Source organism: Cupressus sempervirens, chromosome 7 (assembly GCF_028749045.1).
Source record: "Cupressus sempervirens isolate cs-2001-9-10 chromosome 7, ASM2874904v1, whole genome shotgun sequence".
NCBI classification, from domain to species: Eukaryota; Viridiplantae; Streptophyta; class Pinopsida; order Cupressales; family Cupressaceae; genus Cupressus; species Cupressus sempervirens.
Window position 1 is genome coordinate 270288301 of NC_143124.1, and position 288358 is coordinate 270576658.

Here is a 288358-nt window from a genome sequence, read left to right on the forward strand (position 1 = left end):
TTAACATTTGGGTCAACTGGTCATAAGTTACAACACGTCAAACAGGGCTTCCTAGAATTTTGAATATTTTGCAAAAACATGAAAACAATAACTGACCAACTTCAAGGGATGCAAAACCTAGTCAAACGGACTCAAAATGACTCAAAATTTGAAGCATAGGTTCTTTGTTATGCATACTAAATATCCCCCAAAGTGGCAAGTCATGAAACATCCCTAGGTAAAAGATATTCATATGAAAACTGGGCCTCTAGTCGCTATTTGATACTCGGGTAGAATTGCAAATTTTGACACTAGCTCAAAATGGGACTTTGCATACTAGTTCAAATTGTTAGTTTAACTTCATAGAACACATAGATGCACTAAATGAAAGGTGTTAGAAGCATTAAACACCTCTTAGGCCTCAGAATGACAACCGGGTACAATCTCATCAAAAGGACATTTATGGGGCTTGATTTTTTTAATGGTTCTCAAAATTGACTGTGCAATTTCTAGTCCCAACAGGATATGTGTCACATCTGTACTTTTGACTTTGTGTTTTGTTAAGTGATTTTTTACTTGGTGTTATGGTTTCTTTTGGACCCTTGTTATTGTTTCATGGACACTAGGATTCGTGTAGAATCCATACTCTCAGATTGAGGATAGTTGGGTGAGTTCATGATTTTTTGTCTTGTTGCGTCATTGAGATTTGTGTAGAATCCATAATCCCAAATTGAGGCCGATCTAGTGATTTCATGATGCATGGTTTTATTATCTTTGAGATTCATGTAGAATCCATCCTCTCAAGTTGTTTTTAGTTGAGTGATCTTTTGTATTGTGTTCCCATCCAATCCTTGTGTTATGATTTTCATGATGGTGATGTGCCACACACGAGTAGTGCACATACATTTGTTGGTTGACTTGTGAGGCCTAATCTTCTATGGTACTTCTAGAAGTTATGATCATTAGGGTTGGGTTGGGAATATGCATGCCCACAAGCACTTGTCATAGGATGAGCATGGGTAGGGTAGGGTAGCATATGGAGGGGGCTTTTGTTGTGCATTCTAGTGTCCATTTCCCATTTGACTGAATAAGTTTTTAATTAAGTGATAACTAAATAAAATATTGGGTGGTAATAAAACTAAAGATAATAAAATGCTTGTGTTGAGCCATTCCATTGAGGGATGCTAAATCTACACAATCTGAGCTTGAACTTTTTGATGCCAAGCGACTCTCCATGATGTCAACCCCTACTTAGTAGTCTTTTGAGTGTCTAACTAGGACCTATACTCCTTGCATTGTCTTAATTTCTTGTTTATAGCCATCATACTATCTAGTGTATGTGTTAGCCATGGATGTTGTTCTTTTGTGTTTGTGGTTGGATCATTATCTCCTTCAGCATAGTGGGAGTGGACCTATGGGTACTATGTGGTTGGGAGGCATAGCTACCCATACCACTACTAGGGACTAATGTACAGAGATGGTCTTTTGTCCTAGTGTAACCATTATTGGATGTTTTCACTTAGTACTTTGGGTTCCAGAGTATGCTTTCTTTTGATTTATGATTTCATTGGAATGCTTATATATCATGTTTAGATGATGTTAGTTTATTTGATGCATTGCCATATTATGATGTTTAGCATATGACTAGATGATGTGAATTACTTTATTGCATTATCTATTGCTTATTGGTTTAGCATGTTAGATTTCCTACTCGTATGATGTTAGCATGTGATAGGTGATGTTATCTACTTTGTAGGATTATCTTATGCTTTATTACTAGCATGTTAGATTTCCCTATGCTTTTATTGTAGCATGTTTTAGTAGTGATGTCCCTATTATGATAGTACCAATGATCTAGTTAGTGGCTTGAGATGTTGTGTGAGGGATGGCTAGGATCCATGATGATCTTATGATGCTATTGACGATTAGGAGGAACTACATACTTAGTTTTTTTGTATTGCTCATTGTGATGTTAATTCTATTTAATTGTGATATTGCTTTTAGTTCGTTGTGATGTTCCTTCTGTTCTTTTCCTTCATTGTATGATTAGATGGTTAGATTCTAGTTGTTTGTGTTTCAGTGCTTGTTGAGTGTTTTCTCCTTGAAATATGGATCCAGTACTCCCCAGTGTGGAGGAATGCTGTTACCTTGTTTCCTTATCTTTTTGTTATGTTTCATGTTTGTGTTTTGATTTAAGATCTCAAGAAAGATTGTACTTTCTTGTGCGAGGATACAAGTATTTGCGCAACTTAGTACTTTCTCACATGAAACCCTAAGCTAGTCCTAAGGTGTTTTGGTGGTACAATCAACACTTCCTCACATGAAAATGCACTTTCTCACATGGAAATGGATTTCTTCACATGGCACAATGCACTTCTTCATGCGAAACCTTGGTAGAGGTAAGTTCTTGTACAAGAAATAGGAGGTGTCTCCTTCAATTTTTAGAGTTTCTAATACCCATGGGGTTGACCTAATTTACCTTGGTTGTGAAGTTTGGAGATTCCTTGTTCTGTTGTCAGTTTCTAGTGTTTTGGTTCTTGTAGTGTTGTGCTTGTTCGATAGTGGCATCAGGAGGTCCGTTGGTTGCTAGGATGGTGGTTAAGTCTTCCACTCTAATCTTAGTGATCCCTACATGATGTTGACATGAACATTCATACTTGTTAAAAAAAAAAAATATTGGCTTGTATTTCATCCTTGTTCCAAGGATCTCCGGGCAGGGCATCCCTTCTTGTATCAGATTCCATGTTCAAACATTGGGATCTCAGCATATATGTGGCCCATATAGTTGATGTTGCATTGTGTAAGTGCAAGTGTCTTGGTAAAGAGCTCATGATCTTTGTTGCTTTAGTATCTACTTGTGATGGACTTGCTTGTCCAAGAGATATGACTAGATCAATGTGAAGAGAAGGAAGTGAGTCTTCCTGGTTCTATAGATGGAATTGATGTGCCTTGTTTGGTTGGTTTCTTGTGTGATCGTATTCGATGGAACCACTGATTGGTGTCCATGTGATGGCTTAGAGTGCCTCTTCTATTTCTCCTTTTGGAGTAAGGTGCATTGTTTCTCTATTTTCTCCTACTTTTAAGTAAATAAAGGATTCTTATTTGTGACTCTAATTATGTCGTTATACTAATGAAATGGTTCTTTTCTTTGAGAAATAAGTGTTTATTATGAATCATTGCAAAGAAGTAGGTTTTGTATTATATACTTGGGTTTATGACTTAAGTCCTTAATTTAATTACTTCTTGAGCATTGTGGAAATTTGTATTAAAATTGATGGATATCTAAATGTTGCATTTCATGGAAAGTATTGTTGTATGCATATGCATGAGGTTACTGATGGTATACTACTTGGTGTGTCTAAGTGTGTTCTCTAACATTGCTAGGATGATGTATTCCTTAGAATTGTGTGGTGATTTATCCCTCTTGTGTGACTGTTCTTAGTTGTCACATGTGATGTGATTTGTTTGATGCCTTATTCTATTTGGCTAAAGGTATTTTCCTCATGTTGTTGGGCTAGAATTGGTTTTCAGTATTTTTCTCTCTTGGAGTAGTCATCAATTTTTTTCTATTACTCTCTTTGTGATAGTTGTCACATTCAACTTATTGTTGAACTAATACCTTTTTTGATTTACTATTGGAATTGACAAATTCCCCATTCAGACTTTTTTTTTGGTTCATGATGACTATTCTGAATGTGTTTCTAACTGATGCCCAGTTGTGTATCATGACTCTACCATGTTCATCTCGAACCTCTGGTAGTATGTACAAGGGATAATATCATAGAGAATATACTAGTGTGGTTGTCATAGATGTAAAATTTCTTATGTAATTGGATGGTTTAAATTATGAGTAAACGTAATGTTATTATTGAAAGAAATTTAAAAGATATGTACTTGTTTTAGGGTAAGTGACTCTTGAACCCTTGCTTTGAAAACCTTTAAGTTCTTTGTGTATTAGTGCTCATGTTATGTTTAACTAATGAAATTATGAAAGATAAGTAATGATTCTTTTAGTGTGTGAACTACCTTTCATTCCATGCCTTATGTTGTGTTGGGCATGTGTGTTCTTGAGTGGTTTTGGACATTTTGTCTGTCATTTGTTTTGGTAACTGAGACTATTGATTTTGCCTATGATGTTTTGTCTGGAGTGGTGATTAAACCTCCTAGGTCTTATAACTCTCTAAGCTTAATCATGTTGTAGGCCTTGTTGATATCTTTCTAACACTTTTCAAATGGAGCCAATCAGATTCTGAATGTGAAAGTTATGGCCTCCAAAGTGTAGGTAGTTTTGTGTTGTTTTGAAATTTCATGCGAGAATCTAGTGGTCATGCACTTTATCACCTAGTTCATTGCAATTCCTCACTTGGTTTGATGAGAAACTTCACATGAGATTGTACTAATGGAAAAATTTTCATGGGGAACATCAAGCAATTCTTTTGCACTTCTGAAGGTGCAAATCACTATTTCGAGTATTCTTTATTGAGTAGAAGCCAATTCAATCGTGACATGTCACATTTATGGCTATTGGAGAAGTTTAACCCTTCATGATTATTCTTAGGGAGGTGTTAAAAAATCTTGATAATTTACTAGGTACTTGTTTGAATTTGTGCTTGGGGTTGTGTGTTTCCTACATCACCATCCCACCCTTGTGAGGTGAAGTGTGGTTTGTGAGCATTCCTTTCTCAAGGTTGATGTTTCCTTGTCATTTGGGAGTGACTTAGTACTTTGATGAGTTTAGATTCTACTTTTTGGACTTTAACTTTGGTACATCTCCACATTCTTTTCTCTCTTGAGAAAGTAGGCTAGTGTGGTTATGCCACTAGGTTAGTTAGTGTTTTCAAATGAGTATGTTGATGGTTGGTGGGATTGTGAGTTCCCTAATACACCTTGGGTTGATTTAGTGCAAAGGTTGAGAGAGACTCCCTCTTAGTCCTAATACTCTACAGTTTCTTCCTCACTAAGCTTGTTTCTTAAGGAGGATTGTCTCAGTCAAGTTTTCTCTTAGACAATTGACTTGATGTTAGAGATTGAGTTTAGTGGTAGGTTGGGTGTGGTATTCCCAACATGGTGCTAGAGGGACATGGTATCGTTGGACACATGTTACCATCTTATGAATTGGTATGCAAATATTACATGATTGTGTCCACTGATGAAAGTCTTTGCAACCTTGTGGAAAGGTGATATCTTGTCTGGTTGGGTTGTGTAACCCTAGTTCTCGGTGATAGTTAAGCTTTTGTACTTTGGAGAGGCATTGTGCTCCTACACTTGGTGGTTAGTGGTAGTAAGTAGTCTTTTGGGGTGTGCAATTTTGTTAGTAAATTATCATCCACTTTGTTCAAAGAATGAGTTTACGTGGTTTCAAGAATGCTCATGTGTGACATGATTGTGTTCTTGGGAATTTTGGGATGGTTATTTGCTCATGATTCCAACTCTTGTTGGAAGTGTGCAGTTTTTCTGACCTTGTTTTGTGGTTATGTGGTAGGCACATGTTTAGTTGGGCACCTGTGGATGAGGTAGAGTGAATTTTTCCTTCCCTTATATTGTTGACTTTATGGCTAGATGGATTTTTTCCTAGCATTTAGGAAGTTCCTTATTGGAAGACCTTATGTCAATGTGACACCCATTCTCTTGTGGTTGACATGTTTGGGGTTGATGTGATGCTTTGAGAATGTTGAAGTGATTTTGGTTTGACTTGTGGAGAGCTTCTTGAGTCATTCCTATTGCTCAGTTTTGATTTTTCTCTTGGTGTGTTTTGGTTTCTATTCTTGGATTGCAGGCTTCTAGGAGTAAGCCTAGTCTTTGGGGGGGATGATGTAGGGTCTTTCCCATTTGACTTTTGTAAGTCATCCTGATGGATACAACCTTGTTGATCTCTCCTTGATATGGGATTGTGATTGGTACCATGAGTGGTCTACACCATTGAGGTGATTGGAGTCATGTTTCTATATCAATTTCTTTGTTTATGCTTTGATTGATTTTTGAGATTATAATGATTTATGGTTCACTGAGGTTTGTGCTAGTGGTTACTAGGATCAATGTGGTATCATGAGGTTGTTCTATGATTACCTTGAGATGTGTGCAAAGGTTGCACTGTGCACTTTTACCATGCTAAACCGGACTGGGATCGTATAGCAGTGGTTAGTCATGTTTATGACTATGGTTGCTAATGTATTTTATGTTCCTTTTTATGTTGTGTTAGCAACCATTATTTAATGGTTAAATAATCATAAATAAATTGTACATGTTGGATTATTTGGTTTTGTGTTGAGGATATTTACCTTGTTATGTTTTGGATCCAAGAGATATTTGCTACTTATGTTATGTTATAGTTTTGAGATGACCTAAGGGTCAGATGTTATACCTTGATTTCAGTATCATAGATATTAGACTATTATGTTGTTTAGTTGATCATATTGCATGATGATGAAATTTTGAGATGACAGTGTGTTTTATGATGATATATGGTTATTTGATATTTGGACATATCCCTGATTATGCTATTTGATGGATTTAATGCATTTATTTCTTTGGCTATATTATTATATGCAATTGCACTTGATCATGTTGTTTAGCATGTAGGATTTATATCCCTATTAGTGGCACATGGAGTTAGTGATTCAGCTATTCATATTTTACCAATGTCATGCCTGTATGGTTGACATATCCTTATTTTAATTGTTTAGTTAATCCTTTTGGTGATTATTAAATCAGAGCTCATTTGAATTATGTGATTAGACCTGTGAGCATGTATGTGTATTTAGAGGTCACTCTATCATGAAAGTGTTATGTGATTTTTAGTGTTTTTGGGTTTTCAAGCTTTAAATCTTCTCAAAATTAATTTCTAGTAGATTTTCCTTAAATTAATTCTCATTACAAGGAATAACCTATTTTTGTTTGGGTCAATTCAAGGTTTAACTAAATTGGCTGGTTAATTTCCCTAATCAATTATTCACTTGAAAAGTGAATAAGTATTGAAAAAGAAATTCAATTCCTCACTTCTCACCTTCAAATTAAAAAGTTGGAGAGTAAAACCCAAAATCATCTTCATGAGGATTTACTATTTTGTTCATTGTGGGAGCTGCGAGCATGGGATCATCACGAGGTTGAGCTTGTTGGATATAGTTCAGGGAGGCCTTGGATTACCACAATTTTTAGCCACTTCTACAAGCTTTTTATTTTCTATTTTAGATTACCATTTTTCCTCTTTTGGCTGTGAGGTAGGGCTTTGTCATTTTTTTGTTTCTGCTCCCTTTCAGCATTTGTTTTTGGTAGTTGTTTGTTAGGAGGCTGAGAACTAGTGTTTCCCTCCATTTTTGTACACTAGTTCTACCTGGTTGGGCGGGTACGAACATTTCTTTATTCTTTAGGATGAGGGTTTGGGGTTTTGCACCATTATGTTGGCCATTTTTGCATACGATGTCCAAACTTAATTATTTTTGGATTTTTGGGTTTTTTTTTTTACCCAAAAGCCAAATGGGTTTTAATTTCAAAGTTTTTTCAAAATTTGGGGTTTTTACCTCATTTTGTATGCCACCCTATTTTCTTGTTGTTTTGTGGACACTAGGATTCATTTAGAATCCATACTCTTGGATTGAGGCTAGTTTATTGAGTTCATGATGTTTGGTCTTGTTGCATCATTGGAATTCGTGTAGAATCCATACTCTCAAATTGAGGCTAGTCGAGTGATTTCATGATATGGTTTTATGTCTTTCAGATTCGTGTAGAATTCATCCTCCCAAGTTGTTTTCAGTTGAGTGATCTTTTGTATTGTGCTCTCATCTAGTCCTTGTGTTATGATCTTCACAATGGTGGTGCACCATACATGAGTACGTGTGTGTACATTTGACAGGTGACTTGTAAGGCCTAATCTTCCATGGTACTTTCAAAAGTTATGATCATTGGGGTTGGGATGGGAATATGCATGCCCACAAGCACTTTTCATAGGCTGAGCATGGGTAGAGTAGGGTAGCATATGGAGGGGGCGTCTATAATGCATTTTGGTGTCCATTTCCCATTTGATTGAAGAAATTTTTAATTAAGTTATAACTAAAGAAAATATTGGGTGGTAATAAAACTAAAGATAATAAAATTCTTGTGCCAAGCCATTCCATTGAGGGATGTTGAATCCACATGATTTGAGCTTGGGGTTTTTGATGCCAAGTGACTCTCCATGATGTCAGTCCCTACTTAGTAGTCTTTTGAGTGTCTGACTAGGACCTATACTCCTTGCATTGTCTTAGGTTCTTGGTTACAACTGTCATACTATCTAGTGTGAGTGTTAGCCATGGATGTTGTTCTTGTGTGTTTGTAGTTGGATCATTATCTCCATTAGCATGGTGGGAGTGGACCTATGGGTTCCATGTGGTTGGAAGGCATAGCTACCCCTACCACTGCTAGGGACTAGTATATAGAGACAGTCTTTTTTCCAAGTGCGATATTGCTTTTAGTTCGTTGTGATGTTCCTTCTATTCTTTTCCTTCATTGTATGATTAGATGGTTAGATTCTAATTGTTTGTCTTTCAGTGCTTGTCAAGTGTTTTCTCCTTGAAATATGGATCCAGTACTCCCTAGTGTGGAGGAATGACATTACCTTATTTCCTTAGCTTTTTGTTGTGTTTTGTGTTTGTGTGTTGATTTAAGATCTCATGCAAGATTGCACTTTCTCATGCGAGGATGGAAGACTTCACGTGCTGTGTTGGGTTTCTTGGCACAGCTTGTTACTTTCTTTCACCAAACCCTACGCAAATCCTAAGGTGTTTTTTTAGTACAACCAACACTTCCTCATGCAAAAATGCACTTTCTTGCATGAAAATGTGTTTCTTCATGTGCCACAATGCACTTCTTTGCATGAAACCCTGGTAGAGGGCAAGAAACAAGACATGTCTCCTTTAGTTTTCTGAGTTTCTAATACCCATGGGGTTGACCCAATTTACCTTTGTTGGGTAGTTTAGAGATTTCTTTTTCTATTGTTAGTTTCTAGTGTTTTTGTTCTTGTAGTGTTGTGTCAGTTCGGTAGTGGTGTTAGGAGGTCCGCTAGTTGCTAGGATGGAGGTTAAGTCTTTTATTGAAATCATAGTGATCCCTATATGATGTTGACATGTGCATTCATACTTGTAAAAAATGATAATCTTGGCTTGTATTTCATCCTTGTTCAAAGGATGTCCAGGCAAGGCATCACATGTATTACTAGTTTGGCATGAACTAAGTAAATGACTTAAGTGTGTTGACACTCAATTGTCAAAACCAATCTGAGATCAACAATCTCCCCCTTTGACATGAGTGTCAAAAACACTTGACTATACATAACTATCTAATATTCTTCAGTATAATATATTCACGAGTCTTCTTATATACAAAACTTGAAATTTTCAAAAATTTGTAATAGACTATATACCTCAAAAGTTTGTAACTCCCTCTGAGTTAATGTGCCTAATCTACATCAAAAATTTGTTCTCCATTATGAGTAGATTTGTCCCTTGCTGATACTCTTTCTCTTCAATGTATTTTCATCTGATGCTCTATCATCTAATATATGCTTTGCTCTGTATTTGTCTCTGTATCTATTTTCTTCAAAATATATATCATTAGGGTCAAAAAGTAATTTAGCTTCCCCTTTCATTTCTCTCTTCTTGCTTCTTCTTATTTTCTCCCCCTTTCATTTAGTTTCCCCCCTTTTTCATCGCCCCCTTTTCATTCACTTGTATCTCCACCCTTCTCTTTTCTTTTATCTCCCCCTTTGCTTTTTTATCTCACCCTTTTCGACACTTATGTCAAAGGGTCTATACACTTATGGTGTATTTGTCAAAAAAGGATTTGTGGACCTCCATGATTATTTTTAGAAAAATATCCCAATTGTCACATGCAAAATGTATTGACTTTATTTTCATTGCTTGCTCTGTTGCACGGTGAACTAGTCCATCTAACATAGAAAGATTAAGATGTTTCTTCAACAAATTTTTTGCATATCCTAGTTCTTTATGGAGTATCTCCATATGGGGGGTAAGGAAGACTTCAATATTAATCAACTTGGCTCTTATATTAGCCTCATTTTCTATTAACATAGCTAATTGACTTTGTGATTGAAGCAATGAGTTAAAATACTTCTCAGTCTAAGTTGGGTTCTAAGGTAGTTGCATACCTAAGACTTTTAAAATTATCTCTAGACTCAAAATTTTATGGCTTGTTTCTTGAGTGAAGAGTGTGGGATCACATAGTTTGGTTTACAATGAGAAAATGTTCTCAAGTACCTTATTTACTTTCTTAATTTTTGTAGCCAATTACACTTGCATCAATTCTATGTAACCAGATATCTTTTCATTCTTTTTTTCTTGAAATTTCCTTTCAGACCATTCCAAAAGTTTTGCATTAGTGTCCTAATCTTCATTGTTCACCAATTCCACAAAGAAAGTGTTTTCAAGATGAATGCATCTAAGAAGATGACTTTGATTTCTTTTAATGCTTGCCTCTCTCTATACTCCTTTCTCAGCATTTCTTGATTTTTCTTCTTTACTAAGGCTTGTTGCATTATGCCTATCTATTCTAATGTTATGGTTGCATAATCATACTTAGGTATCACTATTTCTTCATCTAGAGTTACATCTCCATAGTGAACTACCTTAGCAACTTTGAAGGAACTTGAGCCCAGTGCTGAGATCTGCAATGGTACAGCTTCAGTATTTGGCTCTTGAAGGACTTTTTTAGGAGTGCCAGATGTTGGTAATCTTACCAATGCTTGGGCGGCCTTTTATTCCTTCTCCTTTGGTATGTCCTTACTTTCTTCAAATATTCTATGATCAATTATTGTTGGTGTAAATAATTATTCACTATTTACACTTACTTAATTTTACTTAGGTTAATGTATTACTTTAATATTTATTTATTAGTCAGCTAGGAGTATGTGCACTCTTGTGAGTTTTCATCTTGACAACACAAGAGTTCACACCTCTTTTATGCACATGGTGTTTACAACATCTCCACTTGAGATACACCTTGTCATTCTTATCCTCTCATCTAGAATGATGGATAAGATGTGTTCTTAGTTGTCATGTTTATCTTGTCTCCTAGATCTTTTTGGAGACATTCTAGGTGCTTCTTGAGAGGACTTTATATACAGGTACTCCTAGTGTGTTTGTACATACAATACAGAGCAATGAATGAGGACATACTCTGATATATTGACCATAATCCTTTTTGGTTTACAGTTGTGCTTGTGTTCAAGTTCTTTGATCTTGGGTGAATTTTCTCTAAGAAAAATTCTTACATAGTATTAGAGCTATACCAAATTCTTACATGGTATCAGAGCTTGGAGAATCTCTCTTCACATATTCATTTGAGACCATTGTTGCTTCAACACCTCAACCTGAATTTAGAATACTATAGAAATTGGGAGTATCTAGAGCTAGAACGGACATTGCCATTGCATCCAAAATGTTAATTTGGTGAAGATTGGCTATAAATTCAGCTACTCTAGGCCAAAGTGAATTGTGAGGAAAATTTATTTTGCAAATTAAGACCTAGAGGCTCCAATTTACAATTTAGGTATGGTCATTTTGCAGATCTAATTAATTGTTTTTCAGATCTGTAATTTATTTTTTTTTGAATTTTTTTTTGAATTTTTTTTTAAGGTTAGGCGGCCTTGTAGACAAATTTTTTGTGCAAAACCAGCTAATCATATCCCAACCCTACACACGTGTGGGATATTCCTCCTATTTCATAGAATATTCCCTTCAAATAAAAAACTAAACCAAATCTATATTCGACTACAACTTTTGGCCATTCCACCTTCCATAATCAAACTAGCCAAATCCACACACAGCTCTAGTGAGTTGACCAAGCTACAAAGTTTCGGAAGCTCTTTCCACATCTGGTAGCTTGTTATTTTACTACTATGGGAATGGGTTTTTAAACCCTTTGCATTCCTAAATCCCCATCGATGTGGGATAAAAAAATTTCCCTATTGGTTCTTATTAAGTAGGGCTTAGTTACTTCTTTTCCAACAACAAGTAACAACTCTTCACAACATTTATTCCATTCTGACAACAACTGTTTCAACTTTCAGCCCCCATGAATGGATTTTCCTCCTAGTAACATTTTTTTTGTGTGGCACATCTATTGTAATCTAGTGTCATGAACACTGCATTTTTTAGTCATTTGTTTCATGTTTCTAGTGTAGTTGTTAAGGCTCTAGCCCCTACCAAGTTGAAGACTACTGCCAAATTTTCCCAACCATTCTCCTTTCTCAACCCTCAAAAATACACTTTTGGCATTGGTTTTCAAAAACCTAGCAACCACGTGAGCATTTTGGGCACTATTGACTATTTGCCACATGGAATTTCCTAGCCTCATCATGCAGTAATCCAGATTGCCACCTGTGACCTACAAAATGTAGCTCACTTGCCATATAAATAGACCCACCTACATCAGTTTTGACACTTGTCTACCATGGTGGAATGACAACTCAGCCAACCGTACCACTGGCTAGACAGACTAATAGACTACTACAAGGACTACCAATAAGGAGCCATGTCACACTTTTCTATACTATTCCATATAGGTGATGTCATCTAGCCATACGATCGTACACCACATCATCCTAGGGGACCTTTTTTGCTGATGTTAGCTAGACATGAAGTTAAATTTGGTGACCATTTGACCATCAAAACTAGGCATTTTATAGCCACTTTGAAGGTCATTTGACCATCCAATTTAAGCACACAATTTTCCTTCCAGATCCCTCTCCAAATTGTTTTTTGATTTGGCAGTCTGACTTTGAGAGCTCATAACTCATACATCCAGATTCCAAATTAGGTGCAAATTTTTTTTTTTTGAATTTGGGTAGAATTTCCTAAGAATTTCAGTGGTGGTGTTCTTTTCTAGTTTTGGTGAAAGGATTTGCTAGAAATTACATTTTTTGGTGACTATACCTATTCAATCCTACATATTGCAACTTCAAATGCTCCATACGGGCTCATCTGGACACAAAAAAAGGTTCCATTTTTTTGAAAGTGCATTATTTTTCATCTACTTTCTAGATTTGCAGTTAGATTCTAGGGTTGTTTGGACAAAAATCTCACTTTTAGAACTAGGTCTTTTTATGCATTGTATTACTTTGATTACTTTTCAGAATTGTTGTACATCTGAGCTACAGTGCTTAGTGATAGATTTGGGGCTCAAAAGGTAGTTGTAAAAAAAGAAAAATTACAAATCCACTTTGTTCATTTTGACAACTGGCTTATTGTACACTCACTACGTATAAAGTGCCAAAAGCATCTTTTTTTTTTTTGCCAGGGGGGGGGGAGGTGTCTTTTGATTGAGTGAAAAGAGGGGGTGTATATTGTGTATTGTATCTCTCTCTTGTGCTTACTTTTCTACATCATGGGTTCACCTAAATTTACTCTTCTAACTTTACACAATTCTTCTACATGGAAAGATATTGTATGGAGTAGATTAATGGAAAAAGGTCTAAATCTTTATGTTGATGGTACAATTCTAAAACCAACTGATGCTAAAGAACTCATTTATTGGAAAATTATAGACAATCGAGCATTAGGAATTATCAGGAGTTTTGTAGATAGAGATCTCTTCTTCCACATTGCTAGTTTCACGGAATCCAAACCTACATGGGACAAACTTGAATCATTGTATGGTAAGGTGGATGACAAAAAAGGGATTTTAGATTGAGGATGATCTTCTTCTCTTAGATCCAAAGAACTTTGACACAATTCATGATTACAAAAACAAAGCCAATGAATATAGGACACTACTTAAAGATTGTGGAAATCTCATGAAGGATGACAAGTTGATTCATCACATCCTAAAGAGGCTACCTTCAAAGTATGCTTCCTTTGTTTTGAGTTATAATGCTTACAGGTTGACCATGGGAAGTGCTTTCTATAATCCTACATTTGATGCATTTGCAAAGATGTCGATTGTTGAACAATCTCACTTGATAGATTTGGGACTTCTCATGACATCAAAGACCAAAGCATTGGTCACTAGTGATGAGCACCAATCAAGTCAAGGAGGGAAAAGTTCTAACTATAGCAAGAAGAAGTAGTGGAAGTAGAAATCACAATATGAGACATAGCAATCCTCCTCATAGCAAGACAATTATTCTTCCAATAAGAAGGGAAGTAATGAAAAGAAGGAAAAACCTTTTTGTACATATTGCAAAAATCCAAACCATGATGAGCATCATTGCAAGACTAAAAGAATCAATGAGTTGGAAAACCTACTCAAGAAGAACAAAATTCAAGTGCCAAGTACTTCCAAGGATTCAACTCCAACCACTTCAAAGGGAAAAGGGAAAGCACTTATGGCAAACACAAGTTCTTCTTTAGAATGGATACTAGACTTAGGTGCCTCCTATCATATGGGTTCTTCAAAGGGAGGCTTTTCTTCATTGAAGCAGTCACAAGTACCACACATCTTCATGGGAAATGATACAAAAATGGAAGTTGAAGGGAAAGGACATATGGAAATGGAAAATGGGGAATTTAGGGATGTTATCTATGTTCCAAACCTTAGCTCCAATCTCCTCTTAGTTTACCAAATCACTCACCTTGGAGATGGTCATAAAGTTGAGTTCCTTCTAGATTTAGTGATCATGCAAAGTCTTACAGATGATTCATTGGTTGTAGTGGAGAAATTCAATAATGGAAAAAAGGCTTTATTCCTTCTCCCACTTTGTGCCTAAGTCTCCTTCACATGCCTTGTTAACTCAATCTAATTCACAAATCAAAATATGGCATGAGTAGTTTGGTTATCTTGCCTTCTGCTATCTTTACCAACTTTTCTCAAAACACACGGTCAAAGGTCTACCTAACATCAACTTTTCTAAGGGTGAGTGTTCTTCATGTTTAGTGGATATGCATCTTGAGGAGAAGTATGATAAAAGGAAGTCTTCTAGAGCACCATTTGTTCTCTAGTTGATTTACATGGTATTAGTAGAACCTTTTGTAGTGACTTCAGTTAGCCAAGGCTACTACATCCTTACTTTTTTTGATGACTTTTCATGGTTTACATGGGGCTATTTGCTTCATCAAAAGAATGAAGTGGTTGTTAAGGTTCAAGCCTTTAAGATTCATGTTTAACAAAAATCTAGGAAAGCCATCAAGGTTCTACAGATGGACAATGGAAGCAAATATGTGGACAAAAGACTTAAGGACTTTTCCAAACTTGAGGGAATTGATCTTCAAAATCCAGTAGCATTCAGTCCACACAAGACAAATATTGCAGCCATTAGGATTAGAATTCTTAAGTCCATGGAAAGTTGCATGATTAAAGCCAAGTCTCTTGATTCAATACTTGAAGTTGAAGCCATTAGCAATGCCACTCACATAATTAGTAGGTCTCCTCATAATGCCCTAGATGGGAAGATCCCTTTTGAGGCATGGTGTGGTAGAAAAGTAGTTGTGAGTCACTTCAGAGTCCTTAGTTGTCTAGCATGGGCAAACCTATCTTCCACGGGATGCAAGGCACCAACACTTAGGCTAGATATTGTTAAGGCTTATAGATTTATGGATCTTGAGACTTTGAGATTTTTGTGGAGAAGGATGTTCACTTTGAGGAAAGTTCACCCAACTTATCGTCTAATCCTCTCCACACTTCATACACTGTGGAAACTAATTGTGACACCAATGATAGTGCTTCAACACATTCAGATATGTGGGGTTCTATCAATATTTGTAGCAAAAGGTCATGGCATCAATATAGTCCACATGCTTATATTTCCATAGTGAAATATCCAGTATAGTAGGGTACATGTTTTCTTCTAGCTCCAGCTTTAGTTGATGACTTCTTGGCATACATTGTAGGTATCTTCATGGAGTCACACACCATAGATTTGGGAGAGAACCTTGATGATTTTCATCTTCTCTTTGATCATGATGATCCTTCTACAATTTTTGTGAGGTCTCACTTTGAGCCTCATGTCCATTCTCTACATGATCCATATTTACAGGCTAATGTGATTGTGGATAATTATGTACAACAATTGTCGATGGTCTCTTTGTTAGTTGAGGAGATAGATGGTTACTTGAAATAGGTTCTGCATCACTCCTTGCTAGATCTACACTTCTTCTCAATAGGTTTGGAGGGATCCATCATTAATATCAACATAGGGAAACTTGAATAGGTTTTAGAGACACCTTACATCATTGAGATTCTTTCTATACAAAGGGGAAGTGTCTCACCAGTACCTCTACTATTGTTTCTTCCAAAGGGGAGGAACATCATTCAATTGTCATGGATTAGCTTCTACATTGGATCATTTCTCACTGATCAAAAAAGTACCTTTAGGGGCAAGACTACCTTTTCTCCTTCTCCTTCTCCATTACCGGGGGGGTGGGCGGGAGGATTTTTTCCTCTTAAGGGGTTTTGTGCTTCTCCCATTTCTCTCTTGTATATACTAGATGTATGTTGTAGGGGGGTGGGTGTGGGTCTTGATTACTCCATCCATCCATGCATCTTGTCTCTTCATCTCTCTTTTTGGTGGAGCATTTTTCCCATGAGATTTTCCCTCTTTCTTCACTTTATGAGTGACTTTATTTTTATTATGTACATGGGTACCTAACATGTCCTAGTAGCTAGGACCCATTTTGCATTTCATCCTAGTTTTCATGAGCTTAAGTGCATTCCCTTAAGTTTCACTTAAAGGGGGGTGTTGGTGTAAATAATTATTCACTATTTACACTTACTTAAGTTTACTTAGGTTAATGCATTACTTTAATATTTATTTATTAGTCACCTAGGAGTATGTGCACTCTTGTGAGTTGTCATCTTAACAACACAAGAGTTAGCACACTAATTAAGCACATGGTGTCTACAACATCTCCACTTGAGATACACCTTGTCATTCTTATCCTCTCATCTAGAATGATGGATAATATGTGTGCTTAGTTGTAATGTTTATCTTGCCTCCTAGCTCTTTCTGGAGACATTCTAGGTTCTTCTTGAGAGGCCTTTATATACAGGCACTCCTAGTGTGTTTGTACATACAATACAAAGCAATGAATGAGGACATACTCTGATATATTGATCATACTTTTTCATCTATAGTTGTGCTTGTGTTCGAGTTCTTCGATCTTGGGTGAATTTTTCCTAAGACAAATTCTTACAATTATAATGATTTGAGTTTCACCTTGGGTTTCTGTAATGTCCCCTTTTGGGACATTAGGGTTTATAACCTTATTGTGTATATATTTTCTCCTTTTGCTCCCAGATTGTGAATGATTCCTTTTTATTTCCCTTTATATTTCTCCTTATCATATCCCCCTCAATATTATATTTCTCAATGTATATATAGTTTTCATTTCTAGGAGTCACATCTTTTTATAATATTAATTATATTATATTAATAATAATAATATAATTATATATTTATATTAATTATATACTTATATTAATAAGCTTGATTAATTAATATCATAAGATATATTATATTAATAATAATTATATTGTAACATATATTATTTTAATAATATATCAACTAAATAAGTTATATTACTATATTATAATACTTTATATTAATAGTGTTTCTATATTAAATCATATCTTAATAATTAAAATATAATTATTTATTTATAATTATATTAGCTTATTATTTAATTAATTTCATAATTCCATATTGTTATTATAATATGAGGATATTATTATATAATATTACATATAAAATATTATTACTTTAATATTTTTATTAATATAACTTTATATATAATACTTATTTATTATTTGATTTATATATTAGAGTGGGGACATCACAGTTTTTGTTGTAGGTACAGATGTGTCTTTCTGTCCTATTTGCTCTATTGTGGTTTCCTTTTCCTCTTCTCTTACAGCCTGTTGCTATTTAACCAAATCAAATTTCACATTTGTGTCAACCTTTGTCAATATGTCTACTGATGTTTGTATTAAAGGTTGAGCACTAGTAGCTAAAGAGATGGTAGAAGGTGGTTCTTTTATATTCACCTTATCCCTTATAATGTTAGCTACTACCTTTTGAAGTTCATCAACACTAACCAATACTGTATTTTCACACAATCTGGCTTGTAGTGTGGATTGGTCAAGAATCTTCTTGAGATCTTTTGGAATTAAAGGATTGATGTTTTGAGCTGAATTATTAGGAAAATCCTTAACATTTATAGTTTCTAAAGGTATGCTTGTGTCATGTGGAGGTCTCATGCTAGGCATTTGTGTGTCTTGCACACTCTGTTCTTCTTGTTGCTATTCGGCTGTAGCCATGTTATCTTTTTCCTTTTATGTCTCCTCTATAATAGTATCCTTTTCTATATCTTCTTCTTCCTTATCATTGTTTTCATCATCATTATTTCTTCCCTTAAAGGAATCTTCTTCTCCTTCTTTGACAGTTGTCAACCCATAGATCAATTTCCACATTTGAGTGGATTTCTTGACAACATCTTCAAAATTGTTCTAAAGGATGCTAAATGCCCTGTATTTTGGTGCAAAACATCCACCATATTTCTTATTTTGTTTGACAATTTTTCCTTTTGTCAAATCTAGCATCACTTGGGCTAGTGTGGATTCTCTGATTTTTTTCTCTAGGTTTAAACAATAATGCCACTTATTTTCAATAGTTGTATATAGATCCTTAGGCATTGTATTATCCAATTCAAGTGGAGTGTTCTTAAATTTTGACATCATTGCATATATTAATTCCTCAATCAAATTTTTTTCTTCTCTACCAACTTTCCCAAAATCAATATTTTACAAATCTATCAAATTTGCATTGTTTCTAAAATTTTCATAGAGATTCTCAAGTTTATATTTTTGTGGATGACTTACCACTCTAAATTGCTTGTATCTTCAAATTTTTTTCTTTCATCATCAGTCTCTTGCTATGCAATTCATTTTCTCCTTTGCATCTTTTGCTCTAGCCCTTCTTGTTTTGTAGCCCTGACCTTTTCTTTGGCTTGCTCTTTGGCATTTTGTGTAGTTGCCCTTGTGTTTTTCCTAGTTGTTGGTGTTGTAAGATTTTCTTGGCTTGGCTTAACAATTCTTTTAGCCTTTGTCTTTACTACAGGTTGTGCTTTGGCCTTTCTCTTCTTTGGTTCTACTTGTTCTGGTGCTTCCTTTGCTTCCTCAACACCTTCTTCTTCAATATCCTCACCCATGCCTTGGGTCAAAGAAAGAGGTTCTTGGGCTTGTTATTTCTCTTTCTCTTCTTCTTCTTCATCATCTTCTTCTTTCTCTTCTACACTCTCAACAAATATAGCCTTGAGCTTCTTTATCAACTTATCTTTCTTCTTTAGTGTAGAAGTAGTCTTCAATTCAATTTCAAATTTGGATTTTCATAACATCATAATAACCAAATATCTTGGCACCTTTATCAATCTCCTCTACTAGGAGTTTAGTGATGGTAGCTAAGGATTCATCAACATTTATCTCATATCCTAGAGGTCTTAACCATCTTACCCTAGGTACTACTACTTGTATGTATGTGTAATGAATATCTACAAGAAAACATATGTCATTGTAGTATTGTTCAACTAAAGAGATAGGTATCCTCAACCTCTACTTCATAGACTTCTCAAAGTCTTCAAAATAGATTTTCATAACTATTTCAAAGTTCTCACCCATCTGCTCAATATATTCATTGATCTGTAAAACTACTAATCTATTGGTCTTCTAGCCTTTTTTACCAAAGGATGGGAATTCATTTTGTACATAGAAAAATATGCATACAAGTATTGATCCAAATTTACACTATGCACTTTTTATCTTTCTAATGGCACCTAGGTTCTCATTTATCTAGTGCAATTAAAGTTTTGCAAGATCATAAGTATGATCTTTATTGACAATTTTATAGCCAACATCAACTGCAATGCATCGTACATTATTTGACTTGCTTGACTAATAAAATTTGTGAAAAATAACCCTAACAACAAACTCAAGTAGATGATCAATGATGGTATCAATTGGCATTCCTCTCTTGTTCCATTTAGCTCATGTGTTCTTCTCAATTACTTCTTTTGAGTCACTTCATAGGGTCTTTGGTTGATCTCGGGTTGGAAAACCAGTCACCCTGTGAACAATTCTTTTTGAAATGTTGATTGGTACTACTTCCAACCATAGACATCCATGATGTATCCTACTTAACACTATCTCGATCCATTCCATCTTGAACACTGTTGAAAAATCTAGGGCATGGGTCAAACCCTTTCTCTTAACTATCTTAAATTCATCCTTTAAAATGTCATGTTCACATAACTTATCATAGTCTTGCCTTATTTCCATATCACCTATGCCTCATACTTTTTAGTTACAACATTTTCTTACATCTTGGACCATTATAACCATAGGTGGAATCATGGATAATGTACCCGATGAGCCATTTTGTTAGGCTATGTCTAGGATGGCTTTCAAATTTAGTTGTTTGACCTCATTGCTGACTAATTGGACATCAAAAACTTATTTCTCCTTCACATTGTTTGAACTATAAGCCATTCTATCAAACTAGGATTTTACAAATTTTAAACTGGGTAACTTGGCTTATGGAGAATACCTCAAAAATTTGATGAACTAGTGCTTGATTATTGCTAGGATCTTTGAAATACACTTCAAACTAGATTTTGAATCACCTCTTTTCTCTACTTGCTCTTGCTTGAATTTGTAATAACAAAAAAAGGTGAAAATTAACCTTATACCCTTCAAAACTTTGCATTTAATGCTTGGTGCTTGTACAACTATAAACTCGACATCAACACAATTTTTGTTCCACTCATTATCTATAGAGACTTTTCTCACTCAACAATTACTATAGGCTTAGCTCTAACTATCTTTGACTAGTAGCTTGGTACTCAATAGTATTTCACTTAGTATATATAGAAGACTTTTAATGCTTGACAAAAACACGAGAACTTGAAGATTTAACATTGAATTTTCCACAACTTCTTGCATCTTAATTCATGCTAATGTAATCTTTTTAGTGATAATTTCTTTTGGAACTAATGTATAATGCAAGACTTTAAGTATCAGTCCCACATATCTCTTGTTTGCTTAGTTTGATGAAGTGTGACCACTTGACCAATTGGGTGAAGTGGTCCCTTCATTTGATGTACTACCACCATCTTTCTTCTTCCATGTCTTGTTCATCTCATTTTTGATATGTTCAACTTCTGCCTTGCCTTTACCTTTATCAAATTCACAACTTGGTGCCTTGGACCTAGCTAAACAATACTTACTTATGTGATCAATCTTGTGATAGCTGAAACATATAGTTTGACTCAACCATCTTTTGTAGTTACCATTGAAGTGAGTCCTACTGTAGTTTTTAGGTACATGTCCATATTTCTGTCAATAGTGATAGCTATATCTTGTATTTTAATCCCAATCATAAGAGTTTTCATGGCTTCTTACCTTTTTTGGCTTGCTTGATGATCAGTTGGACTTGGATGTGCATTCAAAGGCTCTATGCCCATTCTTCTAACAATTGTAGCAGTGTCCTTCAAATTTTGGTGCATGAATGGTTCTAGTTCTACATTCATGTCCTTAATAACCTTGTTTGTTGCACTTATGAAAATGAGTCATGTTCTTAGGCTTAGCATTCTAATTTCTATTCTTGCTCATGCACGCATTAGCAATATGTCCTTTCTTACCACATTGATGACAAGTAGGTTTGGAGTTCTTACCTTTTTTGTTCCTTTTCTCAATAGCTTTGAATGATTCTCCTTCTTTAGTGCTTGTGTAGCCCAATCTTGATGTATCTATACTAGATCTAGGGGATTTTATTAGTTTCTCAAAGTACTTGATGGCTTCATTTGGCTTGTTGAACCTTTCAATAATTTTTTTTCTCTTTTTAGGTCATTCTGCAGTTGTTCATTCTGCAACTTCAATGCAGTTATCTCAATTTCCTTGACATTCAACTCATGATGAGCATTCATCATTTGGATTAAGGTATCCAATTGCATGTTTGAGATCCTAGATAGTTCTATTGACTTTTCTTTCAATCTATTTGCCAAAATTATTTTGTCTTCTTCAATCATGGCCTTATCTTCTATAGCTTTCTTCTTTTGTTCAATCACTTCACATATCAATATAGCTTGTGATTCTTACTCCAACTTGAGATTTATGATTTCTTTAGCTTTTGCTTTATTCTTTTCCATTAGATCTAGAATCGCTACATCAAATTCACTAGAGTTACCATCTGTAAATAGCTTTGTGGTATTGATCTCTTTGTATTGTGTGTCCATTTCTACTATAGCAATCTCTTTCCTTCTCTTTAAGGAACTCTTCAAAGCATCTCTAGCTTTATTTAGTTGATGTAGTATGAGATGTATCTCAATCTCTTGGTTCTCAATGGTCTTTCTGAACTTGTAGACTTCAATTTCAAGATCTTTTCTTTAAGCTACAAAGCTTCTTCTTCTGAGAACTTAGCTCTATTACCAATTGTTGGGATTACAAGTAGGAAAGATAAATTTCTAAGAGAGTGGGTTTTGGGGGGCAGGGAGCGGTTGCAGGGGGTGAATCAGAAGTCAAAACATGAACCCATAAAAATTTTCACCACTTATCCATCTCATGCATTCAATAGATAAACTGAAATAACATGTAGACCACATACATCTAAATCATGTAAACATATAATCAATCACACATTTGACAACTAATATGATTACCAAGACAACCTCCAAAAAAAGGTAAAATTGGAGTGGGGATTATACCCAATATTCTTCACTATTGTAGCAATAAAGTGTAGACAAGTAAGGTTACACTAGATTGACCATGAATCATGATCTACCCTGTGAAAGACATGCCCTATTAAAGGCTTACAAGGATTGTTAAGTCCCACCTTGTTAGAGGATTTCAACACCTTGTTAGAATTATTCTTGGCTAAAGGACTTCAAAATATCCACTTGGAATGTCATCCTATTAAAGGATTTACAATAGTCTATAATGACTACTCTATTTAGGAGATTTAACTAAAATCACCTGTTACGATGTTTCAACATGGATCTTGTGATTAGCTTTGGTAGCTTGATTAAAGATAAAATCCATATAGATTCCTTCTTGATCCTTCCTAATCCGATGCAACAATTTTTGTATTCCTTTGTTCTTTGTTCTCCTCCAATTGATTTTACAATTCACTCTCTATAACTTCTAAGTCTCCATGAAATGCTCTATTTTTCACATACAAACTTCTTTATATTTCTCCTTCAATTCCTTACATGGTCATATAAAGTTTAGGGTTTCATCCTCCTTAAGAAGACTAGAAGACTTAGGGTTAAGTATGAATCTATAACTCATATTCATCCTTTTTGCTACTTAATCCTTTCTATTTTTTGATTGGTTGTATATAATTGCATAGGGAATCTATATATAGATTCATCCTTATCTTCAAAGGATCATATTCTATCCTTTGGTCAGATGAAAAATGGTTTGCATAGTTATTTGTGCAATCACAAACAAATATGTTCAATTTGTGTTTCTTGACACTTGAAGTTACTGATGCTCGGCACATACTATAATTCTATTTCTGACTTGACACTTAAACTACTTGGCATTTTCTATTTACTTAGCACTTGAATCACTCAGCATGGTCTATCTGCTCGGCACTTGAGTGACTTGACACATGAGTGAGTTGACACTCATTTCAACTTGACACAATCTTGTATTTACATATTATACTTGACATATATTACTAGTTTGGCATGAACTAAGTAAATGACATAAGTGTGTTGACACTCAATTGTCAAAACCAATCCGAGATCAGCACTAGTACTCAAAATAAACAAAAAAAATCAAGATATAATTTCCCAACAAACAAGAAATAATGAAGTGCAAATACTAATTGTTGAGCAATACAGAGTGGGTGTTGAGAAATAAACTAAAGATGCTGAGTCATAGATAGGGAATGCTAACCATCTGATAGAAGATGCTCAAGATGCAGAACACAAATTGGAACCTAAACACGAAAGATCAAATGAGCTTGAGATTATTTTTCTAGATGAACTTGTAGAAGAACTAAGAAGGGAACTACTTGTGCTAGAAAAATATGTGAGAAGACATCACAAACCTAGACAAATCATTGGTGATGTTAAATCAAGTGTTATGACAAGGAAAAGACTGAAAGATGACACATTCTTACTTTGTGAATTTGAGTGGGCAAGATAGTAAAAGATGCTTTAAACAATGAATAAGGAAATTGACTAGATTGAGAAGAACAATACTTGGAATTTAGTGCCAAGATCAAGACCTAAAGAGAAAAATGTTATTGGGAAACACTAGGGTTTTATGAAAAAAAAAAAAATGGAGAGATAACAAGAAACAAGGCAAGACTGGTATGCAAGGGTTATGCTCAAGAAGAAAGAGTTGATTATGGAGAAACTTTTTGATGCAAGAGCATCTAGAGGTATAAGGGCAATCTTGTGTCACCCAAAAAAAGGTACTTAGACTTAGTTTTTGTTTCATGTGTTTTCATTTTTGGATACCCATTTGGGTCAAATAAAGGTTCCAACTCTCACAATTCCACTATTAGTGTTCTAGGATAGAGTATTTGAACACCTTGGGATATGTGTAAATGCCATAAAAATAAAAGTATGTAATTGGGCCATCATTTTGGTAAACTAGAAGGTTTAAATTGGCTAGATGAAAGTAATTTTAATTTAGAGCATTCCAAAAAAAGAATCAGGTCAAAAGGCCCCACGATTTGAAAGTTATTGCAATTTTTTGGGTTTTAGAGACCTCTAAAGAATGCTTCAAAGTCAAGGTAGGGGCATTAAATGACCTCAAAAAGGGCCAAAAATTGGGAGACAAGAAAAGCTTGTCCATAGGGCTATAGAGCGCTTTGAGAGCTTTCAAGAAATGCAAACGATTCATCAATCGAAGCTACAGTTCAAAAGTTATGCCTCCCAAAAGTTCAATTACCATTTTTGGATTCTTCTAGATTTGCGATGACTTCTAACGCAGCTTTTGGAGCCTTCTATTTGGTCGGTGGATGCCTACCAGCACTTTCTAGAATGTATTCCTAGTCCTTAACCCTCTAGGGTCTATTTAAGGACATTTCTAGCATTGTAAAAGGTAGTTCAGAGTGGAGTTTGAGAGGAGGTACTGAAAGGAGAAATTATCTCTAGATTTATGCTATTGTAAGCCCTTAGGGCATGTTTTGAAGTCTATTTTTCTCTGTACTGAATCTACTAGTTTATTCTCAGAGTTAATAAAATTTCCCTTTCCTGTTGTGTCCATTCTATACTTGTGGGTTTTGTCCCCATCAAGTGGTATCAAAGAATACCTTTGTTAGTGGTAGCAGAGCGTACCTCCATCAAGTGGTATCAGAGCTAGTTTTCCTGAGTGTGTAGATAGAATGTTGACTATGAGGCAGTTTGCACTAGGACTATGTGGTTGTGAGTTTGAGTTAGAAGATGCCTCCACCAAGAGAGCATGACAAAAGGGCTAGATCTATTAATCCTGAGGAGGTTACAGACCTCCATAGGTAGGTACAAGCATTGCAAGAGGCGCTCCGTAGAGGAACAAATGTTACCGCAGGTGATGATAGTGAGGATGAGAATGAAGAAGAAGAAATTGGACTAGAAGGGGAATTTGATGGGAAAGTTCTAAATTAGGTAGAGGAAAGGTTTTTTAGGGCCATTACTAAGTTTGGGAAAAGACCTACAATTGAAGTGGGTGTATTTTTAGGAAATCTGAAACCAGATGAGTTGATCGATTGGATCAATGAAATGGAAGAATACTTTTAGTATGAGGATATCAAGGACCCAAATAGGGTTATGTTTGCAAAGGCTTAACTAAAAAGGCCATGACAAAATTTGGTGGCAAGAGGTTCAATTGGAAAGAAATAGAAGAGGAAAGGAGAAGATCACAAGATGAGATCGCATGGTGGACAAATTGAAGAAGCAGTTCATTCCTGTGGACTACAAGCTTGATTTGTTTAAGAAGGTGCATGGTTTAAAGCAAGCAGGATGATCAGTCCAAGAATATACAGAGGATTTAAACCAACTCTTGATTAGATCAGGGCATGTAGAAGCAAATAAGGAGAAGGTTGCTCATTATATCAGTGGGTTGCGACCTAGCATCCAGGAGGAATTAAGTTTGGTTAGAATGACCAGTGTTGAAGAGGCATACCAGTTTTCCCTACGATTTGAAGAGAAGTTGAATAAAAGGTTTGAAGGAAGGCAAAGAGGGCACGATCAAGGAGGAAGGGGTAGTGGTAGGTCATCTGGAGGCCGAAATGAAACCCAAAAGAAAAATGAAGATGTGGGTACCAGCAGGAACCGGAGGAATGAGGGTTTCAACTGCTCCTATGATCAAGACTTTGGAAATCAAAGAGGCAGAGGTAGAGGACATGGACAAGGAAGAGGAGGTTTTTGTGGTACCTATTTCCATTATAATGAAGAAGGTAATCATGCCTTTGAATGCCCTCAATGACAAGGAAGGACAGATAGGAGAGCTGAGGGACAAGCTAGGGTTTCTCATATGGATGAGGATGCACAATCATCACATTCACAGGATGCAGAAAGAGGAGAGATCTTGTTAAATGAAAGGGTCCTACTAAGTGGTGAGATTGAACTAGGACAAAGGAGGAGTTTGTTCCATACCAGATCCAAGTGTGAGGATAAATGTTGTGACGTGATCATTGATGGTGGTAGCATTGATCACTAGGTATCAAAAGAGATGGTCTCTAAGCTGAAGCTCAAGAGTGAGAGACATCCCCAGCCCTATCAGATTGCTTGGGTGAAAGATGATCATAAGGTCCTAGTAAGTGAACAATGTTTAGTAAAATTCAAAATTGGGATTTACCATGATGAAGTTCTCTTTGATGTTATTCTGATGGATGTTTGCCATCTATTTTTGGGTAGACCATGGTAGTTTGATAGACATGCAGTACATGATGGACATACAAAAACATACTCTCTGACAAAAGATGGAGTTTGCCACAAATTGAAGCCCATGAAAAAAGAAGGTGAATATATGTATGTATGTATGCATAGATGCATACATACATATATATGTATGCATACATGTATACATACATAGATACATGTATGTATACATAGATGCGTAGTCTCATAATTTCTCAAATTTAGTATTACTACAAAGAGTTTAGAGAATAGAATCTGATACAACTTGAAGAGGCAACAAAGGAGCTCATATGCAAAAATTATGCTCAATCAAAGTTTAGGTCAACAAGTAGACTAGAAGGCTAGATAAAGGGTGAAATTAGGCTATCTCAAAAGTGGTCAACAATGGATTTCAAAATGAAGAGCTTGATGAGAGCTTTCCAATGACATTCATTTCATCAAAAATGAAGATCAAATGTGAAAGTTATAATAGTTTGAAGTTCAGATAAAAGTGTGGATTTTGATGATGTTAGCATGACATCATAAAATCTTAAAAAGAGGGAAAAAGTTCAAATTCAAATTTAAATAGTTATTTAATTCGAATTTAAGAAAAGGGATAATGGGATTTGAACTCCCAACCATTACCCTCCTAAAATTAAGGTCAACCAATAGGTTATTTATGGCATATGTAATTTTAGAGGAAGAGTTGTTATGTATCCATAAAAAAATCTGCCCAACCTTATTTAAATAAGGTTATTTGTTAAAACAAACCCCTATTCATGGAGTAAACTGACAACCATAAATTGGTAAAGGGGGAGATTCAAATTTATGTAACCAAAATAGGGGATTATGTTGGTTAATTGTTTTAGCTCATTTTTGGCTAAATTTCATGTATAAAAGGAGGGGATTTAGAAGAGATGAACAATTAGCTTGGAAGGAAAATTTGCTCTTGGGGGAAAGTTTTGTAATTCTTTAGAGAGTTGTTAGGTGAGAGATTATTGTAAGCATGAAGTTATTATTTTCAAGTGCAAAAGAGAGAGAAACTATAAAGTTTGAAGCTTGGATGTTGTAAGAAGGCGTGTTTTGCCTGGCAACATTAATAAAGCAGTCCCCAAGTTGAGAAGTGGACCCAGAGATGTACTCCTAACCTTATCAACTCTGTTCAAATTGTTTGCATCTCTTCTATCTCTTTCTTATTTCTCTCACTTTTTTAAGTTATGTTCTTGATTTTATGTTATTAAACACATTGTTAATTTTGAGTTTTTAAAGCATAAATCTTCTTGTAATTTAAACAGTTTAAGATATAGAACCATGCAATTACTGCCTAGATCGAGAATTAAATATGTAATTTGGATTAAGTTAAAAAATTGTAAATCCTATTTTATAGATCAATTTTGGTATCAGAGCCTATTATTGCCAAGAAATTGCAGGTGGTGAATGTTAACCAGGTTGAAGTTGAAGCAAGGAGAAGGTGAACTTGAAGAGTTCAATCCAAAAATTGGAAAAAGAAGGATTTTTCCTCAATCAGAGATGGAATCTGAACAACATGTTCTTGAGTTTGATGCAGAAGCATTCCAAAGATCTTTTGTGGAACTAAAGGCTTTGGTCAACATTCTTCTCCAAGAGAGACATGAACAAAAATCAGGAAAGGCGGATAAGGCTAAGAAGAAAGAAGAAGTTAAATCCTCAGCAAAAGATGGAAAAGGGAAAGGAGTAGGAAATGGTAGTGACCCTCCTAAACCTTCATCTCCATCCTCTTCATCTTCTTCATCATCTTCTTCTTCTCTATCTAATTCTTCTAAAAAGAAACATTCTGTGAAGAAATCCTTGTTAAAGCTTGATGTAAAGTTTGATTTGCCTATATATAATGGTGAATTGGATGCTAAAAAGTTGGATAATTAGCTTAAGTAGATTGAAGTCTATTTCAAAGTTCAAAATATTTTGGATGGTTCTTCCAAAATCCAGCTAGCTACTCTCAGAATAGGAGGTACTGCATTAAGCTGGTGGGAGAGTAAAATCCAAGATGATCTTGCTACACATGGTAAAATCGCTTCGTCTTGGTATGAATTTACTTTTGCTTTGAAGAAACAATTTTATCAATTGGGTTATATGTAACAAGCCATTATGAATTGGCAAAATCTTAAGCAAGGTAAAGGGCAGTCTGTGCAAGAGTATACATAGGTGTTTAGGAAGAAGGCATTAACTCTTGAAATTCCTCTTTATACCCAAGATATTTTATTAAAGTATATAGGTGGAATGAATTCATATTTGAAGCATACAATATTGATGTTTGGTCCTTCTAACTTTGATGAAGTATGTGTTCAAGACACTCATATTGAAGCAGGTGGAGGAAATGCAAGTTTTAGTTCAAAGAAGGAATTTTCTCCCCCTAAAAGCATCAAGAAAGGAAAGAAGGTAGCAATAGTGAAGAAAGAGGAAGGTGAAAAACCTACATGTTCGCATTGTCAGAAGAAAGGACATGTAGAAGACAAGTGTTGGAAAATGAATCTGGAATTGAAACCAAAGTGGTTTAAGGATCATAATGGTAAGAAAAAGTCTATGGTTTTTGTTCAGGATCTTGGATCAGATTCTAGTGATGAAGCAACAATATCAGCTATGGGTTTGAAAGGTAAAATTTTTGTTGATTCTACCACTGATGTTTCATATAGTTCCACTTCAAAAAGTCATGTTGTTCTTCAAGATAGTAAAAGGTGTGAACTTCTTCATATAAGGGTGATTTCAAAGAACACTAAAATTGACACATTGATAGATAGTACGTCCCAAGTTAATCTAATTTTAGAAGAAATTGTTAAACAATTGGGATTGGAAACTAAGTCACATAGAAGATCTTATCCATTAGGTTGGGTGTGAAATGATAATAGATTGCGAGTTACTAAGCAATGTAAGTTAAGATTTGCAATAACATCTAAGTTCATAGATGAGGTTGAATTTGATGTGGTTCCAGTTGATATCTGTGGGATTGTGTTGGATAGCCCATACTTATATGATAGGAAAGCTATCTTCTATAGGGAACATAACAAGTATCATTTATTTAAAAATGGGATTGAATAAATTATAAGAGCTCATCACATGAAGAATGGAGGATCAATTGTAAATATAGGACATTTGAAAATGATTGTAAATGCAAGTAGTAAACTAACTCTAATGTTTGTAGCAGCTAGTGAGGATCAGGTGCAAGCAGAATCAAGTCTTCAACCAGTAATGGTAAAAGAGGATTTGAAAGGCTCATTTTCTAACAATGTTTCTGTACAAGAGGTTGAAAATGTTGATACTCTTTCCATTTCATCAGTTATTTCAATTTTGTTACTTCTACTCCTACTAGTTGATGCTATGTGGGTGATGGATGTAATAGTGGAAACTGGTGGATTTATGGTTAATTATGTCAACAATGCTATCTCATATGTCTTTATGTTTGTGGTGGGTCATATATTCAAAATTTGAATAGGACATATAAAATGATACTCGGGAAGTGGGGCAACATTGCCCTTGTTCAAAATGTACATTAAAATAGAATTTTGAAGGTCCAAAAGCTTCTTAGTGGGGAGGAATGATTCAGGTGGATCCAAAAGACAAAAAATTCAATAGTATGATAATCTCTCAAATTTAGTATCACTACAAAGAGCTTGAAGAATAGAACCCGATGCAACTTGAACAGGTGAAAAAGGAGCTCACATGCAATAGTTATGCTCAATAAAAGTTTATGTCAACATGCAGAGTAGAGGGTTAGATAAAGGGTGAAATCAAGCTATCTCAAAAGTGGTCAACAATAGATTTCAAAATGAAGAGCCTGATGAGAGCTTTCCAATGACGTTCATTTCATCAAAAGAGAAGATCAAATGTGAAAGTTATAATAGTTTGAAGTTTAGATAAAAGTGTGGATTTTGATGATGTTAGCATCACATCATAAAACCTATCCATACATGCATGCATGCATCTATACATGCATGGATGCATGCATGCATACATATTCATCCATACATATATCTATGTATGCATCCATACATACATATATCTATGTATACATTGCATACATACATAGATATATCTTTGCATGCATGCATGCATACATATATATGTATGCATAAATGTATGGATGCATGCATGAATACATATATCTATGTATACATGCATGCATGCATGCATACATGCATCCATACATACATGCATGTATGCATTCATACATCCATATATCTATGTACACATTGCATACATACATAGATATATCTATCAATGCATGTACACATAGATATACACATGTATGTATGCATGCATGCATCCATACATATATATGCATGCATACATGTATACATGCATGCATACATTCATACATATATATATCTATGTATACATTGCATACATATATAGATATATCTATGCATGCATGCATACATAGATATATAAATGTATGTATGCATGCATGCATCCATACATATGCATACGTACATGCATACATGCATGTATACATGTATGCATACATACATACATACATACATACATACATACATACATATATATATATATGCATACATGTATACATACATAAATACATGTATGTATACATGCATGCATGCATGCATGCATAAATACATGTATGTATGGATGGGTGCATGCATACATGTATACATACATAGATACATGCATGCATGTAATGCCCCGCCTGGAGATCCTTGGAAACAAGGATGAAATACAAGACAATAATTTTTTTTTCAAGTATGAATGCACATGACAACATCATACATGGATCACAATGATTGCAATGGAAGACTTCACCACAATCCTTGCAACCAACGAATCTCCAAATGCCACTACCAAACTGACACACACAAACAAAGCTAACAATGACGATGCACATGATGAGGGCACAACAAACAACCATTCATCAAAAAAACACCAAGGTGGGGTAAAATCCAAAAACCTAAAATTTGGCTAAGCCTAAAATCCCTAAGCCCTGAAAAATTGGCTAAGTCTGGATTTCTGAAGCCCTGAAATTTCCTAGAATCCATAACTTATCTCCAAGAGGTATGAAACCTATCTCAAAAGATTCGTTGCATATATTAAAATTATCTTAAGTATAAGAATATATGTCAACTTATACTTAAACGATATATTTTAAACCCCAAGAGGCTAAAATAGAAACACGACAACTAGATTACAAGAGAAACCAATAGAAATAAAACACAACAACATAGGGTCAAAGAACACCCAAAAGGGTATCCAAAAAAACTATTAAAGAGAATAGATTGTGAAGAAAAGTGCCTGCTGATAGTACGCGAAGGTTTTTCACAAAAATTGTGTGACACTTTTTACTAAGGGAGGGTGACACTTCTCCTTAAGGCGTGCAACACTCTTCCAGTATCGTACAAAATTTCTTAAAAAGGCATGCGACACTTTTCAGCATCGTACGACATTTCTCAAGAAGGCGTGTAACACTTTTTTAGTGTCGTATGACATTTCTCAAGAAGGCATGCAATACTTTACAGTATCGTACGACATAGTTTGCACTGGCATGTGATACTTTATATAGTGTTGCACCATGTTGAAAAAATGTCGCCCAAAGAAAACAAAGACACATCTAGAGCTTAGAAAGGTGAAGAACCAACCAAAGAACCTCCACACCAGGGAGTACAGGATCCACGTGCATCGAGGAATGAACACTCAAGAGCAGCAACAGAAAGGCAAGAAGAACATCTATCCATCTAAACCATAACAGTAAGGAACATACTGAAATAAACATCGCAGTGAACAAAAGCAACATCATAATGAATAGAAATACATCTCAAAAGAAAAACAACCAAACTAAGTACGCAGTTCCTCCCATCCATCAATAGCATCATAAGACCATCGTGGGTCCTAGCCATCCCCAACGCGTAACATCCCAAGCCACTAACCAGAGTGTCGGTACTGTCATAATAGGGACGTCACTACTAAAAGCATGCAACAATATAAGTATCAAGAAATCTAACATGCTAGTAGAAAAGCATAAGATAATCCTATAGTAGATAACATCACCTATCACATGCTAAACATCAATAAGCAATAGATATGCTACTACAGTAATTTCACATCATCTAATCATAAGCTAAACATCATAATATGGAAATGCATCAAATAAACTAACATCATCTAAACATGATATCCAAGCAATCCACTAAAAGCATAAATCATAAGAAAGCATACTCTGAAACCCAAAGTATCAAGTGAAAACATCCAGTAACGGTCGCACTAGGACAAAGATCATCTTTGTACATCGATCCCTAGCAGTGGTGAAGGTAGCTATGCCTCCCAACCATGTGGAACCCATAGGTCCACACCCACCATACTGATGGAGATAATGATCCAACCACAAATACACAAAATAACATCCAAGGCTAACACTCACGCCAGACAATATGATGGTTGCAACCAAGAACCTAAGACAATGCAAGGAGTACAGATCCTGGTCAAACACTCAAAAGGCTACTAAGTAGGGACTAACATCATGGAGTGTCGCTTGGCATCAAAAAGCCCAAGCTAGGACTTGTGCAGATTCAACATCCCTCAACAGAAAGGCTCTAGCACCCCAAACCTTTTTATTATCTTAAGTTTTATTATCATTCACACATTTATTTAATTTTCACTTAATTAAAGCTTCCTTCACCAACCCTCTAGGCACAATGATCACCAGGCTGCGAGGTAGAAGTGCCCTCCATATGCTACCCTACCTTACCCATGCTCATCCTACGACAAGTGCCCATGGGCATGCATACTCCCATCCCAACCCCAATGATCATAACTTTCAGCAAATCCATGAAAGATTGGGCCTCGCAAGTCACCCAATAAATTTATGCACACATACTCATGTGTGGTGCACCTACATCATGAAGATCACAATACAAGGAGAGGAATGAGAACACAATGCAAAGAGAACACCCAACTGAAAGCAACACGAGAAGAATGGATTCTACACAAATCCCAAAGCCAATAAAATCATACATCATGAAGTCACTCAACCGGCCTCAATCTGAGAGTATGGATTCTAAAAGAATCCAAATGATGTAACAAGACCAAACATCATGAACTCACTCAATCGGCCTCAATCCAAGAGTATGGATTCTACACGAATCCTAGCATTCACAAAACAAAAGCAAAGATCCAAAAGAAACCATAATAGGTAACAAATCACTCAATTGAACACAAAGTCAAAAGTATGGGTGCGACATGCATCCCAATGCAACAAGAGGTGCAATAGTGGTCTGACTGATATCCAAATGAATCATCCAGGTCTTCGACCCACATTGTGCCAAGAAAACTCTAGAAAATAGGGTGGCACGCAAAATAAGGTAAAAACCCCACAAATTTGAAAAACTTTAAAATTAAAACCCATTTGGCCTTTGGGTTCAAAAACCCCAAAAATTAAAAAATAAATGGAATTGAACACCGTATGGAAAAATGGCCAGCATAAAGGTGCAAAATCCCAAACTCTCATCTCGAAAAATAGGGAAATGTTCATACCCCCCCAACCGAGTAGAACTAACATACAGAAATGGAGGGGAACACTAGTTCTCAGCCTCCAAAAAAATGGATACCAAAAAAAGAAGCAAAAATGAGGCTGAAATAATAAAATAGGAAAGCCCTACCTCACAACCAAAAGGGCAAAATGGAAAACTGAACCAGAAAATAAAACACTCGCAGAAGTGGCTTAAAATTGCGGCAATCCAAGGTTTCCCCGAGCTGGATCCAGCAAGCTCAACCTCGCGATGATCCCACACCCGTAGCTCCCACAACAAACAAAATAGTAAATCCTCATGAAGAGGATTTTGGGTTTTACTCTCCAACTTTCCAATTTGAAAGTGAGAAGTGAGGAATTAAATTCCTCTTTGGATATTTATTCACTTTTCAAGTGAATAATCAATTAGGGCAATTAACCAGCCAACCTAGTTAAATCTCAAATCAACCCAAACAAAAATAGGCTATTACTATAAATAAGAATTCATCTATGCTAAAGCTACCAAAAATTAAAATAAATCAATTAAAAAGCCTGAAAACCCAAAACACATAAATCTCCTTAATAACTTTTGCGACAATGAGAACCTCTAAATGCACATACATGCTTACTGGTCTAATCACATAATGCAAATGAGTTTGGATTTAATAATCACCAAAATTTTTAATTTAAACATTTAATAAAGGATACGTCGACCATATAAGGATGACATTGGTAAAATACGAATGGTTGAATCACTAACTCCATGTGCCACTGCTAGGGATATAAATCCTGCACACTAAACAACACGATCAAGGGCAATTGCATATAATAACATAGTCGAAGCAATAATGCATTAAATCACCTAATTTAACCATTTATTTAATTATATTAAAATAATATATTTACATCACTCATGTTCGCATAAAACATAACAACACAGGAATGAAGTAAATAACCATAGTATTAATTCCATCACATAACAAAATTAGAGGTATGTCCAAATAATAGATAACTAGATATCATCATAAAACACAATGTCATCTCAAAATGGCATCATCATGCAATATGATTAACTGAATAGCGTAGTAGTCTAAAATCTATGATACTAAAATTAAAGAGAACATCTGACCCTCAGGTCCTCTCAAATGTGAACATAACATGAGTAACAAATATCTCTCTAATCAGAAATATAACAAGGTAAATGTCCGCAACACATAACCAAAGAATCCAACAAGAGAAACCCATTTAATTACTTATACATTTAATAAAGATTGATTACATCGCATTAAAAAGGCACTTAAAACACATCAGCAACCACAGTCACAAACATGACTAACCACTGCTACAGGAACCTAGTCTAGTGTAGCATGGTAAAAACTACACAGTGCAATCTCTGTACACATCTCAAGGTAATCATAGAACAACCTCATGATACCACATCGATCTTGGTAACCACTAGTACAAACCTTAGTGAACCAAAAATCACATCATAATCTCAAAGATCAGACAAAATCATAATCAAAGCAACTAATACAGAAACATAAATCTAAACACCTCGACAGTTTAGACCACTCAAGGTCAAAATCAAGATCCCATCACAAAAAAAGATCAGCAAGGTTGCATCCATTAGGATGACTTATAGAAGTAAAATGGGAAAGGCACTACATCATCCCCCCCAAAGACTAGGCTTACTCTTGGAAGCCTGCAGTCCAAGAATAGAAACCAAAACACACCAGAACCAAAATCCAAAACTAAGCAAAAAGAATGACTCAACGACTCTTTGCAAGTCAAACCAAATCACTGCCACATTCTCAAACCACCACATTAACCCCCAAATAGGTTAACCACAAGAGAATGGGTGACACACAGACACAAGGTCCTCCAATAAGGAAAATTCTATGCGCTAGGAAAAACCCATCTAGCCATAAAGTCAACAATACAAGGTAAGGAACAACCCTCTCTACCTCGTCAATAGGTGCCCAACAATGACATGAACCAATCACATGACCACAAAACCAGGTCAAAACAATACACACTTCCAACAAGAGTTGGAATCATGGGGAATAACCATCCTAAATTCCCAAGAATACTATCATGTCACACATGATCATTTTGGAATCCACGTAAACTCAGCCTTAGAACAAAGAGGATGAAAGTTTACCAACAAAAGGACACACTCCAAAGGAGTACTCATCACCAAGCGTAGGAACATGACACCTCACCATGGAACAAAAGCTCAACTACCACTAGAAACTAGGGTAACACAACCCAACTAGACAATATATCACCTTCTCACAAGGTTCAAAGATTTCGTCAGTGGACACAATCATCAAATAGCTGCATACCAACTCATGATATTTTAACATGTGTCCAATGATACCATGTCCCTCTAGCACCATGCTAGGAAAACTACACCAAAACTACTGCTAAACTTAATCTCTAGCCTCAAGTCAATGGTCAATGAGAAAACTTGACTGAGATAATCCACATGAAGATATAAGCTTAGGGAGAAGGATACTATAGAGTATTATGACTGAGAGGGAGTCGTTCTCAATCTCTACACAAAATCAGCCCAAGATGCATTAGGGAACATCACAATTCCACTAACCATCAACATACTCAACAGAAAACACTAACTGAGCTAGTGGCATAACCACACTAGCCTACTCCCTCAAGAGATAAAGATTACAGAGATGCGCTAAAGAAAACATCCAAAAAGGAGAATCTAGACTCATCAAAGAACTAAGTCACTCACAAATGACAAGGCAACATCATCCTTGAGCAAGGAATGCTCACAACCCATACTACACCTCACAAGGGTGGTTCAATGCAATAGGAAACAAAAAAACCCAAGCATGAACCCCAACAAGTACCTGGTAGATTATGAAGACAACATAACTCTTCCATATGAATATCATGAAGAGTTAAACTTCTCCAATGGCCATAAATATGATATGTCATGATTGAGTTGGCCTCTACTCGAAGAGGTACTTGGAACAATGATCAGCAACTCCAGAAGCCATAGCTTCATGTCTAGACTCAAATTGAATCCATTTGAAAAGCATCAAAAAGATATCGACAAGGGCTACAACATGAAGAAGCTAAAAGAGACCTAAGACCTACGATTGAGTCACCACTCAAAACAAAACCACAAATGCAAAATCAATAGTCTTGGCCACCAAGACAAGTGACGGACAAAATGTCCAAAACCACTCAAGAATACACATGCCCAAACAACATATAACATGGAAAGAAAGATAATTCACACATTGAAACCATCATTACTCCTCTTTCATAATTTCATTCATTAAACATAATATAAGCACTAATGCACAATGAAAATGAAAGGTTTTTTTTCAAGCGAGGGTTCAAGAGTCACTTTCCTTAAATCAAGTACATATCTTTCAATTTCTTAAGAATACACTATGTTTATTCATCTTTTGAACCATTCGAAAAAAATAACAACCTTAAATCTAACAAAGACACACTAACATTTTCTCCATGATATTATCCCTTGAACATACTACCAGAGGTTTGAGATGAACATGATAGAGTCACAACACACAACTGGGCAGCTATAAAACACATCTAGAATAGTCATCATGCAACATAATCAAGAAGCCCAAATGGGGGAATTATCAATTCCAGCAATAAGTACGAAAAAGAGCTCATTTCAACAATAAGTCAAATGTGACAACTATCACAAAGAGAGCGATAGATAAAATTTGATGACTACTCCAAGAGAGGAAGAAACTAAAAACCAATGCTATCCCAACAACATGAGGAAAGTACCTCCTGCCAAATAAAATAAGGAATCAAATAAATCACATTATAGGTGATGACTGAGTACAGCCACACAAGAGGGATAAATCACCACAAAATGCTAAGGAATACATCCTCCTAGCAATGTTAGAGAACACACTCATGCACATCAAGTAGTATACCATCAGTAACCTCATGCATATGCAGACAACAATAATTTCCATGCAATGTAACATTTAGATATTCATCTATCTAATAAAAATTTCCATAAGCTTAAGAAGTAATCAGATTGGGGACTTAAGTCATTAACCTAAGGATATAATGCAAACCTACTCTTTGCAATGATTCACAATAAACACTCATTTTCAATGAAAGGAACCATATTATTATTATAATCAACAAAATAAAGAATCATAATAAGATTCATCTATTTACTTACAATAAGGAGAAAATAGGGAAACAATGCACCTTACTCTACAAGGAGAAACAAAAAGCAATACTCAAAGCCAACACATGGACACCAATTAGCAGTTCCATCCAAAAAGAGTCACATAAGAAACCAACCAAACAAGGCACATCGAACCCACCTACAAAGCTAGGAAGACTCACTTCCTTCTCCACACACTACTCTAGTCACATATACTGGACAAGAAAATCCATCATGAGTAGATACCAAAGCAACAAAGATCATGATTTCTCGCCAAGACACTCACACTCAACCAATGCAGCAACAACTACATGGGCAACATAAACACAGAGATCCCAATGTTTGAACATGGGCTCTGATACAAGATGTAATGCCCTGCCTGGAGATCCTCTGAAACAAGGATGAAATACAAGCCAAGAATTTTTTTTTCAAGTATGAATGCACATGACAACATCATACATGGATCACAAACAATCGCAAGGGAAGATGTCACCACAATCTTGGCAACCAACTAATCTCCAAATGCCACTACCAATCTGACACACACAAACAAAGCTAACAATAACGACGCACATGATGAGGGCAGAAGAAACAACCACTCATCAACAAAACACCAAGCTGGGGTAAAATGTAGAAACCTGAAATTTGGATAAGCCTGAAATCCTGAAGCCCTAAAAATTGGCTAAGTCTAGATTTCTGAAGCCCTAAAATTTCCTAGAATCCATAACTTATCTCCAAAAGGTTTGAAACCTATCTCAAAAAATTTGTTGCATATATTAAAATATATCTTAAGTATAAGAATATACGTCAACTTATACTTAAATGATATATTTTAAACCCCAAGAGACAAAAACAAAAACACGACAACTAGATTACAAGATAAACCAACAAAAATAAAATGCAACAACATAGGGTTGAAGAACACCCAAAAGGGTATCAAAAACAACTCTCAAAAAGAATGGATCATGAAGAAAAGTGCTCGCTGATAGCACGCGCAAATTTTTCACAAAAATTGTGTGATACTTTTTACTAAGGGAGGGCGACACTTCTTCTTAAGGCGTGCAACACTCTTCTAGTGTCATATGACATTTCTCAAGAAGGCATGCAACACTTTTTAGCATCGTACGATATTTCTCAAGAAGGCATGCGACACTTTTCCAGTGTCATACGACATTTCTCAAGAAGGTGTGCAATACTTTACAGTGTCGTACGACATAGTTTTCATGGGTGTACAATACTTTATAAAGTGTCATACCATGCTGAACAAATGTCACCCAAAGAAAACAAAGACACTTCCAGAACTCAAAAAGGTGAAGAACCAACCAAAGAACCTCCACACTAGGGAGTATCGGATCCATGCGCATCGAGGAATGAACACTCAAGAGTAGAAATAGAAAGAAAAGAGGAACATCTATCCATCTAAAACATAATAGTAAGGAACATACTGAAATAAATATCGTAGTGAACAAAAGCAACATCGTAATGAACAGAAATGCATCTCAAGAAAAAAATAACCAAACTAAGTATGTGGTTCCTTCCATCTGTTAATAGCATCATAAGAGCATCGTGGGTCCTAGCCATCCCCCGCGTGTACCATCCCAAGCCATCGACTAGATCATTGATACTTTTATAATAGGGACGTCACTACTGAAAACATGCAACAATATAAGCATCAATAAATCTAACATGCTAGTAGGAAAGCATAAGATAATCCTATAGTAGATAACATCACCTATCACATGCTAAACATTAATAAGCAATAGATATGCTACTACAGAAATTTCACATCACCTAATCATATGCTAAACATAATAATATGGAAATGCATCAAATAAACTAACATCATCTAAACATGATATCCAAGCAATCCAATAAAAGCATAAATCACAAGAAAGCATACTCTGAAACCTGAAGTATCAAGTGAAAACATCCAGCAACGGATGCACTAGGACAAAGATCGTCTCTGTAGATTGATCCCTAGCAGTGGTGAAGGTAGCTACACCTCCCAACAATGTGGCACCCATAGGTCCACACCCACTGTGTGATGGAGATAATGATCCAACCACAAACACACAAAATAACATCCAAGGCTAACACTCATGCCAAATAGTATGATGGCTACAACCAAGAACCTAAGACAATGCAAGGAGTATAGGTCCTAGTTAGACACTCAAAAGGCTACTAAGTAAGGACTAACATCATGGAGAGTCGCTTTCCATCAAAAAGAGCAAGCTAGGACTTGTGTAGATTCAACATCCCTCAACGGAAAGGCTCTAGCACCCCAAACCTTTTTATTATCTTAAGTTTTATTATCATTCACACATTTATTTAATTTTCACTTAATTAAAGCTTCCTTCGCCAACCCTTTGGGCACAATGATCACCAGTCTACAAGGTAGAAGGCCCCTCCATATGCTATCCTACCCTACCCATCCTCATCCTAAGACAAGTGCACGTGGGCATGCATACTCCCATCCGAACCCCCATGATCATAACTTCTGGCAAATCCATGGAAGATCAAGCCTCGCAAGTCACCCAAAAAATGTAGGTGCACATACTCGTGTGTGGCGCACCACCATAACGAAGATCACAATACAAGGATAGGAATGAGAACGCAATGCAAAGAAAACACCCAACTGAAAGCAACACGAGAAGGATGGATTCTACATGAATCCCAAAGCCAATAAAATCATACATCATGAAATCACTCAATAGGCCTCAATCTGAGAGTATGGATTTTACACGAATCCCAATGATGTAACAAGGCCAAATATCATGAACTCACTCAACCGGCCTCAATCTGAGAGTACGGATTCTACATGAATCCTAGCATTCATGAAACAAAAGCAATGATCCAAAAGAAACCATAACAGGTAACAAATCACTCAACCGAACAGAAAAGTCAGGAGTACGGGTGTGACACACATCCCAATGCAACAAAAGGTGCAATAATGGTCTGACTAATATCTAAATGGATCATCTAGGTCCATGACCTACGTTGTGCCAAAAAAACTTGAGAAAACAAGGTGGCACACAAAATGAGGTAAAAACCCCAAAAATTTGAAAAAATTTAAAATTAAAACCCATTTCACCTTTGGGTTCAAAATCCCAAAAATCCAAAAATAAATGGAATCGAACACCATATGCAAAAATGGCTAGCATAACGGTGCAAAATCCAAAACCCTCATCTCAAAAAATAAGGAAATATTCATACCCGCCCAACTGAGTAGAACCAACATACAGAAACAAAGGGGAACACTAGTTCTCAGCCTCCAAACAAATGGCTACCAAAAATAGAAGCAGAAACGGAGTAGAAATAATAAAATAGGAAAGCCCTACCTCACAGCCAAAAGGGAAAAATAGAAAACTGAACTAGAAAATAAAATGCCTGCAGAAGTGGCTAAAAATAATGGCAATCCAAGGTTTCCCCGAGCTGGATCCAATGAGCTCAAACTTGCAACGATCCCGTGCCCGTGGCTCCCACAACAAACAAAAAAGTAAATCCTCATGAAGAGGATTTTGGGTTTTACTATCCAACTTTCAAATTTGAAAGTGAGAAGTGAGGAATTAAATTCCTCTTTGGATATTTATTCACTTTTCGAGTGAATAATCAATTAGGGCAATTAACCAGCCAACCTAGTTAAACCCCGAATCAACCCAAACGAAAATAGGCTATTCCTATAAATATGAATTCATCTATGGCAAAGCTGCCAGAAATTAAAATAAATCAATTAAAAAGCTTGAAAATCCAAAACACATAAATCTCCTTAATAACTTTCATGACAATGCGAACCTCTAAATGCACAGACACGCTTACTGGTCTAATCACATAATGCAAATGAGTTCAGATTTAATAATTACCAAAAGGTTTAATTTAAACATTTAATAAAGGATATGACGACCATATAAGGACGACATTGGTCAAATATGAATGGTTGAATCACTAACTCCATGTGCCACTGCTAGGGATATAAATCCTGCACACTAAAAAACATGATCAAGTGCAATTGCATATAATAACATAGCCAAAGCAATAATGCGTTAAATCACCTAATTTAACCATTTATTTAATTATATTAAAATAATCTATTTACATCGCTCACATTCGCATAAAACATAACAATGCAGGAATGAAGTAAATAACCATAGCATTAATTCCATCACATAACAAAATTAGAGGTATGTTCAAATACCAAATAACAATATATCATCATAAAACACACTATCATCTCAAAATGGCATCATCATGCAATATGATTAACTAAACAACATAGTAGTCTAAAATCTATGATACTGAAATTAAAGAGAACATCTGACCCTCAGGTCTTCTCAAATGTGAACATAACATGAGTAACAAATATCTCTCTAATCAAAAATATAACAAGGTAAACATCCGCAACACATAACGAAAGAATCCAACAAGAGAAACCCTTTTAATTACTTATGCATTTAATAATGATTGATTACACCACATTAAAAAGGCACTTCATACACATAAGAAAACATAGTCACAACAATCCTTGATAGAACCCAAATAGGTTAACCATGAGAGAATGGGTGTTACACAAACACAAGGTCCTCGAACAAGGAGCCTTCTATGCGCTAAGAAGAACCCACCTAGCCATAGAGTCAACAATACAAGGTAAGGAAAAACCCTCTCTACTTCTTCAACAGGTGCCCAACTACAACATGCACCAACTACCAAACCACAAACAAGGTCAAAACAAGGCACACTTCCAACAAGAGTTAGAATCTCGGGGAAAAGCCATCCCAAAATTCCCAAGAATACTATCATGTCACACATGATCATTTTGGAATCCACGTGAACTCACCCTTAGAACAAAGAGCCAACAAAAGGACACACTCCAAAAGACTGCTCACCACCATGCATAGGAGTACAACACCTCACCAAGGCACAAAATCTCAACTACGACTAGAAACTAGGGTAACATAACCCAACTAAACAAGATATCACCTTTCCACAAGGTTGCACACACTTTCGTCAGTGGACACAATCATCAAACGTCTGCATACTGATGGGGACACAATCAAAGAATAGAATGGACACAACAGAAAAGGGAAATTGTATTAATTGAGAAAATAAGCTAGTACAAATAGTACAGAGAAAATAAACTTCAAAACATGCCCTAAGGGCTTACAATAGCATAAATCTAGAGATAATTTCTACTTTTAGTACCTCCTCTCAAACTCCACTTGGAACTGCCTTTTACAATGCCAGAAATCTCCTTAAATAGACCCTAAAGGGTTAAGGACTAGGAGTACATTCTAGAAAGTTCTAGTAGGCATCCACTGACAAAATAGAAGGTTCTAGATGCTGCGTTAGAAGTCGGTGCAAATCTAGAAGAATCCAGAAATGGTAATCAAACTTCCGGGAGGCATAACTTTTGAACTGTAGCTCTAATTGACGAACTATTTACATTTCTGAAAAGCTCTTGAAGCACTCTATAGCTCTAAGGAGGAGCTTAGCTCGTCCCCCATTTTTTTGGCCCTTTTTGAGGTCATTTAATGCCCCTAACTTGACTTTGAAGCATTCTTAGGAGGTCTCCAAAACCCAAAAAAATTCAATAACTTTCAAACCGTGGGGCTTTTTGACCTGATTCTTTTTTTGGAATGCTCTAAATTACAATTACATTCATCTGGCCAATTTACACCTTCTAGTTCACCAAAATGATGGCCCAATTACATGCTCCTATTTTTTTGGGATTTTCTAGCACACTGATAGTGGAACTGTGAGAGTTGGAACCTTTATTTGACCCAAATGGGTATCCAAAAATGAAAACACATGAAACAGAAACTAAGTCTAAGTACATTCTTTTGGGTGACATAGGATTGCCCTTATACCTCTGGATGCTCCTGCATCAAACACCCAGGGTAGATTGAAAAGTAAACCTGTCACTTTATGAATGGTAGAGGAAATCCCAAATGGGAAACCTCAACTACTAAAATCCAAGTTGAGTCCTCGATCGATCATCCTTTCCATTTGAACATATACTCTTCATACTGCCTGTTTCTAGTACTCCTACCAACACGATGATCTAGAATGTCTTCTATCTCCTCCTTCTTAGAAGTAAGAATTGGACATGGCTCTAACACCAGCTCCACATCTGCACCATCATCATGATACTCTATTAAATCTACAATGTTGAAAATAGGAGAAATGTGAATACCATCTGGCAGCTCCACTTTATATGCATTTCCTGAGTCATGTCTCTTCAAAATTTTGCAATGGCCAAATTTCTTCATTTTCAGCTTGTTGTAAGTACTGGCTGGAAATCTTTCTTTTCGTAAGTGCACCATGACTAAATCTCCTACTTGGAATTCCTTATGTCTTCTCCTTTGATCAACTCTAGCTTTATACTCTTGATTCATCTTGGTAATGAGTGCTTGAACCTCCTCATGTAGACACTTGATATGTTCAGCAAATTCTTCCACTTCAGCACTTTTCCTCTCCCCTTGCTCTATCTTCCTAAATTTTTGTGTAGTCCATGGGCTATTCCCATATACAATTTGGAATGGTGATTTTCCAGTACTCCTCTTTATAGAATTATTATAAGAAAACTCTGCTTGTGGTAGAATCAAATCTCATCCCTTGGGCTTATCCCCAACTAAACATCTCAGCAAATTGCCCAGACTCTTCTTTACCACTTCTATTTGGCCGTCAGTTTGTGGGTGATGCATGGAATTGAATTTCAAGTCTGTTCTCAACTTTTTCCACAATGTCCTCCAAAAATACCCCACAAATTTAGTATCTCTCTCAGAAACTATACTCCTTGGAAGACCCATGTAGTCTTACCACCTCTTTGAAAAAAAGTCTACAATATGGACAGCATCATGAGTTTTGTGGCATGGAATGAAATGTGCCATTTTGGAGAACCTATCAGCCACCATGAATACTAAGTCATTACCCCTTTTTGTCCTTGGAAATCCAAGAACAAAATCCATACTTATGTCCTCCCATGGCCTTGATTGAACAGGAAATGGCTGATATAGGCTAGTATTGTGACTAAACCCTTGGTAACTTGACAAACCTAGCAACTCTGTACAAACTTCTTCACATCCTGTGAAATTTGAGGCCAAAAATAATGTTCTGTAAGAATGGAAATGGTCTTATCTCAACCAAAATGTCCTGCTATCCCTCTACTATGTTTCTCCTTAATCAGATTTTCCCTCATGGAACTTCTTAGAATGCACAATTGACTAGCCTTGAACAACATACCATCCTGAATAATATATTCTGACCACTTTGTTCTATCTATAGCAACAGGTTCTTTACAAGATTTCTAGACTTCAAAAAAATTGGGATCCTTAGGGTACAAATTCTTGAGTTCATCAAACCCAACTACTTCAACCTGCATTACTGTAAGCAACAACTGTCTCCTACTTAGTGCATCTGCAACACTATTAGATTTTCCACTTCTATGCTTCAACACAAATGTATAACTCTGCAAGAACTCTACCCACTTCATATGCCTTTGATTAAATTTACCTTGGCTATTTAGGTACTATAATGCCTGATGATCAGTATACAAAACAAATTCCTTTGGCAATAAATAATGCTTCCATTTCTCTAAGGCTTGAACTATTGATCATAAACAGAATACTTCTTCTTTACATCATTCAATTTTTCACTAAAATATGCAATAGGCTTACCTTCTTGGCTTAATACAGCCCCAATAGCACTGCCACTAGCATCACAATCCACCTGGAACAGTTTTCTAAAATCTGGAAGTGCCAAGATAGGTTGTTCTATCACCTTCTTCTTTAGCAATTCAAAACTTCTCGCAGCTGTTGTAGTCCATTTGAACTCTTTTCTATCCCCTCTTATTGTATCAGTTAGGGGTCCACATATGTCACTGAAATTCTTAATAAACTTCATGTAAAAACTAACAAGACCATGAAATGATCTTACCTCAGTAGCAGACCTTGGAGTAGGCCATTCCAAGATGGCTTTTACCTTCTCTGGATCCATTTTGAGACCTTCAGGAGATATAACAAACCCCAAATAGACTAACTCCCTTTTTGCAAAGATACACTTCTTTAGATTAATTAATAGTTTCTCTTCCCTTAGCCTTTCAAGGACACTACGAATATGCAATAAATTTTATTCCATGGTCTTGCTAAAGATTAAAATATCATCCAAATAAACAATAACAAATTTTCCCAAGAACTTCTTAAGTACCTCATTCATGAGCCGCATGAAGGTGCTTTGGGCGTTCGTCAATCCAAAGGGCATGATTAACCACTCATAAAGACCCTCCTTGGTCTTGAAGGCTATTTTCCACTCATCTCCTTCTCAAATCTGTATCTTGTGATAACCACTCTTCAGATCTATCTTTGTGAAGTACTGAGCTCCACTCAAGTAGTCCATAATATCATCCATCCTTGGCAAAGGAAACTGGTACTTGATGGTGATCCTATTTATAGCTCGAGAATCTATACACATCCTCCACTCTCTATCCTTCTTTGGTGTGAGTACTGCAGGTACTGCACATGGACTCAAGCTCTCTTGCATTAAGCCCTTCCTCAACAACTCCTGAACCTGTCTATTTAGCTCCTCTATTTCAGTAGGATTCATCCTTTGAGTAGCCTTGTTAGGAAAACTAGCTCCTGGAATCAGATCTATCTGATGACTGATTTGCCTTACTGGTGGCAATCCATCTGGAACATTATTAGAGATAATATCTCCAAACTCCCCTAGTAAATTTGAAACTTCAACTCGTATTTCACTACTACATTCTTTATCTTTCCTAGGAATCAAAGCATAGCACATATGTTGATGTTTCATGCCATCTAAAAACTTCCTTTTATCAACAAGACAAATCCTAGCACTGCTACATACCTTTTCACCTTCCTTTTTCATGGGCTTCAATTTATGGTAAACTCCATCCTTTGTCAGAGAGTATGTGTTTGCATGTCCATCATGTACTACATGTCTATCAAACTGCCATGGTATACCCAACAATAGATGGCAAACATCCATCGAAATAACATCACAGAGAACTTCATCATGGTAACTCCCAATTTTGAATTTTACTAAACATTGTTCACTTACCAGGACCTTATGATCATCTTTTACCCAAGCAATCTAATAGGGCTAGGGATGTTTCTCCCTCTTGAGCTTTAGCTTAGAGACCATCTCTTCTGATACCAAGTTATCAGTGCTACCACCATCAATGATCACATCAAAACAATTATCCTCACACTTGCATCTGGTATGGAACAGACTCCTCTGTTGTCCTAGTTCAATCTCACCACTTAGTAGGACTCTTTCATTTACCAAGGTCTCTCCTCTTTCTCAATCCTCTGAATGTGATGATTTTGCATCCTCATCTACACCAGCAACCCTAGCTTGGCCCTCAGCTCTCCTATTTGTCCTTCCTTATTGTTAAGGGAATTCAAAGGCTCGATGAACTTCTTCATTGCAATGGAAATAGCTACCACAGAAGACTCCTCTTCCTTTTCCATGTCCTCTACCTCTTCCTCTCTAATTTCCAAAGTCTTGATCATGGGAGCGGTTGAAACCCTCATTCCTTTGGTTCTTGCTAGTACCCACATCTTCATTTTTCTTTTGGGTTTCATTGTGGCCTCCAGATGATCTACTTCTTCCCCTTCCTCCTTGACCACACCCTCTTTGTCTTCCTTCAAACCTTTTATTCAGCTTCTCTTCAACTCATAGGGAAAACTAGTATGCATCTTCAATGCTGGTCATTCTTACTAGACTTAATTCCTCCTGGATGCTAGGTCGGAACCCACTGATATAACGAGAAACCTTCTCCTTATTTGCTTCTACATGCCTCACTCTATTCAAGAGTTGGTAAAATTCCTCTATATATTCTTGTACTGATCTTCCTACTTGCTTTAACCCATGCATCTTCTTAAACAAATCAAGCACATAGTCCACAGGAATGAACTGCTTCTTCAATTTGTCCACCATGCGATTCCATCTTGTGATCTTCTCCTTTCCTCTTCTGTTTCTTTCTAATTAAACCTCTTGCCACTAGATTTTGGCATGGCCTTTCATTTTGGCCTTTGCAAACTTAACCCTATCTGGGTCCCTGATATCCTCATACTCAAAGTATTCCTCCAGTTCATTGATCCAATCGATCAACTCATCTAGTTTCAAATTTCTTGAAAATACACCCACTTTAGTTGTAGGTCTTTTCCCAAACTTAGTAATGGCCCTAAAAAGCCTTTCCTCTGCATGATTCAGAACTTCCCCATCAAATTCCCCTTCTTGTCCCATAACTTCTTCTTCATTGTCATCCTCACTGTCATCACCAGCGGCAACATTTTCTCCTCTACGAAGCTCCTCTTGCAATGCTTTTACCTACCTTTGGAGGGCTCTACCCTCCCCAAGATTAATAGCTCTGGCCCTTCCACCACACTCTCTTCATAGAGGCATCTTCCAACTCAAACCCACAACCACACAGTCCTAGTGCAAACTGCCTCACAGTCGACGCTCTTTCTATACACTCAGGAAAACTCACTCTGATACCACTTGATGGGGACACAACCCAAAAACAGAATGGACACAATAGAAAAGGAAAATTGTATTAACTAAGAAAATAAGCTAGTACAAATAGTACAGAGGAAATAAACTTCAAAACATTCCCTAAGGGCTTACAATAGCATAAATCTGGAGATAATTTCTCCTTTCAGTACCTCCTCTCAAACTCCACTCTGAACTGCCTTTTACAATGCCAAAAATCTCCTTAAATAGACCCCAGAGGGTTAAGGACTAGGAGTACATTCTAGAAAGTGCTAGTAGGCATCCACTGAAAAAATAGAAGGTTCCAGAACCTATGTTAGAAGTTAGTGCATATCTTGAAGAATCCAGAAATGGTAACTGAACTTTTGAGAGGCATAACTCTTGAACCGTAGCTCTGATTGACAAACCATTTACATTTCCGAAAAGCTCTCAAAGTGCTCTATAGCCCTATGGAGGAGCCTCACTCATCCCCCATTTTTTGTCCCTTTTTGAGGTCATTTAATGCCCCTAACCTGACTTTGAAGCATTCTTAGGAGGTCTCCAAAACTTGAAAAACTAGAATAACATTCAAACCGTGGGGCCTTTTGACCTGATTCTTTTTCTGGAATGGTCTAAATTACAATTACATTCATCTGGCCAATTTACACCTTCTAGTTCACCAAAATGATGGCCCAATTACATGCTCCTATTTTTTTGGTATTTTCTAGCACACTGGTAGTGGAACTGTGAGAGTTGGAACCTTTATTTGACCCAAATGGGTATCCAAAATGAAAACACATGAAAAAAAAACTAAGTCTAAGTACATTTTTTTGGGTGACACAGGATTGCCCTTATACCTCTGGATGCTCCTGCATCACATACCAACTCATGAGATGGTAACATGTGTCCAACAATACCATATCCCTCTAGCACCATGCTAGGAAAACTACACCCAATCTACCGCTAAACTCAATCTCTAGACTCAAGTCAATAGTTAATGAAAAAACTTGACTGAGACAATCCACCTGAAGATATAAGCTAAGGGAGAAGGACACTATAGAGTATTAGGACTAAGAGGGATTCTCTCTCTCAACCTCTACACTAACCAATTCATGATGTGTTAGGAAACTCACAATTTCAGCAACCATCAACATACTCACCTAAAAATATTAACTGGGCTAGTGGCATAGCCACACTAGCCTACTCTCACAAGAGAGAAAAGGATATAGAGGTGCACCCAAGAGAACGTCCAAGAAGGAGAATCTAAACTCATCAAAGAACTGAGTCACTCCCAAAAGACAAGGAAACATCAACCCTGAGCAAGGAATGCTCACAAACCACACTACACCTCACAAGGGCAATTCAGTGCAATAGGAAACACAAAAAACCCAGCACAAACCCCAACAAGTACCTAGTAGATTATGAAGACAAGATAACTCTTCCATTATGAATAACATGAAGAGTTAAACTTATCCAATGGCCATAAATATGATATATCATGATTGAATTGGCCTCTACTCAAGAAGGTACTCGGAACAATGATCAACAACTCTAGAAGCCATAGCTTCATGTTAGGACTCAGATTGGCTCCATCAAAAAAGTGCCAGAAAGACAACAACAAAAACTACAACAAGATGGAGTTTCAAGAATCCTAATACCCAAGATTTGAGTCACCACTCAAAACAAAACCACAAAGACAAAACAATAGTCTTGGCCACCAAGACAAGTGACACACAAAATGTCCAAATCAACACAAAAGCACACATGCCTAAAACAACATAAGACATGGAATGAAAGGTAGTTCACACATTGAAAACCATCATTACTCTTCTTTCATAATTTCATTAATTAAACATAGTATAAGCACTAATGCATGATGAAACTGAAAGATTTTCCAGAAAGGGTCCAAGAGTCACCATAAAACAAGCACATACCTTTCAATTTCTTTAAGAATACACTACGTTTACTCATATTTTAAACCATTCAATAACAATAACAACTTTAAATCTAACAAAGACACACTAGCATGTTCTCCATGATATTATCCCTTGAACGTACTACTAGAGGTTTGAGATGAATATGATAGAGTCACAACACACAACTAGGTGGTAATAAAACACATCCAGAATAGTCATCATGAACAAAATCAAAAGCCAAATGGGGTAAATTATCAATTCCAATAGTAAGTACCAAAAAGAGCTCATTTCAACAATAAGTCAAATGTGACAACTGTCACAAAGAGAGTGATAGATAAAATTTGATGACTGCTCCAAGAGAGGAAAATATTGAAAACAACTGCTAGCCCAACAACATGAGGAAAATACCTCCAGCCAAATAAAAAAGGGCATCAAATAAATCACATTACAGGTGATAACTGAGTGCAATCACACAAGAGGGATAAGTCACCACACAATGCTAAGGAATACATCATCTTAGCAATGTTAGAGAACACACTCACACACATCAAGCAGTATACCATCAGTAACCTCATGCATATGCAGACAACAATAATTTCCATGCAATGCAAAATTTAGATATCCATTAAATTAATACAATTTTACATAAGCTTAAGAAGCAATGAAATTGGGGACTTAAGTCATTAACCCAAGGATATAATGCAAACCTACTCTTTGCAATGATTCACAATAAACACTCATTTTCAATGAAAGGAACCATTTTATCACCCTAAAGATAAAACATAGAATCACAAATAAGATTCATCTATATACTTGCAATAGGGAGAAAAATAGGGAAACAATGCACCTTACTCTACAAGGAGAAACAAAAAGTAGCACTCAAAGCCAACACATGGACACCAATCAGTGGCTCCATCCAAAAAGGGTCACACAAGCAACCAACAAAACAAGGCACAACAATTCCGCTCACAAAATCAGGAAGACTCAATTCCTTCTCCAGATACTACTCTAGTCACATCTAATGGACAAGAAAATCCATCACAAGTAGATACCAAAGCAACAAAGATCATGAGTTCTCACCAAGACACTCACACTCAACCAACGCAGCAATAACTACAAGGGCAACATACACACAGAGATCCTAATGTTCGAACATGGGCTCTAATATGAAATGTAATGCCTCGCCTAGAGATCCTTGGAAACATGGATGAAATACAAGCCAAGATTTTTTTTTTTACAAGTATGAATGCACATGACAACATCATACAGGAATAACAACGATCGCAACAGAAGACTTCATCATAATCCTGGCAACCAACGAATCTCAAAATGCCACTACCAAACTGACACACAAAAACAAAGACAACAATAACAACATACATGATGAGGGCTCAAGAAATGACTAGTCATCAACAAAACACCAAGTTAGGGTAAATGCATAATCCTAAAATTCCACTAAGCCTGAAATCTTGAAGCCCTGAAAAATTGGCTAAGTCTGGATTTTTGAAGCCCTAAAATTTCCTAGAATCTATAACTTATCTCCGAGAGGTCTGAAACCTATCTCAAAAGATTCGTCGCATATATTAAAATATATCTTAAGTATAAGAAATTTTTTTTTACTTAAACGATATATTTTAAACCCCCGAGAGACTAAAATAGAAACACAAAAAATTGATTCAAGAGAAACCAATAGAATTCAAAATGCAACAACATAGGGTCAAAGAACACCCAAAAGGTTATCCAAAAAAACTCTCAAAAAGTTTGGATCATGAAGAAAAGAGCCCACTGATGGCATGCGTAGGTTTTTAACAAAAATTGTGTGACACTTTTTACTAAGGGAGGGCGACACTTCTCCTTAAGGTGTGCGACACTCTTCCAGTGTCGTACGACATTTCTCAAGAAGCCATGCGACACTTTTCAGCATCATATAACATTTTTCAAAAAGGTGTACAACACTCTTCCAGTGTCGTATGACATTTCTCAAGAAGGCATGAGATACTTTATAGTGTCGTATGACATAGTTTGCATGGGCATGTGATACATTTTTATGTTGCACAATGCTGACAAAATGTTGCCCATAGAAAGACAAAAACACTCCCAAAAGAAAAGGGGACCAAAAAAATAGCAAAAACCCTCCACACCAGGGAGTACTAGATCCACAAAGGCTCAAGGAATAAACACTCAAGTGCAACAACAACACAGAAAGAAGAACACCTATCCATCTAAACTACAGTAGCAAAGAACACACTGAAATAAATATCGCAATGAATTGAACAACCAAACTAAGTGCGTGGTTCCTCCCAACCATCAATAGCATCATAAGACCATCATGGGTCCTAGCCATCCCCCGCACATAACATCCCAAGCAATCAACCAGATCGTCGGTACTGTTACGCGTAACATCCCAATGAAAGCATAAATCACAAGAAAGCATACTTTGGAACCCATAGTACCAAGTGAAAACATCTAGCAACAGTCACACTAGGACAAAAGACCATCTCTGTACACCGGTCCCTAGTAGTGGTGAAGGTAGCTACGCCTCCTAACCATGTGGCACCTATAGGTCCACACCCACCGTGCTGATGGAGATAATGATCCAACCACAAACACACATAAAGCACAACATCCAAGGCTAACACTCACACCAAATAGTATGATGGCTGCAACAAAAAACCTAAGACAATGCAAGGAGTAAAGGTCCTGGTCAGACACTTAAAAGGCTACTAAGTAGGGGCTGACATCATGGAGAGTCACTTGGCATCAACAAGCCCAAGCTTGGATCATGTGTGGAAACACTCGCAAGGTACTTCTCTCTCAAGGTACTCCCTCGGAATGATTACACAAAGTTTTATTATCTTAAGTTTTATTACCAGTTACACATTTCTTTAATTATCACGTATTCAAGCTCCTCTCAGCCATACTTGTGGCATCATGATTGTCAGGTTGCAAGATAGAATCCCCCTCCATATGCTACCCTACCCTACCTATGCTCATCCTATGACAAGTTCCCATGGGCATGCATAATTCCATCCCAACCCCAATGATCATAACTTTCGACAAATCCATGGAAGATCGAGCCTCGCAAGTCACCCAAAAAATGCACGCACACATACTGGTGTGTGGCATACCACCATCAAAGATCATAACCCAAGGACAAGAATGAGAATACAATGACAAGAAAACACCCATCCAAAAGCAACACAGGAAGGATGGATTCTACACGAATCCCAAAGCCAATAAAACCATACATCATTCAATCACTCAATTGACCTCAATCTGAGAGTATGGATTCTACATGAATCCCAATGATGCAACCAGACCAAACATCATGAACTCAGTCAACCGGCCTCAATCTAAGAGTATGGATTCTACACAAATCCTAGCATTCACAAAATAAAAGCAAAGGTCCAAAAGAAAATATAACAGGTAACAAATCACTCATCCGAACATAAAGTTGAGAGTATGGGTAAGACACACATCCCAATGCAATAAAGGTACGAAAGTGATCTGATTGATATCCAAATGGATCATCCAATTCCATGACCCACATTGTCCCAAGAAAACTCAAGAAAATCGGGTGACACGTAAAATGAGGTAAAAACTCCAAATTTTAGAAAATTTTCAAAATTGAAACCCATTTGACCTTTGGGTTCAAAAACCCTAAAAATTCAAAAATAAATGGAATCGGACACCGTATGCAAAAATGGCCAGCATAACGGCATAAAATCCCAAACTCTCATCACAAAAAATAGGGAATTGTTCATACCTGCCCAACTGGGTAGAACTAGCATACAGAAATGGAGGGGAACATTAGTTCTCAGCCTCCAAACAAATGGCTACCAAAAATAGAAGCAGAAACAGAGCTGAAATTATAAAACAGGAAAGCCCTACCTCATAGCACAAAGGGAAAAATGAGAATCTAAATCATAAAATAAATATCTCATAGAAGTAGCTAAAAATCACAGCAATCCAAGGTTTTCCTGAGCTGGATCCAATGAGCCCAACCTCACGACGATCCCACGCCCGTAGCTCCCAAAAAAAACAAAATAGTAAATCCTCATGAAGAGGATTTTAGGTTTTACTCTCCAACTTTCCAATTTGAAAGTGAGAAGTGAGGAATTAAATTCCTCTTTGGATACTTATTCACTTTTTGAGTGAATAATCGATTAGGTCAAATAACCAGCCAACCTAGTTAAACCTCGAATCGACCCAAATGAAAATAGGCTATTCCTATAAATAGGAATTCATCTATGGCAAAGTTGCCAGAAATTAAAACAAATCAATTAAAAAGCCCAAAAATCTAGAAACTCAAAAATCTCCTTAATAACTTTCGCGACAATGCGAACCTCTAAATGCACAGACACACTTACTGGTCTAATCACATAATGCAAATGAGTTCAGATGACATTGGTAAAATATGAAAAGCTGAATCACTAACTCCATGTGCCACTACCAGGGATATAAATCCTACACATTAAACAACACGATCAAGTGCAATTGCATATAATAACATACCCAAAGAAATAAATGCATTAAATCACCTAATTTTAACGATTTACTTAATTATATTAAAATAATATATTTACATCACTCACGTTCGCATAAAGCATAACAATGTAGGAATGAAGTAAATAACCATAGCATTAAATCCATCACATAACATAATCAAAGGTATGTCCAAATACCAGATATCATAATAAAAAACACTGTCATCTCAAAATGGCATCATCATGCAATATAATTAACTAAATAGCATAGTAGTATAACATCTATGATACTAAAAAAATAGGTATACTATCTGACCCTCAGGTCATCTCAAATGTAACATACATGAGTAACAAATATCTCTCTAATCAGAAATATAACAAGGTAAATGTCTGCAACACATAACCAAATAATCCCACATGAACAATCCATTTAGTTACTTACATATTTAATAATGATTGATTACTCTACATTAAAAAGGCACTTAAAACACATAAGAAAACACAGTCATTAACGTGACTACCCAGTGCTATAGGAACCTAGTCTAGTGTAGCATGGTAATAGAACATAGTGCAATTTTTGCACACATCTCAAGGTAATCACGGAACAACCTCATGATACCACATCGATCCTGGTAACCATTGGCACAAATCTTAGTGAACCATAAATCACATCATAATCTCAAAATCAATCAAAAGCATAATCAAAGACTCTGATAAAGAAACATAAATCCAAACACCTCAACAACGTAGACCACTTAGGGTCACAATCATGATCCCATCACAACAAAAGATTAGCAAGGTTGCATCCATCAGCATCACTTACAAAAGTCAAATAGCAGAGGCACTACATGATCTCCCCCAAAGACTAGGCTTACTCCTGGAAGCCTACAATCCATGAATAGAAACCAAACACACCAGGAACAAAAATCCAAAGTGAGCAATAGGAATGACTCAACAATTCTCTACAAGTCAAACCCAAATCACTCCAACATTCTCAAACCATCACGTTAACCCCCAAATAGGTTAACCACGAGAGAATGGGTGTTACACAAACACAAGATCCTCCAACAAGGAGCCTTCTATGCACTACGAGGAACCCATCTAGCCATAGAGTCAACAATACAAGGTAAGGAAAAACCCTCTCTACCTCGTCAATAGGTGCCTAACTACAACATGCACCAACTACCAGACCACAAACAAGGTCAAAGCAAGACACACTTCCAACAAGAGTTGGAATCTTGGGAAAAGCCATCCCAAAATTCCCAAGAATACTATCATGTCACACATGATCATTTTGGAATCCACGTAAACTCACCCTTAGAACAAAGAGGATGAAATTTTACCAACAAAAGGACACACTCGAAAAGATTGCTCACCACCAAGCGTAGGAGCACAACACCTCACCAAGGCACAAAAGCTCAACTACCACTAGAAACTAGGGTAACATAACCCAACTAGATAAGATATAACCTTTTCACAAGGTTGCACAAAATTTTGTCAGTGGACACAATCATCAAATGTTTACATACCAACTGTCATGTCCCCTATTCAAATAATTAAAAAAAAAAAAACTTTGTTAAGGCAGGCAGGCTCCAAAAAGGTGAAATTTCGGAAAAAGGGGTTAATCTTTGGAAACCAATGGACTAATAAATAAAAATTATTATTAAATTATATTTTATTAACCCCTCTTGGACGTGAGTTAGGGTTATGCCCTCTTTAAAAGGGGTTTGGAGGCATTTTGGGCTCATTCTACATCTTGATTCTTGCTAATTTTCTTGTTGTTCTTCAGAGGCTGCCAAACCTATGGAGAAGGAGACCCAAGAACGGGAGTTTGCAAGTTTCTAGGAAGGCTAAGGATGGGATTTTGAAGCCATTCCATGTGCATGCTCATACAGAGTTTGCCTTTGTGCTAAATAGTGCCGATTTGGGTGTTTTCGGGGTTGTTTTTGGTTTGAGTTTGGGTTTTCAGTTGAGTGTTTCATATCAGTTAGGTTTGCTGCTGTATTTTAGACTTTATGATGTTAAAATAGAGCTGAATATATGTATTGGGTCATGATTGAACTTCTGAGATAGTTTATGAGTGTTTTGTGGTGTTTTCGGGCATTTTTGTGTTAATTTCGGGAGCCCGATTGAGCATAGTTTTGCCCTACATTTGTGAGCTGTTGTGTAAAGGCTATAAAAATCTGGAAATGTCATTTTGTAGGCTGTTATGCTGCTGAAATTTCTGTAAAAATGTCCATTTTCAGATTTATTAATAATTTGTGAAGTTGTGAAGTTTTTGGCACTAATTTGGACATACCCGATTTAGGTTTTATTGGGAAATTGGCAAATCTTTGTAATATTGGTTGTTTGATTTTAAAGTTCTAATTTGAGGCTGGAAATATCAATAAAAATCAGTAAAAGGACATTTCAGTGGTATCAGAGCCGTGATCTTGCCAGCCTGAGGGTTTGTAGAAGTTGCATGTCAGTTTTAACAACTACCCAGATCTTGCATGTCAAGTTTTGATAACTACCCAGATCTTGCATGTCATATTTTATGATTACATGCAACTAAGTGAAAGAGAAAAAAGATATTTGCAGTGAGAAAAGAATAAAGAAATTTTGATCAAACCCCCAGTTGAAAGAAAAAGTACAAAATCCAAGGAAGAAAAAAGTATGGCTGATCTAGATGAGATGGCAAACAAATTCTTCCAAGACATCCAAAATACTCAGAAGCAAACAGTGGATGGTTTGGTAGAAACTAGAGAGGCTTTGCGAATATTGACAGAAAAATTACAAGGAATTGCATCTATTAATGAGAAAGGGAGCACTTCAGAGGAGCCGAGAAATGGGAGATCCACACCATCTAAATCAACCAAATCTATTTTCTTGCCTACAGATGAGCCACCAGTACCAAATCCAGCCATTAATCCAGTGGAAGAGGTTACAAGTAATTTGATTACATTAAGAGCTACTTACAATGGCTTAGATGATGACTTTCGTAGTTCAGTTCCTTTTAGAGAATGTGTGGATATGATGAACGCTTTGATGCCCAAGAAAGAGAACAGGAGGGAGCATGACACAAGTGGAAGAGAGCTCAAAAATAAAATAAGCAAGTTTACAGCACCTACTTTTGATGGAACAAATAAAATTTCAGCTAGAGCATGGCTACAAAAATTACAAAATTTCTTCACAATTAACCCCATGAAAGAGAGTGATGCTATTCAATTTGCAATTCTACACTTGGAAGATGCGGCCTATGATTGGTGGTATCATGGAATGACTACTCAAGGTCACAATCAGGTAACTACATTTGAAGATTTCAGTCAAAGGGTGATAGATAGATTTGACCTCAAGGATGATGAAGAGTACTTTAAAGAATTGTCAAAGTTGAAGCAAACCAAATCAGTTAATGAGTATATAGAAGAATTTCAAAAAGTGGCTGTTATGGTACCTGATATGAGTGAAAGGAGGATCGTTTACCTTTTTCTTGATGGTTTAGAAGATTCTGTTAAGGGTTTGGTTAAGGCTTTCTCACCCTCAACCTTACAGGAAGCTATCAAAAGAAGCTTGCAACTTGAAACTTGCGTGCCTATGAAATCAATCACTAATCAAAAACCCCCAAATCTTTGGCAACATAAGGGAAATTTTCAGAAAAAGACTTTCCCAACACTACCACCAAAAGATGTGACAAATGTGGCAAAAAGGAAGGTAGATGAAGAGACTAGGAGTGAATTACGAAGGAAAAAGCTTTGTTTTACTTGTAAAGAACCATGGGTTCCAGGACACAGATGTTTGGGGAAAGGTCAAGTGCACTATATTGAAGTTGCTTCAGAATCTGATTCAGATGAGCATGAGGAATTTCATGATACTAAGGAGGAGGTAGAAGAAGAGAAAGTAAAAGAAATCAGCAAGGATGGCACTTTAGCAGCATTATCAGGAGTCCCAAGATACCATCCCTTCGAAATTTGAGGGGTACTAGCAGGGCAAAGGTTGACTGTTCTTCTTCATAGTGGGGTAACTCACAATTTTATTGATGAGGGATTTGTCATAAAAAGAGGGCTTAAAGCAGAAGATTTTGAGGGATTCAATGTTACTATAGCTGATGGATTCACTATGCCTTGCACACGAGTGGTGAAACAACTCAAGATGACCTTAGGAGATTATGAGTTATGTGATGACTTCTATGTGGTTGGTATTGGGGAGACAGATCTTGTATTGGGTGTTCAATGGTTGCACTCTATCAGAGGCTATTACATGAACCATCAAACTATGGAGTTTAAATTTCATTCCAAAGGGAAAGAAGTCATATTGAGAGGGTTATCGAATGGAGCACCTAAGGCAGTCTCTGCAAAGAGGATGGAGAGGACTTTTTGAAGAGGACAAGTAACATGGGCAGCAGGAGTCATAATCCAACCAACAAGCTCTCCAAAGAATCAAGGTAATTTCCATTTTGAAATTCAAAATATTCTTGATAAGCATAGTATAGTTTTCAATGATTTGCCTCCAGGATTACCACCAGATAGAGGTTTTGAGCATGTTATAGAGTTAGAACAGGGTGCCAAACCAGTTATAACAACCCCATACTGCCATCCAAGAGGTTATAAGGAAGAAATTGAAAAAACTATTAAAGAACTCCTGGACATGGGATTCATAAGGCCTAGCTCTAGTCCATTTGCATCATCTTTGGTACTTGTCAAGAAAATGGATGGTACAATGAGAATGTGTATAGACTACAAGGCTCTAAACAAGAAGACCATAAAAAATAGGTATCCCATACCACGCATAGATGAACTCATTGATGAGTTACATGGTGCTATATACTTCTCAAAAATTGACTTAAGATCAGGCTACCATCAAATCCGAATGAGGAGTGAAGATGTGGAAAAGACTGCTTTCAGATGTCACTATGGGCACTTTGAATTTCTTGTTATGCCATTTGGACTCACTAATGCACCTGCAACATTCCAATCTTGTATGAATAAGGTATTCAGTCAGCATCTTCGAAAATTTGTTTTGGTATTTTTTGATGATATCTTGATATATAGTAAAACATGGGAAGAGCATCTAAAGCACATAGACACTGTTTTGGGAATCTTGGAGCAGCAATCCTTCTATGCTAAGCTATCTAAATGTGATTTTGGTTTGAAAGAGATCCTATATTTGGGACATATTATAAGCTCTAAAGGAGTACAGGTTGATCAACAAAAAATCTAGGCAATTTTGGATTGGCCTCCACCCACTAATCTTACATAGTTGAGAGGTTTCTTTGGGTTGTGTAGCTACTATAGGAGATTTTTCAAGGGATTTTCTTAGCTTTCTTCCCCCTTGACTGATTTGACAAAGAAAGGAGCTTTTGTTTGGACAGAAGAGGCACAAAAAACATTTGATAAGCTTAAGGAGGTAATGAGTTCATGCCCTGTGCTTGCAATTCCAGATTTCTCTTTACCTTTTGTTGTTGAATGTGATGCTTTGGGAGAAGGTATAGGGGCTGTCCTAACTCAAAGGGGACATTCAATAGCATTTGAGAGTCAAAAATTAAATCAATCAGAGAAAGGGTACTCCATCTATGATAAGGAAATGTTGGCAATAATGCATGCACTTCATAAGTTTAGACAATATTTGGTATGTGGGAGATTCATTGTAAAGACAGACCATAATAGCCTCAGGTTCTTCTTGAACCAAAGGGATTTGAATGATCGTCAACAAAAATGGGTAAGCAAATTGCAAGCTTATGATTTTGATATTGAATACATGAAAGGAAAGAATAATGTGGTTGCTGATGCTCTCTCAAGAAAGCCCACTTTGTGTTCCTTATCATCTATCTCTGTTGATTGGAAAGTCTCCATAATTTTAGAGTATGCTAAAGATTCATTTGCCACCAAGATTTTGGATAAGTTAGTGGATGATAATAGGTACAAGGTTGTTGATGAATTGATTTATTACAAGAACAGGATCTTCTTAGTGCCAAGGTCAAAAACTAAGGAGAGGATATTGAGGGCCTTTCATGACACACCTTTGGCTGGTCACCAGGGATACTTCAAGACATACAGGCAAATTTGAGAGTGGTTTTCATGGAATGGTATGAAGGAGGATGTCCTTAAACACATTAAGGAATGTATGGTATGCCAACAAAGCAAGAGTGAGCAAAATTTTCCTGCAGGGTTGTTGAGCACATTTCTTTCCTATCACATCTAATTTCGAGGCATCACAAGTGGCCGAATTGTTCTTTAAGGAAATTTTTAGATTACATGGTTTGCCTAGAAACATTGTTAGTGACCGGGACAGTAGATTGCTCAGCTCTTTTTGGATGGAGCTCTTTCATTTGGTAGGAACTAAACTCACTCCCAGTACTAGCTATCACCCTCAAATAGATGGACAAAAAGAGATAGTTAATAAATGGATAGAAGGATATTTGAGGAACTATGTTTCAAATCAACAACATGCTTGGGTGAAATGGTTACACCTAGGGGAGTATTGTTACAATACATCTCATCACATGTCTATTGGTATGCCTCCTTTTTGTGCTCGTTATGGTTATGATGCCCTTTCCTTTGTTGATCTAATACTTTCTGATAGCAGAGTACCCGCAGCAAGTGATTTCATCAAGCAAAGCAAAGACATAATAAGGTCCCTCAAGGATAATCTAAAACATGCACAAAACCAACAAAAGATATATGTTGACAGGAAAAGGATTGAAATATCTTTTGAGGTGGGAGATTTGGTATTTGTTAGGTTGCAGCCATATAAGCAAAGCACCTTGAAGAGAAGTGGGGCAGAGAAACTCAAGCCAAGGTTCTATGGGCCTTATAAAATCATCAAGAAGGTAGGAGAGGTAGCTTATGAATTGGAGCTCCCACCAAACCACAAAATACATAATATTTTTCATGTATCTTGCTTAAAGAAGGTTATAGGCTAGAAAACCATAGTATCTACAGAATTACCACCTCTTGATGATGAAGGGAAATTAGTTTTGATACCAGAAGAGATTTTGGATACAAGAGAGAAAAGGTTGAGAAATAGGAGCATCATAATTTGGTCAAATGGAAAGGATTACCACTAGAGGATGCAACTTGGGAAGGAGAACATATTCTTGAGAATTCCAACCTTCATTTCTTGAGGACAAGCAATATTTGGGAGGGGAGGACTTGTCATGTCCCCTATTCAAATAATTAAAAATAAATAAACTTTGTTAAGGCAGGCAGGCTCCAAAAAGGTGAAATTTCAGAAAAAGGGGTTAATATTTGAAAACCAATGGACTAATAAATAAAAATTATTATTAAATTATATTTTATTAACCCCTCTTGGATGTGAGTTAGGGTTATGCCCTCTTTAAAAGGGGTTTGGAGGCATTTTGGGCTCATTCTACATCTTGATTCTTGTTAATTTTCTTGTTGTTCTTTAGAGGCTGCCAAACCTGTGGAGAAGGAGACCCAAGAATGGGAGTTTGAAAGTTTCTAGGAAGGCTAAGGATGGGAGTTTGAAGCCATTCCATGTGCATTCTCATACAGAGTTTGCCTTTGTGCTGAATAGTGCCGATTTGGGTGTTTTCGGGGTTGTTTTTGGTTTGAGTTTGGGTTTTCAGTTGAGTGTTTCATATCAGTTAGGTTTGCTACTGTATTTCAGACTTTATGATGTTAAAATAGAGCTAAATATATGTATTGGGTCATGATTAAACTTTTGAGATAGTTTATGAGTGTTTTGTGGTGTTTCCGGGCATTTTTGTGTTAATTTCGGGAGCCCGATTGAGCATAGTTTTGCCCTACATTTGTGAGCTGTTGTGTAAAGGCTATAAAAATCTGGAAATTTCATTTTGTAGGCTTTTATGCTGCTGAAATTTCTGTAAAAATGTCCATTTTCAGATTTATTAATAATTTGTGAAGTTGTGAAGTTTTTGGCACTAATTTGGACATACCCGATTTGGGTTTTATTGGGAAATTGGCAGATCTTTGTAATATTGGTTGTTTGATTTTAAAGTTCTTATTTGAGGCTAGAAATATCAATAAAAATCAGTAAAGGGACATTTCACCAACTCACAAGATGGTATCATGTGTCCAACGATACCATGTCCCTCTAGCACCATGCTAGGAAAACTACACCCAATCTACTGCTAAACTCAATCTCTAGTCTCAAGTCAATAGTTAATGAGAAAAATTGACTAAGACAATCCACCTGAAGATATAAGCTTAGGGAGAAGGATACTATAGAGTATTAGGGCTAAGAGGGAGTCTCTCTCTCAACCTCTACACTAACGAGTCCATGATGTGTTAGGAAACTCACAATTTCACCAACCATCAACATACTCACCTAAAAATACAAACTGAGCTAGTGGCATAGCCACACTAGCCTACTCTCACAAGAGAGAAAAGGATACAGAGGTGTGCCCAAGATAATGTCCAAGAAGGAGAATCTAAAATCATCAAAGAACTGAGTCACTCCCAAAAGACAAGGCAACATCAACCCTGAGCAAGGAATGCTCACAAACCACACTACACCTCACAAGGGCAATTTAGTGCAATAGGAAACACAAAAACCCAAGCATGAACCCCAAAAATTACCTAGTAGATTATGAAGACAAGATAACTCTTCCATTATGAATAACATCAAGAGTTAAACTTCTCCAATGGGCATAAATATGATATATCATGATTGAATTGGCCTCTACTCAAGAAGGTACTCGAAACAATGATCAACAACTCCAGAAGCCATAGCTTCACGTCTGGACTCAGATTGGCTCCATGGAAAAGTGCCAGAAAGACAATGACAAAAACCACAACAAGATGGAGCTTCGAGAGTCCTAAGACCCAAGATCCGAGTCACCACTCAACACAAAACCATAAAGGCAAAATAATAGTCTTGGCCACCAAGACAAGTGACAGACAAAACGTCCAAATCCACACAAGAGCACACATGCCCAGAACAACATAAGACATGGAATGAAAGGTAGTTCACACATTAAAACCATCATTACACTTTTTACTAAGGGAGGGCAACACTTCTCCTTAAGGCATGCGACACTCTTCCAGTGTCGTATGACATTTATCAAGAAGGCATCCGACACTTTTTAGCATCATACGACATTTCTCAAGAAGGCGTCTGACACTCTTCCAGTGTCGTACGACATTTCTCAAGAAGGCATGCAATACTTTACAGTGTTGTATGAGATAGTTTGCATGGGCGTGTGATACATTTTTATGTCACACAATGTTGACAAAATGTTGCCCATAGAAATACTGAAACACTCCCAGAAGTAAAAAGGACCAAAAAAAGAGCAAAGAACCTCCACACCAGGGAGTGCCAAATCCATAAAGGTTGGAGGAAAGAACACTTGAGTGCAAGAACAACACAAAAAGAAGAACACCTATCCATCTAAACTACACCAGCAAAGAACACACTGAAATAAACATCACAGTGAACTGAACAACCAAACTAAGTGTGTGGTTCCTCCCAACCGTCAATAGCATCATAAGACCATCGTGGGTCATAGCCATCCCTCGTGTGTAATATCCCAAGCCCTCAACCAGATCGTCGGTACTATCATAACAGGGATGTCGCTACTAAAAACATGCAACAATATAAGCATAAGGAAATCTAACATGCTAGTAGTAAAGCATAAGATAATCTTATAGTAGATAACATCACCTACCACATGCTAAACAACAATAAGCAACAGATATGCTAATACAACAATTCACATCATCTAATCATATGCTAAACATCATAATAAAGGAATGCATCAAATAAAATAACATCATCTAAACATGATATACAAGCATCCCAATGAAAGCATAAATCATAAGAAAGCATACTCTGGAACTAGAAGTACCTAGTGAAAACATCTAGTAATGATCACACTAGGGCAAAAGATCATCTTTATATATCGGTCCCTAGTAGTGGTGAAGATAGCTACGCCTCCCAACCATTTTGCACTCATAGGTCCACACGCACCATGCTGATGGAGATAATGATCCAACCACAAACACACATAAACCACAACATCCAAGGCTAACACTCACGCCAGATAGTATGATGGCTGCAACCAAGAACCTAAGACATTGCAAGGAGTAAAGGTCCTGGTTAGACACTAGAAAGGCTACTAAGTAGGGGCTGACATCATGGAGAGTTGCTTGGCATCGACAAGCCCAAGTTTGAATCACGTGTGGAAACACTCGCAAGGTACTTCCCTCTCGAGGTACTCCCTTGGAACCATCACACGAAGTTTAATTATCTTAAGTTTGATTACCAGTCACACATTTTCTTTAATTATCATCTATTCAAGCTCCTCTCAGCCATACCCATGGCATCATGATTTTCGTGCTGCCAGATAGAAGCCCCCTCTATATGCTACCCTACCCTACCCATGCTCATCCTACGAAAAGTGCCCATGGGCATGCATCCTCTCATCCCAACTCCAGTGATCATAATTTTTGACAAATCCACGGAAGATCAGTCCTCGCAAGTCACCCAAAAAATGTACTTGCATGTACTGGTGTGTGCCGTACCACCATCATGAAGATCATAACCCAAGGATAGGAATGAGAACACAATGCCAAGAAAACACCCAATCGAAAGCAAAACAAGAAGGATGGATTCTTCACGAATCCCAAAGCCAATAAAACCATACATCATTAAATCACTCAATCGGCCTCAATCTGAGAGTATGAATTCTACACAAATCCCAATGATGCAACCAGACCAAACATCATGAACTCACTCAACCAGCCCCAATCCAAGAGTATGGATTGTACACGAATCCTAGTGTTCACAAAACAAAAGCAAACGTCCAAAAGAAAACATAACAGGTAACAAATCACTCAACTGACCACAAAGTTAGGATTACAGGTGCGACATGCATCCCAATGCAACAAAAGGTGCAAAAGTGGTCTGACTAATATCCAAATGGATCATCCAAGTCCACGACCCACATTGTGCCAAGAAAACTAGACAAAATAGGGCAGCACACGAAACAAGGTAACAACTCCAAATTTCAAAAAAATTTCAAAATTAAAACCCATTTGACCTTTGGGTTCAAAAACCCTAAAAATCCAAAAATAAATGAAATTGGACACCGTATGCAAAAATAGCCAGCATAACGGTGTAAAATCCCAAACCCTCATCCCAAAAAAAAGGGAAATGTTCATACCTAGCCAACTGGGTAGAACTAGCATACAGAGGCAGAGTGAAACTCTAGTTCTCAGCCTCCAAACAAATGGCTACCAAAAATAGAAGTAGAAATGGAGTAGAAACAATAAAACAAGAAAGCCCTACCTCACAACAAAAAGGGCCAAATGAGAATCTGAACAATAAAATAAATATCTCGCAGAAGTACCTAAAAATTGCAGCAATACAAGGTTTTTCAAAGCTGGATCCAACGAGCGTAACTTCGTGATGATCCCATGCCCGTAGCTCCCACAACAAAAAAAATAGTAAATCCTCATGAAGAGGATTTTTGGTTTTACTCTACAACTTTCCAATTTGAAAGTGAGAAGTGAGGAACTAAATTCCTATTTGGATACTTAATCACTTTTTGAGTGAATAATCGATTAGGGAAAATAACCAGCCAACCTAGTTAAACCCCGAATCGACCCAAACAAAAATAGGCTATTCCTATAAATAGGAATTCATCTATGGAAAATCTACTATAAATTAAAACAAATCAATTAAAAAGCCCAAAAATCCAAAAACACAAAAATCTCCATAATAACTTTCGCGACAATGTGAACCTCTAAATGCACAAACACGCTTACTGGTCTAATCACATAATGCAAATGAGTTCGGATTTAATAATCATCGAAATGTTTAATTTAAAGTTAATAAAGGATACGTTGACCATATAAGGACGACATTGGTAAAATATGAAAGGCTGAATCACTAACTCTATGTTCCACTGCTAGGGATATAAATCCTGCACACTAAACAACACGATCAAGTGCAATTGCATATATTAACATTGCCAAAGAAATAAATGCATTAAATCACCTAATTTTAATCATTTATTTAATTATACTAAAATAATCTATTTACATCACTCATGTTCGCATAAAGCATAACAACGTAGGAATGAAGTAAATAACCATAGCATTAAATCCATCACATAACATAATCAAAGGTATGTCCAAATACCAGTTATCATCATAAAACACACTGTCATCTCAAAATAGCATCATCATGCAATATGATTCACTGAATAGAATGGTAGTATAACATCTATGATACTGAAAACCCAAGTATACTATCTGACCCTTAGGTCATCTCAAATGTAACATACATGAGTAACAAATATCTCTCTAATAAGAAATATAACAAGGTGAATGTCTATAGCACATTACTAAATAATTCCACATGAACAATCCATTCAGTTACTTATGCATTGAATAATGATTGATTACTCTACATTAAAAAGGCACTTAAAACACATAAGCAAACACAGTCATAAACATGACTAACCACTGCTACAGGAACCTAGTCCAGTGTAGCATGGTAATAGAACATAGTGCAATCTCTGCACACATCTCAGGGTAATCATGGAACAACCTCATGATACCACATCGATCCTAGTAACCACTTGCACAAACCTCAGTGAACCATAAATCTCATCATAATCTCAAAGATCATTCAAAATCATAATCAAAGCAATTGATAAAAAAACATAAATCCAAACAACTCAAAGGTGTAGACCACTTAGGGTCACAATCAAGATCCCATCACAAAAAAAGATCAGCAACGTTGCATCCATTAGGATGACTTACAGAAGTCAAACGAGAGAGGCACTACATCATCTCCCCCAAAGACTAGGCTTACTCTTGGAAGCTTGTAATCCATGAATAGAAACCAAACTCACGAAGAACAAAAATCCAAAGTGAGAAATAGGAATGACTCAACAACTCTCTACAAGTCAAACCCAAATCACTCCAACATTCACAAACCATCATGTTAACCACCAAATAGGTTAACCACAAGAGAATGGATGTCACATAGACACAAGGTCCTCGAACAAGGAGCCTTCTATGTGCTACAAAGAACCCATCTAGCCATACAGTCAACAATACAAGATAAGGAAAAACCCTCTCTACCTCATCAACAGGTGCCCAACTACAACATGCACCAACTACCAGACCACAAACAAGGTCAAAACAAGACATACTTCCAACAAGAGTTGGAATCTCAGGGAAAAGCCATCCCAAAATTCTCAAGAATACTATCATGTCACACATGATCATTCTGGAATCCACGTAAACTCACCCTTAGAACAAAGAGGATAAAATTTTAGCAACAAAAGGACACACTCCAAAAGACTACTCACCACCAAGTGTAGGAGCACAACACCTCACCAAGGCACAAAAGCTCAACTACCACTAGAAACTAGGGTAACATAACCCAACTAGACAAGATATCACCTTTCTACAAGGTTGCACAAACTTTCGTCAGTGGACACAATCATCAAATGTTTGCATACCAACTCACGAGATGGTAACATGTGTCCAACGATACCATGTCCCTCTAGCACCATGCTAGGAAAACTACACCCAATCTACCGCTAAACTCAATCTCCAGCCTCAAGTCAACAATTAATGAGAAAACTTGACTAAGAGAATCCAACTGAAGATATAAGCTTAGGGAGAAGGATACTATAGAGTATCAGGACTAAGAGGGAGTCTCTCTCTCAACCTCTACACTAACCAGTCCATGATGCATTTTGAAACTCATAATTTCATGAACCATCAACATACTCATCTGAAAATACTAACTGAGCTAGTGGCATAGCCACACTAGCCTACTCTCACAAGAGAGAAAAGGATACAAAGGTGCGCCCAAGACAACATCCAAGAAGGAGGACCTAAACTGGTCAAAGAACTGAGTCACTCCCAAAAGACAAGGCAACATCAACCCTGAGCAAGGAATGCTCACAAACCACACTACACCTCACAAAGGTAGTTCAGTGCAATTGGAAACAAAAAAACCCAAGCACAAAGCCCAACAAGTACCTAGTAGATTATGAAGACAAGATAACTCTTCCATTATGAATAACATGAAGAGTTAAACTTCTCTAGAAGTGATAGCTTCACATCTGGACTCAGATTGGCCCCATCAAAAAAGTGCAAAAAGACAATGAAAAAAACTACAACAAGATGCAGCTTTGAGAGTGCTAAGACCCAAGATCTGAGTCACCACTCAAAACAAAACTACAAAGGCAAAACAACAATCTTTGCCACCAAGACAAGTGACGGACAAAATGTCCAAATCCACACAAGAGCACAAATGCCCAAAACAACATAAGACATGGAATGAAAGGTAGTTCACACATTGAAACCATCATTACTCTTCTTTCATAATTTCATTAATTAAACATAATATAAGCACTAATGCATGATGAAACTGAAAGATTTTCAAGCAAGGGTCCAAGAGTCACCATAAATTAAGCACATACCTTTCAATTTCTTTAAGAATACACTACATTTACTCATCTTTTAAACCATTGAATAACAATAACAACTTTAAATCTAATAGAGACACATTAGCATGTTCTCCATGATATTATCCCTTGAACGTACTACTAGAGGTTCGAGATGAACATGATAGAGTCACAACACACAACTAGGCAATAGTAAAACACATCCACAATAGTCATCATGAAAAAAATCAAAAGCCCAAATGGGGGAAATTATCAATTCCAACAGTAAGTACCAAAAAGAGCTCATTTCAATAATAAGTCAAATGTGACAACTATCACAAAGAGAGCGATATATAAAATTTGATGACTGCTCCAAGAAAGGAAAATACTGAAAACCACTACTAGCCCAACAACATGAGAAAAATACCTCTAGCCAAATAAAATAAGGCATCAAACAAATCACATTACAAGTGATGACTAAGTACAGTCACACAAGAGGGATAAGTCACCACACAATGCTAAGGAATACATCATCCTAGCAATGTTAGAGAACACACTCACACACATCAAGCAGTATACCATAAGTAACCTCATGCATATGAAGACAACAATAATTTCCATGTAATGCAACATTTAGATATCCATCAAATTAATACAGTTTTACATAAGCTTAAGAAGCAATCAAACTGGGGACTTAAGTCATTAACCCAAGGATATAATGCAAACCTACTCTTTGTAATGATTCACAATAAACACTCATTTTCAATGAAAGGAACCATTTTATCACCCTAAAGATAAAACATAAAATCAGAAATAAGATTCATCTATATACTTGCAATAAGGAGAAAAATATGGAGCAATGCACCTTACTCTACAAGTAGAAACAAAAAGCAGCACTCAAAGCCAACACATGGACACCAATCAGTGGTTCCATCCAAAAAGGGTCACACAAGCAACCAACGAAACAAGACACAACAATTTCACTCACAAAATTAGAAAGACTCACTTCCTTCTACAAATACTACTCTAGTCACATCTACTGGACAAGCAAATCCATCACAAGTAGATACCAAAGCAACAAAGATCATGAGTTCTCACCAAGACACTCGCACTCAACCAACACAGAAATAACTACAAGGGCAACTGATGCAGGAGTATCCATAGGTATAAGGGTAATCTTATGTCACCCAAAAAAAATGTACCTAGACTTAGTTTTTGTTTCATGTGTTTTCATTTCTAGATACCCATTTGGGTCAAATAAAGGTTCCAACTCTTACAGTTCCACTATCAGTGTTCTAGGATAGAGTATTTGAACACCTTGGGATACATGTTAATGCCAAAAAAATTGGTGTATGTAATTGAGCAATCATTTTGATGAACTAGGAGGTGTAAATTTTCCACATGAATGTAATTGTAATTTAGAGCATTCCAGAAAAAGAAATCAGGTCAAAAGGCCCCATGGTTTGAAAGTTATCGCAATTTTTTGAGTTTAGGAGACCACCTAAGAATGCTTCAAAGTCAGGTTAAGGGCATTAAATAAAATTAAAAAGGGAAAAAAAATGGGGGACAAGCAAAGCTGGTCCATAGGGCTATAGAGAAATTTGAGAGCTTTCCAGAAATGTAAACGGTTCGTCAATCGGAACTACAGTTCAAAAGTTATGCCTCCCAGAAGTTTGATTATCGTTTCTGGATTCTTCTAGATTTGCGTCGACTTCTAATGCAGCTTCTACAGCCTTCTATTTGGTCGGTGGATACCTACTAGCACTTTCTAGAATGTATTCCTAGTCCTTAACCCTTCGGGGTCTATTTAAGGAGATTTTTGGCATTGTAAAAGGTAGTTCGGAGTGGAGTTTGAGAGGAGGTATTGAAATGAGAAATTATTTCTAGATTTTTCTTATTGTAAGCCCATAGGGCATGTTATGAAATTTATTTCCTCTGTATTGGATGTATTATCTTATTTACAAAGTTAATAAAATTTCCCTTTTCCTATTGTGTCCATTTTGTGTGTGGGTTGTGTCTCCATGAAGTGGTATCAGATCTGGTTTTCCTGAGTGTATAGACAGAGCGATGACTGTGAGGTAGTTTGCACTAGGACTATGTGATTGTGGGTTCGAGTTAGAAGATGCCTCCATGAAGAGTGTGGCAAAAGGGCTAGAGCTATTAATCTTGGGGAGGTTAGAGCCCTCCAAAGTTAGGTACAGGCATTGCAAGAGGAACTCTATAGAGGAGAAAATGTTGACGCAAGTGATGACAGTGAGGATGACAATGAAGAAGAAGAAATGGGACCAAAAGGGGAATTTGACAAGGAATTTCTGAATCAGGTAGAGGAAAGGCTTTTTTGGGCCATTACTAAGTTTGAGAAAAGATCTACAAATGAAGTGGGTGTATTCTCAGAAAATTTGAGACCAAATGAGTTGATCGATTGGATCAATGAATTGGAAGAATACTTTGAGTATGAGGATATCAGAGACCTAGATAGGGTTAAGTTTTCAAAGGCCAAAATGAAAGGCCATGCCAAAATTTGGTGGTAAGAGGTTCAATTGGAAAGAAATAGAAGAGAAAAGGAGAAGATCACAAGGTGGGATTGCATGGTGGACAAATTGAAGAAGCAGTTCATTCCTGTGGACTACGAGCTTGATTTGTTTAAGAAGATGCATGGGTTAAAGCAAGCAAGAAGATCAGTCCAAGAATCTACAGAGGAATTTTACCAACTCTTGATTAGAGTAGGGCATGCAGAAGAAAATAAGGAGAAGGTTGCTTGTTATATCAGTGGGTTGCAACCTAGCATCCAGGAGGAATTAAGTTTGGTAAGAATGACCAATGTTGAAGAGGCATACCAGTTTTCCCTACGAGTCAAAGAGAAGTTGAATAAAAAGTTTGAAGGGAAAAAAATAGAGCATGGTCAAGGAGGAAGGGGAAGCGGTAGGTCATCTGGAGGCTAAAATGAAACCCAAAAGAAAAATGAAGATGTGGGTACTAGCAAGAACCAAAGGAATGAGGGCTTTAACCACTCCCATGATCAAGACTTTGGAAATCAAAGAGGAAGAGGTAGAGGATGTGGACAAGGAAGAGGAGGCTTCTATGGTACCTATTTCCATTGTAATGGAAAAGGTCATCATGCCTTTGAATACCCTCAATGGAAAGGAAGGACATATAGCAGAGCTAAGGGCAAAGATAGGGTTGCTCATTTGGATGAGGATGCACAATCATCACATTTAGAGGATAAAAAAAGAGGAGAGACCTTGGTGAATGAAAGGGTCATACTAAGTGGTGAGAATGAACCAGGACAAAGGAGGAGTTTGTTCCATACTAGATATAAGTGTGAGGATAAATGTTGTGACATGATCATTGATGGTGGTAGCACTGATAACTTGGTATAAGAAGAGATGGTCTCTAAGCTGAAGCTCAAGAGGGAGAGACATCTCTAGCCCTATCGGATTGCTTGGGTTAAAGATGATCATAAAGTCCTGGTAAGTGAAAAATGTTTAGTGAAATTCAAAATTGGGGGTTACCATGATGAAGTTCTCTATGATGTTATTCCAATGGAGGTTTTCCATCTATTGTTGGGTAGACTATGGCAGTTTGATAGGCATGCAGTACATGATGGTCATGCCAACACATACTCTCTAACAAAGGATGGAGTTCACCACAAACTAAAGCCCATGAAAAAGGAAGGTGAAAAGGTATATTGCAGTGCTAGGATTTGTCTTGTTGATGGAAGAAAGTTTTTAGATGGCATGAAACACCAGCGTATGTGCTATACTTTGATTTCTAGGAAACATAAAGAAGGTAGTAGTGAAATACCACTTGAAGTTTCAGATTTACTAAGTGAGTTTGGAGATATTATCTCTGATAATTTTCTAGAAGGATTGCCACCAGTAAGGCAAATCAGTCATCAGATAGATCTCATTCCAGGAGCTAGTTTTCCTAACAAGGCTGCTCACATGATGACTTCTACTGAAACTGAGGAGCTAAATAGATAGGTTCAGGAGCTATTGAGGAAGGGCCTTATTTGAGAGAGCCTGAGTCCATGTGTAGTACCTACAATACTAGCACCAAAGAAGGATGGAGAGTGGAGGACATGTATAGACTCTCAAGCTATAAATAGGATAACAATCAAGTATCAGTTTCCTTTGCCAAGGATGGATGATCTTATGGACTGCTTGAGTGGAGATCAGTATTTCATAAAGATAGATCTCAAGAGTAGCTATCATCAAATATAGATACAAGAATGAGATGAGTGTGAAACAACCTTCAAGACCAAGGAGGGCCTTTATGAGTGGTTAGTCATGCCCTTTGGATTAACGAACGCCCTAAGCACCTTCACACAGCTCATGAATGAGGTACTTAAGAAGTTCTTGGAAAAATTTGTTATTTTTTATTTGGATGATATTTTAATTTTTAGAAAGACTTTGGAAGGACATTTATTGCATATTCATAGTGTTCTTGAGAGGTTGAGGGAAGAGAAACTATTAATTCATTTGAAGAAGTGTATCTTTGCAAAAAGGGAGTTAGTCTATTTGGGATTTTTTATATCACTTGAAGGTCTCGAAATGGATCCAGAGAAGGTAAAAGCCATCCTGGAATGGCCTACTCCAAGGTCTACTACTGAGGTAAGATCATTTCATGGTCTAGTTATTTTTTGTAGGAAGTTTATTATGAATTTCAATGGCATATGTGCACCCCTAACTGATACAATAAGAGGGGATAGAAAAGAGTTCAAATGGACTGCAGCAGCTGCGAGAAGTTTTGAATTGCTGAAGAAGAAGGTAATAGAACAACTTGTGTTGGCACTTCTAGATTTTAGAAATGTGTTCCAAGTGGATTGTGATGCTAGTGGCAGTGCTATTGGGGCTGTATTAAGCCAAGAAGGTAAGCCTATTGCATATTTTAGTAAAATATTGAATGATGCAAAGAAGAAGTATTATGTTTATGATCAAGAGTTCTATGCAATAGTTTAGGCCTTAAAGAAATGGAGGCATTATTTATTGCCAAAGAAATTTTTTTGTATACTGATCGTCAGGCATTACAGTACCTGAATAGCCAAGGTAAATTGAATCAGAGGCATATGAAGTGGGTAGAGTTCTTGTAGAGTTATACATTTGTGTTGAAGCATAGAAGTGGAAAATCTAACAAGGTTGCAGATGCACTAAGTAGGAGACAGTTGTTTCTTACAGTAATTTAGGTTGAAGTATTTGGGTTTGATGAACTCATGAATTTGTATCCTAAAGATCCTAATTTTGCTGAAGCATGGAAAGCTTGTAAAGAGCCTATTGCTATAGATAGAACTAAGTGGTTAGACTATCTGATTCAGGATGGTATATTATTCAAGGGTAGTGAATTGTGCATTCCAAGGAGTTCCATGAGGAAAAATCTGATTAAGGAGAAACATAGTAGAGGGATGGCAGGATATTTTGGTCGAGATAAGACCATTCCCATTCTTAAAGAACATTATTTTTGGCCTTAGATTTCACAGGATGTGAAAAAGTTTGTACAGAGTTGCCAGGTTTGTCAAGTTGCCAAGAGATTTAGCCACAATACTAGACTATATCAGCATGGCACATTTCATTCCATGCCACAAAACTCATGATGCTATTCAAATTGCAGACTTATTTTTCAGAGGGGTGGTGAGACTACATAGTCTCCCAAGGAGTATAGTTTCTGACAGAGATACTAAATTTGTGGGGTATTTCTAGAGAACATTGTGGAAGAAGTTGAAAACAGACTTGAAATTCAGTTCCACACATCACCCACAAACTGACGGCCAAACAAAAGTGGTAAACAGAAGTCTAGGCAATTTGCTAAGATGTTTAGTTGGGGATAAGCCCAAGGGATGGGATTTAATTCTACCACAAGTAGATTTTTCTTACAATAACTCTATAAATAGGAGTACTAGAAAATCATCATTCCAAATTGTATATGGAAGTAGCCCAAGGACTGCACCAGAATTGAGGAAGATAGAGCAAGGGGACAGGACAAGTGTTGAAGCTGAAGAATTTGCTAAACATATCAAGCATCTACATGAGGAGGTTCAAGCACACATTACTAAGATGAATCAAGAGTATAAAGCTAGGGCTCATCAAAGGATAAGACATAAGGAATTCCAAGTAGGGGATCTAGTCATGGTGCACTTACGAAAAAAAATATTTCCAGCCGGTACTTACAACAAGCTAAAAATGAAGAAATTTGGCCCATGCAAAATTTTGAAGAAACATGACTCAAGAAATGCATATGAGGTGGAGCTGCTAGGTGGTGTTCACATTTCTCCTATTTTCAACATTGCAGACTTAACAGAGTATCATGATAATGGTGCAGATGAGGAGCTGGAGTTAGAGCTGTGTCCAATTCTTGCTTCTAAGAAGGAGGAGATAGAAGACATTCTAGATCATCGTGTGGGTAGAAGTACCAAAAATAGGAAGTATGAAGAGTATTTGGTCAAGTGGAAAGGATGACCAATAGATGACTCAACTTGGATTTCAGTAGCTGAGGTTTCCCATTTGGGATTTCCTCTACCATTCATAAAGTGATAGGGTCACTTTTCAATCTACCTTGGGTGTTTGATGCAAGAACATCTAGAGGTATAAGGGCAATCCTGTGTGACCCAAAACAAATTACTTAGACTTAGTTTTTGTTTCATGTGTTTTCATTTTTGGATACCCAATTGGGTCAAATAAAGGTTCCAACTCTCACGGTTCCACTATCAGTGTTCTACGATAGAGTATTTGAACACCTTGGGATACGTGTAAATGCCAAAAAAATAGGAGTATGTAATTGAGCCATCATTTTGGTGAAATAGGAGGTGTAAATTGGCTAGATGAATGTAATTGTAATTTAGAGCATTCTAGAAAAAGAAATCAGGTCAAAAGGCCCCACGGTTTGAAAGTTATCACAATTTTTTGAGTTTTGGAGACCTCCTAAGAATGCTTCAAAGTTAGGTTAGGGGCATTAAATGGCCTCAAAAAGGGCCAAAAAATGGGGGATGAGTGAATATGGAGCCTTCTATTTGATTAGTGGATGCCTACTAGCACTTTCTAGAATGTATTCCTAGTCTTTAACCCTCCAGGGTCTATTTATGGAGATTTTTGGCATTGTAAAAGGCAGTTCGCAGTGGACTTTGAGAGGAGGTACTGAAAGGAGAAATTATCTCCAGATTTATGTTATTGTAAGCCTATAGGGCATGTTATGCAGTCTATTTCCTCTGTACTAGATGTATTAGCTTATTTAAATAGTTAATAAAATTTTCCTTTTCCTGTTGTGTCCATTTTGTGCGTGGGTTGTGTCCCCATCAACAACATACACACATATATCCTAATGTTTGAACATGGGCTTTGATACTAGATGTAATGCCCCACCTGGAGATCCTTGGAAATGAGGATGAAATACAAGACAAGATTTTTTTTTTATAAGTATGAATGCACATGACAACATCATACAGGGATCACAACGATCGCAACAAAAGACTTCACCACAATTCCAGCAACCAACGAATCTCCAAATGCCAGTACCAAACTAACACACAAAGACAAAGCCAACAATGAAAACAAACATGATGAGGGCTCAAGAAATGACCACTCATCAACAAAACACCAAGTTAGGGTAAATGCAAAATCCTAAAATTTGACTAAGCTTGAAATCTTGAAGCCTTGAAAAATTGGCTAAGTCTGGATTTTTGAAGCCCTAAAATTTCTTAGAATCCATAACACGAAAAATTGATTCAAGAGAAACCAATAGAATTCAAAATGCAACAACATAGGGTCAAAGAATTCCCAAAAGGGTATCCAAAACAACTCTTAGAAAGTTTGGATCATGAGGAAAAGTGCCCGCTGATGGCATGCGCAAATTTTTTACAAAAATTGTGCGACAATTTTTACTAAGGGAGGGCAACACTTCTTCTTAAGGCATGTGACACTCTTCCAATGTCATATGACATTTCTCAAGAAGGCATGTGACACTTTTCAGCATGATACAACATTTTGTGCGACACTCTTCTAATGTCGTACGACATTTCTCAAGAAGGCGTGCGATACTTTACAGTGTTGTACGACATAATTTGCATGGGGTGTGATACATTTTTATGTCACACAATGCTGACAAAATGGTGCCCATAGAAACAGAAAAAAACTCCCAAAAGAAAAAAGGACCAAAAAAAGAGTAAAGAAGCTCCACACCAAGGAGTACCACATCCATAAAGGCTCAAGGATTGAACACTCGAGTGCAAGAACAACACAGAAAGAAAAAAACCTATCCATCTAAACTATAGTAGCAAAGAACACACTGAAATAAACATTGCAGTGAACTAAACAATCAAACTAAGTGTGTGGTTCCTCCCAACTGTCAATAGCATCATAAGACCATCATGGGTCCTAGCCATCCCCCATGCATAACATCCCAAGCCATCGATCAGATCGTCAGTACTGTCATAGTAGGGACATCACTACTAAAAACATGCAACAATATAAGCATAAATAAATCTAACATGCTAGTAGTAAAGCATAAGATAATCCTATAGTAGATAACATCACCTATCACATGCTAAACAACAATAAGCAACAGATATGCTAATACAATAATATAAAAGCACCCCAAATAAAATAAAAGAACATCATCTAAACATGATATACAAGAATTCCAATGAAAGCATAAATCATAAGAAAGCATACTCTGGAACTCGAAGTACCAAGTGAAAACATCTAGCAATGGTCACATTAGGACAAAAGATCATCTCTATACATCAATCCCTAGTAGTGGTGAATCTAGCTATGCCTATGAACCACATGGCACCCATAGGTCCACATCCACCTTGTTGATGGAGATAATGATCCAACCAAAAACACACATAAAGCACAACATCGAAGGCTAACACTCACACCAGATAGTATGATGGCTACAACCAAGAACCTAAGACAATGCAAGGAGTAAAGGTCCTAGTTAGACACTCAAAAGGCTACTAAGTAGGGGCTGACATCATGGAGAGTCACTTGGCATCGACAAGCCCAAGCTTGGATGACATGTGGAAACACTCGCAAGGTACTTCCCTCTTGAGGTACTCCCTTGGAACCATCACACAAAGTTTTATTATCTTATGTTTTATTGCTATTCACACATTTTCTTTAATTATCACTTATTCAAGATCCTCTCAGCCATACCCGTTGTGTCATGATCGTCGAGCTGCGAGATAGAAGCTCCCTCCATATGCTACCCTACCCTACCCATGCTCATCCTACAACAAGTGTCCATGGGCATGCATACTCCCATCCCAACACCAATGATCATAACTTTCGACAAATCCATAGAAGATCGAGCCTTGCAAGTCACCCAAAAAATGTACATGCACGTACTGGTGTGTGGCATACCACGATCACGAAGATCATAACCCAAGGACAGGAATGAGAACACAATGCTTAGGAAACACCCAACTGAAAGAAACACAGGAAGGATGGATTCTACACAAATCCCAAAGCCAATAAAACCATACATCATTAAATCACTCAATCGGCCTCAATCTGAGAGTATGGATTCTACACAAATCCCAATGATGCAACAAGCCCAAACATCATAAACTCACTCAACCAGCCTCAATCTGAGAGTAAGGATTCTACACGAATCCTAGCATTCACAAAACAAAAGCAAAGGTCCAAAAGAAAACATAACAGGTAACGAATCACTCAAATGAACACAAAGTCAAGAGTATGGGTGCGACATACATCCCAATGCAACAAAAGGTGCAAAAGTGGATTGAATGATATCCAGATAAATCATCCAAGTCCACGAACCACATTGTGCCAAGAAAATTCGAGAAAATAGGGTGGCATGTGAAACAAGGTAAAAATCCCAAATTTTAGAAAAATTCAAAATTAAAACCCATTTGACCTTTCGGTTTAAAAACTCTAAAAATACAAAAATAAATCAAAGCAGACATAGTATGCAAAAACGGACAACATAACGGCATAAAATCCCAAACCCTCATCCCAAAAAATAGGGGAATGTTCATACCTGGCCAACCGAGTAGAACTAGCATACAAAAATGGAGGAGAATTCTAGTTCTCAGCCTCCAAAAAAATGGCTACCAAGAATAGAAGTAGAAACGGAGTAGAAACAATAAAACAAGAAAGCCCTACCTCACAGCCAAAAGGGCAAAACGGGAATCTGAACCATAAAATAAATATCTCCAGAAGTAGCTGAAAATTGCAGCAATCAAAGGTTTTTCCGAGCTGGATCCAACGAGCCCAACCTCATGATGATCTCATGCCCATAACTCCCAAGACAAACAAAACAGTAAATCTTCATGAAGAGGATTTTGGGTTTTACTCTCCAACTTTCCAATTTGAAAGTGAGAAGTTAGGAATTAAATTCCTCTTTGGATACTTATTCTCTTTTTGAGTGAATAATCGATTAGGGAAAAATAACCAGCCAACCTAGTTAAACCCCGAATCGACCCAAACAAAAATAGGTTATTCCTATAAATAAGAATTCATTTATGGAAAAGCAGCTAGAAATTAAAACAAATCAATTAAAAACCCCAAAAATCCAAAAACACAAAAATCTCCTTAATAACTTTCGTAACAATGAGAACCTCTAAATGCACAGACATGCTTACAGGTCTAATCACATAATGCAAATGAATTCAGATTTAATAGTCACCAAAAGGTTTAATTTAAACATTTTAATAAAAGATACGTCGACAATATAAGGAAGACATCGGTAAAATATGAAAGGTTGAATCACTAACTCCATGTGCCACTACCAGGGATATAAATCCTGCACACTAAACAACATGATCAAGTACAATTGCATATAATAACATAGCCGAAGCAATAAATGCATTAAATCACCTAATTTTAACCATTTATTTAGTTATATTAAAATAATCTTTTTACATCACTCACATTCGCATAAAGCATAACAACATAGGAATGAAGTAAATAACCATAGCATTAAATCCATCACATAACATAATTAGAGGTATGTCCAAATACCAAATATCATCATAAAACACACTGTCATATCAAAATGGCAGCATCATGCAATATGATTAACTAAATAGCATAGTAGTATAACATCTATGAAACTAGAAAACCAGGTATACTATCTGACCCTTAGGTCATCTCAAATCTAACATACATGAGTAACAAATATCTCTCTAATAAGAAATATAACAAGGTAAATGTCTGCAGTAGATAACCAAATAATCCCACATGAACAATCCATTTAGTTACTTACGCATTTAATAATGATTGATTACTCTACATTAAAAAGGCACTTAAAAAACATAAGCAAACACAGTCATAAACATGACTAACTAGTGCTACAGGAACCTAGTCCAGTGTAGCATGGTAATAGAACATAGTGCAATCTATGCACACATCTCAGGGTAATCATGGAACAAGCTCATGATACCACATCGATCCTGGTAACCACTGGCACAAACCTTAGTGAACCATAAATCAAATCATAATCTCAAAGATCAGTCAAAAGCATAATCAAAGCAATTGATAAAGAAACATAAATCGAAACACCTCAATGGTATAGACCATTTAGGGTTACAATCATGATCCCATCACAACAAAAGATCAACAGGGTTGCATCCATCAGGATGACTTACAGAAGTCAAATAGGAGAGGCACCACATGCATGCATACATGTATGTATGCATGTATACATAAATGCATGCATGGATACATGCATGCATACATACATGGATACATTTATGCATACATACATAGATACCTGTATGAATCTATGCATGCATGGATGCATCCATGCCTGTATCCAATCCATACATGCATGCATATCCATACATACAAGATATATACATGTATATATATATGTATGTATTCATACATACATACATAGATGCATACATACATGGATCTATGTATACATGCAGACATGCATGCATGCATCTATGTATACATACATAGATACATGTATGCATCGATGCATACATACATGCATGCATCTATTGATGCATACAAGCATAGATGCATGCATCCATGTATGCATCCATAGATGCATGCATACATGCATATGCATACATACAAGATATATAAATGTGTAGATTTATGTATGTATGTATGCATACATACATGCATCTATGTATCCATGCATACATATATGCATGCATATATGTATGACATAGATACATCTATGTATGTATGTATGTATGCATACATAGATACATGCATCTATGAATACATGCATACATACATGCATGCATATGTGTATATACATTCATGAATCTATGCATGCATGGATGCATACATACATGCATCTATGTATATACATGCATGCATCTATGTATGACATAGATACATCTATGTATGTATGGATGGATGGATACATACATACATACACTGCATACATCCATACATGTATACATAGATACATGTATTTATTGATGGATGCATGCATGTATACATAGATACATGTATGTATGTATGGATGCATGCATACATACATGCATGCATCTATTGATCCATAAATACATAGATGCATGCATGCATGTATGCATCCATACGTGGATGCATGTATGGATGCATGCATACATGCATATGCATACATACAATATATATATATATATGTATAGATGTATGTATGTATGCACGCATACATATATACATGCATCTATGTATGCATCCATACATGCATGCATGCATTTATTTATCCATGCATTGCATACATCCATACATGCATACATAGATACATGTATGTATGGATGGATGCATGCATGCATGCATACATAGATAAATGTATGGATATATGTATACATGCTTGAAAAATATATATATGTATAGATGTATGTATGCATGTATGCATACATATATAAATGCATCTATGTATGCATACATACATGCATGTGTGCATTTATTTATCCATGCATACATACATAGATACATGTATGTATGGATATATGCATGCATTCATACATACATTCATACATTGCATACATCCATACATGCATACATAGATACATGTTTGTATGGATGGATGCATGCATGCATGCATGATTGCATACATACATACATACATGTATACATGTATATATCTTTTATATATGCATATGCATGTATACATGCATGCATCTATTTATACATGCATCGATGCATGGATGTATGTATGCATCCATGCATATGCATGCATGCATACATCCATGCATGCATCGATGCATGGATGTATGTATGCATCCATGCATATGCATGCATGCATACATCCATGCATGCATCTATGCATGTATGCATGCATGGATGCATGCATGGATGCATGCATAGATGTATACATGGATGCATGCATAAATGCATAGATGTATGTATGCATTACATCCATGCATGCATGTATGGATGCATGCATACATGCATACATACATACATGTATATATGTATATATCTTTTATGTATGCATGCATCCATCCATACATTCATGTATCTATCCATCCATGCATAGATGCATTCATGGATGCATCCATACATAAATATATACATGTATAGATCTTGTATATATGCACATGCATGTATGCATCCATACATACTTCCATGCATCTATCCATGCATGCATGGATGCATATATGTATGTATGCATCTATGCATATGCATGCATGAATGTATGCATGGATGCATACATCCATGCATGTGTCTACATATACATGCATACATACATGTATGCATGCATGCATACATAGATACAATCATGTATGTACGCGTCTATGCATGCAAGTATGTATGCATGGATGCATGCATAGATACATACATGTATACATGGATATATCTTGTATGTATGCATATGCATGTATGCATGCATACATGCATGCATGCATCTATGCATGGATGCTACATCCATGCACGCATCTATGTATATATGCATACATACATGTATACATGTATGTATGTACATAGATGCATAAATATATATGTATGTATGCATGCATGCATCCATACATACATATATTTATGTATACATTGCATACATACATAGATATATGTATGGATATATACATGCATGCATGCATGCATCCATACATACATGTATCTATGTATACATACATATATCTATGTATGTATGTATGTATGTATATATATGCATGCATACATATATATGTATCGATGCATCCATACATGCATGCATCTATGCATACATTGATGCATACATCCATGCATGCATCTATGTATACATGCATGGATACATACATACATACATACATGTATACATGTATATATCTTGTATGTATACATGCATACATACATGCATGCATGGATGCATAGATCCATCCAAGCATCTATGTATCCATGCACACATACATGCATACATATATGGATGTATGTATATATATGCATGCATTCGTATATATGTATGGATGCATGCATCTCTGTATCCTTGCATACATACATGTATGTATGTATATACATATTTCATACATAGATATATGCATGCATGCATGCATGCATGTATCTATGTATGTATACATGTATGCCTCCATCCATCCATACATACATGTATCTATGTATACATACATATTGCATATGCAAGCATGCATGCATGCATACATAGATATACACATGCATGCATGCATCTATGTATACATACATGTATCTATGGATGTATACATGTATGTATGTATACATGCATACATACATACATCCATGTATCTATGTATGCATGCATGCATGTATCTTGTATGTATACATGTATGAATGCATCCATCCATACATACAATCATAGATATATCTATGCATGCATGCATGTATATATAGATATATATATGTACATACATACATATGCATGCATGCATACATGTATATACATAAATACATGTATGTAAGTATGGATGCATGTATATACATAGATACATGTATGTATGCATGCATGCATGCATATACATAGATACAAGTATGTATGCATGCGTGGATATACATGGATACATGTATATATGGATGGATGCATGTATATACATGTATACATGTATGGATGCATGCATGCATATACATGGATACATGTGTGTCTGGATGGATGCATGTACCTGCATACATACATAGATAGATACATGTATGTATGCATGCAGGCATATACATGGATATATGTATATATGGATGCTTGCATATACATAGATACATGTATGTATGTATGTATGGAAGGATGCATGTACATGCATACATACATAGATAGATACATGTATGTATGCAGGAGCATTGAAAAGTATAAGGGCAATCCTGTGTCAACCAAAAAAAAGTACTTAGACTTAGTTTTTCTTTCATTTGTTTTCATTTCTAAATACCCATTTTGTTCAAATAAAGGTTCTAACTCTCACTGATCCACTATTAGTGTTCTACATTAGAGTTTTTGAGCACCGTAGGTTATGCGAAAAATACGTAAATAATAGCAGTATGTAATTGAGCCATCATTTTGGTGAACTAGGAGGTGTAAATTGGTCAGATGATAGTAATTGTATGAATCTATGTAATTGCATGCATCTATGTACACATGCATACATCTATGTATACATGCATGCATACATCTATACATACATGCATACATACATAGATACATGTATGTATGGATGTATGCATGCATGCATGCATATATATATATATATATATATATGTACATAGATACATATGCATGCATGTACATAGATATATGCATGCATACATACATGTATTCATACATAGATACATGTATGTATGGATGGATGGATACATGCATGCATCCATACATATATCCATACATATATCTATGCATGGATACATACATGTATGTATGTATGGATGGATGCATGCATATACATACATATGCATGCATGTACATAGATATATCTATGCATGCAATCATGGATATATATATATATATATATATATATACATACATACATACATACATACATACATACATATGCATTCATGGATACATACATATATATGTATGCATGCATATATATGCTTACATACATGTATACATCTATGTCGGTATGTATGCATTCATATGTGTACACATACATGCATGCATCTATTTATGGATGTATGCATGCATGCATACATACATGCATTGCATACATACATAGATGGATATATGTATGTATACATAGATACATGTATGATAGATGTATGTATGCATGGATGCATGCTTACATGTATTCATACATAGATATATGTATGTATGTATCTATGCATCCATACGTGCATACATACACGCAAGATATATGTATGTATGGATGAATGCATGCATGCATGCATCCATAGATATATACATACATATATATATGTATGCATGCATGCATTCATACATATATCTATGTATACATTGCATATATACATAGATATATCTATGCATGCATGCATACATACATATATATGTATGCATGCATACATATACATACATACATACATGTATGCATGCATACACATATATGTATGTATGCATGCATGCATTATATATACATACATACATACATGTATGTATGTATGTATGCATTTAGTGCCTCTCCCATTTGACTTCTGTATGTCATCCTGATGGATGCAACCTTGATGATCTTTTGTTGTGGTGGAATCATGATTGTGACCCTGAGCGATCTAAACCATCAAGGTGTTCAGATTTATGTTTCTATATTAATTGCTTTGATTATGCTTTTGATTGATCTTTGAGATTATGATGTGATTTTTGGTTCACTGAGGTTTGTGCCAGTGGTTACCAAGATCGATGTGGTATTATGAGGTTGTTCCGTGATTACCTTGAGATGTGTGCAGAGATTGTACTATGTTTTTGTTATCATGCTACACTGGACTAGGTTCCTGTAGCAATGGTTAGTCATGTTTGTGAATGTGGTTGCTTATGTGTTTTAAGTGCCTTTTTAATGTAGTGTAATCAATCATTATTAAATGCATAAGTAATTAAATGGGTTGATCTTTTTGGATTCTTTGGTTATGTGTTGTGGACATTTACCTTGTTATATTTCTAATTAGAGAGATATTTGTTACTCATGTGATGCTTTACATTTGAGATGACCCGAGGGTCAGATGTTACTCTTTGATTTTAGTATCATAGATTTTAGACTACTATGTTGTTCAGTTAATCATATTGCATGGTGATGCCATTATGAGATGACAGTGTGTTTTATGATGATATCTGGTTACCTGATTTTAGGACATACCTCTGATTAGGTTATGTGATGGATTTAACGCTATGGTTATTTACTTCATTCCTGTGTTGTTATGCTTTATACAAACATGAGTAATGTAAATAGATTATTTTAATATAATTAAATAAATGGTTAAATTAGGTGATTTAATGCATTTATTGCTTCGGCTATGTTATTATATGCAATTGCACTTGATCTTATTGTTTAGTGTGCATGATTTATATCCCTGGTAGTGGTACATGGAGTTAATGATTTAGCCATTCATATTTTACCAATGTCGTCCTTATATGGTCGACGTATCCTTTATTAAAAGGTTTAAATTATACCTTTCGGTGATTATTAAATCCAAACTCATTTGCATTATGTGATTAGACTAGTAAGCGTGGCTGTGCATTTAGAGGTTCCCATTGTCACAAAAGTTATTAAGGAGATTTATGTGTTTTTGGGTTTTCGAGCTTTTTAATTGATTTGTTTTAATTTCTGGTAGCTTTTCCATAGATGAATTCCTATTTATAGGAATAGCCTATTTTTTTTTGGGTCGATTCGAGGTTTAACTAAATTGGTTGGTTAAATGCCCTAGTCGATTATTCACCCAAAAAGTGAATAAGTATCCAAAGAGGAATTTAATTCCTCACTTCTCACTTTCAAATTGGAAAGTTGGAGAGTAAACCCCAAAATCCTCTTTATGAGAATTTACTGTTTTGTTTGTTGTGGGAGCTATGGGCGTGGGATCGTTGCGAGGTTGAGCTCATTAGATCCAGCTCAGGGAAACCTTGGATTGCCACAATTTTCAGCCACTTCTACGGACATTTTATTTTTTGGTTCAATTTTCTATTTTTCCTTTTTTGGTTGTGAGGTAGGGCTTTCCTATTTTATTATTTCTGCTCCATTTCGGCTTCTATCTCCCCTTCGTTTTTGTATGTTAGTTCTACCTGGTTGGGCGGGTATGAACATTTTCCTATTTTTCGGGATGAGGATTTGGGATTTTATGCATTTATACTGGTCATTTTTGCATACGGTGTCCAATTCTATTTATTTTTAGATTTTTGGGGTTTTTGAACCCAAAGGCCAAATGGGTTTTAATTTTAAAGTTTTCAAAAATTTTGGGGTTTTTACCTTGTTTTGTGTATTGCCCTGCTTTCTTGAGTTTTCTTGGCACAATGTGGGTTGTGGACCTAGATGATCTGTTTGGATATCAGTCAGACCACTATTGCACCTTTTGTTGCTTTGGGATGCATGTCGCACCCATACTCCTAACTTTGTGTTCGGTTGAGTGGTTTTTTACCTGTTATGGTTTCTTTTGGACCCTTGCATTTGTTTCGTGAATGCTAGGATTCGTGTAGAATCCATACTCCCAGATTGAAGCCAGTTGAGTGAGTTCATGATGTTTGGTCTTGTTACATCATTGGGATTTGTGTAGAATCCATACCCTCAGATTAAGGCCGATTGAGTGATTTCATGATGTATGATTTTATTGGCTTTGGAATTCATGTGGAATCCATCCTTCCCATGTTGCTTTCAGTTGGGTGTCTTCTTTTCATTGTGTTCTAATTCCTATCCTTGTGTTATGATCTTCGTGATGGTGGTGCACCACACACGAGTATGTGCGCGTACATTTTTTGGGTGACTTGTGAGGTGCAATCTTCTGTGGATTTGCCAGAAGTTATGATCATTGGGGTTGGGATGGGAGTATGCATGCCCATGGGCACTTGTCATAGGATGAGCATGGGTAGGGTAGGGTAGCATATGGAGGGGGCTTCCATCTCGCAGCCCGACGATCATGGCGTCAAGGGTTGGCACAAGAAGCTTTATATAAGTGATAATTAAATAAAATGTGTGAATGATAATAAAACTTAAGATAATAAAAAGGTTTGGGGTGCTAGAGCCTTTTTGTTCAGGGATGTTAAATTTGCACAAGTCCTAGCTTGGGCTTTTTGATGCCAAGCAACTCTACATGATGTTAGTCCATACTTAGTAGCCTTTTGAGTGTCTGACCAGGACCTGTACTCCTTGCATTGTCTTAGGTTCTTGGTTGCAGCCATCATACTATCTGACGTCAGTGTTAGCCTTGGATGTTATTTTGTGTGTTTGTGGCTGGATCATTATCTTCATCAGCATGGTGGGTGTGGACCTATGGGTTCCATGTGGTTGGAAGGTGTAGCTACCTTCACCACTGCTAGGGATCGGTGTACAGAGATGATCTTTTGTCCTAGTGCGACCGTTGTTGGATGTCTTCACTTGGTACTTTGAGTTTCAGAGTATGCTTTCTTGTGATTTATGCTTTCATTGGGATGCTTGTATATCATGTTTAGATGATGTTATTTTATTTTGGCGCATTCCTTTATTATGATGTTTAGCATATGATTAGATGATGTGATTTGCTTTAGTAGTATATCTATTGCTTACTATTGTTTAGCATGTGATAGGTGATGTTATCTACTATAGGATTATCTTATGCGTTATCACTAGCATGTTAGATTTTCTTATGCTATCATTATCCATGTTTTAGTAGAGACATCCCTATTATGACAGTACTGACGATTTGGTCGGTGGCTTGGGATGTTATGCACAGGGGATGGCTGGGGCCCACGATGGTCTTATCATGCTATTGATGGTTGGGAGGAACCGTGCACTTAGTTTGGTTGTTCAATTCACTGCGATGTTTATTTCAGTGTGTTCTTTGTTGTTGTAGTTTAGATGGATAGATGTTCTTCTTTTTGTGTTGTTCTTGCACTCGAGTGTTCATTCTTCGAGCCTTTGTGGATCTAGTACTCCCTGGTGTGGAGGTTCTTCACTCTTTTTTGATCTTTTATGCTTTTGGGGGTGTTTTTTTTGTTTCTATGGGCGACATTTGTTCATCATGGTGCGACATTAAAAATGTATCGCAGGCCCATGCAAACTATGTCGTATGACACTATAAAGTATCGTACGCCTTCTTGAAAAATATTGTACGACACTAGAAGAGTGTCACATGCCTTCTTGAAAAATGTCATACAATGCTGAAAAGTGTCGCATGCCTTCTTGAGAAATGTCGTACGACACTAGAAGAGTGTCGCATTCCTTAAGGAGAAGTGTCGCCCTCAATTAGGCAAAATTGTTGCACAATTTTTTTGAAAAATCTGCGCATGCCATCAGCAGGCACTTTTCTTCATGATCCAATCTCTTTGTGAGTTGTTTTGGATACCCTTTTGGGTGTTCTTTGACCCTATGTTGTTGCATTTTGTATTTTGGTGGTTTTCGTTCTTTGTAGTTTTTCGTGTTCTGTTGTTGTCTCTTGGGATTTAATATATGCGATGAATCTTTTGAGATAGGTTTCAGACCTCTCGGAGATAAGTAAAAGATTCTAGGAAATTTTAGGGCTTCAAAAATCTAGACTTAGCCAATTTTTAGGGCTTCAGAATTTCAGCCTTAGCCAAATTTTAGATTTCTGCATTTTATCACAGCTTGGTGTTTTGTTGATGAGTGGTTGTTTCTTGTGCCCTCATCAAGTGCGTTGTCGTTGTTGGCTTTGTTTGTGTGTGTCAGTTTTGTAGTGAAATTTGGAGATTTGTTGGTTGCCGGGATGGTGGTGAAGTCTTCCATTGTGATCGTTGTGATCCCTGTATGATGTTTTCATTTGCATTCATACTTGTAAAAAAAAAAAATTCTTGGCTTGTATTTCATCCTTGTTTCCAAGGATCTCCGGGCGGGGCATTACAATGCATGCATGCATCTACATATATATGCATACATACATACATTGCATACATACATAGATATATCTATGCATGTATGTATGTATACATAGATATATATGTACATACATACATATGCATGCATGCATACATGCATATACATAGATACATGTATGTATGGATGGATGCATGCATATACATAGATACATGTATGTATGTATGGATGGATGCATGTACATGCATACATACATAGATAGATACATTTATGTATGCATGCATGCATTCATGTACATAGATACATGAATGTATGTATGGATGCATGTACATCCATACATACATAGATAGGTACATGTATGTATGCATGCATGAATATCCATAGATACATGTATGTATGGATGGATACATATACATGCATCCATCCATACATACATACATGTTTCTATGTATATGCATGCATTCATCCATACATACATGTATCTATGTATATGCATGTATCTTGTATGTATGCATGCATGCATATACATGGATGCATGTACATGCATACATACATAGATAGATACATGTATGTATAAATCCATAGATACATGTATGTATGAATGGATGCATGCATCCATATACATAGATACATGTATGTATGGATGGATGAATGCATATGGATATATGTATGTATGAATGGATGCATGCATGCATATACATAGATACATGTATGTATGGATGGATGTATGCATACATACATATACATGCATACATACATGCATGCATCTATCTATACATCCGTACATACATAGATACATGCATGTATGGAAGCATGCATGCATATACATAGATACATGTATGTATGTGTTGGTGTTTGAAAATGTTAAAACAGTGCTAAAACTACTAAGTGACAAAAGGCTAAATACTTAGATATCAGTACATAGACAACCTAAAGAATAGCCAATTTTCATTGTCACTTGCCTATGCAAAGTACTAGGACCCAAGTTCAACAAAACCTCAGACGGTTTTCTACTCTTTTCGCTCTGTAAAGACCAGGGCGGGTGTACCTGGGGATGGTTCAAAAATGGAACAATTATATGAGAATTATTCTTAGTTTCATTTTGATTCTCATTTCTAAATCCTCAAACATATACATAACTCTTACCAAATTCGTAAACACATCCCTTGAACAGATATGGCCAAGAAATCTTCTATAGATCTGCAGATGTTTTCAACAGCAATGGCTAAATGACGCTAAAACATTCCATGCAGGCAAGTGCTGGCCAACTTTGAATATCTTACAGGAAATAAAAGTAAAATTTGATTTTATGATGTATTTTGAAAAATCCAGTCATAATATACTTCTCTTTTGGCTGAAAATAACTTTTGATCAGTGCCTAATCCATTGGGGTTCAGAGTCTATAGTAAATTTTTAGATATCATTTATTGCTTTGCAACAAATTCTTATTAGCAATTCTTATCAGAATTTATCATTCAAAAATCCTTTTCAATACCTAAGAAATCTCATCACATTCATTAGAGCCCTTATTTAATCCATTGAATTAACAGCAATAACAAATGGATGTACAACCCTACTAGATTGCAATCAATTGCATAAGCTTTTACTCACACAACATCAAGGTAGCTAAGTATTTAAAAGGAGACAAAATTCAGAAAGAACTGATATGGGGACAGTTCATAATTTGTATTCATTTCCTTTGAAAATGGTATATCCTTCACAATAGACCCAGAAAGACCTTCATAAAAGAAGCACAGTTCTTTCTAAATTCATGTATTCTCAAAAATTTTGACAGAAAAGTATACTAAAAACTTGCTTTCCAAATGTTTGGACCAAAAATTGGACTAAGCATAATACTTAGTAAAAATAGAATTCGGACCATTCTTTAACCTTGGGATCTCACTTAAATAGTGTGAGATGCAACAAGCTTCAGGCTAAAAAAGGTGACAGGTGTCCTTTCAAAAGAAAGACAAAAACAAAATAACAGAAAGATTAACAACATTTCTTGGAAGGTCCCTTTCTGTTATGCTTCTAAATTATTGAGACAAGAGCACGATCTGACCTTGCAGTCATTCTTCACTTTCAGAGTACATACCCATGAGGTCTGTAAGTGATGTATCATCTTCTGTTACCTGCAAACTCACTTTAACCTGGGGATTTTCCATGTCATCATTGCTGATTACAAAGGTAACTATTACTTTTGCATCTTCTTCCTCATTGTCTCCTGACATCTGTTCACTAAACTGATTTTTCCACTTATTAAAAGTATCATCATCTGGCCAATCAAAAATTAGAGTTTCTCTTTGTATCTTTATTAAAGAATTTGCATTTTCCTCTAAATCATCAAATTATTTTATCATAGCAGTATAATACAATTGTATTTTTACCAACTCCTCGTTTGTCTTTACCCAAAACCAATGGCCAGTCTCACTGATGATGTTTATTATTCTGTTATCGAATAATTCATCCATTTCCTTTTTCCATTTTTCTTTTTCCTTTACTATATCAACAGATTCTAAAGTACAAGGAAATAGGGTGAATTTTTTAGCAAGATATTTTGAAAAACAGAGTATTAATCTTCTCTATAAAGAATCTCTTTCATTTTCAAAATTTTCTAACTTATTCAATAAATGAAAAATCTTTTCAACTTGATGATAAGGCATTTGGACTGCAGATATACATATAATTGTAACATCATTATTTCTCTATCTCCATTTCTATGCAAGAGAATCTAGTCCATCCTTTTCTTTATTCAACTCATCCATGAGGGTTACAATCCTTGTCAACTGATCATAAAAAGTCGACCATTGTATTTTATCCCTCAAATATGTCACACCCTGCTTCCATTTTTCTTCCTGCTAATTTCTAAATTCTATCTACCACTCATGTAATTTGGTTTTTTCTGCTTCAAATTCCTCTGTAGTATAGAATTGGGGTCTTTCAATGGTGTCTGGTATTTCAATGATAGGGGTTAATCCAACAGATGACTGTGGAGGATATGCAATTCTCAAAGTACTGGATTCTCCCACTTTCCTTTTTCCAAGTATCTTCTCCAATTGAGATACCCTATTTTCCAGCTCAATTCTCCTTTTTACCTCTTGATTATAAGCATCCACCACTATTTCATATTTACTGTGCATATCAATCATTTCCTTCTTTTCTCTTTTTGCAGTGGCCAAGGCAAATTTAGAATAATCCACATTCATGTGGGCTGCCTGTACGTTTGAAGTTTCAGCAACTCTCTTTAAAATGATACTCCCTGTTAGTCCTGAATCATTAGGCTGTGATGAAGTAGTCCTAGATCCTCTTCTCAGGGACCACATAACAAGGGAAACTTGATCATTGCTAAATGTTGTACCCAAGAATTCCTCTTTATTTGGATCTTGTAGTCCTAAATTATTTGATATAGAATTAAAAATTAATGCATCAACAATATCCCAATTGCGCAATAATAAAACATTTGCATTTTTTACCATCTATCTACCCTAATCAGGGGTTATATTCTGGAACTCTTGCATCATTTGTTCCTTTATTTGATTTTGAATGGAGGCCTCATCCATTTCTGGATGTTCTGTTTTCATATTCTTACACCTTTGCTCAAAAATGTGCATGTTTACCCTCCATGCAAACTGATGGAAAGCCCTAGATCTTACAAAACTATTATCAGAAAAAAAATGTTGACTAGCTTGTTGCAAAATAGGGTCCAATTCCCTTCCTCTAAAATCTACTATAGTTAATTCAAAACTTGGCATAGGAGGTTCCTCGGGGTTCCCTTCATCAATTTCTACTTGTGTAACAAAAATTTCTCCTTGTGACCCCATTTGTTCAAATTGCTCATTGGTGAGCTGCTCTTCCTCAATTCTTATTGGAGTTTGAGAAGGTGAGTAATCATCATCAGGGTATCCTTCTTCCCTTATTATTTTTCTTCTTTTGGGAGAAGTTTCAGGGGGTCTTTCTTCCAGGACAGTACTGGTAGATTCAACTACCTATTTTTCTTTGTGTACAATGGGCATCTGCTGCCGAACAATGTTGGGAGTCAAACCCAATTTTCTCATAACCTCTCTGGCTTTGTCTAGAAAAAAATCAATAAAATGTTGTTTCTTCTCATTCATTACTTCCATTATCTCAGAGAAAGTACTCATGAGCTTATTTATCTTATCTGCATTGGTTGCAACATTACTAAGAGGACTGTAATCTTTGTCAAAACAATTAATAAACTCCAAAAATTTCGAATAGACTCTCCATTTTTCTTTCTTTATTTCTTGCTCATGGAGAGAATATTCATTTCTTATTATATCTTCAGGAAAATAGAATTCATGCTGAACTGGACGAAGCTTGATTCTAAGTCTAAGGGCAGAGTTAAAGAAACCTTCTGTATCACAAAAATGAGCATGAGACACTGCCATCTTATATTGATCCAAAATTTTGTGGAGAAAGATCCACCCTTCTTTAGTTATCACAAATTGGTGGGCTATAGTGCAAGTAGGAAAAATTGATCCTGTTCCCCTTTTGTGCAAAAAGGCCTCCTCCACTCCTCCCAACTGCCACAAAAATTCAGCTATCCCTACCTTTAAAGGTACTTGATAGGGTAGTACATCGGGTGTTCCTTTGAATCCATAGACCCTAATGATAGTTGAGACTGAATATGGGATAATATCTCCATAATTATGTGAAACTTTTAGACTATGGGGTTTGTCCATAGGCCTAACAAGATGCATTAGTGCCTTAGGAATTCTAGGATTATCACTCAATATGAGGCATCTTAGTTTTGAGGCAAAGTGCCTATCAAATCTAACAAAGCTAGCATTTTTTGCTTCCCAAGTCATGTCTGGACTCCATAATTGGACTGGCAGTGCCTCCCCCTCTTGTTCCTTATTTAAAACCATTTCTTTACCAAAATAAGTGGCCCCTTTAAAAAGAAACAAATGCATCAATAGGGAGTACTGACCCCAAACCTTTTCCACCTTGCCCTTTGCAATCCCCACCAATCCCTGGTGAATCTCATTAGCCAAGTAAGATGCAAAATCAAAAATTATTTCCACACCAAAAGAGGAGATTTGGGTGATCATATACATGAAGCTCACCGGAATAAAATCTTCTTCACCCTCTCCGAAGACTCTGCACAGGGTCCTATATATCTCTACTGCCCTGGCATTAAAGCATGATTTCTTGAATGGTTCTTTAGAAGACGATGTTATGGTTGGGAGGCCTCCAATCCGGCCTATGTGGGCTTTCAGTGCACCTTGTCTAACTACATCCCTTTTGGACATATATTCTTTTTCTAACTCTATCAAATTAATGGGCACATGATACATAGTGAGAGGTCCCAGACTGAAAACCTTCCTAATCTCCTCAGGACTGATGGTAACTAAAGCCTCACCATCCATTCTTCTTACTACCTTAGTGGCTTGGTCATAATTTTTTGCTATAGCTTCAAGCAGGTCAAAATCCATAAACACACTGGGGACAACAAGCTTTCCAAGATCAAAATTCCATATATTGGCATGAGGGGCATATAACTTGCTTTCTGCAAACCATTTTTAAAATAAACTCAAACCAGTTTGAGAAGTTTGAGCATCCTAACCCCAATTACCCTTATCATACAATCCATCATCTATCCTTAGCCTAGGGTTCAGTGAGGTTAAACTCTTAACTTGTACTGTTTCTACAGTAGACTCAGGAAGCAACTCAAGCAAATCATCATGGACATTTCTATCCAAGTAGTTTATTGCATCTGAAAATCCCTTCTTCGGAGGAATCTTGGGCTATCTTTTTAGAACTTAAAAACTTACGAAGATAATGGTAGTATTACTTACTTGAATTTTGTCTCTGCTTTCCTCTGTATTCCTGCAAATTTTTAAGGAACAGACAACTTGACAATTTTTATCAGACCTTGGCACGCTTTTCTTTCAGTAATGGCTTCTGCACAAGAATGGCTCCAAATCTTTGCTCGCGTGAGATGAAACTGATGAAATCTCTCTGTATTATACTCTATTTTTCCTTACAGAAAAAGCTTTCTTGTCTAATTAATACAAAGAGTGGCACTACATTTTTCATTTAAAACTGCGTCATCGATCTTCACAGATCCTACGATCATGTAGTGCAGAGAGAACAACTAGGAGTTGTATTTTCCATGTCATTTATTTTACCCAATGAGAACTTGCCACGTACAGAATTCTTTCTTTGATGGCGCTTATATTTGGACCCACTGATGACTGAGAACACGTGTCAACACATCGCTACTTCGTTATGCATAAAGAACGAGCACCTTGCCATAGCGAAGCGGTGACAATCGTTGATCTGATCCGAAAAAGATCGAAAGATATGCTACAGGGCTTCTTAAGAGGGAAGGCGGCGGGCCCAACTCACTATGTCTCTATAATTATCTCCCTTGCAACTCTTCATAGCGAGGAGACGATAGCCGTTGATCACTTACCAAATCAAAGGTGAGGAAAAAGCACAGGATCTCCTAATTTATATTTGCTATGTCGCATGGCTTAACAAGCATGCAACTTGTCATAGCGAGGTAGCGAGCTCCATTGATCCACTTCAAGCTGACGTTCAGGATTTTTTGTACATTCAGTTAGATAGGCATTAATGAGAATCGGATCTCTACATAGTTGGCACATGTCAAAATTTACCATAGTCATTTATCATTCCACGTCACCAAAGATCTTTTCGATCTTTTACCATTTTACGAGGCCTCACTAACTAGCTAATGGTGAAGCACCTAAATTTTCCGATAACGAGGTAGCGAGCTCTGGCACTTAAAAGGATTTCACGCTAGAAAATGCAAGGGTTACCTAGTAATCACTTTTGTCAATTAAAACTGATGCTGACAACGGTATTTATGACTGGTTATGCCACCTGGTGTAATTATGATACAAGCAAGATGCAATGTCATATATCTTCAGATTTTTACGTGGCCTCGCTACTTCGCTAACGGCGAAGTACCTAATTTTTCCGATAGTGAGGTGACAGAACGTCTGGTAAAACCATTATTCTAGCTCTGATGTTAGATATTCTAGTGGGTCCCTATCCTTTTTGGATAGTAACTTGCAAAGTGTACCTGCACAATAAATCATTTAATAAGCAAATCTCCGATCATTGTATCTTCATTTTACAGTCCCGCCTCTTGAAATACTCAACACTTGTTACCTTGCTATACTTAATAAGCATGTAACTTGTCATAGCGAGGTAACAACAATGGTAGATCTAGTTGGATCTGACGGTTGGGACAAATAGGAAGAAAAGGTAACCCGGGTGGAAAGGAAAAGGAATATGACAGCATATTCGTCTCTTTTGAAAATTCAAAATTTCACGCCCGACAATTTTATGAATAGAGATGATATAGGGTTTACATGATGATTATTTCTTATGGATGATTTATCCAAAACCCTATGCTTCACTTAGGAATAGAACATTTGACTTTTCTATGATTTAACAGAAAACTTCTACTACACAAAAAGTCAGACCAACAGTGGCTCTGTCTGGGGATGATAGACTACTTGAGTCTATGCAAGAATTCAGAATCTATGGGAGAGCAGACCACACATCTGGTAAGGTGACAACTTCTTCAGAGAGCACAAGGAAACACACAAAAACTAAGACCCAAACTATACAAGGATTTACGGAAAACAAGATGACAGGAAACCCTAAAGCTACTGTTCATGGAAGAAAATAAGTATTTTTTCAAGAAAAATACCTCTTCAAGAACTATCCATGAACTGGAAATTCAAGAATATTATCAAATATATCTTTGATTATGTAAGAATCTTCACCCCAAGCATTCTCAATGAGATATGGGCCTAACCAAATGGGATCAAATTTGCCATGTTTTCCTTTATCTTCAATTCTAGCATTCCACATTAAGACTAGGTCTCCATTTTCAAATTTCTTGTTTACAGTTCTTTTATCATAGAGTGTTTTGACTTGCAACTGCAACTTTTGGTTCCTCAGAGATGCTTCTCTTCTGGCTTCGATCAATCCTACCAATTCATCCATTCTTTATTTCATTTCATCAGTAGTATCTTCATCATATGACTGGATGTAATTGTATAGTTCCATCAAGTTGTTCTGGGGCATTCTAGCTTGAATTCCATACACTAAATCAAATGGAGCTACCCGAATTGCCTTCTTTACAGTTACTCTGTCAGCCCATATTGCCAACTGTAACTTGGAATCTCATGCCCTTTTATTATCATCCAAGGTTCTCTTAATGATTTTCAACAGGCTTTTATTTGTAGACTAAGCTTGTCCATTCCCTTGTGGATGATACAGAGCAGATGATGATCTTATCATTCCATATTTATCACAAAACTTGATGAACTCCTCAGACCTAAAACACATAGCATTATCTGTGACAATTCTCTGTGGACATCCAAATCTAGAAATAATATTATTCAATAGGAAATTATTTACCACTTTACTTGTTGCATTTCTGGTAGGGATAGCCTCTACCCATTTTGTAAAGTAGTCAATAGCAACCAGAATCCAAGAATAGCTAGTGCTAGACTTGGGGAAAATTTCTCCTATGAAGTCTAGACCCCATTTTTGAAAAGGTGCTTGAGTTTCAACTGGCTTCAGTGGAGTATTTCCTGAGAATTTCAGCTTTCCAGCAAACCTTTGACAAGGATCACATTTCTTAACCATAACTTGAGCATCTTTGAACAAAGAAGGCCACCAGAATCCAGCCCTCATTATCTTATGTGCAGTAGTTTTGGCCACATAATGTCCTCCACATACTCCAGCATGCATTTCTTTCAAAATCTCTTTTTCCCTTTCTTTGTCAACAGATTTCAATAGAACTCCCTCAAAGTTTCTCCACCATAAGTTATTTTGAACAATTACATACCTGATGGCTTGCAATTTAGTATTCCTTTTTTCATTATCAGGCAGATGGGGAGGAACTTCCATATGTTGCAAGTAATGTATAACATTGGTGTACCAGTCACACTGGTCCATGTCGCAGAAGTCAGCTCTGAGATCATCATTTACCAGGTTTATCTGATTAGCTTCTAGGTTAGTTTCAGCCATGAGTTTTGCCAAACCTTGACCTCTTACTAACTTAGTTATCTGCATATCAATGTTAAATTCTTGGATTCTATTGATCCATCTACATCTCCTTCTTGACACTTCCTGCTGAGAGAATATATCCTTAACTGCAGCACTAGGTATAAAAGCAATAATAGTAGCACCTACCAAATAACTTCTAAATGCTTTTACAACCTTTATCAAAGCATATTCTTGTTTTTCATTTATTTCATACTTCAGCTCAGCATGCTGCAGGGATTTGCTAAAAAATGCAATAGGCTGCTCATATCCTTCTTGATTTTTTGGTAATAAAACTGCAGCTACAGTATGGAATGATGCAAAAGAAAAAATATGCATGGGTTTTGCATAATCTGGGGTCCTCAACACTAGAGCATTCTTTATTGCAGTTTTTATATCCTAGAATGCCTATGATGGTTCATCATTCCAATCTATGACAGCTCCTTTCTTGAGCATTTTTGAAATGGGTCTACTAATTTCAGCGAAATTGGTAACAAACCTCCTCAGAAAATTAACCTGGCCAAAAAAGGACTATATACCTTTCACATTTTTAGGTTTGGGGATTTTATCGATAGCTATTACCCTTTCTGGGTCTATTTTTACCCCATCCTTAGACACTATGTGTCCTAATAACTTTCCTTCTGTGACCCCAAATGAGCATTTCTTTGGGTTTAAAGATACCCCATATTCCAAGGCTTTTATAATAAAAAATTCCAAGTGTTTCCAGTGATCTTCAGCCTTGTTAGATTATGCTGTAAGATCATCCTGGTACACAGCCATAAATTTGTCAATATACTCATGAAATGCTACATCCATGGCTCTTTGGAAAGTAGCTCCTGCATTAATCAAGCCAAAAGGCATCCTCACATACACATATGTTCCCCAAGGGGTTGTGAAGGCTGTTTTGAACTGTTCACTTTCTTTTACCAGAACTTGATTATATCCATAAAAGCCATCCATCATTGACATCAATTCAGAGCTGGTCACTTGTTGTAACATGGCTTCCATATTAGGTAAGCCATAATTATCTTTTAGAGATGCAATTTTTAGATTTCTAAAATCAACACAAAGCCTAATATCTCCATTCTTTTTTCTCATAGAAACCAGGTTTGAAACCCAAGTGGAATGCCTAATTGGTTTGATTATTCCACCATCTCTCAGTTTTGCCAGTTCTTCCTGCATTTTTGGGGCAAGGGTAGGATTGATTGGCCTCTATTTTTGCCTAAAAGGTCTTACATTTTCCTTCAATGGTATGACATGTTGGAAAAAATCCTCCCTATAAACCTTAAGGCCATCATATGACCAAACAAAAACATGCCTATACTTTCTAAGTAGGTCTATCAATGCTTTTCTGATTTCAACAGGCAAACCTTGGCCAATGTAAACCCTTTTAGGAACTTCATCCGTACCCAAATTTATTTCTTCTAGCTCCTGGGGTTTGGGGTCATTTACTCCTGATTTTACTCTGTCTTGGCTATCAAAAATATTTTCCAAGACTACCAATCCCTTCAACATCTTATTTATTTTTAATTGCATTATTTCTTGACAAAAAATGGTTTCCTTCCCATTTATGGTTTCAATCAGTCCATTGCAGTCCATCTCCTAACCATGGTACTTGTCTTCATTTAGCAAAAAATTTATAATATCTTTGTCATCTTCAAACACCTGCCAATTTTCAATATTGTCAGGTATAGAAGGTCTTTTTTGGACCTCAATCTAGGAGATTCCTGCAAATGATATTTCTTTTGGTTTGATGGCTTCATTTTCCAGAAGATCAGCCATCTTATTCTGGGTCCTATCTCTCCATGAGATCCCAAATGCATCAAAGAATTCTATTTGATCCCAGACTGCATATCTATATTGTTTTAATCTCCTATTTTTTGAGGAGTAGGTTCCTTTGATCTGAGAGATGATCAGTTCAGAATCCCCTATGACACACAATTTCTTAATTTTGTGGTGTGTGGCCACTTTGAGTCCTAGTAGCAATGCTTCATATTCAACGATGTTATTAGTGCAGGCAAACTTCAAGGTGAATGAATACCTGAAGGTGTTATTTTCAGGGGACACAAAGACTACACCTGCCCCTGCACCCTCTTTAGAATTAGCCCCATCAAAGAACATTTTCCATAATTTTGGTGAATTCATGCAACATTCAACCTCATTTTCAATGATAGAAAGAAAGTTTTCCACTTCTTGAATAATTAATTCAGCCCTGAAAGCATTAATCCCAGTGTCTAGGAAACAAGTGGTATCTTTGTCAATTTCTTCAGCTAAGATGTGGTTAACCCTTGTTTCCCTATTTACCCTGATAGCTTTGTCCCCATATATGGAAGGTGGCATAAGTAAGGTCACATTGTAGGCTTCCCCCCATGGAAGCACTCCATTTTCTGGAAAGTAGCATCCCGTAGTGTGGAGGTATATCTACCACAAGGATAGACATGGTTAATTCTACCTCATGAAATGCAGCCAGTTTGAATGGTAAGGCATTTATAGTACCTATTACTGGAACCTCTCTAGCATCCATCCCTTAGCATCTGCCTTGCTTAGTATCCACCTTCAATCCTAGGGCTTCCATTACTTTGAAAGGCATTATAGTGTTGGAAGCTCCAGAGTCTATCATAAATTTTTTTAAGGTTTTCCCTTTTATGATTACACTAAGGAAAAAAGGATCAATATCTTCTATGAACGCAACTGATGAATCATCTAAAAACATCTGAGGAATCTGGGATATAATACCATTGTCCTCTATTATTAATGGGGTCTGTTGGGCTATAGCTTGATCATCAATAATATTGTTATTTTCTATTCCACCCTACCATGACAAAGCCTTATTCTTATGCTCTTCAATTCTAAAAAGCTCAGACAAGGGCACTTTTATAGTAATTTGAGATAACATGGAAATCATATCAATAGGTTCAACCACAGTAGGTTTTACAATAGTACCTGGAATCGAAGTCTTTTGAGTAGTAAGCACCACTTTTTGCTTGACAACATCCGGTTTTGATTTCTCTGGTTGCACTACTATTTTTGTTGCTTCACCTATTTGAAATTGAACCTTCTTCTTTGGTTCCCATTTTTGACCCTTGTTCTCCTTGATCTTAGGCACATCTATACTGACTTTCTTGTGTTGATCATTTATCTTATGAGTGGTGTCTTTGATGAACACACTAGATGGCCTTCCTGCATCATTATTTATTGCTCTATTTCTCAAATTATAATTACTATGGACTTGTGAAATCATTTCGGCTGTAATTCTATCAATTTCCTCCTTGGAGGGGATTCTTAAATTTGTGAGACCTATGTTAGAAAAAGTATTGCATACCTTATCTGTATCATTCTCTTCATCATCTAAAAATATTTGCTGATGATGTAATTGGTAAGCAATTCTCTGGCTAGCAACATCATTCTCAGGTTCTTCTGAATCAGAATCTATCAAATCATCACATGTGTTCACCATATTGTAGCTTATATCATCATGGTTTTTCTCTTCAGTTTCTTCTTCTGCTTGCACTCCTTGAACTTGGGCAAATGACTGGGCAACAACACAATAATCAGCAGAATGAGGTGATTGGCATATAATGCACCATGGTACGTCATCATTCATATTTACAGTGTTCCTTTGCAGGGGGTCTGGAGTAGCCTTATCTTTCATATTTTAGGTCTGGTTGGGAACTAGTTTACCATCTTTCCACTGAGTGGTGTAAGGGTAATTCTGCATCCTAAGCTGTCTATTGAAATTGTTGTTATTCACAGGGGTTCTTTCAGCAACATTTGGCTTATTGAAACTAGTGGGATTCATCTTCTTGAGCATTTCTAAAACTTGGCCTATAGAAGGTTCTTCAGGCTTTTTTCCTATGGGAGTTTTGTAACCCTCCCTTTTATTATTATTTTTAGGATTAAAAAGCTTAGGATCATCCCTCTTCCCTAGTTTGCCAGATGCATTCTATTATTTCCTATATTCACTGCAACTCTATAGGCATCTCTTAAAGTTTTAGGATCCTTATCTCTCAGTTGATAGGCCATTTTGCTATCAAAAGAATTGAAATAGGTTGTGAGACAGACGTCTTCATTTAACCTCATAAACTGAAAAATTTTGTACATCCCCTTTTGAAATCTCACATTGAAATCAAATGTGGATTCATTTGGATTCTTCTTGATATTGTTGAACTCATTCAACATGAATCCTACATTAGTATTGTCCCCATATTGCTCTTTGAACAATTTCTCCAAATCACTCCATGAAGTAATACTATCATCAGGAAACCTCCTGAACCAATCCCTTACATCCTCTGTTAGTGAATGCACAAATAATTTCATCACCATGTCTTCATCTTCAACTTCATAATCATTCAGCATGTCAATGAAAATCCTCAAATGTTCTTCACCAGTAATAGAATTATTTCCAGAAAACTTAACCGCTTTATCCCTTAAATCAAAAGATATGGGATGGGGGGCACCAGGAATACTGGAAAATGATATTTGTTTATATTTTTTGAGGTATATAGGTTTCTTCTGGAAACCAAGAACATTAGAAGTACTAGCTGTATTAGCTTGACTCAGGGGAGCAGCTTGCAACAGCTGTGGTGGGACAAATGGGACTTGAGTGCCAATATTAGAAGATGAGGTAGGAGCAGATTGGGGTAATTTCTGAGTTAGGATTATGGGACCACTAACTAGTGCAGGATTTGTAGGTGGGATAGACAAACTAAGCCATGAATTCAATGTAGAATTAGACTTTATGAATTGGATTTTCCTTCTGGTTTTTGCAGCCTGAGCTTCATTCTCAACCTTCTCAAGTTCTTTAGCAAGGTCTTCCCTCTCTTTTCAAGCCTTCTCTAGATCTAGATCTAATTTAGATATGGAGGGTTGTATAGGTTTGCTCGATATAGCTTGAGGCTCATTTATTTGGATTCCTATAGTTGTGCCTTTCCCTTTATCTGGAACTATTCCAGTGGGCTCTACCAGATCAACTTGAATGGGTTTATAAGTTTGAACTTGAGCAATAATTGGTTCTTGCCTTTGATTTAGGCGTTTCTCCTATTGTTGAACTTTAGCTCTTACATTATCAACATCTCCAAAGACATCCTTATGGAGAGTTGTGGTATTCTCTTCTAATTTTTTATTTTTCTCTTTCAAAGCATCCATCCTTCTTAGCAAAGTACCTCTTTCTATTATTGCATCCAAAGTGGGTTGCTCCCTTTCCTTTTCAAGACGAATGCATTTAGCTTCTTCCTCAGCAATCCATTTCTTCAAAAATCCTATTTTAGATTGCACTTCTTTAGAGTCTGCAGAGGTTGCCTCGAAATCAGTAGGGTCATCTAGATCTATAAGGTTTGGTTCCATATAAGGGGCTACTCTAGGATTAAAAGGATTATCAGGTGAACTCCTAAATCCTAGCCTACAATTTGTATCTGCTATAGGCTCTGGTCTTAATGAAGCAATTCCCATAGTAGATAAGTCCTTGTCTTGAAAAACTCTCTTATCTCGTAATGGGGTACTAAAAATACCTCCTAAGAGTCTTGTAGTTTTGGATTCAGAGCTAAGAGAAGATGACTCTCTTCCTATTACTGGTTGATAATGGGAATTTATAGAGGCATTACGTCTAGGCTTCCAAGTAGGATTTGGATCTATTCTTTTCTTATTTTGGTTCTTCCTACCACCTTGGGGTAGATCAGTATACATTGATACATCGGGATTGGCTCTCATGTAAGCCCTTTTTTTTTTCTCTTGTCAGCCATATTCTTCTTTTGTTACAATAAGCACTAGCTTCAAAACTTTGACTGAGTCGCCACCCTCTTTAGGGAAAAAATATAATAACACTTTTATTGACAGAAAGAAATCAATACACAAGTAGGAACAAAAATACGGCACAGATAGACCAATCACTGATGTTGTAAGACTGCAACTCTTACTTGTCAGATAAGACACTTGGATAAGCTGAATGCGTCAGTGTGTAGCAATGGTATTTGGGTTATATCTTCTTTAAATCTTCAAGGTTTGACACTAAATATTCCCTTATAGCCACGGGCAAAATAAAGATCACACAACACACATGTACATAGTAAGACTAAAGAAAACTACCGTACTTTTTACAGATGTGTTAGACAATCCCCAACAGAGTTGCCATTTTGTTGGTGTTTGAAAATGTTAAAACAGTGCTAAAACTACTAAGCGAAAAAAGGCTTAATACCTAGATATCAGTACATACACAACCTAAAGAATAGCCAATTCTCATTGTCACTTGCCTATGCAAAGTACTAGGACCCAACTTCACCAAAACCTCAGACGGTTTTCTACTCTTTTGGCTCTGTAAAGACCAGGGCGGGTGTACCCGGGGATGGTTCAAAAATGGAACAATTATATGAGAATTATTCTTAGTTTTATTTTGATTCTCATTTCTAAATCCTCAAACATATACATAACTCTTACCAAATTCGTAAACACATCCCTTGAACGGATATGGCCAAGAAATCTTCTATAGATCTGCAGATGTTTTCAACAGCAATGGCTAAATGAGGCTAAAACATTCCATGCAGGAAAGTGCTGGCCAACTTTGAATATCTTACAGGAAATAAAAGTAAAATTTGATTTTATGATGTATTTTGAAAAAACCAGTCATAATATACTTCTCTTTTGGCTGAAAATAACTTTCGATCAGTGCCTAATCCATTGGGGTTCAGAGTCTATAGTAAATTCTTAGATCTAATTTATTGCTTTGCAACAAATTCTTATTAGCAATTCTTATCAGAATTTATCATTCAAAAATCCTTTTCAATACCTAAGCAATCTCATCACATTCATCAGAGCCCTTATTTAATCCATTTAATTAACAGCAATAACAAATGGATGTACAACCCTACTAGATTGCAATCGATTGCATAAGCTTTTACTCACACAACATCAAGGTAGCTAAGTATTTAAAAGGAGACAAAATTCAGAAAGAACTGATATGGGGATAGTTCATAATTTTTATTCATTTCCTTTGAAAATGGTATATCCTTTACAATAGACCCAGAAAGACCTTCATAAAAGAAGCACAGTTCTTTCTAAATTCATGTATTCTCAGAAATTTTGACAAAAAAGTATACTACAAACTTGCTTTCCAAAAATTTTGGACCAAAAACAAGACTAAGCACAATACTTAGTAAAAATAGAATTTGGACCATTCTTTAGCCTTGGGATCTCACTTAAATAATGTGAGATGCAACAAGCTTTAGGCTAAAAAAGGTGACAGGTGTCCTTTCAAAAGAAAGACAAAAACAAAATAACAGAAAGATTAACAACATTTCTTGGCGGGTCCCTTTCTGTTATGCTTCTGAATTGTTGAGACAAGAGCACGATCTGACCTTGCAGTCATTCTTCACTTTCGGAGTACATACCCATGAGGTCTGTAAGTGATGTATCATCTTCTGTTACCTGCAAACTCACTTTAACCTGGGGATTTTCCATGTCATCATTGCTGATTACAAGGGTAACTATTACTTTTGCATCTTCTTCCTCATTGTCTCTTGACATCTGTTCACTAAATTGATTTTTCCACTTATTAAAAGTATCATCATCTGGCCAATCAAAACTTAGAGTTTCTCTTTGTATCTTTATTAAAGAATTTGCATTTTCCTCTAAATCATCAAATTATTTTATCATAGCAGTATAATACAATTGTACTTTTACCAGCTCCTCATTTATCTTTACCCAAAACCAATGGCCAGTCTCACTGATGATGTTTATTATTCTGTTATCGAATAATTCATCCATTTCCTTTTTCCATTTTTCTTTTTCCTTTATTGTATCAACAGATTCTAAAGCACAAGGAAATAGGGTGAATTTTTTAGCAAGATATTTTGAAAAACAGAGTATTAATCTTGTCTGTAAAGAATCTCTTTCATTTTCAAAATTTTCTAACTTATTCAATAAATTAAAAATCTTTTCAACTTGATGATAAGGCATTTGGACTGCAGATATACATATAATTGTAACATCATTATTTCTCTATCTCCATTTTTGTGCAAGAGAATCTAGTCCATCCTTTTCTTTATTCAACTCATCCATGAGGGTTACAATCCTTGTCATTTGATCATAAAAAGTCGACCATTGTATTTTATCCCTCAAATATGTCACACCCTGCTTCCATTTTTCTTCCTGCTGATTTCTAAATTCTATCTGCCACTCATGTAATTTGGTTTTTTCTGCTTCAAATTCCTCTGCAGTATAGAATTGGGGTCTTTCAGGGGTGTCTAGTATTTCAATGATAGGGGTTAATCCAACAGATGACTGTGGAGGATATGCAATTCTCAGTGTACTGGATTCTCCCACTTTCCTTTTTCCAAGTATCTTCTCCAATTGAGATACCTTGTTTTCCAGCTCAATTCTCCCTTTTACCTCTTGATTATAAGTATCCACCACTATTTCATATTTACTATGCATATCAATCATTTCCTTCTTTTCTCTTTTTGTAGTGGCCAAGGAAAATTTATAATAATCTACATTCATGTGGGCTGCCTGTACGTTTGAAGTATCAGCAACTCTCCTTACAATGATACTCCCTATTAGTCCTAAATCATCAGGCTGTGATGAAGTAGTCCTGGATCCTCTTCTCAGGGACCACATAACAAGGGCAGCTTGATCATTTCTAAATGTTGTACCCAAGAATTCCTCTTTATTTGGATCCTGTAGTCCTAAATTATTTGATATAGAATTAAAAATTAATGCATCAGCAATATCCCAATTGGGCAATAATAAAACATTTGCATTTTTTACCATCTGTCTACCCTCATCAGGGGTTATATTCTGGAACTCTTGCATCATTTGTTCCTTTATTTGATTTTGAATGGAGGCCTCATCCATTTCTGGATGTTTTGTTTTCATATTCTTACACCTTTGCTCAAAAATGTGCATGTTTACCCTCCATGCAAACTGATGGAAAGCCCTAGATCTTACAAAATTGTTATCAGACAAAAAATGTTGACTGGCTTGTTCCAAAACAGGGTCCAATTCCCTTCCTCTGAAATCTGCTATAGTTAATTCAAAACTTGGCACAGGAGGTTCCTCGGGGTTCCCTTCATCAATTTCTGCTTGTGTAAGAAAAATTTCTCCTTGTGACCCCATTTGTTCAAATTGCTCATTGGTGAGCTGCTCTTCCTCAATTCTTATTGGAGTTTGAGAAGGTGAGTAATCTTCATCAGGGGATCCTTCTTCCCTTATTATTTTTCTTCTTTTGGGAGAAGGTTCAGGGGGTCTTTCTTCGAGGACAGTACTGGTAGATTCAACTACCTATTTTACTTTGTGTACAATGGGCATCTGCTACCGAACAATAGTGTATCCTGTCTTCTTTCATACCACCAGTGGACCTATTCCAATGTTGGGAGTGAAACCCAATTTTCTCATAACCTATCTAGCTTTGTCTAGAAAAGAATCAATAAAATGCTATTTCTTCTCATTCATTACTTCCATTATCTCAGAGAATGTACTCATGAGCTTATTTATCTTATCTACATTGGTTGCAGCATTACTAAGAGGACTGTAATCTTTTTCAAAACAATTAATAAACTCCAAAACTTTTTAATAGACTCTCTATTTTTCTTTCTTTATTTCTTGCTCATTTAGAGAATATTCATTTCTTATTATATCTTCAGGAAAATAGAATTCATGCTAAACTAGACGAAGCTTGATTCTAAGTCTAAGGGCAGAGTTAAAGAAACCTTCTGTATCACAAAAATGAGCATGAGACACTGCCATCTTATATTGATCCAAAATTTTGTGGAGAAAGATCCACCCTTCTTTAGTTATCACAAATTGGTGGGCTATAGTGCAAGTAGGAAAAATTGATCCTGTTCCCCTTTTGTGCAAAATGGCCTCCTCCACTCCTCCCAACTACCACAAAAATTTAGCTATCCCTACCTTTAAAGGTACCTAATAGGGTAGTACATGGGGTGTTCCTTTGAATCCATAGACCCTAATGACAGTTGAGACTGAATATGGGATAATATCTCCCCAATTATGTGAAACTTTTAGACTATGGGGTTTGTCCATAGGCCTAACAAGATGCATTAGTGCCTTAGAAATTCTGGGATTATCACTCAATATGAGGCATCTTAGTTTGGAGGCAAAGTGCCTATTAAATCTAACAAAGCTAGCATTTTCTGCTTCCCAAGTCATGTCTACACTCCATAATTGGACTGGCAGTGCCTCCCCCTCTTGTTCCTTATTTAAAACCATTTCTTTACCAAAATAAGTGGCCCCTTTAAAAAGAAACATATGCATCAATAGGGAGTATTGACCCCAGACCTTTTCCACCTTGCCCTTTGCAATCCCCACCAATCCCTGGTGAATCTCATTAGCCAAGTAAGATGCAAAATCAAAAATTATTTCCACACCAAAAGAGGAGATTTGGGTGATCATATACATGAATCTCACCGGAATAAAATCTTCTTCGCCCTCTTCGAAGACTCTGCACAGGGTCCTATATATCTCTACTACCCTGGCATTAAAGCATGATTTCTTGAATGGTTCTTTAAAAGATGATGTTATGGTTGGGAGGCCTCCAATCCGGCCTATGTGGGCTTTCAGTGCACCTTGTCTAACTACATCCCTTTTGGACATATATTCTTTTTCTAACTCTATCAAATTAATGGGCACATGATACATAGTGAGAGGTTCCAGACTGAAAACTTTCCTAATCTCCTCGGGATTGATGGTAACTAAAGCCTCACCATCCATTCTTCTAACTACCTTAGTGGCTTGGTCATAATTTTTTGCTATAGCTTCAAGGAGGTCAAAATCCATAAACACACTGGGGACAACAAGCTTTCCAAGATCAAAATTCCATATATTGGCATGAGGGGCATATAAATTCCTTTCTGCAAACCATTTTTAAAATAAACTCAAACCAGTTTGAGAAGTTTGAGCATCCTAAACCCAATTACCCTTATCATACAATCCATCAGCTATCCTTAGCCTAGGGTTCAGTGAGGTTAACCTCTTAACTTGCACTGTTTCTACAGTAGACTCAGGAAGCAACTCAAGCAAATCATCATGGACATTTCTATCCAAGTAGTTTATTTCACCTGAAAATCCCTTCTTCGGAAGCATCTTGGGCTATCTTTTTAGAACTTAAAAGCTTACGAAGATTATAGTAGTATTACTTACTTGAATTTTTTCTCTGTTTTCCTTTGTATTCCTGCAAATTTTCAGCGAACAGACAACTTGACAATTTTTATCAGACCTTTGCACGCTTTTCTTTTAGTAATGGATTCTGCACAAGAATGGCTCGAAATCTTTTCTCACATGAGATGAAACTGATGAAATCTCTCTGTATTATACTCTGTTTTTCCTTACAGACAAAGCTTTCTTGTCTAATTAATACAGAGAGTGGCACTACATTTTTCATTTAAAACTGTGTCGTTGATCTTCAAAGATCCTACGATCATGTAGTGCAGAGAGAACAACTAGGAGTTGTATTTGCCATGTCAGTTATTTTACCCAATGAGAACTTGCCACATACAAAATTCTTTCTTTGATGGCACTTATATTTGGACCCACTGACAACTGAGAACACATGTCAGCACATCGCTACTTCGTTATGCATAAAGAATGAGCACCTTGCCATAGCAAAGTGATGATAATCGTTGATCTGATCCGAAAATGATCGAAAGATATGCTACAAGGCTTCTTAAGAGGGAAGGCAGCGGGCCGAACTCGCTATGTCGCTATAATGATCTCCCTTACAACTCTTCATAGCGAGGAGACGACAGTCGTTGATCACTTACCAAATCAAAGGTGAGGGAAAAGCACAGGATCTCCTGATTTATATTTGCTATGTCGCATGGCTTAACAAGCATGCAACTTGTCATAGCGAGGTAGCGAGCTCCGTTGATCCACTTCAAGCTGACGTTCAGGATTTTTTGTACATTCAGTTAGATAGGCATTAATGAGAATCGGATCTCTGCATAGTTGGCACGTGTCAAAATTTACCATAGTCATTTATCATTCCACATCACCAAAGATCTTGCCGATCTTTTACCATTTTACGGGGCCTTGCTAACTCGCTAACGATTAAGCACCTGAATTTTCTGATAGCGAGGTAGCGAGCTTCGGCACTTAAAAGGATTCTGTGCCAGGAAATGCAAGGGTTACCTAGTAATCACTTCTGTCAATTAAAACTGATGCTGACAATGGTATTTATGACTGGTCATGCCACCTGGTGTAATTATGATACAAGCAAGATGCAATGTCATCATCTTCAGATTTTCACGTGGCCTCGCTACTTCGCTAATGGCAAAGTGCCTGATTTTTCCGATAGCAAGGTGGCAAAACGTCCGATAAAACCATCATTTCATCTCTGATGTTAGATATTCTAGTGGGTCCCTATCCTTTTTGGACGGTAACTTGCAAAGTGTACCTACACAATAAATCATTTAATAAGAAAATCTCTGATTGTCGTATCTTCACTTTACGGTCCCGCCTCTTAAAATACTCAACACTCGTTACCTCGCCATACTTAATAAGCATGCAACTTTTCATAGCAAGGTAATGACAATGGTAGATCTAGTCGGATCTGACGGTTGGGACAAATAGGAAGAAAAGGTAACCCGGGTGAAAAGGAAAAGGAATATGACAGCATATTCGTCTCTTTTGAAAATTCAAAATTTCACGCTCGACAATTTTATGAATAGAGATGATATAGGGTTTACATGATGATTATTTCTTATGGATGATTTATCCAAAACCCTATGCTTCACTTAGGAATAGAACATTTGACTTTTCTATGATTTAACAGAAAACTTCTACTACACAAAAAGTCAGACCATACAAGCATGCATGTATCTATCTTTGTGAAGTACTGAGCTCCACTCAAGTAGTCCATAAGATCATCCATTCTTGGAAAAAAAAAACTGATACTTGATGGTTATCCTATTTATAGCTCGAGAGTCTATACACATCCTCCACTCTCCATCCTTCTTTGGTGCTAGTACTGCAAGTACTGCACATGGACTTAGGCTCTCTCGAATCAAGCCCTTCCTCAACAGCTCCTGGACCTATCTTTTTAGCTCCTTAGTTTCTGTAGGAGTCATCTTGTGAGCAGCCTTGTTAGGCAAACTAGCTCCTGGGATTAAATCTATTTGATGATTGATTTGCCTTACTAGTGGCAATCCTTCTAGAACATTATCAGAGACAATATCTCAAAACTCACCTAGTAAATCTAAAATTTCAAGTGGTATTTCACTACTACCTTCTTTATCTTTCTTAGGAATCAAATCATAGCACATATGCTGATGTTTCATGCCATCTAAAAACTTTCTTCCATCAACAAGACAAATCCTAGCACTACTACATACTTTTTCACCTTCTTTTTTCATGGGCTTTAGTTTGTGGTGAACTCCATCCTTTGTTAGAGAGTATGTGTTTGCATGACCATCATGTACTGCATGCCTATCAAACTGCCATGATCTACCCAAAAATAGATGGAAAACATCCATTGGAATAACATGTAGTGCCTCTCCCATTTGACTTCTATAAGTCATCTTGATGGATACAACCTTGTTGATCTTTTGGTTGTGATGGATCATAATTGAGACCCTGAGTGGTCTACACCGTCGAGGTGTTTGGATTTTTGTTTCTATATCAGTTGCTTTGATTATGCTTTTGTCTGATCTATGAGATTATGATGTGATTTTTGGTTCACTAAGGTTTGTTCCAGTGGTTACCAGGACTGATGTGTTACCATGAGGTTGTTTCGTGATTACCTTGAGATGTGTGCAGAGATTGTACTATGTTCTTTTACCATGCTACACTAGACTAGGTTCCTGTAGCCATGGTTAGTCAGGTTTATGATTGTGTTTTCTTATGTGTTTTAAATGCCTTTTTAATGTAGAGTAATCAATCTTTATTAAATGCATTAATGATTAGAAATGGATTGTTCATGTGGGATTATTTGGTTATGTGTTGCGGACATTTACCTTGTTATATTTTTTATTAGAGAGATATTTGTTACTCATGTTATGTTTACATTTGAGATGACCCGAGGGTCAGATGTTACACTTTGATTTCAGTATCATAGATTTTAGACTACTATGCTATTCAGTTAATCAAATTGCATGATGATGCCATTTTGAGATGACAGTGTGTTTTTATGATGATATCTAGTTATCTAGTTTTTGGACATTCCTCTGATTATGTTATGTGATGGATTTAATGATATGGTTATTTACCTCATTCCTGCATTGTTATGCTTTATGCAAACGTGAGTGATGTAAATAAATTATTTTAATATAATTAAATAAATGGTTAAATTAGGTGATTTAACGCATTATTGCTTCGACTATGTTATTATATGCAATTGCACTTGATCATGTTGTTTAGTGTGTAGGATTTATATCCCTAGCAGTGGCACATGGAGTTAGTGATTTAGCCATTCATATTTTACCAATGTCATCCTTATATGGTCGACGTATCCTTTATTAATGTTTAAATTAAACCTTTTGGTGATTATTAAATCGAAAATCATTTGCATTATTTGATTAGACCAGTAAGCGTGTCCGTGCATTTTAGAGGTTCTCATTGTCATGAAAGTTGTTAATGAGATTTATGTGTTTTTGGGTTTTCGAGATTTTTAATTGATTTATTTTAATTTTTGGCAACATTTTCATAGATGAATTCCTATTTATAGGAATAGCCTATTTTCATTTGGGTTGATTCAGGGTTTAACTAGGCTGGCTGGTTATTTGCCCTAATCGATTATTCACTCAAAAAGTGAATAACTATCCAAAGAGGAATTTAATTCCTCACTTCTCACTTTCAAATTGGAAAGTTGGAGAGTAAAAACCAAAATCCTCTTCATGAGGATTTATTGTTTTGTTCGTTGTGCGAGCTATGGGCGTGGGATCATCACAAGGTTGGGCTCATTGGATCCAGCTCGGGAAAACCTGGGATTATCACAATTTTCAGCTACTTCTGCAGGATATTTATTTTATGGTTCAAATTCTCATTTTTCCCTTTTGGTTGTGAGGTAAGGCTTTCTTGTTTTATTGTTTCTGCTCCATTTCTACTTCTAATTTTTGTAGCCATTTGTTTGGAGGCTCAGAACTAGTGTTCCCCTCCGTTTCTGTATGCTAGTTCTACCTGATTGGGCAGGTATGAACATTTCCCTATTTTTTGGGATGAGGGTTTGGAGTTTTGCACCGTTATGCTTGAAATTTTTGCATACAATGCTTGATTCCAATTATTTTTGGATTTTTTGGGTTTTTGAACCCAAAGGCCAAATGGGTTTTTAATTTTCAACTTTTCCAAATTTTTGGGGTTTTTACCTCATTTTGCATGCTGCCCTATTTTCTCGAGTTTTCTTGGCACAATGTGGGTTGTGGACTTGGATGATCCATTTGGATATCAATCAGACCACTATTGCACCTTTTGTTGCATTGGGATGCATGTCACAACCATACTCCCGACCTTGTGTTCGGTTGAGTGATTTGTTACTTGTTGTAATGGTTTCTTTTAGACCTTCACTTTTGTTTTGTGAATGCTAGGATTCGTGTAGAATACATACTCTTGGATTGAGGCCGGTTGAGTATGTTCATGATGTTTGGTCTTGTTACATCATTGAGATTTGTGTAGAATTCATACTCTTGAATTGAGGCCGGTTGAGTGATTTTATGATGTATTGTTTTATTGGCTTTGGTATTTGTGTAGAATCCATCCTTCCCATGTTGCTTTCAGTTGGGTGTTTTCTTTGCATTGTGTTCTCAATCCTGTCCTTATTTTATGATCTTCATGATGGTGGTGCACCAAACACGAGTATGTGCACATACATTTTTTGGGTGACTTGTGAGGCCCAATCTTCTGTGGATTTGTTGAAACTTATGATCATTGGGGTTTGGATGGGAATATGCATGCCCACGGGCACTTGTTGTAGGATGAGCATGGGAGGGTAGGGTAGCATCTAGAGGGGGCTTCTATCTCAGAGCTCGGTGTTCATGATGCTGAAGGTTGATAGAGGATAAGAATTTTTAAGCAAGTGATAACTAAATAAAATGTGTGATTGTTAATAAAACTTAAGATAAATAAAATGTGTGAGCACCCGATTAAGTTCGAGGAAACAATGTGTGAGCACCCATTTAAGTTTGAGGACACATGATCTGAGCTTGGGCTTTTTGATGCCAAGTGACTCTCCAGGATTTCAGCCCCTACATAGTAGCCTATTGAGTGTTTGACCAAGACCTGTACTCCTTGCATTGTCTTAGGTTCTTGGTTGTAGACATCATACTGTCTAGCATGAGTGTTAGCCTTGGATGTTGTGCTTTATGTGTGTTTATGGTTGGATCATTATCTCCATGAGCACAGTGGGTGTGGACCTATGGGTGCCACATGGTTGGGAGGCATAGCTACCTTTACCACTGCTAGGGATCAGTGTACAGAGACCATCTTTGTCCTAGTGCGACCGTTGCTGGATGTTTTCACTTGGTACTTTAGGTTCCGAAGTATGCTGTCTTGTGATTTATGCTTTCATTGGGATGCTTGTATATCATGTTTATATGATGTTATTTTATTTGATGCATTCCCTTATTATGATGTTTAGCATGTGATTAGATGTGAATTTTTGTATTAGCATATCTGTTGCTTATTGTTATTTAGCATATGATAGGTGATGTTATCTACTATAGGATTATCTTATGCTTTACTACTAGCATGTTAGATTTCCTTGTGCTTATATTGTTGCATGTTTTAGTAGTGGCATCCCTATTATTACATTACTGACGATTTAGTCAGTGACTTGGGATTTTATGCATGGGGGATGGCTAGGACCCACAATGGTCTTATGATGCTATTGATGGTTGGGAGGAACCACGCACTTAGTTTGGTTGTTTTGTTATTGAGATGTATTTCTATACATTGCGATGTTGCTTTTGTTCACTGTAATGTTTATTTCAGTGTGTTCTTTGCTGCTATAGTTTAGATGGATAGATGTTCTTCTTTCTGTATTGTTCTTACACTCAAGTGTTCATTCCTTGAGCCTTTGTGGATCTGGTACTCCATGGTGTGGATGTTCTTTGCTCTTTTTCAGTCTTTTGTGCTTCTGGGAGTGTTTTCATGTTTCTATGGGCAACATTTGTTCAGCATGGTGCGACATTAAAAATGTATCACACACCCATGTAAACTATGTCATATGACATTGTAAAGTGTCACACACCTTCTTGAGAAATGTCGTATGACACTGGAAAGGTGTCGCACGCCTTCTTGAGAAATGTTGCACGAGACTGTGAAGTGTCATACACCTTCTTGAGAAATGTTGTACGACATTGGAAGAGTGTTGCACACCTTAAGGAGAAGTGTCGCCCTCTCTTAGTAAAAAGTGTCACACAATTTTTTGTAAAAGCCTACGTAGGCAGACATCGGGCACTTTTTGTCGTGATTCAAACTTTCTGAGAGTTGTTTTGGATACCCTTTTGGTCATTTTTTGACTCTATGTTGTTGCATTTTGAATTCTATTGGTTTCTCTTGAAATTCAGTTTTCATGTTTTTGTTTTGGTCTCTTGGGGTTTAAAATATATCGTTTAATTATTTCTTATACTTAAGATATATTTTAATATATGCAACGAATCTTTTGAGAAAGGTTTTAGACCTCTCGGAGATAAGTTATAGATTTTAGGAAATTTCAAGGCTTCATAAATCCAGACTTAGCCAATTTTAAGGGCTTTAGGATTTCAGGCTTAGCCAAATTTCAGGTTTTTGCATTTTACCCCAGCTTGGTGTTTTTTTGATGAGTGATTGTTTCTTGTGCCCTCATCATGTGCATTGTCATTGTTGGCTTTGTTTGAGTGTGTCAGTTTGGTAGTGGCGTTTGGAGATTCATTGGTTACCAGGATTGCAGTGAAGTCTTCTGTTGTAATCATTATGATCCCTATATGATGTTGTCATGTGCATTCATACTTGTAAAAAATAATAATATTTTAGCTTGTATTTCATCCTTGTTTCCAAGGATCTCCAAGTGAGGCATTACATAACATCACAGAGAACTTCATCATGGTAACCCCCATATTTGAATTTCACTAAACATTGTTCACTTACCAGGACCTTATGATGATCTTCCACCCAAGCAATCTGATAGGGCTAGGGATGTCTCTCCCTCTTGAGCTTCAGCTTAGAGACCATCTCTTCTAATATCAAGTTATCAGTGCTACCACCATCAATGATCACGTCACAACATTTATCCTCACACTTGCATCTAGTATGGAACAAACTCCTCCTTTGTCCTAGTTCAATCTCACCACTTAGTAGGACCATTTCATTCACCAAGGTCTCTCCTGTTTCTGCATCCTTTGAATGTGATGATTGTGCATCCTCATCCACATGAGCAATCCTTGCTTGGCCCTCAGCTCTCCTATCTGTCCTTCCTTGTCGTTGAGGGTATTCAAAGGCATGATGACCTTCTTCATTAAAATAGAAATAGGTACCATGGAAGCCTCCTCTTCCTTGTCCACATCCTCTACCTCTTCCTCTCTGATTTCCAAAGTCTTGATCATGGGAGCAGTTGAAACCCTCATTCCTCTAGTTCCTACTAGTAGCGACATCTTCATTTTTCTTTTGGGTTTCATTTCGACCTCCAAATGACCTACCACTTCCCCTTCCTCCTTGACCATGCCCTCTTTGTCTCCCTTCAAACCTTTTATTCAGCTTCTCTTCGACTCGTAGGGAAAACTGGTATGCCTCTTCAACGCTGGTCATTCTTACCAAACTTAATTCCTCCTAGATGCTAGGTTGCAACCCATTGATATAATAAGAAACCTTCTCCTTATTTGCTTCTACATGCCGTACTCTAATCAAGAGTCGATAAAACTCCTCTGTATATTCTTGGATTGATCTTCCTACTTGCTTTAACCCATGCATCTTCTTAAACAAATCAAGCTCGTAGTCCACAAGAATGAACTGCTTCTTCAATTTGTCCACCATGCGATCCCACCTTGTGATCTTCTTCTTTCCTCTTCTATTTCTTTCCAATTGGACCTCTTGCCACTAGATTTTGGCATGGCCTTTTAGTTTGGCCTTTGTAAACTTAACCCTCTCTGGGTCCATGATATCGTCATACTCAAAGTATTCTTCCAGTTCATTTATCCAATCGATCAACTCATCTGGTTTCAAATTTCTTGAAAATACACCCACTTCAATTTTAGGTCTTTTCCCAAACTTAGTAATTGACCTAAAAAGCTTTTCCTCTACCTGATTTAGAACTTCTCCATCAAATTTCCCTTCTAGTCTAATTTCTTCTTCTTCATTGTCATCCTCACCATTGTCACCTGTGGTAACATTTGTTCCTCTATGGAGCTCCTCTTGCAATGCTTGTACCTGCCTTTGGAGGGCTTTAACCTCCTCAAGATTAACAGCTCTGGCCCTTCCACCATGCTCTCTTCATGGAGGCATCTTCTTAACTCAAACCCACAACCACACAGTCGGTGCTCTGTCTACACACTCGGGAAAACCAGCTCTGATACTACTTGATGGGGACACAACCCAAGCATAGAATGGACACAACAGGAAAAGGAAAATTTTATTAACTATGAAAATAAGCTAGTACATTTAGTACAGAGAAAATAGACTTCAAAACATGCCTTATGGGCTTACAATAGCATAAATTTGGAGATAATTTCTCCTTGTAGTACCTCCTCTCAAACTCCACTCCAAACTGTCTTTTACAATGCCAGAAATGTCCATAAATAGACCCTGGAGGGTTAAGGACTAGGAATACATTCTAGAAAGTGCTAGTTGGCATCCACTGACCAAATAGAAGGCTCTAGAAGCTGCATTAGAAGTCGACACAAATTTAGAAGACTCCAGAAATGGTAACCAATCTTTCGAGAGGCATAACTTTTGAACCGTAGCTCTGATTGATGAACCGTTTACATTTTTGGAAAGCTCTCGAAGTGCTCTATAGCCCTATGGACTAGCTTCACTCATCCCCACTTTTTTGGCCCTTTTCAAGGTCATTTAATGCCCCTATCCTAACTTTGAAGCATTCTTAAGAGGTCTCCAAAACTAAAAAAATTGTGATAACTTTCAAACTGTGGGGCCTTTTCAACTTATTCTTTTTCTAGAATGCTCTAAATTACAATTACATTCATCTAGCCAATTTACACATCCTAGTTCACCAAAATAATGGCACAATTACATACTCTTATTTTTTTGATATTTACACGTATCCCAAGGTGTTCAAATACTCTATCCTAAAACACTGATAGTGAAATTGTGAGATTTGAAACTTTTATTTGACCCAAATGGGTATCCAAAAATGAAAACACATAAAACAAAAACTAAGTCTAAGTACATATTTTTTTTGGGTGACAAAAGATTTCCCTTATACCTTTGGATGATCCTGCGTCAATATATGTATGTATCTATGCATGCATACATACATGCATGCATGCATGTATCTATGTATACATATATGTATTTATGTATGTATGCATCCATATATATATATGTACGTATCTATACATGCATGTATGTATGTATCTATGTATGTATCTATGTATGCATGCATCTATGGATACATACATATTGCATACATACATGTATGTATGCATGCATCCATACATACATGTATCTATGTATACATTCCGAGCATGCATGCATAGATATATCTATCCATGAATGCATGTATGCATGATGGATCTATGCATGGATGCATCCATGCATGCATCTATGTATACATGCATACATACATAGATACAGGTATATACATGCATGCATGTTTAGATATATCTATGCATGCATGCAATGTAAATATAGATACATGTATGTACGGATGTATACCAGATACATCCATACATACATGCATGCATAGATGCATGCATGCATAGATATAAATATGCATGCATGCATACATCCATACATATATGCATGCATACATCATCCACAGATATATCCATGCATGCATGCATACATCATATATATATCTATGCATGCATGCATACATACATGGATCTATGTCATACATAGATGCATGTGTGTATGCATGGATCCATAGATACATACATACATGTATACATGTATATATCTTGTATGTCTACATATGCATGTATGCATCAATGGATGCATACATACATGCATGAATCTATGTGTGCATGCATGCATAGATGCACACATACATACATACATACATGTATACATGTATATATCTTGTATGTATGCATATGCATGTATGCATGCATACATCCATGCATGAATATATGCATGCATGGATGCATCCATCCATGCATGCATACATACATACATACATACATGTATCTATGTCATACATAGATGTATATATGTATGATGCATGCATAGATGCATGCATGTATGTATGCATCGATGCATACATACATACATACATGTCTATATGTAAATATCTTGTATGTATGCATATGCATGTATGCATGCATTCATACATGGATGCATCTATGGATGCATACAGACATGCATACAAGGATGCATGCATGTATACATCCATACATGGATGCATGCATGTATACATCCATACATGCATCTATAGATGCATACATACATATATGAATCTATGCATGCATGGATGCATACATCCATGCATACATATTGCATACATACATATATATGCATGCGTGCATACATACATACATACACACACACACACACACACACATATATATATATACATATATATATATATATATAGATATGAATGCATGCATGCATAGATATATCTTTTTATGTATGCAATGTATACTTAGATATATGTATGTATGAATGCATGCATGCATACAGACATGTATCTATGTATGCATACATGTATCTATGTATGTATACATGTATATATCTTGTATGTATGCATATGCATGTATGCATGCATCCATACATGCGTGCATCTATATATGCATGGATGCATACATCAATCCATGCATCTATCTATACATGCATGCATACATCCATTCATACATACATGTGTCTATCCATCGATGCATAGATGCATGCATGCATGTATGCATGGATGGATACATACATACATACATGTATACATGTATATATCTTGCATGCATCCATATGCATACATACATGCATACATGTGTATATCTTGTACGTATACATGCATGCATGGATGCATCCATCCATGCATGCATCTATGCATATATCCATCCATACATACATGTGTCTATCCATGCATGCATAGATGCATGCATGTATGTATGCATGGATGGATACATACATACATACATGTATACTTGTATATATCGTGCATGCATCCATATGCATACATGCATACATACATGCATGCATCCATATGCATGCATACATGTATATATCTTGTATGTATGCATTTGCATATACTACTCTAATCACATAATGCAAATGAGTTTGGATTTAATAATCACTGAAAGGTTTAAATTAAACATTTAATTAAAGATATGTCGACTATATAAGGACGACATTGGTAAAATATGAATGGCTGAATCACTAACTCCATGTGCCACTACCAAGGATACAAATCTTACACACTAAACAATACGATCAAGTGCAATTACATATAATAACATAGCTAAAGCAATAAATGCATTAAATCGCCTAATTTAATTATTTATTTAATTATATTAAAATAATCTATTTACATCACTCACGTTTGCATAAAACATAACAACGCAGGAATGAAGTAAATAACCATAGCATTAAATCCATCACATAACATAATCAAAGGTATGTCCAAATACCAGATAACCAGATATCATCATAAAACACACTGTCATCTCAAAATGGCATCATCATGCAATATGATTAACTAAACAACATAGTAGTTTAAAATCTATGATACTAAAATCAAAGTGAACATTTGACCCTCAGGTCCTCTCAAATGTGAACGTAACATGAGTAACAAATATCTCTCTAATAAGAAATAAAATAAGGTAAATGTCTGCAGCACATAACCAAATAATCTCACATGAACAATCTATTTAATTACTTAAGCATTTAAATTATTATTCTTTACTCTGCATTAAAAAGGCATTAAAAACAAAAAAAAAACCATTGTCATAAACATGACTAACCACTGCTATAGGAACCTAGTCCAGTGTAGTATGGTAAAAAGTACATAGTGCAATCTCTGCACACATCTCAGGGTAATCACGGAACAACTTCATGATAACACATTGATCCAAGTAACCACTGGCACAAACCTCAATGAACCAAAAATCACATTATAATCTCATAGATAAGTCAAAAGCATAATCAAAGCAATTGATACAGAAACATAAATCCAAACACCTCGACAGTGTAGACCACTCAGGGTCACAATCCAGATCCCATCACAACAAAAGATCATCAAGGTTGCATCCATCAGGATGACTTAAAAAATTCAAATGGGAGAGGCACTACATATGCCTCCCGAAAGTTCGGTTACCTTTTTTGGATTCTTCTAGATTTGGACCAACTTCTAACGCAGGTTCTAGAGCCTTCTACTTGATCGGTGGATGCCTGCTAGCACTTTCTAGAATGTATTCCTAGTCCTTAACCCTCTGAGGTCTATTTAAGGATATTTCTAGCATTGTAAAAGACAATTCAGAGTGGAGTTTGAGAGGAGGTAATGAAAAGAAAAATTATCTCTAAATTTATGCTATTGTAAGCCCATAGGGCATGTTTTGAAGTCTATTTCCTCTGTACTGGATGTATTAGCTTATTTACAAAGTTAATAAAATTTTCTTTTTTTGTTGTGTCCATTTTGTGCTTGGGTGGTGTCCCCATCAACCAAGGGTCATGAACTCACTCCACCGGACTCAATCCAAAATTATGGATTCTACATGAATCCCAATGTCCATGAAACAAAGAAAATTTCCAAAAAAAACCATAACAGGTATAAAATCACTCAACCAAACACAATGTCAGGAATATGGATGCAACATGCATCCCAAGGCAACATAAAAGTGAAAAAGTGCTCAGACTAATATCCAAATAGATCATCAAGGTCCACGACCCACATTGTGCCAAGAAAACTCAAGAAAATAAGGTAGCATGCAAAACGAGGTAAAAACCTCAAATTTTGGAAAATTTGCAAAATTAAAACCCATTTGGCTTTTGCACACAAAAATCCCAAAAGTTCAAAAATAAATGGAATCAGACACCATATGCAAAAATAGCCAGCATAATGGTGTAAGATCCCAAACCCTCATCCCGAAAAATAGGGGAATGTTCATACCTGCCCAACCAGGTAGAACTAACATAAAGAAATGGAAGGGAACACTAGTTCTCAGCCTCCACACAAATGGCTACCAAAAATAGAAGTAGAAATGGAGCAAAAACAATAAAATAGGAAAGCCCTACCTCACAGCCAAAAGGGCAAAATGGGAATCTGAACCATAAAATAAATAGCTCACAGAAGTAGCTAAAAATCACAGCAATCCAAGGTTTTCTTGAGCTGGATCCAATGAGCCCAAACTCATGATGATCCCATGCCCATAGCTCCCACAAAAAACAAAATAGTAAATCCTCATGAAGAGGATTTTGGGTTTTACTCTCCAACTCTCTAATTCAAAAGTGAGAAGTGAGGAATTAAATTCTTCTTTGGATATTTATTCACTTTTCGAGTGAATAATCGATTAGGGAAAATAACTAGCCAACCTTGTTAAACTTCGAATCAACCCAAATGAAAACAAGCTATTCCTATAAATAGGAATTCATCTATGAAAAAGCTACCAAAATTTAAAATAAATCAATTAAAAAGCCCAAAAATTCAAAAACATAGAAATCACCTTAATGACTTTCGTGACAATGCGAAACTCTAAATGCACAGACATGCTCACTGGTCTAATCACATAATACAAATGAGTTCGGATTTAATAATCAACAAAAGGTTTAATTTAAACATTTAATAAAGGATACATCGACCATATAAGAGCGATATTGGTAAACTATGAAAGGTTGAATCACTAACTCCATGTGTCACTGCCAGGGATATAAATCATGCACACTAAACAATATGATCAAGTGCAATTGCATATAATAACATAGCCGAAGCAATAAATGCATTAAGTCACCTAATTTAACTATTTATTTAATTATATTAAAATAATCTATTTACATCACTCACATTCGCATAAAGCATAACAATGCATGAATGAAGTAAATAACCATAGCATTAAATCTATCACATAATATAATCAGAGGTATGTCCAAATACCAGATAGCCAGATATCATCATAAAACACACTATCATCTCAAAATGGCATCATCATGCAATATGATTAACTGAACAACATAGTAGTCTAATATCTATGATACTGAAATCAAGGTATAACATCTGACTCTCGGGTCGTCTCAAATGTAAAGCATCACATGAGTAACAAATATCTCTCTACTAAGAAATATAAGAAGGTAAATGTCCGCAACACAACCAAATAATCCAACAAGAACAACCCATTTTAATTACTTAAGCATTTAATAATGATTGTTTATAGAATCAACAAAAAGACACTTAAAACACAAAAGCAAACATAGTCATAAACATGACTAACCACTACTACAGGAAACTAGTCCAATGTAGTGTGGTAAAAAGAACACAGTCCAATCTTTGCACACATCTCAAGATAATCATGAAACAACCTCATGATATCACATCGATCCTGGTAACCACTAGCACAAACCTTAGTGAACCTTAAATCACATCATAATCTCATAGATCAGTAGAAGCATAAACAAAGCAACTGAAATAGAAACATAAATCCAAACACCTCGACAGTGTAGACCACTTAGTGTCACAATCATGATCCATCACAACAAAAGATAAACAAGGTTTCATCCATCAAGATGACTTATAGAAGTCAAATGGGAGAGGCACTATAATGTATACATACATATATATATCTATGTATGCATGCATCCATGCATAGATATATCTATGTATGTATGCAATGTATATATAGATATATGTATGAATGGATGCATGATTGCATATATGTATGGATGTAAGGATGCATGCATCCATATATAAAAGTATCTATGTATACATACATATATCTATATATGTATACATGTATGGATGCATCCATCCATCTATATATGTATCTATCTATGCATGCATACATGCATGAATGCATATATACATACATACATGTATACATCTATATATCTTGTATGTATGCATATGCATGTATGCATAGATGTATCTATGTATGTACGCAATGTATACATAGATATATGTATGTATGGATGAATACATCCATCCATCCATGCATACATATACCTATATATACATTGCATATGCATAGATATGCATGCAGGCATACATACATATATATATCTATGTATACATGCATGCATGCATAGATATACCTATGTATGTATGCAATGTATATATAGATATATGTATGTATGGATGCATGACTGCATATATGTATGGATTCAACCATGCATGCATTCATACATACATGTATCTATGTATGTATACATGTATGCATGCATCCATCCATACATACATGTATCTATCCATGCATGCATGCATGTATGCATGAATGCATACATACATACATACATACATGTATATATGTATATATCTTGTAAGTATGCATATGCATGCATGCATCTATGCACACATGCATACATACATAGATGCATGCATAAGCATGGATGCATAAATAACTGCATGCATCTATGTATATATGCATGTATGCATACATGGATGTAGATGCATGCATGCAATCATGCATGCATACATGCAACCATGCATGCATACATGCATGCATCTATGTATGTATGGATAGATGCATGGATGTATGTATGATGTATGTATGCATGCATATATGCATATGCATACATACAAGATATATACATGTATACATGTATGTATGTATGCATGCATGTATGCATGGATGCATGCATGCACATACATGGATGCATACATACATGTATACATTTATAGATGTATATATCTTGTATGTATGAATGCATCTATGCATACATGCATACATACATGCATCTATCTATGCATGCATGTATGCATGGATGCATACATACATGTAAACATGTATAAATGTATATATCTTATATGTATGCATGCATCTATCCATGCATATGCATCCATCCATGCATATGCATCCATGCAAGATATACACATGTATGTATGTATGTATGTATGCATCCATGCATACATACATGCATGCATGGATAGATACATGTATGTATGCATGGATGCATGCTTCTATGCATACATACATAGATACATGTATCCATGTATGCATACATGCATGCATGTATACAAGATGTATGCATGTATGTATGTATGTATGCATCCATGCATGCATACATGTATGTATCGATGGATGCATGCATACGTGTATGTATACATAGATATATGTATGTATGTATACATAGATACATAGATATATACATGCATAGATACATGCATACATGTATACATACATAGATACATAGATATATCTATGTATGGATGCAATGTATACATAGATATATGCATGCATGCATCCATACATACATATATCTATGTATACATTGCATACATAAATAAATATATCTATGCATGCATGCATGTCCATGCATATGCAATGTATACATAGATATATGAATGTGTGGATGCATGCATGCATATATCTATGTATACATTGCATATATACATAGATATATCTATGCATGCATGCATGTCCATGCATATGCAATGTATACATAGATATATGAATATGTGAATGCATGCATGCATATATCTATGTATGCATTGCATACATACATAGATATATCTATGCATGCATGCATGTATACATAGATATATCTATGTATGTATGCAATGTATACATGGATATATGTATCTATGGATGCATGCATCCATACATATATCAATGTATACATTGCATATGCATAGATATGCATGCATGCATACATCCATATATATATATATATATCTATGTATACATGCATGCATGCATAGATATATCTATGTATGTATGCAATGTATATGTACATATATGTATGTATGTATGCGTGCATGCTTATATCTATGTATACATTGCATCCATACAGAGATATATCTATGTATCTATGTATACATACATGTATCTATGTATGTATACATGTATGCATGTATCTATGCATGTACATATCTATGTATCTATGTATACATACATGTATGCATGCATTCATCCATACATACATGCATGCATGCATCGATGCATACATGCATGAATGCAAACATGTATCTATGTATGTATGCATAGATGCATGCATCCATGCATACATACATGTATCTATCCATGCATGCATACATGCATGCATGTATGTATGCATGGATGCATACATACATACATACATGTATATATCTTGTATGGATGCATATGCATGTATGCATCTGCATGCATGGATAGATGCATGCATACATACATAGATGCATGCATGTATGTATGCATCCATGCATATGCATGCATGCACATAGATGGATGCATACATACATGTATACATGTATATATCTTGTATGTATGCAGGCATCTATCCATGCATGCATGGATGCATGGATGCAGATGCATGTATATGCATACATTCATGCATGCATATATACATAGATGCATGAAGGTATTTATGCATCCATGCATATGCATGCATGCATGGATGCAAACATCCATGCATGTATCTATGTCACACATAGGTACATGTATGTATGGATGGATGCATACATACATGCATGCATCTATGTATATATGCATGTGTGCATAGATATATACATGTATACATGTATGTATGTATGTATGCATTCATGCATACATACATGCATGCATGTATGCATGCATGGATAGATACATACATGTATGGATGCATGCATGCATACATGTATATATACATAGATACATGTATGTATGGATGCATGCATGGTTACATCCATATATATATGCAGTCATGCATCCGTACATACATATATCTATCTATACATTGCATACGTACATACATATATCTATGCATGCATGCATGTATACATAGATATATATATGTATGTATGCATGCATGCATATCTATGCATATGCAATGTACACATAGATATATGTATGCATGGATGGATGCATGCATCCATCCATCCATGCATACATATATCTATCTATACATTGCATACATACATAGATATAACTATGCATGCATGTATGGATAGATGCATGCATACATACAAGATATATAGATGTGTACATGTATGTATGTATGTATGCATTCATGCATACATGCATGCATGTACACATCTATATATCTTGTATGTATGCATGCATCTATCCATACATGCATGCATAGATATATTCATGCATACATGCATGCATGTATGCATGGATGGATAGATACATGTATGTATGGATGGATGCATGCATGCATGTATACATACATAGATACATGTATGTATACATAGATACTTGTATATATGGATGCATGCATGCTTGCATCCATAAATATATGTAGTCATGCATCCATACATACATATATCTATGTATACATTGCATACATACATAGATATATCTATGCATGCATGCATGTATACATAGATATATATAAGTATGTATGTATGCATGTATGCATCCATGCATATGCATGCATGTATGGATCCATGCATATGCATGCACATACATGGATGCATACATACATGTATACATGTATATATCTTGTATGTATGCATGCATCTATCCATCCATGCATGGATGCATGGATGCAGATGCATGCATACATGCATATGCATCCATACAAGATATATACATGCATGTATGCATGGATAGATACATGTATGTATGCATAGATGCCTGCATCCATGCATACATACATAGATACATGTATGCATGCATGGATGCATGCATCTATGCATACAGACATGGATACATGTAGGCATGTATGCATGGATGCATGCATGCATGCATGCATGGATATATACATGTATGCATGCATGGATGCATGCATCCATGCATGCATACATAGATAGATGTATGCATGCATTTATGCATACAGAAATAGATACATGTAGGCATGTATGCATGGATGCATGCATGTATACAAGATATATACATGTATGCATCCATGCATACATACATTTAATTATGGTTGGATGCATGCATACATGTATGTATACATAGATACATGTATGTATGTATACATAGATACATAGATATATACATGCATAGATACATGCATACATGTATGTATACATAGATACATAAATATATACATGCATAGATACATGCATACATGTATACATACATAGATACATGTATATATGCATAGATACATAGATATATTTATGTATGGATGCAATGTATACATAGATATATGCATGCATCCATACATACATATATCTATGTATACATTGCATACATACATAGATATATCTATGCATGCATGCATGTATACATAGATATATATATGTATGTATGTATGCATGCATGCATATCTATGCATATGCAATGTATACATAGATATATGTATGTATGGATGCATGCATGCATGCATGCATATATCTATGCAAACATTGCATACATACATAGATATATCTATGCATGCATGCATGTATACATAGATATATCTATGTATGTATCCAATGTATACATAGATATATGTATGTATGGATGCATGCATGCATACATACATATATATGTATGGATGCATGCATGCATACATACATATATATGTATGGATGCATGCATGCATCCATACATACATATATCTATGTATGCATCTATATACATACATACATGTATGAATGTATGCATCCATACATATATATGTATGCATGCATATATACATACATACATACATGTATACATGTATTTATGTATTTATGCTTCCATATATACATATATCTATGTATCTATTGCATACATACATAGATATGCATGCATGCATGTATAGATATATCTATGTATGTATGCAAAGTATACATAGATATATGTATATATCTATGTATGCAATATGTATATATAAAATTATGTATACATGTATGAATGCATCCATCCATACATACATGTATCTATGTATACATACATATTGCATATGCATGCATGCATGCATCGATGTATACATACATGTATAAATGTATGTATGCATGTATGCTTGCATACATCCATAGATGCATGCATGCATGGATGCATCCGTTCATACATATATCTATGTATGTATACCTGCATGCATACATATATATGTATATACCTATATGTATATGTATGCATGCATTTGCATACATATATGTATGTATGCATGCATATATATATATATATATATATATATATATATGTATGCATGGATATGTATATGTATATGTACATGTATATGTATGTATATGTATACATCTATATATGTAGATGTGTATGTATGTATGCATGCATATGCATACATATATGTATGTATAAACGCATCATATATATGTATATGTATGTATGCATGCATGCATGCATGCATGCATCATACATACGATTATGTATGTATGCATACATCTTTGTATGAATTTGTATGTATGTATAGATACATAGATCTATGAATGCATGTACGTATGTTTGTATTGACACACACACATGAATGTATACATACATATTGCATACATAGATATATACATATATCTATGTATACATTGCATCCATACATAGATATATATATGTATGCATGCATGCATGAATATCTATGTATGTATGCAATATATACATAGATATATGTATGTATGCATGCATCTATGCATGCATGGATGTATACATCCATCCATGCATTTATGTATACATGTATATATGTATGTATGTATATGCATGCATAAATATATATGTATGGATGCATACATACATGCATGGATGCATCTATCCATACACGTATATATGTATATAGATACATACATATATATGTATGTATGCATGCCTTCATCCATACATACATATATCTATGTTTACATTGCATACATAAATAGATATATCTATGTATACATTGTATACATACATAGATATGCATGCATGCATACATACATATATATATATATCTATGTATACATTGCATATGCATAGATATGCATGCATACATACATACATATATACATATATTTCTATGGATACATGGATGCATGCATAGATATATCTATGTAAGTATATATATATATATATGTATGGATGGATGCATGACCTCATAGATGTATGGATGCATGTATGCATGCATCCATACATACATGTATCTATGGATACATACATGTATGCATGCATCCATCCATATATACATGTATCTATCCATGCATGCATGAATGCAAGGAAGCATACATACATACATACATGTATACATGTATATATCTTGTATGTATGCATGCATCTATGCATGCATGCATCTATGCATGCATGCATCTATGCATGCATGCATGTATGCATGCATCTATGCATACATGCATACATATATAGATGAATGCATGTATGTATGCATCCATACATACATGTATCTGATGCAGGCGCATCTCATTACTAAATTATTTCAAAGGTCTAAGATTTTTCATATATTTTAAATGGTCAATTTTAATAATTTAGAATTATGTCTTAGTGGATAGAATTAGGTGTTTTATTAAATAAATGTTATAGTTTTTAGTCGGATATGTTATAGAGTTAGAGGAAAGGGTTAATGATGTTAGTGTCGGTTTTAGAAAGGATAAAATTAGTAATAGAAATGCCATGTGGTCAATAATTAAAAGAATCTCATCAGAAAGTTGGTGGCAATTCTAGGAGTGTTCATAATGACGAAAAAATGGCTATGGAATAAAAGAAACTGTTTCATATTCCTTCTATTTGGAGGAAAGTTGGTTTTCTTTAAAAAGCCAGTCTAATATGTAAGAAGAATATCCATGATTGCTGCATGGTATTGATGGTAAAGCATGTTTCAAATTCCTATTCTTAGCAGTTACAACAATATCCATGATTGCAACATGGTATTGATGGTAAAACATCTTTCAAATTCCTATTCTTAGATGGAAAAGAAAACGTTTTTATTTCTACTGGACAGCAAGGCCAGTCAGACTTTGGTTATTAAAAAAACTAATCTTTTATGTAAAAAACAATTCGAACTTGGGGAGGAATGGGAAGTTTTATGTCTCCTTTGGTCCCCTGTGTTTTGTTTTCAAGATTATGGTTCTACTATTATGCTTCATATATTTCTCATGGCAATCAGTTTAGGGAATAACAATTGCATTAAAATGTACTCTGATGCGGGGTCAATATCTTAGGTTTGAACCATTGGATTTCTCTCAAATTTTTATATGTTGTTTGAAACCTAGTTATGCAAAATATCAACAGTTCGATTGAGTAAATATTTTTTGGTTCAAAAGTTATTCATGTCTGAGTGCGGGTCTATCCGAAGGCAGCAAGAAGATATTTTGGGGGATTTATTTTCAGGAAAAATGTACTCTGATGCGGGGTCAATATCTTGGGTTTGAACTATTGGACTTCTCTCAAATTTTTATATGTTGTTTAAAACCTAGTTATGCCAAATATCAATGGTTGGATTGAGTAAATTTTTTCTGGTTTGAAAGTTATTCATGTCTGAGTGCAGTTCTATCCGAAGGCAACAAGAAGATATTTTGGAGGATTTTATTTTCAAAGTTTTGTTTATTGAATCTGATTTTTGTGTGTGATCCTTAAGGTTGTAGATGTCCCTTGAAGCAACTCAGTTGAGTGACTGAATCCTCTTGAGTTTTCCAAGGTGTAGCTCTACATCATTTTTGGTATCAAAGCTCAGCAAAAGGTTTGGGAAAAAGTAGTTGTGTATGTGTTTGTGTGATTGTGAAAGATTGAGAGAAATAGTCTGAGAAGGAGTCCAGGAGACTAGATAAGAGAAAAATAACCTTGCTGAGGAATGATGGGACAAGAAAAATTAGTTTTATTGTATCTTATTAGAAGGTATCGATAGAGAAAGGATTCTAAACAGAAGGAGATAGAGGAAAAGAAGAAAAGAGAGAAAGAAGAAAGGAGAAAACAAAGAGAAGAGCTAAGAAAGATAGAAGAGGAGATAAAAAATTTGAGAAGGAGACTTGAGGATAATGATGCTAAGTTGAATGAGAATAAAGCTAAGTTGAAAGAAGTGTAGCAAGAACACAAAGTGCAGCAACAAGAAGTGCAGCAAGTATCTCTTGACGAGAGCAGTAACAAGACAAGCCCTATTGGATTTGAATGCAAACAATCTGTGGTTGGAATAGTAACATGTCCTTTGAAAATAGAGAAGAGTACAATGTTGGAAAGTACTCCTATTGAAAATATTTTGGAGGCTGAGGATAAGAAGGAAGAAGTGATTCAAAGAACACAAGTAGAGGATGAAGAGTTAGATCAAGAAGAGGAAAACAATCCATTAGAAGGGCATAAACAATAGGTGAATGTTGGTGTAGAGACTAAGAGTGAACAACAAGAGGTTTTTGTTGAACCTTGTGAGGAAAAGGTTCTTGCAGATGAAGAAGAGTTGGTGACAAGTGTGGTTGTAGAAAATATTTGCCCAGATGATGGAGATGTTGACACAAATGATCAGAAAGGAAAATATGTAGTGCAAAGATCAGATGCTGAAGAGAACACTATTGATGACAAGAATGAAGTATTTGTTGATCATTATGATGCTCTAGAGATATACAAATGAGAAGCAGATGTTGGTATGATAATTTGGTATTTTTTATGCAGGTGATACGAGGCTATTAAATATATTTGTTCCAAGATTTGACACAGGTACCATGGAAGGTATTCATTCTACAGTTTGGAATCAGAATGTTCTAGCAAGTGGCATCAATTCCATCATTCTTATGGTGACATTATTGCTTACATACAATTGGAAACTCCAGAAAAAGATTGCAACAATTCAATGGGACTTGAATTTTTCTGTCCTCAGGAGTATGATGCAGGCGCATCTCATTACTAAATCATTTCAAAGGTCCAAGATTCTCCATATATTTTAAATGGTCAATTTTAATAATTTAGGATTATGTCTTAGTGGATAGAATTAGGTGTTTTATTAAATAAATGCTATAGTTTTTAGTCTGATATGTTAGAGAGTTAGAGGAAAGGGTTAATGATGTTAGTGTTAGTTTTAGAAAGGATAAAATTAGTAATAGAAATGCCATATGGTCAATAATTAAAAGAATCTCATTAGAAAGTTGGTGGCAATTCTAGGAGTGTTCATAATGACGAAAAAATGGCTATGGAATAAAAGAAACTATTTCATATTCCTTTCTATTTGGAGGAAAGTCAATTTTCTTTAAAAAGCCAGTCTGATATGTAAGAAGAATATCAATGATTGTTGCATGGTATTGATGTTAAAACATCTTTCAGATTCTTATTCTTAGCAGTTACAAGAATATCCATAATTGCTGCATGGTATTGATGGTAAAACGTCTTTCAGATTCTTATTCTTAGATGGAAAAGAAAACATTTTTATTACTACTGGACAGCAAGGGCAGTCAAACTTTGGTTATTAAAAAAACCAATCTTTTATGTAAAAAATGATTCGAACTTGGGGAAGAATGGGAATTTTTATGTCTCCTTTGGTCTCCTATGTTTTTTTTTCAAGATTATGGTTCTACTGTTATGCTTCATATATTTCTCATGGCAATCGGTTTAGGGAATAACAATTGCAGAAAAATGTACTCTAATGTAGGGTCAATATCTCAGGTTTAAACCATTGGATTTTTTTCAAATTTTTATATCTTGTTTGAAACCTAGTTATGCCAAATATAAACGGTTAGATTGAGTAAATCTTTTCTGGTTCAGAAGTTACTCATATCTGAGTGCGGGTCTATCTGAAGGCAGCAAGAAGATATTTTGGGGGATTTATTTTTAGAAAAAATTTACTTTGATGCGGGGTCAATATCTCAGATTTGAACTGTTGGATTTCTCTCAAATTTTTATATGTTTTTTGAAACCTAGTTATGCCAAATATCAACAGTTTGATTGAGTAAATCTTTTCTGGTTCGAAAGTTATTCATGTCTGAGTGTGGGTCTATCCGAAGGCAGCAAGAAGATATTTTGGGGGATTTTATTTTCAAAGTTTTGTTTATTGAATCTGATTTTTGTGTGTGATCCTTAAGGTTGTAGATGCCCCTTAAAGCAACTCAGTTGAGTGACTGATTCCTCCTGAGCTTTCCAAGGTGTGGCTCTGCATCATTTTTTATATCTATGATGCAGGCACATCTCATTACTAAATCATTTCAAAGGTCCAAAATTCTCCATATATTTTAAATGGTTAATTTTAATAATTTAGGATTATGTCTTTGTGGATAGAATTAGGTGTTTTATTAAATAAATGTTATAGTTTTTAGTCGGATATGTTAGAGAGTTAGAGGAAAGGGTTAATGATGTTAGTGTCAGTTTTAGAAAGGATAAAATTAGTAATAGAAATGCCATGTGGTCAATAATTAAAAGAATCTCATCAGAAAGTTGGTGGCAATTCTAGGAGTGTTCATAATGATGAAAAAATGGCTATGGAATAAAAGAAACCGTTTCATATTCCTTCTATTTGGAGGAAAGTCAATTTTTTTTAAAAGCCAGTTTGCTATGTAAGAAGAATATCCATGATTACTGCATGGTATTGATGGTAAAACATCTTTCAGCTTCCTATTCTTAGCAGTTACAAGAATATTCATGATTGCTGCATGGTATTGATGGTAAAACGTGTTTCAGATTCCTATTCTTAGATGGAAAAGAAAATGTTTTTATTACTACTGGACAGCAAGGCCAGTCAGACTTTGGTTATTAAAAAAACCAATCTTTTATGTAAAAAATGATTTGAACTTGGGCAAGAATGGGAAGTTTTATGTCTCCTTTGGTCTCCTATGTTTTTTTTTCAAGATTATGGTTCTACTGTTATGCTTCATATATTTCTCATGGCAATCAGTTTAGGGAATAACAATTGCAGAAAAATGTACTCTGATACGAGGTCAATATCTTCGGTTTGAACCATTGGATTTCTCTCAAATTTTTATATGTTGTTTGAAACTTAGTTACGCCAAATATCAACAGTTAGATTGAGTAAATCTCTTATGGTTCAAAAGTTATTCATGTCTGATTTTGGGTCTATCCGAAGGTAGCAAGAAGATATTTTGGAGGATTTATTTTCAAAAAAAATGTACTCTGATTCGGGGTCAATATCTCTAGTTTGAACTGTTGGATTTCTCTCGAATTTTTATATGTTGTTTGAAACTTAGTTATGCCAAATATCAATGGTTAGATTGAGTAAATCTTTTTTGGTTCAAATTTTATTCATGTCTGAGTGTGGGTCTATCCGAAGACAACAAGAAGATATTTTGGAGGATTTTATTTTGAATATTTTGTTTATTGAATCTGATTTTTGTGTGTGATCCTTAAGGTTGTAGATGCCCCTTGAAGCAACTCAGTTGAGTGACTGAATCCTCCTAAGTTTATTAAGGTGTGGCTCTGCATCAATATCTATTTATAACATAGATACATGCATGGATGCATGCATGGATGGATGCATCCAAGCATGCATAGATGCATAAATACATGTATGCATCTATGTATGACATAGATACATGCATAGATGCATACATTATCCATCCATGCATGCATATACATGGATGCTTAAATACCTGCATGCATCTATGTATATATGCATGTATCCATGGATGTAGACGCATGCATGCATCCATGCATGCATAGGTGCATGCATATGCATGGATGCATGCATACATACGACATATATACATTTATACATGTATGTATGCTTGGATAGATACAAGAAGTTCAAGGAATGGAAGCTCTTCTAAAGGAAGTTGGAGAAATGGAAGCTCTTCTAATGGAAGTTCAAGAAATAGAAGTTCTTGCATTGTAAGCTCTTCAAATGTAATCTTTTCTAATGGATTTCAAGTATTAATGGATTCTTTATGAAGCATTTTTTTCATCTCTCTATCTCCATATAGTTGCATTTTTGGTTGTGAGTTGTTACGGGTGGTGTGGCCCGTCATCAGTGGTATCAGAGCTAGTTTTCCTGAGTGTGTAGACAGAGCACCGACTGTGAGGCAGTTTGCACCAGGACTGTGTGGTTGTGGGTTTGAGTTAGAAGATGCCTCCATGAAGAGAGCGTGGTGGAAGGGCCAGAGCTATTGATCCTGAGGAGGTTAGAGCCCTCTAGAGATAGGTACAAGCATTGCAAGAGGAGCTTCATAGAGGAGAAAATATTGCCGCAGATGACAATAGTGAGGATGACAATGAAGAGGAAGTAATGAAAGTTGACGGAGAAGTTCTGAATCCTATAGAGGAAAGGCTTTTTAGGGCCATTTCTAGGTTTTGGAAAAGACCTACAATTAAAGTGAGTATATTTTCAAGAAATTTGAAACCAGATGAGTTGATCGATTGGATCAATGAACTGGACGAATACTTTGAGTATGAGGATATAAGGGACCCAGATAGGGTTAAGTTTGCAAAGGCCAAACTAAAAGGCCATGCCAAAATCTGGTGGCAAGAGATTCAACTGGAAAGACTTAGAAGAGGAAAGGAGAAGATCACAAGATGGGATCGCATGGTGGACAAATTGAAGAAGTAGTTCATTCCTGTGGACTACGAGCTTGATCTGTTTAAAAAGATGCATGGGTTAAAGCAAGCAGGAAGGTCAGTCCAAGAATATACAGAGGAGTTTTATCGACTCCTGATTAGAGCGGGACATGCAGAAGCAAATAAGGAGAAGGTTTCTCGTTATATCAGTGGGTTACGACCTAGCATCCAGGAGGAACTAAGTCTGGTAAGAATGGCCAGCGTTGAAGAAGCATACCAGTTTGCCCTACGAGTTGAAGAGAAGCTGAGTAAAAGGTTTGAAGAAAGACAAAGAGGGCGTGGTCAAGGAGGAAGGGGAAGCGGTAGATCATCTGGAGGCCGCAATGAAACTCAAAAGAAAAATAAAGATGAGGGTACTAGCAGGAACTAGAGGAATGAGGGTTTCAACCGCTCTCGTGATCAAGAATTTGGAAATCAAAGAGGAAGAGGTAGAGGACGTGGACAAGGAAGAGGAGGCTTCTGTGGTACCTATTTCCATTGCAATGAAGAAGGTCATCATGCCTTTGAAATCCCTCAATGACAAGGAAGGACAGATAGGAGAGCTGAGGGCCAAGCTAGGGTTGCTCATGTGGATGAGGATGCACAATCATCACATTTAGAGGATGCAGAAAGAGGAGAGACCTTGGTAAATGAAAGAGTCCTACTAAGTGGTGAGAATGAACCAGGACAACGGAGGAGTTTGTTCCGTACTAGATGCAAGTGTGAGGATAAATGTTGTGATGTGATCATTGATGGTGGTAGCACTGATAACTTGGTATCCGAAGAGATGGTCTCTAAGCTGAAGCTCAAGAAGGAGAAACATCCCCAGCCCTATCGGATTTCTTGGGTAAAAGATGATCATAAGGTCCTGGTAAGTGAATAATGTTTAGTAAAATTCAAAATTGGAAGTTACCATGATGAAGTTCTTTGTGATGTTATTTCGATGGATGTTTGCCATCTATTATTGGGTAGACCATGGAAGTTTGATAGACATGCAATACATGATGGACATGTAAACACATACTCTCTGACAAAGGATGGAGTTCGCCACAAATTGAAGCCCATGAAAAAGGAAGGTGAAAAGGTATGTAGCAGTGCTAGGATTTGTCTTGTTGATGGAAGGAAGTTTTGAGATGGCATGAAACATCAGCGTATGTGGTATGCTTTGATTCCTAGGAAATATAAAGAAGGTAGTAGTGAAATACCATTTGAAGTTTTAGATTTACTAGGAGAATTTGGAGATATTATCTCTGATAATGTTCCAGATGGATTGCCACCAGTAAGGCAAATCAGTCATCAAATAGATCTGATTCCAGGAGCTAGTTTGCCTAACAAGGTTGCTCACAGGATGACTCCTACTGAAACAAAGGAGCTAAATAGACAGGTTCAGGAGCTGTTGAGGAAGGGCTTGATTCGAGAGAGCCTGAGTCCATGTGCAGTACCTGCAGTACTTGTGCCAAAGAAGGATGGAGAGTAAAGAATGTGTACAGATTCTCGAGCTATAAATAGGATAACCATCAAGTACCAGTTTCCTTTACCAAGAATGGATGATCTTATGGACTGCTTGAGCGGAGCTCAGTACTTCACAAAGATAGATCTGAAGAGTGGCTATCATCAGATACGGATTCAAGAAGGAGATGAGTGAAAAACAACCTTCAAGACCAAGGACGGTCTTTATGAGTGGTTAGTCATGCCCTTTGGATTGACGAACGCCCCAAGCACCTTCATGCGGCTCATGAATGAGGTACTTAAGAAGTTCTTGGGAAAATTTGTTATTGTCTATTTGGATGATATTTTAATTTTCAGCAAGACTTTGGAAGAACATTTACTACATATTCGTAGTGTCTTTGAAAGGCTAAGGGAAGAGAAACTGTTAATTAATCTAAAGAAGTGTGTCTTTGCAAAAAGGGAGTTAGTCTATTTGGGATTTGTTATATCACCTGAAGGTCTCAAAATGGATCCAGAGAAGGTAAAAGCCATCTTGGAATGGCCTACTCCAAGGTTTTCTAGTGAGATAAGATCATTTCATGGTCTGGTTAGTTTTTACAGAAAGTTTATTAAGAATTTCAGTGGCATATGTGCACCTCTAACTAATACAATAAGAGGGGATAGAAAAGAGTTCAAATGGACTGCAGCAGCTGCGAGAAGTTTTGAATTGCTGAAGAAGAAGGTGACTGAACAGCCTGTGTTGGCACTTCCAGATTTCAGAAAAGTATTCCAGGTGGATTGTGATGCTAGTGGTAGCGCTATTGGGGCTATATTAAGCCAAGAAGGTAAGCCTATTGCATATTTTAGTGAAAAATTGAATGATGCAAAGAAGAAGTATTCTGTTTATGATCAAGAGTTCTATGCAATAGTTCAAGCCTTAAAGAAATGGAGGCATTATTTATTGCCAAAGGAATTTGTTTTGTATACTAATCATCAGGCATTATAGTACCTAAATAGCCAAGGTAAATTGAATCCGAGGCATATGAAGTGGGTAGAATTCTTACAGAGTTATACATTTGTGTTGAAGCATAGAAGTGGAAAATCTAACAGGGTTGCAGATGCATTAATTAGGAGACAGTTGTTGCTTACAACAATGCAGGTTGAAGTAGTTGGGTTTGATGAACTCAAGAATTTGTACCCCGAGGATCCTAATTTTGCTGAAGCATGGAAAGCTTGTAAAGAACCTATGGCTGTAGATAGAACCAAGTGGTTAGACTATTTGATTCAGGATGGCATGTTGTTCAAAGGTAGTCAATTGTGCTTTCCAAGGAGTTCCATGAGGGAAAATCTGATTAAGGAGAAACACAGTGGAGGGATGGCAGGACATTTTGGTCGGGATAAGACCATTGCCATTCTTAGAGAACATTATTTTTGGCCTCAAATTACACAAGATGTGAAGAAGTTTGTACAGAGTTGCCAGGTTTGTCAAGTTTCCAAGGGGTTTAGTCAAAATACTGGCCTATATCAGCCATTGCCTGTTCCATCAAGGCCATGGGAGGAAATAAGTATGGATTTTGTTCTTGGATTGCCAAGGACACAAAGGGGTAATGACTCAGTATTCGTGGTGGTTGATAGGTTCTCCAAAATGGCACATTTCATTCCATGCCAAAAAACTCATGATGCTGTCCATATTGCAGACTTGTTTTTCAAAGAGGTGGTAAGACTACATGGTCTTCCAAGGAGTATAGTTTCTGACCGAGATACTAAATTTGTGGGGTATTTCTAGAGGACATTGTGGAAGAAGTTGAGAACAGACTTGAAATTTAGTTCCACGCATCACCCACAGACTGATGGCCAAATAGAAGTGGTAAATAGAAGTCTGGGCAATTTGCTGAGATGTTTAGTTGGAGATAAGCCCAAGGGATGGGATTTGATTCTACCACCGGCAGAGTTTGCTTATAATAACTCTGTAAATAGGAGTACTAGAAAATCACCATTTCAAATTGTATATGGGAATAGCCCAAGGACTGCACCAGAATTGAGGAAGATAGAACAAGGGGAGAGAACAAGTGTTGAAGCTGAGGAATTTGCTGATCACATCAAGCGTCTACATGAGGAGGTTCAAGAACACATTATCAAGATGAATCAAGAGTATAAAGCTAGGGCTGATGCAAGGAGAAGACATAAGGAATTCCAAGTAGGGGATCTTGTCATGGTGCACTTACGAAAAGAAAGATTTTCAGTTGGTACTTACAACAAGCTGAAAATGAAGAAATTTGGCCCCTGCAAAATTTTGAAGAAACATAACTCAGGAAATACATATGAGGTGGAGCTGCCAGATGGTATTCACATTTCTCCCATTTTCAACATTGCAAATTTAATAGAGTATCATGATGATGGTACAAATGAAGAGCTGGTACAAGTGAATTGGTACGGGTAGTGTGGCCTGTCATCAGTGGTATCAGAGCGTACCTACATCAGTGGTATCAGAGCAGAAGTTCTTGAGTGTGCGAACAGATCGCCGAACGTGAGGCAGTTTGCACCAGGACCTTGAGTTGGGTGAAGTTTGTGAAGAAGTTCTTGATTGTGTAGATAGAACGCTGACTGTGAGGCAGTTTGCACAAGGTTCTTGTTTTGGATGAGATTTGTCTTCTGAAGACTTGATTATGGAGAAGTAAAAGAAGAAGATGACTTTTGTGATTGGATGGATTTTGAGGATTCCTCGACTTGAGAAATTTAGAGCAAGAAATCAACAATTATTGCTAGTTGATTTGCAGAAGCAAGTGAATGAATTAGAAGCTGAGTTGCAGAAGAGAAGAGCATGTCACCAAAAAAGAGATGTTGATAATTCCTTGGATGTGGAAAAGAAAGATGATCTAGTGGAAGAGCAAGTGGATGAAGAGGAAATCATTTGCGAACCTAAAGTTAAAGAAGATGAAAGAGAAGAGGAAGAGCATAAAGATGACAAAATTTATGAACCTGAAATAGATCAAGATGATGTGAAGATTGTAGCAATGGAGGAAGAATATGGTGCCTTCATTGGAGATCAAGCAAGTGGAGTAGTTACGTGCATTGTTGATGACATAAAAGAGGCAAGCAAAGATGAAGATTTCAAACAGGTAAATTCTTGTGAATCATGGGATGTTGTCTTTGATATGAGTTTAAAAGGTATTAATGATGGTTTGCATGAGGATCTTGTTCATGATGTATGGTATGCAAAGAAATATTGGTATGGTGTTGCTGGATTTATTACTGGTGTGATTAATTCAACAAGATTAAATGAGGATGAGATTTATGCTTGGATAGAGTTCATTGCAAAGGACAAATTTCAGCATCGGATACTTGTTCCAGCTATGTGTTGGAGGAAGAGGAAAAAAATTATGTCAACAATGGCTACTTCATTTTGTGAATCCATATTCACAAAATTTTTCCTACCATGGGAGTCGGATGCAGGAGCATCATGCATCAGCGAAAAAAAAAATGTGGAAGATTTGCATGTTGGTTTTCTTGTCCCTATTGAGGTGGAAGCTTGTGGTGGAGGTGAAGATGGTTCTATATCTTTCTTTTGACATCAAAGTGTGGGACACACTTTTCTATCTACCAAGGGAGTCTGATGCAGGAGCATCTTGCATGGGAAAATTAAATTATTAGAAAAAAAAAAAGAAAAAAAAAAAGAAAAAATTTGTGGAGGAGAGAGAAAGTGACGAAAATGGAAGGAAAATAATCTAAAATAGAAAATAGGAAAAGTGGAGAAAAGAGGAATCTCTATTTTCAAGGTGCATGGGTGGCATAAATAGAAAATAATAAAAATAGTTGTCATTCCATTAATCGAGGTGTGTAGGTGGCAAGTTCCTTAAATCATGCATTTAATATTTGTTGGGTGCTTAGTTGTATTTGGGTGGGAATTTAATATTTATTTAAAAGTAGTTTTATTTACCTTTTATCCCACATTTCTTGTGTTTGTAATGTCTTGGGTTAGAAGTGCCTATTTAAACAAGGCTTATTATCATTTGTAATCAAGTTCGAGAAATGGAAGCTCTTCTAAAGGAAGTTCAAGAAATGGAAGTTTTATGAAGCATTTTGTCATCTCTCTCTATCTCCATATTGTTGCATTTTTGGTTGTGAATTGGTACAGGTAGTGTGGCCCATCATCAGTGGTATCAGAGCGTACCTCCATCAGTGGTATCAGAGCAGGAGTTCCTGAGTGTGCGGACAGATCACCGAACGTGAGGCAGTTTGCACCAGGACCTTGAGTTGGGTGAAGTTTGTGAAGAAGTTCTTGATTGTGTAGATAGAATGCTGACTGTGAGGCAATTTGCATGAGGTTCTTGTTTTGGATGAGATTTGTCTTCTGAAGACTTGATTATGGAGAAGCAAAAGAAGAAGATGAATTTTGTGATTGGATGGATTTTGAGGATTCCTCGACTTGAGAAATTTAGAGCAAGAAATCAACAATTATTGCTAGTTGATTTGCAGAAGCAAGTGAATGAATTAGAAGCTGAGTCGCAGAAGAGAAGAGCTTGTCACCAAAAAAGAGATGTTGATAATTCCTTGGATGTGGAAAAGAAAGATGATCTAGTGGAAGAGCAAGTGGATGAAGAGGAAATCATTTGCGAACCTAAAGTTAAAGAAGATGAAAGAGAAGAGGAAGAGCATAAAGATGACAAAATTTATGAACCTAAAATAGATCAAGATGATGTGAAGATTGCAGCAATGGAGGAAGAATATGGTGCCTTCATTGGAGATCAAGCAAGTGGAGTAGTTACGTGCATTGTTGATGACATAAAAGAGGCAAGCAAAGATGAAGATGTCAAACAGGTAAATTCTTGTGAATCATGGGATGTTGTCTTTGATATGAGTTTAAAAGATATTAATGATGGTTTGCATGAGGATCTTGTTCATGATGTATGGTATGCAAAGAAATATTGGTATGGTTTTGCTGGATTTATTACAGGTGTGATTAATTCAACAAGATTAAATAAGGATGAGATTTATGCTTGGATAGAGTTCATTGCAAAGGAGAAATTTCAGCATCGGATACTTGTTCTAGCTATGTGTTGGAGGAAGAGGAAAAAAATTATGTCAACAATGGCTACTTCATTTTTTGAATCCATATTCACAAAAATTTTCCTACCATGGGAGTTGGATGTAGGAGCATCATGCATCAGCGAAAAAAAAAATGTGGAAGATTTGCATGTTGGTTTTCTTGTCCCTATTGAGGTGGAAGCTTGTGGTGGAGGTGAAGATGGTTCTATATCTTTCTTTTGACATCAAAGTGTGGGACACACTTTTCTATCTACCAAGGGAGTCTGATGCAGGAGCATCTTGCATGGGAAAATTAAATTATTAGAAAAAAAAAAAAAAAAAAAAATTGTGGAGGAGAGAGAAAGTGACGAAAATGGAAGGAAAATAATTAAAAATAGAAAATAGAAAAAGTGGAGAAAAGAGGAATCTCTATTTTCAAGGTGCATGGGTGGCATAAATAGAAAATAATAAAAATAGTTGTCATTCCATTAATCGAGGTGTGTAGGTGGCAAGTTCCTTAAATCATGCATTTAATATTTGTTGGGTGCTTAGTTGTATTTGGGTGTGAATTTAATATTTATTTAAAGGTAGTTTTATTTACCTTTTATCCCACATTTCTTGTGTTTGTAATGTCTTGGGTTAGAAGTGCCTATTTAAACAAGGCTTATTATCATTTGTAATCAAGTTCGAGAAATGGAAGCTCTTCTAAAGGAAGTTCAAGAAATGGAAGTTTTATGAAGCATTTTGTCATCTCTCTCTATCTCCATATTGTTGCATTTTTGATTATGAATTGGTACGGGTAGTGTGGCCCGTCATCAGTATGTATGGATGCATGCATATGCATAGAGTTATATATACATATGCATACATACAAGATATATACATGTATACATGTATGTATGTATGCATGCATGTATGCATGGTTGGATAGATACATGTATGTATGGATGCATGCCTATGCATGAAGTCGTACGTACATGCATGCATCTATGTATGTATGCATGTATGCATAGATGCATGCATGCATACATGCATACATGCATATGCATACATACAAAATATATACGTGTATACATGTATGTATGTATGCATGCATCCATGCATACATACATGCATGCATGGATAGATACATGCATACATACATGTATATATACAAGATATATACATGTATACATGTATGTATGTATGCATGCATGCATACATACATGCATGCATGTATGGATGGATGCATGCATACATGTATACATAAATACATATATGCAGTCATGCATCCATACATACATATATCTATGTATTCATTGCATACATACATAGATATATCTATGCATGCATGCATGTATACATAAGTATATATATGTATATATGCATGCATCCATATCTATGCATATGCAATGTATACATAGATATAAGTATCCATGGATGGATGGATGCATGCATGCATCCATTCTTACATATATCTATGAATACATTGCATACATACATAGATATATCTATGCATGCATGTATGGATAGATGCATGCATACATACAAGATATATAGATGTATACATCTATGTATATATGTATGCATTCATCCATACATGCATGCATGTATGCATGGATGGATAGATACATGTATGTATGGATGGATGCATGCATACATCTATACATACATAGATACATGTATGTATACATAGATACTTTTATAGATAGATGCATTCATGCTTGCATCCATACATATATGCAGTCATGCATCCATACATACATATATCTATGTATACATTGCATACATACATAGATATATCTATGCATGCATGCATGTAAACATAGATATATATATATATGTATGTATGTATGCATGCATGCATATCTATGCATACATGCATACATACATAGATGCATTCATGTATGCCTGCATGGATGCATGCATCGACATACATGGATGCATACATACATGTATACATGTATAAATCTTGTATGTGTGCATGCATCTATCCATGCATGCATGAATGCATGGATGCAGATGTATGCATACATGCATATGCATCCATACAAGATATATACATGCATGCATGGATAGATACATGTATGTATGCATGGATGCATGCATCTATGCATCTATCTATGGATATATGTATCTATGTATGTATACATCGATGCATGCATCCATGCATACATACATGCATGTATCTGTCCATGCATGCATCTATTCATACATACATAGATACATGTATGCATGCATCTATGCATACAAACATAGATACATGTAGGCATGTATGCATGGATGCATGCATGCATACATGCATTCCTGGATAGATACATGTATGTATGCATGGATGCATGCATTTATGCATACATACATAGATACATGTATGCATGCATCTATACATACACACATAGATACATGTAGGAATGAATGGATGGATGCATGCATGCATACATGCATTCATGTATGCATCCATGCATACATACATGTATGTATGGTTGGATGCATGCATACATGTATGTATACATAGATACATAGATATATACATGCATAGATACATGGATACATGTATACATACATAGATACATGTATTTATACATAGATACATAGATATATCTATGTATGGATGCAATGTATACATAGATATATGTATGTATGGATGCATCCATGCATACATACATATATATGTATGCATCTATATACATACATACATGTATGGATATATGCATCCAATCATGGATACATGCATGCATGTATGCATCCATACATATATATGTATGCATGCATATACATACATACATGTATACATGTATGTATGGATGTATACATAGATGCATGCATGGATGCATACATACATGCATATACATGTATTTGTGTATGTATGCTTCCATACATACATATATCTATGTACATATTGCATACATACATAGATATGCATGCATGCATGCATGCATAGATATATCTATGTATGTATGCAAAGTATACACAGATATATGTATATATCTATGTATGCAATATGTATGTATATAAATATGTTTACATTTATGAATGCAACCATCCATACATACATGTATCTATGTATACATACATATTGCATATGCATGCATGCATGCATGCATCTATGTATACATACATGTATAAATGTATGTATACATGTATGCATGCATGCATGGATGCATCCGTTCATACATGTATCTATGTATGTATACATGCATGCATACATATATATTTATATACATATATGTATATGTATGCATGCATTTGGATACATATATGTATATATGCATGCATATGCATACATATATGTATATGTATATATATATATATATATATATATATATATATGTATGTATGTATGCATATGTATATGTATATGTACATGTATATGTATGTATATGTATATGTATGTATGTATGCATTCATGCATCCATACTGTCATGCCACATTTCTCTGAGACAAAACACAACAAAATATTTTTTTTGTTTTATTAATATTGTTATTAGGGTTAATCTTTACTAACTTAACTTTAAACTTAATATGTGAAATTAATTAAACCACCTCTATATGTATGCTTCCATACATACATATATCTATGTACATATTGCATACATACATAGATATGCATGCATGCATGCATGCATAGATATATCTATGTATGTATGCAAAGTATACACAGATATATGTATATATCTATGTATGCAATATGTATGTATATAAATATGTTTACATGTATGAATGCAACCATCCATACATACATGTATCTATGTATACATACATATTGCATATGCATGCATGCATGCATGCATCTATGTATACATACATGTATAAATGTATGTATACATGTATGCATGCATGCATGGATGCATCCGTTCATACATGTATCTATGTATGTATACATGCATGCATACATATATATTTATATACATATATGTATATGTATGCATGCATTTGGATACATATATGTATATATGCATGCATATGCATACATATATGTATATGTATATATATATATATATATATATATATGTATATATATATGTATGTATGTATGGATATGTATATGTAGATGTACATGTATATGTATGTATATGTATATGTATGTATGTATGCATTCATGCATCCATACTGTCATGCCACATTTCTCTGAGACAAAACACAACAAAATATTTTTTTTGTTTTATTAATATTGTTATTAGGGTTAATCTTTACTAACTTAACTTTAAACTTAATATGTGACATTAATTAAACCACCTCTAACTCTCTTGACATCAAGAACACCCTCAATTAATTATCACCTCCTTATACTTGAACTCACTACAATCTTAATCCTGAGTTATCCTTTAGTTAGACATGTAGCTTTTACATTTTTTTTTTTCATGCAATACATTCCATCTCCATGAGATCAGGTTCTCATCACCCTACATCTTAGCCACATAAGTGTTATAATGTTTTTTTTTGTTCACTAGCAAATTCACTACACATAACTTTAGATTTTTTTAAAAATGCTTTATAGCATTGTCTAATATCTATTTGAATATTAACCGTAGCCTTGATACTAACTTTCTATGTAAACTTGATTTTAGAATTAACTTCACTTCAATCCCAACATTCGAATGTGGTATTCCTATTTTTTCTCTATTAAGTCTATAGGGAGATTAAAATTCCAATTAATAGCTCTTCAATATCCCCATAAATCCTTCATTATCTAAACATATTAGTCTCTTTAAGTTCTTTTACTATACTAAAAACAATGAGATTTTGTCCACTAAACCACAACCCTAATTATACAACTCCTTATTTTCAAATTTTAAAGACATATCTAAAACCAACGTTATTCTTTAATATATAAATATATGGTTAATTATTGTTCCAAAGTATAAGAATCTAGATATTAAGCTTAACTAGATTTCCCATCCCAAACTTATGACACAATCATAACAATATTATTAATGTCACCCTAGACTTCCTATATCCTAACACTACATCCTCTAACACAATTATCACAACCTAAATGCCTTATACTAGCTTCTACACAAACCCTAGGTGTGAGGGGAAGGAATCTGGAGAATATGCTTCCATGTTGAGCGCCTAAGTTGCAAGTGGGTCTTATCAAGTCAAAGATGAATTAAAGGTTTCTCCTTATTTTCATGCACTCCACCTAATTCAACAAAAGTTGCTTTTCCTTTCTTCTACCTAGGTGGTCATATCAAGTCCATGTTTAATGCAAGTCTTTTCTCACAAAATATAGGCGCCTAGTCCAAGTTAGGAGCAGCATTTATGAGGATGTGGACGCTTTGTTTTAAGTGGAGGCTGAGTGGTTAGGAGGGCATGTTGCTCAAGTTTTATTAAACATTTTCTTTGTTAGTAGACAAAAGAGGTGCCCAAGGAAAATCTAAGTCTAACATAGGTCATAGCACACTTTTGGAGGCAAAGAAAGTAGGCGCCATGTGGGCCATGTTCTTTTGTTCTTCCTTACTTTACATTTATCATATTATTGACTTAGTTCCCTTACTTCAAGAGATAGCAATATATATGATGTTCACCCCTTTTTTTAAGTATATATTTTCTTTAGTTTTGTTGTTTTTTTCTACATGCATACTATAGTCAGATTTGACTTGGATTATGTGTCTTTTCTCAAACTTTTACATGATGGAACTAAGATAGTCTTAGAAAGTTAAGGGTTAACTCATTTTATTCTATTTTTTAAAAAACTCTTTAAGTGACCTAGAGCCCTAGATAGGATGCCAAGCATATTCTCTCATGAATATTTCAATGATCTGCAATCAAGAGACAAAGATTATTATTCTTTCCATGTATTTTCCAGAATGTAAATGAGCTTCTACAGAAAAGTTGATATTATGCACTTATGCATTTATGCCAACCTTTTGAATTTCTATCCTGACTTCTAAGGTGTCTTTTATATATTCTTGCTATGATCTTGTAAGTGATAAAACACATTATATATGGTCTAAAATAATTCTTTTAACCTTTGCTCATCCACTCTTTACATTATGAATGCATTTTATAAAAGAACTTGCATATACAATTAATGTACAATAAGACTAAATTAATAATAGCATTCCATAATTCAAATCTTTCAGTATTACCATTCCTCCTTGATGTTAAAATCCATTCTTACCATCCACATAGAGATGCAGGAACATAATAACTGAAGGAACAAGATAATTTATCCTTAAACACAATAAAGAAAACTTTCTCCAATAATTTTTGAGATACACAAAAGGTAGTGGAATCACTATAACAGTATTACACAAATGGAAAGACCTTGCTAACAAACTTAGATGTTTCCTCAATTCCTCTATTACCAATTGAATATAAACAATACCAAACACCTTGATCACAAAAAGAAACACATATCAAGTTGGAGATTGCATCTCCATAATGAAACCAATTACAACAACATTCCTTTCTTTTATGCAATGAAATCCTCTTAACCTCCAAGCATCCAAGACATAAAATAACCTACAAATACAAAAAAATATGGAACCATGGAGGCTCACCTCCCAACCTAGGCCTCAAGGAGACCACCCCCGCGCTAGAGGAAATAAGGCTCAACCAGGTTACACTCAAACATCATCACATTAACAAAAAAAAATAAAAAAAAATAGGAACATCTCAATTTAACATCACATTTACAACTCCCAACCAAGGCTTGCACAATGATTCACACATGGAATCATAAACATTGGGTGAAGGTGGAAACACAAGGAGGTTTACCATTTCATATCATATTTGCCATAAAAATCATGCCCTTTTGGGGCTAAATCAAAAAAATACAAGGCCCTTTCGGGGCTTCATAATATCATGCCCTTTTGGGGCTTCATAAACATCTTCCACCTCACACACTACCAACACAACATCCTCCACCACACACTACCAACAGCTTCAGCTTCTTACAACCCATACTTCAGTTACTTCCTTCCTCACCATTTCTCTCTCTGTTATTATTATTATTATTTTCTTATCCTCCCCCAAGGCAAAATATGAATATGACAATGACATACAATGGAGCCCATACTCCAAGGTCCTCAACTATGCAATCCAACTGCTGCCCGTTCACCCTGGACTTCTCTTCCCTTCCCACAAGGGTGAGTGAAAGTCCCACACCCATAACAACACTCAAGCACAAACAAGAAAACAAAACCAAGTAAAAATAAAACAAGAAATTTTCAAGAGTACATCACATTATCACAACACAAGAATTACAAGAACAATCCTACCAAAGGCACTCTTACAATTTCCAATGAAGAAGCATGGCATGAAGCACTAACCTGATTACAAGCTATGGCAATGGAGTAAAGACCTCTTCCTATTTGGCTTTCAAGCTTCTCCTTCCCAATCCCTGGTTGTCTCTAAAATTAGAGAGTGGGTGAATGAATCCCCAAGATTGGCACAACTTCCCTATAAAGACCTTCCACCTTCACCCTCACCTACCTCCTTTTACTTTTGTATTTTTCCACCAATGACGACTTAACCAAGTGGTGTCATGAGGAAAGAAGTTATGTTACAATATGATTTTCGAATTGGCTTGGAAATGACTATTTTTGAGGGTCCCCTAAGTCCCCTAGACTTACTTATGATAATATTTAACCCCCCAACCCATACTATTACCATGTGGGTGACTTGTTTTCACAAAATTAGTGCTTAAGAATCACTTAGGCTCTCTAAAAATTTCTATCACTTGTAACTTGCATTTTGTCAAGAAGGTGATTCTTCCTAACACTCTCCAAGGTGGTTTAATTGATTTCGCAATGAGGATTAGGCTTAGGTTGAGTGACTTCATGCCAAAGAATCCTATTTGACATGTCATTTACACATAGACAAAACAAGTGTCAAATGACACACACATGCACATAAAAAAAAAACACTTCACACATTACGATGACATGTCACTAATCAACCATGCTCTTTGACTATAACACTCATACATAGTCACAGTACAAAATAAACACAATACAATGAGGTTTTGAATCTTCCAAAGATTCACCTTGGCTTAACCGTGTTCACATAAGATTGAACCTTGTTTCCCCATTAATCTCCATGGTTCAACTTTCCTGCACACTCAACTTAAACATCAGTAGCCCAATAAAATAATATAGGATACATACAAACAAGTACAATATAGATCCAATATCTCATACTTCTCATTAGCATATACAATGAATTATCATCTAATCATTTTTGGTTTAAGTGCTATCAATAAAACATTGCAATGTCATATTCCATTTAACTTTCATCTAAGTCCATATATAATTAACTTCCATTTGATTCATATTCAAAACATTGCAATATCAACATATGAGTTTCAAAATTTATCATAATGAATTTTCCATTCTAAACTCTATTCTCATACTTATAATCATGAACCACTAAAGTCATACCCTTTGGCGCTAATTTCCATTTGAACATTACAATTTGACATTCAAGTATTTATTTAAGCCGCTAAATGAATTTAGAACATGAAATGAAACTATTAAATATATCAAATAGATTCTAATAACTAAAATTCCGATATTAAAATGACATAACTCTATAGTCTTGAAACTATATCAACACGTCAAATTAAAAGTACCACAATGCAATTGTCATCTATACTATAGTGGATTGGGTGAGGCCTCACACATACATGCATGCATACATTCATATACATACATACATGTGTGTATGTATATTGCATACATATATGTATGTATGCATGCATGCATCCATACATGCATGCATACATACATACACATACATACATGTGCGTATGTATATTGCATACATATATGTATGTATGCAAGCATGCATACATACATTCATGCATACATACATGCATGTATGTATGTATATTTATGTAAGCATACATACATACACATACATACATACATGTATGTATGTATGTATTGATACACACACAGGCATCCATTCATGCATCATACATACGTTTATGTATGTATGTATAGAAACATACATCTATGTATGCATTTATGTATGTATGTATTGACACACACACATGAATGTATACATACATATTGCATATATAGATATATACATATATCTATGTATACATTGCATACATACATAGTTATATGTATGTATGGATGCATACATATATACATGTATACATGTATATATCTTGTATGTATGCATATGCATATATGCATGCATACATATATATGTATGGATGCATAGATACATGCATGCATATATCCATACATGTATATATGTATATAGATGCATACATATATATGTATGCATGCATGCCTGCATCCATATATATATATATATATATATATATATATGTTTACATTGCATACATAAATAGATATATCTATGTATACATTCTATACATACATAGATATGCATGCATGCATACATACATACATGCATATATATATATATATCTATGGATACATGCATGCATGTGCATAGATATATCTATGTATGTATGTAATGTATACATATGTATGTATGTATGGATGCATGACCTCATAGATGTTTGGATGCATGCATGCATGCATCCATACATACATCTATGGATACATACATGTATGTATGCATCCATCCATACATACAAGTATCTATCCATGCATGCATGTATGCATGGATCCATACATACATACATACATGTATACATGTATATATCTTGTATGTATGCATATACATGTATGCATGCATCTATCCATGCATGCATCTATGCATACATGCATACATATATAGATGCATGCATGTATGTATGCATCCATACATAAATGTATCTATTTATGACATAGATACATGCATGGATGCATCCAAGCATGCATAGATGCATGCATATGCATGGATGCATAAATACATGAATGCATCTATGTATGACATAGTTACATGCATAGATGCATACATTATCCATCCATGCATGCATATACATGGATACTTAAATATCTGCATGCATGTATGCATGGATGTAGACGCATGCATGCATGGATGTAGATGCATGCTTGCATCCATACATGCATCCATGCATGCATCTATGAATGCATGGATAGATGCATGGATGTATGTATGCATGCATACATACAAGATATATACATGTATACATGTATGTATGTATGCATGCATGGATGTATGCATCCATGCATGCATAGGTGCATGCATGGATGTATGGAAATACATGCATGCATATGCATGGATGCATACATCCATGCATGCATCTATGTATCTATGCATGCATGCATGGATGCATGCATGGATAGATGCATACAAGATATATACATTTATACACGTATGTATGTATGCATGCATCAATGCATACATACATGCATGCATTTATGCATGCTTGGATAGATACATGTATGTATGGATGGATGCATGCATACATGTATACATACATAGATACATGTTTGTATGGATGCATGCTTATGCATAGAGTCATACATACATATGCATACATACAAGATATATACATGTATACATGTATGTATGTATGCATGCATGCATCCATGCATACATATATGCATGCATGTATTCATGCTTGGATAGATACATGTATGTATGGATGCATGCATATGCATGAAGTCACACGTACATGCATGCATCAATGTATAGATGTATGCATATGCATGGAGTCATACATACATATGCATTCATACAAGATATATACATGTATACATGTATGTATGCATGCATGCATCCATGCATACATACATGTATGCATGTATGCATGCTTGGATAGATACATGTATGAATGGATGCATGCATATGCATGAAGTCATACGTACATACATGCATCTATTTATGTATGCATGTATGTATGTATACATGTATGCATGTATGCATGCATCCATGCATCCATACATGCATGCATGGATAGATACATGTATGTATGCATGGATGCATGCATACATGTATACATAAATACATATATGCAGTCATGCATCCATACATACATATATCTATGTATACATTGCATACATACATAGATATATCTATGCATGCATGCATGTATGCATAGATATATATGTATGTATGCATGCATGCATATCTATGCATATTCAATGGATGTATATATATGTGTGTGTATGGATGCATGCATGCATGCATATGGTTGCATCCATACATACTTATATCTATGTATACATTGCATACATACATAGATATATCTATGCATGCATGCATGGATAGATGCATGCATACATGCATATGCATACATACAAGATATATAGAGGTATACATCTATGTATATATGTATGCATTCATGTATACATGCATGCATGGATAGATACATGTATGTATGGATGGATGCATGCATACATGTATACATACATAGATACATGTATGTATACATAGATACTTGTATATATGGATGCATGCATGCTTGTATCCATACATATATGCAGTCATGCATCAATACATACATATATCTATATATACATTGCATACGTATATAGATATATCTATGCATGCATGCATGTATACATAGATATACATATATATATATGTGTGTATGTATGCATGCATGCATATCTATGCATACATACAAAGATGCGTGCATGTATGGATGCATCCATGCATATACATGCATGTATGCATGGATGCATGCATGCACATACATGTATACATGTATACATATATATATATCTTGTATGTATCCATGCATGCATGGATGCAGATGCATGCATAGATGCATATGCATCCATACAAGATATATACATGCATGCATGTATGTATGCATGGATAGATACATGTATGTATGCATCTATGTATCTATCTATGCATACATGTATCTATGTATGTATGCATAGATGGATGCATCAATGCATGCATACATGTATCTATCCATGCATGCATGGATAGATACATGTATGCATGCATGGATGCATGCATCTATGCATACATACATAGATACATGTATGCATGTATGCACAGATGCATGCATGGATACATGCATGCATGCATACAAGATATATACATGCATGTATGCATCCATGCATGTATGTATGGTTGGATGCATGCATACATGTATGTATACATAGATACATGTATGTATGTATCATAGATACATAGATATATACATGCATACATGTGTACATAGATAGATACATGTATGTATACATAGATACATAGATATATCTATGTATTGATGCAATGTATACATAGATGTATGCATGCATGCACGCATATCTATGAATATGCAATGTATACATATATATGTATGTATGGATGCATGCATATATCTATGTATACATTGCATGCGTACATAGATATATCTATGCATCCATGCATGTATACATAGATATATCTATGTATGTATGCAATGTATAAATAGATATATGTATGTATAGATGCATGCATGCATACATATATATTTATGCATCTATATACAAAAATACATGTATGGATGTATGCATCCATCCTTGCATACATGCATGCATGTATGCATCCATACATATATATATCTATGTATATATTGCATACATACATAGATATGCATGCGTGCATGCATACATATATATATCTATGTATACATGCATGCATGCATAGATATATCTATTTATGAATGCAAAGTATAAATAGATATATATATATATATCTATGTATGCAATATGTATGTATATATGTATGAATGCATCCATCCATGCATACATGTATCTATGTATACATACATATTGCATATGCATGCATGCATGCATGCATCTATGTATAAATACACGTATAAATGTATGTATACATGTATGCATGCATGCTTGCATCCATCCATAGATGCATGCATGTATGGATGGATGCATCCGTTCATACATGTATCTATGTATGTATACATGCATGCATACATATATATGTATATACGTATATTTATATGTATGTATGCATATATATATATATATATATATATGTATGTATGTATGTATGCATGCATATGTAGAAGTATATGGATGTATACATGCATGCATACATACATACAAATACATACATACATGTGTGTATGTATATTGCATACATATATGTATGCATGCATGCATACATACATACACATACATACATACATGTGCATATGTATATTGCATACATATATGTATGTATGCAAGCATGCATCTATAGATGCATGCATGCATACATACACATACATATATACATGTATGTATGTATATATATGTAAGCATACATACATACACATACATACATACGTACATGTATGTATGTATGTATTGATACACACACAGGCATGCATGCATGCATCATATATACATTTATGTACGTATGCATACATGTATGTATGGATGTGTATGTATATATAGATACATACATCTATATATGCATGTATATATGTATTGACATGCACACATGCATGTATACATACATATTACATACATAGATATCTCTATGCCTCCATGCATGTATACATAGATATATATATATGTATGCATGCATGCATGCATATCTATGTATGTATGCAATATATACATAGATATATGTATGTATAGATACATACATACATACATACATGTATACATGTATATATCTTGTGTGTATGCATACATACATGTATACATGTATGTATGTATGTATATATATGCATGCATAAATATATACGTATGGATGCATACATGCATGCATAAATCCATACATGTATATATGTATATAGATGCATACATATATATCTATGTATGCATGCTTGCATCCATACATACATATATCTATGTTTGCATTGCATACATAAATAGATATATCTATGTATACAATGTATACATACATAGATATGCATGCATGCATACATACATATATATATCTATGTATACATTGCATATGCATAGATATGCATGCATATATATATATGGATACATGCATGCATGCATAGATATATCTATGTATGTATCTAATGTATACATATATATATATATATGTATGTATGGAAGCATGACCTCGTAGATATATGGATGCATCCATACATACATGTATCTATGTATACATACATGTATGCATGCATCCATCCATACATGCATGTATCTATCCATGCATGCATGTATGTATGCAAGGATGTTGTAAGGTCCCTCCTCATGTGTACTCATTAATATGAATTCCTTTATTAAATCTGTTATAGGAGATTGGAAATAGATATGAAGTAATGCATATATTGTGAATGTCGTAATGAAATCTAGAGTAGTTGATATATCCATGTTCTAATACTTAGTGATTGTAGAACTATTTCATCACCTCGACTGTTTAAAACATTAATTGTTACTATCAATGATGTGGGGTATTTTCACCTTATAATGAGGTCACTGGTTTTGGTACCTTGATGATTAAGTGGTATGCTTTCAGATAGTTCATTTTGCCTTATTAATGATGTTCATGATATTTAATTATATGCATGCCTAACGATGATTATTCTAGTATTTTAATCTAAATTAATGAATAAAGTTATGTTGATTACATAATTTATAATGATTAAAGGTGTGTAGAAATAAGAAAGGGTTGCTTAAATGAAAGATTCATGTTTTGATTTGTGAGGCATCGCCTCGACCCATCATAACATCAATGATACATCGTTAGTTTGATACTCATGCTTTGTTATGTTAGAACATTATTGGATACACTGAACGTTTTATGTTATTTTACGATGTGTGATGCTTTACTGCATTTACTTAATTTTTTCATTTAATTCTTATAAATATGTATAATGATGAAGAAAACATATGCAACGCTAACACATTTGGTTATGCAAGTCGAAAGGTTAGAAATATGAGTAGAGTTAGATGAACAACTAATTCTTATAAATGGATGCTTTAATTTATATAATTCCTCTAATATGTAATTCGCATTATGCATGTGGTTTTGGACCTACTGATGTGTGCAATGAGTGTGCAGGAAAATTAGCCAAGACAACTCAACGAAAAAGCAGAGCTAAACTAGTTGTTAATTTTGTGCTAACCTTATATTGTAATTTTTTTTTAAAGGTTTTAATTTGATCTTGCTATCCTCCTAACTTTTAATTTTTCCTAATAAGCCTTTAAAGGCTTAACAACCTTAAATTTAAGAAACCCTATGGATAAGGGTATGGGTGGGGGTACTTTCCAACCCTCTAGCCTCCTAGGTTGACTCTTAGGGTCTCTTAAAAACCCTATTATAGGCTGATTTCGAAAATGGGTTGTCCTTTACTTGGGTTAGTAAAACCAACCTCCATATCGAGTTACTTGAATCCTAGTGGAGTTAAGGACCATACTTAGAGGCCTTTTTGGGGGAACTTTAGTTTTTTTTTGTCACCCAATCCTCTAGTTTTTGAGGAAGCCTTGAAGATTGAAGAAGAAAAAAGGAAGCTCTTTTCAAAACACCATTGCCATAACTCTTTTATGAAGGCAGGAGTTCTTCACTCCATGAATGGTTCTTTTTGTGTGTTCATGTTTTGAATCTTGTGGAATCATGTTGGAGACATTGTGTAGATATGCATTCCTTGCTTGTGTGTTGAGGGTGGTATTGGGAGGGATTTTATCTTGTTCCTTGATGTTATTCTTATGCCTTCTTTGTGTGTTGATTGTTTTTGAGAGATTTTCATGGGGATGTATTTGGCAACACTCACCCTTGGATAGGGAAGAAGTGGCCATGCTTGGGAAAAGGGCATTAGTTGGACCTCAATAGTGTAGAGTCTCCTCTCATGGAGGGAGGAGGGAGAAAGGGTAGGGTGTATGGGCCCCTACTTGTCATCCCATACCTTGTTGTTATTGAGAAATCTTGAATATGGTAAAGAATGAAAATCTTTGTGGATGTAGCCTCGAAAGGGCCTTGAGAAAGAATGGAAATTCTTGAAGTTTTAAGCCCCGAAAGGGCTAAGTGAAGGTATGGTGATTGACTTCTCCTATTGAGAAAATCCACCTTTTCCCTATATTGGTTCATTGTTGGACCTATTGTGCAACCAGGTGGGAATGCATGTTTAAATTGGCTTATCTCTTTGTGTTTTTTATCTCCATGTTGGTTCTTGTCTCTTTCATATTTTCCCTTGATGAAATTAAGACATTTGATAAAAGTTCTCTTGTGAAAGCCTTGAAGAAAACTCAACGAATTGTAATATTATGTAAATGTATTTGAATTTTGAGGTATTGGCAAAGACATCGAGTTTTCTTACTAGTTCTTTCTCGATGGAGCCTTGAACCAGATTGATTAATAGGAGAGAAAAGATTGAGTAATACTCTTGCATGGAGCCTTTTAATATTTTAGTTCTTTGCACCTGTTTAATTGAAAATGGATAAAATGATGATGTTTCACTCTTCTTACAGTATTCGTATGATTGTAATCATATTCGTTTGATAGAAGTTAATTAGATAAACATAGTGATATGTATCAATTTATGTAATTTAAGATTAAAATATAATTGTTTGTTTTAGCCCCGTATTTTGGGCATGACAGATGCATCCATACAAGATACATACATACATACATACATACATACATACATACATGTATACATGTATATATCTTGTATGTATGCATATGCATGTATGCATGCATCTATCCATGCATGCATGCGTGCATCTATGCATACATGGATACATACATAGATGCATACATGCATGTATCTATGCATACATGCATACATACATAGATGCATGCATGTATGTATGCAACAATGCATATGCATGCATCCATACATACATGTATCTATTTATGATATAGATAAATGGATGGATGCATGCATCCAAGCATGCATAGATGCATGCATATGCATGGATTCATAAATACATGGATGAATCTATAAATGACATAGATACATGCATAGATGCATAGATTATCCATCCATGCATGAATATGCATGGATGTTCAAATACGTGCATGCATCTATGGATATATGCATGTATGCATGGATGTAGACACATGCATGCATGCATGGATGTAGATGCATGGATGCATCTATGCATGCATGGATAGATGCATGGATGTATGTATGCATGCATACATGCATATGCATACATACAAGCTATATACATGAATAAATGTATGTATGTATGCATGCATGGATGTATGCATCCATGCATGCATAGGTGCATGCACGGATGTATGCAAATACATGCATGCATACATACAAGATATATACATTTATACATGTATGGATGGATGGATGCATGCATACATGTACACATACATAGATACATGTATGTATGGATGCATGCATATGCATGTAGGCATACATACATATGCATACAGACAAGATATATACATGTATACATGTATGTATGTATGTTGTAAGGTCCCATCCAAGTATGGACTAGTATGATTGTTAATTTGTCTACAATATAATTTGATTAGTAGTAAATATTAATTTTGTCATTAGAAGAACATTATATGACTTATGCAACAACATGATGAGGGAGAATCCTTATGTGACTTGTTATGATTAGTAATGTTTAAATAAGATTGACTTATCATTTGTAACCATCTGAATATTAGGTGCAAATGTGTATGTGATACTTTTTATAGTAGAATTCTACTTATTTAATTAATGTGCAAAGTTAGGCTCAACTTATGATCAACTATAGATTTTTTTCATACAATTGACAATAATTATAAATAGAAATGGCCAGACCTCTTTATGTATGATACGATAGTTTAGATAGTTTATGACAGTAGTAGCATTAGAACTAATTCACATTATGATGGATTGTCTAATTTATGTTAACATCTTGATTAGCTAATGTGAGTTACCTTATGGATAAATAACTTATATTATTCATCTTATCTCATCATGATAATTAGATAGTTTTAGTAATTGAAATTATGACCAATTGAATTGAATAGATATTGTGTTGTTGTAAATACATTCTACATAAGGTGACTGTGAAAATGGAAATCAAGTTTGGGTTATGTGATTATTGTTTTGAAGTAAATTGTGTATCATTTAATTCAAAATAAAGAAGTACGGAAATGAATAGAATATAGATAACAAATGAATGTTAGTGATACTCGTTATGTTATTCTAAGAGATGTTATGATTTGAATCCTATAATTAGTGACAGTAAGTACTTATGCTTGATGAATTAGTAAGAAATAAATGCATTAAATCACCTAATTTTAATGATTTACTTAATTATATTAAAATAATATATTTACATCACTCATGTTCGCATAAAGCATAAAAACGTAGGAATGAAGTAAATAACCATAGCATTAAATCCATCACATAACATAATCAAAGGTATGTCCAAATACCAGATATCATAATAAAACACACTGTCATCTCAAAATGGCATCATCATGCAATATAATTAACTAAATAGCATAGTAGTATAACATCTATGATACTGAAAAAATAGGTATACTATCTGACCCTCAGGTCATCTCAAATGTAACATACATGAGTAACAAATATCTCTCTAATCAGAAATATAACAAGGTAAATGTCTGCAACACATAACCAAATAATCCCACATGAACAATCCATTTAGTTACTTACATATTTAATAATGATTGATTACTCTACATTAAAAAGGCACTTAAAACACATAAGAAAACATAGTCATTAACGTGACTACCCAGTGTTATAGGAACCTAGTCCAGTGTAGCATGGTAATAGAACATAGTGCAATTTTTGCACACATCTCAAGGTAATCACGGAACAACCTCATGATACCACATCGATCCTGGTAACCATTGGCACAAATCTTAGCGAACCATAAATCACATCATAACCTCAAAATCAGTCAAAAGCATAATCAAAGACTCTGATAAAGAAACATAAATCCAAACACCTCAACAATGTAGACCACTTAGGGTCACAATCATGATCCCATCACAACAAAAGATTAGCAAGGTTGCATCCATCAACATCACTTACAGAAGTCAAATAGGAGAGGCACTACATGATCTCCCCCAAAGACTAGGCTTACTCCTGGAAGCCTACAATCCATGAATAGAAACCAAACACACCAAGAACAAAAATCCAAAGTGAGCAATAGGAATGACTCAACAATTCTCTACAAGTCAAACCCAAATCACTCCAACATTCTCAAACCATCACATTAACCCCCAAATAGGTTAACCACGAGAGAATGGGTGTTACACAAACACAAGATCCTCCAACAAGGAGCCTTCTATGCACTACGAGGAACCCATCTAGCCATAGAGTCAACAATACAAGGTAAGGAAAAACCCTCTCTACCTCGTCAATAGGTGCCTAACTACAACATGCACCAACTACCAGACCACAAACAAGGTCAAAGCAAGACACACTTCCAACAAGAGTTGGAATCTTGGGAAAAGCCATCCCAAAATTCCCAAGAATACTATCATGTCACACATGATCATTTTGGAATCCACGTAAACTCACCCTTAGAACAAAGAGGATGAAATTTTACCAACAAAAGGACACACTCCAAAAGATTGCTCACCACCAAGCGTAGGAGCACAACACCTCACCAAGGCACAAAAGCTCAACTACCACTAGAAACTAGGGTAACATAACCCAACTAGATAAGATATAACCTTTCCAAAAGGTTGCACAGAATTTTGTCAGTGGACACAATCATCAAATGTCTGCATACCAACTATCATGTCCCTTATTCAAATAATTAAAAAAAAAAAAACTTTGTTAAGGCAGGCAGGCTCCAAAAAGGTGAAATTTCGGAAAAAGGGGTTAATCTTTGGAAACCAATGGACTAATAAATAAAAATTATTATTAAATTATATTTTATTAACCCCTCTTGGATGTGAGTTAGGGTTGTGCCCTCTTTAAAAGGGGTTTGGAGGCATTTTGGGCTCATTCTACATCTTGATTCTTGCTAATTTTCTTGTTGTTCTTCAGAGGCTGCCAAACCTGTGGAGAACGAGACCCAAGAATGGGAGTTTGCAAGTTTCAAAGAAGGCTAAGGATGGGATTTTGAAGCCATTCCATGTGCATTCTCATACAGAGTTTTCCTTTGTGCTGAATAGTGCCGATTTGGGTGTTTTCGGGGTTGTTTTTGGTTTGAGTTTGAGTTTTCAGTTGAGTGTTTCATATCAATTAGGTTTGCTGCTGTATTTCAGACTTTATGATGTTAAAATAGAGCTGAATATATGTATTGGGTCGTGATTAAACTTCTGAGATAGTTTATGAGTGTTTTGTGGTGTTTTCGGGCATTTTTGTGTTAATTTCGGGAGCTCGATTGAGCATAGTTTTGCCCTACATTTGTGAGCTGTTGTGTAAAGGCTATACAAATCTAGAAATGTCATTTTGTAGGCTTTTATGCTGCTGAAATTTTTGTAAAAATTTCCATTTTCAGATTTATTAATAATTTGTGAAGTTGTGAAGTTTTTGACACTAATTTGGACATACCCGATTTGGGTTTTATTGGGAAATTGGCAGATCTTTGTAATATTGGTTGTTTGATTTTAAAGTTCTAATTTGAGGCTGGAAATATCAATAAAAATCAGTAAAGGGACATTTCAGTGGTATCAGAGCCGTGATCTTGCCAGCCTAAGGGTTTGTAGAAGTTGCATGTCAGTTTTAACAACTACCCAGATCTTGCATGTCAAGTTTTGATAACTACCCAGATCTTGCATGTCATATTTTATGATTGCATGCAACTAAGTGAAAGAGAAAAAAGATATTTGCAGCGAGAAAAGAATAAAGAAATTTTTATCAAACCCCCAGTTGAAAGAAAAAGTACAAAATCCAAGGAAGAAAAAAGTATGGCTGATCCAGATGAGATGGCAAACAAATTCTTCCAAGACATCCAAAATACTCAGAAGCAAATAGTGGATGGTTTGGTAGAAACTAGAGAGGCTTTGCGAATATTGACAGAAAAATTACAAGGAATTGCATCTATTAATGAGAAAGGGAGCACTTCAGAGGAGCCGAGAAATGGGAGATCCACACCATCTAAATCAACCAAATCTATTTTCTTCCCTGCAGATGAGCCACCAGTACCAAATCCAGCCATTAATCCAGTGGAAGAGGTTACAGGTAATTTGATTACATTAAGAGCTACTTACAATGGCTTAGATGATGACTTTCATAGTTCAGTTCCTTTTAGAGAATATGTGGATATGATGAATGCTTTGATGCCCAAGAAAGAGAACAGGAGGGAGCATGACACAAGTGGAAGAGAGCTCAAAAATAAAATAAGCAAGTTTACAGCACCTACTTTTGATGGAACAAATAAAATTTCAGCTAGAGCATGGCTACAAAAATTACAAAATTTCTTCACACTTAACCCCATGAAAGAGAGTGATGCTATTCAATTTGCAAGTCTACACTTGGAAGATGCAACCTATGATTGTTGGTATCATGGAATGACTACTCAAGGTCACAATCAGGTAACTACATTTGAAGATTTCAGTCAAAGGGTGATAGATAGATTTGACCTCAAGGATGATGAAGAGTACTTTAAAGAATTGTCAAAGTTGAAGCAAACCAAATTAGTTAATGAGTTTATAGAAGAATTTCAAAAAGTGGCTGTTATGGTACCTGATATGAGTGAAAGGAGGATCATTTATCTTTTTCTTGATGGTTTAGAAGATTCTGTTAAGGGTTTGGTTAAGGCTTTCTCACCCTCAACCTTACAAGAAGCTATCAAAAGAAGCTTGCAACTTGAAACTTGCGTGCCTATGAAATCAATCACTAATCAAAAACTCCCAAATCTTTGGCAACATAAGGGAAATTTTCAGAAAAAGACTTTCCCAACACTACCACCAAAAGATGTGATGAATGTGGCAAAAAAGAAGGTAGATGAAGAGACTAGGAGTGAATTATGAAGGAAAAAGCTTTGTTTTACTTGTAAAGAACCATGGGTTCCAGGACACAGATGTTTGGGGAAAGGTCAAGTGCACTATATTGAAGTTGCTTCAGAATCTGATTCAGATGAGCATGAGGAATTTCATGATACTAAGGAGGAGGTAGAAGAAGAGAGAGTAAAAGAAATCAGCAAGGATGGCACTTTAGCAGCATTATCAGGAGTCCCAAGATACCATCCCTTTCGAATTCGAGGGGTACTAGCAGGGAAAAGGTTGACTGTTCTTCTTGATAGTGGGGCAACTCACAATTTTATTGATGAGGGATTTTTCATGAAAAGAGGGCTTAAAGCAGAAGATTTTGAGGGATTCAATGTTACTGTAGCTGATGGATTCACTATGCCTTTCACACGAGTGGTGAAACAACTCAAGATGACCTTAGGAGATTATGAGTTATGTGATGAGTTCTATGTGGTTGGTATTGGGGAGACAGATCTTGTATTGGGTGTTCAATGGTTGCACTCTATCAGAGGCTATTACATGAACCATCAAACTATGGAGTTTAAATTTCATTCCAATGGGAAAGAAGTCATATTGAGAGGGTTATTGAATGGAGCACCTAAGGCGGTCTCTGCAAAGAGGATGGAGAGGACTTTTCGAAGAGGACAAGTAACATGGGCAGCAGGAGTCATAATCCAACCAACAAGCTCTCCAAAGAATCAAGGTAATTTCCATTTTGAAATTCAAAATATTCTTGATAAGCATAGTATAGTTTTCAATGATTTGCCTCCAGGATTACCACCAGATAGAGGTTTTGAGCATGTTATAGAGTTAGAATAGGGTGCCAAACCAGTTATAACAACCCCATACTGCCATCCAAGAGGTTATAAGGAAGAAATTGAAAAAACTATTAAAGAACTCCTGGACATGGGATTCATAAGGCCTAGCTCTAGTCCATTTGCATCATCTGTGGTACTTGTCAAGAAAAAGGATGGTACAATGAGAATGTGTATAGACTACAGGGCTCTAAACAAGAAGACCATAAAAAATAGGTATCCCATACCACGCATAGATGAACTCATTGATGAGTTACATGGTGCTGTATACTTCTCAAAAATTGACTTAAGATCAGGCTACCATAAAATCCGAATGAGGAGTGAAGATGTGGAAAAGACTGCTTTCAGATGTCACTATGGGCACTTTGAATTTCTTGTTATGCCATTTGGACTCACTAATGCACCTGCAACATTCCAATCTTGTATGAATAAGGTATTCAGTCAGGATCTTCAAAAATTTGTTTTGGTATTTTTTGATGATATCTTGATATACAGTAAAACATGGGAAGAGCATCTAAAGCACATAGACACTATTTTGGGAATCTTGGAGCAGCAATCCTTCTATGCTAAGCTATCTAAATGTGATTTTGGTTTGATAGAGATCCTATAATTGGGACATATTATAAGCTCTAAAGGAGTACAGGTTGATCAACAAAAAATCCAGGCAATTTTGGATTGGCCTCCACCCACTAATCTTACATAGTTGAGAGGTTTCTTCGAGTTGTGTAGCTACTATAGGAGATTTTTCAAGGGATTTTCTCAGCTTGCTACCCCCTTGACTGATTTGACAAAGAAAGGAGCTTTTGTTTGGACAGAAGAGGCACAAAAAACATTTGATAAGCTTAAGGAGGTAATGAGTTCATGCCCTGTGCTTGCAATTCTAGATTTCTCTTTACCTTTTGTTGTTGAATGTGATGCTTCGGGAGAAGGTATAGGGGTTGTCCTAACTCAAAGGGGACATCCAATAGCATTTGAGAGTCAAAAATTAAATCAATTAGAGAAAGGGTACTCCATCTATGATAAGGAAATGTGGGCAATCATGCATGCAGTTCATAAGTTTAGACAATATTTGGTATGTGGGAGATTCGTTGTAAAGACAGACCATAATAGCCTCAGGTTCTTCTTGAACCAAAGGGATTTGAATGATCGTCAACAAAAATGGGTAAGCAAATTGCAAGCTTATGATTTTGATATTGAATACATGAAAGGAAAGAAAAATGTGGTTGCTGATGCTCTCTCAAGAAAGCCCACTTTGTGTTCCTTATCATCTATCTCTATTGATTGGAAAGTCTCCATAATTTTAGAGTATGCTAAAGATTCATTTGCCACCAAGATTTTGGATAAGTTAGTGGATGATAACAGGTACAAGGTTGTTAATGAATTGATTTATTACAAGAACAGGATCTTCTTAGTGCCAAGGTCAAAAACTAAGGAGAGGATATTGAGGGCCTTTCATGACACACCTTTGGCTGGTCACCAGGGATACTTCAAGACATACAGGCAAATTCGAGAGCGGTTTTCATGGAAGGGTATGAAGGAGGATGTCCTTAAACACATTAAGGAATGTATGGTATGCCAACAAAGCAAGAGTGAGCAAAATTTTCCTGGAGGGTTGTTGCAGCCACTTCCTATTCCTGAACAAAAATGGGAAAGTATTTCCATGGATTTCATCACTGGGTTGCCCAAGGTTCAAGGTAAGGATTGCATATATGTGGTGGTAGATAGACTAACTAAGTATGCACATTTCTTTCCTATCACATCTGATTTTGAGGCATCACAAGTGGCCGAATTGTTCTTCAAGGAAATTTTTAGATTACATGGTTTGCCTAGAAACATTGTTAGTGACCAGGATAGTAGATTCCTCAGCTCTTTTTGGACGGAGCTCTTTCATTTGGTAGGAACTGAACTCACTCTCAGTACTAGCTATCACCCTAAAATAGATGGACAAATAGAGATAGTTAATAAATGGATAGAAGGATATTTGAGGAACTATGTTTCAAATCAACAACATGCTTGGGTGAAATGGTTACACCTAGGGGAGTATTGTTACAATACATCTCATCACATGTCTATTGGTATGCCTCCTTTTCATGCTCTTTATGGTTATGATGCCCTTTCCTTTGTTGATCTAATACTTTCTGATAGCAGAGTACTCGCAGCAAGTGATTTCATCAAGCAAAGCAAAGACATAATAAGGTCCCTCAAGGATAATCTACAACATGCACAAAACCAACAAAAGATATATGCTAACAGGAAAAGGATTGAAAGATCTTTTGAGGTGGGAGATTTGGTATTTGTTAGGTTGCAGCCATATAAGAAAAGCACCTTGAAGAGAAGTGGGGCAGAGAAACTCAAGCCAAAGTTCTATGGGCCTTATAAAATCATCAAGAAGGTAGGAGAGGTAGCTTATGAATTGGAGCTCCCACCAAACCACAAAATACATAATATTTTTTATGTATCTTGCTTAAAGAAGGTTCTAGGCCAGAAAACCATAGTATCTACAAAATTACCACCTCTTGATGATGAAGGGAAATTAGTTTTGATACCAGAAGAGATTTTGGATACAAGAGAGAAAAGGTTGAGAAATAGGAGCATCATAGAGCATTTGGTCAAATGGAAAGGATTACCACTAGAGGATGCAACTTGGGAAGGAGAACATATTATTGAGAATTCCAACCTTCATTTCTTGAGGACAAGCAATATTTGGGAGGGGAGGACTTGTCATGTCCCCTATTCAAATAATTAAAAATAAATAAACTTTGTTAAGGCAGGCAGGCTCCAAAAAGGTGAAATTTTGGAAAAAGGGGTTAATCTTTGGAAACCAATGGACTAATAAATAAAAATTATTATTAAATTATATTTTATTAACCCCTCTTGGATGTGAGTTAGGGTTATGCCCTCTTTAAAAGGGGTTTGGAGGCATTTTGGGCTCATTCTACATCTTGATTCTTGCTAATTTTCTTGTTGTTCTTTAGAGGCTGCCAAACCTGTGGAGAAGGAGACCCAAGAATGGGTGTTTTCAAGTTTCTAAGAAGGCTAAGTATAGGAGTTTGAAGCGTTTCCATGTGCATGCTCATACAGAGTTTGCCTTTGTGCTGAATAGTGCCGATTTGGGTGTTTTCGGGGTTGTTTTTGGTTTGAGTTTGGGTTTTTAGTTGAGTGTTTCATATCAGTTAGGTTTGCTGCTGTATTTCAGACTTTATGATGTTAAAATAGAGCTGAATATATGTATTGGGTCGTGATTAAACTTCTGAGATAGTTTATGAGTGTTTTGTGGTGTTTCCAGGCATTTTTGTGTTAATTTCGAGAGCCCGATTGAGCATAGTTTTGCCCTACATTTGTGAGTTGTTGTGTAAAGGCTATACAAATCTAGAAATGTCATTTTTTAGGCTATTATGCTGCTGAAATTTCTGTAAAAAAGTCCATTTTCAGATTTATTAATAATTTGTGAAGTTGTGAAGTTTTTGGCACTAATTTGGACATACCCGATTTGGGTTTTATTGGGAAATTGGCAGATCTTTGTAATATTGGTTGTTTGATTTTAAAGTTCTTATTTGAGGCTGGAAATATCAATAAAAATCAGTAAAGGGACATTTCACCAACTTACAAGATGGTAACATGTGTCCAACGATACCATGTCCCTCTAGCACCATGCTAGGAAAACTACACCCAATCTACTGCTAAACTCAATCTCTAGCCTCAAGTCAATAGTTAATGAGAAAACTTGACTAAGAAAATCCACCTTAAGATATAATCTTAGGGAGAAGGATACTATAGAGTATTAGGGCTAAGAGGGAGTCTCTCTCTCAACCTCTACACTAACGAGTCCATGATGTGTTAGGAAACTCACAATTTCACCAACCATCAACATACTCACCTAAAAATACTAACTGAGCTAGTGCCATAGCCACACTAGCCTACTCTCACAAGAGAGAAAAGGATACAGAGGTGTGCCCAAGATAATGTCTAAGAAGGAGAATCTGAACTCATCAAAGAACTGAGTCACTCCCAAAAGACAAGACAACATCAACCCTGAGCAAGGAATGCTCACAAACCACACTACACCTCACAAGGGTAATTTAGTGCAATAGGAAACATAAAAACCCAAGCACGAACCCCAACAATTACCTAGTAGATTATGAAGACAAGATAACTCTTCCATTATGAATAACATCAAGAGTTAAACTTCTCCAATGGGCATAAATATGATATATCATGATTGAATTGGCCTCTACTCAAGAAGGTACTCGAAACAATGATCAACAACTCCAGAAGCCATAGCTTCACGTCTAGACTCAGATTGGCTCCATGGAAAAGTTCCAAAAAGACAATGACAAAAACCACAACAAGATGGAGCTTCGAGAGTCCTAAGACCCAAGATCTGAGTCACCACTCAACACAAAACCACAAAGGCAAAATAATAGTCTTGGCCACCAAGACAAGTGACAGACAAAACGTCCAAATCCACACAAGAGCACACATGCCCAGAACAACATAAGACATGGAATGAAAGGTAGTTCACACATTGAAACCATCATTACACTTTTTACTAAGGGAGGGCAACACTTCTCCTTAAGGCATGCGACACTCTTCCAGTGTCGTATGACATTTATCAAGAAGGCATCCGACACTTTTTAGCATCATACGACATTTCTCAAGAAGGTGTGCGACACTCTTCTAGTGTCGTACAACATTTCTCAAGAAGGCATACAATACTTTACAGTGTTGTATGAGATAGTTTGCATGGGCGTGTGATACATTTTTATGTCACACAATGTTGACAAAATGTTGCCCATAGAAATACTGAAACACTCCCAGAAGTAAAAAGGACCAAAAAAAGAGCAAAGAACCTCCACACCAAGGAGTACCAAATCCATAAAGGTTGGAGGAAAGAACACTTGAGTGCAAGAACAACACAAAAAGAAGAACACCTATCCATCTAAACTACACCAGCAAAGAACACACTAAAATAAACATCACAGTGAACTGAACAACCAAACTAAGTGTGTGGTTCCTCCCAACCGTCAATAGCATCATAAGACCATCGTGGGTCATAGCCATCCCTTGTGTGTAATATCCCAAGCCATCAACCAGATCATCAGTACTATCATAACAGGGATGTTGCTACTAAAAACATGCAACAATATAAGCATAAGGAAATCTAACATGCTAGTAGTAAAGCATAAGATAATCTTATAGTAGATAACATCACCTACCACATGCTAAACAACAATAAGCAACAGATATGCTACTACAACAATTCACATCATCTAATCATATGCTAAACATCATAATAAAGGAATGCATCAAATAAAATAACATCATCTAAACATGATATACAAGCATCCCAATGAAAGCATAAATCATAAGAAAGCATACTCTGGAACTAGAAGTACCTAGTGAAAACATCCAGTAATGATCACACTAGGGCAAAAGATCATCTTTATATATCGGTCCCTAGCAGTGGTGAAGATAGATATGCCTCCCAACCATTTTGCACTCATAGGTCCACACGCACCGTGCTGATGGAGATAATGATCCAACCACAAACACACATAAACCACAACATCCAAGGCTAACACTCACGCCAGACAGTATGATGGCTGCAACCAAGAACCTAAGACATTGCAAGGAGTAAAGGTCCTGGTTAGACACTAGAAAGGCTACTAAGTAGGGGTTGACATCATGGAGAGTTGCTTGGCATCGACAAGCCCAAGTTTGAATCACGTGTGGAAACACTCGCAAGGTACTTCCCTCTTGAGGTACTCCCTTGGAACCATCACACGAAGTTTAATTATCTTAAGTTTGATTACCAGTCACACATTTTCTTTAATTATCATCTATTCAAGCTCCTCTCAGCCATACCCATGGCATCATGATTGTCATGCTGCCAGATAGAAGCCCCCTCTATATGCTACCCTACCCTACCCATGCTCATCCTATGACAAGTGCCCATGGGCATGCATCCTCTCATCCCAACTCCAGTGATCATAATTTTTGACAAATCCACGGAAGATCAGTCCTCGCAAGTCACCCAACAAATGTACTTGCATGTACTGGTGTGTGTCGTACCACCATCATGAAGATCATAACCCAAGGACAGGAATGAGAACACAATGCCAAGAAAACACCCAATCGAAAGCAAAACAAGAAGGATGGATTCTTCATGAATCCCAAAGACAATAAAACCATACATCATTAAATCACTCAATCGGCCTCAATCTGAGAGTATGAATTCTACACAAATCCCAATGATGCAACCAGACCAAACATCATGAACTCACTCAACCAGCCCCAATCCAAGAGTATGGATTGTACATGAATCCTAGTGTTCACAAAACAAAAGCAAACATCCAAAAGAAAACATAACAGGTAACAAATCACTCAACTGACCACAAAGTTAGGATTACAGGTGCGACATGCATCCCAATGCAACAAAAGGTGCAAAAGTGGTCTGACTAATATCCAAATGGATCATCCAAGTCCACGACCCACATTGTGCCAAGAAAACTAGACAAAATAGGGCAGCACACGAAACAAGGTAACAACTCCAAATTTCAAAAAAATTTCAAAATTAAAACCCATTTGACCTTTGGGTTCAAAAACCCTAAAAATCCAAAAATAAATGAAATTGGACACTGTATGCAAAAATAGCCAGCATAACGGTGTAAAATCCCAAACCCTCATCCCAAAAAAAAGGGAAATGTTCATACCTAGCCAACTGGGTAGAACTAGCATACAGAGGCAGAGTGGAACTCTAGTTCTCAGCCTCCAAACAAATGGCTACCAAAAATAGAAGCAGAAACGGAGTAGAAACAATAAAACAAGAAAGCCCTACGTCACAACAAAAAGGGCAAAATGAGAATCTGAACAATAAAATAAATATCTCGCAGAAGTACCTAAAAATTGCAGCAATCCAAGGTTTTTCAGAGCTGGATCCAACGAGCATAACTTCGCGATGATCCCATGCCCGTAGCTCCCACAAAAAACAAAATAGTAAATCCTCATGAAGAGGATTTTTGGTTTTACTCTACAACTTTCCAATTTGAAAGTGAGAAGTGAGGAACTAAATTCCTCCTTGGATACTTATTCACTTTTTGAGTGAATAATCAATTAGGGAAAATAACTAGCCAACCTAGTTAAACCCCGAATCGACCCAAACGAAAATAGGCTATTCCTATAAATAGGAATTCATCTATGGAAAATCTACTATAAATTAAAACAAATCAATTAAAAAGCCCAAAAATCCAAAAACACAAAAATCTCCATAATAACTTTTGCGACAATGTGAACCTCTAAATGCACAAACACGCTTACTGGTCTAATCACATAATGCAAATGAGTTCAGATTTAATAATCATCGAAATGTTTAATTTAAAGTTAATAAAGGATACGTTGACCATATAAGGATGACATTGGTAAAATATGAAAGGCTGAATCACTAACTCTATGTTCCACTGCTAGGGATATAAATCCTGCACACTAAACAACACGATCAAGTGCAATTGCATATATTAACATTGCCAAAGAAATAAATGCATTAAATCACCTAATTTTAATCATTTATTTAATTATACTAAAATAATCTATTTACATCACTCATGTTCGCATAAAGCATAACAACGCAGGAATGAAGTAAATAACCATAGCATTAAATCCATCACATAACATAATCAAAGGTATGTCCAAATACCACTTATCATCATAAAACACACTGTCATCTCAAAATGGCATCATCATGCAATATGATTCACTGAATAGAATAGTAGTATAACATCTATGATACTGAAAAACCAAGTATACTATCTGACCCTCAGGTCATCTCAAATGTAACATACATGAGTAACAAATATCTCTCTAATAAGAAATATAACAAGGTAAATGTCTATAGCACATAACTAAATAATTCCACATGAACAATCCATTCAGTTACTTATGCATTTAATAATGATTGATTACTCTACATTAAAAAGGCACTTAAAACACATAAGCAAACATAGTCATAAACATGACTAACCACTGCTACAGGAACCTAGTCCAGTGTAGCATGGTAATAGAACATAGTGCAATCTTTGCACACATCTTAGGGTAATCATGGAACAACCTCATGATACCACATCGATCCTAGTAACCACTTGCACAAACCTCAGTGAACCATAAATATCATCATAATCTCAAAGATCATTCAAAATCATAATCAAAGGAATTGATAAAGAAACATAAATCCAAACAACTCAAAGGTGTAGACCACTTAGGGTCACAATCATGATCCCATCACAAAAAAAGATCAGCAACGTTGCATCCATTAGGATGACTTACAGAAGTCAAATGAGAGAGGCACTACATCATCTCCCCCAAAGACTAGGCTTACTCTTGGAAGCTTGTAATCCATGAATAGAAACCAAACTCACGAAGAACAAAAATCCAAAGTGAGAAATAGGAATGACTCAACAACTCTCTACAAGTCAAACCCAAATCACTCCAACATTCACAAACCATCATGTTAACCACCAAATAGGTTAACCACAAGAGAATGGATGTCACACAGACACAAGGTCCTCGAACAAGGAGCCTTCTATGTGCTACAAAGAACCCATCTAGCCATACAGTCAACAATACAAGATAAGGAAAAACCCTCTCTACCTCATCAACAGGTGCCCAACTACAACATGCACCAACTACTAGACCACAAACAAGGTCAAAACAAGACATACTTCCAACAAGAGTTGGAATCTCAGGGAAAAGCCATCCCAAAATTTTCAAGAATACTATCATGTCACACATGATCATTCTGGAATCCACGTAAACTCACCCTTAGAACAAAGAGGATAAAATTTTAGGAACAAAAGGACACACTCCAAAAGACTACTCACCACCAAGTGTAGGAGCACAACACCTCACCAAGGCACAAAAGCTCAACTACCACTAGAAACTAGGGTAACATAACCCAACTAGACAAGATATCACCTTTCTACAAGGTTGCACAAACTTTTGTCAGTGGACACAATCATCAAATGTTTGCATACCAACTCATGAGATGGTAACATGTGTCCAACGATACCATGTCCCTCTAGCACCATGCTAGGAAAACTACACCCAATCTACTGCTAAACTCAATCTCCAGCCTCAAGTCAACAATTAATGAGAAAACTTGACTAAGAGAATCCAACTAAAGATATAAGCTTAGGGAGAAGGATACTATAGAGTATCAGGACTAAGAGGGAGTCTCTCTCTCAACCTCTACACTAACCAGTCCATGATGCATTTTAAAACTCATAATTTCATGAACCATCAACATACTCATCTAAAAATACTAACTGAGCTAGTGGCATAGCCACACTAGCCTACTCTCACAAGAGAGAAAAGGATACAAAGGTGTGCCCAAGACAACATCCAAGAAGGAGGACCTAAACTGGTCAAAGAACTGAGTCACTCCCAAAAGACAAGGCAACATCAACCCTGAGCAAGGAATGCTCACAAACCACACTACACCTCACAAAGGTAGTTCAGTGCAATTGGAAACAAAAAAACCCAAGCACAAAGCCCAACAAGTACCTAGTAGATTATGAAGACAAGATAACTCTTCCATTATGAATAACATGAAGAGTTAAACTTCTCTAGAAGTGATAGCTTCACATCTGGACTCAGATTGGCCCCATCAAAAAAGTGCCAAAAAGACAATGAAAAAAACTACAACAAGATGTAGCTTTGAGAGTGCTAAGACCCAAGATCTGAGTCACCACTCAAAACAAAACTACAAAGGCAAAACAACAATCTTTGCCACCAAGACAAGTGACGGACAAAATGTCCAAATCCACACAAGAGCACAAATGCCCAAAACAACATAAGACATGGAATGAAAGGTAGTTCACACATTGAAACCATCATTACTCTTCTTTCATAATTTCATTAATTAAACATAATATAAGCACTAATGCATGATGAAACTAAAAGATTTTCAAGCAAGGGTCCAAGAGTCACCATAAATTAAGCACATACCTTTCAATTTCTTTAAGAATACACTACATTTACTCATCTTTTAAACTATTGAATAACAATAACAACTTTAAATCTAATAGAGACACATTAGCATGTTCTCCATGATATTATCCCTTGAACTTACTACTAGAGGTTCGAGATGAACATGATAGAGTCACAACACACAACTAGGCAATAGTAAAACACATCCACAATAGTCATCATGAAAAAAATCAAAAGCCCAAATGGGGGAAATTATCAATTCCAACAGTAAGTACCAAAAAGAGCTCATTTCAATAATAAGTCAAATGTGACAACTATCACAAATAGAGCGATATATAAAATTTGATGACTGCTCCAAGAAAGGAAAATACTGAAAACCACTGCTAGCCCAACAACATGAGAAAAATACCTCTAGCCAAATAAAATAAGGCATCAAACAAATCACATTACAAGTGATGACTAAGTACAGTCACACAAGAGGGATAAGTCACCACACAATGCTAAGGAATACATCATCCTAGCAATGTTAGAGAACACACTCACACACATCAAGCAGTATACCATAAGTAACCTCATGCATATGAAGACAACAATAATTTCCATGTAATGCAACATTTAGATATCCATCAAATTAATACAGTTTTACATAAGCTTAAGAAGCAATCAAACTGGGGACTTAAGTCATTAACCCAAGGATATAATGCAAACCTACTCTTTGTAATGATTCACAATAAACACTCATTTTCAATGAAAGGAACCATTTTATCACCCTAAAGATAAAACATAAAATCAGAAATAAGATTCATCTATATACTTGCAATAAGGAGAAAAATATGGAGCAATGCACCTTACTCTACAAGTAGAAACAAAAAGCAGCACTCAAAGCCAACACATGGACACCAATCAGTGGTTCCATCCAAAAAGGGTCACACAAGCAACCAACCAAACAAGACACAACAATTTCACTCACAAAATTAGAAAGACTCACTTCCTTCTACAAATACTACTCTAGTCACATCTACTGGACAAGCAAATCCATCACAAGTAGATACCAAAGCAACAAAGATCACGAGTTCTCACCAAGACACTCGCACTCAACCAACACAGAAATAACTACAAGGGCAACTGATGCAGGAGTATCCATAGGTATAAGGGTAATCCTATGTCACCCAAAAAAAATGTACCTAGACTTAGTTTTTGTTTCATGTGTTTTCATTTCTAGATACCCATTTGGGTCAAATAAAGGTTCCAACTCTTACAGTTCCACTATCAGTGTTCTAGGATAGAGTATTTGAACACCTTGGGATACATGTTAATGCCAAAAAAATTGGTGTATGTAATTGAGCAATCATTTTGATGAACTAGGAGGTGTAAATTTTCCACATGAATGTAATTGTAATTTAGAACATTCCAGAAAAAGAAATCAGGTCAAAAGGCTCCATGGTTTGAAAGTTATCACAATTTTTTGAGTTTAGGAGACCTCCTAAGAATGCTTCAAAGTCAGGTTAAGGGCATTAAATAAAATTAAAAAGGGAAAAAAAATGGGGGACAAGCAAAGCTGGTCCATAGGGCTATAGAGAAATTTGAGAGCTTTCCAGAAATGTAAACGGTTCGTCAATCAGAACTACAGTTCAAAAGTTATGCCTCCCAGAAGTTTGATTATCGTTTATGGATTCTTCTAGATTTGCATTGACTTCTAATGCAACTTCTAGAGCCTTCTATTTGGTTGGTGGATACCTACTAGCACTTTCTAGAATGTATTCCTAGTCCTTAACCCTTCGGGGTCTATTTAAGGAGATTTTTGGCATTGTAAAAGGTAGTTCGGAGTGGAGTTTGAGAGGAGGTATTGAAAGGAGAAATTATTTCCAGATTTATGTTATTGTAAGCCCATAGGGCATGTTATGCAATTTATTTCCTCTGTATTGGATGTATTATCTTATTTACAAAGTTAATAAAATTTCCCTTTTCCTATTGTGTCCATTTTGTGCGTGGGTTGTGTCTCCATGAAGCGGTATCAGATCTGGTTTTCCTGAGTGTATAGACAGAGCGATGACTGTGAGGTAGTTTGCACTAGGACTATGTGATTGTGGGTTCGAGTTAGAAGATGCCTCCATGAAGAGTGTGGAAAAAGGGCTAGAGCTATTAATCTTGGGGAGGTTAGAGCCCTCCAAAGGTAGGTACAGGCATTGCAAGAGGAACTCTATAGAGGAGAAAATGTTGCCGCAAGTGATGACAGTGAGGATGACAATGAAGAAAAAGAAATGGGACCAAAAGGGGAATTTGACAAGGAAGTTCTGAATTAGGTAGAGGAAAGGCTTTTTTGGGCCATTACTAAGTTTGAGAAAAGATCTACAAATGAAGTGGGTGTATTCTCAAAAAATTTGAGACCAAATGAGTTGATCGATTGGATCAATGAATTGGAAGAATACTTTGAGTATGAGGATATCAGAGACCTAGATAGGGTTAAGTTTTCAAAGGCCAAAATGAAAGGCCATGTCAAAATTTGGTGGTAAGAGGTTCAATTGGAAAGAAATAGAAGAGAAAAGGAGAAGATCACAAGGTGGGATTGCATGGTGGACAAATTGAAGAAGCAGTTCATTCCTGTGGACTATGAGCTTGATTTGTTTAAGAAGATGCATGGGTTAAAGCAAGCAAGAAGATCAGTCCAAGAATCTATAGAGGAATTTTACCGACTCTTGATTAGAGTAGGGCATGCAGAAGAAAATAAGGAGAAGGTTGCTTTTTATATCAGTGGGTTGCGACCTAGCATCCAGGAGGAATTAAGTCTGGTAAGAATGACCAATGTTGAAGAGGCATACTAGTTTTCCCTACGAGTCGAAGAGAAGTTGAATAAAAAGTTTGAAGGGAAAAAAATAGAGCATGGTCAAGGAGGAAGGGGAAGAGGTAGGTCATCTAGAGGCTAAAATGAAACCCAAAAGAAAAATGAAGATGTGGGTACTAGCAAGAACCAAAGGAATGAGGGCTTTAACCACTCCCATGATCAAGAATTTGGAAATCAAAGAGGAAGAGGTAGAGGATGTGGACAAGGAAGAGGAGGCTTCTATGGTACCTATTTCCATTGTAATGGAGAAGGTCATCATGCCTTTGAATACCCTCAATGGAAAGGAAGGACATATAGCAGAGCTAAGGGAAAAGATAGGGTTGCTCATTTGGATGAGGATGCACAATCATCACATTTAGAGGATAAAAAAAGAGGAGAGACCTTGGTGAATGAAAGGGTCATACTAAGTGGTGAGAATGAACCAGGACAAAGGAGGAGTTTGTTCCATACTAGATATAAGTGTGAGGATAAATGTTGTGACATGATCATTTATGGTGGTAGCACTGATAACTTGGTATAAGAAGAGATGGTCTCTAAGCTGAAGCTCAAGCTATAAATAGGATAACAATCAAGTATCAGTTTCCTTTGCCAAGGATGGATGATCTTATGGACTGCTTGAGTGGAGCTCAGTATTTCATAAAGATAGATCTCAAGAGTAGCTATCATCAAATATAGATACAAGAATGAGATGAGTGTGAAACAACCTTCAAGACCAAGGAGGGGCTTTATGAGTGGTTAGTCATGCCCTTTGGATTAACGAACGCCCTAAGCACCTTCACGCAGCTCATGAATGAGGTACTTAAGAAGTTCTTGGAAAAATTTGTTATTTTTTATTTGGATGATATTTTAATTTTCAGAAAGACTTTGGAAGGACATTTATTGCATATTCGTAGTGTTCTTGAGAGGTTGAGGGAAGATAAACTATTAATTCATCTGAAGAAGTGTATCTTTGCAAAAAGGGAGTTAGTCTATTTGGGATTTTTTATATCACTTGAAGGTCTCAAAATGGATCCAGAGAAGGTAAAAGCCATCCTGGAATGGCCTACTCCAAAGTCTACTACTGAGGTAAGATCATTTCATGGTCTAGTTATTTTTTGCAGGAAGTTTATTATGAATTTCAATGGCATATGTGCACCCCTAACTGATACAATAAGAGGGGATAGAAAAGAGTTCAAATGGACTGCAACAACTACGAGAAGTTTTGAATTGCTGAAGAAGAAGGTAATAGAACAACTTGTGTTGGCACTTCTAGATTTTAAAAATGTGTTCCAAGTGGATTGTGATGCTAGTGGCAGTGCTATTGGGGCTGTATTAAGCCAAGAAGGTAAGCCTATTGCATATTTTAGTGAAAAATTGAATGATGCAAAGAAGAAGTATTATGTTTATGATCAAGAGTTCTATGCAATAGTTTAGGCCTTAAAGAAATGGAGGCATTATTTATTGCCAAAGAAATTTTTTTGTATACTGATCATCAGGCATTACAGTACCTGAATAGCCAAGGTAAATTGAATCAGAGGCATATGAAGGGGTAGAGTTCTTGTAGAGTTATACATTTGTGTTGAAGCATAGAAGTGGAAAATCTAACAAGGTTGCAGATGCACTAAGTAGGAGAAAGTTGTTTCTTACAGTAATTTAGGTTGAAGTAGTTGGGTTTGATGAAATCAAGAATTTGTATCCTAAAGATCCTGATTTTGCTGAAGCATGGAAAGCTTGTAAAGAGCCTATTGCTATAGATAGAACTAAGTGGTTAGACTATCTGATTCAGGATGGTATATTATTCAAGGGTAGTGAATTGTGCATTCCAAGGAGTTCCATGAGAGAAAATCTGATTAAGGAGAAACATAGTAGAGGGATGGCAGGATATTTTGGTCGAGATAAGACCATTGCCATTCTTAAAGAACATTATTTTTGGCCTTAGATTTCACAGGATGTGAAAAAGTTTGTACACAGTTGCCAGGTTTGTCAAGTTTCCAAGAGATTTAGCCACAATACTAGACTATATCAGCATGGCACATTTCATTCCATGCCACAAAACTCATGATGCTATCCAAATTGCAGACTTGTTTTTCAGAGGGGTGGTGAGACTACATAGTCTCCCAAGGAGTATAGTTTCTGATAGAGATACTAAATTTGTGGGGTATTTCTAGAGAACATTGTGGAAGAAGTTGAAAATAGACTTGAAATTCAGTTCCACACATCACCCACAAACTGACAGCCAAACAAAAGTGGTAAACAGAAGTCTAGGCAATTTGCTAAGATGTTTAGTTGGGGATAAGCCCAAGGGATGGGATTTAATTCTACCACAAGTAGAGTTTTCTTACAATAACTCTATAAATAGGAGTACTAGAAAATCATCATTCCAAATTGTATATGGAAGTAGCCCAAGGACTGCACCAGAATTGAGGAAGATAGAGCAAGGGGACAGGACAAGTGTTGAAGCTGAAGAATTTGCTAAACATATCAAGCATCTACATGAGGAGGTTCAAGCACACATTACCAAGATGAATCAAGAGTATAAAGCTAGGGCTCATCAAAGGATAAGACATAAGGAATTCCAAGTAGGGGATCTAGTCATGGTGCACTTACGAAAAAAAATATTTCCAGCCGGTACTTACAACAAGCTAAAAATGAAGAAATTTGGCCCATGCAAAATTTTGAAGAAACATGACTCAGGAAATGCATATGATGTGGAGCTGCTAGGTGGTGTTCACATTTCTCCTATTTTCAACATTGCAGACTTAACAGAGTATCATGATAATGGTGCAGATGAGGAGCTGGAGTTAGAGCTGTGTCCAATTCTTGCTTCTAAGAAGGAGGAGATAGAAGACATTCTAGATCATCGTGTGGGTAGAAGTACCAAAAATAGGAAGTATGAAGAGTATTTGGTCAAGTGGAAAGGATGATCAATAGATGACTCAACTTGGATTTCAGTAGTTGAGGTTTCCCATTTGGGATTTCCTCTACCATTCATAAAGTGATAGGGTCACTTTTCAATCTACCTTGGGTGTTTGATGCAAGAACATCTAGAGGTATAAGGGCAATCCTGTGTGACCCAAAAAAAATTACTTAGACTTAGTTTTTGTTTCATGTGTTTTCATTTTTGGATACCCATTTGGGTCAAATAAAGGTTCCAACTCTCACGGTTCCACTATCAGTGTTCTATGATAGAGTATTTGAACACCTTGGGATACATGTAAATGCCAAAAAAATAGGAGTATGTAATTGAGCCATCATTTTGGTGAAATAGGAGGTGTAAATTGGCTAGATGAATGTAATTGTAATTTAGAGCATTCTAGAAAAAGAAATCAGGTCAAAAGGCGCCACGGTTTGAAAGTTATCACAATTTTTTGAGTTTTGGAGACCTCCTAAGAATGCTTCAAAGTTAGGTTAGGGGCATTAAATGGCCTCAAAAAGGGCCAAAAAATGGGGGATGAGTGATGTTGGAGCCTTCTATTTGGTTAGTGGATGCCTACTAGCACTTTCTAGAATGTATTCCTAGTCTTTAACCCTCCAGGGTCTATTTAAGGAGATTTTTTGCATTGTAAAAGGCAATTCGCAGTGGAGTTTGAGAGGAGGTACTGAAAGGAGAAATTATCTCCAGATTTATGTTATTGTAAGCCTATAGGGCATGTTATGCAATCTATTTCCTCTGTACTAGATGTAATAGCTTATTTAAATAGTTAATAAAATTTTCCTTTTCCTGTTGTGTCCATTTTGTGCGTGGGTTGTGTCCCCATCAACAACATACACACATATATCCTAATGTTTGAACATGGGCTTTGATACCAGATGTAATGCCCCACTTGGAGATCCTTGGAAATGAGGATGAAATACAAGACAAGATTTTTTTTTTATAAGTATGAATGCACATGACAACATCATACAGGGATCACAATGATCGCAACAAAAGACTTCACCACAATTCCAGCAACCAACGAATCTCCAAATGCTAGTACCAAACTGACACACATAGAAAAAGCCAACAATGAGAACACACATGATGAGGGCTCAAGAAATGACCACTCATCAACAAAACACCAAGTTAGGGTAAATGCAAAATCCTCAAATTTGACTAAGCTTGAAATCTTGAAGCCTTGAAAAATTGGCTAAGTCTGGATTTCTGAAGCCCTGAAATTTCTTAGAATCCATAACACGAAAAATTGATTCAAGAGAAACCAATAGAATTCAAAATGCAACAACATAGGGTCAAAGAATGCCCAAAAGGGTATCCAAAACAACTCTTAGAAAGTTTGGATCATGAGGAAAAGTGCCCGCTGATGGCATGCGCAGATTTTTTACAAAAACTGTGCGACAATTTTTACTAAGGGAGGGCAACACTTCTTCTTAAGGCATGTGACACTCTTCCAATGTCATATGACATTCTCAAGAAGGCATGTGACACTTTTCAGCATGATACGACATTTCGTGCGACACTCTTCTAATGTCATACGACATTTCTCAAGAAGGCGTGCGATACTTTTCAGTGTCGTACGACATAATTTGCATGGGGTGTGATACATTTTTATGTCACACAATGCTGACAAAATGGTGCCCATAGAAACAGAAAAACACTCCCAGAAGAAAAAAGGACCAAAAAAAGAGCAAAGAAGCTCCATACCAAGGAGTACCGCATCCATAAAGGCTCAAGGATTGAACACTCGAGTGCAAGAACAACACAGAAAGAAAAAAACCTATCCATCTAAACTACAGTAGCAAAGAACACACTGAAATAAACATTGCAGTGAACTGAACAATCAAACTAAGTGTGTGGTTCCTCCCAACTGTCAATAGCATCATAAGACCATCATGGGTCCTAGCCATCCCCCACGCATAACATCCCAAGCCATCAATCAGATCGTCAGTACTGTCATAGTAGGGACATCACTACTAAAAACATGCAACAATATAAGCATAAATAAATCTAACATGCTAGTAGTAAAGCATAAGATAATCCTATAGTAGATAACATCACCTATCACATGCTAAAAAACAATAAGCAACAGATATGCTAATACAATAATATAAAAGCACCCCAAATAAAATAAAAGAACATCATCTAAACATGATATACAAGAATTCCAATGAAAGCATAAATCATAAGAAAGCATACTCTGGAACTCCAAGTACCAAGCGAAAACATCTAGCAATGGTCACATTAGGACAAAAGATCATCTCTATACATCAATCCCTAGTAGTGGTGAATCTAGCTATGCCTATGAACCACATGGCACCCATAGGTCCACATCCACCTTGTTGATGGAGATAATGATCCAACCAAAAACACACATAAAGCACAACATCGAAGGCTAACACTCACACCAGATAGTATGATGGCTACAACCAAGAACCTAAGACAATGCAAGGAGTAAATGTCCTAGTTAGACACTCAAAAGGCTACTAAGTAGGGGCTGACATCATGGAGAGTCACTTGGCATCGACAAGCCCAAGCTTGGATGACATGTGGAAACACTCGCAAGGTACTTCCCTCTTGAGGTACTCCCTTGGAACCATCACACGAAGTTTTATTATCTTATGTTTTATTGCTATTCACACATTTTCTTTAATTATCACTTATTCAAGATCCTCTCAGCCATACCCATTGTGTCATGATCGTCGAGCTGCGAGATAGAAGCTCCCTCCATATGCTACCCTACCCTACCCATGCTCATCCTACAACAAGTGTCCATGGGCATGCATACTCCCATCCCAACACCAATGATCATAACTTTCGACAAATCCATAGAAGATCGAGCCTCGCAAGTCACCCAAAAAATGTACATGCACGTACTGGTGTGTGGCATACCATGATCATGAAGATCATAACCCAAGGATAGGAATGAGAACACAATGCTTAGGAAACACCCAACTGAAAGAAACACAGGAAGGATGGATTCTACACAAATCCCAAAGCCAATAAAACCATACATCATTAAATCACTCAATCGGCCTCAATCTGAGAGTATGGATTCTACACAAATCCCAATGATGCAACAAGCCCAAACATCATAAACTCACTCAACCATCCTCAATCTGAGAGTAAGCATTCTACACAAATCCTAGCATTCACAAAACAAAAGCAAAGGTCCAAAAGAAAACATAATAGGTAACAAATCACTCAAATGAACACAAAGTCAAGAGTATGGGTGCGACATACATCCCAATGCAACAAAAGTTGCAAAAGTGGACTGAATGATATCTAGATAAATCATCCAAGTCCACGAACCACATTGTGCCAAGAAAAGTCAAGAAAATAGGGTGACATGTGAAACAAGGTAAAAATCCCAAATTTTAGAAAAATTCAAAATTAAAACCCATTTGACCTTTCGGTTTAAAAACTCTAAAAATACAAAAATAAATCAAAGCAGACATAGTATGCAAAAATGGACAGCATAACGACATAAAATCCCAAACCCTCATCCAAAAAAATAGGGGAATGTTCATACCTGGCCAACCGAGTAGAACTAGCATACAAAAATGGAGGGGAATACTAGTTCTCAGCCTCCAAAAAAATGGCTACCAAGAATAGAAGCAGAAACAGAGTAGAAATAATAAAACAGGAAAGCCCTACCTCATAGCCAAAAGGGCAAAACGAGAATCTGAACCATAAAATAAATATCTCTAGAAGTAGCTGAAAATTGCAGCAATCCAAGGTTTTTCCGAGCTGGATCCAACAAGCCCAGCCTCATGATGATCTCTTGCCCATAGCTCCCAAGACAAACAAAACAGTAAATCTTCATGAAGAGGATTTTGGGTTTTACTCTCCAACTTTCCAATTTGAAAGTGAGAAGTTAGGAATTAAATTCCTCTTTGGATACTTATTCTCTTTTTGAGTGAATAATCGATTAGGGAAAAATAACCAGCCAACCTAGTTAAACCCCGAATCGACCCAAACAAAAATAGGTTATTCCTATAAATAAGAATTCATTTATGGAAAAGCAGCTAGAAATTAAAACAAATCAATTAAAAACCCCAAAAATCCAAAAACACAAAAATCTCCTTAATAACTTTCGTAACAATGAGAACCTCTAAATGCACAGACATGCTTACAGGTCTAATCACATAATGCAAATGAATTCAGATTTAATAGTCACCAAAAGGTTTAATTTAAACATTTTAATAAAAGATACGTCGACAATATAAGGATGACATCGGTAAAATATGAAAGGTTGAATCACTAACTCCATGTGCCACTACCAGGGATATAAATCCTGCACACTAAACAACATGATCAAGTACAATTGCATATAATAACATAGCCAAAGCAATAAATGCATTAAATCACCTAATTTTAACCATTTATTTAGTTATATTAAAATAATCTTTTTACATCACTCACATTCGCATAAAGCATAACAACATAGGAATGAAGTAAATAACCATAGCATTAAATCCATCACATAACATAATTAGAGGTATGTCCAAATACCAAATATCATCATAATAACACACTGTCATCTCAAAATGGAATCATCATGCAATATGATTAACTAAATAGCATAGTAGTATAACATCTATGAAACTGGAAAACCAAGTATACTATCTGACCCTTAGGTCATCTCAAATCTAACATACATGAGTAACAAATATCTCTGTAATAAGAAATATAACAAGGTAAATGTCTGTAGCACATAACCAAATAATCCCACATGAACAATCCATTTAGTTACTTACGCATTTAATAATGATTGATTACTCTACATTAAAAAGGCACTTAAAACACATAAGCAAACACAGTCATAAACATGACTAACTAGTGCTACAGGAACCTAGTCCAGTGTAGCATGGTAATAGAACATAGTGCAATCTATGCACACATCTGAGGGTAATCATGGAACAAGCTCATGATACCACATCGATCCTGGTAACCACTAGCACAAACCTTAGTGAACCATAAATCACATCATAATCTCAAAGATCAGTCAAAAGCATAATCAAAGCAACTGATAAAGAAACATAAATTGAAACACCTCAATGGTATAGACCATTTAGGGTTACAATCATGATCCCATCACAAAAAAAGATCAGCAGGGTTGCATCCATCAGGATGACTTACAGAAGTCAAATAGGAGAGGCACCACATGCATGCATACATGTATGTATGCATGTATACATAAATGCATGCATGGATACATGCATGCATACATACATGGATACATTTATGCATACATACATAGATACCTGTATGAATCTATGCATGCATGGATGCATCCATGCCTGTATCCAATCCATACATGCATGCATATCCATACATACAAGATATATACATGTATATATATATGTATGTATTCATACATACATACATAGATGCATACATACATGGATCTATGTATACATGCAGACATGCATGCATGCATCTATGTATACATACATAGATACATGTATGCATCGATGCATACATACATGCATGCATCTATTGATGCATACAAGCATAGATGCATGCATCCATGTATGCATCCATAGATGCATGCATACATGCATATGCATACATACAAGATATATAAATGTGTAGATTTATGTATGTATGTATGCATACATACATGCATCTATGTATCCATGCATACATATATGCATGCATATATGTATGACATAGATACATCTATGTATGTATGTATGTATGCATACATAGATACATGCATCTATGAATACATGCATACATACATGCATGCATATGTGTATATACATTCATGAATCTATGCATGCATGGATGCATACATACATGCATCTATGTATATACATGCATGCATCTATGTATGACATAGATACATCTATGTATGTATGGATGGATGGATACATACATACATACACTGCATACATCCATACATGTATACATAGATACATGTATTTATTGATGGATGCATGCATGTATACATAGATACATGTATGTATGTATGGATGCATGCATACATACATGCATGCATCTATTGATCCATAAATACATAGATGCATGCATGCATGTATGCATCCATACGTGGATGCATGTATGGATGCATGCATACATGCATATGCATACATACAATATATATATATATATGTATAGATGTATGTATGTATGCACGCATACATATATACATGCATCTATGTATGCATCCATACATGCATGCATGCATTTATTTATCCATGCATTGCATACATCCATACATGCATACATAGATACATGTATGTATGGATGGATGCATGCATGCATGCATACATAGATAAATGTATGGATATATGTATACATGCTTGAAAAATATATATATGTATAGATGTATGTATGCATGTATGCATACATATATAAATGCATCTATGTATGCATACATACATGCATGTGTGCATTTATTTATCCATGCATACATACATAGATACATGTATGTATGGATATATGCATGCATTCATACATACATTCATACATTGCATACATCCATACATGCATACATAGATACATGTTTGTATGGATGGATGCATGCATGCATGCATGATTGCATACATACATACATACATGTATACATGTATATATCTTTTATATATGCATATGCATGTATACATGCATGCATCTATTTATACATGCATCGATGCATGGATGTATGTATGCATCCATGCATATGCATGCATGCATACATCCATGCATGCATCGATGCATGGATGTATGTATGCATCCATGCATATGCATGCATGCATACATCCATGCATGCATCTATGCATGTATGCATGCATGGATGCATGCATGGATGCATGCATGGATGCATGCATAGATGTATACATGGATGCATGCATAAATGCATAGATGTATGTATGCATTACATCCATGCATGCATGTATGGATGCATGCATACATGCATACATACATACATGTATATATGTATATATCTTTTATGTATGCATGCATCCATCCATACATTCATGTATCTATCCATCCATGCATAGATGCATTCATGGATGCATCCATACATAAATATATACATGTATAGATCTTGTATATATGCACATGCATGTATGCATCCATACATACTTCCATGCATCTATCCATGCATGCATGGATGCATATATGTATGTATGCATCTATGCATATGCATGCATGAATGTATGCATGGATGCATACATCCATGCATGTGTCTACATATACATGCATACATACATGTATGCATGCATGCATACATAGATACAATCATGTATGTACGCGTCTATGCATGCAAGTATGTATGCATGGATGCATGCATAGATACATACATGTATACATGGATATATCTTGTATGTATGCATATGCATGTATGCATGCATACATGCATGCATGCATCTATGCATGGATGCTACATCCATGCACGCATCTATGTATATATGCATACATACATGTATACATGTATGTATGTACATAGATGCATAAATATATATGTATGTATGCATGCATGCATCCATACATACATATATTTATGTATACATTGCATACATACATAGATATATGTATGGATATATACATGCATGCATGCATGCATCCATACATACATGTATCTATGTATACATACATATATCTATGTATGTATGTATGTATGTATATATATGCATGCATACATATATATGTATCGATGCATCCATACATGCATGCATCTATGCATACATTGATGCATACATCCATGCATGCATCTATGTATACATGCATGGATACATACATACATACATACATACATGTATACATGTATATATCTTGTATGTATACATGCATACATACATGCATGCATGGATGCATAGATCCATCCAAGCATCTATGTATCCATGCACACATACATGCATACATATATGGATGTATGTATATATATGCATGCATTCGTATATATGTATGGATGCATGCATCTCTGTATCCTTGCATACATACATGTATGTATGTATATACATATTTCATACATAGATATATGCATGCATGCATGCATGCATGTATCTATGTATGTATACATGTATGCCTCCATCCATCCATACATACATGTATCTATGTATACATACATGTATCTATGGATGTATACATGTATGTATGTATACATGCATACATACATACATCCATGTATCTATGTATGCATGCATGCATGTATCTTGTATGTATACATGTATGAATGCATCCATCCATACATACAATCATAGATATATCTATGCATGCATGCATGTATATATAGATATATATATGTACATACATACATATGCATGCATGCATACATGTATATACATAAATACATGTATGTAAGTATGGATGCATGTATATACATAGATACATGTATGTATGCATGCATGCATGCATATACATAGATACAAGTATGTATGCATGCGTGGATATACATGGATACATGTATATATGGATGGATGCATGTATATACATGTATACATGTATGGATGCATGCATGCATATACATGGATACATGTGTGTCTGGATGGATGCATGTACCTGCATACATACATAGATAGATACATGTATGTATGCATGCAGGCATATACATGGATATATGTATATATGGATGCTTGCATATACATAGATACATGTATGTATGTATGTATGGAAGGATGCATGTACATGCATACATACATAGATAGATACATGTATGTATGCAGGAGCATTGAAAAGTATAAGGGCAATCCTGTGTCAACCAAAAAAAAGTACTTAGACTTAGTTTTTCTTTCATTTGTTTTCATTTCTAAATACCCATTTTGTTCAAATAAAGGTTCTAACTCTCACTGATCCACTATTAGTGTTCTACATTAGAGTTTTTGAGCACCGTAGGTTATGCGAAAAATACGTAAATAATAGCAGTATGTAATTGAGCCATCATTTTGGTGAACTAGGAGGTGTAAATTGGTCAGATGATAGTAATTGTATGAATCTATGTAATTGCATGCATCTATGTACACATGCATACATCTATGTATACATGCATGCATACATCTATACATACATGCATACATACATAGATACATGTATGTATGGATGTATGCATGCATGCATGCATATATATATATATATATATATATATATATGTACATAGATACATATGCATGCATGTACATAGATATATGCATGCATACATACATGTATTCATACATAGATACATGTATGTATGGATGGATGGATACATGCATGCATCCATACATATATCCATACATATATCTATGCATGGATACATACATGTATGTATGTATGGATGGATGCATGCATATACATACATATGCATGCATGTACATAGATATATCTATGCATGCAATCATGGATATATATATATATATATATATACATACATACATACATACATACATACATACATATGCATTCATGGATACATACATATATATGTATGCATGCATATATATGCTTACATACATGTATACATCTATGTCGGTATGTATGCATTCATATGTGTACACATACATGCATGCATCTATTTATGGATGTATGCATGCATGCATACATACATGCATTGCATACATACATAGATGGATATATGTATGTATACATAGATACATGTATGATAGATGTATGTATGCATGGATGCATGCTTACATGTATTCATACATAGATATATGTATGTATGTATCTATGCATCCATACGTGCATACATACACGCAAGATATATGTATGTATGGATGAATGCATGCATGCATGCATCCATAGATATATACATACATATATATATGTATGCATGCATGCATCCATACATATATCTATGTATACATTGCATATATACATAGATATATCTATGCATGCATGCATACATACATATATATGTATGCATGCATACATATACATACATACATACATGTATGCATGCATACACATATATGTATGTATGCATGCATGCATTATATATACATACATACATACATGTATGTATGTATGTATGCATTTAGTGCCTCTCCCATTTGACTTCTGTATGTCATCCTGATGGATGCAACCTTGATGATCTTTTGTTGTGGTGGAATCATGATTGTGACCCTGAGCGATCTAAACCATCAAGGTGTTCAGATTTATGTTTCTATATTAATTGCTTTGATTATGCTTTTGATTGATCTTTGAGATTATGATGTGATTTTTGGTTCACTGAGGTTTGTGCCAGTGGTTACCAAGATCGATGTGGTATTATGAGGTTGTTCCGTGATTACCTTGAGATGTGTGCAGAGATTGTACTATGTTTTTGTTATCATGCTACACTGGACTAGGTTCCTGTAGCAATGGTTAGTCATGTTTGTGAATGTGGTTGCTTATGTGTTTTAAGTGCCTTTTTAATGTAGTGTAATCAATCATTATTAAATGCATAAGTAATTAAATGGGTTGATCTTTTTGGATTCTTTGGTTATGTGTTGTGGACATTTACCTTGTTATATTTCTAATTAGAGAGATATTTGTTACTCATGTGATGCTTTATATTTGAGATGACCCGAGGGTCAGATGTTACTCTTTGATTTTAGTATCATAGATTTTAGACTACTATGTTGTTCAGTTAATCATATTGCATGGTGATGCCATTTTGAGATGACAGTGTGTTTTATGATGATATCTGGTTACCTGATTTTAGGACATACCTCTGATTAGGTTATGTGATGGATTTAACGCTATGGTTATTTACTTCATTCCTGTGCTGTTATGCTTTATACAAACATGAGTAATGTAAATAGATTATTTTAATATAATTAAATAAATGGTTAAATTAGGTGATTTAATGCATTTATTGCTTCGGCTATGTTATTATATGCAATTGCACTTGATCTTATTGTTTAGTGTGCATGATTTATATCCCTGGTAGTGGTACATGGAGTTAATGATTTAGCCATTCATATTTTACCAATGTCGTCCTTATATGGTCGACGTATCCTTTATTAAAAGGTTTAAATTATACCTTTCGGTGATTATTAAATCCAAACTCATTTGCATTATGTGATTAGACTAGTAAGCGTGGCTGTGCATTTAGAGGTTCCCATTGTCACAAAAGTTATTAAGGAGATTTATGTGTTTTTGGGTTTTCAAGCTTTTTAATTGATTTGTTTTAATTTCTGGTAGCTTTTCCATAGATGAATTCCTATTTATAGGAATAGCCTATTTTTTTTTGGGTCGATTCGAGGTTTAACTAAATTGGTTGGTTAAATGCCCTAGTCGATTATTCACCCAAAAAGTGAATAAGTATCCAAAGAGGAATTTAATTCCTCACTTCTCACTTTCAAATTGGAAAGTTGGAGAGTAAACCCCAAAATCCTCTTTATGAGAATTTACTGTTTTGTTTGTTGTGGGAGCTATGGGCGTGGGATCGTTGCGAGGTTGAGCTCATTAGATCCAGCTCAGGGAAACCTTGGATTGCCACAATTTTCAGCCACTTCTACGGACATTTTATTTTTTGGTTCAATTTTCTATTTTTCCTTTTTTGGTTGTGAGGTAGGGCTTTCCTATTTTATTATTTCTGCTCCATTTCGGCTTCTATCTCCCCTTCGTTTTTGTATGTTAGTTCTACCTGGTTGGGCGGGTATGAACATTTTCCTATTTTTCGGGATGAGGATTTGGGATTTTATGCATTTATACTGGTCATTTTTGCATACGGTGTCCAATTCTATTTATTTTTAGATTTTTGGGGTTTTTGAACCCAAAGGCCAAATGGGTTTTAATTTTAAAGTTTTCAAAAATTTTGGGGTTTTTACCTTGTTTTGTGTATTGCCCTGCTTTGTTGAGTTTTCTTGGCACAATGTGGGTTGTGGACCTAGATGATCTGTTTGGATATCAGTCAGACCACTATTGCACCTTTTGTTGCTTTGGGATGCATGTCGCACCCATACTCCTAACTTTGTGTTCGGTTGAGTGGTTTTTTACCTGTTATGGTTTCTTTTGGACCCTTGCATTTGTTTCGTGAATGCTAGGATTCGTGTAGAATCCATACTCCCAGATTGAAGCCAGTTGAGTGAGTTCATGATGTTTGGTCTTGTTACATAATTGGGATTTGTGTAGAATCCATACCCTCAGATTAAGGCCGATTGAGTGATTTCATGATGTATGATTTTATTGGCTTTGGAATTCATGTGGAATCCATCCTTCCCATGTTGCTTTCAGTTGGGTGTCTTCTTTTCATTGTGTTCTAATTCCTATCCTTGTGTTATGATCTTCGTGATGGTGGTGCACCACACACGAGTATGTGCGCGTACATTTTTTGGGTGACTTGTGAGGTGCAATCTTCTGTGGATTTGCCAGAAGTTATGATCATTGGGGTTGGGATGGGAGTATGCATGCCCATGGGCACTTGTCATAGGATGAGCATGGGTAGGGTAGGGTAGCATATGGAGGGGGCTTCCATCTCGCAGCCCGACGATCATGGCGTCAAGGGTTGGCACAAGAAGCTTTATATAAGTGATAATTAAATAAAATGTGTGAATGATAATAAAACTTAAGATAATAAAAAGGTTTGGGGTGCTAGAGCCTTTTTGTTCAGGGATGTTAAATTTGCACAAGTCCTAGCTTGGGCTTTTTGATGCCAAGCAACTCTACATGATGTTAGTCCATACTTAGTAGCCTTTTGAGTGTCTGACCAGGACCTGTACTCCTTGCATTGTCTTAGGTTCTTGGTTGCAGCCATCATACTATCTGATGTCAGTGTTAGCCTTGGATGTTATTTTGTGTGTTTGTGGCTGGATCATTATCTTCATCAGCATGGTGGGTGTGGACCTATGGGTTCCATGTGGTTGGAAGGTGTAGCTACCTTCACCACTGCTAGGGATCGGTGTACAGAGATGATCTTTTGTCCTAGTGCGACCGTTGTTGGATGTCTTCACTTGGTACTTTGAGTTTCAGAGTATGCTTTCTTGTGATTTATGCTTTCATTGGGATGCTTGTATATCATGTTTAGATGATGTTATTTTATTTTGGCGCATTCCTTTATTATGATGTTTAGCATATGATTAGATGATGTGATTTGCTTTAGTAGTATATCTATTGCTTACTATTGTTTAGCATGTGATAGGTGATGTTATCTACTATAGGATTATCTTATGCGTTATCACTAGCATGTTAGATTTTCTTATGCTATCATTATCCATGTTTTAGTAGAGACATCCCTATTATGACAGTACTGACGATTTGGTCGGTGGCTTGGGATGTTATGCACAGGGGATGGCTGGGGCCCACGATGGTCTTATCATGCTATTGATGGTTGGGAGGAACCGTGCACTTAGTTTGGTTGTTCAATTCACTGCGATGTTTATTTCAGTGTGTTCTTTGTTGTTGTAGTTTAGATGGATAGATGTTCTTCTTTTTGTGTTGTTCTTGCACTCGAGTGTTCATTCTTCGAGCCTTTGTGGATCTAGTACTCCCTGGTGTGGAGGTTCTTCACTCTTTTTTGATCTTTTATGCTTTTGGGGGTGTTTTTTTTGTTTCTATGGGCGACATTTGTTCATCATGGTGCGACATTAAAAATGTATCGCAGGCCCATGCAAACTATGTCGTATGACACTATAAAGTATCGTACGCCTTCTTGAAAAATATTGTACGACACTAGAAGAGTGTCACATGCCTTCTTGAAAAATGTCATACAATGCTGAAAAGTGTCGCATGCCTTCTTGAGAAATGTCGTACGACACTAGAAGAGTGTCGCATTCCTTAAGGAGAAGTGTCGCCCTCAATTAGGCAAAATTGTTGCACAATTTTTTTGAAAAATCTGCGCATGCCATCAGCAGGCACTTTTCTTCATGATCCAATCTCTTTGTGAGTTGTTTTGGATACCCTTTTGGGTGTTCTTTGACCCTATGTTGTTGCATTTTGTATTTTGGTGGTTTTCGTTCTTTGTAGTTTTTCGTGTTCTGTTGTTGTCTCTTGGGATTTAATATATGCGATGAATCTTTTGAGATAGGTTTCAGACCTCTCGGAGATAAGTAAAAGATTCTAGGAAATTTTAGGGCTTCAAAAATCTAGACTTAGCCAATTTTTAGGGCTTCAGAATTTCAGCCTTAGCCAAATTTTAGATTTCTGCATTTTATCACAGCTTGGTGTTTTGTTGATGAGTGGTTGTTTCTTGTGCCCTCATCAAGTGCGTTGTCGTTGTTGGCTTTGTTTGTGTGTGTCAGTTTTGTAGTGAAATTTGGAGATTTGTTGGTTGCCGGGATGGTGGTGAAGTCTTCCATTGTGATCGTTGTGATCCCTGTATGATGTTTTCATGTGCATTCATACTTGTAAAAAAAAAAAATTCTTGGCTTGTATTTCATCCTTGTTTCCAAGGATCTCCGGGCGGGGCATTACAATGCATGCATGCATCTACATATATATGCATACATACATACATTGCATACATACATAGATATATCTATGCATGTATGTATGTATACATAGATATATATGTACATACATACATATGCATGCATGCATACATGCATATACATAGATACATGTATGTATGGATGGATGCATGCATATACATAGATACATGTATGTATGTATGGATGGATGCATGTACATGCATACATACATAGATAGATACATTTATGTATGCATGCATGCATTCATGTACATAGATACATGAATGTATGTATGGATGCATGTACATCCATACATACATAGATAGGTACATGTATGTATGCATGCATGAATATCCATAGATACATGTATGTATGGATGGATACATATACATGCATCCATCCATACATACATACATGTTTCTATGTATATGCATGCATTCATCCATACATACATGTATCTATGTATATGCATGTATCTTGTATGTATGCATGCATGCATATACATGGATGCATGTACATGCATACATACATAGATAGATACATGTATGTATAAATCCATAGATACATGTATGTATGAATGGATGCATGCATCCATATACATAGATACATGTATGTATGGATGGATGAATGCATATGGATATATGTATGTATGAATGGATGCATGCATGCATATACATAGATACATGTATGTATGGATGGATGTATAAATACATACATATACATGCATACATACATGCATGCATCTATCCATACATCCGTACATACATAGATACATGCATGTATGGAAGCATGCATGCATATACATAGATACATGTATGTATGTGTTGGTGTTTGAAAATGTTAAAACAGTGCTAAAACTACTATGCGAAAAAAGGCTAAATACCTAGATATCAGTACATACACAACCTAAAGAATAGCCAATTCTCATTGTCACTTGCCTATGCAAAGTACTAGGACCCAACTTCAACAAAACCTCAGACGTTTTTCTACTCTTTTGACTCTGTAAAGACCAGGGCAGGTGTACCTGGGGATGGTTCAAAAATGGAACAATTATATGAGAATTATTCTTAGTTTCATTTTGATTCTCATTTCTAAATCCTCAAACATATACATAACTCTTACCAAATTCGTAAACACATCCCTTGAATAGATATGGCCAAGAAATCTTCTATAGATCTACAGATGTTTTCAACAGCAATGGCTAAATGAGGATAAAACATTCCATGCAGGCAAGTGCTGGCCAACTTTGAATATCTTACAGGAAATAAAAGTAAAATTTGATTTTATGATGTATTTTGAAAAATCCAGTCATAATATACTTCTCTTTTGGCTGAAAATAACTTTTGATCAGTGCCTAATCCATTGGGGTTCAGAGTCTATAGTAAATTCTTAGATATCATTTATTGCTTTGCAACAAATTCTTATCAGCAATTCTTATCAGAATTTATCATTCAAAAATCCTTTTCAATACCTAAGCAATCTCATCACATTCATCAGAGCCCTTATTTAATCTATTGAATTAACAGCAATAACAAATGGATGTACAACCCTACTAGATTGCAATCAATTGCATAAGCTTTTACTCACACAACATCAAGGTAGCTAAGTATTTAAAAGGAGACAAAATTCAGAAAGAACTGATATGGGGACAGTTCATAATTTGTATTCATTTCCTTTGAAAATGGTATATCCTTCACAATAGACCCAGAAAGACCTTCATAAAAGAAGCACAGTTCTTTCTAAATTCATGTATTCTCAAAAATTTTGACAGAAAAGTATACTACAAACTTGCTTTCCAAATGTTTGGACCAAAAATAGGACTAAGCATAATACTTAGTAAAAATAGAATTCGGACCATTCTTTAACCTTGGGATCTCACTTAAATAGTGTGAGATGCAACAAGCTTCAGGCTAAAAAAGGTGACAGGAGTCCTTTCAAAAGAAAGACAAAAACAAAATAACAGAAAGATTAACAACATTTCTTGGTAGGTCCCTTTCTGTTATGCTTCTGAATTGTTGAGACAAGAGCACAATCTGACCTTGCAGTCATTCTTCACTTTCAGAGTACATACCCATGAGGTCTGTAAGTGATGTATCATCTTCCGTTACCTACAAACTCACTTTAACCTGGGGATTTTCCATGTCATCATTGCTGATTATAAGGGTAACTATTACTTTTGCATCTTCTTCCTCATTGTCTCCTGACATCTGTTCACTAAACTGATTTTTCCACTTATTTATATTATCATCATCTGGCCAATCAAAAATTAGAGTTTCTCTTTGTATCTTTATTAAAGAATTTGCATTTTCCTCTAAATCATCAAATTATTTTATCATAGCAGTATAATACAATTGTACTTTTACCAGCTCCTCGTTTGTCTTTACCCAAAACCAATGGCTAGTCTCACTGATGATGTTTATTATTCTGTTATCGAATAATTCATCCATTTCCTTTTTCCATTTTTCTTTTTCCTTTACTATATCAACAGATTCTAGAGCACAAGGAAATAGGGTGAATTTTTTAGCAAGATATTTTGAAAAACAGAGTATTAATCTTCTCTATAAAGAATCTCTTTCATTTTCAAAATTTTCTAACTTATTCAATAAATCAAAAATCTTTTCAACTTGATGATAAGGCATTTGGACTGCAGATATACATATAATTGTAACATCATTATTTCTCTATCTCCATTTCTATGCAAGAGAATCTAGTCCATCCTTTTCTTTATTCAACTCATCCATGAGGGTTACAATCCTTGTCAACTGATCATAAAAAGTCGACCATTGTATTTTATCCCTCAAATATGTCACACCCTGCTTCCATTTTTCTTCCTGCTAATTTCTAAATTCTATCTGCCACTCATGTAATTTGGTTTTTTCTGCTTCAAATTCCTCTGTAGTATAGAATTGGGGTCTTTCAGTGGTATCTGGTATTTCAATGATAGGGGTTAATCCAACAGATGACTGTGGAGGATATGCAATTCTCAGTGTACTGGATTCTCCCACTTTCCTTTTTCCAAGTATCTTCTCCAATTGAGATACCCTATTTTCCAGCTCAATTCTCCTTTTTACCTATTGATTATAAGTATCCACCACTATTTCATATTTACTGTGCATATCAATCATTTCCTTCTTTTCTCTTTCTGCAGTGGCCAAGGCAAATTTAGAATAATCCACATTCATGTGGGCTGCCTATACGTTTGAAGTTTTAGCAACTCTCCTTACAATGATACTCCCTGTTAGTCCTGAATCATTAGGCTATGATGAAGTAGTCCTAGATCCTCTTCTCAGGAACCACATAACAAGGGCAACTTGATCATTGTTGAATGTTCTACCCAAGAATTCCTCTTTATTTGGATCTTGTAGTCCTAAATTATTTGATACAGAATTAAAAATTAATGCATCAACAATATCCCAATTGGGCAATAATAAAACATTTGCATTTTTTACCATCTGTCTACCCTAATCAGGGGTTATATTCTGGAACTCTTGCATCATTTGTTCCTTTATTTGATTTTGAATGGAGGCCTCATCCATTTCTAGATGTTCTGTTTTCATATTCTTACACCTTTGCTAAAAAATGTGCATGTTTACCCTCCATGCAAACTGATGGAAAGCCCTAGATCTTACAAAACTATTATCAGACAAAAAATGTTGACTAGCTTGTTGCAAAACAGGGTCCAATTCCCTTCCTTTGAAATCTACTACAGTTAATTCAAAACTTGGCATAGGAGGTTCCTCGGGGTTCCCTTCATCAATTGCTACTTGTGTAACAAAAATTTCTCCTTGTGACCCCATTTGTTCAAATTGCTCATTGGTGAGATGCTCTTCCTCAATTCTTATTGGAGTTTGAGAAGGTGAGTAATCTTCATCAGGGGATCCTTCTTCCCTTATTATTTTTCTTCTTTTGGGAGAAGTTTCAGGGGGTCTTTCTTCCAGGACAGTACTGGTAGATTCAACTACCTATTTTTCTTTATGTACAATGGGCATCTGCTGCCGAACAATAGTGTATCCTATCTTCTCTCATACCACCAGTGGACCTATTCCAATCTTGGGAGTGAAACCCAATTTTCTCATAACCCCTCTAGCTTTTTCTGGAAAAGAATCAATAAAATGTTGTTTCTTCTCATTCATTACTTCCATTATCTCAGAGAAAGTACTCATGAGCTTATTTATCTTATCTGCATTGGTTGCAACATTACTAAGAGGACTGTAATCTTTTTCAAAACAATTAATAAACTCCAAAACTTTTGAATAGACTCTCCATTTTTCTTTCTTTATTTCTTGCTCATGGAGATAATATTCATTTCTTATTATATCTTCAGGAAAATAGAATTCATGCTGAACTGGATGAAGCTTGATTCTAAGTCTAAGGGCAGAGTTATAGAAACCTTCTGTATCACAAAAATGAGCATGAGACACTGCCATGTTATATTGGTCCAAAATTTTGTGGAGAAAGATCCACCCTTCTTTAGTTATCACAAATTGGTGGGCTATAGTGCAAGTAGGAAAAATTGATCCTGTTCCCCTTTTGTGCAAAAAGGCCTCCTCCACTCCTCCCAACTGCCACAAAAATTTAGCTATCCCTACCTTTAAAGGTACCTGATAGGGTAGTACATGGGGTGTTCCTTTGAATCCATAGACCCTAATGACAGTTGAGACTGAATATGGGATAATATCTCCCCAATTATGTGAAACTTTTAGACTATGGGGTTTGTCCATAGGCCTAACAAGATGCATTAGTGCCTTAGGAATTCTGGGATTATCACTCAATATGAGGCATCTTAGTTTGGAGGCAAAGTGCCTATCAAATCTAACAAAGCTAGCATTTTCTACTTCCCAAGTCATGTCTACACTCCATAATTGGACTGGCAGTGCCTCCCCCCTTGTTCCTTATTTAAAACCATTTCTTTACCAAAATAAGTGGCCCCTTTAAAAAGAAACAAATGCATCAATAGGGAGTACTGACCCCAAACCTTTTCCACCTTGCCCTTTGCAATCCCCACCAATCCTTGGTGAATCTCATTAGCCAAGTAAGATGCAAAATCAAAAATTATTTCCACACCAAAAGAGGAGATTTGGGTGATCATATACATGAAGCTCACCGGAATAAAATATTCTTCACCCTCTCCGAAGACTCTGCACAGGGTCCTATATATCTCTACTGCCCTGGAATTAAAGCATGATTTCTTGAATGGTTCTTTAGAAGACGATGTTATGGTTGGAGGCCTCCAATCTGGCCTATGTGGGCTTTCAGTGCACCTTGTCTAACTACATCCCTTTTGGACATATATTCTTTTTCTAACTCTATCAAATTAATGGGCACATGATACATAGTGAGAGGTCCCAAACTGAAAACCTTCCTAATCTCCTCGGGACTGATGGTAACTAAAGCCTCACCATCCATTCTTCTTACTACCTTAGTGGCTTGGTCATAATTTTTTGCTATAGCTTCAAGCAGGTCAAAATCCATAAACACACTGGGGACAACAAGCTTTCCAAGATCAAAATTCCATATATTGGCATGAGGGGCATATAACTTGCTTTCTGCAAACCATTTTTAAAATAAACTCAAACTAGTTTGAGAAGTTTGAGCATCTTGACCCCAATTACCCTTATCATACAATCCATCAGCTATCCTTAGCCTAGGGTTCAGTGAGGTTAAACTCTTAACTTGTACTATTTCTACAGTAGACTCAGGAAGCAACTCAAGCAAATCATCATGGACATTTCTATCCAAGTAGTTTATTGCATCTGAAAATCCCTTCTTCGGAGGCATCTTGGGCTATCTTTTTAGAACTTAAAAACTTACGGAGATTATGGTAGTATTACTTGAATTTTGTCTCTGCTTTCCTCTGTATTCCTACAAATTTTTAGGGAACAGACAACTTGACAATTTTTATCAGACCTTGGCACGCTTTTCTTTCAGTAATGGCTTCTGCACAAAAATGGCTCCAAATCTTTGCTCGTGTGAGATGAAACTGATGAAATCTCTCTGTATTATACTTTGTTTTTCCTTACGGACAAAGCTTTCTTGTCTAATTAATATAGAGAGTGGCACTACATTTTTCATTTAAAACTGCGTCGTCGATCTTCACAGATCCTACGATCATGTAGTGCAGAGAGAACAACTAGGAGTTGTATTTTCCATGTCATTTATTTTACCCAATGAGAACTTGTCACGTATAGAATTCTTTCTTTGATGGTGCTTATATTTGGACCCACTGACGACTAAGAACACGTGTCAAAACATCGCTACTTCGTTATGCATAAAGAACGAGCACCTTGCCATAGCGAAGCGGTGACAATCGTTGATCTGGTCTGAAAATGATCGAAAGATATGCTACAGGGATTCTTAAGAGGGAAGGCGGTGGGCCCAACTCGCTATGTTGCTATAATTATCTCCCTTGCAACTCTTCATAGCGAGGAGATGATAGCCGTTGATCACTTACCAAATCAAAGGTGAGGAAAAAGCACAGGATCTCCTAATTTATATTTGCTATCTCGCATGGCTTAACAAGCATGCAACTTGTCATAGCAAGGTAGCGAGCTCCATTGATCCACTTCAAGCTAACGTTCAGGATTTTTTGTACATTCAGTTAGATAGGCATTAATGAGAATCGGATCTCTGCATAGTTGGCACATGTCAAAATTTACCATAGTCATTTATCATTCCACGTCACCAAAGATCTTTTCGATCTTTTACCATTTTACGAGGCCTCGCTAACTAGCTAACGATGAAGCACCTAAATTTTCCGATAACGAGGTAGCGAGCTCTGGCACTTAAAAGGATTTCATGCTAGAAAATGCAGGGGTTACCTAGTAATCACTTTTTTCAATTAAAACAGATGCTGACAATGGTATTTATGACTGGTCATGCCACCTGGTGTAATTATGATACAAGCAAGATGCAATGTCATACATCTTCAGATTTTCACGTGGCCTCGCTACTTCGCTAACGGCAAAGTGCCTGATTTTTCCGATAGCGAGGTGACAGAACATCTGGTAAAACCATTATTCTAGCTCTGATGTTAGATATTCTAGTGGGTCCCTATCCTTTTTGGATAGTAACTTGCAAAGTGTACCTGCACAATAAATCATTTAATAAGCAAATCTTCGATCGTCGTATCTTCATTTTACAGTCCTGCCTCTTTAAATACTCAACACTCGTTACCTTGCTATACTTAATAAGCATGTAGCTTTTCATAGCGAGGTAACAACAATGGTAGATCTAGTTGGATCTGATGGTTGGGATAAATAGGAAGAAAAGGTAACCCGGGCGGAAAGGAAAAGGAATATGACAGCATATTCCTCTCTTTTGAAAATTCAAAATTTCACGCCCGAAAATTTTATGAATAGAGATGATATAGGGTTTACATGATGATTATTTCTTATGGATGATTTATCCAAAACCCTATGCTTCACTTAGGAATAGAACATTTGACTTTTCTATGATTTAACAGAAAACTTCTACTACACAAAAAGTCAGACCAACAGTGGCTCTGTCTGGGGATGATAGACTACTTGAGTCTATGCAAGAATTCAGAATCTATGGGAGAGCAGACCACACATCTAGTAAGGTGACAACTTCTTCAGAGAGCACAAGGCAACACACAAAAACAAAGACCCAAACTGTACAAGGATTTACAGAAAACAAGATGACAGGAAACCCTAAAGCTACTGTTCATGGAAGAAAATAAGTATTTTTTCAAGAAAAATACCTCTTCAAGAACTGTCCATGAACTGGAAATTCAAGAATATTATCAAATATATCTTTGATTATGTAAAAATCTTCACCCCAAGCATTCTCAATGAGATATGGGCCTAACTAAATGGGATCAAATTTGCCATATTTTAATTTATCTTCAATTCTGGCATTCCACATTAAGACTAGGTCTCCATTTTCAAATTTCTTGTTTACAGTTCTTTTATCATAGAGTGTTTTGACTTGCAACTGCAACTTTTGGTTCCTCAGAGATGCTTCTCTTCTGGCTTCGATCAATCCTACCAATTCATCCATTCTTTGTTTCATTTCATTAGTAGTATCTTCATCATATGACTGGATGTAATTGTATAGTTCCATCAAGTTGTTCTAGGGCATTCTAGCTTGAATTCCATACACTAAATCAAATGGAGCTACCCGAATTGCCTTCTTTACAGTTACTCTGTCAGCCCATATTGCCAACTGTAACTTGGAATCCCATGCCCTTTTATTATCATCCAAGGTTCTCTTAATGATTTTCAATAGGCTTTTATTTGTAGACTCAACTTGTCCATTCCCTTGTGGATGATACGGAGGAGATGATGATCTTATCATTCCATATTTATCACAAAACTTGATGAACTCCTCAGACCTAAAACACATAGCATTATCTGTGACAATTCTCTGTGTACATCCAAATCTAGAAATAATATTATTCAATAGGAAATTATTTACCACTTTACTTGTTGCATTTCTAGTAGGGATAGCCTCTACCCATTTTGTAAAGTAGTCAATAGCAACCAGAATCCAAGAATAGCCAGTGCTAGACTTGGGGAAAATTTCTCCTATGAAGTCCAGACCCCATTTTTGAAAAGGTGCTTGAGTTTCAACTGGCTTCAGTGGAGTATTTCCTGAGAATTTCAGCTTTCTAGCAAACCTCTGACAAGGATCACATTTCTTAACCATAACTTTAGCATCTTTGAACAAAGAAGGCCACCAGAATCCAGCCCTCATTATCTTATGTGCAGTAGTTTTGGCCACGTAATGTCCTCCACATACTCCAGCATGCATTTCTTTCAAAATCTCTTTTGCCCTTTCTTTGTCAACACATTTCAACAGAACTCCCTCAAAGTTTCTCCACCATAAGTTATTTTGAACAATTACATACCTGATGGCTTGCAATTTAGTATTCCTTTTTTCATTATCAGGCAGATGGGGAGGAACTTCCATATGTTGCAAGTAATGTATAACATTGGTGTACCAGTCACACTGGTCCATGTTGCAGAAGTCAGCTCTGAGATCATCATTTACCAGGTTTATCTGATTAGCTTCTAGGTTAGTTTCGACCATGAGTTTGGCCAAATCTTGACCTCTTACTAACTTAGTTATCTGCATATCAATGTTAAATTCTTGGATTCTATTGATCCATCTACATCTCCTTCCTGACACTTCCTACTGAGAGAATATATCCTTAACTGCAGCACTAGGTATAAAAGATATAATAGTAGCACCTACCAAATAACTTCTAAATGCTTTTACAACTTTTATCAAAGCATATTCTTGTTTTTCATTTATTTCATACTTCAGCTCAGCATGCTACAGGGATTTGCTAAAAAATGCAATAGGTTGCTCATATCCTTCTTGATTTTTTGGTAATAAAACTGTAGCTACAGTATGGAATGATGCAAAAGAAAAAATATGCATGGGTTTTGCATAATCTGGGGTCCTCAACACTAGAGCATTCTTTATTGCAGTTTTTATATCCTAGAATGCCTATGATGGTTCATCATTCCAATCTATGACAGCTCCTTTCTTGAGCATTTTTGAAATGGGTCTACTAATTTTAGCGAAATTGGTAACAAACCTCCTCAGAAAATTAACCTCGCCAAAAAAGGACTATATACCTTTCACATTTTTAGGTTTGGGGATTTTATCGATAGCTATTACCCTTTCTGGGTCTATTTTTACCCCATCCTTAGACACTATGTGTCCTAAAAACTTTCCTTCTGTGACCCCAAATGAGCATTTCTTTGGGTTTAAAGATACCCCATATTCCAGGGCTTTTATAAAAAAAAATTCCAAGTGTTTGCAGTGATCTTCAGCCTTGGTAGAATACGCTGTAAGATCATCTTGGTACACAACCATAAATTTGTCAATATACTCATGAAATGCTACATCCATGGCTCTTTGGAAAGTAGCTCCTGCATTAATCAAGCCAAAAGGCATCCTCACATACACATATGTTCCCCAAGGGGTTGTGAAGGCTTTTTTGAACTGTTCACTTTCTTTTACCAGAACTTGATTATATCCATAAAAGCCATCCATCATTGACATCAATTCAGAGCCGGTCACTTGTTGTAACATGGCTTCCATATTAGGTAAGCCATAATTATCTTTTAGAGATGCAATGTTTAGATTTCTAAAATCAACACAAAGCCTAATATCTCCATTCCTTTTTCTCATAGGAACCAGGTTTGAAACCCAAGTGGAATGCCTAATTGGTTTGATTATTCCACCATCTCTCAGTTTTGTCAGTTCTTCTTGCATTTTTGGGGCAAGGGTAGGATTGATTGGCCTCTATTTTTGCCTAAAAGGTCTTACATTTTCCTTCAATGGTATGACATGTTGGAAAAGATCCTCCCTATAAACCTTAAGGCCATCATATGACCAAACAAAAATATGCCTATACTTTCTAAGTAGGTCTATCAATGCTTTTCTGATTTCAACAGGAAAACCTTGGCCAATGTAAACCCTTTTAGGAACTTCATCCGTACCCAAATTTATTTCTTCTAGCTCCTGGGGTTTGGGGTCATTTACTCCCAATTTTACTCTGTCTTGGCTATCAAAAATATTTTCCAAGACTACCAATCCCTTCAGCATCTTTTTTTTTTTTAATTGCATTATTTCTTGACCAAAAATGGTTTCCTTCCCATTTATGGTTTCAATCAGTCCATTGCAGTCCATCTCCTGACCATGGTACTTGTCTTCATTTAGCAAAAAATTTATAATATCTTTGTCATCTTCAAACACCTGCCAATTTTCAATATTGTCAGGTATAGAAGGTCTTTTTTGGACCTCAATCTGGGAGATTCCTGCAAATGATATTTCTTTTGGTTTGATGGCTTCATTTTCCAGAAGATCAGCCATCTTATTCTGGGTCCTATCTCTCCATGAGATCCCAAATGCATCAAAGAATTCTATTTGATCCCAGACTGCATTTTTATATTGTTTTAATCTCCTATTTTTTGAGGAGTAGGTTCCTTTGATCTGAGAGATGATCAGTTCAGAATCCCCTATGACACACAATTTCTTAATTTTGTGGTGTGTGGCCACTTTGAGTCCTAGCAGCAATGCTTCATATTCAACGATGTTATTAGTGCAGGCAAACTTCAAGGTGAATGAATACCTGAAGGTGTTATTTTTAGGGGACACAAAGACTACACCTACCCCTGTACCCTCTTTAGAATTAGCCCCATCAAAGAACATTTTCCATAATTTTGGTGAATTCATGCAACATTCAACCTCATTTTCAATGATAGCAAGCAAGTTTTCCACTTCTTGAATAATTAATTCAGCCCTAAAAGCATTAATCCCAGTGTCTAGGAAACAAGTGGTATCTTTGTCAATTTCTTCACCTAAGATGTGGTTAACCCTTGTTTCCCTATTTACCCTGACAGCTTTGTCCCCATATATGGAAGGTGGCATAAGTAAGGTCACATTGTAGGCTTCCCCCCATGGCAGCACTCCATTTTCTGGAAAGTAGCATCCCGTAGTGTGGAGGTATATCTACCACAAGGATAGACATGGTTAATTCTACCTCATGAAATGCAGCCAGTTTGAATGGTAAGGCATTTATAGTACCTATTACTGGAACCTCTCTAGCATCCATCCCTCAGCATATGCCTTGCTTAGTATCCACCTTCAATCCTAGGGCTTCCATTACTTTGAAAGGCATTATAGTGTTGGAAGCCCTAGAGTCTATCATAAATTTTTTTAAGGTTTTCCCTTTTATGATTAGACTAAGGAAAAAAGGATCAATATCTTCTATGAACGCAACTGATGAATCATCTAAAAACATCTGAGGAATCTAGGATATAATACCATTGTCCTCTATTATTAATGGGGTCTGTTGGGCTATAGCTTGATCATCAATAATATTGTTATTTTCTATTCCACCCTATCGTGACAAAGCCTTATTCTTATGCTCTTCAATTCTAAAAAGCTCAGACAAGGGCACTTTTATAGTAATTTGAGATAACATGGAAATCATATCAATAGGTTCAACCACAGTAGGTTTTACAATAGTACCTGGAATCAAAGTCTTTTGAGTAGTAAGCACCACTTTTTGCTTGACAACATCCAGTTTTGATTTCTCTGGTTGCACTACTATTTTTGTTGCTTCACCTATCTGAAATTGAACCTTCTTCTTTGGTTCCCATTTTTGACCCTTGTTCTCCTTGATCTTAGGCACATCTATACTGACTTTCTTGTGTTGATCATTTATCTTATGAGTGGTGTCTTTGATGAACACACTAGATGGCCTTCCTGCATCATTATTTATTTCTCTATTTCTCAAATTATAATTACTATGGACTTGTGAAATCATTTCGGCTATAATTCTATCAATTTCCTCCTTGGAGGGGATTCTTAAATTTGTGAGACCTATGTCAGAAAAAGTATTGCATACCTTATCTGTATCATTCTCTTCATCATCTAAAAATATTTGCTGATGATGTAACTGGTAAGCATTTCTCTGGCTAGCAACATCATTCTCAGGTTCTTCTGAATCAGAATCTATCAAATCATCACATGTGTTCACCATATTGTAGCTTATATCATCATGGTTTTTCTCTTCAGTTTCTTCTTCTGCTTTCACTCCTTGAGCTTGGGTGAACGACTGGGCAACAACACAATAATCAGCAGAATGAGGTGATTGGCATATAATGCACCATGGTACATCATCATTCATATTTACAGTGTTCCTTTGCAGGGGGTCTGGAGTAGCCTTATCTTTCATATTTTAGGTCTGGTTGGGAACTAGTTTACCATCTTTCCACTGAGTGGTGTAAGGGTAATTCTGCATCCTAAGCTGTCTATTGAAATTGTTGTTATTCACAGGGGTTCTTTCAGCAACATTTGGCTTATTGAAACTAGTGGGATTCATCTTCTTGAGCATTTCTAAAACTTGGCCTATAGTAGGTTCTTCAGGCTTTTTTCCTATGGGAGTTTTGTCACCCTCCCTTTTATTATTATTTTTAGGATTAAAAAGCTTAGGATCATCCCTCTTCCCTAGTTTGCCAGATGCCTTTCTATTATTTCTTATATTCACTACAACTCTATAGGCATCTCTTAAAGTTTTACGATCCTTATCTCTCAGTTGATAGGCCATTTTGCTATCAAAAGCATTGAAATAGGTTGTGAGACAGCCGTCTTCATTTAACCTCATAAACTGAAAAAGTTTGTACATCCCCTTTTGAAATCTCACATTGAAATCAAATGTGGATTCATTTGGATTCTTCTTGATATTGTTGAACTCATTCAACATGAATCCTACATTAGTATTGTCCCCATATTGCTCTTTGAACAATTTCTCCAAATCACTCCATGAAGTAATACTATCATCAGGCAACCTCCTGAACCAATCCCTTGCATCCTCTGTTAGTGAATGCACAAATAATTTCATCACCATGTCCTCATCTTCAACTTCATAATCATTCAGCATGTCAATGAAAATCCTCAAATGTTCTTCACTAGTAACAGCATTATTTCCAGAAAACTTAACCACTTTATCCCTTAAATCAAAAGATATGGGATGGGGGGCACCAGGAATACTGGAAAATGATATTTGTCTATATTTTTTGAGGTAAATAGGTTTCTTCTGGAAACCAAGAACATTAGAAGTACTAGCTGTATTAGCTTGACTCAGGGGAGCAGCTTGGGACAGTTGTGGTGGGACAAATGGGACTTGAGTGCCAATATTAGAAGATGAGGTAGGAGCAGATTGGGGTAATTTCTAAGTCAGGATTATGGGACCACTAACTGGTGCAGGATTTGTAGGTGGGATAGACAAACTAGGCCATGAATTCAATGTAGAATTAGACTTTATGAATTGGATTTTCCTTCTGGTTTTTGCAGCCTGAGCTTCATTCTCAACCTTCTCAAGTTCTTTAGCAAGGTCTTCCCTCTCTTTTCAAGCCTTCTCTAGATCTAGATCTAATTTAGATATGGAGGGTTGTATAGGTTTTCTCGGTATAGCTTGAGGCTCATTTATTTGGATTCCTATAGTCGTGCCTTTCCCTTTATCTGGAACTGTTCCAGTGGGCTCTACCGGATCAACTTGAATGGGTTTATAAGTTTGAACTTGAGCAATAATTGGTTCTTGCCTTTGATTTAGGCGTTTCTCCTATTGTTGAACTTTAGCTCTTAGATTATCAACATCTCCAAAGACATCCTTATGGAGAGTTGTGGTATTCTCTTCTAATTTTTTATTTTTCTCTTTCAAAGCATCCATCCTTCTTAGCAGAGTACCTCTTTCTATTATTGCATCCAAAGTGGGTTGCTCCCTTTCCTTTTCAAGATGAATGCGTTTAGCTTCTTCGTCAGCAATCCATTTCTTCAAAAATCCTATTTTAGATTGCACTTCTTTAGAGTCTGTAGAGGTTGCCTCGAAATTAGTAGGGTCATCCAGATCTATAAGGTTTGGTTCCATATAAGGGGCTACTCTAGGATTAAAAGGATTATCAGGTGAACTCCTAAATCCTAGCCTACAATTTGTATCTGCTACAGGCTCTGGTCTTGATGAAGCAATTCCCATAGTAGATAACTCCTTGTCTTGAAAAACTCTCTTATCTCGTAATGGGGTACTAAAAATACCTCCTAAGAGTCTTGTAGTTTTGGATTCAGAGCTAAGCGAAGATGACTCTCTTCCTATTACTGGTTGATAATGGGAATTTATAGAGGCATTACCTCTAGGCTTCCAAGTAGGATTTGGATCTGTTCTTTTCTTATTTTGGTTCTTCCTACCACCTTGGGGTAGATCAGTATACATTGATACATCGAGATTGGCTCTCATGTAAGCCCTTTTTTTTTTTCTCTTGTCAGCCATATTCTTCTTTTGTTACAATAAGCACTAGCTTCAAAACCTTGACTGAGTCACCACCCTCTTTAGGGAAAAAATATAATAACACTTTTATTGACAGAAAGAAATCAATACACAAGTAGGAACAAAAATATGACACAGACAGACCAATCACTGATGTTGTAAGACTGCAACTCTTACTTGTCAGATAAGACACTTGGATAAGCTGGATGCGTTAGTGTGTAGCAATGGTATTTGGGTTATATCTTCTTTAAATCTTCAAGGTTTGACACTAAAGATTCCCTTATAGCCACGGGCAAAATAAAGATCACACAACACACACGTACACAGTAAGACTAAAGAAAACTGCCTTACTTTTTATAGATGTGTTAGACAATCCCCAACAGAGTTGCCATTTTGTTGGTGTTTGAAAATGTTAAAACAATGCTAAAACTACTAAGCGACAAAAGGCTTAATACCTAGATATCAGTACATACACAACCTAAAGAATAGCCAATTCTCATTGTCACTTGCCTATGCAAAGTACTAGGACCCAACTTCACCAAAACCTCAGACGGTTTTCTACTCTTTTGGCTCTGTAAAGACCAGGGCAGGTGTACCCGGGGATGGTTCAAAAATGGAACAATTATATGAGAATTATTCTTAGTTTCATTTTGATTCTCATTTCTAAATCCTCAAACATATACATAACTCTTACCAAATTCGTAAACACATCCCTTGAACAGATATGGCCAAGAAATCTTCTATAGATCTGCAGATGTTTTCAATAGCAATGGCTAAATGAGGCTAAAACATTCCATGCAGGCAAGTGCTGGCCAACTTTGAATATCTTACAGGAAATAAAAGTAAAATTTGATTTTATGATGTATTTTGAAAAAACCAGTCATAATATACTTCTCTTTTGGCTGAAAATAACTTTCAATCAGTGCCTAATCCATTGGGGTTCAGAGTCTATAGTAAATTCTTAGATCTAATTTATTGCTTTGCAACAAATTCTTATTAGCAATTCTTATCAGAATTTATCATTCAAAAATCCTTTTCAATACCTAAGCAATCTCATCACATTCATCAAAGCCCTTATTTAATCCATTTAATTAACAGCAATAACAAATGGATGTACAACCCTACTAGATTGCAATCGATTGCATAAGCTTTTACTCACACAACATCAAGGTAGCTAAGTATTTAAAAGGAGACAAAATTCAGAAAGAACTGATATGGGGATAGTTCATAATTTGTATTCATTTCCTTTGAAAATGGTATATCCTTTACAATAGACCCAGAAAGACCTTCATAAAAGAAGCACAGTTCTTTCTAAATTCATGTATTCTCAAAAATTTTGACAAAAAAGTATACTATAAACTTTCTTTCCAAAAATTTTGGACCAAAAACAAGACTAAGCACAATACTTAGTAAAAATAGAATTTGGACCATTCTTTAGCCTTGGGGTCTCACTTAAATAATGTGAGATGCAACAAGCTTTAGGCTAAAAAAGGTGACAGGTGTCCTTTCAAAAGAAAGACAAAAACAAAATAAGAGAAAGATTAACAACATTTCTTGGCGGGTCCCTTTCTGTTATGCTTCTAAATTGTTGAGACAAGAGCACGATCTGACCTTGCAGTCATTCTTCACTTTCGGAGTACATACCCATGAGGTCTGTAAGTGATGTATCATCTTCTGTTACCTACAAACTCACTTTAACCTGGGGATTTTCCATGTCATCATTGCTGATTACAAGGGTAACTATTACTTTTGCATCTTCTTCCTCATTGTCTCTTGACATCTATTCGCTAAACTGATTTTTCCACTTATTAAAAGTATCATCATCTGGCCAATCAAAACTTAGAGTTTCTCTTTGTATCTTTATTAAAGAATTTGCATTTTCCTCTAAATCATCAAATTATTTTATCATAGCAGTATAATACAATTGTACTTTTACCAGATCCTCATTTATCTTTACCCAAAACCAATGGCCAGTCTCACTGATGATGTTTATTATTCTGTTATCGAATAATTCATCCATTTCTTTTTTCCATTTTTCTTTTTCCTTTACTGTATCAACAGATTGTAAAGCACAAGGAAATAGGGTGAATTTTTTAGCAAGATATTTTGAAAAACAGAGTATTAATCTTGTCTGTAAAGAATCTCTTTCATTTTCAAAATTTTCTAACTTATTCAATAAATTAAAAATCTTTTCAACTTGATGATAAGGCATTTGGAGTGCAGATATACATATAATTGTAACATCATTATTTCTCTGTCTCCATTTCTGTGCAAGAGAATCTAGTCCATCCTTTTCTTTCTTCAACTCATCCATGAGGGTTACAATCCTTGGCATTTGATCATAAAAAGTCGACCATTGTATTTTATCCCTCAAATATGTCACACCCTGCTTCCATTTTTCTTCCTGCTGATTTCTAAATTCTATCTGCCACTCATCTAATTTGGTTTTTTCTACTTCAAATTCCTCTGTAGTATAGAATTGGGGTCTTTCAGGGGTGTCTAGTATTTCAATGATAGGGGTTAATCCAACAGATGACTGTGGAGGATATGCAATTCTCAGTGTACTGGATTCTCCCACTTTCCTTTTTCCAAGTATTTTCTCCAATTGAGATACGTTGTTTTCCAGCTCAGTTCTCCTTTTTACCTCTTGATTATAAGCATCCACCACTATTTCATATTTACTGTGCATATCAATCATTTCCTTCTTTTCTCTTTCTGTAGTGGCCAAGGCAAATTTAGAATAATCCACATTCATGTGGGCTGCCTGTACGTTTGAAGTATCAACAACTCTCCTTACAATGATACTCCCTGTTAGTCCTGAATCATCAGGCTGTGATGAAGTAGTCCTGGATCCTCTTCTCAGGGACCACATAACAAGGGCAGCTTGATCATTTCTGAATGTTGTACCCAAGAATTCCTCTTTATTTGGATCCTGTAGTCCTAAATTATTTGATATAGAATTAAAAATTAATGCATCAGCAATATCCCAATTGGGCAATAATAAAACATTTGCATTTTTTACCATCTGTCTACCCTCATCAGGGGTTATATTCTGGAACTCTTGCATCATTTGTTCCTTTATTTGATTTTGAATGGAGGCCTCATCCATTTCTAGATTTTTTGTTTTCATATTCTTACACCTTTGCTCAAAAATGTGCATGTTTACCCTCCATGCAAACTGATGGAAAGCCCTAGATCTTACAAAATTGTTATCAGACAAAAAATGTTGACTGGCTTGTTCCAAAACAGGGTCCAATTCCCTTCCTCTGAAATCTGCTACAGTTAATTCAAAACTTGGCACAGGAGGTTCCTCGGGGTTCCCTTCATCAATTTCTGCTTGTGTAAGAAAAATTTCTCCTTGTGACCCCATTTGTTCAAATTGCTCATTGGTGAGCTGCTCTTCCTCAATTCTTATTGGAGTTTGAGAAGGTGAGTAATCTTCATCAGGGGATCCTTCTTCCCTTATTATTTTTCTTCTTTTGGGAGAAGGTTCAGGGGGTCTTTCTTCCAGGATAGTACTGGTAGATTCAACTACCTGTTTTACTTTGTGTACAATGGGCATCTGCTACCGAACAATAGTGTATCCTGTCTTCTTTCGTACCACCAGTGGACCTATTCCAATGTTGGGAGTGAAACCCAATTTTCTCATAACCTATCTAGCTTTGTCTAGAAAAGAATCAATAAAATGCAATTTCTTCTCATTCATTACTTCCATTATCTCAGAGAACGTACTCATGAGCTTATTTATCTTATCTACATTGGTTGCAGCATTACTAAGAGGACTGTAATCTTTTTTTAAACAATTAATAAACTCCAAAACTTTTGAATAGACTCTCTATTTTTCTTTCTTTATTTCTTGCTCATTTAGAGAATATTCATTTCTTATTATATCTTCAGGAAAATAGAATTCATGCTGAACTGGACGAAGCTTGATTCTAAGTCTAAGGGCAGAGTTAAAGAAATCTTCTGTATCAAAAAAATGAGCATGAGACACTGCCATCTTATATTGATCCAAAATTTTGTGGAGAAAGATCCACCCTTCTTTAGTTATCACAAATTGGTGGGCTATAGTGCAAGTAGGAAAAATTGATCCTGTTCCCCTTTTGTGCAAAAAGGCCTCCTCCACTCCTCCCAACTGCCACAAAAATTTAGCTATCCCTACCTTTAAAGGTACCTGATAGGGTAGTACATGGGGTGTTCCTTTGAATCCATAGACCCTAATGACAGTTGAGACTGAATATGGGATAATATCTCCCCAATTATGTGAAACTTTTAGACTATGGGGTTTGTCCATAGGCCTAACAAGATGCATTAGTGCCTTAGGAATTTTGGGATTATCACTCAATATGAGGCATCTTAGTTTGGAGGAAAAGTGCCTATCAAATCTAACAAAGCTAGCATTTTCTGCTTCCCAAGTCATGTATGCACTCCATAATTGGATTGGCAGTGCCTCCCCCTCTTGTTCCTTATTTAAAACCATTTCTTTACCAAAATAAGTGGCCCCTTTAAAAAGAAACATATGCATCAATAGGGAGTATTGACCCCAAACCTTTTCCACCTTTCCCTTTGCAATCCCCACCAATCCCTGGTGAATCTCATTAGCCAAGTAAGATGCAAAATCAAAAATTATTTCCACACCAAAAGAGGAGATTTGGGTGATCATATACATGAATCTCACCAGAATAAAATCTTCTTCGCCCTCTCCGAAGACTCTGCACAGGGTCCTATATATCTCTACTGCCCTGGCATTAAAGCATGATTTCTTGAATGGTTCTTTAGAAGACGATGTTATGGTTGGGAGGCCTCCAATCTGGCCTATGTGGGCTTTCAATGCACCTTGTCTAACTACATCCCTTTTGGACATATATTCTTTTTCTAACTCTATCAAATTAATGGGCACATGATACATAGTGAGAGGTCCCAGATTGAAAACCTTCCTAATCTCCTCGGGATTGATGGTAACTAAAGCCTCACCATCCATTCTTCTTACTACCTTAGTGGCTTGGTCATAATTTTTTTCTATAGCTTCAAGTAGGTCAAAATCCATAAACACACTGGGGACAACAAGCTTTCCAAGATCAAAATTCCATATATTGGCATGAGGGGCATATAAATTCCTTTCTGCAAACCATTTTAAAAATAAACTCAAACCAGTTCGAGAAGTTTGAGCATCCTGAACCCAATTACCCTTATCATACAATCCATCAGCTATCCTTAGCCTAGGGTTTAGTGAGGTTAACCTCTTAACTTGCACTGTTTCTACAGTAGACTCAGGAAGCAACTCAAGCAAATCATCATGGACATTTCTATCCAAGTAGTTTATTTCACCTAAAAATCCCTTCTTCGGAGGCATCTTGGGCTATCTTATTAGAACTTAAAAGCTTACGAAGATTATAGTAGTATTACTTACTTGAATTTTGTCTCTGTTTTCCTTTGTATTCCTGTAAATTTTCAGCGAACAGACAACTTGACAATTTTTATCAGACCTTTGCACGCTTTTCTTTCAGTAATGGCTTCTGCACAAGAATGGCTCCAAATCTTTGCTCACATGAGATGAAACTGATGAAATCTCTCTGTATTATACTTTGTTTTTCCTTATGGACAAAGCTTTCTTGTCTAATTAATATAGAGAGTGGCACTACATTTTTCATTTAAAACTGTGTCGTTGATCTTCAAAGATCCTACGATCATGTAGTGCAGAGAGAACAACTAGGAGTTGTATTTTCCATGTCAGTTATTTTACCCAATGAGAACTTGCCACATAAAAAATTCTTTCTTTGATGGCACTTATATTTGGACCCACTGACGACTGAGAACATGTGTCAGCACATTGCTACTTTGTTATGCATAAAGAACGAGCACCTTGCCATAGCAAAGTGGTGACAATCGTTGATCTGATCCAAAAATGATTGAAAGATATGCTACAGGGCTTCTTAAGAGGGAAGGCAGTGGGCCAAACTTGCTATGTCGCTATAATGATCTCCCTTGCAACTCTTCATAGTGAGGAGATGATAGCCATTGATCACTTACCAAATCAAAGGTGAGAAAAAGCACAGGATCTCCTGATTTATATTTGCTATGTCGCATGGCTTAACAAGCATGCAACTTGTCATAGCGAGGTAGCGAGCTCCGTTGATCCACTTCAAGATGACATTCAAGATTTTTTGTACATTCAGTTAGATAGGCATTAATGAGAATCAGATCTCTGCATAGTTGGCACATGTCAAAATTTACCATAGTCATTTATCATTCCACGTCACCAAAGATCTTGCCGATCTTTTACCATTTTACGGGGCCTTGCTAACTCGCTAACGATTAAGCACTTGAATTTTCTGATAGCGAGGTAGCGAGCTTCGGTACTTAAAAGGTTTCTGTGCCAGGAAATGCAAGGGTTACCCAGTAATCACTTCTGTCAATTAAAACTGATGCTGACAATGGTATTTATGACTGGTCATGCCACCTGGTGTAATTATGATACAAGAAAGATGCAATGTCATCATCTTTAGATTTTCACGTGGCCTCGCTACTTTGCTAATGGCGAAGTGCCTGATTTTTCCGATAGCGAGGTGGCAGAACGTCCGGTAAAACCATCATTTCAGCTCTGATGTCAGATATTCTAGTGGGTCCCTATCCTTTTTGGACGATAACTTGCAAAGTGTACCTGCACAATAAATCATTTAATAAGAAAATCTCCGATCGTCGTATCTTCACTTTACGGTCCCGCCTCTTAAAATACTCAACACTCGTTACCTTGCCATACTTAATAAGCATGCAACTTGTCATAGCAAGGTAACGACAACGGTAGATCTAGTCGTATCTGACGGTTGGGACAAATAGGAAGAAAATGTAACCCGGGCGGAAAGGAAAAGGAATATGACAGCATATTCGTTTCTTTTGAAAATTCAAAATTTCGCACTTAACAATTTTATGAATAGAGATGATATAGGGTTTACATGATGATCATTTATTATGGATGATTTATCCAAAACCCTATGCTTCACTTAAGAATAGAACATTTGACTTTTCTATGATTTAACAGAAAACTTCTACTACACAAAAAGTCAGACCATACAAGCATGCATGTATCTATCTTTGTGAAGTACTGAGCTCCACTCAAGCAGTCCATAAGATCATCCATTCTTGGAAAAAAAAAACCGATACTTGATGGTTATCCTATTTATAGCTCAAGAGTCTATACACATCCTCCACTCTCCATCCTTCTTTGGTGCTAGTACTGCAAGTACTACACATGGACTTAGGCTCTCTCGAATCAAGCCCTTCCTCAACAGCTCCTGGACCTATCTTTTTAGCTCCTTAGTTTCTGTAGGAGTCATCTTGTGAGCAGCCTTGTTAGGCAAACTAGCTCCTGGGATTAAATCTATCTAATGATTGATTTGCCTTACTAGTGGCAATCCTTCTAGAACATTATCAGAGACAATATCTCAAAACTCACCTAGTAAATCTAAAACTTCAAGTGGTATTTCACTACTACCTTCTTTATCTTTCTTAGGAATCAAATCATAGCACATATGCTGATGTTTCATGCCATCTAAAAACTTTCTTCCATCAACAAGACAAATCCTAGCACTACTACATACTTTTTCACCTTCTTTTTTCATGGGCTTTAGTTTGTGGCGAACTCCATCCTTTGTTAGAGAGTATGTGTTTTCATGACCATCATGTACTGCATGCCTATCAAACTGCCATGATCTACCCAACAATAGATGGAAAACATCCATTGGAATAACATGTAGTGCCTCTCCCATTTTACTTCTATAAGTCATCTTGATGGATGCAACCTTGTTGATCTTTTGGTTGTGATGGATCATAATTGAGACCTTGAGTGGTCTACACCGTCGAGATGTTTGGATTTTTGTTTCTATATTAGTTGCTTTGATTATGTTTTTGTCTGATCTATGAGATTATGATGTGATTTTTGGTTCACTAAGGTTTGTTCCAGTGGTTACCAGGACTGATGTGGTACCATGAGGTTGTTTCGTGATTACCTTGAGATGTGTGCAGAGATTGTACTATGTTCTTTTACCATGCTACACTAGACTAGGTTCCTGTAGCCATGGTTAGTCAGGTTTATGATTGTGTTTTCTTATGTGTTTTAAATGCCTTTTTAATGTAGAGTAATCAATCTTTATTAAATGCATTAATGATTAGAAATGGATTGTTCATGTGGGATTATTTGGTTATGTGCTGCGGAAATTTACCTTGTTATATTTTTTATTAGAGAGATATTTGTTACTCATGTTATGTTTATATTTGAGATGACCCGAGGGTCAGATGTTACACTTTGATTTCAGTATCATAGATTTTAGACTACTATGCTATTTAGTTAATCAGATTGCATAATGATGCCATTTTGAGATGACAGTGTGTTTTTATGATGATATCTAGTTATCTAGTTTTTGGACATTCCTCTGATTATGTTATGTGATGGATTTAATGATATGGTTATTTACCTCATTCCTGCATTGTTATGTTTATGCAAACGTGAGTGATGTAAATAAATTATTTTAATATAATTAAATAAATGGTTAAATTAGGTGATTTAACGCATTATTGCTTCGACTATGTTATTATATGCAATTGCACTTGATCGTGTTGTTTAGTGTGTAGGATTTATATCCCTAGTAGTGGCACATGGAGTTAGTGATTTAGCCATTCATATTTTACCAATGTCATCCTTATATGGTTGACGTATCCTTTATTAATGTTTAAATTAAACCTTTTGGTGATTATTAAATCGAAACTCATTTGCATTATTTGATTAGACCAGTAAGCGTGTTCTTGCATTTTAGAGGTTCTCATTGTCATGAAAGTTGTTAAGGAGATTTATGTGTTTTTGGGCTTTCGAGCTTTTTAATTGATTTATTTTAATTTTTGGCAACTTTTTCATAGATGAATTCCTATTTATAGGAATAGCCTATTTTCATTTGGGTTGATTCAGGGTTTAACTAGGCTGGCTGGTTATTTGCCCTAATCGATTATTCACTCAAAAAGTGAATAACTATCCAAAGAGGAATTTAATTCCTCACTTCTCACTTTCAAATTGGAAAGTTGGAGAGTAAAACCCAAAATCCTCTTCATGAGGATTTATTGTTTTGTTCGTTGTGGGAGCTATGGGTGTGAGATCATCATGAGGTTGGGCTCATTGGATCCAGCTCAGGAAAACCTGGGATTATCACAATTTTCAGCTACTTCTGCAGGATATTTATTTTATGGTTCAGATTCCCATTTTTCCCTTTTGGTTGTGAGGTAAGGCTTTCTTGTTTTATTGTTTCTGCTCCATTTCTACTTCTATTTTTTGTAGCCATTTGTTTGGAGGCTCAGAACTAGTGTTCCCCTCCGTTTCTGTATGCTAGTTCTACCCGATTGGGCAGGTATGAACATTTCCCTATTTTTTGGGATGAGGGTTTGGAGTTTTGCACCGTTATGCTTGCCATTTTTGCATACAATGCTTGATTCCAATTATTTTTGGATTTTTTGGGTTTTTGAACCCAAAGGCCAAATGGGTTTTTAATTTTCAACTTTTCCAAATTTTTGGGGTTTTTACCTCATTTTCCATGCTGCCCTATTTTCTCGAGTTTTCTTGGCACAATGTGGGTTGTGGACTTGGATGATCCATTTGGATATCAATCAGACCACTATTGCACCTTTTGTTGCATTGGGATGCATGTCACAACCATACTCCCGACCTTGTGTTCGGTTGAGTGATTTGTTACTTGTTGTAATGGTTTCTTTTAGACCTTCACTTTTGTTTTGTGAATGCTAGGATTCGTGTAGAATCCATACTCTTGGATTGAGGCCGATTGAGTATGTTCATGATGTTTGGTCTTGTTACATCATTGAGATTTGTGTAGAATTCATACTCTCGAATTGAGGCCGGTTGAGTGATTTTATGATGTATTGTTTTATTGGCTTTGGTATTTGTGTAGAATCCATCCTTCCCTTGTTGCTTTCAATTGGGTGTTTTCTTTGCATTGTGTTCTCAATCTTGTCCTTATTTTATGATCTTCGTGATGGTGGTGCACCAAACACGAGTATGTGCACGTACATTTTTTGGGTGACTTGTGAGGCCCAATCTTCTGTGGATTTGTTGAAACTTATGATCATTGGGGTTTGGATGGGAATATGCATGCCCACGGGCACTTGTTGTAGGATGAGCATGGGAGGGTAGGGTAGCATTTGGAGGGGGCTTCTATCTCAGAGCTCGGTGTTCATGATGTTGAAGGTTGATAGAGGATAAGAATTTTTAAGCAAGTGATAACTAAATAAAATGTGTGATTGTTAATAAAACTTAAGATAAATAAAATGTGTGAGCACCCGATTAAGTTCGAGGAAACAATGTGTGAGCACCCATTTAAGTTTAAGGACACATGATCTGAGCTTGGGCTTTTTGATGCCAAGCGACTCTCCAGGATTTCAGCCCCTACATAGTAGCCTATTGAGTGTCTGATCAAGACCTGTACTCCTTGCATTGTCTTAGGTTCTTGGTTGTAGACATCATACTGTCTAGCATGAGTGTTAGCCTTGGATGTTGTGCTTTATGTGTGTTTATGGTTGGATCATTATCTCCATCAGCACAGCGGGTGTGGACCTATGGGTGCCACATGGTTGGGAGGCATAGCTACCTTTACCACTGTTATGGATCAGTGTACAGAGACCATCTTTGTCCTAGTGCGACCGTTGCTGGATATTTTCACTTGGTACTTTAGGTTCCGAAGTACGCTGTCTTGTGATTTATGCTTTCATTGGGATGCTTGTATATCATGTTTATATGATGTTATTTTATTTGACGCATTCCCTTATTATGATGTTTAGCATGTGATTAGATGTTGTGAATTTTTGTATTAGCATATCTGTTGCTTATTGTTATTTAGCATATGATAGGTGATGTTATCTACTATAGGATTATCTTATGCTTTACTACTAGCATGTTAGATTTTCTTGTGCTTATATTGTTGCATGTTTTAGTAGTGGCATCCCTATTATTACATTACTGATGATTTGGTCAATGACTTGGGATTTTATGCATGGGGGATGGCTAGGACCCACAATGGTCTTATGATGCTATTGATGGTTGGGAGGAACCACACACTTAGTTTGGTTGTTTTGTTATTGAGATGTATTTCTATACATTGCGATGTTGCTTTTGTTCACTGTAATGTTTATTTCAGTGTGTTCTTTGCTGCTATAGTTTAGATGGATAGATGTTCTTGTTTCTGTATTGTTCTTACACTCGAGTGTTCATTCCTTGAGCCTTTGTGGATCCGGTACTCCATGGTGTGGATGTTCTTTGCTCTTTTTCAGTCTTTTGTGCTTCTGGGAGTGTTTTCATGTTTCTATGGGCAACATTTGTTCAGCATGGTGCGACATTAAAAATGTATCGCACACCCATGTAAACTATGTCATATGATATTGTAAAGTGTCGCACACCTTCTTGAGAAATGTCGTATGACACTGGAAAGGTGTCGCACGCCTTCTTGAGAAATGTTGCACGAGACTGTAAAGTGTCATACACCTTCTTGAGAAATGTTGTACGACATTAGAAGAGTGTTGCACACCTTAAGGAGAAGTGTCGCCCTCTCTTAGTAAAAAGTGTCACACAATTTTTTTGTAAAAGCCTACGTAGGCAGACATCGGGCACTTTTCGTCATGATCCAAACTTTTTGAGATTTGTTTTGGATACCCTTTTGGTCATTTTTTGACTCTATGTTGTTGCATTTTGAATTCTATTGGTTTCTCTTGAAATTCAGTTTTCATGTTTTTGTTTTGGTCTCTTGGGGTTTAAAATATATTGTTTAAGTATTTCTTATACTTAAGATATATTTTAATATATGCAACGAATCTTTTGAGATAGGTTTTAGACCTCTTGGAGATAAGTTATAGATTTTAGGAAATTTCAAGGCTTCATAAATCTAGACTTAGCCAATTTTAAGGGCTTTAGGATTTCAGGCTTAGCCAAATTTCAGATTTTTGCATTTTACCCCAGCTTGGTGTTTTGTTGATGAGTGATTGTTTCTTGTGCCCTCATCATGTGCATTGTCATTGTTGGCTTTGTTTGAGTGTGTCAGTTTGGTAGTGGCATTTGGAGATTCATTGGTTACTAGGATTGTGGTGAAGTCTTCCGTTGCAATCATTTTGATCCCTATATGATGTTGTCATGTGCATTCATACTTGTAAAAAAAATAATATTTTATCTTGTATTTCATCCTTGTTTCCAAGGAGCTCCAAGCGAGGCATTACATAACATCACAGAGAACTTCATCATGGTAACCCCCAATTTTGAATTTCACTAAACATTGTTCACTTACCAGGACCTTATGATCATCTTCCACCCAAGCAATCTGATAGGGCTAGGGATGTCTCTCCCTCTTGAGCTTCAGCTTAGAGACCATCTCTTCTAATATCAAGTTATCAGTGCTACCACCATCAATGATCATGTCACAACATTTATCCTCACACTTGCATCTAGTATGGAACAAACTCCTCCTTTGTCCTAGTTCAATCTCACCACTTAGTAGGACCATTTCATTCACCAAGGTCTCTCCTCTTTCTGCATCCTTTGAATGTGATGATTGTGCATCCTCATCCACATGAGCAACCCTTGCTTGGCCCTCAGCTCTCCTATCTGTCCTTCCTTGTCGTTAAGGGTATTCAAATGGATGATGACCTTCTTCATTAAAATAGAAATAGGTACCACGGAAGCCTCCTCTTCCTTGTCCACATCCTCTACCTCTTCCTCTCTGATTTCCAAAGTCTTGATCATGGGAGCGGTTGAAACCCTCATTCCTCTAGTTCCTGATAGTAGCGACATCTTCATTTTTTTTTTGGGTTTCATTTCGACCTCCAAATGACCTACCGCTTCCCCTTCCTCCTTGACCATGCCCTCTTTGTCTCCCTTCAAACCTTTTATTCAGCTTCTCTTCTACTCGTAGGGAAAATTGGTATGCCTCTTCAACGTTGGTCATTCTTACCAGACTTAATTCCTCCTAGATGCTAGGTTGCAACCCATTGATATAATGAGAAACCTTCTCCTTATTTGCTTCTACATGCCGTACTCTAATCAAGAGTCGATAAAACTCCTCTGTATATTCTTGGACTGATCTTCCTACTTGCTTTAACCCATGCATCTTCTTAAACAAATCAAGCTCGTAGTCCAAAAGAATGAACTACTTCTTCAATTTGTCCACCATGCGATCCCACCTTGTGATCTTCTTCTTTCCTCTTCTGTTTCTTTCCAATTGGACCTCTTGCCACTAGATTTTGGCATGGCCTTTTAGTTTGGCCTTTGTAAACTTAACCCTCTCTGGGTCCATGATATCGTCATACTCAAAGTATTCTTCCAGTTCATTTATCCAATCAATCAACTCATCTGGTTTCAAATTTCTTGAAAATACACCCACTTCAATTGTAGGTCTTTTCCCAAACTTAGTAATGGACCTAAAAAGCTTTTCCTCTACCTGATTTAGAACTTCTCCATCAAATTCCCCTTCTAGTCTAATTTCTTCTTCTTCATTGTCATCCTCACCATCGTCACCTTTGGTAACATTTGTTCCTCTATGGAGCTCCTCTTGCAATGCTTGTACCTGCTTTTGGAGGGCTTTAACCTCCTCAAGATTAATAGCTCTGGCCCTTCCACCATGCTCTCTTCATGGAGGCATCTTCTTAACTCAAACCCACAACCACACAGTCGGTGCTCTGTCTACACACTCGGGAAAACCAGCTCTGATACTACTTGATGGGGACACAACCCAAGCATAGAATGGACACAACAGGAAAAGGAAAATTGTATTAACTATGAAAATAAGCTAGTACATTTAGTACAGAGAAAATAGACTTCAAAACATGCCCTATGGGCTTACAATAGCATAAATTTGGAGATAATTTCTCCTTGTAGTACCTCCTCTCAAACTCCACTCCAAACTGTCTTTTACAATGCCAGAAATGTCCATAAATAGACCCTGGAGGGTTAAGGACTAGGAATACATTCTAGAAAGTGCTAGTTGGCATCCACCGACCAAATAGAAGGCTCTAGAAGCTGCATTAGAAGTCGACACAAATTTAGAAGAATCCAGAAATGGTAACCAATCTTTCGAGAGGCATAACTTTTGAACCGTAGCTCTGATTGATGAACCGTTTACATTTTCGGAAAGCTCTCAAAGTGCTCTATAGCCCTATGGACTAGCTTCACTCATCCCCCCTTTTTTGGCCCTTTTCAAGGTCATTTAATGCCCCTATCCTAACTTTGAAGCATTCTTAAGAGGTCTCCAAAACTAGAAAAATTGTGATAACTTTCAAACTGTGGGGCCTTTTCACCTTATTCTTTTTCTAGAATGCTCTAAATTACAATTAAATTCATCTAGCCAATTTACACATCCTAGTTCACCAAAATAATGGCACAATTACATACTCCTATTTTTTTGATATTTACACGTATCCCAAGGTGTTCAAATACTCTATCCTAAAACACTGATAGTGAAATTGTGAGATTTGAAACTTTTATTTGACCCAAATGGGTATCCAAAAATGAAAACACATGAAACAAAAACTAAGTCTAAGTACATATTTTTTTTGGGTGACAAAAGATTTCCCTTATACCTCTGGATGCTCCTGCATCAATATATGTATGTATCTATGCATGCATACATACATGCATGCATGCATGTATCTATGTATACATATATGTTTTTATGTATGTATGCATCCATATATATATATATATATATATATATATATATATATATATATATATATATATATATATATATATATATATATATATATATATATATATATATATGTACGTATCTATGCATGCATGTATGTATGTATCTATGTATGTATCTATGTATGCATGCATCTATGGATACATACATATTGCATACATACATGTATGTATGCATGCATCCATACATACATGTATCTATGTATACATTCTGAGCATGCATGCATAGATATATCTATACATGGATGCATGTATGCATGATGGATCTATGCATGGATGCATCCATGCATGCATCTATGTATACATGCATACATACATAGATACAGGTATATACATGCATGCATGTTTAGATATATCTATGCATGCATGCAATGTAAATATAGATACATGTATGTACGGATGTATACCAGATACATCCATACATACATGCATGCATAGATATATATATGCATGCATGCATTCATCCATACATATATGCATGCATACATCATCCACAGATATATCCATGCATGCATGCATACATCATATATATATCTATGCATGCATGCATACATCATACATACATGTATCTATGTATACATACATATTGCATACATAGATAATGTATGCATGCATGCATGCATACATACATGGATCTATGTCATACATAGATGCATGTGTGTATGCATGGATCCATAAATACATACATACATGTATACATGTATATATCTTGTATGTCTACATATGCATGTATGCCTCAATGGATGCATACATACATGCATGAATCTATGTGTGCATGCATGCATAGATGCACACATACATACATACATACATGTATACATGTATATATCTTGTATGTATGCATATGCATGTATGCATGCATACATCCATGCATGAATATATGCATGCATGGATTCATCCATCCATGCATGCATACATACATACATACATGTATCTATGTCATACATAGATGTATATATGTATGATGCATGCATAGATGCATGCATGTATGTATGCATCGATGCATACATACATACATACATGTCTATATGTAAATATCTTGTATGTATGCATATCCATGTATGCATGCATTCATACATGGATGCATCTATGGATGCATACAGACATGCATACAAGGATGCATGCATGTATACATCCATACATGCATCTATAGATGCATACATACATATATGAATCTATGAATGCATGGATGCATACATCCATGCATACATATTGCATACATACATACATACATACATACATATATATATAAATACATACATATATATATATATATAAATATATATATATATATATATATATATATATATATATATATATATATATATATATATATATATATATATCTTTTTATGTATGCAATGTATACTTAGATATATGTATGTATGAATGCATGCATGCATACAGACATGTATCTATGTATGTATACATGTATATATCTTGTATGTATGCATATGCATGTATGCATGCATCCATACATGTGTGCATCTATATATGCATGGATGCATACATCCATCCATGCATCTATCTATACATGCATGCATACATCCATTCATACATACATGTGTCTATCCATGGATGCATAGATGCATGCATGCATGTATGCATGGATGGATACATACATACATACATGTATACATGTATATAGCTTGCATGAATCCATATGCATACATACATGCATACATGTGTATATCTTGTACGTATACATGCATGCATGGATGCATCCATCCATGCATGCATCTATGCATATATCCATCCATACATACATGTGTCTATCCATGCATGCATAGATGCATCCATGTATGTATGCATGGATGGATACATACATACATACATGTATACTTGTATATATCGTGCATGCATCCATATGCATACATGCATACATACATGCATGCATCCATATGCATGCATACATGTATATATCTTGTATGTATGCATTTGCATATACTACTCTAATCACATAATGCAAATGAGTTTGGATTTAATAATCACCGAAAGGTTTAAATTAAATATTTAATTAAAGATATGTCGACTATATAAGGACGACATTGGTAAAATATGAATGGCTGAATCACTAACTCCATGTGCCACTACCAAGGATACAAATCCTACACACTAAACAATACGATCAAGTGCAATTACATATAATAACATAGCTAAAGCAATAAATGCATTAAATCGCCTAATTTAACTATTTATTTAATTATATTAAAATAATCTATTTACATCACTCACGTTTGCATAAAACATAACAACGCAGGAATGAAGTAAATAACCATAGCATTAAATCCATCACATAACATAATCAAAGGTATGTCCAAATACTAGATAACCAGATATCATCATAAAACACACTGTCATCTCAAAATGGCATCATCATGCAATATGATTAACTGAACAACATAGTAGTTTAAAATCTATGATACTAAAATCAAAGTGAACATTTGACCCTCAGGTCCTCTCAAACGTGAACGTAACATGAGTAGCAAATATCTCTATAATCAAAAATAAAACAAGGTAAATGTCCGCAGCACATAACCAAATAATCTCACATGAACAATCTATTTAATTACTTAAGCATTTAAATAATGATTCTTTACTCTGCATTAAAAAGGCATTAAAAACACAAAAACAACCATAGTCATAAACATGACTAACCACTGCTATAGGAACCTAGTCCAGTGTAGTATGGTAAAAAGTACATAGTGCAATCTCTGCACACATCTCAGGGTAATCACGGAACAACTTCATGATACCACATTGATCCAAGTAACCACTGGCACAAACCTCAATGAACCAAAAATCACATTATAGTCTCATAGATAAGTCAAAAGCATAATCAAACCAATTGATACAGAAACATAAATCCAAACACCTCGACAGTGTAGACCACTCAGGGTCACAATCCAGATCCCATCACAACAAAAGATCATCAAGGTTGCATCCATCAGGATGACTTACAAAATTCAAATGGGAGAGGCACTACATATGCCTCCCGAAAGTTTGGTTACCTTTTTTGGATTCTTCTAGATTTGGACCAACTTCTAACACAGGTTCTAGAGCCTTCTACTTGATCGGTGGATGCCTGCTAGCACTTTCTAGAATGTATTCCTAGTTCTTAACCCTCTGAGGTCTATTTAAGGATATTTCTAGCATTGTAAAAGACAATTCGGAGTGGAGTTTGAGAGGAGGTAATGAAAAGAAAAATTATCCCTAAATTTATGCTATTGTAAGCCCATAGGGCATGTTTTGAAGTCTATTTCCTCTGTACTGGATGTATTAGCTTATTTACAAAGTTAATAAAATTTTTCTTTCTTGTTGTGTCCATTTTGTGCTTGGGTGGTGTCCCCATCATCCAAGGGTCATGAAATCACTCCACCGGACTCAATCCAAAAGTATGGATTCTACATGAATCCCAATGTCCATGAAACAAAGAAAATGTCCAAAAAAAACCATAACAGGTATAAAATCACTCAACCAAACACAATGTCAGGAATATGGATGCAACATGCATCCCAAGGCAACATAAAAGTGCAAAAGTGCTTAGACTAATATCCAAACAGATCATCAAGGTCCACGACCCACATTGTGCCAAGAAAACTCAAGAAAATAAGGTAGCATGCAAAACGAGGTAAAAACCTCAAATTTTGGAAAATTTGCAAAATTAAAACCCATTTGGCTTTTGCACACAAAAATCCCAAAAGTTCAAAAATAAATGGAATCAGACACCATATGCAAAAATAGCCAGCATAACGGTGTAAGATCCCAAACCCTCATCCCGAAATATAGGGGAATGTTCATACCTACCCAACCAGGTAGAACTAACATAAAGAAATGGAAGGGAACACTAGTTCTCAGCCTCCACACAAATGGCTACCAAAAATAGAAGTAGAAATGGAGCAAAAACAATAAAACAGGAAAGCCCTACCTCACAGCCAAAAGGGCAAAATGGGAATCTGAACCATAAAATAAATAGCTCACAGAAGTAGCTAAAAATCACAGCAATCCAAGGTTTTCTTGAGTTGGATCCAATGAGCCCAAACTCATGATGATCCCATGCCCATAACTCCCACAAAAAAAAAAATAGTAAATCCTCATGAAGAGGATTTTGGGTTTTACTCTCCAACTCTCTAATTCAAAAGTGAGAAGTGAGGAATTAAATTCCTCTTTGGATATTTATTCACTTTTCGAGTGAATAATCGATTAGGGAAAATAACTAGCCAACCTTGTTAAACTTCGAATCAACCCAAATGAAAACAAGCTATTCCTATAAATAGGAATTCATCTATGAAAAAGCTACCAGAATTTAAAATAAATCAATTAAAAAGCCCAAAAATTCAAAAACATAGAAATCACCTTAATGACTTTCGTGACAATGCGAAACTCTAAATGCACAGACATGCTCACTGGTCTAATGACATAATGCAAATGAGTTCGGATTTAATAATCAACAAAAGGTTTAATTTAAACATTTAATAAAGGATACATCGACCATATAAGAGCGATATTGGTAAAATATGAAAGGTTGAATCACTAACTCCATGTGTCACTGCCAGGGATATAAATCATGCACACTAAACAACATGATCAAGTGCAATTGCATATAATAACATAGCCAAAGCAATAAATGCATTAAGTCACCTAATTTAACTATTTATTTAATTATATTAAAATAATCTATTTACATCACTCACATTCGCATAAAGCATAACAATGAATGAATGAAGTAAATAACCATAGCATTAAATCTATCACATAATATAATCAGAGGTATGTCCAAATACCAGATAGCCAGATATCATCATAAAACACACTGTCATCTCAAAATGGCATCATCATGCAATATGATTAACTGAACAACATAGTAGTCTAATATCTATGATACTGAAATCAAGGTATAACATCTGACTCTCGGGTCGTCTCAAATGTAAAGCATCACATGAGTAACAAATATCTCTCTAATAAGAAATATAAGAAGGTAAATGTCTGCAACACAACCAAATAATCCAACAAGAACAACCCATTTTAATTACTTAAGCATTTAATAATGATTGTTTATAGAATCAACAAAAAGACACTTAAAACACAAAAGCAAACATAGTCATAAACATGACTAACCACTACTACAGGAAACTAGTCCAATGTAGTGTGGTAAAAAGAACACAGTCCAATCTCTGCACACATCTCAAGATAATCATGAAACAACCTCATGATATCACATCGATCCTGGTAACCACTAGCACAAACCTTAGTGAACCTTAAATCACATCATAATCTCATAGATCAGCAGAAGCATAAACAAAGCAACTGAAATAGAAACATAAATCCAAACACCTCGACGGTGTAGACCACTTAGTGTCACAATCATGATCCATCACAACAAAAGATAAACAAGGTTGCATCCATCAAGATGACTTATAGAAATCAAATGGGAGAGGCACTACAATGTATACATACATATATATATCTATGTATACATGCATCCATGCATAGATATATCTATGTATGTATGCAATGTATACATAGATATATGTATGTATGGATGCATGACTGCATATATGTATGGATGTAAGGATGCATGCATCCATATATAAAAGTATCTATGTATACATACATATATCTATATATGTATACATGTATTGATGCATCCATCCATCTATATATGTATCTATCTATGCATGCATACATGCATGCATGTATGCATGAATGCATACATACATACATACATGTATACATCTATATATCTTGTATGTATGCATATGCATGTATGCATAGATATATCTATGTATGTACACAATGTATACATAGATATATGTATGTATGGATGAATACATCCATCCATCCATGCATACATATACCTATATATACATTGCATATGCATAGATATGCATGCATGCATACATACATATATATATCTATGTATACATGCATGCATGCATAGATATACCTATGTATGTATGCAATGTATATATAGAGATATGTATGTATGGATGCATGACTGCATATATGTATGGATTCAACCATGCATGCATTCATACATACATGTATCTATGTATGTATACATGTATGCATGCATCCATCCATACATACATGTATCTATCCATGCATGCATGCATGTATGCATGAATGCATACATACATACATACATACATGTATATATGTATATATCTTGTAAGTATGCACACATGCATACATACATAGATGCATGCATAAGCATGGATGCATAAATAACTGCATGCATCTATGTATATATGCATGTATGCATGCTTCGATGTAGATGCATGCATGCAACCATGCATGCATACATGCATGCATCTATGTATGTATGGATAGATGCATGGATGTATGTATGATGTATGTATGCATGCATATATGCATATGCATACATACAAGATATATACATGTATACATGTATGTATGTATGCATGCATGTATGCATGGATGCATGCATGCACATACATGGATGCATACATACATGTATACATTTATAGATGTATATATCTTGTATGTATGCATGCATCTATGCATACATGCATACATACATGCATCTATCTATGCATGCATGTATGCATACATACATGTAAACATGTATACATGTATATATCTTGTATGTATGCATGCATCTATCCATGCATATGCATCCATCCATGCATATGCATCCATGAAAGATATACACATGTATGTATGTATGTATGTATGCATCCATGCATACATACATGCATGCATACATGCATGCATACATGCATGCATGGATAGATACATGTATGTATGCATGGATGCATGCTTCTATACATACATACATAGATACATGTATCCATGTATGCATGGATGCATGTATGCATACATGCATGCATGTATACAAGATGTATGCATGCATGTATGTATGTATGCATCCATGCATGCATACATGTATGTATGGATGGATGCATGCATACGTGTATGTATACATAGATATATGTATGTATGTATACATAGATACATAGATATATACATGCATAGATACATGCATACATGTATACATACATAGATACATAGATATATCTATGTATGGATGCAATGTATACATAGATATATGCATGCATGCATCCATACATACATATATCTTCGTATACATTGCATACATAAATAGATATATTTATGCATGCATGCATATATACATAGATATATATATATATATGTATGCATGCATGCATGTCCATGCATATGCAATGTATACATAGATATATGAATGTGTGGATGCATGCATGCATATATCTATGTATACATTGCATATATACATAGATATATCTATGCATGCATGCATGTCCATGCATATGCAATGTATACATAGATATATGAATGTGTGAATGCATGCATGCATATATCTATGTATACATTGCATACATACATAGATATATCTATGCATGCATGCATGTATACATAGATATATCTATGTATGTATGCAATGTATACATAGATATATGTATCTATGGATGCATGCATCCATACATATATCAATGTATACATTGCATATGCATAGATATGCATGCATGCATACATCCATATATATATATATATATCTATGTATGTATGCAATGTATATGTACATATATGTATGTATGTATGCGTGCATGCCTATATCTATGTATACATTGCATCCATACATAGATATATCTATGTATCTATGTATACATACATGTATCTATGTATGTATACATGTATGCATGTATCTATGCATGTATATATCTATGTATCTATGTATACATACATGTATGCATGCATTCATCCATACATACATGCATGCATGCATCGATGCATACATGCATGAATGCATACATGTATCTATGTATGTATGCATAGATGCATGCATCCATGCATACATACATGTATCTATCCATGCATGCATACATGCATGCATGTATGTATGCATGGATGCATACATACATACATACATGTATATATCTTGTATGGATGTATATGCATGTATGCATCTCCATGCATGGATAGATGCATGCATACATACATAGATGCATGCATGTATGTATGCATCCATGCATATGCATGCATGCACATAGATGGATGCATACATACATGTATACATGTATATATCTTGTATGTATGCAGGCATCTATCCATGCATGCATGGATGCATGGATGCAGATGCATGTATATGCATACATTCATGCATGTATATATACATAGATGCATGAAGGTATTTATGCATCCATGCATATGCATGCATGCATGGATGCAAACATCCATGCATGTATCTATGTCACACATAGGTACATGTATGTATGGATGGATGCATATGGATGGATGCATACATACATGCATGCATCTATGTATATATGCATGTGTGCATAGATATATACATGTATACATGTATGTATGTATGTATGCATTCATGCATACATACATGCATGCATGTATGCATGCATGGATAGATACATACATGTATGGATGGATGCATGCATACATGTATACATACATAGATACATGTATGTATGGATGCATGCATGCTTACATCCATATATATATGCAGTCATGCATTCGTACATACATATATCTATCTATACATTGCATACATACATAGATATATCTATCCATGCATGCATGTATACATAGATATATATATGTATGTATGCATGCATGCATATCTATGCATATGCAATGTATACATAGATATATGTATGCATGGATGGATGCATGCATGCATCCATCCATGCGTACATATATCTATGTATACATTGCATACATACATAGATATAACTATGCATGCATGTATGGATAGATGCATGCATACATACAAGATATATAGATGTGTACATGTATGTATGTATGTATGCATTCATGCATACATGCATGCATGTACACATCTATATATCTTGTATGTATGCATGCATCTATCCATACATGCATGCATAGATATATTCATGCATACATGCATGCATGTATGCATGGATGGATAGATACATGTATGTATGGATGGATGCATGCATGCATGTATACATACATAGATACATGTATGTATACATAGATACTTGTATATATGGATGCATGCATGCTTGCATCCATAAATATATGCAGTCATGCATCCATACATACATATATCTATGTATACATTGCATACATACATAGATATATCTATGCATGCATGCATGTATACATAGATATATATAAGTATGTATGTATTCATGTATGAATCCATGCATATGCATGCACATACATGGATGCATACATATATGTATACATGTATACATGTATATATCTTGTATGTATGCATGGATAGATACATGTATGTATGCATGGATGCATGCATCTATGTATCTATCTATGGATACATGTATCTATGTATGTATGCATAGATGCCTGCATCCATGCATACATACATAGATACATGTATGCATGCATCTATGCATCCAGACATAGATACATGTAGGCATGTATGCATGGATGCATGCATGTATACAAGATATATACATGTATGCATCCATGCATACATACATTTAATTATGGTTGGATGCATGCATACATGTATGTATACATAGATACATGTATGTATGTATACATAGATACATACATGCATAGATACATGCATTCATGTATGTATACATAGATACATAGATATATACATGCATAGATACATGCATACATGTATACATACATAGATACATGTATATATGCATAGATACATAGATATATCTATGTATGAATGCAATGTATACATAGATATATGCATGCATCCATACATACATATATCTATGTATACATTGCATAAATACATAGATATATCTGTGCATGCATGCATGTATACATAGATATATATATGTATGTATGTATGCATGCATGCATATCTATGCATATGCAATGTATACATAGATATATGTATGTATGGATGCATGCATGCATGCATGTATATATCTATGCAAACATTGCATACATACATAGATATATCTATGCATGCATGCATGTATACATAGATATATCTATGTATGTATCCAATGTATACATAGATATATGTATGTATGGATGCATGCATGCATACATACATATATATGTATGCATCTATATACATACATACATGTATGAATGTATGCATCCATACATATATATGTATGCATGCATATATATACATACATACATGTATACATGTATTTATGTATGTATGCTTCCATATATACATATATCTATGTATCTATTGCATACATACATAGATATGCATGCATGCATGTATAGATATATCTATGTATGTATGCAAAGTATACATAGATATATGTATATATCTATGTATGCAATATGTATATATATAATTATGTATACATGTATGAATGCATCCATCCATACATACATGTTCGTCAATCGGAGTTACGGTTCAAAAGTTATGCCTTCCGGAAGTTCGGCTACCGTTTCTAGATTCTTCTAAAATTGCACCGACTTCTAACGCAGCTTCCGGAACCTTCTATCTTGTCGGTGGATGCCTACTAGCACTTTCTAGAATGTACTCCTAGTCCTTAACCCTCCGGGGTCTATTTAAAGAGATTTCTGGCATTGTAAAAGGCAGTTCGGATTGGAGCTTGAGAGGAGGTGCTAAAAGGAGAAATATTCTCCAGATTTATGCTATTGTAAGCCCGCAGGGCATGTTTTGAGTTTATTTTCTCTGCACTGTTTGTACCAGCTTATTTTCTCAGTTAATATATTTCCCCTTTCTATTGTGTCTATTCTGGTTGTTGGGTTGTGTCCCCATCATATGGATGCATACATACATGCATGGATGCATCTATCCATACACGTATATATGTATATAGATGCATACATATATATGTATGTATGCATGCCTTCATCCATACATACATATATCTATGTTTACATTGCATACATTGTATACATACATAGATATGCATGCATGCATACATACATACATATATATATATATATATCTATGGATACATGGATGCATGCATGCATGCATCCATACATACATGTATCTATGGATACATACATGTATGCATGCATCCATCCATACATACATGTATCTATCCATGCATGCATGAATGCATGGAAGCATACATACATACATACATGTATACATGTATATATCTTGTATGTATGCATGCATCTATCCATGCATGCATGTATGCATGCATACATGCATGCATCTATGCATACATGCATATATATATAGATGAATGCATGTATGTATGCATCCATACATACATGTATCTGATGCAGGCGCATCTCATTACTAAATTATTTCAAAAGTCTTAAGATTTTTCATATATTTTAAATGGTCAATTTTAATAATTTAGAATTATGTCTTAGTGGATAGAATTAGGTGTTTTATTAAATAAATTTTATAGATTTTAGTCGGATATGTTATAGAGTTAGAGGAAAGGGTTAATGATGTTAGTGTCAGTTTTAGAAAGGATAAAATTAGTAATAGAAATGCCATGTGGTCAATAATTAAAAGAATCTCATTAGAAAGTTGGTGGCAATTCTAGGAGTGTTCATAATGATGAAAAAATGGCTATGGAATAAAAGAAACCGTTTCATATTCTTTCTATTTGGAGGAAAGTTGGTTTTCTTTAAAAAGCCAGTCTAATATGTAAGAAGAATATCCATGATTGCTGCATGGTATTGATGGTAGAGCATCTTTCAGATTCCTATTCTTAGCAGTTACAACAATATCCATGATTGCAACATGGTATTGATGGTAAAACATCTTTCAGATTCCTATTTTTAGATGGAAAAGAAAACATTTTTATTTCTACTGGACAGCAAGGCCAGTCAGACTTTGGTTATTAAAAAAACCAATCTTTTATGTAAAAAACAATTCAAACTTGGGGAGGAATGAGAATTTTTATGTCTCCTTTGGTCTCCTGTGTTTTTTTTTCAAGATTATGTTTCTACTATTATGCTTCATATATTTCTCATGGCAATCAGTTTAGGGAATAACAATTGCATAAAAATGTACTCTGATGCGGGGTCAATATCTTAGGTTTGAACCATTGGATTTCTCTCAAATTTTTATATGTTGTTTGAAAACTAGTTACGCAAAATATTAACAGTTAGATTGAGTAAATAATTTTTGGTTCAAAAGTTATTCATGTCTGAGTGCGGATCTATCCGAAGGCAGCAAGAAGATATTTTGGGGGATTTATTTTTAGGAAAAATGTACTCTGATGCGGGGTCAATATCTTGGGTTTGAACTATTGGACTTCTCTCAAATTTTTATATGTTGTTTAAAACCTAGTTATGCCAAATATCAATAGCTGGATTGAGTAAATCTTTTCTGGTTTGAAAGTTATTCATGTCTGAGTGCAGTTCTATCCGAAGGCAACAAGAAGATATTTTGGAGGATTTTATTTTCAAATTTTTGTTTATTGAATCTGATTTTTGTGTGTGATCCTTAAGGTTGTAGATGCCCCTTGAAGCAACTCAGTTGAGTGACTGAATCCTCTTGAGTTTTCCAAGGTGTGGCTCTACATCATTTTTGGTATCAAAGCTCAGCAAAAGGTTTGGGAAAAAGTAGTTGTGTATATGTTTGTGTGATTGTGAAAGATTGAGAGAAATAGTCTGAGAAGGAGTCCAGGAGACTAGATAAGAGAAAAATAACCTAGCTGAGGAATGATGGGACAAGAAAAATTAGTTTTATTGTATCTTATTAGAAGGTATCGATAGAGAAAAGATTCTAAACAGAAGGAGATAGAGGAAAAGAAGAAAAGAGAGAAAGAAGAAAGGAGAAAACAAAGAGAAGAGCTAAGAAAGATAGAAGAGGAGATAAACAATTTGAGAAGGAGACTTGAGGATAATGATGCTAAGTTGAATGAGAATAAAGCTAAGTTGAAAGAAGTGTAGCAAGAACACAAAGTGCAGCAACAAGAAGTGCAGCAAGTATCTCTTGACGAGAGCAGTAACAAGACAAGCCCTATTGGATTTGAATGCAAACAATCTGTGGTTGGAATAGTAACATGTCCTTTGAAAATAGAGAAGAGTACAATGTTGGAAGGTACTCCTATGGAAAAGATTTTTGAGGCTGAGGATAAGAAGGAAGAAGTGATTCAAAGAACACAGGTAGAGGATGAAGAGTTAGATCAAGAAGAGGAAAACAATCCATTAGAAGGGCATAAACAACAGGTGAATGTTGGTGTAGAGACTAAGAGTGAACAACAAGAGGCTTTTGTTGAACCTTGTGAGGAAAAGGTTCTTGCAGATGAAGAAGAGTTGGTGATAGGTGTGGTTGCAGAAAATATTTTCCCAGATGATGGAGATGTTGACACAAATGATCAGAAAGGAAAATATGTAGTGCAAAGATCAGATGCTGAAGAGAACACTATTGATGACAAGAATGAAGTATTTGTTGATCATTATGATGCTCTAGAGATATACAAATGAGAAGCAGATGTTGGTATGATAATTTGGTATTTTTTATGCAGGTGATACGAGGCTATTAAATATATTTGTTCCAAGATTTGACACAGGTACCATGGAAGGTATTCGTTCTATAGTTTGGAATCAGAATGTTCTAGCAAGTGGCATCAATTCCATCATTCTTATGGTGACATTATTGCTTACATTCAATTGGAAACTCCAGAAAAAGATTGCAACAATTCAATGGGACTTGAATTTTTCTGTCCTCGGGAGTATGATGCAGGCGCATCTCATTACTAAATCATTTCAAAGGTCCAAGATTCTCCATATATTTTAAATGGTCAATTTTAATAATTTAGGATTATGTCTTAGTGGATAGAATTAGGTGTTTTATTAAATAAATGCTATAGTTTTTAGTCTGATATGTTAGAGAGTTAGAGGAAAGGGTTAATGATGTTAGTGTTAGTTTTAGAAAGGATAAAATTAGTAATAGAAATGCCATGTGGTCAATAATTAAAAGAATCTCATCAGAAAGTTGGTGGCAATTCTAGGAGTGTTCATAATGATGAAAAAATGGCTATGGAATAAAAGAAATTGTTTCATATTCCTTTCTATTTGGAGGAAAGTCGATTTTCTTTAAAAAGCCAGTCTGATATGTAAGAAGAATATCAATGATTGTTGCATGGTATTGATGTTAAAACATCTTTCAGATTCTTATTCTTAGCAGTTACAAGAATATCCATAATTGCTGCATGGTATTGATGGTAAAACGTCTTTCAGATTCTTATTCTTAGATGGAAAAGAAAACGTTTTTATTACTACTAGACAACAAGGGCAGTCAAACTTTGGTTATTAAAAAAACCAATCTTTTATGTAAAAAATGATTCAAACTTGGGGAAGAATGAGAATTTTTATGTCTCCTTTGGTCTCCTATGTTTTTTTTTCAAGATTATGGTTCTACTGTTATGCTTCATATATTTCTCATGGCAATCGGTTTAGGGAATAACAATTGCAGAAAAATGTACTCTAATGCAGGGTTAATATCTCAGGTTTAAACCATTGGATTTTTTTCAAATTTTTATATCTTTTTTGAAACCTAGTTATGCCAAATATCAATGGTTTGATTGAGTAAATCTTTTCTGGTTCAAAAGTTACTCATATCTGAGTGCGGGTCTATCTGAAGGCAGCAAGAAGATATTTTGGGGGATTTATTTTTAGAAAAAATTTACTCTGATGCGGGGTCAATATCTCAGATTTGAACCGTTGGATTTCTCTCAAATTTTTATATGTTTTTTGAAACCTATTTATGCCAAATATCAATAGTTCGATTGAGTAAATCTTTTTTGGTTTGAAATTTATTCATGTCTGAGTGTGGGTCTATCCGAAGGCAGCAAGAAGATATTTTGGGGGATTTTATTTTCAAAGTTTTGTTTATTGAATCTGATTTTTGTGTGTGATCCTTAAGGTTGTAGATGCCCCTTAAAGCAACTCAGTTGAGTGACTGATTCCTCCTGAGCTTTCCAAGGTGTGGCTCTGCATCATTTTTTATATCTATGATGCAGGCACATCTCATTACTAAATCATTTCAAAGGTCCAAAATTCTCCATATATTTTAAATGGTTAATTTTAATAATTTAGGATTATGTCTTTGTGGATAGAATTAGGTGTTTTATTAAATAAATGTTATAGTTTTTAGTCGAATATGTTAGAGAGTTAGAGGAAAGGGTTAATGATGTTAGTGTCAGTTTTAGAAAGGATAAAATTAGTAATAGAAATGCCATGTGGTCAATAATTAAAAGAATCTCATTAGAAAGTTGGTGGCAATTCTAGGAGTGTTCATAATGATGAAAAAATGGCTATGGAATAAAAGAAACCATCTCATATTCCTTCTATTTGGAGGAAAGTCAATTTTTTTAAAAAGCCAGTTTGCTATGTAAGAAGAATATCCATGATTATTGCATGGTATTGATGGTAAAACATCTTTCAGCTTCCTATTCTTAGCAGTTACAAGAATATTCATGATTGCTGCATGGTATTGATGGTAAAACATGTTTCAGATTCCTATTCTTAGATGGAAAAGAAAATGTTTTTATTACTACTGGACAGCAAGGCCAGTCAGACTTTGGTTATTAAAAAAACCAATCTTTTATGTAAAAAATGATTTGAACTTGGGCAAGAATGGGAAGTTTTATGTCTCCTTTGGTCTCCTGTGTTTTTTTTTAAAGATTATGGTTCTACTGTTATGCTTCATATATTTCTCATGGCAATCAGTTTAGGGAATAACAATTGCAGAAAAATGTACTCTGATACGAGGTCAATATCTTCGGTTTGAACCATTGGATTTCTCTCAAATTTTTATATGTTGTTTGAAGCTTAGTTATGCCAAATATCAACGGTTGGATTGAGTAAATCTTGTATGGTTCAAAAGTTATTCATGTCTGAGTTCGGGTCTATTCGAAGGTAGCAAGAAGATATTTTGGAGGATTTATTTTCAAAAAAAATGTACTCTGATTCGAGGTCAATATCTCTAGTTTGAACTGTTGGATTTCTCTCAAAATTTTTATATGTTGTTTGAAACTTAGTTATGCCAAATATCAATGGTTAGATTGAGTAAATATTTCTTGGTTCAAATGTTATTCATGTCTGAGTGCGGGTCTATCCGAAGACAGCAAGAAGATATTTTGGAGGATTTTATTTTGAATGTTTTGTTTATTGAATCTGATTTTTGTGTGTGATCCTTAAGGTTGTAGATGCCCCTTGAAGCAACTTAGTTGAGTGACTAAATCCTCCTAAGTTTATTAAGGTGTGGCTCTGCATCAATATCTATTTATAACATAGATACATGCATGGATGCATGCATGGATGGATGCATCCAAGCATGCATAGATGCATAAATACATGTATGCATCTATGTATGACATAGATACATGCATAGATGCATACATTATCCATCCATGCATGCATATACATGGATGCTTAAATACCTGCATGCATCTATGTATATATGCATGTATCCATGGATGTAGACGCATGCATGCATCCATGCATGCATAGGTGCATGCATATGCATGGATGCATGCATACATACGACATATATACATTTATACATGTATGCATGCTTGGATAGATACAAGAAGTTCAAGGAATGGAAGCTCTTCTAAAGGAAGTTGGAGAAATGGAAGCTCTTCTAATGGAAGTTCGAGAAATAGAAGTTCTTGCATTGTAAGCTCTTCAAATGTAATCTCTTCTAATGGATTTCAAATATTAATGGATGCTTTATGAAGCATTTTGTCATCTCTCTATCTCCATATAGTTGCATTTTTGGTTGTGAGTTGGTACGGGTGGTGTGGCCCGTCATCAGTGGTATCAGAGCTGGTTTTCCTGAGTGTGTAGACAGAGCGCCGAATGTGAGGCAGTTTGCACCAGGACTATGTGGTTGTGGGTTCGAGTTAGAAGATGCCTCCACAAAGAGAGCGTGGTGGAAGGGCCAGAGCTATTGATCTTGAGGAGGTTAGAGCCCTCCAGAGACAGGTACAAGCATTGCAAGAGGAGCTTTGTAGAGGAGAAAATATTGCCGCAGATGACAATAGTGAGGATGACAATGAAGAGGAAGTAATGGAAGTTGACGGGGAAGTTCTGAATCCTATAGAGGAAAGGCTTTTTAGGGCCATTTCTAGGTTTGGGAAAAGACCTACAATTGAAGTGGGTATATTTCTGAGAAATTTGAAACCAGATGAGTTGATCGATTGGATCAATGAACTGGACGAATACTTTGAGTATGAGGATATAAGGGACCCAGATAGGGTTAAGTTTGCAAAGGCCAAACTAAAAGGCCATGCAAAAATCTGGTGGCAAGAGATTCAACTGGAAAGACTTAGAAGAGGAAAGGAGAAGATCACAAGATGGGATCACATGGTGGACAAATTGAAGAAGCAGTTCATTCCTGTGGACTATGAGCTTGATCTGTTTAAAAAGATGCATTGGTTAAAGCAAGAAGGAAGGTCAGTCCAAGAATATATAGAGGAGTTTTACCGACTCCTGATTAGAGTGGGGCATGCAGAAGCAAATAAGGAGAAGGTTGCTCGTTATATCAGTGGGTTACGACCTAGCATCCAGGAGGAACTAATTCTGGTAAGAATGACCAGCGTTGAAGAAGCATACCAGTTTGCCCTACGAGTTGAAGAGAAGCTGAGTAAAAGGTTTGAAGGAAGACAAAGAGGGCGCGGTCAAGGAGGAAGGGGAAGCAATAGATCATTTGGAGGCCGCAATGAAACTCAAAAGAAAAATGAAGATGAGGGTACTAGCAGGAACTAGAGGAATGCGGGTTTCAACCGCTCCCATGATCAAGACTTTGGAAATCAAAGAGGAAGAGGTAGAGGACATGGACAAGGAAGAGGAGGCTTCTGTGGTACCTATTTCCATTGCAATGAAGAAGGTCATCGTGCCTTTGAATGCCCTCAACGACAAGGAAGGACAGATAGGAGAGTTGAGGGCCAAGCTAGGGTTGCTCATGTGGATGAGGATGCACAATCATCACATTTAGTGGATGCAGAAAGAGGAGAGACCTTGGTAAATGAAAGAGTCCTACTAAGTGGTGAGGATGAACCAGGACAACAGAGGAGTTTGTTCCGTACCAGATGCAAGTGTGAGGATAAATGTTGTGATGTGATCATTAATGGTGGTAGCACTGATAACTTGGTATCCGAACAGATGGTCTCTAAGCTGAAGCTCAAGAAGGAGAAACATCCCCAGCCCTATCGGATTTCTTGGGTAAAAGATGATCATAAGGTCCTGGTAAGTGAACAATGTTTAGTAAAATTCAAAATTGGGAGTTAGCATGATGAAGTTCTTTGTGATGTTATTTTGATGGATGTTTGCCATCTATTGTTGGGTAGACCATGGCAGTTTGATAGACATGCAATACATGATGGACATGCAAACACATACTCTCTGACAAAGGATGGAGTTCGCCACAAATTGAAGCCCATGAAAAAGGAAGGTGAAAAGGTATGTAGCAATGCTAGGATTTGTCTTATTGATGGAAGGAAGTTTTTAGATGGCATGAAACATCAGCGTATGTGCTATGCTTTGATTCCTAGGAAAGATAAAGAAGGTAGTAGTGAAATACCATTTGAAGTTTCAGATTTACTAGGAGAATTTGGAGATATTATCTCTGATAATGTTCGAGATGGATTGCCACCAGTAAGGCAAATCAGTCATCAAATAGATCTTATTCCAGGAGCTAGTTTGCCTAATAAGGCTACTCACAAGTTGACTCCTACTGAAACAGAGGAGCTAAATAGACAGGTTTAGGAGCTGTTGAGGAAGGGCTTGATTCGAGAGAGCTTGAGTCCATGTGCAGTACCTGCAGTACTTGCACCAAAGAAGGATGGAGAGTGGAGAATGTGTATAGATTCTCAAGCTATAAATAGGATAACCATCAAGTACCAGTTTCCTTTACCAAGGATGGATGATCTTATGGACTGCTTGAGTGGAGCTCAGTACTTCACAAAGATAGATCTAAAGAGTGGCTATCATCAAATATAGATTCGAGAAGGAGATGAGTGGAAAACAGCCTTCAAGACCAAGGAGGGTCTTTATGAGTGGTTAGTCATGCCCTTTGGATTGACGAACGCCCCAAGCACCTTCATGCGGCTCATGAATGAGGTACTTAAGAAGTTCTTGGGAAAATTTGTTATTGTCTATTTTGATGATATTTTAATTTTCAGCAAGACTTTGGAAGAACATTTACTACATATTCGTAGTGTCTTTGAAAGGCTAAGGGAAGAGAAACTGTTAATTAATCTAAAGAAGTGTGTCTTTGCAAAAAGGGAGTTAGTCTATTTGGGATTTGTTAGATCACCTGAAGGTCTCAAAATGGATCCAGAGAAGGTAAAAGCCATCTTGGAATGGCCTACTCCAAGGTCTGCTACTGAGGTAAGATCATTTCATGGTCTGGTTAGTTTTTACAGAAAGTTTATTAAGAATTTCAGTGGCATATGTGCACCTCTAACTGATACAATAAGAGGGGATAGAAAAGAGTTCAAATGGACTGCAGCAGCTACAAGAAGTTTTGAATTGCTGAAGAAGAAGGTGACTGAACAGCTTGTGTTGGCACTTCCAGATTTTAGAAAAGTATTCCAGGTGGATTGTGATGCTAGTGGTAGCACTATTGGGGCTATATTAAGCCAAGAAGGTAAGCCTCTTGCATATTTTAGTGAAAAATTGAATGATGCAAAGAAGAAGTATTCTGTTTATGATCAAGAGTTCTATGCAATAGTTTAGGCCTTAAAGAAATGGAGGCATTATTTATTGCCAAAGGAATTTGTTTTGTATACTGATCATCAGGCATTACAGTACCTAAATAGCCAAGGTAAATTGAATCAGAGGCATATGAAGTGGGTAGAATTCTTGCAGAGTTATACATTTGTGTTGAAGCATAGAAGTGGAAAATCTAATAGGGTTGCAGATGCATTAAGTAGGAGACAGTTGTTGCTTACAACAATGCAGGTTGAAGTAGTTGGGTTTGATGAACTCAAGAATTTGTACCCCGAGGATACTGATTTTGTTGAAGCATGGAAAGCTTGTAAAGAACCTATGGCTGTAGATAGAACCAAGTGGTTAGACTATTTGATTCAGGATGGCATGTTGTTCAAAGGTAGTCAATTGTGCATTCCAAGGAGTTCCATGAGGGAAAATCTGATTAAGGAGAAACATAGTGGAGGGATGGCAAGACATTTTGGTCAGGATAAGACCATTGCCATTCTTAGAGAATATTATTTTTGGCCTCAAATTACACAGGATGTGAAGAAGTTTGTACAGAGTTGCCAGGTTTGTCAAGTTGCCAAGGGGTTTAGTCAAAATACTGGCCTATATCAACTATTGCCTATTCCATCAAGGCCATGGGAGGACATAAGTATGGATTTTGTTCTTGGATTGCCAAGGACACAAAGGGGTAATGACTCAGTATTCGTGGTGGTTGATAGGTTCTCCAAAATGGCACATTTCATTCCATGCCACAAAACTCATGATGCTGTCCATATTGCAGACTTGTTTTTCAAAGAGGTGGTAAGACTACATGGTCTTCCAAGGAGTATAGTTTCTGACCGAGATACTAAATTTGTGGGGTATTTCTGGAGGACATTGTGGAAGAAGTTGAGAACAAACTTGAAATTCAGTTCCACGCATCACCCACAGACTGATGGCCAAACAGAAGTGGTAAATAGAAGTCTAGGCAATTTTCTGAGATGTTTAGTTGGAGATAAGCCCAAGGGATGGGATTTGATTCTACCACCGGCAGAGTTTGCTTATAATAACTCTGTAAATAGGAGTACTGGAAAATCACCATTTCAAATTGTATATGGGAATACCCCAAGGATTGCACCAGAATTGAGGAAGATAGAACAAGGGGAGAGAACAAGTGTTGAAGCTGAGGAATTTGCTGATCACATCAAGCGTCTACATGAGGAGGTTCAAGCACACATTATCAAGATGAATCAAGAGTATAAAGCTAGGGCTGATGCAAGGAGAAGACATAAAGAATTCCAAGTAGGGGATCTTGTCATGGTGCACTTACGAAAAGAAAGATTTCCAGTTGGTACTTACAACAAGCTGAAAATGAAGAAATTTGGCCCCTACAAAATTTTGAAGAAACATAACTCAGGAAATGCATATGAGGTGGAGCTGCCAGATGGTATTCACATTTCTCCCATTTTCAACATTGCAGATTTAACAGAGTATCATGATGATGGTACAAATGAAGAGCTGGTTTTAGAGCCATGTCCAATTCCTACTTCTAAGAAGGAGGAGATAGAAGACATTCTAGATCATCGTGTGGGTAGGAGTACCAGAAACAAGCAGTATGAAGAGTATTTGGTAAAATGGAAAGGACGGCCGATCGAGGACTCAACTTGGATTTCAATAGATGAGGTTTCCCATTTGGGATTTCCTCTACCATCCATAAAGCGGCAGGGTCACTTTTCAATCTACCCTGGGTGTCTGATGCAGGAGCATCTAGAGGTATAAGGGCAATCCTGTGTCACCAAAAAAATGTACTTAGACTTAGTTTCTGTTTCATGTCTTTACATTTTTAGATACCCATTTGGCTCAAATAAAGGTTCCAACTCTCATAGCTCAACTATCAGTGCATTTAAAAATCCTGAAAAAATAGGAGCATGCAATTTGGCTATCATTTTGGTGACCTAGAAGGTGTGACTTGGCCAGATGAATGTAATTGAGATTTAGAGCATTCCAAAAAAAGAATCAGGTCAAAAGGCCCCACGGTTTGAAAGTTATTATAGTTTTTCAAGTTTTGGAGACCTCCTAAGAATGCTTCAAAGTCAAGTTTGGGGAATTAAATGACCTCAAAAAGGGTCAAAAAATGGGGGACAAGCAAAGCTTGTCCATAGGACTATAGAGCGCTTCGAGAGCTTTCCGAAAATGTAAACGGTTCGTCAATCAAAGCTACGGTTCAAAAGTTATGCCTCTCGGAAGTTCGACTACCGTTTTTGGATTCTTTTAGATTTGCACCGACTTCTAACGCGGCTTCTGGAACCTTCTATTTTGTCGGTGGATGCCTACTAGCACTTTCTAGAATGTACTCCTAGTCCTTAACCCTCCGGGGTCTATTTAAGGAGATTTTTGGCATTGTAAAAGGCAGTTTGGATTGGAGCTTGAGAGGAGGTGCTAAAAGGAGAAATATTCTCCAGAGTTATGCTATTGTAAGCCCGTAGGGCATGTTTTGAAGTTTATTTTCTCTGCACTGTTTGTACTACCTTATTTTCTCAGTTAATATAATTCCCCTTTTCTATTGTGTCCATTCTGTTGTTGGGTTGTGTCCCCATTAAAAAAAATTTTTGTGGAGGAGAGAGAAAGTGACGAAAATGGAAGGAAAATAATTTAAAATAGAAAATAGGAAAAGTGGAGAAAAGAGGAATCTCTATTTTCAAGGTGCATGGGTGGCATAAATAGAAAATAATAAAAATAGTTGTCGTTCCATTAATCGAGGTGTGTAGGTGGCAAGTTCCTTAAATCATGCATTTAATATTTGTTGGGTGCTTAGTTGTATTTGGGTAGGAATTTAATATTTATTTAAAGGTAGTTTTATTTACCTTTTATCCCACATTGCTTGTGTTTGTAATGTCTTGGGTTAGAAGTGCCTATTTAAACAAGGCTTATTATCATTTGTAATCAAGTTCGAGAAATGGAAGCTCTTCTAAAGGAAGTTCAAGAAATGGAAGTTTTATGAAGCATTTTGTCATCTCTCTCTATCTCCATATTGTTGCATTTTTGGTTGTGAATTGGTACGGGTAGTGTGGCCCGTCATCAGTGGTATCAGAGCGTACCTCCATCAGTGGTATCAGAGCAGGAGTTCCTGAGTGTGCAGACAGATCGCCGAACGTGAGGCAGTTTGCACCAGGACCTTGAGTTGGGTGAAGTTTGTGAAGAAGTTCTTGATTGTGTAGATAAAACGCTGACTGTGAGGCAGTTTGCATGAGGTTCTTGTTTTGGATGAGATTTGTCTTCTGAAGACTTGATTATGGAGAAGCAAAAGAAGAAGATGACTTTTGTGATTGGATCAATTTTGAGGATTCCTCGACTTGAGAAATTTAGAGCAAGGAATCAACAATTATTGCTAGTTGATTTGCAGAAGCAAGTGAATGAATTAGAAGCTGAGTTGCAGAAGAGAAGAGCATGTCACCAAAAAAGAGATGTTGATAATTCCTTGGATGTGGAAAAGAAAGATGATCTAGTGGAAGAGCAAGTGGATGAAGAGGAAATCATTTGCGAACCTAAAGTTAAAGAAGATGAAAGAGAAGAGGAAGAGCATAAAGATGACAAAATTTATGAACCTGAAATAGATCAAGATGATGTGAAGATTGCAGCAATGGAGAAAGAATATGGTGCCTTCATTGGAGATCAAGCAAGTGGAGTAGTTACGTGCATTGTTGATGACATAAAAGAGGCAAGCAAAGATGAAGATGTCAAACAGGTAAATTCTTGTGAATCATGGGATGTTGTCTTTGATATGAGTTTAAAAGATATTAATGATGGTTTGCATGAGGATCTTGTTCATGATGTATGGTATGCAAAGAAATATTGGTATGGTGTTGCTGGATTTATTACAGGTGTGATTAATTCAACAAGATTAAATGAGGATGAGATTTATGCTTGGATAGAGTTCATTGCAAAGGAGAAATTTCAGCATCGGATACTTGTTCTAGCTATGTGTTGGAGGAAGAGGAAAAAAATTATGTCAACAATGGCTACTTCATTTTGCAAATCCATATTCACAAAATTTTTCCTACCATGGGAGTCGGATGCAGGAGCATCATGCATCAGCGAAAAAAAAATTGTGGAAGATTTGCATGTTGGTTTTCTTGTCCCTATTGAGGTGGAAGCTTGTGGTGGAGGTGAAGATGGTTCTATATCTTTCTTTTGACATCAAAGTGTGGGACACACTTTTCTATCTACCAAGGGAGTCTGATGCAGGAGCATCTTGCATGGGAAAATTAAATTATTAGAAAAAATAAAAGAAAAAAAAATAATTTGTGGAGGAGAGAGAAAGTGACGAAAATGGAAGGAAAATAATTAAAAATAGAAAATAGGAAAAGTGGAGAAAAGAGGAATCTCTATTTTCAAGGTGCATGGGTGGCATAAATAGAAAATAATAAAAATAGTTGTCATTCCATTAATCGAAGTGTGTAGGTGGCAAGTTCCTTAAATCATGCATTTAATATTTGTTGGGTGCTTAGTTGTATTTGGGTGGGAATTTAATATTTATTTAAAGGTAGTTTTATTTACCTTTTATCCCACATTGCTTGTGTTTGTAATGTCTTGGGTTAGAAGTGCCTATTTAAACAAGGCTTATTATCATTTGTAATCAAGTTCGAAAAATGGAAGCTCTTCTAAAGGAAGTTCAAGAAATGAAAGTTTTATGAAGCATTTTTTTATCTCTCTCTATCTCCATATTATTGCATTTTTTGTTGTGAATTGGTATGGGTAGTGTGGCCCGTCATCAGTATGTATGGATGCGTGCATATGCATGGAGTTATACATACATATGTATACATACAAGATATATACATGTATACATGTATGTATGTATGCATGCATGTATGCATGCTTGGATAGATACATGTATGTATGGATGCATGCCTATGCATGAAGTCGTACGTACATGCATGCATCTATGTATGTATGCATGTATGCATAGATGCATGCATGCATACATGCATACATGCACATGCATACATACAAAATATATATGTGTATACATGTATGTATGTATGCATGCATCCATGCATACATACATGCATGCATCCATGCATACATACATGCATGCATGGATAGATACATGCATACATACATGTATATACACAAGATATATACATGTATACATGTATGTATGTATGCATGCATGCATCCATACATGCATGCATGTATGGATGGATGCATGCATACATGTATACATAAATACATATATGCAGTCATGTATCCATACATACATATATCTATGTATTCATTGCATACATACATAGATATATCTATGCATGCATGCATGTATACATAAGTATATATATGTATATATGCATGCATCCATATCTATGCATATGCAATGTATACATAGATATAAGTATGCATGGATGGATGCATGCATGCATGCATCCATTCTTACATATATCTATGTATACATTGCATACATACATAGATATATCTATGCATGCATGTATGGATAGATGCATGCATACATACAAGATATATAGATGTATACATCTATGTATGTATGTATGCATTCATCCATACATGCATGCATGTATGCATGGATGGATAGATACATGTATGTATGGATGCATGCATGCATACATGTATACATACATAGATACATGTATGTATACATAGATACTTGTATAGATAGATGCATGCATTCTTGCATCCATACATATATGCAGTCATGCATCCATACATACATATATCTATGTATACGTTGCATACATACATAGATATATCTATGCATGTATGCATGTAAACATAGATATATATATATGTATGTATGTATGCATGCATGCATATCTATGCATACATGCATACATACATAGATGCATTCATGTATGCCTGCATGGATGCATGCATCGACATACATGGATGCATACATACATGTATACATGTATATATCTTGTATGTGTGAATGCATCTATCCATGCATGCATGGATGCATGGATGTAGATGTATGCATACATGCATATGCATCCATACAAGATATATACATGCATGCATGGATAGATACATGTATGTATGCATGGATGCATGCATCTATGCATCTATCTATAGATATACGTATCTATGTATGTATGCATCGATGCATGCATCCATGCATACATACATGCATGTATATGTCCATGCATGCATCTATGCATACATACATAGATACATGTATGCATGCATCTATGCATACAGACATAGATACATGTAGGCATGTATGCATGGATGCATGCATGCATACATGCATTCCTGGATAGATACATGTATGTATGCATGGATGCATGCATTTATGCATACATACATAGATACATGTATACATGCATCTATACATACACACATAGATACATGTCGGAATGCATGGATGGATGCATGCATGCATACATGCATGCATGTATGCATCCATGCATACATACATGTATGTATGGTTGGATGCATGCATACATGTATGTATACATAGATACATAGATATATACATGCATAGATACATGGATACATATATACATACATAGATACATGTATTTATACATAGATACATAGATATATCTATGTATGGATGCAATGTATACATAGATATATGTATCTATACATAGATATATGTATGTATGGATGCATCCATGCATACATACATATATATGTATGCATCTATATACATACATACATGTATGGATGTATGCATCCAATCATGGATACATGCATGCATGTATGCATGCATACATATATATGTATGCATGCATATACATACATACATGTATACATGTATGTATGGATGTATACATAGATGCATGCATGGATGCATGCATACATGCATATGCATACATACATGCATATGCATACATACAAGATATATACATGTATTTATGTATGTATGCTTCCATACATACATATATCTATGTACATATTGCATACATACATAGATATGCATGCATGCATGCATGCATAGATATATCTATGTATGTATGCAAAGTATACACAGATATATGTATATATCTATGTATGCAATATGTATGTATATAAATATGTTTACATGTATGAATGCATCCATCCATACATACATGTATCTATGTATACATACATATTGCATATGCATGCATGCATGCATGCATCTATGTATACATACATGTATAAATGTATGTATACATGTATGCATGCATGCATGGATGCATCCGTTCATACATGTATCTATGTATGTATACATGCATGCATACATATATATTTATATACATATATCTATATGTATGCATGCATTTGGATACATATATGTATATATGCATGCATATGCATATATATATATATATATATATATATATATATATATATATATATATATATATATATATATATATATATATATATATATATATATATATATATATATATATATATGTATGTATGTATGGATATGTATATGTATATGTACATGTATATGTATGCATATGTATATGTATGTATGTATGCATTCATGCATCCATACTGTCATGCCACATTTCTCTGAGACAAAACACAACAAAATATTTTTTTTGTTTTATTAAGATTGTTATTAGGGTTAATCTTTACTAACTTAACTTTTAACTTAATATGTGACATTAATTAAACCACCTCTAACTCTCTTGACATCAAGAACACCCTCAATTAATTATCACCTCCTTATACTTGAACTCACTACAATCTTAATCCTGAGTTATCCTTTAGTTAGACATGGAGCTTTTACATTTTTTTTTTTCATGCAATACATTCCATCTCCATGAGATCAGGTTCTCATCACCCTACATCTTAGCCACATAAGTGTTATAATGTTTTTTTTTGTTCACTAGCAAATTCACTACACATAACTTTAGATTTTTTTTTAAATGCTTTATAGCATTGTCTAATATCTATTTGAATATTAACCGTAGCCTTGATACTAACTTTCTATGTAAACTTGATTTTAGAATTAACTTCACTTCAATCCCAACATTCGAATGTGGTATTCCTATTTCTTCTCTATTAAGTCTATAGGGAGATTAAAATTCCAATTAATAGCTCTTCAATATCCCCATAAATCCTTCATTATCTAAACATATTAGTCTCTTTAAGTTCTTTTACTATACTAAAAACAATGAGATTTTGTCCACTAAACCACAACCCTAATTATACAACTCCTTATTTTCAAATTTTAAAGACATATCTAAAACCAAAGTTATTCTTTAATATATAAATATATGGTTAATTATTGTTCCAAAGTATAAGAATCTAGATATTAAGCTTAACTAGATTTCCCATCCCAAACTTATGACACAATCATAACAATATTATTAATGTCACCCTAGACTTCCTATATCCTAACACTACATCCTCTAACACAATTATCACAACCTAAATGCCTTATACTAGCTTCTACACAAACCCTAGGTGTGAGGGGAAGGAATCTAGAGAATATGCTTCCATGTTGAGCGCCTAAGTTGCAAGTGGGTCTTATCAAGTCAAAGCTGAATTAAAGGTTTCTCCTTATTTTCATGCACTCCACCTAATTCAACAAAAGTTGCTTTTCCTTTCTTCTACCTAGGTGGTCATATCAAGTCCATGTTTAATGCAAGTCTTTTCTCACAAAATATAGGTGCCTAGTCCAAGTTAGGAGCAGCATTTATGAGGATGTGGACGCTTTGTTTTAAGTGGAGGCTGAGTGGTTAGGAGGGCATGTTGCTCAAGTTTTATTAAACATTTTCTTTGTTAGTAGACAAAAGAGGCGCCCAAGGAAAATCTAAGTCTAACATAGGTCATAGCACACTTTTGGAGGCAAAGAAAGTAGGCGCCATGTGGGCCATGTTCTTTTGTTCTTCCTTACTTTACATTTATCATATTATTGGCTTAGTTCCCTTACTTCAAGAGATAGCAATATATATGATGTTCACCCCTTTTTTTAAGTATATATTTTCTTTAGTTTTGTTGTTTTTTTCTACATGCATACTATAGTCAGATTTGACTTGGATTATGTGTCTTTTCTCAAACTTTTACATGATGAAACTAAGATAGTCTTAGAAAGTTAAGGGTTAACTCATTTTATTCTATTTTTTAAAAAACTCTTTAAGTGACCTAGAGCCCTAGATAGGATGCCAAGCATATTCTCTCATGAATATTTCAATGATCTGTAATCAAGAGACAAAGATTATTATTCTTTCCATGTATTTTCCAGAATGTAAATGAGCTTCTACAGCAAAGTTGATATTATGCACTTATGCATTTATGCCAACCTTTTGAATTTCTATCTTGACTTCTAAGGTGTCTTTTATATATTCTTGCTATGATCTTGTAAGTGATAAAACACATTATATATGGTCTAAAAGAATTCTTTTAACCTTTGCTCATCCACTCTTTACATTATGAATGCATTTTATAAAAGAACTTGCATATACAATTAATGTACAATAAGACTGAATTAATAATAGCATTCCATAATTCAAATCTTTCAGTATTACCATTCCTCCTTGATGTTAAAATCCATTCTTACCATCCACATAGAGATGCAGGAACACAATAACTGAAGGAACAAGATAATTTATCCTTAAACACAATAAAGAAAACTTTCTCCAATAATTTTTGAGATACACAAAAGGTAGTGGAATCACTATAACAATATTACACAAATGGAAAGACCTTGCTAACAAACTTAGATGTTTCCTCAATTCCTCTATTACCAATTGAATATAAACAATACCAAACACCTTGATCACAAAAAGAAACACATATCAAGTTGGAGATTGCATCTCCATAATGAAACCAATTACAACAACATTCCTTTCTTTTATGCAATGAAATCCTCTTAACCTCCAAGCATCCAAGACATCAAATAACCTGCAAATACAAAAAAATATGGAACCATGGAGGCTCACCTCCCAACCTAGGCCTCAAGGAGACCACCCCCGCGCTAGGGGAAATAAGGCTCAACCAGGTTACACTCAAACATCATCACATTAACAACAAAAAAAAAAAAAAATAGGAACATCTCAATTTAACATCACATTTACAACTCCCAACCAAGGCTTGCACAATGATTCACACATGGAATCATAAACATTGGGTGAAGGTGGAAACACAAGGAGGTTTACCATTTCATATCATATCTGCCATAAAAATCATGCCCTTTTGGGGCTAAATCAACAAAATACAAGGCCCTTTCGGGGCTTCATAATATCATGCCCTTTCGGGGCTTCATAAACATCTTCCACCTCACACACTACCAACACAACATCCTCCACCACACACTACCAACAGCTTCAGCTTCTTACAACCCATACTTCAGTTACTTCCTTCCTCACCATTTCTCTCTCTGTTATTATTATTATTTTTTCTTATCCTCCCCCAAGGAAAAATATGAATATGACAATGACATACAATGGAGCCCATACTCCAAGGTCCTCAACTATGCAATCCAACTGCTACCCGTTCACCCTGGACTTCTCTTCCCTTCCCACAAGGGTGAGTGAAAGTCCCACACCCATAACAACACTCAAGCACAAACAAGAAAACAAAACCAAGTAAAAATAAAACAAGAAATTTTCAAGAGTACATCACATTATCACAACACAAGAATTCCAAGAACAATCCTACCAAAGGCACTCTTACAATTTCCAATGAAGAAGCATGGCATGAAGCACTAACCTGATTACAAGCTATGGCAATGGAGTAAAGACCTCTTCCTGTTTGGCTTTCAAGCTTCTCCTTCCCAATCCCTGGTTGTCTCTAAAATTAGAGAGTGGGTGAATGAATCCCCAAGATTGGTACAACTTCCCTATAAAGACCTTCCACTTTCACCCTCACCTACCTCTTTTTACTTTTGTATTTTTCCACCAATGACGACTTAACCAAGTGGTGTCATGAGGAAAGAAGTTATGTTACAATATGATTTTCGAATTGGCTTGGAAATGACTATTTTTGAGGGTCCCCTAAGTCCCCTAGACTTACATATGATAATATTTAACCCCCCAACCCATACTATTACCATGTGGGTGACTTGTTTTCACAAAATTAGCCCTTAAGAATCACTTAGGCTCTCTAAAAATTTCTATCACTTGTAACTTGCATTTTTTCAAGAAGGTGATTCTTCCTAACACTCTCCAAGGTGGTTTAATTGATTTCGCAATGAGGATTAGGCTTAGGTTGAGTGACTTCATGCCAAAGAATCCTATTTGACATGTCATTTACACATAGACAAAACAAGTGTCAAATGACACACACATGCACATAAAAAAAAAACACTTCACACATTACGATGACATGTCACTAATCAACCATGCTCTTTGACTATAACACTCATACATAGTCATAGTACGAAATAAACACAATACAACGAGGTTTTGAATCTTCCAAAGATTCACCTTGGCTTAACCGTGTTCACATAAGATTGAACCTTGTTTCCTCATTAATCTCCATGGTTCAACTTTCCTGCACACTCAACTTAAACATCAGTAGCCCAATAAAATAATATAGGATACATACAAACAAGTACAATATAGATCCAATATCTCATACTTCTCATTAGCGTATACAATGAATTATCATCTAATCATTTTTGGTTTAAGTGCTATCAATAAAACATTGCAATGTCATATTTCATTTAACTTTCATCTAATTCCATATATAATTAACTTCCATTTGATTCATATTCAAAACATTGCAATATCAACATATGAGTTTCAAAATTTATCATAATGAATTTTCCATTCTAAACTCTATTCTCATACTTATAATCATGAACCACTAAAGTCATACCCTTTGACGCTAATTTCCATTTGAACATTACAATTTGACATTCAAGTATTTATTTAAGCTGCTAAATGAATTTAGAACATGAAATGAAACTATTAAATATATCAAATAGATTCTAATAACTAAAATTCTGATATTAAAATGACATAACTCTATAGTCTTGAAACTATATCAACACGTCAAATTAAAAGTACCACAATGCAATTGTCATCTATACTATAGTGGATTGGGTGAGGCCTCACACATACATGCATGCATACATTCATATACATACATACATGTGTGTATGTATATTGCATACATATATGTATGTATGCATGCATGCATCCATACATGCATGCATACATACATACACATACATACATGTGCGTATGTATATTGCATACATATATGTATGTATGCAAGCATGCATACATACATTCATGCATACATACATGCATGTATGTATGTATATTTATGTAAGCATACATACATACACATACATACATACATGTATGTATGTATGTATTGATACACACACAGGCATCCATGCATGCATCATACATACGTTTATGTATGTATGCATACATGTATGTATGTATAGAAACATACATCTATGTATGCATTTATGTATGTATGTATTGACACACACACATGAATGTATACATACATATTGCATATATAGATATATACATATATCTATGTATACATTGCATACATACATAGTTATATCTATGTATGGATGCATACATATATACATGTATACATGTATATATCTTGTATGTATGCATATGCATATATGCATGCATCTATGTATGCATGGAGGTATTCATCCATCCATACATACATGTATACATGTATGTATATATGTATGTATATGCATGCATACATATATATGTATGGATGCATAGATACATGCATGCATATATCCATACATGTATATATGTATATAGATGCATACATATATATGTATGCATGCATGCTTGCATCCATATATATATATATATATATATATATATATATATATATATATATGTTTACATTGCATACATAAATAGATATATCTATGTATACATTCTATACATACATAGATATGCATGCATGCATACATACATACATGCATATATATATATATATCTATGGATACATGCATGCATGTGCATAGATATATCTATGTATGTATGTATGCATCCCTCCATACATACATGTATCTATCCATGCATGCATGTATGCATGGATCCATACATACATACATACATGTATACATGTATATATCTTGTATGTATGCATATACATGTATGCATACATCTATCCATGCATGCATCTATGCATACATGCATACATATATAGATGCATGCATGTATGTATGCATCCATACATAAATGTATCTATTTATGACATAGATACATGCATGGATGCATCCAAGCATGCATAGATGCATTCATATGCATGGATGCATAAATACATGAATGCATCTATGTATGACATAGTTACATGCATAGATACATACATTATTCATCCATGCATGCATATACATGGATACTTAAATATCTGCATGCATCTATGTATATATGCATGTATGCATGGATGTAGACGCATGCATGCATGGATGTAGATGCATGCTTGCATCCATACATGCATCCATGCATGCATCTAAGAATGCATGGATAGATGCATCGATGTATGTATGCATGCATACATGCATATGCATACATACAAGATATATACATGTTTACATGTATGTATGTATGCATGCATGGATGTATGCATCCATGCATGCATAGGTGCATGCATGGATGTATGGAAATACATGCATGCATATGCATGGATGCATACATCCATGCATGCATCTATGTATCTATGCATGCATGCATGGATGCATGCATGGATAGATGCATACAAGATATATACATTTATACACATATGTATGTATGCATGCATCAATGCATACATACATGCATGCATTTATGCATGCTTGGATAGATACATGTATGTATGGATGGATGCATGCATACATGTATACATACATAGATACATGTTTGTATGGATGCATGCTTATGCGTAGAGTCATACATACATATGCATACATACAAGATATATACATGTATACATGTATGTATGTATGCATGCATGCATCCATGCATACATATATGCATGCATGTATTCATGCTTGGATAGATACATGTATGTATGGATGCATGCATATGCATGAAGTCATACGTACATGCATGCATCAATGTATGGATGTATGCATATGCATGGAGTCATACATACAAATGCATTCATACAAGATATATACATGTATACATGTATGTATGCATGCATGAATCCATGCATACATACATGTATGCATGTATGCATGCTTGGATAGATACATGTATGAATGGATGCATGCATATGCATGAAGTCATACGTACATACATGCATCTATTTATGTATGCATGTATGCATAGATACATGCATGCATACATGCATACATGCATATGCATACATACAAAATATATACGTGTATGCATGTATGTATGTATACATGTATGCATGTATGCATGCATCCATGCATCCATACATGCATGCATGGATAGATACATGTATGTATGCATGGATGCATGCATACATGTATACATAAATACATATATGCAGTCATGCATCCATACATACATATATCTATGTATACATTGCATACATACATAGATATATCTATGCATGCATGCATGTATGCATAGATATATATGTATGTATGCATGCATGCATATCTATGCATATTCAATGGATGTATATATATGTGTGTGTATGGATACATGCATGCATGCATATGGTTGCATCCATACATACTTATATCTATGTATACATTGCATACATACATAGATATATCTATGCATGCATGCATGGATAGATGCATGCATACATGCATATGCATACATACAAGATATATAGAGGTATACATGTATGTATATATGTATGCATTCATGTATACATGCATGCATGTATGCATGCATGGATAGATACATGTATGTATGGATGGATGCATGCATACATGTATACATACATAGATACATATATGTATACATAGATACTTGTATATATGGATGCATGCATGCTTGCATCCATACATATATGCAGTCATGCATCAATACATACATATATCTATGTATACATTGCATACATACATAGATATATCTATGAATGCATGCATGTATACATAGATATATATATATGTGTGTATGTATGCATGCATGCATATCTATGCATACATACAAAGATGCGTGCATGTATGGATGCATCCATGCATATACATGCATGTATGCATGGATGCATGCATGCACATACATGTATACATGTATACATATATATATATATCTTGTATGTATCCATGCATGCATGGATGCAGATGCATGCATAGATGCATATGCATCCATACAAGATATATACATGCATGCATGTATGTATGCATGGATAGATACATGTATGTATGCATCTATGTATCTATCTATGCATACATGTATCTATGTATGTATGCATATATGGATGCATCAATGCATGCATACATGTATCTATCCATGCATGCATGGATAGATACATGTATGCATGCATGGATCCATGCATCTATGCATACATACATAGATACATGTATGCATGTATGCACATATGCATGCATGGATACATGCATGCATGCATACAAGATATATACATGTATGTATGTATGTATGCATGCATGTATGTATGGTTGGATGCATGCATACATGTATGTATACATAGATACATGTATGTATGTATCATAGATACATAGATATATACATGCATACATGTGTACATAAATAGATACATGTATGTATACATAGATACGTAGATATATCTATGTATTGATGCAATGTATACATAGATGTATGCATGCATGCACGCATATCTATGAATATGCAATGTATACATATATATATGTATGTATGGATGCATGCATATATCTATGTATACATTGCATGCGTACATAGATATATCTATGCATCCATGCATGGATACATAGATATATCTATGCATGTATGCAATGTATAAATAGATATATGTATGTATAGATGCATGCATGCATACATATATATTTATGCATCTATATACAAAAATACATGTATGGATGTATGCATCCATTCTTGCATACATGCATGCATGTATGCATCCATACATATATATATCTATATATATATTGCATACATACATAGATATGCATGCGTGCATGCATACATATATATATCTATGTATACATGCATGCATGCATAGATATATCTATTTGTGAATGCAAAGTATAAATAGATATATATATATATATATATCTATGTATGCAATATGTATGTATATATGTATGAATGCATCCATCCATGCATACATGCATCTATGTATAAATACATGTATAAATGTATGTATACATGTATGCATGCATGCTTGCATCCATCCATAGATGCATGCATGTATGGATGGATGCATCCGTTCATACATGTATCTATGTATGTATACATGCATGCATACATATATATGTATATACGCATATTTATATGTATGTATGCATATATATATATATATATATATATATATATATGTATGTATGTATGTATGCATGGATATGTATATGTACATGTACATGTATATGTATGTATATGTATATGTATATGTATGTATGCATGCATATGTAGAAGTATATGGATGTATACATGCATGCATCCATATATGCATGCATACATACATACAAATACATACATACATGTGTGTATGTATATTGCATACATATATGTATGCATGCATGCATACATACATACACATACATACATACATGTGCATATGTATATTGCATACATATATGTATGTATGCAAGCATGCGTCTATAGATGCATCCATGCATACATACACATACATATATACATGTATGTATGTATATATATGTAAGCATACATACATACACATACATACATACGTACATGTATGTATGTATGTATTGATACACACACAGGCATGCATGCATGCATCATATATACATTTATGTACGTATGCATACATGTATGTATGGATGTGTATGTATATATAGATACATACATCTATATATGCATGTATGTATGTATTGACATGCACACATGCATGTATACATACATATTACATACATAGATATCTCTATGCCTCCATGCATGTATACATAGATATATATATATGTATGCATGCATGCATGCATATCTATGTATGTATGCAATATATACATAGATATATGTATGTATGAATACATACATACATACATACATGTATACATGTATGTATGTATGTATATATATGCATGCATAAATATATATGTATGGATGCATACATGCATGCATAAATCCATACATGTATATATGTATATAGATGCATACATATATATCTATGTATGCATGCTTGCATCCATACATACATATATCTATGTTTACATTGCATACATAAATAGATATATCTATGTATACAATGTATACATACATAGATATGCATGCATGCATACATACATACATATATCTATGTATACATTGCATATGCATAGATATGCATGCATATATATATATGGATGCATGCATGCATAGATATATCTATGTATGTATCTAATGTATACATATATATATATATATATATATATATATATATATATATATGGAAGCATGACCTCGTAGATATATGGATGCATCCATACATACATGTATCTATGTATACATACATGTATGCATGCATCCATCCATACATGCATGTATCTATCCATGCATGCATGTATGTATGCAAGGATGTTGTAAGGTCCCTCCTCATGTGTACTCATTAATATGAATTCCTTTATTAAATCTGTTATAGGAGATTGGAAATAGATATGAAGTAATGCATATATTGTGAATGTCGTAATGAAATCTAGAGTAGTTGATATATCCATGTTCTAATACTTAGTGATTGTAGAACTATTTCATCACCTCGATTGTTTAAAACATTAATTGTTACTATCAATGATGTGGGGTATTTTCACCTTATAATGAGGTCACTAGTTTTGGTACCTTGATGATTAAGTGGTATGCTTTCAGATAGTTCATTTTCCCTTATTAATGATGTTCATGATATTTAATTATATGCATGCCTAACGATGATTATTCTAGTATTTTAATCTGAATTAATGAATAAAGTTATGTTGATTACATAATTTATAATGATTAAAGGTGTGTAGAAATAAGAAAGGGTTGCTTAAATGAAAGATTCATATTTTGATTTGTGAGGCATCGCCTCGACCCATCATAACATCAATGATACATCGTTAGTTTGATACTCATGCTTTGTTATGTTATAACATTATTGGATACACTGAACGTTTTATGTTATTTTATGATGTGTGATGCTTTAATGTATTTACTTAATTTTTTCATTTAATGCTTATAAATATGTATAATGATGAAGAAAACGTATGCAACGCTAACACATTTGGTTATGCAAGTCGAAAGGTTAGAAATATGAGTAGAGTTAGATGAACAACTAATTCTTAGAAATGGATGCTTTAATTTATATAATTCCTCTAATATGTAATTCGCATTATGCATGTGGTTTTGGACCTACTGATGTGTGCAATGAGTGTGTAGGAAAATTAGCCGAGACAACTCAACGGAAAAGCAGAGCTAAACTACTTGTTAATTTTGTGCTAACCTTATATTGTAATTTTTTTTTAAAGGTTATAATTTGATCTTGCTATCCTCCTAACTTTTAATTTTTCCTAATAAGCCTTTAAAGGCTTAACAACCTTAAATTTAAGCAACCCTATGGATAAGGGTATGGGTGGGGGTACTTTCCAACCCTCTAGCCTCCTAGGTTGACTCTTAGGGTCTCTTAAAAACCCTATTATAGGCTGATTTCGAAAATGGGTTGTCCTTTACTTGAGTTAGTAAAACCAACCTCCATCTTGAGTTACTTGAATCCTAGTGGAGTTAAGGACCATACTTAGAGGCCTTTTTGGGGGAACTTTAGTTTTTTTTTGTCACCCAATCCTCTAGTTTTGGAGGAAGCCTTGAAGATTGAAGAAGAAAAAGGGAAGCTCTTTTCAAAACACCATTGCCATAAATCTTTTATGAAGGTAGGATTTCTTCACTCCATGAATGGTTCTTTGTGTGTGTTCATGTTTTGAATCTTGTGGAATCATGTTGGAGACATTGTGTAGATATGCATTCCTTTCTTGTGTGTTGAGGGTGGTATTGGGAGGGATTTTATCTTGTTCCTTGATGTTATTCTTATGCCTTCTTTGTGTGTTGATTGTTTTTGAGAGATTTTCATGGGGATGTATTTGGCACCACTCACCCTTGGATAGGGAAGAAGTGGCCATGCTTGGGGAAAGGGCATTAGTTGGACCTCAATAGTGTAGAGTCTCCTCTCATGGAGGGAGGAGGGAGAAAGGGTAGGGTGTATGGGCCCCTACTTGTCATCCCATACCTTGTTGTTATTGAGAAATCTTGAATATGGTAAAGAATGAAAATCCTTGTGGATGTAGCCTCGAAAGGGCCTTGAGAAAGAATGGAAATTCTTGAAGTTTTAAGCCCCGAAAGGGCTAAGTGAAGGTATGGTGATTGACTTATCCTATTGAGAAAATCCACCTTTCCCCTATATTGGTTCATTGTTGGACCTATTGTGCAACCGGGTGGGAATGCATGTTTAAATTGGCTTATCTCTTTGTGTTGTTTATCTCCATGTTGGTTCTTGTCTCTTTCATGTTTTCCCTTGATGAAATTAAGACATTTGATAAAAGTTCTCTTGTGAAAGCCTTGAAGAAAACTCAACGAATTGTAATATTATGTAAATGTATTTGAATTTTGAGGTATTGGCAAAGACATCGGGTTTTCTTACTGGTTCTTTCCCGATGGAGCCTTGAACCAGATTGATTAATAGGAGAGAAAAGATTGAGTAATACTCTTGCATGGAGCCTTTTAATATTTCAGTTCTTTGCACTTGTTTAATTGAAAATGGATAAAATGATGATGTTTCACTCTTCTTACAGTATTCGTTTGATTGAAGTTAATTAGATAAACATAGTGATATGTATCAATTTATGTAATTTAAGATTAAAATATAATTGTGTGTTTTAGCCCCATATTTTGGGCATGATAGATGCATCCATACAAGATACATACATACATACATACATACATACATACATGTATATATCTTGTATGTATGCATATGCATGTATGCATGCATCTATCCATGCATGCATGCGTGCATCTATGTATACATGGATACATACATAGATGCATACATGCATGCATCTATGCATACATGCATACATACATAGATGCATGCGTGTATGTATGCAACAATGCATATGCATGCATCCATACATACATGTATCTATTTATGATATAGATAAATGGATGGATGCATGCATCCAAGCATGCATAGATGCATGCATATGCATGGATGCATAAATACATAGATGAATCTATAAATGACATAGATACATGCATAGATGCATAGATTATCCATCCATGCATGAAAATGCATGGATGCTCAAATACCTGCATGCATCTATGGATATATGCATGTATGCATGGATGTAGACACATGCATGCATGCATGGATGTAGATGCATGGATGCATCTATGCATGCATGGATAGATGCATGGATGTATGTATGCATGCATACATGCATATGCATACATACAAGCTATATACATAAATAAATGTATGTATGTATGCGTGCATGGATGTATGCATCCATGCATGCATAGGTGCATGCACGGATGTATGAAAATATATGCATGCATACATACAAGATATATACATTTATACATGTATGTATGGATGCATGCATATGCATGTAGGCATACATACATATGCATACAGACAAGATATATACATGTATACATGTATGTATGTATGTTGTAAGGTCCCATCCAAGTATGGACTAGTATGATTGTTAATTTGTCTACAATATAATTTGATTAGTAGTAAATATTAATTTTGTCATTAGAAGAACATTATATGACTTATGCAACAACATGATGAGGGAGAATCCTTATGTGACTTGTTATGATTAGTAATGTTTAAATAAGATTGACTTATCATTTGTAACCATCTGAATATTAGGTGCAAATGTGTATTTGATACTTTTTATAGTAGAATTCTACTTATTTAATTAATGTGCAAAGTTAGGCTCAACTTATGATCAACTATAGATTTTTTTCATACAATTGACAACAATTATAAATAGAAATGGCCAGACCTCTTTACGTATGATATGATAGTTTAGATAGTTTATGAGAGTAGTAGCATTAGAACTAATTCACATTATGATGGATTGTCTAATTTATGTTAACATCTTGATTAGCTAATGTGAGTTACCTTATGGATAAATAACTTATATTATTCATCTTATCTCATCATGATAATTAGATAGTTTTAGTAATTGAAATTATGACTAATTGAATTGAATAGATATTGTGTTGTTGTAAATACATTCTGCATAAGGTGACTGTGAAAATGGAAATCAAGTTTGGGTTATGTGATTATTGTTTTGAAGTAAATTGTGTATCATTTAATTCAAAATAAAGAAGTACGGAAATGAATAGAATATAGATAACACAATGAATGTTAGTGATACTCGTTATGTTATTCTAAGAGATGTTATGATTTGAATCCTATAATTAGTGAGAGTAAGTACTTATGCTTGATGAATTTGCTTAATTTATGTGTAAGGTGTAAGGTGTAAGGTGTTTTGATACATATGCTATGAATTATTAATGTGGTTATTATTCTTGAAAAGTTTGTAATTAGAGCAATTAAAGTAAAAAGAATGATACTTATTTGTAAATGAATTTCATATGCAAATGATTCTAAAGAAATGATGCTAGAATATGATATTGATCTAATGGGTTGATCTATGGTTAATTTAGGGATATGTATTAATGTTTATAGTCTTATATTTATATGTTTGAGTTACTGATGTTAAATTTGAATTTATGCAGTGGATTATTATGAAGGCCTAATCAGATGATTATGAATACCTTCGAGAAAACTATTCCAACTCTTGTACAATAGTCAAAGTCGACGTCAATGCAAACTTTTTGTAAAATCGGATATGAACTAAAGTTGGACTTTAGAGGGGTTAAAATGGAACCTAGAGTGCATTCTGGGTTAAAATAACTTAACCCACTTATACTACCTAAGGTTGGGGGTTAGTTGAGGGTCAAATCATGGTTAAAATTTACATTATGACACCTCAAAAGGGCACCACTTCAAAGATGACGAAAATGAATAGTGGGAAACAATGGGTTATGACACATTGATAAGAGAGCCATGTGCCTTCATTAAAGAGGGAGGAAGACTTTGGAGGGGGGACTTTTCACCATTTTTGGAGATGAAAAGGGGAAGATATATGTAGAAGAGGAGGGGATAATGACAGAAATATGGAGAGGAAGAAGAAGATGGAGGAAGAGGAGGAATGATTCTTGGTTGAAGATGAAGATCCATCTAAAGGGAGGGCTCTTGAAAAGATAAGTAACTTATATACATTTAGAGTAGTTCTTACTTATTGAGATGAAATATTGTTAGAAAATTTATTACATAGTGTTTAAAGAGAACTCTTAGGATTGCATCCATGATCTCTTGGTTGAAATGAGTTCTCTTGCCCAGGGGTATGGCTAGGGCACAAGCAGCCTCATGATGCCATTATGTTAGGGTGGAAAAGGGCACTTGTGTGAATGGTTTTGATAATTATTGTTGTAATCTTGAAAATGAATATGAATGAAAATTTAGATCTTAAGTTTTTGATAATATATTTAAACTTGTGTATGAGAGAAGAAGTTGTGATGAAGATTATAGAAATGATGTGATTGTTATTTGAGATATTGTAGATCTGTTCTAAAAGCTATTGTTATTTATGGTATTGTTAGTTAAGAGAAATTATTTTGGATGTTAAATTTGTGAATTATTTCGTTAGAAACAAGTGGCTAATGCTCAAGATCATGTTATCGAAATGCCTATTGTGGATCTAAATACTGAATCTAAATCTTGATAGTTATTTGATAAATTTAAATGTGTTTTTGGTAGAAAAAAATGGGCATGACATTTTGGTATCAGAGCGATGGTTGCAACATTATGACATTGTTTGGGACCATTATAGACATAGGAAAATATAAGAAAATTTCTCGATGACTTAGTACCATAAGAAAAAAGTCTATTAAAATACCATTATGATAAAAAAAAGCCAGTTTATTAGGTTCGTGTTTGATCATGTTTTAATTGCATTTTATAGTTTAAGAGATTTCTAATGGATTCATTGATTTAGATATTGCTTTGAAACATTAAAATACCCTCCTATTAATATCATTCACAACACCATAATTGATGGAGAAAATAAATCAAACAAATACTATAGACAAAAATAATCTAAAAAGAAACACAAGGGCAAGATGAAAACTAAAGGCTGGAAGAGAGTATTAACTCTCTAGAAATTGTATGGGAAGTGAAAAATATCCCACTCCCAATTATAGAGTAATAAAATAATAAAAAGCATATTCCAAGAATCTTGACCCATAAAGTCCATAAATATAAAATATATTATTGTGTGATTCAAAAAAAATAGTAAAATAAATAAGAGGCTAGACACATAATAAATGGTATGTCACCATCAATTTTTTAAGGCTCTTTATGCTCCACCAAACAAGAAAATCACACTTTACTATAAGTCAAAGAAAGAACGAATACATTTGCAGGACAAATGAATAGGGACAAGGAAGTGGTCCCCACCTCCATAATGAGTCTTAATCCTTCACATGCGCTACCAACTCTCTTTATTCATGTCAGAGGCAAGTCATTGTTCCTTGACCCATATGAAGTCTATTCTTGGGGTCAGATTTAGCAGAGGAGGTTGGGTCGGTTGTGATGAGGGCCTTAATATATAAGCCTTCACATAGCCACTTGGGGACTGCCACGTGGATTTAGATGAGAGAAAGTAGGTAAAAGAGGGAGGGGCGAATACAAATTTGTTTGAAATAATCCCACCTACAAATTTTGATGAAATAATAATTATGTAGTAGGTCCATTGCTTGGCATGCACGATGATGCATATGTCAATAGATATACGAGAGAAAGTGTTGAGCAAGTGTTGCCAGGTGTAAAGACTTTTTTTTTGAGATTCCTGTGGTTGCAAAATAATACCAAAATCAAGTGCACCTTGAACACTTGATCATCATTCTAGGATATTTGATCGAATATTGCTTATGTGATGGTGATAGTAGTGGCCACGTTTTGTAATAATATCAGTAAAAAAATTATGTTGTATTCTTAGTGATTTTTTTTGTGTGTATTCTTCAGAGGTGTCAATTTATTTTTAGGTATCTGTAAGACACAAAAGGCAATCTATGTTTTGTAGATTCTTATTAGGGTACTTGCATGTATTGTGATTGGTATGTTAGAGATAGTTTGAAGTGTATTGCTCTGCGATATAACACTCTGTGTGTTATTCCTGTGTCTAGCAAGTGATCTTCTTCAGACATTCTGAGTGAAGATTGTATGGTCAGTGTGCATAGTCAATAAATAATTTAAAAAAAAAAAAAATATTTTGGAAGCGTGTTTGAATACTAAATGATTTACAATAATGATATGACAATTAATCTTAACCTCTGCTGGATTGTCGCCTCCTTCCAAAGAGAAAGGAATTTAAATTGTTTTTTACAACTCAGAAGGTAGTACCATTTCTAAATGGAAAATACCAGGGAAGTCCCCATATATACCTTAAAGGGATGTTTAAGGCATTTATTACACCTCAATGAATAAGTCATTTGTTTGCTTTTAAGAATGTGGTGGTTGGATTTTTATGAATGAAGTTAGTGGGAGGATATAGGATTTCAAAAAAAATTGGCATTTCAAGCTAGATTTGGCTACTGAAAACTAAACCGATTCAATTAGGATATGTTTTGTAGAGCTTGTGGTGAACAACTGGAGCCAAGATTTAAAAAAAAAAAGAGAAAAAAAAAAGGGGAAAAAAAAAATTGTGGAGGAGAGAGAAAGTGATGAAGATGGAAAGAAAATAATTAAAAATAGAAAATAGGAAAAGTGGAGAAAAGAGGAATCTCTATTTTCAAGGTGCATGGGTGGCATAAATAGAAAAATAATAAAAATAGTTGTTATTCCATTAATTGAGGTGTGTAGGTGGCATCATGCATAGAAAAATAATAATAATAGCTGTTATTCCATTAATTGAGGTGTGTAGGTGGCATCATGCATAGAAAAATAATAAAAATAGCTGTTATTCCATTAATTGAGGTGTGTAGGTGGCATCATGCATTTAATATTTGTTGTGATCCACAAAAGAAATGCTATTTTCTAATTGGGCCACATAGTGGTGCTTAGTTGTATTTAGGTGGAAATTCTAGAAGGTTGTAGATATTGTAGAAGGTTGTGGAGATTCTAGAATGTTGTGGATAAATCATGCCTTGGTTGGTAAGTGCCTATTTAAGAAAGGCCTATTATCATTTGTAAAAAAGTTCAAGAAATGGAAGCTCTTCTAATGGAAGTTGGAGAAATAGAAGCTCTTCAAGACAAGCTCTTCAAGTAGAAGCTCTTCGGATGTAATTTCTTGTAGAAGCTCTTAGCGAGCAATCTCTCTTATATTGTAAGAATTTGGATTTTTTCCATTTGGAGAATATTCTAATGAATTTCAAGTATTAATGGAAGTTTTATGAAGCATTTTGTCATCTCTCTTGTCTCCATATTATTGCATTTTTTTTTTTGAGTTGGTACGGGTGGTGTGGCCCATCATCACAAGAACAACTGGAGCCAATTTCTTGTACATTGTTGTAACATCACAATCATATTAAAAATGAAGTGATGGCACCACTGCAGTTAATCAAAAGTATGTAAGTAAATGATATGAAAAAATTAAATAAAATAAATCATTTATATTTTACAATTTTGGCGTGTGGTCTTTGAATGACTCCATTTATTTTCATTATATTTTCTTTAAAAAATGACAAAAAGACATAAAATAAATAGATTAAAATGAAAAGATTATAGACAAAAGATCCATATATCAGCACTATTTATGGAGTAAATCTTTATTCTGAACCCTATACACAAGAAAGATGAATAAGGAATGAAGAGGAGGGAAATAGATGACAAACAAAAAAAAAAAACCTTCTCCATTATCTTTCAATCTTCTCCATTCTTTCTCATTCTCTATCAATCTGTGAAAATAAAGCAAAAGTAATGAAAATAAAGCAAAAGTAATGAAAATCAGGTAAGAGAGGAAAATGGTAAGAAGGAAATTAGATAAAATGGGGTTAACTTCTCTTTAACATTTTAGAAAATCCTAATTAGGGCTGTTCTAATAAAAGATGTTATTTAATTGATTTACTATTATTGTTTCTAAAAGTGATTTGTAGTTTCTAAAAGTAAATTTAAATTATAATTTTAGTTTCAAAAGAGAATGTTTCTTTTCTTTTTTTTTCTCTAAATTTTCTAATTTTTGTTTTAATAGAATTAAAAGAAATAGAAAAAAATGATGTATAAGAAGAAAGTTTCTATAAATCTAAATATTTAATAAGTCACAATTTTAGCAACATTTGAAATGAGGATTTTGTGTATAAAATAATCTTTATTTCATAGTTAAAAGTAGAAATTTCTATGATAGAATGTGATTTTTTTTTTTTGTTTTATAAGGAAGGAAAGTTTATTTTAATTATTCACAAAATTGAGGGGTGATAATTTTTTTTTTAATATTATGATATTGTGTTTAAATAATAGAAAATAAAAGTTTCTATTCTCATAGTTTATGCAAATATATATATCATTAAATCATTTTCATATAGAATATTAAAAAAAAAACCAAGGTAATTGAAAAGTGAAATGCAACTATAATATTTATATATTGCAAAAGATAAGGTAATGGAATCTATTTAGATATTAAGTTATTAAAATGAAAAGATAGTTTATTAAATGTGTTATTAGGTGTAGACAATAAGAGAGTCAATGATCTTGTGTTAAAATTTGATCAAGAGGGTTTTTGAATTTAAATATGAGACATTGGGCATTTTATCTATTATTATGTTTTGTTAAATATTTTTAAGTCACTCTTTAAAATCTAACTTTGGATTGAACCCTTTTAAATTCAATGTCATTTAATGTTTTAAGAAAGTTTATTAATTGATGATCACTATAGCTAATTTTATCTTAAGCGGTTTTGAGATCATATCTTAGATTATCTAAACCAATTGGTGTTATAGACTTAATGCATATGCATAACATCTATATTTTAGCTTGACAGTGATAGCATTATAGTAGTGATTTAATTTGACATAATTTTATATAAATAATTTTTTTAAAAAATGAACATCATGAAGAGTTCCTTAGTAAGAAGTAACTATTGCAAGTGACTGGTTAAAGATTATTTATTAAAGTAATTTTATTTTTTTTAATATCCTAGTAAGTTTTAATGTTATAATTGGATGATTAAGATTCAAGATACTTACTATATGAAAATATAAAGGATTATTATCTTAAACTAATAGCTAGTAATGGGAAGCTTAACCTACATCAAAAAGATTAGAGACCTCTAAATATTTTAAGGAGTAATGTACTTCATGTATGAATTTGAAATAATCCACATTTTCTTGTGGTTAAACATATTAAGGGAAGATGATTTAATTAGATGCTTTTGAAAAAGGCAAACGAACTTGATATGATTGAACAAAGAGTGCTGACTAAGAATTAGACCAAACTTTAGAGACTATAGTAAATCATCACCATAGGATACATAATTAGAATTTTGATGGATATTGTTTAAAATTGCTAAGTACTATTGATGTTCTTTTCTATGTATGAGATTAAAAGGACAAGTAGAGGAATAAAACATAACACAATATTTTAAGGGATATGAACATTTTCAAAATTTGTTTGTGACAAACATTATTAGGACTCCTGAAAACTCTACATATTGTGTACTTAATAAGTAAATTCTCTATGGCTAGCATTTTTTTAAATTTTTAAATTTTTATTAAGTGAAAATGTTTATAATACACTTTAGAAATAGTTCAAAACATAAATTGTGAGTTGCAGGTACCTAATGGGTGTTCCTTATGATGTATGTTTTAGGAAAATCACACTTCTATGCTCTTGGTTATAAAACTATATTATTAGTTAGAAGTGCTTGTGGGGTTGTTTAAGGTAAAACTAGACATTGTGAGATTATTGTGGGTTAAAGAGTAAACTCACTACTTGGATAATGAAAAGGGTAAAAGATCATTTAACAAGTAAAAATGTAAGCATGTAGTAGTGATCATGATCTAACATGTTCTTGTATTAACAAAATTTTAATGTTGTGGGAATATCTTACATGGCTATAGATAGTGTCTGATATCCTCATCTAGGGAGGATTAGATGAGCTAATGCTAATATTATATGTGATTATGTAGATGCAAGCTTAAGGGTTCATGAAGCAATAAAAGATGTAATACTTTTCTTTAATAGGTGTTAGTAATCCATGTAAAGCTATGAATCATGTCATATTGTATTTCCTCATCCATGTGATTACACTAGTACTGCCATTTGTGTTAAGTGTTTTGTAAAACTAGCGGTTGTCATGTGTGACCATGTGAATTAAAATCAAATGTTCTTGGAAATTATGTTTGTACATAAGTATGTGGAGGTCATACCTCGTATGTGTTTCTTGCTTGTATGTAACCCTACTAGTACCACCTCAAAGGATAATATTGTTACTAGTGCTTAGAATGAATTTTTTCAAACAGATTTGTGTACATTCCCCTATGAGATCCAACATGTGGAAGGAGGATTTCCCATGTTGTGATAGATACCATTCCTACATGCATGTTCCAACATGATGCAATGGGTAATGATTCCATGTTGTTGATGGTAGCAAGGCGAGCTCGAGAACACGATGCCACGTATATAGTTACGTGAAGGCACTATTGTTTTTGTATGTTTTAGTTCCCACTTGATGCAGAGCATATAGGAGATGCTTGCATTCTTGTGGAGGGGTACCCATGGATGCTCGGTCATGTGTATGTGGAAGTGCATATGGGTGGACCCTAGCCATGTATACCTCTAGCTATGGCGATGTTTACATGAGATCGCTATGTGGAGTATGTCCTACACGTGCCTTCTCTGTGAGGAACACTGCCATGCGGCATACGACCAGAGTGGGTGTTCTTCACTTGGTGTATGGTCATGTTGGGTGAGTCAACATGCTTAGTCTGTACCACTCGATGCAAGGTGTTGCCAAGGTGAACACCCCATGCCATGTGGTTAGTGCACCTAGAGTGCCCACATGAAGGGCTACTGTGCTAGCCAGACATTGTTTCCTCCTTCTTCATGAGGTGGCTAGATATAGTCACATAGTGATGTAATGTACACTTTATGATTTATTTTATTGTGTAGACCAACAAGTTTATTTACTTTGTCTTTGATAGTCTAGCCACCACCTTCATCTTCATTTTTTTTTACTTAGCTTATTGTTGCAATACATTGAAATTTTCTTGTTTTATTGTTGTTGAAATATATGATTTAACTTCTTTCATTGAAAAATAAAAATAAAAATTTGTGGCAAGACTAGTTTCCTTGGTGTTTGTGGATGTTGGTCTTGTGTTGTAATGTGATTCCTCATCAAGGACGATGGAGATGAACTTGATGAGTGTATATGAGGAAGCAGATGTAGGGAACCCTTGAGGATGGGGGTATGTGAGGCTGCTATGCAACTATTATCCACTACCTTCCTATGTGTGTGGTGTGTATTCCTTGGAGGCTAACCACCTTACATAAACAAGGGATATGACACGTGGTTTCGTATGGATGACCTCTTATGTGATGGGTCTATTTACCATCGAGCCACCAAGTGAGGCTTGGATCATAGGTTATTGATTTTGGACTATGGATATGTATGTGGGTTCAGACAGTTATATGGTACAGTGCACTTGTAGTGCCTCTCCCATTTGACTTTTGTAAGTCATCCTGATGGATGCAACCTTGATGATCTTTTGTTGTGATGGGATCATGATTGTGACCCTAAGTGGCCTACATCGTTGAGGTGTTTGGGTTTATGTTTTTGTATCAGTTGCTTTGATTATGCTTTTGATTGATCTATGAGATTATGATGTGATTTTTGGTTCACTAAGGTTTGTGCCAGTGGTTACTAGGATTGTTGTGGTATCATGAGGTTGTTCCGTGATTACCTTGAGATGTGTGTAGAGATTGCACTATGTTCTATTAGCATGCTACACTAGACTGGGTACCTGTAGCAGTGGCTAGTCATGTTTATGGTTGTGTTTTCTTATGTGTTTTAAATGCCTTTTTAATGCAGTGTAATCAATCATTATTAAATGCTTAAGTGATTAGAAATGGATTATTCTTGTTGGATTCTTTGGTTATGTGCTGCAAACATTTACCTTGTTTTATTTTGATCTAAGAGATATCTATTCTTATGTGATGTTTTACATTTGAGATGACCTGAGGGTCAAATGTTACTCTTTGATTCCAGTATCATAGATATTAAACTACTATGTTGTTTAGTTAATCATATTGAATGATGATGCCATTTTGAGATGACAGTGTGTTTTATGATGATATCTGGTTATCTAGTATTTGGACATACCTCTGATTATGTTATGTGATGGATTTAATGCTATGGTTATTTACTTCATTCCTGAGTTGCTATGCCTTTTGCGATCGTGAGTGATGTAAATAGATTATTTTAATATAATTAATTAAATGGTTAAATTAGGTGATTTAATGCATTTATTGCTTTGGCTATGTTATTATATGCAATTGCACTTGATCATGTTGTTTAGTGTGCAAGATTTATATCCCTGGCAGTGGCACATGGAGTTAGTGATTCAACCTTTCATATTTTACCAATGTTGTCCTTGTATGGTTGACGTATCCTTTATTAAAATGTTTAATTTAAACCTTTCGATGATTATTAAATCTGAACTCATTGCATTATGTGATTAGACCAGTAAGCGTGTTTGTGCATTTAGAGGTTCGCATTGTTGTGAAAGTTATTAAGGAGATTTATGTGCTTTTGGGTTTTCGAGCTTTTTAATTGATTTATTTTATTTTTTGGCAGCTTTTCCATAGATGAATTCCTATTTATAGGAATAGCTTGTTTTTGTTTGGGTCGATTCGGGGTTCAACTAGATCGGCTAGTTAAATGCCCTAATCAATTATTCACCCAAAAAGTGAATAAGTATCCAAAAAGGAATTTAATTCCTGACTTCTCACTTTCAAATTGGAAAGTTGGAGAGTAAAACCCAAAATCCTCTTCATGAGGATTTACTATTTTGTTCGTTGTGGGAGCTACGGGCATGGGATCATCGCGAGGTTGAGCTCGTTGGATCTAGCTTGGGGAAACCTTGGATTGACGCGATTTTAGCTACTTCTACGAGATATTTATTTTATGGTTCAGATTCTCGTTTTGCCCTTTTGGCTGTGAGGTAGGGCATTCCCGTTTTATTGTTTCTGCTCAGTTTCTGCTTCTATTTTTGGTAGCCATTTGTTTGGAGGCTGAGAACTAGTGTTCCCCTCCATTTTTGTATGCTAGTTCTACCCAGTTGGGCGGGTATGAACATTTCCCTTTTTTTTTGGGAAGAGGGTTTGGGATTTTACGCCGTTATGCTGGCCATTTTTGCATACGGTGTCTAATTTCATTTATTTTTATATTTTTGGGGTTTTTGAACCCAAAGGCCAAATGGGTTTTAATTTTGTAGTTTTCTAAATTTTTGGAGTTTTTACCTCATTTTGCGTGCTGCCCTATTTTCTCGAGTTTTCTTGGCACAATGTGGGTCATGGACCTTGATGATCCATTTTGATATTAGTCAGACCACTTTTGCACTTTTATGTTGCATTGGGATTCATGTTGTATTTGTACTCCCGACGTTGTGTTCGGTTGAGTGATTTTATACTTATTATGGTTTTTGTTGGACCTTTGCTTTTGTTTCATGAATGCTAGGATTCATGTAGAATCCATACTCTCGGATTGAGGCCGGTTGAGTGAGTTCACGATGTGTGGTCTTGTTACATCATTGGGATTCATGTAGAATCCATACTCTCAGATTGAGACCGATTGAGTGATTTAATGATGTATGGTTTTATTGGCTTTGGGATTCATGTAGAATCCGTCCTGCCCATGTTGCTTTTAGTTGGGTGTTTTCTTTGCATTGTGTTCTCATTCCTATCCTTGTGTTATGATCTTCATGATGGTGGTGCACCACACACAAGTACGTGTGCATACATTTGTTGGGTGACTTGCGAGGCCCAATCTTTTGTGGATTTGCCGAAAGTTATGATCATTAGGGTTGGGATGGGAGTATGCATGCCCACGAGCACTTGTCATAGGATGAGCATGGGTAGGGTAGGGTAGCATATGGAGGGGGCTTCTATCTCGCAGCCTGGTGACCTTAGTCCCATAAGGTTGGCAGAGGAAGTTTTAAATAAGTGATAATTAAAGAAAATGTGTGACTAGTAATAAAACTTAAGATAATAAAATGTGTGTGTGGGGCCCTCTATTGAGGAGTTGAAACGCACGATCCAAGCTTGGGCTTGTTGATGCCAAGCAACTCTCCATGATGTCAGCCCCTACTTAGTAGCCTTTTGAGTGTCTAACCAAGACCTTTACTCCTTGCATTGTCTTAGGTTCTTGGTTCAGCCATCATACTATCTATCGTGAATGTTAGCCATGGATGTTGTGTTTTATGTGTGTTTGTGGTTGGATCATTATCTCCATCAGCATGGTGGGTGTGGACCTATAGGTGCCACGTGGTTGAGAGGCATAGCTACCTTCACCACTGCTAGGGACTGGTGTACAGAGACGGTCTCTTATCCTAGTGCAACCATTGCTGGATGTTTTCACTTGGTACTTCGGGTTTCGGAGTATGCTTTCTTGTGATTTATGCTTTCATTGGAATGCTTGGATATCATTTTTAGATGATGTTAGTTTACTTGACGCATTCCCTTATCATGATGTTTAGCATATGATTAGATGATGTTATTTGATTTTGTAGTATATCTGTTGCTTATTGTTGTTTAGCATGTAATAGGAGATGTTATCTACTGTAGGATTATCTTATGCTTTACTACTAGCATGTTAGATTTCCTTATGCTTATATTGTTGCATTTTTTAGTAGTGATATCCCTATTACGACAGTACCGACGATTTGGTCGGTGGCTTGGGATGTTACATGCGGGGGATGGCTAGGATCTACGATGGTCTTATGATGCTATTGATGGTTGGGAGGAATCACACACTTATTTGGTTGTTTAGTTCTATAATGTTGCTTTTGATCTTTGTGATGTTTATATTTAGTGTGTTCTTTGTTGCTATAGTTTAGATGGTTTGATGTTCTTCATTCTGTGTTGTTCTTGCACTCGAGTGTTCATTCCTCGAGCCTTTGTGGATCTGGTACTCCTTGGTGTGGAGGTTCTTTGCTCTAATTTTGGTCCTTTTTTCTTCTAGGAGTTTTTTCATGTTTCTTTGGGCAACATTTGTTCAGCATGGTGCGACACTTTAAAAAGTATCGCACGCCCATGCAAACTATGTCATACGACACTGTAAAGTATCGCATAACTTTTTGAGAAATGTTGTATGACACTGGAAGAGTGTCGCACACCTTGTTGAGAAATGTTGTACGATGCTAAAAAGTGTTGCATGCCTTCTTGAGAAATGTCGTACGACACTGGAAGAGTGTCGTACGCCTTAAGGAGAAGTATCGCCCTCCCTCAGTAAAAAGTGTCGCACAGTTTTTGTGAAAAACCTGTGCATGCCATCAGTGAAAAATTTTCTTCGTGATTCGATCTTTTTGAGGGTGGTTTTGGATACCCTTTTGGGCATTCTTTGACCCTATGCTATTGCATTTTGAATTCTGTTAGTTTCTCTTGAAATCGAGTTTTTGTGTTTCTATTTTTGTCTCTTGGAGTTTAAAATATATTGTTTAAGTATAAGTTCTTATACTTAAGATATATTTTAATATATGCTACAAATCGTTTGAGATAGGTTTCAGACCTCTCGGAGATAAGTTATGGATTCTAGGCATTTTAGGGCTTTAGGATTTCAGGCTTAGCAAAATTTTTGGTTCCTACATTTTACCCCAACTTGGTGTTTTGTTGATGAGTGGTTGTTTCTTGTGCCCTCATCAAGTGCGTTGTCATTGTTGGCTTTGTTTGCATGTGTCAGTTGGGTAGTGGCATTTGGAGATTCGTTGGTTGCCTGGATTGTGGTGAAGTCTTCCATTGCAATCATTGTGATCCCTGTATGATGTGCTCATGTGCATTCATACTTGTAAAAAAAATATATCTTGGCTTGATTTGAATCCTTGTTTCCAAGGATCTTCGGGTGGGGCATTACAATACTTCAGACCTAGATGAGATTAACATTTTACCTCTTGACCATTCCTGAACCTTTTGATGTGTTTATCCCAGTAATGTGGCTTGTGTATGAGTGTATAGGATGTCAATGGGTGTGAAGGCTTCACTCACCCTTGGGAGGGAAGAGATGCCTTGGCTGAAGGGTTTAGTTGGGCTCAACATTGAAGTTGAGAGATTCTCCTCCTTGGAGAGCCCACCTTCACCCATTGTTTCATGATTCCAATGGTGAATCATTGTGTTAAGCCTTGGAAGGGAGTTTATGTGTTGTTATGATATGTTGTATGCCTTGTTGGTGCTTGAGTGTAACTCATTTGAGCCTTGTTTCACTAGTTGAGTGCTTCAATTTTGTTTGATATATCATGTTTTATGTATGCTCATACAATTATAAATTGCTAAATGTTGCAAATATCACTTACATGAGTAGGAATTGATAGATTTAAAAAAAAAACAAAAAAACAAAAAAAAAAACAAACAAACAAACATTGGTGACTTCCAGGAGGAAGTCAAAGACTAGTGGAGGGGAATGTAAGGTCCCATCCAAGTAAGGGCTAGTCTGATTGTTAATTTGTCTACAATATAATTTGATTAGTAGTAAATATTAATTTTTTCATTAGAAAAACATTATATGACTTATGCAACAAAATGATTAGGGAGAATCCTTATGTGACTTGTTATGATTAGTAATGTTTAAATAAGATTGACTTATCATTTGTAACCATCTGAATATTAGGTGCAAATGTGTATGTGATACTTTGTATAGTAGAATTCTACTTATTTAATTAATGTGCAAAGTTAGGCTCAACTTATGATCAACTATGGATTTTGATCATACAATTGACAACAATTATAAATAGAAATGGCCAGACCTCTTTAGATAGGATATGATAGTATAGATAGTTTATGAGACTAGTAGCATTAGAACTAATTCACATTATGATGGATTGTCTAATTTATGTTAACATCTTGATTAGCTAATGTGAGTTACCTTATGGATAAATAACTTATATTATTCATCTTATCTCATCATGATATTTAGATAGTTTTAGTAATTGAAATTATGACCAATTGAATTGAATAGATATTGGGTTATTGTAAATACATTCTACATCAGGTGACTGTGAAAATGGAAATCAATTTTGGGTTATGTGATTATTGTTTTCAAGTAAATTATGTATCATTTAATTCAAAATAAATAAGTACGAAAATGAATAGAATATAGATAACACAATGAATTCTAGTGATACTCGTTATGTTATTCTAAGAGATGTTATGATTTGAATCCTATAATTAGTGAGAGTAAGTACTTATGGTTGATGAATTTGCATAATGTATGTGTAAGGTGTAAGGTGTAAGGTGTTTTGATACATATGCTATGAATTATTAATGTGGTTATTATTCTTGAAAAGTTTGTAATTAGAGCAATTAAAGTAAAAGGAATGATACTTATTTGTAAATGAATTTCATATGCAAATGATTCTAAAGAAATGATGCTGGAATATGATATTGATCTAATGGGTTAATCTATGGTTAATTCAGGGATATGTATTAATGTTTACAATCTTATATTTATATGTTTGAGTAACTGATGTTAAATTTCAATTTGTGCAACGGATGATTATGAAGACCTTCAAGAAAACTATTCCAACTCTTGTACAACAGTCAAAGTCAACCTCAATGCAAACTTTTTGTAAAATCGGATATGAACTAAAGTTGAACTTTAGAGGGGTTAAAATGGATCCTAGAGTGCATTCTGGGTTAAAATAACCTAACCCACTTATACTACCTAAGGTTGGGGGTTAGTTGAGGGTGAAATCATGGTTAAAATTTATATTATGACACCTCAAAAGGGCACCACTTCAAACGTGACAAAAATGAATAGTGGGAAACAATGGGTTATGACACATTGATAAGAGAGCCATGTGCCTTCATTAAAGAGGGAGGAAGACTTTGGACGGGGGACTTTTCACCATTGTTAGAGATGAAAAGGGGAAGATATATGCAGAAGAGGAGGGGAGAATGACAAAAATATGGAGAGGAAGAAGAAGATGGAGGAAGAGGAGGAATGATTCTTGGTTGAAGATGAAGATCCATCTAAAGGGAGACCTCTTGATAAGATAAGTAACTTATATACATTTAGAGTAGTTCTTACTTATTGAGATGAAATATTGTTAGAAAATTTATTGCATAGTGTTTAGAGAGAATTCTTAGGATTGCATCCATGATCTCTTGGTTGAAATGAGTTCTCTTGCCCAGGGGTATGGCTAGGGCAGAAACAACCTCATGATACCATTATGGTAGGGTGGAAAAGGGCACTTGTGTGAATGGTTTTGATAATTATTGTTGTAATATTGCAAATGAATATGAATGAAAATTTAGATCTTAAGTTTTTGATAATATATTTAGACTTGTGTATGAGAGAAGAAGTTGTGATGAAGATTATAGAAATGATGCTTGTTTTATTTGACATATTGTAGATCTGTTCTAAAAGCTATTGTTATTTGTGGTATTGTTAGTTAAGAGAAATTATTTTGGCTATCAAATTTGTGAGTTATTTCATTAGAAACAAGTGCCTAATGCTCAAGATCATGTTATCAAAATGCCTATTCTGGATCTAAATACTGAATCTAAATCTTGATAGTTATTTGATAAATTTAAATGTGTTTTTGGTAGAAAATAATATGCATGAAATATGCAGGCATCCATACATACATACATGCATGCATGTTTGCATGCTTGGATAGATACATGTATGTATGGATGCATGCATATGCATGAAGTCATACGTACATGCATGCATCAATGTATGGATGCATGCATATGCATGGAGTCATACATACATATTCATTCATACAAGATATATACATGTATACATGTATGTATGTATGCATGCATCCATGTATGCATGCATGGATAGATACATGTATGTATGGATGCATGCATATGCATGAAGTCATACATACATGCTTGCATCTATGTATGTATGCATGTATGCACACACGCATATATGCATATGCATTCATGCATACATGCATATGCATACATATAAAACATATACATGTATACATGTATGTATGTATGCATGCATCCATGCATACATACATGTATATATACAAGATATATACATGTATACATGTATGTATGTATGCATGCATGGATAGATACATGTATGTATGGATGGATGCATGCATACATGTATACATAAATACATATATGCAGTCATGCATTCATACATACATATATCTATGTATACATTGCAAACATATAGAGATATATCTATGCATGCATGCATGAATACATAGATATATATATGTATGTATGCATGCATGCATATCTATGCATATGCAATGGATGCATATATATATGTGTGTATGGATGCATGCATGCATGCATCTATACATCCATATATCTATGTATACATTGCATACATACATAGATATATGTATGTATGGATGCATGCATGCATACATATATATGTATGCATCTATATACATACATACATGTATGGATGTATGCATCCATACACATATATGTATGTATGCATGTATACATAGATGCATGCATGGATGTATGCATCCATGGATGCATAGATGCATGCATTCATGCATATCCATGCATACAAGATACATACATGTATACATGTATGTATGTATGTATGCATTCATATATACATATATCTATGTATATATTGCATACATCCATAAATATGCACACATGCATACATACATATATCTATGTATACATGCATGCATGCATAGATATATCTATGTATTTATGCAATGTATACATAGATATATGTATATATCTATGTATGCAATATGTATGTATACATGTATGAATGCATGAATCCGTACATACATGTATCTATGTATGTATACATGCATGCATGCATGCATCATACATATGTTTATGTATATATGCATACATGTATGTATGGATGTGTATGTATGTATAGATACATACATCTATGTATGCATGCATGTATGTATGTATTGACACACACACATGAATGTATACATACATATTGCATACATAGATATATACATATATCTATGTATACATTGCATACATACATAGTTATATATATGTATGCATGCATGCATGCATATCTATGTATGTATGCAATATATACTTAGATATATGTAAGTATGGATGCATACATACATACATAGATACATGTATACACGTATATATCTTATATGTATGCATATGCATCTATGCATGCATGGATGTATACATCCATCCTTACATCTATGTATACTTGCATACATACATGTATACATGTATGTATGTATGTATGTATATGGATGCATACATATATATATATGGATGCATACATACATGCATGCATGCATATATCCATACATGTACATATGTATATAGATGCATACATTTATATGTATGTATGCATGCATGCATGCATCTATACATACATGTATCTATGTATACATACATGTATGCATGTATCCATCCATACATACATGTATCTATCCATGCATGCATTTATGCATGGATTCATACATACATACATATATGTATACATGTATATATCTTTTATGTATGCATATGCATGTATGCATGCATCTATGCATGCATGCATGGACGCATCTATGCATAAATGCATACATACATAGATGCATGCATATATGTATGCATCCATGCATATGCATGCATCCATACATACATGTATCTATTTATGACATAGATACATGTATGGATGGATGCATAAATACATGCATGCATCTATGTATGACATAGATGCATGCATAGATGCATACATTATCCATCCATGCATGCATATACATGGATGCTTAAATACTTACATGCATCTATGTATATATGCATGTATGCATGGATGTCGACGCATGCATGCATGGATGTAGATGCATACATGCATCTATGCATGCATGGATAGATATATGGATGTATGTATGCATGCATACATACATACATGTATATATACATGTATGTATGTATGCATGCATGGATGTATGCATCCATGCATGTATAGGGGAATGCATGGATGTATGCAAATACATGGATGCATACATACATGCATGCATCTATGTATGTATGCATGTATGCATGGATAGATGCATGCATACATACAAGATATATACATTTATACATGTATGTATGTATGCATGCATCCATGAATACATACATGCATGCATTTATGTCTGCTTGGATAGATACATGTACGTATGGATGGATGGATGCATACATGTATACATACATAGATACATGTATGTATGGATGCATGCATACATATGCATACATACAAGATATATACATGTATACATGTCTGTATGTATGCATGCTTGGATAGATACATATATGTATGGATGCGTGCATATGCATGAAGTCATACGTACATGCATGCATTAATGTATAGATGCATGCATATGCATGGAGTCATACATACATATGCATACATACAAGATATATTCATGTATACATGTATGTATGTATGCATGCATGCATGCATCCATGCATACATACATGCATGCATGTATGCATGCTTGGATAGATACATGTATGAATGGATGCATGCATATGCATGAAGTCATACGTACATGCATGAATCTATGTGTGTATGCATGTATGCATAGATACATGCATGCATACATGCATACATGCATATGCATACATACAAAACATATACGTGTATACATGTATGTATGTATGCATGCATCCATGCATACATACCTGCATACATGTATGCATGTATGGATAGATGCATGCATACATGCATATGCATACATATATGTATATATACAAAATATATACATGTATGTATGTATGCATGCATCCATGCATCCATACATGCATGCATGTATGCATGCCTGGATATATACATGTATGTATGGATGGATGTGTGCATACATGTATACATAAATACATATATGTAGTCATGCATCCATACATACATATATCTATGTATACATTGCATACATACATAGATATATCTATGCATGCATGCATGTATACATAGATATATGTATGTATGTATGCATGCATGTATATCTATGCATATGCAATGGATGCATATATATATGTGTGTATGGATGCATGCATGCATGCATATGGATGCATCCATGCATGCATATGGATGCATCCATACATACATATATCTATGTATACATTGCATACATACATAAATATATCTATAGATGCATGCATGGATAGATGCATGCATGCATGCATATGCATACATACAAGATATATAAAGGTATACATGCTTGCATGTATGATTGCATGCATAGATACATTTATTTATGGATGGATGCATGCATGCTTGCATCTATACATATATGCAGTCATGCATCCATATATATATATATATATCTATGTATACATTGCATACATACATAGATATATCTATGCATGCATGCATGTATACATAGATATATATATGAATGTATGTATGCATATCTATGCATACATGGATACATACATAGATGCGTGCATGTATGTATGCATCCATGCATATGCATGCATGGACATACATGGATGCATACATACATTTATACATGTATACATATATATATCTTGTACGTATGCATGCATGGATGCAGATGCACGCATACATGCATATGCATCCATACAAGATATATACATGCATGCATGTATGTATGCATGGATGCATGCATCTATGTATCTATCTATGGATACATGTATCTATGTATGTATGCATAGATGCATGCATCCATGCATACATACATGTATATATCCATACATGCATGGATAGATACATGTATTCATGATTGGATGCATGCATCTATGCATACAGACATAGATACATGTATGCATGTATGCACGGATGCATGCATGCATGTATACAAGATATATACATGTATGTATGTATGTTTGCATCCATGCATGCATGTATGCATCCATGAATACATAAATGCATGTATGGATAGATGCATGCATACATGTATTTATGCATAGATACATGTATGTATGTATACATAGATACATAGATATATACATGCATAGATACATGCATACATGTATACATACATAGATACACGTAAGTATATATAGATACATAGATATATCTATGTATGGATGCAATGTATGCATAATTGTATGCATGCATGCATGCATCCATACATACATATATCTATGTATACATTGCATACATACATAGATATATCTATTCATGCATGCATGTATACATAGATATATATTTATGTATGCATTCATGCATATCTATGCATATGAAATGTATACATAGATATATGTATGTATATATCTCTATATACATTGCATACATACATAGATATATCTATGGATTTATGCATGTATACATAGATATATCTATGTATGTATGCAATATATCTATGTATGTATGCAATATATACATACATACATACATACATGTATACATAGATGCATGCATGCATGTATACATAGATGCATGCATGGATGCAGGCATACATGCATATGCATACATACAAGATATATAAGTGTATACATGTATTTATGTGTGTATGCATTCATACATACATATATCTATGTATATATTGCATACATACATAGATATGCATGCATGCATGCATACATATATATATCTATGTACACATGCATGCACGATACACAGATATATGTATAAATGTATGTATACATGTATGCATGCATGTATGGATGGATGCATCCGTTCATACATGTATCTATGTATGTAGACATGCATGCATACATATAGATGTATATATGTATATCTATATGTATGCATGCATTTAGATACATCTATGTATGTATACATGCATGCATGCATATATATGTATATACATATATGTATATGTATGCATGCATTTGCATACATATATGTATGTATGCATGAATATGCATACATATATGTATATGTATATATATATATGTATATGTATGTATGCATGGATATGTATATGTATATGTATATGTACATGTATATGTATGTATATGTATATGTATAGGTATGTATGCATGCATGCATCCATACATGCATGCATACATACATACACATACATACATACATGTGTGTATGTATATTGCATACATATATGTATGTATGCATGCATGCATCCATACATGCATGCATACATACATACACA